The sequence below is a fragment of the Diabrotica virgifera genome, chromosome 2 (genome assembly GCF_917563875.1).
Source record: "Diabrotica virgifera virgifera chromosome 2, PGI_DIABVI_V3a".
NCBI classification, from domain to species: Eukaryota; Metazoa; Arthropoda; class Insecta; order Coleoptera; family Chrysomelidae; genus Diabrotica; species Diabrotica virgifera.
The window spans coordinates 148,408,631-148,696,988 of record NC_065444.1 but is presented as its reverse complement, the minus strand read 5'-3'; the positions used below and the strand labels follow the sequence as shown (position 1 = coordinate 148,696,988).

General features: G+C 33.4%; 4 protein-coding genes across 6 annotated transcripts; 2 read left to right on the top strand and 2 right to left on the bottom strand.

Moving 5' to 3' along the window:
- Positions 1 to 21,043: 21,043 nt before the first annotated feature.
- On the top strand, positions 21,044 to 23,593 carry LOC126879665 (uncharacterized). 2 transcript variants are annotated; one of them, XM_050642853.1, is made up of 4 exons: positions 21,045 to 21,358; positions 21,419 to 21,493; positions 21,950 to 22,116; positions 22,335 to 23,593. In XM_050642853.1, the coding sequence occupies exons 1-3, from the start codon at positions 21,067 to 21,069 to the stop codon at positions 21,976 to 21,978; spliced, it is 396 nt and encodes a 131-aa protein (XP_050498810.1). In that variant the 5' UTR covers positions 21,045 to 21,066; the 3' UTR covers positions 21,979 to 22,116; positions 22,335 to 23,593. The 2 variants fall into 2 exon arrangements, with proteins under 2 accessions (XP_050498809.1, XP_050498810.1); XM_050642852.1 differs by lacking the exons at positions 21,950 to 22,116; positions 22,335 to 23,593 and adding an exon at positions 21,617 to 21,854 and having other exon boundaries at positions 21,044 to 21,358.
- A 26,188-nt stretch (positions 23,594 to 49,781) lies between these two features.
- On the bottom strand, positions 49,782 to 262,124 carry LOC114342606 (odorant receptor 2a-like). Of its 2 annotated transcripts, XM_050642850.1 has the most exons (5): positions 261,859 to 262,124; positions 135,341 to 135,440; positions 66,941 to 67,045; positions 66,718 to 66,873; positions 49,782 to 49,919 (listed from the first exon to the last, which is right to left on the bottom strand). In XM_050642850.1, exons 3-5 carry the CDS (start codon positions 66,992 to 66,994, stop codon positions 49,869 to 49,871), a joined length of 261 nt encoding a protein of 86 aa, XP_050498807.1. In that variant the 5' UTR covers positions 66,995 to 67,045; positions 135,341 to 135,440; positions 261,859 to 262,124; the 3' UTR covers positions 49,782 to 49,868. The 2 variants fall into 2 exon arrangements, with proteins under 2 accessions (XP_050498807.1, XP_050498808.1); XM_050642851.1 differs by lacking the exon at positions 135,341 to 135,440.
- LOC126880829 (uncharacterized) lies at positions 131,720 to 132,112 on the top strand. The gene has a single exon (XM_050644894.1). The coding sequence runs from the start codon at positions 131,720 to 131,722 to the stop codon at positions 132,110 to 132,112; it is 393 nt and encodes a 130-aa protein (XP_050500851.1).
- A 1,921-nt stretch (positions 262,125 to 264,045) lies between the features above and the next one.
- Positions 264,046 to 267,043, bottom strand: LOC126880828 (uncharacterized). Its single transcript, XM_050644893.1, has 2 exons — positions 264,929 to 267,043; positions 264,046 to 264,172 (listed from the first exon to the last, which is right to left on the bottom strand). Exons 1-2 carry the CDS (start codon positions 267,041 to 267,043, stop codon positions 264,098 to 264,100), a joined length of 2,190 nt encoding a protein of 729 aa, XP_050500850.1. The 3' UTR covers positions 264,046 to 264,097.
- Positions 267,044 to 288,358: the final 21,315 nt, after the last annotated feature.

Below are 288,358 nucleotides of genomic sequence, written 5' to 3'. Positions count from 1 at the left end.
AATATTCTGCAGTGATTTGCTGACTACGCTGATGTGAAGTAAAACGTTATGTTATATTACCACAGAGCAAAGAAAAGTAATATCACGAATTTGATTTGCCAAACAGCTTGCCTCATGAGCAACCATTTTATCGTTGTTTTTATTGATAGTCGTTTCTACAAAATCATTGTAGATTTCTTCAATTTGATATCTGATGGGAGTAATGGCATCAATTCTACTTTCCCATCTAGTTTCGGAGAAAGGTTTCAATTTTAGGCTATAAATATGATTTTTCAGTACAACCCAACGATAAATAGATGCTGAGAAAAGGTTGTAAATTTTTGTCACTAAAGAAAAGAAAGAAACTGCAAACTGTGAGGCTTTAGCAGCATCGTTCGCAACTAATTTGAGTGAATGGCTAGGATAGAATATGGGACAAAAAATGCTCTAGGATTTATTTTCAAACTTTTGTTTTGAACTCCCAAGTTCTTCCCTTTCATGTTTGCCCCATTATCATACCCTTGTCCTGTCATATCTTCCAAAGTTATTCCCAGTTCATTCAGTTTTTGCAAAATAACTTCTATAAGTCCCAAACCAGTGGTTGCAAGTACAGGCACAAATCTAAGAAAATGTAAAAACGTACAATAATAGTCATCTGTTCCACTCCAGAAATATCAGGATGTACAATCTAAGATTATGCTATAATACTTTGCTGATTTCAAAAAGTTTAAAATTTTATTTTTGATTTGGTCATAGAGGAGCTGAATAATTTCGTTTTGAATACGTTTTCCCAAGTAGTGATGCTGATTGTTACTACCATTCGGTGTTCTCCTAATGTGCTCTTGTAAAACAGAATCAAATTTTTCAAAGTGTTCAACAAACTTTAAAAAATTACCATTGTTGTGATGAAAAAGTTTATCAGAATCGCTTCTCAATGGAAGACAATATTGTGCTAGGAACTGTATGATTAATATAAGTCGTTCTACATAACTTTTTGTGTTTCTTCGTCTATGGCTTTGTCCGATTTTTGTCTAATTGCTAGTTCACTTCTTGCACTGTCGCTGTGACTGTCGATGAGCTGGAGACTTAGCGTGGCTGGACAAAGTCAGTCATATGTTTCCAATTATTATATCCATTTTCACTAAATTTAATTTTGACATTGGAAAATATTTTACAGAAAAACCAATAGGTACACAGAAGTATTTGTCTTAGAATAAATTAACCACTTTCTCTCAAGGGTTTCACCATTGTAGATTTTGTAACTGTAGTAGTTAGTTGTAAATCTACGGGCATCTATCTAGAAATCTGAATTATCTTTCGGGCACAACTGAGCCTCTGCAACGGATAATTTTGGCGGGGGCTTCTTGTTACCAAAGTTGTTCTAACAAAATCATTAATTTTATTGGCCCACTTTGCTGGATCATAATAAATAATAACATTGTTACCTGTGATAGTAGACAGTAGTAGTATCATCAGTAGCTGACGTAGATGCTGATGATTTTCCTAGTAGACTGTCGTTGGATTGAGAGGGGGCGGCAGCAGATGTGGATGCTGATGATAGTCCTAGGTGACTGTCGTTGGTTTCGCCACTTTTGTTCATACATTTGTTTTTTTTTTAATATTAAAAACATAATTTATTATTTCTTCAATTTCAAAAATTGGCCGTCCTCTAAAATTTGCCGCCCCTAAGTTTACCGCCCTGGGCGGCCGCCCAGTTCGCCCACCCCTGGGGCCGGGCCTGAATTTGACATACACATAGCTAACATGTCAAAGACAAAAAGTTATATTGTGCCGATATGTTCTTTTTCTCTGAAGTTCACCCCTTCTCGGGGATGAAAAAATATACGGTCAAAATACGTCCGGAAATGGATAAACTGACTAATTCTAAGCAACTTTTGTTCAATTGAGTTTTTTCACTAAGTCAATACTGTTGAGTTATTTGCGAGTGAATATGTTCATTTTTCAACAAGAAAAAACACGTTTTTAGACGGTTTTACGCAAATTACTCAAAAGTAAGTATTTTATCGAAAAAAATACTCTTTAGATTTAGAAAAAAAAGATTTATTCTGAAGTTATACTTCTTTAGGCACGAGGGTGAATTTTTACATTCCCGGGTGCATGCGCACACCGACAGTATGGTGTTAGTCGCTATATCTTTTAAGTTATGTAGCGCAAATAAGGTGTGCGTGAAAATGATATATTATTAGTGTTTTTAGTAAATATATTTATTATAATTTTTATATCTGTCGATTTGTCTTCCTCCTAATAAGTATTATTGAAAATGTTTATTTTTAATTAATGTATCTGCCACCGTGATTGTAATTATGTCCGAGAAATGATCGACTGAATACAAAAACGGCGGTAGCTGATCTGTACAGCATTCGCCTAGGGATCGATAGGTTCAAATTTGTTCAAATCCGGACAAAGTCATATCCTGTTTTTAATTTTTGGGATTCTTTTTGTTCTTTCTAAAATTAGTTTAATATTTAAATACAATACAAAAAAATTGTTTAAAAGAGACAGGTATATTGATTTCGTTGAAATCATGATATGAAGTTAGATTATATTGTAATATAAGTATAACTTCTTACGTGCGTTCAGAGTACACACACATTTTTTTTTTGAGAAAAAAAGGAACCAACATTATTTTGAGCTTAACTGGCTTAATTATGATACTATAAACTTAAAAAAACCAAAATTTAAGCTTTGTTAACACCTAAAAGAAGTTGTGATGAGTCTTCACTGAGAAGTGCTTTATTTTTTTGTTAATTACGTTGAAATATTCGATTCGAAATTTGTCGAATAATAATCCATTTTTCATTAGCTCCAGCTATGCTTATACTGGATCTACATACTTCATAGATACACTATTTTTTTACTTTTGTATACGCTATATTTTTTCTAAGAATAATTTTTCGATAAAATATTTAATTTTTAAGTTATTTGCGAAAAAAACGGCTAAAAACGTATTTTTTTTGTTGAAAAATTAACGTGTTAACTCCAAAAGTATTGACTTAGTGAAAAGACTCTATAGAACAAAAGTTACTTAGAATTATTCAGTTTATCCATTTCCGCACTTATTTTGAACGTGTTTTTTTTTACCCCCGAAGGGGTGGCACGCATCCTTAGGGCAAAATCACACACCATCACAATATCACTTTTTTTCTTTGGCATTGTTAGTTATGTGTATGCCAAATTTCACGTTAAGCCAAGCGGTTCTTCTACAAGTATTCGGAGCAAAAACCGTGAGTAAATGACAATTTGTTGCGAAATGTCGCTTAAAAGACTTACTAGATGGTATACTAGATGGTATACCATAGATGGTTTCTACAATACAATATACGTATACTAGATGGTCAGCTAGATTTGATGCTATTATAGCAGTACAAATCTTATATAGGAAAATGAATAAGTTTCAAATAGCCCTTTTAATTATTATGTGGTCCAAAATTTTAAAACGTTTTAGTGCTGCTAGTAAACATTAAAAATTTCAACTATAAATTTATCAGATGCAGTTATGTTACTTAAATCTTTAGCAAAGTAACAGAAGTAAAAAAAATGATCATTTTTACATTGTCGTAATTTATTTTTGTTGTAACTACTTTCCAAAACAACATAAATATCTGTAAATTTGTTTTAAGTAAATGGTCGCTTTAAAGGGGCCTACTTCTTATGACCGCCTAGGGCCCCATGATGCCTTAAACCGTCACTGACTTTGTAACGGTCCGAAAGTCATTAATATTTTTGCTCCACCCTGTATACTCAGTCCGTTAATCATGTGTTGTGTTTCAGAGTATTACGTAATTCGTTTTCTCACAATGTTGAATTGATTTTATATTCTCAGGAATTTGGCGTAGATAAGTGCCTCGAGTTGTTTACTATACTGAGAAAAACAGTCTGTCTTTATGCAGAATATGACGTGATTGCAGGCCCGGCCCCAGGGGTGGGCGAACTGGGCGGCCGCCCAGGGCGGCAAATTTAGGGGCGGCAAATTTTAGAGGACCGCCAATTTTTGAAATTGAAGAAATCGTGGGCTTGGTGCAGCAATTCACGAAGTCAAAATTTACATGTTTTGAGATCTTTATGTATTTTACTAAGGCCCGGTCTTTTCACCTTCGACAACTAGTTATTCGGAGGTGAAAAGACCGGGTCTTAGTAAAATATGTAAAGATCTCCAAACATGTAAATTTTGACTTAGTGAGTTGTTGCACCAAGCCCACGAAATAATAAATTATGTTCTTAATGTTATAAAAAATCAATATTATGAACAAGAGCGGCAAAAATGTAACTGTAAAAACGAGAATTTAATAAGTGAAACAATAACAATTGCAAGGTTCATTTGACGGAAAATCCACAACACCCCCTTCTTCTTCATCGCATAAGAATAGTGTGATTAGGATTACCCCTCCACACCCACCCTCTCGGGATTGTTTTTAAGGTTCAGGTGCAGTAGCCCCGACTGATAACTGATATCTGTTGATTCGCGCTTTTGGTAACGGTAACCTGCTATCCAGTTTCCATAGATCATAGATGTGCTCTTAACTATTTTGAACTGTGTTTGTATTTCGTTCAATTGTATAGACTTGTAGATATTTTATTGTGTTTATAGAAATACGCTTTATTGTCATGAAAAATTTAACAATTTTATAGACAAAGATTGCAAGAATCATAAATAAGAACAATAACAAATAACAAATACAATTAGTCATGTCGCCAGGGAGGGTACAACGGCCTCCTGTATTCAGATGGACTTACCCAAGTTTTTTTTATGTATTTTGACCTGTAGAACACGAATTTTTTGGGTAACAGTTGATCCGGATGTCGATAAGATTGTTATAAACCAAGAAGTTGAGGAATCACATAACAGCGATTTCTCGCAAAACAAAACATTTTTTTGTATTTTTTTGGGCCATTCTAACCAAAAAATGTTCGTACAAATTTTTTCGTAGGATGCATAGTTTTCGAGATAAACGCGGTTGAACTTTCAAAAAATCGAAAAATTGCAATTTTTGAACCCGAATAACTTTTGATTAAAAAATAAAATAGCAATTCTGCTTACCGCATTTGAAAGTTCAAGTCAAATTATATCGGTTTTAATTATTTGTATTGCTAAAAATTTATTATTTTATTGGTAAAAAAAGCTACAAACACCTAGTGTTTGAGTGATGTTTTCAATGATTTCTCATTTAAAATCGAACGAGTAGGTAGAATAGGTAAAAGTGCAAGCGGGTCTATTTCTACGTAGCATGCATTAAAACGCATGTATTAGGCACGGGAAACACTATGTGTTTATACCTTTTTTAACAATCAAAAAATAAATTTTTAGCAATACAAATATTCAAAACAGATATAATTTGACTCAAACTTTTAAAGGCGGTAAGCAGAATTGCTATTTTATTTTTTATTCAAAGGTTAATCGGGTTCAAAAATTGCAATTTTTCGATTTTTTGAAAGTTCAACCGCGTTGATCTCGAAAACTATGCATCCTACGAAAAAACTTATAGGAACATTTTTTGGTTAGAATGACCCAAAAAATACAAAAAAATGTTTTTTTTTGCGAGAAATCGCTGTTATGTAATTCCTCAACTTCTTTGTTTATAACAATCTTATCGACATCCGGATCAACTGTTACCCAAAAAATTCGTGTTCTACGGGACAAAATACATAAAAAAAACTTGGGTAAGTCCATCTGAATTAAGAAGGCCGTTGTACCCCCCTGGCGACAGGACTAAATTTACTAAAATGATATAAATCGTCTACATAAATAAAAATAATGAAGATAAACAAAAAAAAACAGTAACAATCTATTGCAAAATTCAAAAAAAAATTTGCAAATTGCATAATCTACCTTAAGAAATTTAATAAGTTAAGTTAAGCTGCTGCATATGACACTCAAATATAGATTAAGAGATTACAGTTTAGTTTTTAGATCAATTTAGATCAATTATTGTTGTACAGTGCAGTTTCTTGTGTGCCAGGATACTATTAATTAAGTGTTTAGTGTTATTAAAAATAATTGTGTAAGTGCAATAATGGATGGTAGAAAACGTCTTTCTGGTAGTCAGTACAGGAAAAGGAGAGCAGAGAAAGAGATTGAAAGAAAAAGGCTTAAAACTTCCCTAGGTAAATTTTTAAAACCGTTACACACTGATGCTGATAATATTACTCAACCTAGAGAACATGTAGCTGCTACCGCTCTCTTTGAGTCTGACAACATTTATCCAGACCTGGGCCTATCATCTGCATCCACGTCTGCTGCCGCCCTCTCCCAGTCCAAAGACAGTCACTTAGGACTATCATCTGCATCCACGTTTGCTGCCGCCCCCTCCCAGTTCAACGACAGTCACTTAGAACTATCCTCTGCATCTACTTCTGAAACCGCTCCTCAGTCCAACGACAGTCACTTAGGACTATCATCAGCATCTACGTCTGATGCCGCCCCCTCTCAGTGCAACGACAGTCATCTAGGACAATCATCAGCATCTACGTCAGCTACTGATGAAACTACTACTGTCACAGGTAACAATGTTATTATTGATTATGATCCAGCAAAGTGGCCCAATAAAATTAATGATTTTATTAGAACAACTTTAGTAACAAGAGGCCCCCCGCCAAAATTATCCATTGCAGAGGCTCAGTGGTGCCCGAAAGATAATTCAGATCGTAGATTTACAAGTAACTACTACAGTTACACAATGTGCAATGGTGAAACTGTTGAGAGAAAGTGGTTAATTTATTCTAAGGGCCGGTACTTTATGTCCCGGTTAAACCTCGGTTAGCTAACCGGGGTTTAATCGGGACAGAAAAGTACCTCATAGGGCCTCTTGCGTTGTAATAAAAGCAATTGTAATTATTATTATAATTATTTATGAACATAATAATAAGTATAATTGCGTGTATGTCTATTTTATGCATATATTTCTGTCCCGATTAAACCCCGGTTAACTAACCGGCTGTTAACGGAGACATAAAGTACCGGCCCTAAGACAAATAATTCTGTGTATTGTTTTTGCTGTAAATTATTTTCCAACCTAAAGATTAAATTTACTGAAAATGGATATAATAATTGGAAACACATGGCGGCTGAAGCTTTGTCCAGCCACGCTAAGTCTCCAGCTCATCTACAGGCACAGCGACAGTGGATAGAATTAGCAATTAGACTGGATTCGGGCAAAAAGATAGACGAACAAACACAAAAGGTTCTAAATTCAGAAACTCGTCATTGGAAAAATGTAATTGAACGACTTATATTGATAATACAGTTCTTAGCACAACAGTGTCTTCCATTGAGGGGCGATACTGATAAACTTTTTTATCACAACAATGGTAATTTTTTAAAGCTTGTAGAGCTCTTTGGAAAATTTGATTCTGTTTTACAAGAGCACATTAGAAGAACAACGAATGGTAGTAACAAGCAACATCACTACTTGGGAAAACGCATTCAAAATGGAATCATTCAGCTCCTCCATGACCAAATCAAAAATAAAATTTTAAACTTTTTGAAATCAGCAAAGTATTACAGCATAATTTTAGATTGTACACCTGATATTTCTGGTGTAGAACAGATGACAATTGTTGTACGTTTTGTCGATTTAGGTTCCTGTTCACAAAGTGTGAAAATTGCAGAACATTTTCTTGGGTTTGTACCTGTACTGGAAACCACTGGCTTGGGACTTACAGAAGTTATTTTGCAAAAACTAAATGAACTGGGAATACCTTTGGAAGACATGAGAGGACAAGGGTATGATAATGGGGCAAACATGAAAGGGAAGAACTTGGGAGTTCAAAACAGAATTTTGAAAATGAATCCTAGAGCATTTTTTGTCCCATGTTCTAGCCATTCACTTAACCTTAGTAGTAAACGATGCTGCTAAAGCCTCACAGTTTGCAGTTTCTTTCTTTTTATTAGTCACAAAAATTTACAATTTTTTCTCAGCATCTATTCATCGTTGGGCTATACTGAAAAATCATATTTCTAGCCTAACACTGAAACCTTTGTCCGAAACTAGATGGGAAAGTAGAATTGATGCAATTACTCCCATCAGATACCAAATCGAAGAAATCTACGATGCTCTTGTAGAAATCTCTGACAATAAAACCAACCATAAAATGGTTGCTCATGAGGCAAGCTGTTTGGCAAATCAAATCCGTGACTTTACTTTTCTTTGCTCTGTGGTAATATGGCATGACATTTTACTTCATATCAACGTAGTCAGCAAATCACTGCAGAGTATTGACATGGGAGTGTATCAAGCCGTCAGTTTGTTAGAAAAAACGGAAATCCATTTTAAGTCTCTCAGAAGTGATTTAAAATTCCAAGGTTATTTGACAGACGCAAAAGAGCTAGCATCAAAGTTAGAAATTGAGAACCCGAAAATCGGAGGCACAGTAATAGCAAGAGGAAAGTGAAAAGACAATTTGGCTATGAGGCTGAAGATGAAAGTATTGACCTAGATCCAGAGACACGATATAAAGTTGACTTCTATTTAAAAATTATAGACACAACCGTTAATTCATTAAGTGATAGATTTCAGCAAATTAAGAGCCATGGTGAAATTTTTGAGTTTTTGTACGACATCAACCAAATTAAGGATATGACTGCTAGTGACTTATCAGATAAATGTTTTAAGCTATGTAATGCTTTAACTGTTGATGAGTCAAAAGATCTAAATTATGCTGATCTAAAAGATGAACTCAAAGTACTTTCCACGATTGTGAAGCCCAAGAGTACATTTCTAGAGACCCTGAAAGTGATTAGAGAGTATGATTTTGATTTCGCACCCAACGTTAGTGTTGCTTTGAGGATTTTATTAACCCTACCAGTGTCAGTGGCCTCTGGAGAGAGAAGCTTTTCAAAGCTAAAACGAATAAAAAATTACTTAAGATCAACTATGTCCCAGGAACGTTTGAGTGCTCTAGCGACAATTTCTATTGAACATGAAATAGCTGAGTCTTTGGATCTTGAAGAATTATTAAAAGACTTTTCCCGTGTCAAGGCAAGAAGAGTGCTACTTACTTAAAAAATAAGTGTGTAATTATGAATATGGATAGTGACTTTTTGGATATTAAAGCATGTTACGCATTTGGATAAAATGTTACTCTGTATTAACATATTTTTTTTTATGTTTAAATATTGGTGCCCAAATTAAATGTGGATATTAAATAAAGCGCTATGTTACAAAATGTATATATTTTAACTGTTTTAAAAATTACTTATATCTGTCGTGAGCAAATGGCTAAGCGTAATTCCCTTTTATTTATGACTCGACAATAATAATTGAAACCAAGTTGTCTTTTAGTAAATAGGTATTTGTTATAAACACTGAATGGTTATTCTACCAGGTTTCTTATGTTAATTGAAACATGTCTTATTTTATTAAATAACAACAGCTGACCTTACTGTATTTGTATTGTTAAGAGATTAATATTTATCTACCTGAAATTTTTGGAAAAATACTTTACGTGACTTTACGACTTTACTAGAAATATTTTACTATTATTAAAATTACAGACTGGTCAAAACCATTGATTAATAAATAAATGTACCTACCTACCTACACAGTGCTGGGTGGGTAGTTTTTAATCAATGTAAAAATATATTGTCACAGTGTAAAGAGGGAATTTTCCTATTTAGGGATATTGTTTAGTATATTTGTCTATAATATAAAAAAATATTACTTGAACATTTGAAAAAGATTATAGTATTTTAAAAATATGTATTCAAATAAGAAGGAAATCACAGACTGGTCAAAACAGCTTGTTCAGATTATAAATTTAAGGATATTTGTATTTTAAGATTTTATTTTATGTCGACATTACAATTATTGTTTGTTGGATATAGGTAAAAATTAAAGGTTATTACAAAAAATATTAACCTATTTTTCATTTTTCGTTTCACTTTTCGCCGATTTACTAGCAAAACTTCTAAGTAAATGTTTGTGTGCAGTTTTCAGACTTTCTTTGCTTTTATTGATATGAATTAATTCACGAATTCCTTCTAACCGTAAATCTTTGAGGAAAGAGAGTTTGTCCCAAAATATTTTACAAAAAAAGGCATTGGGCAGCATTACTTGAAGAAATTGGACCTCTACAATCGTTTTTTCTGTTAAAAAACACAATGTTGTTTACTTTCTATTGTCTACTAAAAAAATATTCCTATCTTTTATCGTTGGTTGTTTTAAAACAGTCGCATTGTGTGGGGAGAAGATCCATTTAGTTAAGGCTGTATCTTCGCTCTTATCTTGTTAGGTAAATTATTCCGATTCGTTTTTTTTGCACAAGCTTACTCAGAAAGAGGTCCTTTTAACAAACCCACAGGTTGTCATTTGGTACCACGGTCGGAAAATTGTTTAAACAATTTTTTTAAACAAATTCTGAAAACTTCTAGAACGTTGATTTTATTAAGTTACAGGGGTAAAAAAACAGAGAAGATTTAGTGTGATTTTTAATTTCAAATATCTTATTCAAAAGAGACTTTTTGTTTATTTTAATGGAGTTTCGGCCCTCGGAAATAATGTAACCATTCATTCAGTGGCGGTTCTAGCCCGGGGCAGGGGGGCAACTGCCTCCCCAGTTTTTACAGGACTTTTGTACTATAATCTTTGTTAAAAAGTCACGTTATCTGGTTTATTCACCGGTTGTGTTCCCTTGCCTCCCCAGTTTTTTTGGTCTAGAACCGGTACTGAATTCATTCTGCGTTTAAATTTTTTTAAAATATTTACATATTAGTTTTCTCAAGATTCGAAAAAAATAAATACGTTTAAAATACATTGGTTCGAGATTTTGCGCCTATGTTCATAAACCATAAAATCTAACTATATATATATATATATATATATATATATATATATATATATATATATATATATATATATATATATATATATATATAGTGGCTAAACACCCCTTTAGGGGTTACGCCGCTTACGCTCTCTAGATCTATGTTTTGAGGTAGATCAGTCCTCATGTTCGTTATTTAATTTTCTCTGTTATTTTTCTCCACTCTTTCCTGTCTCTGGTTTTCCCTTTCCAATGTCGTATGCCCGCATTGTTGAGATCACTTACTACTTCTTGTAACCATGTAGATCTTGGTCTTCCACGTCTTCTTTTGCCAGCTGGTGTCCATTCCAATATTGAGTATATCGTCGTAGTTGATCCGGATCTCCATATGTGTCCTAGCCAGAATCTAACTATAAAGGATTTTTATTTTATTTCATTTAACATATATGTCATTGCAACCTTGTAAATTCTCGTTTATGTAAATAATAATTTGTAAATAAATTATGGTTTATTAGGATTTGTTTTGTTTTTATTACATATCTCAGTTTCACTTTACAGGGTAATTATTTTAAGGATTATAAAACATTAGCTGTTACTCTTACTCTAGAAAGAAGATGAGTAATGGGTCATGGGCAGTATTCCACAGCTCTGGGACAAAATTTCAGTAGAACTGCTCCAAATTTTTCGGTAGAAATCATCAAATTTTGGTAGATTTTATTTTTGTTTCTTCCGCTAACATATTGCAACGAACAGTGATATTTGAGGTACAAGCATGTGTTTCCCAAATAAAACAAAGAATATTAAAAAAAATTAACCGCCTTTTCAAAAATAAACTTTATTCAACGTAACTCTCAGAAATCAAGTACCAATTCCGTAAAGAAGTCTCAAACAACGGACAGGTAGGTACTTGTAAAAAAGGATAGTTACCCAACAGAAAAAAATTTACTCATCAATCCTTCTCAATTTCAAAACGATAAAATAATGCTCTGTCGTTCATTCGTCGTTTACTATTACAAAATTTCGCTGTTTTGTTTTCATTAAGTTTATAGCAGAAAAAATATTCAACATTAGCTGACGAATGCGGAATAGAAAGCAGATTAAACACAACAGTTTAATCTGCTTAAGTTATGATAATTTGTACGTATTCACTGAATATTATTCAGATACATTTGGTCCCAAAATCATAAAATTATTGGTCATAAAATTGATATCTGCTGAACACCTGTGGTAAACTGACAACTACAAATTCAAGAGTTCTGACTCTGTTGCCAAATCTTTCCACTAATCTATCAGGCCAAAAAAAGTTCTAATATTTAACTGCAATTAAATTCAAAACAAACAACAAATATTTGTTAGTTCATGTTTTATATAGGTATATTAAAAAATGGCAGAATCCATAAAATAATAAGGGAAATTAAGAATTTTAATTTTTCGGGAGAAAAAAAGAGAAATCGGTGTATTTACTGAAAAATTTTGGGTCTACCAAGGCGGGGGTGAGGGCGGCGGTCGCCGACCTTGCCCAGGGCGGCAAATTCACTAGGGCCGGGCCTGCGTGATTGTCTTTGAGTGTCTCAGTGATGCTTTATGGAAGCTCGCCGACAAAGAGTTAATTGATTTTGGAGACTGAAATTTGCCAGGATGTCGCTGTTATGTTTATCTAATAAAGATTAAGTCGCTCTGAGTTGTTTATATAATACAATAATTCCACACGCGTAGTATTGCAACGTTGCGGAAAACGTGAGAAAGTAGTTAGCTCAGACAAATCATTATAATTTCGTTGATTGAATCCTATTTGCGAGAGAAAGAGTTATTGCCTTTGAGGGCGTGGTTGAAGTTTGCTTAAATCTTTTCTATTCGTTTTGAAACGAAGAGTGGAAATTGGCGAATTTTTTTATTGGTAAAACTGGACATGGTTGAGTAGGATGGAAAAGTGGAGAGATGGAATGAGTTTTGGGTTGTACAGTAGTTCGAGGTAGATTCGAGATCAGTTCTAAGTAGTCGAGAAGAGAGATCAGTTCTAGAGAGTCTAGAATAAGAAGTTTGTGCCTTTCCGTCAGCAGGCTCTTTGCCTTGCTGACGGAGAAAATTGTTGAAGATAGTTCAATGGAGAAAATTAGTTGTTTGTATTTAGTACAGTTTCTTTGAGTTTTTGTTCCAGAGCCTAAATAGGCTCAAGTGGCTGCTGTGGTCGTAGAGAAAGTAAATTCTCAACCGTATTTTGTGTTCCTAGTGATGGATTAAACACATCCATTCGTTTTCTTTTGTCGAAAAGTTCTTCGTTTCTTTCAATAAAGTTTAGTTAATAACAATAATAATAATAATATAATATACAAGTGTTGCATACAATAAACGCACAATGGAATTTCCTCTCTAATATAATTAATAGCTATACTTTGTCTGTAAAAATGAGTGTCGTTATGTGCCGTGACATCAGGGAATGTTTAACACCGTAACTGCCGCATTGATGGACTATGGATCACCCACGGATAAAGAACACATTAAGGTACTTGCGCTATTTTTAATTATTGAACTCTTACGTTTTCTCGCGAATTGATGAAACTTTATTTTTTTTTATAACAACCTTGTTGAATTTTTATTTGTTTCAATAAAGTAAGAATTATGTTTAATTGACAGATTTTCTTTACCAATCTCTATCCTTATAAAGTAATCACGCATGAAAGTAGCCTACGGTAAGTACAGATATTTCAAGTAACTGGCATTTTTAGTTTTATATTTTTTTTATAAGTAAACATATAATATGATATTTTATTTATCATGGCGCCCCCCGAGCAATTGAGTTTCAATTTTATTTAACATCTATTAAGAATCCACACCCCTAGGTGTCTGAAGACTTAGAACTACCGAGGTATATCAAAAAGTTAAGTAGCACCAAGTATATATTTTTTATTTTGTTTAATTTGGCATTTAACGTGTCGAGCTCTTCTTCTTTCTAATTCTTTAATGCTACGAATTTGTCGCCCATTCGTGGGACTGTTACAAAGATGTCGCCCACTGTGTTTGGGGCATACTTAGTGCTACAACTTGGGGAAAGATGTTGCAGATTTAGGTTTTAAAGGGAGATGATTGTCTGTTTTTTTTTTCAGAATATAATATATATTTCTTTACTAACTCAGTGGACGGGATCGGTAAATAGACATCAAAGGTTGAATTTTTGTTGGAGTAAGCATGATTTGGTCTTGCTGGAAAGAAATGTAGGTGTTTACAAATTAAGCAAACGGTTTCCAGAATATAGATAGAAGGAAGTGTTAAAATTCAGTGATCTTTGAAGTAGCTTCTGCAATGTGTTGGTCTTTTGAGGCCAAACAGATAGGTACATTATTGTTTTTATTGTAATTTAAATATAATATCAGATTGGGCAGCTTTACTAGAACAGACCCCCAAAAATAAAGACCATATTGAAGATGAGACTCGAGCAAAGAAAAATATGTTATTTTGGAAGATGCTAAATTAATTTTCTTCGAAACAGATCTTATTACACAGCAAGCTGAAGCTAGATTCTTACTCAAAAAACCGATAAGAAGGGACCATTTAGAGAGAAGGGCCATAAGAAATGTTACAGTCAATAATCTGGCTGATATTAAGAAGGAAGTCAAAATAGTCAGAACTCGTCGCAAGACAGAGAGTCAACAGGTGGACAAGGAAGATCTTATCGTGGCGGCCAAGGGCGGACAAATGAAGTCGTATAAAACGACCTACCAGATGGACCGACGATATTAAGAGAATAGCGACAAACTGGATTGCAGGTACCCAGGAGAGAGAAGAGTGAAGACATCTTGAGGAGGCCTATGTCCGACAGTGGACAAATTTGGATCTGTGATGATTAAGAAGCAAGGGTTGAATAATGCTACTGTTCTATCCACCTTAAAAGAGAGTAAATTAGAGTCGAACCAGATTTTTAGATATTGTAAGTAGATCAGAAACTCTAGTTGCAATATTTGAGTTGCTCCAAGTGAAATTTGTATCAACAACAAAAAGAAAAATGTTTCCATTGATTTTTAAATTAGTGATGTCATTTATAAAGATAAGAAAAAATAAAGAACCCAAAACTGATCTCTGTGGTATAAATATTATAGATAAAGAATAGATTACAGGAAAATATACCCAAACAATACACATTGTTTCAAATATTCGAAGATATAGCGATTACAAAAATTGTAATTTGGCGTTATACACAGTAACTCACCCATAGCCAACGGTTATGGACAATGAAAAGTAGCTTCCAAAAAAGCTCTTTTGTGATGGAATAACGGCGAGCGGCGGCAAATAGATATAGATATACCTAGGGACCTGTACCTAGTACCTACATATAATTTATAATAATATAGATAAAAATCCATTACACGAGAATGTCGATATCCAAATAATACACACTGTTTCAAAGAGGTGTAATAGTAAAATTGTAGAATAGTTTGTTCAATTTTTTTAAATGGAACTTTTGTTTCGACGTGCCACGCCGGAGCCCCTGAATGTCGGGGGCCCCGTATATTTGATACGGTTGATACGGCGGTAGCTACCCTTCTTTTTTTTGCAACAACAAATAAACGAAATTAACCTTGCAATACCGCAAAGTGTAGGTTTTTAAATTTACTACCACTTTCTATTTAAAAGTATTTCTCTAAAATGGATATCCTAAGCTGCAAAATTTAAAATATTTAAAAATTGCAAATTTAACAAATGAAAAACGTCATATTTAAAAAAGCTCCTAAAATTTTTGATTACATTTTAGTAGAAGTTATTGCTGGCATCGTCCTTTACAAAACCTGATAAATTTCAAAAATTCCTGAATTATAACACGTGTTTTCATAATATGCCAGGCTGTGGGTGAAAACACGTGTTATAATTCAGGAATTTTTGAAACCTATCAGGTGTTGTAAAGGACGATACCAGGAATAACTTCTACTTAAATGTAACCAAAAATTTTAGTAGCTTTTTTTATTGTTTATCATTTGTTAAAATTGCAATTTTTAAATATTTTAAATTTTGCAGCTTAGGATATCCATTTTAGAGTAAAACTTTTAAATAGAAAGTGGTAGTAAATTTAAAAACCTACACTTTGAGCTATGGCAAGTTAAATTTCGTTAATTTGTTGTTGCAAACAAGCCTGCGAAAAGTCAATAATGGCCGTTTTTGCAATTACGTTATTTATTGTAAAAATAACTTTTTTTATATTTTAAGGATTTAAAATGAAGATCTTTCAGTTCCAAATATAAAAAAAATTGTAAAGCCCGATTGGTGAACTTGTTGCTTAGATATTATAAATTGTTTATCCCGAGAGGTCAAATGTCGAAGGCTAAAACTTTTTGAAAAAAAAAATCTTAAAAAAGTAATCGTAGATCCACTCTCCTTCTAAAAATTAATTTTTTCGTATTCTGATGTAAACAAATGCGTAAAACATTGCTCAACCTTTTATTTCGGGTTTGAAAATATGGGGGCAATTTTCGTTATAAACATTTAGAACTGAAGCGGCCCCTATACATCCTATGATTTTCTAACATATCTACAGTTAAAAATCCTTTAAAAATTTTTCGAAGGTAATTACTGATATAAATTACAATTATTGTATAAAATAATAGTATATTGTACAACAAGTGAGAAAAAAGACACATTTCTCACGAGCGCAAAATTTCTGTTTGTTGGCACGAGCCGAGGCACGAGGCGAGTGCCGCAAACCAAGAGAGGGAGAAATATATCATTTTCTCATGTTTTGTACACTGTACTTTCTCTATGGATGCGGTTTTGTTAAGAGTCTAAACTTCAAAATTAAATAATTTAGGTGCTTTTAGGTACATTATATGCATAAATGTTATAAAATACTTTTGTATTTTGAATTTATTATTTTGTATTTTGACAACGACACCCGACTTGGGCGTCGAAACGTTAAAATAGAATCATTTTTAGGTAAAATTGTGGCTTATTTCCCATTTGAATATACTTGATTATAAAAATGCCACAAGAAAATAGCTTCAGAACAACGTTATAAAATACATATACTATACATGTAGGTATTTAATATTCTTAAATATACAGGGTGTAACAAAAATACAGGTCATAAATTTAATCGCATATTCTGGGACCAAAAATAGTTCGATTGAACCTAACTTACCTTTGTACAAATGTGCACGGAAAAAAAGTTACAGCCCTTTGAAGTTACAAAATGAAAATCGAATTTTTCCAATATATAGAAAACTATTAGAGATTTTTTATTGAAAATGGACATGTGGTATTCTTATGGCAGTAGTATTTTAAGAAAAAATTATAATGAAATTTGAACACCCCATAAAAATTTTATGGGGGTTTGGTTCCTTTAAACCCCCCCAAACTTTTGTGTACGTTCCAATTTAACTATTACTGTAGCGCCATTAGTTAAACACAAGTTTTTAAAAACTTTTTTGTCTCTTAGTACTTTTTCCAAAAGTCAGTTTTTAATCGAGATAGTTCAATATTTATTGTCAAATCCACCACATATTTGTATATGGTAGAGTACGATTATGGAGACTTTGTAATAATATGAAAATTTATTTATGATTTACATTTTTAAGTATATTTTGAACCATATTAAAAAAGAAGCCACATCTCGATAAAAGATGCTTTATCAAAAAAATACAAAGAGGCAAAAAAGTTTTAAAAACACTGTGTTTAACTAATGGTACCGCAGTAATAGTTTAATTGGAATGTACACAAACATTTGAGGGGTTTAAAGGAGCAAAACCCTCATAAAATTTTTATGTAAACATATTAAAAAAGAAGCCGCAACTCGATAAAAACTGCCTTATCGAAAAAATACTGAGGCAAAAAAGTTTTAAAAATATTGAATTTAACTAATGGCACCACAATAATAATATATTTGGAACGTACACAAAAGTTTGGGGGGGGGGGGAGGGGTTAAGGGAACAAAACCCCCATAAAATTTTTATGGGTGCACAAATTTCACTATAATTTTTCTTTAAGATGTTCTTTCCATAAGAATGCCACGTGTCCATTTTCAACAAAAAATCTCTAATAGTTTTCAATATATTCAAAAAAATCGATTTTCATTTTGTAACTTCAAAGAGCTGTAACTTCTTTTGTGTGCATATTTGTACTAAGGTAAGTTAGATTCATTCGAACTATTTTTGGTCCCAGAATATGTGGTTTAATTTATGACCTGTATTTTTGTTACACCCTGTATATACGTTATTTATTTATAATTCTAATTAACCGTTATTATTGAAGTGTTGAAAAGTAATTCCTGTCAAGTTTTGCTTCAACACATTTTGTATGACAACACTAATTGTGTTTGTATTGTGCATGTTACTATTTTAACAGCAACCCAGATAACACAGTATTTTCCTGGGACATCCCATTAAAGTACTACCAGTGTCCCAATGTTTCCGACCTAGATGGGATGTTCCTAGAATGTTTCTCTTGGTACATAAATATGGTTGTTAAATGTAAACATCAGTGGGATGTCCCTAGAATGTTTCTCTTAAACATGTTTTTCATTACAAAATATACAACTCGCATCTATTTGTGAATAATTGTTAATTGTCCTTAAACTTTATAACAATCGGTCTTAAAATATTGTGACTGACGTATTTGTGTACGCGATATCCTGCTATCCCTGCCCTGCATTAGCTTTGCAAAAAAGAAGATTAGTAGAAAAAGAAGAAGACCTAGTTTGCAAAAGCAAGGTTAGGTTAGAAGTGGAGTACTTTTGACTTTTTGAGTCATGTCGTGTCTTTGTTCTTTTTGGATTTGTAAGTGTTGAGTGTTGTGGCTTTTATAAAGTAAGTATTTATAATGGATAGTCAGGAAAAAAGAAAACTATTAAATAAATATAGTCAGCGCTTTAAACGGCTGAAAAAAGATAACACTTATAACAATTATATTGATATTGAAAAACCACCAGTACCAGTACCAGTGGTAATCAGTCTCATTCCTGTACTCCTACTTCTTGTGTCCAAGATAATGAAAGCGAAGTAAATTATCAAAACACATCCGAAAATCACGAGGAAAATGATAATTCCAATAACCGGCAAATAAGCCTCTTTGAAAGTCCACCAAACACATTTAATGAACCGAACGTACCTTTTACAAATCAATTAAGTAATTGATCAAGCAGTCAAGCATAATATAAACCATTGTGCCTTGTCCGATTTATTGGATATTTTGCGAAAAAGTAATCTTGATGTACCCAGGGATGCAAGGACTCTTTTAAAAACACCTCGTGACACTGGTTCAAAGATTAAAATAATAGAGCCAGGGTTTTATTATCATTTTGGGTTAGCTCAGTGTCTCGAAAATTTAATTACAGAATTAAAAAAATGGTTGCATAAGATGAGTGTTAATTTAGACATTTGTGTAAATGTTGATGGTTTACCCATTTCAAAAAGCTCTGGGAACCAAGTCTGGCGGATTATGGTTAACCTTATGACAAATAAAAATGTTGTTGACATTTGTGGAATTTATCAAGGGAATGAAAAGCCTAATAGTGCAAATGAATTTATGGCAGATTTCGTAAACGAGGCTATTGAATTAATTACTAATGGCTTTGTTTACAACAAAATTAGATATAGTGTGAAAATTGTTTGTTTCATATGTGATGTTCCTGCAAAATCATTTATTAAATGCACTGTGGGTCATACTGGTTACAATTCCTGTTCTAAATGTAATATTAAAGGCACTTATATAGCTCATAGAACTTGCTTTCCAGCATTAGATAGGTTTTGCTTAAGAACAGATGATACGTTTCGCACAAAGAAACAGAAAAACCACCACAATGAGACTTCCATCTTAGAGAACATTCCAGGGTTGGATATGATAAACTCATTTCCACTTGATTATATGCACTTAATTTGCCTGGGTGTTATGAAAAAACTATTAAATCTATGGATTTCAGGAAAACCTACTCATCGTTTACCTTCTCAACAAATAAATAATATGTCAGCAAAATATTTAGAGTTTAAAAAACAAATACCAGCTGAGTTTTCAAGGAAACCGAGGTCTCTCTCTGAAGTTAAAAGATGGAAAGCGACAGAGTTTCGGTTATTTTTATTTTATACAGGCCCATTACTGTTGCTTGAGCAAAATATTTCAAAAGAAATTTATGACAATTTTTTGTGTGTGTGTGTGTGGTTGGGATATTGACTGCGAAACCTAAGGCTTCATTCGCCTAAATGGACAATTTTTTGACTCTTCATGTTTCAGTAATTTTGCTTTCAAAAAACCAAAATGTAAACTATGCCAAACAGTTATTATACCATTTTGTGCAGACATTTTCTTTACTTTATGGGGAGGAAAATGTTTCTCATAATGTGCATAATTTACTCCACATCCCAAATGATGTGGAAACATTTGGTAGTATTGAAAATTTCAGTTCATTTCCCTTTGAGAACAATATGATATTTTTAAAAAATCTAGTCCGCAAAGGTAATCAACCTCTTCAACAAATAGTTAATAGAATTAGTGAACGAAAAAAATCATTAATACATAATGGAGATAAAGTAAATTTTCCTATTCTTAAGTCAGAACATTCTCGAGGCCCACTCCTTGAAACTTTTGCTAATATATCAGTAAAAATAAAACAATTTCAAAAGATTTATGTTAATGCTTATTATTTATTATCAATAGGTGAAGCTGATAATTGTTGTATGCTTAATGACAGAACCATAGTAATTATCAAAAATATTATAATGTGTAATGATGAAATTAAAATAATTAGTCAAACATTTTCTTGTATAGAAAACTTTTATGTTACACCTTGTGAATCATCAAAATTAAGTATCTTTTTAGTAAGTAGACAGGACATTGAGCTTCAATATTGGAATTTATCACAGATTGCCTGTAAATGTATGATATTAAGTTTCAATGATAAATTTGTTGTATTTCCATTAATACATTCTAATAGAATATAATTCTCATTTTAAATGACCACAAATAGTATATAAGTATCTGGGAAAGTTTTTAATAAGTTTGTTAAAAAATTGTATTCTTTCTAATGGCTTTTTGTATATACATTGTGAAACAATTTTGGATTTGCAAAAAGTACAAAAATTTGACTTTCCAGTATTGACAGTTTTAAAAACTTTACTCTTTGAAAATATTTAAATTTAAAGGTTTGTCTGTTTTGTAAATAACTACTAAATAGTGAAAAATATTTGTTGATTTCAAAATTTTTTATGCTTAACCTGTTTATCTTACCATTGCAAACTTCAACTAATTAATTCGTTCCCTTTATTACTGATCATAAACTTGATGTTTGGTTTTAATTTTTTAGATGATTATTGACTTGCTAGAAAAAAAGTTCTTATGGCTGAAACTACTAGTGACCTTAATACAGATACAGAGGCGGGTAATAAAAGACGTAGAAAGAAGAAAATTATATCCTCTTCTTCTGAATCTGATGAAAATGATGAACCTACGGAACATGCATCAAATAGGAAGCAATTTAAAGTTACTAAAATGCCTACCCCACCAATTTGGACCAACGACATGGCTGAAATGGTAGACGAGTTAACTGTTTCGAACACACCAAGTCAAACAGGCAATAGTTCTACCCCCTGCTTTACCCCTGGTCAAGTTCATCATGATCGTAACATGGGTATGTTGATACTGAATTTCATTTGATATTTATTAATTTATGTTCAAATATGTATTTTAGGTCCAGGTTCGAAAAGCAATTACACCACACCAAAAAGGGCCTTGAAGGAAATACATGAGAATTTGAATAATGTTGGTAAGTTCTTTTATCAAATTTAAACATTAACCGAGTTTTAGACTGTGCTAAAACACTGTACTTTTATCTGTCAGTTTATTAACACACTGATATACTGCTTCTAACAGGTGAATTTAATTTTAGTTGCTACATCACAAAGCACGAGCTGCTGTTGCAATCCACAACTACTGTATAATATACAATCATTACTAATTGAAATTAACTCAAAGTCGAAAATTGTTGTCAGCGAAATATGCAAACTAATGAAGAGTCTACAAATAATATATTGCAAAAATCTGCAATAAAGTTTCCAATGGAAACAAATGAGGATCTGGAACTTTTTGAGAATTTTTTCTCCAGTCCTGAAAATTATTCGGCATTGGTAAATATGTATATATAACTTTCACAAACAATTATTTATGTTAATATTTAAAGCACTTATTGTTATTGAATTTTATTTTACTTTTTCTGTTGCAGATTTTATTTTTTTCCAAACTTGGTGGTAACAATATATACGAATTCATTAGGCGTTGCATCGGGCCCCTTGTAACTGATGGCCTGGCCGAACAATTTTCCTTTACAGGAAACTGGAAGGAAAGGAAAACTGGTTTTTGAAAAATTAAATCTAGCTAAATCTGTACTAGGTAACTATCTCTAGCCCTTTACCTAAGCCCCTAAGAAGTCTTTAAAAATTATCATTTAGAAAAAATTGTTAACAATTTAATTTTAATTTACAGAATATTACTAACTTAATAAAATGTTAGAAAATGTGGTCTTTATTTCATTATGACCACAAAATATTTATTATCTTTTATTAACAATATTCAAATTATTACATCATAATACATAATAATTTTTTTAGAAGCTGGGCAAAAGGCACATGGGATCAATGGGATCACCAGAAAGGAGATTGAAAAAAAAAAATTGGCGATTGGCTACGAAGAGCCAAAGAAAGCAGATTAAGAACAGAGAAATTGAATGTATAAACATCTTATGTAACATTTTTTACTAGGTATCGGGAAATAAAACATTGTTAAACAAATCATAGCATTGTGTATCAGTTGCTATACAGGGTGTATCAACGATGTGTGGGGGTGAGCGATAGGTGCTTCCCTATTTGAGATAGGAAAAAAGCCTTAAATAAAAGTTGTGGAGATCAGTGAAATCTATGTTACAAAAATATTTACCCTTATACAGGGTGTTGGATAAATGTGTGACAAAGATATGTTTTTTTTAAATGGAACACCCTATATATTTTTACTTTAAAATCTTTTTAATGAGTTGATTTCAATGGTACTTCACACTTACTATCTATTATTGTGATTAGTTGAGGATCTACAGCTACTGGAAATTGTCAATTTTTCAAATTCAGGTGGCTGTAGTAGCTAAACCAGTAAAAATTTTTAAAAATTTCATGTTCCTTTCCTAACTTTTCAAGTTCTATTGAGTGACATGAAAAATTATTTAATACAGTCATTTAATACAACATGAAAGCCATTTTTCGAAATTTTGGACTGTTTAGCTACTACAGCCACCTGAATTTGAAAAATTGACCATTTCCAGTGGCTGTAGGTCCTCAACTAATCACAATAGATAGAAGTGTGAAGTACCATTGAAATCAGCTCATTGAAAAGATTTTAAAAATATAAAGATATATAGGGTGTTCTATTTAAAAAAACATATCTTTGATAAGTCACACCTTTATCCAACACCCTGTATGAGGGTAAATATTTTTGTAACATAGATTTCAGTGATCTCTACAAACTTTTATTTAAGACATTTTTTCCTATCTCAAATAGGGAAGCACTTATCGCCCACCCACATATCGTTGATACACCCTGTATGTACTTGTTTACCAATGCTTTATACAGGGTCTTCATTTCAAAACTAGACAGTTCAAATATATTTTGATTGTAGTAAAATGTAAAAAAATTAAAAAAACACGTCAAATTTTATATCAAGGGGGACACTTTTTTTTTCGTAATTGCAGCATCGATACTTCAACCCTCGAGCAGTAGAGTGAACTCCTGAAATTTATATAGGGAAAGTACCAAGTGTGCCATATTTTTGAAAAGGTAATTATATGGGGAATTCAGCAATACCAATATTGTTGTGTCAAATTCCGATTTAAGCGCCCTCTTGAGGAAAAAATAATCGTTACGTAATTCAAATTGTGACACCTCATTCGAAAGCTATTTCTATTGCTAATTAAATTCAATAAATAATATTATCCTGAAATCATATTTCATAAGTGAAATCACCTAAAATAAACAGACTTAGTAGGATCACACTTTCCAATCTCATTTGATTTCAATTATTAAATATGAATTCAGGATAATTTTATTTATTGCATTTAATTAGCAATAAAAATAGCTTTCAAATGAGGTGTCACAATTTGAATTACGTAACGATTATTTTTTCCCCAAGAGGGCGCTAAAATCGGAATTTGACACAACAATATTGGTATTGCTGAATACTCCATATAATTACCTTTTCAAAAATGTGGCACACTTGGTACTTTCCCTATCTAAATTTCAGGGGTTGTTCACTTCACTGTTCGAGGGTTGAAGTATCGATGCTGCAATTGGGAATAAAAAGTGTCCCCCTGGATATAAAATTTGATGTTTTTTATTTTTTTTTTACATTTTACTACAATCAAAAGATATTTGAACTGTCTAGTTTTGAAATGAAGACCCTGTCATTTCCGATACCTAGAAGAAAATATGTGGCTTAAAGAAAATGTTATTAGTTTTTAAATAAATAGCTCTTTTATTAAGAAATATTGAATTGTTTTATTTGCTCCTATAGCGAATTCACTTCCAGGGTATTTTTAGAAACGTTTCTGAGATGTTCTAAACAAAGTACCCCGAATGTACCTAGTACATCCTATTTCATCTTAGAAACATCCTACCGAGATGTTTGTAGAATGTTGAAAATGATGACATGGCTGTTGCCACAAACATCCTAGGGATGTTTCGAGGGAAATGAGGATGTTGTTAGTATGTTTCTATTGTCCCAGAAGGATGTTTCTGGAATATTTCTGTCATGTTTCTGTGTTATCTGGGAATCATATACAGTGCTAGTCAAAAGTCCGTACCCCCCCTCTTATCTTTTGAACGGTTTTACCTATAATAGTGAAATTTGGATGGAGGAAATTAACTGACGTAAGCTTCTTAACTAGTTATGACAGGTGACGTAATAGTGACAGATGACGTTACAGAGCCACTGTGACCGATAATTTTAAATGGGACCTTATGGCAAGTGATACCTCGTTTGAAAGGTATTCAAAATACCTACTCAGCCATACTAATTTTTTTGTGTTTTAGTTGATTTTGATTTTGGTGAATAAATTAAATAAATATAATATTGTAGCTTCGCATTTAATTAATAAAAATTCAAATGTACGCCTATGGTTTTTTTGTCAAAAAAGTTGACGTTTTTCGATTCTCTAGTAGTTTTTACGTCAACGTCAACCTTTTTGACAAGTAATCATAGGCGGAATTTTGAATTTTGAATTAATTAAATGAAACTACAATTTTATATTTATTTCATTAATTCGTCAAAATTAGCTTAAACTTAAACAATATTAGTATGACTGAATAGGTATTTTCAATACCTTTCAAACGAGGTGTCACTTGCCATAAGGTCCCATTTAAAATTATCTGTCAGAGTGGCGCTGTAAAGACATCTGTCACTATTACGTCACCTGTCATGACTAGTTAAGAAGCTTACGTCCGTTTATTTCCTATCTCCAAATTTCACTATTATAGGTATAACCGCTCAAAAGATACGAGGGGGGTACGGACTTTTGACTAGCACTGTATATGGAAAACTCGTAGGAGAACCCGTGAAAAAAAATATTTTTCATTGCAATGGTCGACTTTTCTCACTGCGTGGGAAATTGTTCGTTTTGAATGTATGTAAGTAGTGAGAGAAGTTGCACATTATATATCATCCATAGAAAAACAATTTTAAGTAAATTTATTTGCAGTTTACTTCATCTTAAAAGTAGCATTCACCACTTCAGTCCGAAACTAACTTCAGCCCGTGCGTGAGTAATGCCCGGTGAGTAAATTGAGCCCGTGAGTAATGAACTATTACTCAAGGGTAAAGTAATGGGGGTTATTATCTATTGAAAAATAGTCAATTATGAGCATGTTATTAAACGGTCGTAGAAAAATAAATTAATTCACTGGAAATATTTCCGACGTGTCCTATGTAAATAACACATAATTTACTTATAGTCCTTTAATATTATATGGTGTGTGACAGATTGTAAATATACTGGGAGTTAATAAAAAAATATATATATATTTATCCTTTCATAATTTTCCTTAATATGTATGCGAGTTGGTCTGTATATACATAGGGTCGCATACGATTACGTATGTATGCGTATTGAGTGTATGAGAGTTGAGATTCGATGAGTTGGCTTTCAATGAGTTGGTAGGACCCAATGTACCTAATCTGTTGTTTGACTTTCAACACCTCCTTATAGTTATGTGTCCCTGCTTTTGGGAGTAACCATAAGGCAACACATGATTTCTCACACAATCTGGTTTGTCAACAATGTATGTATTATCAAAGAATATTATTATATAGCTCCTATATCATAGTATTCGTTGGTATTATGTATGTATGTAGTAGGAGGTACAAATTTTATTGCTTCTGAATGGATAAGTCTTTATTAATTAATTAATAACAAAAAACAATATTTTGCCTTTAAACCTGTAATAACACAAATGACTACCCGTTGTCATTTTATAGACAAAGAATTCCACAAGATTGAAGAAAAGAAACAATAATAGTTTTCCAGTTTTCTTTTCTTCTGGTCTGTCCTACAAATAAAAAGTATTGTATACTTGCAGATAAGTATTTATGCGTTGGCAGTTTCTTTCCTAAGCTAAGAGTCGTTCTTCTTCTTAGAAATTTTTCTTCGTACGTCAGTTGATTTTTGTTTGTATTTGTATGTATTTTATTTTATCTTATATTAACTTATTTATCTTATATTATCTTATTTAAGCTGGCACTTAAATATTGCTGGAATAAATTTTTTTATTCAAAATATAGCCACATCCTCCCGAAGGATATTAGCGACATAACGGTTGTAATTTACAATGTATACAAATATTAGTAATGTAACAGTGGTAATACCTAGTACTTACATGATTAAATTTTGTACAACAGATTGATACATTGATACATACTATTAGTTTTCTGTAAACCAAGTTCTTTCCCAGTAACTTTTGCAAGCTGTTCGAGATGCTATATAGACGTCTTTCAATAGTATATTTAGGACATTAAGGCCCGGTTGTTCGAAAGCTAATCAACAATGATCACTATCAAATATTTAATTACTGTCACAACTGTCAATGTCAACTTTGGTTGGGTTGCTGAAAACGCATATGATTATAAATTATGAGATTAGTTAATCAATTAACATAACAATTAATAACATAATTGATTAACTAATTTCATAATTGTTCATCAATAATCATGTTTTCAGCAATCCAATCAAAGTTGACATTGACAGTTGTGACAGTAGTTAAATATTTGATAATGATCATTTTTGATTAGCGTTCGAACAACCGGCCCTTAGGACAATCAAATACGAAATGATCTGTACTGTCTGCTACATTACAAACGGAACATTTTGGAGTTTCGCTGTTTGTAAGTAGGTGTGCGAGTGTATGTATACCTACTATGGCCTAGTCTCAGACGTGTTGAGATTATTTGGGATTTTCTGCTTATTGCTGTCGGTTGCCACGGAGAAATATCACTTTTAATCAGTTTTAGTTTCGAGACAGAATTTTGCCACTCCCGGTTCCACGCACTTTATTTTTGAAAAAGGCTTTTAAATCACTTGACACACTCCGATATTCGACCTCCCATTTGTCATTACCAATAGCATCGCGAGCACTTACATGTGAATGTTATTTTTGACTTAATTGGGAAGTTTCACTATCACTGTCAGAGTAAGAGATTTCTTTAGCAATCTGAAGATACATTTTCTTCTTAATAGACGTTAATTTGCGCTTTATACTTCTATCTTTTAAGTGGGGATATACTTTTGTGGACATATCAGTTAGACCGACGTAATCTTTTGTGTATTCTTGAATGATACTCAAGCGAACAGCAGAACCGGTAATGGGAGTTAAAAGCATATCCAGTTGGTTGTAATCAAGAACGAAAGATGGAGAATGATTTTCAATAAACGTTTTTGCGGGTTCTAGTAGCAGTGATACAGAGTTACTACTACTTTTCCTTTCCGTTGAAACAGTTTTAGTTTTCTTGATTTTTTGCCGAATTTTAGGCTCGAGGAACAACTTACATTCTGCTGAAGAAGATTCGATTTCAGGTGAAGTTATATCATCAACGGTGCGCTTATGAGAGTTGGATTCTTGAGCAATGTTTGTTATCGTGGTTGTTGTGTTTGAATCGTGGGATGCTAACATCGGTTCTTCTAAAAGTTTATGTACATGTTGGGAATCTGCATTTCTGGGAACGTGAGAGATTAACATTGCTTCTGATAGTATATGTGTTTATTTCGAAACTGCATTATCTAGGATGGGTAAAAATTTTCCATTATTTGAATGTTGATCTTCTAGAACTGTTGATTCGGAACACTGAGATGCTTTGTGGCCAGGCTTCTTGCAATTGTAGTAGACCAAACTATATTGCGACATGAAAATCCCATGAAAGGTATTATCAAACTCAAGTAGAAATGAATCCGGAAGTGTTAAATTGTGGGAACTAATGTATATTTGTCTCCTAAAGCTGAGAATATGGTTATATTCAGCTAAGGTGGCACTAATTTTAAGGAATATCATAGGTGAAGCCGTACTAAACCAATATTTTGTAATTCGTTGATTAGTATTTCATGAGGTACGGAGGGGCATACGTTGGAGAGGACAGTCCTTTTTGCTGGTGTTATTAATTTCCTAGCCCGAACAATTTCGCCTTAAATTTCAATGTATGCTCTGTTGTTCATGAAATCTTCTACCAGTTGTTTGCTAGATAGGTACATACAGATGCGATTGTTAGACAGTCGAAAGCAGAATATAATATTTTTGGGTTGGATTATATGCCCCAAGGGGATAAGGTATTCTTGGAGTTTGGTATTGTCTAGTGCATTAAAAATGATCGCGTGTCCTTTAGAAGGAAACTGAACTTTTGAAGTTGCTAAAGAATATGTTTGTGAGACATTCTGTTGATATTGGATATTGGGTTGCATTGTGGTAACATTATTTTCCATTGTTAATTAATTTCATTAAACACTCTTTTACATTAAAAAGGATCTGACCCTGACCACCTGCAAAAACAGGTATGTGGGTCTGTATCAAGACAGGTGTAATTAACGTGAAACCACTGATAACGAGAAATTGTTTATAATAGAAATATCAAATTGTCCCAATATATTAAATTCATAACGTTTTTACAAAGAAATTAATTAAATCTTGTACACTTAAGCTATCGACTATAATTATAAATGTGAAATGTTCTGTATGTACTTAACTGAAATTAACACCATATTTACTTTCCGTGTCCGAAACACCAACAACTTTAAATTCTGCATTTCCAATGGTTGGCCACATAGATGGCCCTGTCATTTGCTATAATTAAGTCTTCTTCTCTGCAGGTCTCTCTCATCTCTGTGCATGATAGTAGATGCCGCCTGGTATGATCCGCGCTACAGTCGCAGACAGTCGCTATAGTCCTCGTGGTATCCCCATTTTTTCAGGTTACTAGACCAACGTGAAACGCCGGTTCTTAGTCTGTTTAGCGCTTTCCAAGTCGGATACGGTAAATTGGGTCCAGCCGCCATTTCCTCTGAGGGAGGAAAGTGTGTCGCGGTAGCTGATACTTGCCATAGGTGTATTCGGCGCGTCTCTGGCGCTTCGGGAATGGATCTTGATGTTTCCAGGAAGCTTTTCCAAGATCTTAGTCTTTTTGGTTGAGTTTGGTGGTCATATAAGGGGTGTCTTCAGTCCGTCTCCTGCTTTTTTCGTTCTACCTCTGACGTGACCTTCCTCCTGATAGGTGGTGGAGCAATCCATATATGTAGTTGCGGCGCACCGAAAAATGTTTCCGGGCTCTACAAAAACCGAAATCATGAAAACAAAACAAGATAATAAGTAAGAATTATATTGAATTTTTTATGTAAAAGTGTTAAAGATTATAGAAATTTTAAGGTAAAAAATTATGTAAATATGTGTGTAAAAATTATGTACCCAAATGTAATGAAGTAAATAAATATCTCATATCTACCAATTATTTACTTGTCCAGACCCGGGGCCACCTCTAAATATTCACCGATTTTCATGAAATTTTGCACGTTTAAGTTTGATGTATAATGGAACACTTTTGGGGGGTGAGAGGTTAAAATTTCAAAATTTAAATTTTCTCATATATCTTAAGGGTCACCCTAATATATATATATATATATATATATATATATATATATATATATATATATATATATATATATATATATATATATATATATATATATATATATATATATATATATATATATATATATATATATATGTATATATACATCCTACTATCAATTTGGCATCGATACATTATGCATTTACCATCGATTTGGCATCGTCTTGCAAAGTGGCATCTGTATATCGATGCCACTTTACACTACCTTAATAACTTTATTCCTGTACTTGCTACCAGAAGTCTAATCAGCTCGGTAGTTAGAGATTTGATTCCTTGATGTTACTTTAATATATCAGCTTTCCTTGTTTACCTCTTACTAAGTTATATAAGTTTATTCCATAAAATGTTTGAGTCCAAAATGATCGTACAGTGAAAATATTATATACATTTAGTTCAGTGTTTTACCGTTTTGTCGCTGCCGTTATATACATGAAAACGTATATCCCACTTTCATTATCAATCATTTTGGCATCAGAAATTTGGCATCACTGTTGAATACAATATTATTCACAACGAAAAATAGACAATTTGAGAATGTATATATTATTTTCATAAAGAAATCAGTCTGGCATCATGTTTTATTGTTTTCACCCAATTTTGAAAAAATGTGAAAACTTTGTATTATCCACGTCCGTCTGTCCGTCTGTCTGTAACCACAACTCCTCCGTCAATATACCAGCTAGAATGACAAATGAGGTATCAAATGAAAGCTGATAATCCAAGGATGGTACTAAAGGTGAGATATTTGACCTTGGCGGTCTGTCCGTCGGTCTTTATGACCGCGAATATAACTCCTCCATCATTATACCAGGTAGAATGACAAATGAGGTGTCAAATGAAAGCATATAATCCAAGGATGGTACTAACGGTGAGATATTTGACTTAGGCGGTCTGTGACTCGGTCCCTCCGACCGCAAATATAACTCCTCCGTCATTATACCAGGTAGAATGACAAATGAGGTGTCAAAAGAAAGCTTATAATACAAGGATGGTACTAAAGGTAAGATATTTGACTTAGGCGGTCTGTGACTCGGTCCCTCCGACCGCGAATATAACTTATCCGTCATTATACCAGGTAGAATGACAAATGAGGTGTCAAATGAAAGCTGATAATCCTAGGATGGTACTAAAGGTGAGATATTTGACCTAGGCTGTCTTTCCGTCGGTCCCTCCGACCGCGAATATAACTCCTCCGTCATTATACCAGGTAGAATGACAAATGAGGTGTCAAAAGAAAGCTTATAATACAAGGATGGTACTAAAGGTGAGATATTTAACTTAGGCGATCTGTGCGCCGGTCCCTCCGACCGCCAATATAACTCCTCCATCATTATACCAGGTAGAATGACAAATGAGGTGTCAAATGAAAGCTTATATTCCAAGGATGGTAATAAAGGTGAGATATTTGACCTAGGCTGTCTTTCCGACGGTCCGTACGACCGGGAATATAACTCCTCCGTCATTATACCATGTAGAATGAGAAATGAGGTGTCAAATGAAGGCTGATATTCCAAGGATGGTACTAAAGGTGAGATATTTGACCTACATGGTCTGTCCGTCGGTCCGTCCGACCGCGAGTATAACTCCTCAATCATTATACCAGGTAGAATGATAAATGAGGTGTCAAATGAAAGCTTATAATCCAAGGATGGTACTAAAGGTGAGATATTTGGCCTAGGCAATCTTTCTGTCGGTCCGTACGACCGCGAATATAACTTCTCCGTCATTATACCAGGTAGAATGACAAATGAGGTGTCAAATGAAAGCTTATATTCCAAGGATGGTACTAAAGGTGAGATATTTGACCCAGGCTGTCTTTCCGTCGGTCCGTACGACCGCGCATATAACCCCTCCGTCGTTATACCAGGTAGAATGACAAATGAGGTGTCAAATGAAAGCTCATAATCCAATGATAGTACTAGAGGTGAGCGATTTGACCTAGGCTGTCTTTCCGCCGGTCCGTACGACCGCGACTATAACTTCTGCGTCTTTATACCAAGTAGAATGACAAATGAGGTGTCAAATGAAAGCTGATAATCCAATGATGGTACTACAGGTGAGCGATTTGACCTAAGCTGTCTTTCCGCCGGTCCGTACGACCGCGACTATAACTTCTGCGTCTTTATACCAAGTAGAATGATAAATAAGGTGTCAAACGAAAGCTTATAATCCAAGGATGGTACTAAAAGTGAGATATTTGGCCTAGACAATCTTTCTGTCGGTCCGTACGACCGCGAATATAACTTCTCCGTCATTATACCAGGTAGAACGACAAATAAGGTGTCAAATGTAAGCTGGTAATACAAGGATGGTACTAAAGGTGAGATATTTGACCTAGGCGGTCTGTCGGTGGGTCCGTCCGACCGCGAATGTAACTCCTCTATCATTATACCAGCTATAATAATAAATGAGGTGTCAAATGAAAGCTTATAATCCAAGGATGGTACTAAAGGTGAGATATTTGAGCTGGGTACTCTTTCTGTCGGTCCGTACGACCGCCAATATAACTCCTCCGCCATTATACCGGGTAGAATGACAAATGAGGTGTCAAATAAAAGCTTGTGGGTGAAAACCTAGGACTTACGAAGTCCAATTTAAAAATAGGGCATATCAGAGATATGCCTTAGACATCATAGAAGACAATGACACAGAAAAATCAAACAAGCAATATGTCAAAAGGGCCTTAGTTATGTATCTTCGGTCCTGTTGGTCCAATCGTGATGTATAGCACCTCAAATGATAGGATTTGACAAACAGAATACAATGAGAGAAAAATCAAATACAACCTCATGTCAAAAGGGCCTTAGTCGCGTATCTTCGGTCCTATAAGACCAATCGTGACGTACGGCATCTCAAATAATAGGACTTGACAAATAAAATACAATGACACAGAAAAATCAAATACAGCAACAAGTCAAAAGGGCCCTAGTTATGTATATCTAGTCCTATTGGTCCAATTGTGACGTACAGCAGCTCAAATGGTAGGGTTTAATGAACAGAATACAATGACACAGAAAAATCAAATACAGCAATATGTCAAAAGGGCCTTATTTACGTATCTTCGCTCCTATTGGTCCAATCGTGGCGTACAGCACCTAAAATAACTGGATTTGACTAATATAATACAATGACGTATGAAAATCAATTACAGCATCATGTCAAAAGGGCCTTAGTCTTGTATCTACGGTTCTATTGGTTCAATCGTGACGTACAGCGTCTGAAATGATGGGATTTAACTGGCAGAATAAGATGGTGTAGACAAATGAAAATGACGGCATGTAATAACACTTTAAAATTGTAGAAATAAAATGGATTAACACACATGGTATGACATATTAGGTGAGAGTATTTAACAAATAGAATACGATTACATACGTCCAGTTTTTGACAAGCGACTTCTCTGCATATGATAAACGCGAAAGGGCCCCAACGTTCACTGCTCGACATAGGCCTCCCGTTCACTGCATATACCCACTGCTTTCTGACGCTGTGACTTGAGAGGATAGGATTTAACGAATAGAACGACAAAGAAGACTAAACAAGGCAGCTCACGGGAAAAACACAACTGTCCGTTTTATACTCTACAGGGAAGCATCAAATATTCAACGTAAGAATATATTAGAGTATAACGGTATGATAAATCTTTTTCTTCTTTTTTTCATTTAGTGCATTCCGTACGTTTTTTAAACATAATCAGGAGAAGTTGTTGAATTTCTGAAGTCTATAAAAGAATTTCTTAACAAACCTTTTTTTAATTGTGTTATGGATTATTTTTAAGAATGTGTTTAAAAGGCAGTTCGCAGGCTTATTGTTCAATGGTCTTATCACTTTCAAGCGCCTGTCTTTTTTGTAGGACTATTAATTGTTACTTGTGATTTCAACCATTCTAGCGGGGCAATGCCTTTTCTATAACTGAAATGAATATTGTTATCCATTTAATTTTTTCCCTCAATTAATTGAATGCCTCCTACTGGTGTTTGGTCTAAGCTTACCGCTTTTCCCCATTTAAGCTAAACTGCTCGTCAAAAGTTAGGGATATAGAAAATTATGCTCATTTTCATAGCTAATTTTTTCGAGAACAGATTAACGGATTCCACTATTTTTTTTTAATATTTTAGATTTTTCTTTAGTATTTACACAGTTGTGCAAAGGTTTACACAAACTTCTTTTTTGTACTTATACCGAGTGGTAGGTATAAGTACAGAAAAGAAATTTGAGTAAACCTCTTGATAGGTATTAGTTACGTATCTTCACTCCCATTGGTCCCAACGTGTCGTACGGCGGCTCAAATCATTGGAATCAGCCAACAGAATACAATGACTAGGGAGCGGATTTATATGCGATCAATTTTGATGAAATATTCGCATATATATGCGGTAAAAAATTACGAAATATGCGCAAGGTATGCACAAAAATTCAAAAAATGCGCATTTCGGGAAACCACAAATTTTCTGTCTTATTCAGTAATCTTATTTATTATTTTTCAAATAAAATCATTTTTTATATATGCAATTTATTCACAGTTCTTACAAAAACTGCTACCAATAGTTACCTATTTAAAATAAAACAACAATATCACTATAAATATATCTTCGATTATAATTCACTACAATGTGTTTTTCCAAATTCTTTACGAGGAAACATATTCTTTGATCAGACAAAATATTTTTATAACTTGAAAAACTCCTTTCAACATCGATAATTGGTGCGTATTTAAAATAACTTGTTAATTTCCGTTAGAAAATCGTAAAACTTTGGCTAAAGGTGTAAATTCTCTTAACAACAGAGGATTTAAAAAATCACCAGAATTATAGGTAGGTACCTACCCTAATAGCACAAGGACGTCCAATGGACGTCCTTCACGGACTTTAGGGACGTCCATTGGACGTCCGTTTTCGTCCGAGGAACGTCCTTTATACGTCCTATTTTGGTCCAAATGTCGCGCTACCGAACGTCCATTGGACGTCCATCTAATGTCCGAGGGGACATATATTGGATCTTAATCGGACGTAAATTGGACCTTAATCGGACGTCCTAGGGGACGTAAATTGGACCCTAATCGGACGTAAATTGGACCTTAATCGGACGTAAATTGAACCTTAATCGGACGTAAATTGGACCTTAATCGGACGTAAATTGAATCTTAATCGGACGTAAATTGGACTTTAATCGGACGTAAATTGGACCTTAATCGGACGTAAATGGGACCTTAATTGGACGTAAATTGGACCTTAATCGGAGTAAATTGGATCTTAATCGGACGTCTTAGGGGACGTGAATTGGACCTTAACAGGACGTCCAATTTTGGTCCAAATTCCACGTTGCCAAACGCCCAATGGAGGTCCACCTAACGTCCGAAGGGACGTTCGGTGGACGTCAATTGGGCCTTCATAGGACGTCCCAGTTTGGTCCAATGTATTGCTGCCGATCATCCATCTAACGTCCTGGGAGGACGTTCGGTGGACGTCTAGAGACGATATTTATACCTGTGGAGAATGTATTGTGGGAAATAAAAAATATATTTTTTAAGGAACTTATATTACATCTTATATTAATTTACAATTATTGGATATTAGATTATTTACATTAAATTATAATTACATTTCTCCAAGAAATTAACGCACCACCTTAAAAATGGGCCATTTTTGATGTCTCGAATTTCCTAAAGCCATTGTCCCATCTAAGTGATTTTTTTAATAATATTATAGCCTAGGCTATATGGGCTATCTCCATAAGCTTGTCATGCACGGGGAGCTATACTGTAATAATATTATATCACATCGCTGAGGGAACTCTACTTACATATACTTTTCGAATCAAAACTTTTATTCTCTTAATATTATTACTTAAAAAATATATACTACATTCGTCTCGCTAAACTCGAAAAATAACTTATAAACCATAAAAATCTCCAAAAATATAAATGACATAAATGAGAATTGGCACAATTATTATTATGGTTTTAAGTTGATTTTTCGGATTTAACTACAATATTATGCAAAAAATTATGTTATATCGCAGATTTAAAATGGGTTTATCTCGAAAACAGTTATATTAAGTTTAGCGAGATGATTGTAGTACACTTTTTTTAAGTAAAAATATTAAGAGAATAAAAGTAGACTGGTACGCAGTCTGATTTTTGCATAAGAGTTTAATGAAATGGTAACAAATCAATTGGAAGTTCTGTCCGACAAAATACATGGAACGTTTTCGGTAGTCTGATGTTCCAAGTTTTTAACCTGTTCCACAATTAAAACTTCCCCGGTTCCAGTATTCCCGTACATCAAAGTTTGTCCGACTAGACACCGTGAAGCTATTAACAAATTTTCAGCTTGCTGTTAATCAACTTTTTTTATTACGCGGGATCCAGGTCTATAAATGAATACAATAAATAAGTAGGTAGGTACATATTATACACTTATTTATACGAGTACAATTAATAGTAGAGCTGGTTTTTGGGATGTTACAAGCAGCATTTGCATTTCCACAGAGATACTTATGACAGAAATAATAAAATACCGAGACGGACTATTATTATAATAATTTACAATAGGACCCGACGGCCGATGCTATAGGGACAGGTAAAATTTATGACTGAACAATGCACCGAGCATCGATACAAGCAATATGTACCGGTCGAAGGTTATTTTTTATTGTGCCAAATGGACGTATATAGTACCTACCTTTAAAAATCGAATACACAAATTAAAAGATATTTAACAACCATAAAGATTTGTCAAACTCTATCACCGACTTCATGAAAACAAGTATTACTACATTCTTTGATGGTTTTTGCTGTAAATTTTAAAGGATTGACATGAAATTTGGCATACGCATAGCTAACATGCCAAAGAAAAAAAGTGATACTGTGCCAATGTGTGTTATTGCCCTGGGGTGAGTTTCACTCTTTCTCTGGGGTGAAAAACGTTCAAAATAAGTCCGGACTTCGATAAACTGATTAATATTAAGCAACCTTTATTCCATACTTACAAAGTATGTGTACTTACAAATTAGTATGTGAATTTGGGGGGTGAGTTTCACCCCGAGGAGGGGTGATATACAAAATATAGATAGATACACAAAAGATATACAAAAATGTTTCAAAACATCGAAAAAATGTGGTAAAATGCAAATATACATATCATATTATGATAAAATTGCGATTTTGGCGATTTGCCTTTTTGGATAGAATGATGATGATGTTGATTAGGATAAAACTGCGAAGAATTTTTTTATCGAAATATAGTAAAAAATATGAAAAATTTACCAAAAAGCTTGAAAAAATATGTAAGTATGTAAGGAAAAACATAAATAATTAAATAAACTTTTGACAACACAACACAAAAGTTTGAAACACTCACTATTTGGATTGGTTGTCCTGGCTTGTGATTTTCTTCTTTGCAGATGACGCTCACGGATCGATGTCAATGTCCAACGGACGTCCGAGCACGGACGTCCAATGGACGTCCAAAGGACGTTCATATTTATTCAACACGTAAGTACGTCCAACGTCGGACGTCCGAAGGACGTTCATTTATAGTCCATCCGCATTAGGACTAAAACTGGACCTATTTTGGGCACACGTACGCTCAACTTCAAAAAGATGCTCTCAATATTCATCTGTAGTAAGGATACATTGATAAAAATTATATTTTTGCTTATTAGAATTAACCACCAAACTTCTATCATCTTGGTAACGGGAATAATAAAACATTATAAAGTCCACTTTACATCAACAATAATTGAACAAGAAATTGACGACAAGTTATTCATGGTCAAATTTGGCTTATACAAAACACAATTCTACTTCCAATTTTGCCGTGAATAAACAGAAAATAAAGAAATTTGACAAAATAAAACATATCCAATTGTTCTATTTCATCAAATTCCTTCATTTTCTTTTACAAATCATACATTTTGTACTCGTCAAATTTGGCCTTGAATAACTTAGTCAATTTCTTGTTCAATTTATTGTTGATGTAGAGTGGACATAACGAATAATTTACCGATCAGATTTTCACACTTTACATAAAAACAAAAACATGTATTAGATATTAAACTACATATACAGTTTTGAATTAAATATGATTTATAATCTTTTCCATTTAAACTATTTTATTAACATAATTAAGTTAATATTTTATTAAATAATTTTGCTGTTTAATCCCCTTATTGGTAGAATATGTCCAATATGGACGATTGGAAAAGGTCCGTATTTCGTCCGAGTACGGACGTCCAAAGGACGTTCATATTTATTCCACCCGAAGGACGTCCAACACCGGACGTCCGAAGGACGTACATATTTAGTCCACCCGAAGGACGTCCAACGCCGGACGTCCAAAGGACGTACATATTTAGTCCACCTGAAGGACGTCCAACGCCGGACGTCCAACGCCGGACGTCCAAAGGACGTACATATTTAGTACACCCGAAGTACGTCCAGCGTCGGACGTCCAAAGGACGTCCGTTTATGGTCCATGGACGTTAGGACCAAAAATTGACCTATTTTGGACGTCCAAAGGACGTCGTGTGCTATTAGGGTATTAAATATAACAAAAGTATATAAAATTCGGATTTCCGGGTAAAACATCCTTCGTCATTTTAACATCCTACAATCATTTCATAACGGCGGCGTATTATCCTATAAGTACTTTGTGTAGAGATCGTTTATTTTCTAAGAAAAAATGAAAGGCGGTTAATGAGCTGTCTCTCTTGGTTCTCGAATTAATACAGACCACAGCCTGTGCGTGGAAATATTTTGTCGAATTAAAAAATTTAAATTTTGTTTTGGACTAATGAAATAAAACATTTTAGTAGTTCCAAAATGACACAAAATCTAGGCATCGGATAAAAAAGTTTATTTGAAGAAAGTGTATTTTTTTGTTCTTCTTAATGGCGGTAGAGGCTCGTTTTTTTAATATTGTATTTAATTACAGAATAATTTTCAAATATTACCTAATATATTTTTCAAATTGGGCTCTGTACCGCCATTCTTTATTATATTACGGATACGTGTGCCAAATATCTTGAAAAAATATTCAAAATTACAGCCGCAATCTTGGAACGCGTTTTGGCTACCTGTTGATCGCTACTGTATCACCTTAAACAATTTTTTAAACAAATTCACAAAAATAATTTTTTCATTACGAACGATTTTTTAGATAAGTTGGGTTATTCTGAGCAAAAAAGGTATCTTGAGATTTTTCTCTAAAATTGATTTTTGTCGAGTTATATGGCCATTTTCGCATTTTTCAGGTTTTAAATCGCGTATAACTCGACAACAATCAATTTTAGAGAAAATTGACAAGAGACCTTTTTTGTTCAGAATGTCCAAAATTATCTAAAAAAAAATTGTTTAAAGTGAAAAAATTATTTTTGTGGATTTGTTTAAAAAATTGTTTAAACAATTTTTCGACCACGGCACCTTGTGAATATGTTATAAGGACCTCTTTTTGAGTAAGTTTGTGCAAAAAAATTGAATCGGAATAATTTCACTAACAGGGGCGACGATAAATCCGGGACTATAGCGCTAATTATTAATAATTAAAAATAACAGCTTTGTAATAAAATAATGACAAAAATCTCTTAAGGACCTTGAAGCAAGGGTTTGAAACTTGATCTGCTCACTTTTTAATTTCATAATAATAACTTTTAATCGAGTTATTAAGACTTAAAAATGGCCATTTTCGCATTTTTCAAATTTTTAATCGCATATAACTCGACAACAATCAATTTTATACAAAAATGGCAAGACACCTTTTTTGCCCAGAATGACACAAGTTATCTAAAAAAAATTGTTCGAAATGAAAAAATTGTTTTTGTGAATTTGTTTCAAAAAAATTTTTTAAACAATTTTTCGACCAATGCACCGCCCGGCACCCTTTGGATATGTTATAAGGACCTCTTTTTGAGTAAGTTTGTGCAAAAAAATCGAATCGGAATAATTTCGCTAGCGGGGGCGACGATACTGCCCGGCCTACTTTTGATGCTGATGGTGATAGAATAGATACTTTTTATATAACAAAAATAAAACTTTTTTTAAACTCTTTAAAAAATTTGTGGCGGGTTTTCCCCGAAAAGTGCGTTATTTTTTGGACATTTTACGTTGAACTAGTCGATTTGGAATTTGACGAATAAGAACCAACTTTTGATTAGCTCCAACTCTGTTTTTATTGTGTGTCCAGACTTCATACATACATAATTTTTTTTACTGTTTTATAAGCTTTATATTTGCTAGGAATAGTTTTTCGATCAAATATTTACTTTTTGATTTATTTGCGAAAAACCATCTAAAAACAAAAGTTACAAGGAATTTAATTAGTTTATCCACTTACGGACTTATTTGGACCTATATTTTTTCACACTCGAGAAGGGGGTGGTACTCATCCCCAGAAAAAAAGCACACACTGGCACTCTGATGTTCATTTCGCGAAATATCGCAGGGTTCGTATTTAAAATTTTTAATTTACTCCTCACCCCTTTCCGTGGGGGTTCGTTTTTGGTATCATTCGATAGACTTTTGAAAAATATTGAACACGCATTTTTTAGTTTTTCGATCTGACGTTCATTTCGCGAAATATTCGCTTTTTTGTGAAACTTTGTGACTCGCCCATCATTTCTTCAGATTTGGGAACACTTAATAATCGGAGGGGGCCAAGTCAGGAGAGTAAGCCGCATGAGAAAGTAATTAGAACCCCAACTCGAATTTTTGCTACTGTCACAACGCTCTTGTGAGTCGATGTATTGTCTTAGGTCTTGAGAACACTTTTTTCTTCTGCTTATGGAGTCGTTTTTCATTCATCACATACCGGAACTCACCACATAAATTTTGAAGACCCTGACATCAAAACTGTATTAAATTATATGTGATCTAAGTAAGTTAATGAAAAGTCAGAATAGATAGAGTAGAACACTTATAAAAAAAATTGTAACAAGCAATTGGACATCGTAAGTTCTAATTTTTCACAAAAAGTGACCGGAAGTTGAACCGGCAGTCGATATTTGAACCCTTCGTGTAACTTTTTGTCAGCTGATATGACGGATGAATTTTGTTCACCTACAGATATGGACGAACAGACAGGCATGAAACCGGAAGTATGTATTTGTTCTGGTCTTTCTTAGTCGTGTTGACCAATAGTTTGTACTATTTCGACCAATTTAAAACAGTACTTTCGGTTGCAACTCTGGAACAGGCAGTCCGAGGTCAAACTTCTCACATGTAATATCATATTTTGGTTATAGGCTTTCATTTGACACCTTATTTGTCATTCTTTCTGTCCTACTAATAGACGAGTTGTGTTTATTGACGGACAGACATGGATAATTCTAGGTTTTCACATTTAATGATAAAAACAATAATTATACAATTCAGTTAACCTGACTATATCATTGTGATAATGACTTCTTATCTAAAAGTGACAACGGCAATAATTGCCGTTGTAATAATTATTATTCCATTCACTCACGATAAAATATCGCAAAACCTCCAGATTTTAAAGAACCGCTTGGATTGACATAAAATTTGGCACACACGTAGCTAAAATGCCAAAGAAAAAAGTGAGATTATGCCGATATGTTCTCTTGTCCTGGATGTGACTTTCACCCCTTCTTGGAGGTGAAAAAACATACGTGCAAAATAAGTCCGGAAGTGGATAAACTGACTAATTCTAATTCTAAGCAAATTTTGTTCTATAAAAGTTTTAGGTCAATACTTTTCGAGGTATGTGCGAGTGAATATGTTTATTTTTCATAGAAAAACACGTTTTGGACGGATTTTCGCAAATAACTCAAAAAGTAAGTATGTACATATTTTATCGAAGAAAATATTCCTAGCAATAATATAGCTTATGAAAGAGAGGTGTCAGTATAAGGTCTGTAGACCCAGTAGAAGCAGGGTTGCAGCTAATGAAAAATAGGTTCTTATTCGTCAAATACCAAATCGAATATTTCAACGTAAAATAACCAAAAAAATAAAGCACTTTTCGGGAAACACTCATCATAACTCTTTTAAAGTGTTTAAAAAAAATTTTTTTTGGTGTTTTTAAAACAGTTTCTAGCGTGAAAAGTAAGCAAGTTACGCTGAAAATAAAATCGTTCCCTTTTTTTGGCAAAAGAAAGTCATGAAAATTAATTGTTACCGCTTCACACGTTACTTTAGATAAATGTATTGTTTATACAGGGTGTCTCCGAAAATAGTGCGTTCCTTTAAGGTGTGGATATAATACACAATTTAGAACAAAAATGTGTTGTAACATTTTTTCCTAAAGTTAACCGTTTCAACAAAAATTACGTTGTTCTCCATAAGAGTAAATTTTTATTTTCATAAATTTATATGACCTGGCAACATGGCGTAGAAGAACCTGTGACTGTGAAATTTAATCTAATGGGACCCCTTGTTTATTTACTAATTGAGTATCAATTTGCATATCAAAATGTATTTTCGTTTTTTGGTCAAACGGCTGAATTTAGAATAAAATGTTATAAGACTTTTTTGCTCTACATTGTGCTTTCTATCTATACCTTTAAGGAACGCACTATTTTCGGGGAAACCCTGTATATGATCTGTAAGTTGAATTGGTTCAAAATGCTTATTTTTGAAAGGGGTTTTGTTGAAAGGCCTCGAACGAATCACTAGTCACGAGTATGTATATGCAAATTTTGAACAGCCATATCTTAACCAATTTTTGTCTTCCAGAAAATCAAAAAATTCCAAATATTTAAAAAAGCAACACCTACATTTTTTACTCTTTAAGATATTTGGTATCACTAATAATTTTTAAGTTATTTTGACAAAAGTCTTTTTTTCAAAATTAAAGATTTAAAAAAATTTACTTTAAAACCAAATTTTTCCACAAATAAGCACTTTGAACTGATGAAACTTACAAACACAAACAATACATAAAGTTACTTGTGAAGTGGTAACGATTAATTCCATTTGGGCTGTTAATTAGAGGGAGTTTTTAGAATATTTTTAACCAAAAAAAAAAGGAACAACTGTATTTTGAGCGTAACCTGCTTACTCTTGCTGCTGGAAACTTAAAAAAAAATAAAAATAAACGTTTTCTTAAACACTTTAAGAAAGTTGTAATAAGTTTCCCAGAAAAGTGTTTCATTTTTTTTATTTCACGTTAAAATATTCGATTTGGAATTTGAGATATAAGAGCTTATTTTTCACTATAGTCTGTTTTTAAACAAGAGGAGTCATTCAAATTTCCCGCGCCGTACACCTTGTTTGTAATTGGTACAACCTCAGGCAATTTTACTCATATCAAATTTTGACACTATTGGCATTTCATAGGTCAGTTTATTTATTTTATCAGCAATTTTTGTATTTTCTGCGTTCTTCCTTTTATTTTTAGATTTTTAGTCAAGATTACCGTCAAAGGCCGATATGATCAACCAAAAAAGAAGATTTATCTGATGATATTTCTAGTGACTTTCTTGGGTGTGAATCTGCCATTTAGTTTACCTACTCCTCTTGGTTTTAAAACAAAGCTTAGCAATAACTCTGCTTCTACTGGGTCTACAGACCTGACACATATACCATTTTTTCACTTTTTTATAAGCTATATTTACTATTTGCTAATTTTTTTTCAATAAAGTACCTACTTTTTGAGTTATTTGCGAAAAACCGTATAAAAACGTTTTTTTTTGTTGAAAAATGAACATATTCACTCGCAAATATCTCTAAAAGTATTGACTTAGTGAAAAACGCTATAAAATAGAAGTTGCTTAGAATTAGTCAGTTTATCCAATTCCGGACTTATTTGAACGTATTTGTTTTCATACCCTATAACCGACGAAACTCACCTCCAGATCAAAAGCACATATCGGCACAATATCACTTTTTTTCTTTAACATATTAGCTATAGGTACGTGTCCCAAATTTTATGTCAAACCAAGCGTTTCTTCAAAATTCTGACCAAAAACCCTAAGTAAATTAAACGAAAATATAAAATGAATTTTTCAAACAAATATTTTAAGTCGGTATGAGAAATTTTAATTTAACAGATGAAATCAAATAAACACAATTCAACTCGTAAAATATTTAGACCCTTGCTTGGTAATCCAGCTGAACAGGTAAAGAACCTACCTTTTATGTAGTTTATAATCTGAGAGGATGGAATATTTTACCAAAATATTCCATCCTCTAAGTTTACAATAGACCTTTTCTACCTGTCCTCAAAAGATCGGTATTTTTAACTCGTGGCAACGTCGAAAAGCGGCAAAATGATGGGAAATACACATTTTTATGTGGTGGAAGTCAAAATGGTTATGAAGTGTAAAATTTTTTGTATATAATTTAAATTTTTAAAATTAAAATTTTAGAAAACTGAGAACGATACAGGGCGTTAAAAAATGCGCTCAACAAACATACACGAATTAAAATTCGAAAATGATAGTATTTCTTGGTGATGCCAAATGACTGCAACATGAAAAGATGACATAATGATAGCGGGATGTATATATATATATATATATATATATATATATATATATATATATATATATATATATATATATATATATATATATTTGTACAAATATTTTCGACCGTACTGTGTTAAATAGTGATTTTTTGAATAACGGCAATTCGGTCAGATGAAATAAAACTCTATTTGTTCTAGGTCTCAATATTTCGTCACTATTTGGTGACTTCTTCAGGAGAAAACTGTAAATTTATTAAGATTAGATATGGACAAAAATCAAAACATTTCATTACTTACAACTATAAGAGTGATAATTTAAATTCGTTTAACATATTATATTGAACATTGACTTGAGAAATGACTGATGTTATTTTGACATATATTTCGGAGTTATGGTAACTGCAATATATTTTATGTTAATAGAATATTGTCTAATATTGAAAAAAATTTTATTTTTTATTTTTAGTGAATACGTCAAAGTAAACAAGAAAAAGTATTTGCGAAATTTAAAAAAAAAAAAATCAATTAATCTACTAACAATGAATCTACCTTATTTTTATTCAAGTTCTGAATACCAGTCTTACACTAACTCATTACGTACCATCGATTACATTTTATAGTCAATTTAAAATACTTCAAGTCCTTTTTCATTTGTCTACTATTACCTTTCCACCTTAAAATTTCGCAAATACTTTTTCTTGTTTACTTTGACGTATTCACTAAAAATAAAAAATAAAATTTTTTTCAATATTAGACAATATTCTATTAACATAAAATATATTGCAGTTACCATAACTCCGAAATATATGTCAAAATAACATCAGTCATTTCTCAAGTCAATGTTCAATATAATATGTTAAACGAATTTAAATTATCACTCTTATAGTTGTAAGTAATGAAATGTTTTGATTTTTGTCCATATCTAATCTTAATAAATTTACAGTTTTCTCCTGAAGAAGTCACCAAATAGTGACGAAATATTGAGACCTAGAACAAATAGAGTTTTATTTCATCTGACCGAATTGCCGTTATTCAAAAAATCACTATACATATATATATATATATATATATATATATATATATATTATTGTACAAATATAGTTATTGGGTTATGTAGCAAATGAAAAAGTGTACACTTTTAAATTTCTTTACTACGAGCTTTCGGTTAAGATTTTAACCATCATCAGGGTGCTACAAAGATATTTTATGTGTGAGACAATATGAAAACATGTATAAAATTTTGCACTTACAAACTTATTAAGGATAAAATAAAACGTTCTCGTTGGAACTTTACCACGCTGAGCAGATGGGACGTGAATTATAAATTGTAAAATTCCCTCATCTTCCTTAGTCTCAGCATCCGTTATGGCTTGCAAATTGTAGAAGCCTCGGAGATGTTACCAGAGTAGGTTCCCATTGTTTTCAGTGTAGTAGAATGTAGAATAGCATTTTTGGATGTTGTTTTATGTGCTATTAGATTAAAACTTAGTTTTTTGATAGCAGTTGCCGCTAGGGCATCCCTGCCATTTCGTTCGTTGCAATCCGTGACTGCACGCCAGGGTTTATTCCTAGTTGGGTCAGAGAGAGCAGCATATGTGCCTCCTAATAAGAGACTAATAAGTTTCGGAACCGGTAGAGGTGCTTGCTGCACTCTCTGATTGAACTGGAATAATGATGCGGCTGTAGTTTCGTGTTGCAACGAAATTGAAAATGGTTATTCATTTTTTATTAAGGATATTTAAAATATGGTGTAACTAAAATGAGAATCAAACTTAAAATGGTCATGTAAATGCTTCAGTGGAACAAAGTAAAATAAAGTAGTAATTTAGTAAAATAAAAGTTAATTAATTTAGCACAACTTGAAAATCAATAAAAGATAAAATGACATCTAGACATGACATGACATTATTTTAAATATCTAACAAAAACTTTTTATGGATGAACATTTTAGTGAAAAACCAATAGGGTCAATGGTAAGTGTGGAAATATTTTTTTATTTATAAATTACTGTTGAAATTTTAACTTAGGTGCGGTTAAATTAACATGAGCAAAATTATTAATAAAAGTTAATTACAAGTTTTTAAATTATTAATACAAAAATTAATCTATTATGTTGTTGACAGGTTAGAGTATCCAGAAAATGGGTTAGGAGATAACTCACGATTATTTAAAAAGAGTAAATAAGAAAACATTTCATTTAAATGGCCTATATCAGTACGACGATTCATTGAATTTGGGTTTTGTTTATATGAACCATTTTCAAAAAGAGCCTTTGTGCAGTATGTGCCTCACGATCCAATATCTTCACGTCATTGTAATTAATTTGATGAGCATTATTGAAAACATGTTTACCCAATGCACTTCTATGAGGGTACAATCTACAATCTGACTTGTGTGAAGTTATTCTGTCTTTTAGTCTTCTTGACCAATATATACTTGATTACAATCTAAACAAGAAAGACTGTACACTGTGTCAGTTTTAGAGAGCAATGGAGTCTTGTCTTTCACGTTAGAAAAAACCTTATTGACTGTGAGAGCAGTTCTAAATGAAAGTTTGATATTTTCAAAAGACTTGAAAAGTCGAGTAAATTTCGGTGCTAAATCACTGAATATGGCAACGTCATATAAGCTATATTAGTAACAGGATTCGTGATGGTTTGCGGGTTGTCTGTATCAACATTGTTATTAACAATTGTTGGTTGGATGTTAATTGTAGTAAACAGTAACTTCTTCAACAAAGACGCTGGATAACCGTTTTTAATAGTAGATTCAAGGTAAAAGTAGATATCGGCATGGCTCGCAAAAAGGATGAAAAAAAAACCAAAATATGCATAAGATAGAATGCAACCATAGATACGTGATTCTCTCTTATTAGTCGTCATTAGTATGGTATAGCCAAGCTGGAATAGGTATTTATTAACTTGGGAAAGATTACTACATTAGTACAAGAGCAATGCAACCAATTTGAGGCTGTAATGTTAGAAGACCCTCAGGATTCGAGAGCAACAACTAACACATCCACAGAAGAAGCTACATCTACCTGAGGAAAGGAATGCCAAACGTTTAGAACATTTCAAACAATCAAAAAACAAGGAGAGGTTAACGCGTGTTAATAGTAGATTCAAGCTAAAAGTAGATATTGGCATGGCTCGCAACAAGGATGAAAAAAAAAACAAAATATGCATAAGATGAAATGCAACCATAGACACGTGTTTGTGACTTATTAGTCGTCACCAGTATGGTTTTCATTTAAAAATTCATTAAAAATTTCATTTCCATGCAAAAAGTTTTCATTTAAGGTCGCTACGAAAATCATAATTTTTTTAAACATTCTAAAATTTTAAGTCTATCTATAAATGATATTGTTAAGTAGTAGGGTTGATAGATGTACTCACACACTTTAAAATGGTAATATTGATAAATAAACAAAGTATGAATCTTTAAACTCGTAAAAGCTATTACAGTAAAAGATGGATTTAGAAAAATTTTTTCTTTTGTAAGTATGTCGAAAACTACCAGGAATACGAATGTCGAAAAATAATTTCAAAATTTTTAATCCCTGCGTGTTAATAAAAAAACAAGTTTTAAACAAATTATACAAACTTTCAAACGCCATTTTGAAGGGATGTTTAATTTAAATTTTGACTTGTCGTCGAAAATATATTCGAATGTCGTCGATATTTATCAAAAATATACATAACAGCAAAAAAATGAGACCTTAAAAACTTGTATATTCTATCGGCAACAACCGCGTTTTTGCCATTGAAAAAATGGTATCTTTTTATAAACAAATTAAATATCTCATAAACTACTCAATATTTATCAATAAATTATTTTTTTAATTTATACTGGTACCATAGCGCAACTTTTTCTGTGAAACATAATATTTCATAGTGCTTATTTATAATGCAAAAATTATTTTTTTGGAAATTTGTTTTTGAATTTTTATTTACAATTATTTACATAAATTAATAGTCAAATTTAGTTTAGTAAGTCTTATATAAAAGATTGTTTCTTCAGCTTTGCAGAAAAAAAATGTAAAAACCTTAACAAAAACTTGAATTACCGCAGCAGATAAAAACGTAAATTTTGTTCAAAAATTACCCATTTTTAATTATTTAAACAATGATCCCCTCATATGAATCATATACTTTCTTTAAAATATATTTTGTTTTGACCTAAACTTTGTTAAAACATTATTCCCACCTGTACGGAATTACATTTTGATTTTATTTAATTTTATTGGGTTAAAAAAAGGATTTATTTCAATGTAGGTAGGAAAAATCGAAAAAAAGTAAATTAGTTGGAAATATTTGAAAAAATTGACATGTTTCCTATTCCATATCAGTTTAGTCTTTTATCTTTTAATATTCTTTAAAACAAAGTGGCATACTATGCTTTTTAAGTCAATATTTTTATTTATAATTATGATATTAATAGTTATTTATGATATAAGTGTTAAAAGTACAATTTTAAGGCCCGTATGTGAAAGTTTGCAGAATAAGCGAAGGGAATTCTGCAATTCACATGAGCGCCTTAAAAATGTACTTTTTAACACGTATATCATACAATATTTTTTCTACAAAGGTCTTATATATCAATAATTATAATTTATTTATTCTCAATTACAGGACAATATCTACAAAAACTTTTACTTGGACTTGACTGACATTCCATTTTTATATTTTTCTTGAGATTACATCAAAACTGCCTATACTCTCAATACGTAAATCATAACAACTATAGAATAACATCTTATTTTTATTGCTGTATATTCTAACAAATTTTAATAGATTTTTTTCTACAAACGTGCTAAAATTGCAATAATACAGTTTAAATTAAATTTTAAAAAACCTTTTAAACCACCTTTTTCAAATTGCGCAAGTTGTACTATTAATATTAATGTTAATAAATGAAATATAAATATTTTGACGTTTCACAATTCGACAATTATTCACGTTTAACTGCAGTGCCTTAAAAATTTTAAAGCACTAAGTGCTTTAAAGTAGCATTTTTAAAGCTCCTATGGAGTGCTAAAAATTGCATTTTTAACACGGTTGTAGAAAAATATATTTAACAATATTATTAATTTAATGTAAAATATAATATAATATAATATAATATAATATAATATAATATAATATAATATAATATAATATAATATAATATAATATAATATAATATAATATAATATAATATAATATAATATAATATAATATAATATAATATAATATAATATAATATAATATAATATAATATAATATAATATAATATAATATAATATAATATAATATAATATAATATAATATAAAATAATATAATATAATATAATATAATATAATATAATATAATATAATATAAAAAACCATAAAATCCTTAAAATCCTTAAAATTTTATGATTTTTTGTAATAAATGGTATAGGTATAGCCAACTACAGGAAAATTTTTTCCTTGTGGATAATATAATATAATAAGTTATTAAGATATTTACCATTATATGAATTATCTCTATAATTACTCAAACTTTTTCACAATACTAAGTAATGAGTACGTACTCTTCATTATCTGAAACAGACAGTAAACTTATTATATTTTCGATATTTGTCCAGGTATGTTATAATGTGTTTTTATAGTGTTGGTTAAAAAGTTTCTATTCATACAAAATATTCACGTAATAAATGAGCTAATACCAAAAGGCATTGTGTCGACAGCAATGAAGGACTTACGCGGGAGAGGGGCATATGGGAGATCCCCCCTTGACATGAAACTTAAACCATAGCTGACGTGAAACTAAACCATAGACAGACAAATTCAACCTAATAAACTCGTTAGTTAGGAAAATTAAGGGGAACTTAATGCCTTATGTTATTATTGATGTCTTTTATGTAGTTTAAATTTATCTGTTTTCGGTTGTTTTTGATTGGTGTTTTATTGGAAGATCCCCACTCAAGGAAAGTTCCCCAAGGCAAATCTCTAGATCCACCATTATAAAACAATCTCTTAAAATTTCAAGATTTCAAAAATTTTTATGATGACCGTATTATAGTGGTTGTATAAAAAAATACGGGTGGATTACTCTTGGCATGGGGTTGGTCGCCAAGAATAGACTTAAATAACCATACCGTGTTTATTCAATTAAAAAATACAATATAAGTGTACTCAGCTGACACAATGATTATATCATTTTGCTTTAAACGGTAGCAAACCCCAAATTCAACCAACTCTCCTATCTATTAACGTTCTCTTATTTATCAAAACATCGTTATACAAATATTATGTTTGTTATACGATTTATAAATAAATATTATTTTCTAGTGGATTAATTTAGGATTTTTAGGAGATCTCAATAATGAGTTAAATCTCGTTAAAACCGTCAGGAGAATACACCTTTACTTCTAAATGAGTATGTAAGTAAATACGCTTGGAATGGTGTGTGATGTTGGTACTAGAGTTTTACAGAGACATCTTGAGGTAGGTATGATCGAAGAGCTTCTTTGATTTACAATTTTAGAGAAAGATGTAACACAAACATCGTTGAAAAATATACGTTTATTGACAATTTAAACTACATTAACGCAGGCCTGAGACTGATCAACTATAAATACAGTAAAATACATGTGCTTCACATGCGTAATGTCTAAAAGGAAGATAAAGCTGGATAAATATTTACGCTGGATTTAGGAGGTTAAGGAAAAAAGGAGTTTGGGGAAAATCATTAAGACAAAACTAAAGTTGGGTTAAGGGAATAGTTGTCGGTGGATAGGACATAAATACATAGATAGTTGTAAAAGGTCGATTTAAAGTAGTTTGGCAATTAACGCAATTGGGGCTAGTCCTTATGTCTCTAGAAATCTCAAGGTCCTCGTACAAATCCAGCCGTAGAGTGTTCTTGTCTTATTGTGAATTAATTTGCACTGTTAATCACCCTGATGGTGTTAAAAACCCATTTAGCGCCAAGGCGAACGGTGCGAAAACGCACCATATTTTGTATAAATAGGACATAAATACATAGATAGTTGTAAAAGGTCGATTTAAAGTAGTTTGGCAATTAACGCAATTGGGGCTAGTCCTTATGTCTCTAGAAATCTCAAGGTCCTCGTACAAATCCAGCCGTAGAGTGTTCTTGTCTATTGTGAATTAATTCGCACTGTTAATCACCCTGATGGTGTTAAAAACCCATTTAGCGCCAAGGCGAACGGTGCGAAAACGCACCATATTTTGTAGATTTTTTTTTGACAATTCGTTATTTTTTTTAAATCTTTGTATTTTTTAAGCAACCAGAAGATATAAGTGTAACTAAATTTAGTTTTGTTTAATTTCCAAACTCATGTTTTCATCACAAAAATATTTTCTAAATGTCCGACATTTTCAATCCTTGGACACAACTTTATTTTTACTGTAGTAATTTTATTGGCATAACACTTTTGTGGTCAAATAAATTAAAACATTATTCTTTTAACCTGTTTGTACATACATCAATTGTTATAAAAATAAAAAGAAAAATTTCTGAGTCATCAAATCTCGTGTTTGGAAATAATGGTTCGGTAACGAACCATTGGCGGAAGTCGACTTATAATCCTGTCTGATCAGGAATTTCAAGGTGACGCACAGGCAGTAATTTGTTGGGATATTTTTATGTGTAAAATGTGTAAAAGCACGTATCCACTATGCTTGCGCTCTGAGCTCCTGCAACTACTTCACATAGTGGATACGTTTGCCGCTCCCGGACTGTGCAATTGTGCGCACTCTGCCTCGGCGCTCCAATCTGTGACGGTTTATATGTAAGGGGGCGCATACCCTATCGATTGGAGTAGTTGCAGGGAGCGCAGAGCGCAAGAGGTTCGTGAACATAGTGGATGGTTGGCGCTCTCGGACCGTGAAACAATGCCCGCTCCGCCCCGGCGGTCCAATAGGTGGCGGTTTATATGTAGAGGAGCGCATGCCGTATCGATGGGACCAGTTGCAGGGAGCGAGGAGCGCAAGAGGTTTGTAAACATAGTAAATGGTTGGCGCTTCCGGACCGTGCAACAGTGCGCGCTCTGTCTCGGCGTACCAATTGGTGTTGTTTTATATGTAGAGGAGCGCCTACCATATCGATTGGAGCAGTTTCAGACATTTATTGTGAATTTCTAGTACCGGTCATAGGCGTCTGTTTAGGGTAGGGCAACGGTTATTTTACGGCATAACTTTTATTTCTTTAACTTTGAAGCATTTTTGACACTGGATTATTAAATTAGGAGGTATGCTAGTACTAAAAGGTACTCCTGCTTTAAGTCGGTAGAACACACCGTTTTCTAGAAAAATCGATTTGAAAATTTTTCGTTTTTTTTTAATTTCCAAAAAAAATTTCAAAAAAACGCCATTTAGGAAAACGAAAACTGGTACGTTTATTTATATTCTAGAGATGAATCGATTTCATTAATTGCGAATTTCTAGTACCGGTCATATGCGTCCGTTTTGGGTAGGTCAAGGGTTATTTTATCGCATATCTTCTTTGTCTTTAATTTTTAAGAATTTGTGACTTTAGATTATTAAATTGTGAGGTATTCTAGTACTAAAAGTTACTCTTGCTATAAGTTGGTAAAACACACCGTTTTTTTTAATTTTTCAATTTTTTTTTCAAGTTCAGAAAATGAAAAATTTTCAAACCGATTTTTCTAGAAAACAGTGTGTCCTACCGACTTAAATCAATAGTACCTTTTAGGTTTTCACAATATAATAATCCAGTATCAAAAATGCTTAAAAATTAAAGACAAAAAGTTATGCGATAAAATAACCGTTTCTCTACCCAAACGCCTATGACCGCTACTTGAAATTTACAATGGATGAAATCGATTTATCTCTGAAAGATAAATATGTGTACCAATTTTTGTTTTTCTAAGTAGAAGCGTTCTGGAGGTATTGAAGAAAAACTAATTACAAGAGGCCATCTTCAAAGAGCTCTAGCTCCCCATTTTCGGACTAGATGAAATGGGTTAAAATGTCTTCAAATTATTGAGGAATCTCCTGTCTTCGTTTGTCGGTAGAGTTTCTGAAAACCCTGTATAAACTTAAACGAAATAGTTAGGCAAGTAGAATCTCTTAAAGATAATAAATTATCAAATAATAAAAACAGGTGTAGTAAAAGTTAATGCCTCAAATCCTATTTCATATCATGGATTGGTAGAAAACATGTTAAAAAGAACATAAGTTTTAATGAATACATTAGAGAAAAAATTAGAAAATATCTATCCCCATATATTCGATAAAAAAGAGGCCTAATTGATAACATAGGTAAAGTTACCTAGATTTGTGGGTAGACAGACTAAGAGAGCCAATCATCCCAGTGGCCCAGAAAAATATTACAGACGTACAATTTACATACATCTTGTAGACAATTTTGTACCGATTTAACATGAAGACTACATGTCACCTCACTGGGTTGTTTGTGGCTACGGGGCATTATTTCCACACTCCTAGCTGATTGCTAAGAAGAAAAAGAAGTGGAACTATTAAAACCTTTGAAGAAAGCAGTTGAACAGTTTTCACCTATCATGGACATTGGTGATACACAGACAAACATTCTTCTATTGCCAGATTAAGTAACAAAGGTGCTTGACGTTTGTGACGCAAATATTTTTAAGGTACCTACTTAAAAGTATGTGTAAAGAAGTGCCTTAAAACTCACTATTTTAACCCCACCAAAAAGAAGTTTATGGCCCCTCCCGAAAATCGGTCCTGGATCCGCCCTTGGCATATATCGGGTTTCATATAGGATTACCAATAAAAATAGGTAATCTCGGTTGTGGACCTTGTAATAATAAACACTTTGTAAAAATTTCACTAAAAACTGACTTGTATAACTGAAGAAAATGAATGTTCAATGTTAGCCACAAATAATACGTGTTTACCGTTTGGTTAACTATGAACTATCCATCTATATCTAACATATATTTTAATATGTATGAGTAGATATGTATATGATATGTATACACACTCACACATATACACACATACATACACATAAACCGGGTACACAAAGACATACACATACAAATATACTGGGTGCTGAATAATCAAACGGGCCATTGAAAAATGGCGAATTCTAAACTGTTGAATTCCTGCTTCTCTAATTATTTTAAATCAAAAGTCATGAGAAACCATTTGTAGAGGACCGAAATAGTATTAAAACAAATGTTAAAATTGTTCTACGAATTAAACACATTCCAAAATTTTGCAAAAATTTGATACAATTGCCAAATGCCAAAAAACTCAAATTCGAAATATCATGTTACAAGTTATGAAGACTGTGGTCTATCTAATAATGGAAACTCCATAGCGACCAGTGAATGAAAATAATTAATTATATCGATCTCATCAGAATCTTAAAGAATGGCAAAAATCTGAAATCTCAGAATTCTCAAAATGCAAAAATTGGATACCAAAGCTGCACATTTTTATCTTTAAAACGTAATTTTATTTTTGGTACCTAATATGGCACTTTAATCACAAGATATCGAATTTTTACCATCGAGATGATACAAATTTTATTGTAATTTATATTCTATTAATAAAATTGAGTTGACGTTCAAAATCGCCGGTCGTTTCAAGCGTTTTTTCTAAAAAAATGGTTCATTCTGCACAAAAAATTCTAACAAACATGTTTCTACAAAATCTGAGCTATATGTGTGGTTTAAAACATTTTTTATACAAAAATTGAAGAAAAAAATCTTCTGTTTAAAAGGTATATTTATTTAAATATACCTTTTATACAGAAGATTTTTTCTTCAATTTTTGTAATTAATGGTATACAGCCAGCTACAGGAAATTTTTCCTTATGGATTTTTTATACAGCATGAACATATTCTTGGTAATATGAAGTTCGGTTTCCCCCTCTACGAGGGGTGGTTTTAGGAGGAAGCCCGGGGGTAGGAGTGGCAAACAGGTTTGCATCTTTTTGGGGTCGTAAACTTGATATTCCTAGCAAAAAACAGCTTGTTAATAAGATTTTTAGAGGTCAAATCTGACTTTTAGGTGTCGATTGTACTGTTAATACTCTGGCAATTGTTTTAAATTTTTGTAAAATTTTGGAATGTGTTTAATTCGTAGAACAATTTAAGCATTTGTTTTTAATACAAATTTCGGTCCTCTACAAATGACTTTTGATTTAAAATAATTAGGGAAGCAGGAATTCAACAGTTTAGAATTTCCCATTGTTTTCGATGGCCCGTTTGACTATTCATCACCCGGTATATTTGTGTGTGTGTATGTGTACATATGTCTGAGGGTATATGTGTGAATGTGTACCTATATATAGGGTGAGGCATATAAAGGGCCTATTAGAAATATCTCGAGAACTATAGGAAAGATAATCATGAAAATTGGAATACAGGGGTTTTGAGATATAAACTATATAATGAAGATATTTTGGTCTCTTTGCTACTTCCGGTTATACCGGAAGTTGATTGTAACTTCGTTTGGTTACATTTGACACCCTGTATATATTTACATTTTTGGATTCTGCTCTATGTCTTCTTTCTTAAAATATGAGGTTTTGTAATATAGGTACAGGTTAATTTAAAAGATAATCACGGGTTTTTATAAATTTTGTAGCAAACTTCACACCCTGTAGAATTGTACTGATTTGATATTAAAAACTTCGTTTATGTTCAAGTAATTTTTATTATTACAAATTATTAATATAGCGAAATGTTTAATTTTAATATACAGGGTTGATCGAAACTCGGAATGAGTATTTTCTGAGTTTTCTTAAATGGAACACCCTGTATTTTAGTATTGTAATGAAATGATATTTTATAGCACTTTTTTATTTCTTAAGCATTTCCTATACCTAACTGCTTTAATTTGTTTAAGTTATTCATAGTTCATTAAGCCGAACATTAACTGCAACAAAAATTACGTGAAATTTTATTAAGTTTGCCGTTAAAATATTCAATCATAAATAATTTTTAGAAAATAAATACATGTTAATCTAGAATGATCCTTAATTTATTAATAATGGATGAGATTCCAAAATGCCTACGTTGTTAAGATTGTTGGTGCATATAATATTAATATAAACAAACTATATTCTACCTAGTTGGCTATGGCTTTGACACTAAACTTGATTAAACATTAGACATTATATTATTTTTATAGTTCCAGTTGCTTTGTTATCATTACGAATATAAATTTTTGTAATGGGGAACTGATTAGTAAAGTTTTTGTTTTAGGAGAGTATAACAAAAATGTACTACTAGCTATAAGAATTTATCATCTGCCACTCTATGATAGACGATAACCTAGAAGAGAAACTTTTCAAAGTTTACTAGAATAGTTTCGACGTACTAGACACTTAGATTACGAAAACGTCCATACGAATATGCAGATTCTCAGTGACACTATTAATCATTTACAATAGTTTTTGTACTATCAGGTTTCTCGTAATTTATAAGTTCAGTTCGTTAAAACCGCTCTAGTAAAGGACACCGCACACATCTTATGGAAAATATAATGTCACTCAAATTCAATAAAATTTATACGAATAGATTCGTTTTAAATCAACGGTCAAATCTTGTCATTGCGCCAACTCTATATTTTCAATTATAAGAGCAGAAATTGATATAAATAAATCTGAAATCAAATGGATACGTACATAAGTTAAAGAGAGAAAAAATATTTTAAAACACCCAAATTGTCGGTACTCCATAAATCAGAGGATTAGTTTCACTAATTCGCTTAGGCCCAGCGGGGAGTTTAAGCTCTTTTGAATAGCACCCAGAGCAATAATGATGGTAACTGACACTTTTACTGACTAAAAAAATGTAATTTCGATAAACTTTAATTGCAATTTGCGCCGTAATTAATCATAATTAAGAGTTGGCGCAATGATAAGATTTGACCGTTAATTTAAAACGAATCTATTCGTATAAATTTTATTGAATTTGAGTGACATTATATTTTCCATAAGATGTGTGCGATGTCCTTTTGAGAAGTTTCTCATTTTGGTTGTCATCTATCATGGAATTGTTGATGATAAATTCTTATTGCTAGTAGCACATTTTCATTTGATATACTCTCCTAGAACAAAAAAACATCTGAATCAGTTCCTCATTAGAAAAATTCATATTAGTAATGGTATCAAAGCAACTGGAACTTCAAAAGTAGTAGAATCCTTAAGCAAAGCAAAAATGTTTAAGCATATTTCTGTAAAAGTCATAGTCAACTAGATAGAATATTGTAGGTTTTTATTATTATTATACACACCAACAGTCTTAACTACGTAGGTATTGTGATATATCAACCAGTATTAATAAATTAAGGGTCACTCGAGGTTATATCCATTTATTTTCGAAAAATTATTTATGATATGAATCTTTTCACGGCACACCTAATAAAATTTCACGTAATTTTTGTTGCATTAATGTTTGGCTTAAAGAACTATGTCGAATAACATAAGTACAAAATAAAGCTGTTTAATATTTTCACGGCAAACCTAATAAAATTTCACGTAATTTTTGTTGCATTAATGTTTGGCTTAAAGAACTACGACGAATACCATACAAAATAAAGCTGTTAGGTATAAACAATGCTTAAAAAATAAAAAAGTACCATAAAATATCATTTCATTAAATACAAAAATACAGGGTGTTCCATTTAAGAAAACTCAGAAAATACTCATTCCGAGTTTTGACCAATCCTGTATACTAAAATTAAACATTTCGCTATGTTATTAATTTTTAATAATAATAAACTATATTAAAAATTACTTGAACATAAATGGAGTTTTTGATATCAAATCAGTACAATTCTACAGGGTGTGAAGTTTGCTACAAAATTTATAAAAAATCGTAATTATTTTTTAAACTACCCTGTATAATATTTCAAAATTCATATTTTAAGGAAGAACACATCGAGCAGGATCGAAAAATGTAAAAATATACAGGGTGTCCTATTTAAAAAAAAACGAAGTTATAATTAACTTCGGGTATAACCGGAAGTAGCAAAGAGTCCAAAATATTTTCATTAAATAGTTCATACCTCAAAACCCCTGTATTCTAATTTTCATGATTCTCTTACCTTTAGTTCTCGAGATATTTCTAATAGGCCCTTTATCTGCCTCACTCTGTATATCATATGCATACTCACGCATATTAAAATATATGAAAATCCGAATATACAGATAAAGAATAATAAAAAAAGGAAAAATAAATAGAAAAACTCTTCTTTTGCGCATGCGCACAAAATACTACGTAGCCGATTTTAATTTTTACTTATTTTTTATCTACAAAAGATACTGCAAGCACAAAAGCAAAAAAAACTAGGGTGTTCGATCAACTTTTATTTAGATTTTCTCTTGAATAATGAATACTAAAATTCTCCTCTTAATGATTCCACATGGTAAATATTTGCTTACATTTTATTTAGTTTACTATCAAAATTAACACCCAACTCCGATTTTATATGTATGTAAAAGCTTCTTCTGCAGGGTAATAGGAAAGTCAATGAGGGTATTTGGCTCCGAATTCCATCCTACTACATCGATTTATTTGATATTTTCACAGTAAGTAGTGAATAGCTCAAGAAACAAAGTCTACCCTATATACTATGGCCCTTTTATCTTGAGGGTGGTTGCCACCCCTTCTCGGGGTTGGAAAGTTTTTTGGCCAAAATAACCACGAAGTAGCTAGAGAACCTAATTCTAAGTAAAAATTGGCCATTTTCATTGAAAAATGCGTTTCGAACGGTTATTTGCGAATACCTTAAAAACCATGCATTTAAATAAAAAAAGCTATATAAAATATTTTTGTAGCTTATAAATAAACAAAGAGATTTGTTCCTTCTTAAATCTTCTAGTTATAATACAAAAAAAGATATGGTAGGTGAAAAAAGTTTGTTTTGTTGGTGCATACCCAAATCGGTGTATTCAACTTGAAATAACAGAGAAACGGTCGATTTTAGGTGAATAATGCTACCAATACCTTTTGTAGTGCTTTAGACTCACAGACCTTTAAAATGAGCAATACTAAATGTCGATAACATTCAATAAACGAGATATGCTGCAAAAAATTTGATGACTAATGTATTTTTAGAAAAAATGAGAAGTTTATTTCACCCCTCATCCACCAGAATGTAAAGGCTTCAGTTTTCTTCTACAGTACCTTTTATATTAGTGTTATTTTCATGTTCAAAAAGTTGAACGGGTTTAAAACGAATGGTTCTTGAAATGCGATCAAATTATAGAGCGCATTTTTAAATTTTCTTAAAAATCTTCCCTTTTCTCCATGTAACTCGAAAACGATAAGAGATATGAAAAAAATACCGTACAAAAATGTAGATTATTGTTAGACAAAAATTTTGCTTTTTTATTATTACTGTATCTCTTAACATTTTCAAGTTACATGGAGAAAACCGAAGATTTTTAAGAAAATATTAAAATGCGCTCTATAATTTGATCTTATTTTTTTCAAAATTCATTTTTATTTCAATTTCATTTTAAGGGGATGGTACGAAGGGTATGGGTACGAAGTTTCGGTTTCAATGCTATTTAAATTGGATTCATTTTTTTTTCGAATCCTGAGAAAAGGAATTAATTATTTAAAAAAAAATAAAGGCAGAATGAAACACTACGTCATTACCGAGGGCTGAAAGTCCCTGAAAACTTCTATATTCTATAATGTTTATTTTAATAAGTTACAGGGGTGAAAACTAAGAGAAAATTAAATTTAGTGTTATTCTTAATTTCAAATATTACATTCAACAGAAACTTTCTATTCATTCTAAGGGACTTTCGGCCTCGGTAATAAAGTAATATTTCATTCTGCGTTTAAATTTTTCAAAAATACTTATTAGTTTTCTCAGGATTCGAAAAAAATGATTACGTTTAAAATGCATTGGAAATTTTGACAGGCGTCAAAATTTTGCATTTTGTCCCTTTCCCCTTAAACTAATCGAACTTTTTGAAGTTATACTTCTTTACCGGCGATAGAGGGTGAATTTTTATATGTTAAAACCTATCAGCCCGGCGCATACGCATTATAACGTTGTTCTGATTGGATGTACAAATGACATGTCCAAAATTATCCGATATGGCAGCTGTAGGACAGCTGTGGTTTGGAGGTAAAGGTAAACAAATGTATAATATATTAGTTTTATTGTTGTGAGGACAGAAACAAAAAAGTTTATAATATTGTAGTGACTTTTAAATAGTTTTTAAAAGCAACAGGTACGTAATAATTGTTAATGTATTATGGGTATAAACCTACCTATTTGATCTGTCAAAATACATAGTATGTAATACTTTTATTTATATAATTTGATTACCATCAAAATTTCTATCAATATTCACCTAATATATTGTTTTCTTACTCTATGTTTTGTTGTATTTTTTCAATTCTAAATCATTTCAATTCAAAATTAAAATAATTTGATCAATTTTCAAAATATCACAAGTTTAATCCGTTTAGTTAGTCGATCTTCGTAAATAATGACACATAGTGTCCGTGGCTAAGCGTTGAAGGCGAATGAATTCCAATACCAACCGCACTTATCAGCGCTGGTTCGAGTCCCAATAGAAACTTTCTTTTTTGTTTTTTTAATACATTTTATGATTGTAAGTATATTTATTATATAATTGTATTTTCAGAAAATACGTATTTAGTTAAAAACATTTTCGACAATTAATGTTCAGACATCATTTGTGGCTTGTTTAATGTATTTGTGTGTGTTTTATTCTTTTATTATTTTAATTTTTGGCACTGTTCTAATAAAAATGTTTGGGAAGTAGTAAGTATAAATTAGTTTAATATTTAAACAAAATATAAATAAAAAGTATATTAATTTCGTTTAAATCATATAATAGCTTCTTAACGCTAATAACTTCTTACGTGCGTACAAAGTACACACACATTCTTTTTAACATAGAAACAACCTATAATAAAAGGTATTGTAGAAGAAAATGGATGCCTTTAAATTCTGGTGGATGAGGGGTTAAATATACTTCTCCTTTTTTATCTCGCTTGGTTTGAATGTAATGGACATTTTTTAATATTGCCTATTTTAAAGGTCTTTTCAATCACTACAAAAGGTATTGGCAGCATTATACACCTAAAATATACCGTTTCTCTGTTATTTCAAGTTAAATACACCAATTTGAGCATGCACAAAAAAACAAAATCTTTTTACCTACCATATCTCCTTTTGTGTTATAACTAGAAGATTTATAAAAGAACGAATCTTTGTGTTTTTTATAAGCTACAAAAATATTTTATATAGTTTTTTAGTTAGATGCATAGTTTTTAAGATATTCGCAACAAACCGTCCGAAAAAGTGTAATTTTTCAATGAAAATTGCCAATTTTCCAAAAAGTATTAAGTTTTCAAAAAATATATAAAACAGGTTTTGCTTAGAATTAGGTTCTCTAGCAAATTCCGTGGTTTTTTTTACCAAAAAACTTTCCAATCCCGAGAAGGGGTGGTAACCACTCCCAAGATAAAAGCGCACATCGGCACAGGGTAGACTTTGAATTAGGAGATAAGTAGAGGATATTTCCAAAATTTCATTAAAATCCATGCAGTAGGATAGAATTTGGAAGTACCTGTGCTTGCTCTCATTAACTGGCTTTCTATATATTTCTATATATATTATATATATATATATATATATATATATATATATATATATATATATATATATATATATATATATATATATATATATATATATATGTATATATATATATATTCTATATCTATATATATACACACCGGTATTTTAATCGTCTACGCCCTTCCGGTAGGGATCTATGGGGGAGTATCACCGAGTAGCAAGCCCTTATCCCTTGCCGTACTGCTCCCTCATAGGCCGATCAGACGCCCGCATATTATTCCAGTCTAAGCGCCAGATTCATATTTAGAATTTTATACTGACGCGTTAGCCTATTTTGTTTTTCCGATGGCCTGACTGGGCTTGAACTCGCATTCCTCGGTAGGTGGAGGCTTGAACTCGCACTCCACTCGGCGAAGTGTAGTGCGGGTCAGCCGCTAGTCGCACTGAGCTATCCGATCGACGCCATCTATTTCTTCAGGACCAAATTCTCTAATTTTATTTAATATAAGATTAGTGTTCACTTATACACCAGGGTAGAAAAATAAATATGAGAGATTAAATATGAGAGAGGGTAAAAATTAATACAGGTATTTGAAGGTGTTTACTCGTAGGGGGATATAGTTAATTAAAAGTACATACAGAGGTACTCGTAAATCAAGCCCATTTTTTTGTAAACAAAGTCCAAAATCAGAAAATATTGTTTTTTTTGCCTTTAGCATTTTTAGTATCACACTTTCAGTAAAAGTTGTATTATGAAAGTTGTTTATCATGAAAAAACGATTAATTTAAATTTTTGTTAGTTAAAGTCCATAAATACTTAACCGAGATAATTGAAAAATACCACGTTTTTGCACAATTTTGTAACTGTTAATAACTTTTACCAAATATGCCGTAATAGTCTAGTCTAGTCGCAACATAGGGGGTCCCGTGAGCACTTTTAGCTCGCCGCGATTTGATGGGGGTATTATAGGTTTTTTGGGTCGCTGAATCCAATGGAAGTGGTCTGGAAGCCAAAATGTGGTGCGTTTAATTGTTATTAACAAATTATGGTAAAATTAGGTGTTTTTCAGGAATTATTAGAACACCTGTAAATAAATTGATAACGTAAAGGTCTTCTCTGGTGAATTTTTGGTCGCTGAATCGAATGCGAATAGTCGCGATTACTCAAAATATATACTTATTTTGTTAATAACAAAATAATTGTTTATTCGCCGAGAAGCTCGAAATGCGCCATCTACAGCATGTTTGTAGTCTTTTGATAGTATTTTTATACGCTAAATCGATTGCCGCTAGTTGTGACAGCCACGTTCCGACTTTGTTATTAATAAATTATTGCAAAAATAACGGTTTATAGTACGTTCACTCACGGTTTTTGCTCGAAATTTAAAAAACCACATGGATTGACATGAAATTTGGCATACACGTAGCTAACATGTCAAACAAAACAAGTGATGTTGTGCCGATGTCGGCTTTTAACCTGGGGGTGGGTTTCACTCCTTTTCGGGGGTGAAAAAAGAAACCTTTAAAATAAGTCCGCAAGTGGATAAACTGATTAATTCTAAGCAACTTTTGTTATATACAGTTTTTTTCTCTAATCAATACTTTTCGAGTTATTTGGTTTTTTTTGTTGAAAGATGATAATCATATTCACTCGCAAATAACTCGAAAAGTATTGACTTAGTGAAAATCAGTTTATCCAATTCCGGACTTATTTTAAAGTTTTCTTTTTTCACCCCCGAAACGGGGTAAAACTCACCCCCAGGGTAAAAGCACATATCGGCACAATATCACTAGTTCATCCGTGACATTTCTTTCTTTGCAATTCGGAAAGGCCTAAAGTGTGGTACATGGAAGAATCTGAGAGAAGAGGATATGGGTCTACTGATGAGGGGGAAACAACCCCCGAAACCGGTATAGACTTTCTGCACTCTCAGATTTGACCATAATATTATGCAGTTGCTGCATTTTCGTGTTGCAAAGAAATTGAGAATTTTTATACATTTTTAATTCATATACTCGTTTGTTTGAGTATTAAGGAATCTTTCTTATTGGAGCTTTTACCACGCTGAGCAGATGAGTTTTGAATTATTTAAAATTCTCTCATCTTAATTTCCTCGGCATCCTGCATGATTTATAAATTTTGAAAATCTCAGGAAGTGTAACCAAAGAAAGTAATCCACCTGTTGTCAATCTGGTGGTATGGAGACAATATTTATTGTCGTTTTATGTGCTACTTCGATTGATAACTTACTTTGTTTTTCGGTAGATGGCCCTAGTTCATCCGTGACATTTCTTTCTTTGCAATTCGGAAAGGCCTAAAGTGTGGTACGTGGAAGAATCTGAGAGAAGAGGATATGGGACTACTGATGAATGGGAAACAACCTCCGAAACCGGTATAGACTCTTCCTGCATTCTCATATTTGACCATAGTATCATGCAGCTGCTGCATTTTCGTATTGCAAAGAAATTGAGAATGTTTATACATTTTTTCTTCTTCTTCTTCCATTTCTTCTTCTTCTTTTTGTGGAATTTATGGCTTTGGGGAGAGCCAATTAGCTTTAATAATTGTTAGAAATAATATTTCTAACATAACAAATAAATAAAAATACTATAAAATAAAAATTTGTTGTAAATTCGTATTCAAATTCGTATTTTGAGATAGAATCTAACACGCGACTATTCACGTTACAGAAGTGAGCGCGACTACTCCCGGGTTAAACTGGTGCCAAAATATGTATATTGCTCCACTCTTTTGATATTCTGTTGGTTGATTGTATGTTGAGCATTTATTTATTGTTGTTTTTTTACTAATTGTCATAAATTTAATCTTCTTTATGTTAAGAGCTAGTCCGTATCTGTTGCTGAATTCTTTTATTCGATTTGTTAATATCTGTAAATTATTCAGATTATCGGCAAAAGCTTTGATCTCAGCTGCGTATCTAATGTTATTCAACCATTTACCGTTTATTAATATTCCTTTCGCACAACCATCTACAGCTTCTTTAAATACCCATTAAGAATAAATATTGAATAGCAGTGGAGATAAAATACAGCCTTGCCGTACTCCTTGTAATTTTATATCAGTTAACTGGTCTTCTATTTTGATTTTGGCCATTTGATTGTAATAAATCTTTCTTATGGCTCTTTTAGTTTTGAGCTAGAGTCTTATAAATAGTTATAAACAATTAAATTGTTTATAAATGTTTTTACAAATGTTTGATTAAATAAATTAAATTGTCCATAACAACTTTTTGACAACTCAGATCGAAATCTACCCTCAAAATTCGTAATCAGCAACCAAAAATCCATAAGACATTGTTGAGTTTGACCATCAGAATAATTGAAAAGGCCACGGTGACCTAGCTCGACTCTACGGAGTAAGTTAAATCGTACAAATTAATATTAAAATATTAATCTTTATTAGAGGTGTAACAAAGAAATAAGTTATAAAGGTGAAATAAAATAATTAACAAACACAGTCCCAAAAACTAAATGAAATGATCAACCTGAATTACAATATTAGTAGAGGCACTGATTGAATATCCGAATATTCGGATATTTAATCAACGGTAAAGGTTAGATTACATGATTATTATACAAGGTGTTCCAAAAGTAGTGGAACGGTCGAATATTTCGCGAATCGGATAGGAAAACTGAAAAATACGTGTTTAATCATTTTTAAAAATCTATCCAATGACACCAAACACCAATCCCCACTACACCCCCTGGAGGTGGGGTGGGGGTAACTTTAAAATCTTAAATGGACACCCCCAGTTTCTCTTGCAGATTTTAATTCGTTACGTAAAAGTAAGCAACTTTTATTCAAAACATTTTTTCGAACTGTGGATAGATGGCGCTATGATTGGAAAAAACGATTTATCTTGATACCATAGGTAAATTATAGAAACGGTCTAATATCTCACGAAATACACTTTTACATGAGAAACTCAAAAACAGATTTTTAATCTTTTTCGAAAACCTTTCGAATAACACCAAACATGACCCTCCAATCCACACCCTGGTAACTTTAAAATCTTAAATAGTAACCCCCACTTTTTATTACAGATTCTGATCCGTCATGAAAAACTAAGCAACATTTATTCGAAACATTTTTTAGAATTGTTAATAGATGGCGCTTTAATTGGAAAAATACGATTTATTAGCGCCATCTATCAGAAATTTTAAAAAATGTGTCGAATAAACGTTGCTTAATTTTTTATGGTGAATCCGAATCTGCAATAAAAAGTGGGGTTGCTATTTAAGATTTCAAAGTTACACCCCACCCCACCTCCAGGGGGTGGGTTGAAAGGTCATGTTTGGTGTTATTCGATAGATTTTCGAAAAAGATTAAAAATCTGTTTTTTGGTTTCTCATTTGGAAGTGTATTTCGTGCGATATTAGACCGTTTCTATAATTTACCTATGGTATCAGGATAAATCGTTTTTCCCAATTATAGCGCCATATATCCACAGTTCGAAAAAATGTCTCGAAAAAAAGTTGCCTACTTTTACGTAAAGAATCCAAATTTGCAAGAAAACCTGGGGGTTTCTATTTGAGATTTTAAAGTTACCCCCACCCCACCTCCAGGGGGTGTAATGGGGATTTGCGTTTGGTGTCATTGGATAGATTTTTGAAAATGATTGAACACGTATTTTGCAGTTTTTTGATCAGATGTTTAGTTCGCGAAATATTCGACCGTTCCACTACTTTTGGGACACCCTATATAAAAATTACTGGATATTATTTTTTAAATATGCCGTAGAAATTATGTACTTACTTTTTTAAACGTTTCCAGATTTAAAACCAATATTTTTCCAGCAGTCATTTGGATTGGCCTAGACATACCGCTCATGATGATTAATAATGCCCTTTTAGATTTTTCGTCAAAATCGTACCAGTTCATATTATAAATCGTGTTGGTTAAAGCGTCACTCTATAAAAATAACCAGAAAACACAGATTTTAGCTTTCGCAATATGCAATTTCAGTTAGTATTAGTACCTCATCTTGTAGAATATTGCCAAAGTAGGAGTAGAAAAAAACCTGAGCAAGCATTGGTGTTAAAAAAGATACAAAGAAAAAGAAGATCGCACTAAATAAAGGTACCTAAAAATAAAATAAAAAACATTTACACGGTTGAACTTAAAATATAATTTGGTTTTCAGTATTCAAATTAGTAAGACACTAAGTAGTCTAAGAGCTAGTGAGTAGTGAACCCTCCGACTAACGGCCTTTCTGTAAGGCTATATTTATATAGTGATAATTCATAGCACACCAAGGCTAAAAACCATGACCTGGCAGGCATCAGCCCTGCACGTGTATCTACCAGGTGAATCGAAAAGTGCATAGTTTAGGGGTAAAATAAACTCTCCTGTTAGGTTTAAATTTAAGTATGTGTTTCAGTAAGTAATTTAGAAGAAATGTGTACAATGACAAGAGATTCTGAACAGCATAAGACCTTGCCAGGCGAAGAAAAAGATTAGGGTTCTTTCCTAAAATTATTTTTTTTTGCATCGAGCAAAGTTTCTTTATGGTTTTTTGAATCGTTCCAAACAGAGAAGGTCTTTAGTGACTTTTCTCTCAGGTTCATAGTTTCTGACATATAAGGGATTAAAACATTTAAAAAGTGCGAAATCGGCCATTTTTAACCCTAAATCGGACATTTAAGTGAAAATTTCAATGTTGTCAAGGTAGATTGATATTCTTTAAACATCGATTGATGAAATTCTAAAGAGTATTTTGCAATACAATATCGAAAACACCTTTGTTTTTTTAATTGCTAATCAAGCGGGCGCGACTTTGTAGTGTACGTGAGGACGTTTGAGTTTGCATAAATTCATTATCTCGAGAATGGTCGAATTGGAAGAAAAATCCTCAGACAGGTCGATTTCTATTTTTAAATTAGGACTTTTTGGAATATATAATACTAGTGACGTCATCCATCTGGGCGTGATGACGTAATCGATGATTTTTTGAATGGGAGTAGGGGTCATGTGATAGCACATTTGAAAGGTTATTTAATTCTCTATTCAGTAATATAAACGATAACACAATTATTTATAAAGGGTGTGCAAAATTTTTTTCTTTTTTTTGTGTAAATTAATTTAATAAAAAAATGTTTTTTTGTACACACTGTATAAATAATTATGTTAATGGTTATATTACTGAATAGAGAATTAAATAGCCTTTCAAATGAGCTATCACACAACCCCTACCCTTATTTAAAAAAATCATCAAGTACGTCATCACGCCGAGATGGATGACGCACTAGTATTATATATATGCCAAAAAGTCCTAATTTAAAAAAAATCGACCTGTCTGAGGATTTCTCTTCCAATTCGACCATTCTCGAGATAATGAATTTATGCAAACTCAAACGTCCTCACTTATACTACAGGGTCGCGCCCGCTTGACTACCAATTAAAAAAACAAAGGGGTTTTCGATATTGTATTGCAAAAAAATCTTTGGGATTTCGTCAATCGACGTTTAACGAATATCTACCTACCTTGACAACATTGAAATTTTCAGTTAAACGTCCGATTCAGGGTTAAAAATGGCCGATTTCGCAATTTTTAAATTTTTTAATCGCTTGTAATATGTCAAAAACTATTAACCTAAGAGAAAAGTCACTAAAGACCTTTTCTGTTTTGGAATGGTTTAAGACATTTAAAAAAAAATTGATCGATGCAAAAAAATAATTTTAGGAAAAAACCCTAATCTTTCCCCTCGCCTGGCAAGGTCTTATGCTGTTCAGAATCGCCTGTCATTGTACACATTTCTTCTAAATGACTTACTCAAACACATACTTAAATTTAAACCTTACAGGAGAAAGTTTATTTTACCCCTAAACTATGCACTTTTCGATTCACCTGGTAGATACACGTGCAGGGCTGATGCCTGCCAGGTCATGGTTTTTAGTGTTGGTGTGCTATAAATTATCACCATACAAATTTCTAGCCTTACAGGAAGACCGTTAGTCGGAGGGTTCACTAGTTCTTAGACTAAAGCGGATTTTAATGTTTTAAAAATAAAAGTGACCAGCATTTGTTTTTCAACATAAGAAACGTTTAAATCTATTTCTCTTTGGATTTCGTTTTGCATTTAAAAATACATTCAGACGGAATGTTGTGAAAACATAAGTCCTGTTTAATCAAGGAATACCACTGCCGTTGTGAGTTGCTAATTTTGTCTATAGTCTAATTTTGTCTATAATAGTTTGGAAATTTTCATATTGTTTGTATTTACAGTTGCATGCCTGATAAAATTGTTGTCAGCAACCTTATTACAATTACACTACTTGTTTTTACTATGCACTCTCATGTCTTTACAGTCTTCTTTAAATCTACTATAATTTTCATAAACCATATTTTTAAGATCGAAATAATAATTTTTAATAAAACATTTCAATCCCGAAAAATAATGAGATACTGACAACGTTGAAATTATGGAATTCAGCAATTTATCGTGTCAAATTTCATTTGTAAGCATACTTCATCCTCTTCAAGATTATGGGCTATATTCAGCATTCCAGATACAATTAAAAAAAGATGGGACGTGAATTATACATTGTAAAATACCCTCATCTTCCTTAGTCTCAGCATCCGTTATGGCTTGCAAATTGCAGAAGCCTCGGAGGTGTTACCAGAGAAGGTTCCCATTGTTTTCAGTCTGGTAGGATGTAGAATAACATTCCTGGACGTTGTTTTATGTGCTATTAGATTAAAAACTTAGTTTTTTGCTAGCAGTTGCCGCTAGGGCATCTTAGTTGCAATCCGTGACTGCACGCCGGAGTTTGTCCTAGTTGGGTCAGAGAGAGCAACATATGTGCCTCCCGATGAGAGATTAATAAGTTTAGAAACCGGTAGAGAGGCTTGCTGCACTCTCTGATTGAACTGGAATAATGATGCGGCTGTAGTTTCGTGTTGCAACGAAATTGAAAACGGTTATTTATTTTTGATCTACATGTTTACTCTGATTGGGGTACGAAGGGAACCACTTTCGTTGGAACTTTACCGCGCTGAGCAGATGGGACGTGAATTATAAATTGTAAAATTCCCTCATCTTCCTTAGTCTCCGCATCCGTTATGGCATGCAAATTGTATAAGCCTCGGAGGTGTTACCAGAGAATCTTCCCATTCTTTTCAGTCTGGTAGGATTTAGAATAACATTCTTGGACGTTGATATATGTGCTATTAGATTGAAAATTTAGTTTTTTGCTAGCAGTTGCCGCTAGGGCATCCCTGCCATTTCGTTCGTTGCAATCCGTGACTGCACGCCGGGGTTTGTCCTAGTTGGGTCAGAGAGAGCAGCATATGTGCCTCCTGATTAGAGACTAATAAATTTAGAAACCGGTAGAGATGCTTGCTGCACTCTCTGATTGAATTGGAATAAAGTTGCGGCTGTAGTTTCGTGTTGCAACGAAATTGAAAACGGTTATTTATTTTTGATCTACATGTCTACTCTGATTGGAGTACGAAGGGAAACATTCTCGTTGGAACTTTACCGCGCTGAGCAGATGGGACGTGAATTTTAAATTGTAAAATTCCCTCATCTTCCTTAGTCTCAGCATCCGTTATGGCTTGTAAATTGTAGAAATCTCTGAGGTGTTACCAGAGAAGAGAAGAGTTAATATTTTGTTGTAAAAGTTATATTTTGTAATAATAAATAAAAGTATTTTTTTAAAAATGCTTTGTGATCAAGAAAACATCATTATATATATATATATATATATATATATATATATATATATATATATATATATATATATACCTGGCTTTCACCCGGCCGTGATCGTCTAGTGGTTAGGGCCCCACGTTGGGCGCCAAATGTTACTCTTCGCCGATGTTACCAGTTTTTATTGAAGGTATGCGAAGGTAAATAACTAGTTTTATTTTCTACCAAACAAAAAAATAATAATAAGAAATAAAAAAAAATCGGAGAATTCACAAACTATTTATTCTTATTAACCAAAACTAAAATAATTCATATTAATCTTAATTGAAAATATAAAAAAACCCAAAAGGAAAAGGTAAAAAGCTCAACTAAAGTTTATATTTGCCTCTAAGAATATTCTTTTCAGCGTACACCCATATTATAATTCTTAAAACTATGTAATATTATATTTAGGTACTATTTACAAGAAAAAAAATACAAAACCAAGATATTTGTCAGACTGCTGTATGGTGTGGTGGCTTAGACAGGCAAAACAACGTTCTTTTAAGAGAAGTATTGGTTTAATCCTACCTTATGTTTTCTTTTGTCGATGTTATACACGTGGACGATGTCGTACGGCATTTACATACTTGGATACTTCACAGATATACAGGTTATATAAATATCGACCCTGGACAAGGGTGTTTCAAAAAAAACTCACAACATCAAAATGAATTGGAGAGAAAGAAAAATTGTTGGCCTTAAAGATAGCTTATGGCCAAAAAGAAAGGTCTTGGGGACCTAAATATCCAGATATTTTAAATCCTTGCTGAGCAAGACAATCGTCAACTTCATCAAATTGAATATTTCTTAATTAGTTATCTGGATTACTTCTGATTAAATATCCTCAAGGAGTTTCATAGGACAATACTAACTTGTCCTCATGAAGTGTAAATCAAAAGTGAACAAGATATGACACTAGACAGGTAAAGACAAAGAGATGACACTTACTAGACAGGTAGCAATGTATACCTAAAGCCTACTTCATGCCTGATTTTCTGTATGATTTCGGACTTAAAAATGGCTTGATAGCAGCTAATGTTCAAGACAATATAGAAGCCTGATTTTTATATTTGTTTAGGCCAGTACTTGTGACAATAAAGCAAAAATTATGACAATCTTATTTATAAGAATCGTTTCTAGTTGCTGAGCGACTTTTAACCCGTAACAACCCCACTCTTACTTGCAAAAAGTTTCAAAGAAACTTTAAGTCCTAACGGTACAACACAAAATAAAAATAAAACAAAAATAAAAAAAAACAAAATCAAAAAAAAAATAAAACAAAAACTTGTAAAGATAACAAAATCTTACAATAAAATTTTCAACACATTGTAACTCTATACTTCCACATCAGGAGGTTTAGACTTAATGTCCTTAACCTCACTGTCCTGAGTAACCGGTTTCAAATCTTTTGCATTCCAGGTTCCTGCATGAGAGCCATTTTCATCAACAAGTTCATAACTCCATGGGGAGACCACTTTATTAATACTAAATGGTCCTACAAACTTTTGGGCCAATTTTGCGCTGAAATATCTTGTAGCATCAGACTGAACGAAATTTCTTCTCCAAACCATGTCCCCCACTTTATGTGTTTCTGTCCTTCTTCGCAGATTATATGGAACTTTACTTTTCTCATACGCTGACTTAAGTTTCCTCCGAACATCAGAAAACAGTTTATCCAGAGATTCCTTCCTTGTTCCGATATTATACTGACCTTGTTCAGACTCATGTCTATTTTTATTGGCATTCACATTGATTTCCCTACCAAAATTAATAAGGTTCGGTGACACTCCAGTGACTTCATGAACCGAACATCGCAAGGCACATGAAATCTTCGGCAAAAGAAGATCCCAGTGTCTTTGATTTTGAGAGACATAGGCCGTCAACATAGTTTTTATTACTCTATGAACTCTTTCCACGGGATTAGCTTGTGGATGGTATTGTGCTGTAAACTTTAATTCAATACCATAGTTTGAGACAAGTTGTTGGAATATATGGCCACGAAATTGTGCTCCATTATCTAACAAAATTCTCTCTGGTACACCATAGACTAGAAACACCTCATTTTCTAGTAACTTAACTATGTTGGCTGATGTCGCTGCTCTAATCGGGAAAGCTAAAATAAATTTGGAAAAGCAATCTAACACGGTGAAAATATACGAAAATCCTGAAGTGGTCCTAGGTAAAGGTCCAACTAGGTCTATACTGATGAGACTCCATGAATGACTTGCAGTCGGCTGCTGAGATAACAATTGACCTCTAGGACGTTGCTGTTCTGGTTTTATCCGTTGACATGTTGTACAGTTCTTAATATAGCGTCCTATATCTGATCGCATCTTTGGCCAATAATATTTTTGACTAAGTCTTCCAAATGTTTTTGAAACGCCAAGGTGTCCATAAGTTGGAGGATCATGATGATCTCTTATAAGGTTTAGTCTTTGTTCCCTTGGAACTACCGTTACCCACTCTGATGAAGCTAGTTCAGGGTATCGCGGTTTTATATTCTTCAAAAGTTTTCCTCCCTCTACCCTCCAAAGTGGATAGTTTCTAGGATATTTGTTGACCTTGGAAATCAGACCCAAGTACCATCGGTCTAAACTGACCTGTGTAGAAGTAGAACAGTCTACATCCAAAGCATTTACGCAAGGAACTGCACGTGATAGTGCGTCGGGCACTAGATGATCTTTTCCTTTCCGGTGTATAACTTCAAAGTCATATGCCTGCAAACGCAGAGCCCAACGAGCAATTCTGCCTATGGGGTCTTTAATGGAAAACAACCACTTTAAACTAAAATGGTCTGTAATAACTACAAATTTAGTAGCTTCTAAGTATGGCCTTAGTTTCTCTACAGCAAATAGAACGGCGAGACATTCTTTTTCTGTAGTAGAATACTTCCTCTCGGTTTTTGTCAGTGATCGACTCAAGTAAGCTATGACGTGTTCTTCATCTCCATGTTTTTGAGAAAGAACAGCCCCCAATCCATAGTCACTTGCATCTGTCTCTACTATAAATGGTAAAGAAAAATCTGGACACGCCAAAATGGGTGCCGAAACTAAATATTCTTTAACCTTATTCAGGGCGTCCTCGCATGTCTTATTCCAAACGAATTGTACATTTTTTCGAGTAAGTTGAGTAAGCGGTGAGACAACAGTACTAAATGATGGAATAAATCTCCTATACCATGATGCCATACCTACAATCCGGCGAACATCCTGAACAGTTCTCGGTGTCGGTATTCCCAGTATTGCTTCTAACTTTTCTGGATCGACAAGTAATCCAGATTTATTTACTACGTAGCCTAAATACTTCAATTCTGAACGACATATTAAACACTTCTCCCTATTAAGAGTAACATTTGGCGCTCCAACGTAAAATTTTTTGTTATTGTTTATTTTATAAAGCATTGAGTATTATTATTTAACAGATATTTTGATACACACTGCTGTACATAAATATTATTAGGCATAAAATTTTTGATTTTTGATATGGCATAGTGGCTTAATATTAATTATTATTACATATTACACAGATATTTTGATATACACTGCTGTACACAAACATTATTAGGCACAATATTTTTGATTTTTGTGCTTTGTGGACACTTTCTTGATTTCTTGCAAATAAATAGTTAATTTTATTCCTTTATTTCCAATATACAGGGTGGCTCAAAATTATTGCACCTCATAAAATATATATTGCATAGTATTTTGTCGGTTTTAGTGTTCGGATTTAACCCAATAGTTGTGTATTGACTTACTACTAGCTCGCATGACTTAAAGTAGTAGTTGAAGTTATTTTTTTTTTGTTTTTTGTAAGCTCGCATAACTTAAAGTAGTAGTTGAAGTTATTTTTTTTTGTTTTTTGTAACATTGGGTAAGGGTTGCGTGTTGCCATTTCACGCAAAAATATTTAAGAATAGGATACTATAATATATTGTTGAGATTTTTTTTTGTCTTTACTTTATACTTCATCTCTTATTTTATCATATCTTTTTAATTTTTAACCGAGATAGGGTTTTATTTTATTCTTTTTCGGTTTACTTAATATGGAGGTTAATAGACTTTTGGGTGATGAACTCAGTTATGAGTTATCAATAAGAAGTTTACCAATTGATGCAAATGTACACACGAAAAGGGCTACGTTGAGAGAAGCTCTTAAAGCAGAAAGAGAGGGACAAAGAGATTCTCCTAAGGTGGTTAATATAGACCCATCTTTTGAGTTTTCGTTGTGCTCAGGGAAACTTAGCGATCTGGAAGAAGGTATAGAACATTTTAATGAACAGAACAGAACTAATGAATTTAAAAGAATTAGTTCCCGTCTAACACATGTTAAACTTAGACTTAACAGATTTCAATGCAACGAAAAACAGGAAGCTCAAAGGAATCAACTATTAGATTGGCACAAACGGTTACTATTAGAAGTCAACAGGATTTATGAGAGCTTTGGGAAAGATAATCAAGTAGAGCACATCTCACTTTTGGATACTTCAGTTCCATTATTGCCTGAAATTGTTCATTCCGGGTCTCATGAATGTGGTTTGGTAAACTCAGAATCATTAGCTGAAGAGCATCCTATTGAAGCTGCGCTGTTTGGAGCTACTAACAGTTCACCAACTGCAGGCAATAGAGTTTCATTCTTAAGGCAGGTTTTTGAAGAAAATCAACATGATAGCACGATACAACCACAAGTACATTCTCAAAGATGTTCTAGTTCTCTGAGGGTTTCAAGCAGAATATCAGATGGGAATCAAGAGTATATGTCCAGTGCTATAAATAGACCACTTAATTCAAGTAGAGAAATGAATTCTTCTGAAAATCACAATAGGCATACGGAACCACAAACTGATACAAGATTATCAAGGCACAATTTTAATAATGGAAGTAGTGCAACAGTACCTACAAGGGAGATTGATAATACTTTAGCTCGACATTTTAATCTGGAAACACCTTCATCTAACTTCAACAGTAAAATAATGGATTCGCTAGATTTCTTAAAGCATGATGTTCAGAACGTTGATATAAGTAGATGGAGATTACAATATGATGGAATCTCGAGCGTTACTAGTTTTCTAGAAAGAGTGGAGGAACTCAGAGTTTCAAGAGGAGTATCTAAAGAGAGACTACTTCGTTCGGCTCCAGAACTTTTTACCAAAGACGCCTTACTCTGGTACAGAATGGGAAATTTTACATCGTGGGATAATCTGGTCCAGGAACTTAGGTTTGCTTTCCAGCCCCATGACTATGAGAATTCCTTATGGGAGGAAATCCGAAGAAGAACACAGGGCTCACAGGAACGAGTTATAAACTATATTTCAGTCATGGAAAATCTATTCAAGAAACTATTGATCCCCCTAACGAAGAAGAAAGACTGAATATCATTCGTAGGAATTTGCTTCCTTATATTCAGCAGGGTTTGGCTTTAACAAAAATTAGCAACATCAGTGATCTTTGTTCATTAGCCAAGGCTATGGAAGCAATGGAAACAAGGATTCGACAATTTTGCCCTCCTTCTTCAAGCACCAGACTTTTGGTAGAACCTGAATTAGCTTATAGAAAGCCGTCAACTCCTATTTTTACGAGTCCGGTTACAACACCTGTGTTTACAGAAGAAGTTGCAAATAGCGATAAATCTGAAGATTTGAATAAGGGTACATGCTTTAATTGTGGATCTGAGGGACACAAGTTTAAAAATTGTAACCAGCCTAAGAAGTTCTTCTGTTATAAATGTGGATGCAACAATGTGACAACGAAAAACTGTCCCAGATGTTCAAAAAACGCAGCTTCTCTCCCTCGGTAAGTCGGACGAGTGGAGTGGAATGTAAATCAACTCCGACAACTGATAATACAGCGGTCCTTGAATACATTTTAGCCCATGCTGAAGATGATCAACGACCATACTTGAGTGTCTCAATTCTTGGAAAGGATATACTTGGATTATTGGATAGTGGAGCATCACGAACCATTCTTGGAAAATCTGGTTGGGATGTGTTTAAAGACATTTGCCCATTAAATGAAGATAACAAGAAATCATGTATAGTTGCTTCAGGTGATTCATGTGAAAGTATAGGATCTATTACTGTACCAGTACGGTTAAGAGATCGGGTTCGTGTTTTGAATATTCTAGTTATCCCATCCCTTGTTTCTTCGCTTATTTTAGGTATTGACTTTTGGTCAGCTGTGGGGATAGTCCCAGACCTTTTTAAGGGAGAATGGTTTTTTAACCGTGAAGAAGAGTTAAATAGTGTATTAATTTCTGGAATCCAGGACTTTGATTCATTAAATAAAGAACAATATGATCAATTACAAAAGATTGTAGATAAAGCGTTTTTAGGAATGACATCTCAAGAGACAGGATGTATAAAGGGCGTGGAGCATGTGATACATACCAATTCACCACCCATTAAACAAAGGTACTACCCATTGTCACCAGCTCTACAAAAGGTAGTTAATACCGAACTGGACCAAATGTTAGAAAAAGGCATAGTAGAACCTTCAACCTCACCGTGGTCGTCGCCCATAGTCATGGTACAAAAGAATGACAAATGGAGATTTTGTGTTAATTATAGAAAGTTAAATGCGGTAAGCGTTCCGGATGCATATCCAATTCCTTATGTGTCATCTATTCTAGATAAACTTCGAGATGCACGATATTTAACTACCTTGGATGTCAAATCAGCATATTGGCAAATAAATGTAGCTATGGAATCTAGACCTTTAACTGCTTTCACAGTGCCTAATAGAGGTTTATTTCAGTTTCGTCGTATGCCTTTTGGGCTACATTCAGCTCCTGCTACATGGCAGCGTGCAATTGACAATATTTTAGGTCCCGAATTAGACAGTTATGTTTTTGTATATCTTGATGATATAATTATTTGTACATCAACGTTTGAGCAGCATTTAAAAGTTTTAGAGACAGTATTTCAGCGTTTAACCGACGCTGGTGTTACTCTTAATAGGGAGAAGTGTTTAATATGTCGTTCAGAATTGAAGTATTTAGGCTACGTAGTAAATAAATCTGGATTACTTGTCGATCCAGAAAAGTTAGAAGCAATACTGGGAATACCACCGAGAACTGTTCAGGATGTTCGCCGTGATAAAATAAGAGGTGAAGTATAAAGTAAAGACAAAAAAAAATCTCAACAATATATTATAGTATCCTATTCTTAAATATTTTTGCGTGAAATGGCAACACGCAACCCTTACCCAATGGGAAAAAAAAAACAAAAAAAAAAAAAAAAAAAAAAAAACAAAAAAAAAATAAAACAAAAACTTGTAAAGATAACAAAATCTTACAATAAAATTTTCAACACATTGTAACTCTATACTTCCACATCAGGAGGTTTAGACTTAATGTCCTTAACCTCACTGTCCTGAGTAACCGGTTTCAAATCTTTTGCATTCCAGGTTCCTGCATGAGAGCCATTTTCATCAACAAGTTCATAACTCCATGGGGAGACCACTTTATTAATACTAAATGGTCCTACAAACTTTTGGGCCATATATATAGGTTCGTTATTTACCTTCGCATACCTTCAATAAAAACCGGTAACATCGGCGAAGAGTAACATTTGGCGCCCAACGTGGCCTCAAACGTGATGGTTCGTGTTACGGGTTAAAAGTCGCTAAGCAACTAGAAACGATTCTTATAAATAAGATTGTCATAATTTTTGCTTTATTGTCACAAGTACTGGCCTAAACAATTATAAAAATCAGGCTTCTATATTGTCTTGAACATTAGCGGCTATCAAGCCATTTTTAAGTCCGAAATCATATAGAAAATCAGGCATGAAGTAGGCTTTAGGTATACAAAGCTTACCTTAAAGATAGCGTATGGCCAAAAAGAAAGGTCTTGGGGACCTAAATATCCAGATATTTTAAATCCTTGCTGAGCAAGACAATCGTCAACTTCATCAAATTGAATATTTCTTAATTAGTTATCTGGATTACTTCTGATTAAATATCCTCAAGGAGTTTCATAGGACAATACTAACTTGTCCTCATGAAGTGTAAATCAAAAGTGAGCAAGATATGACACTAGACAGGTAAAGACAAAGAGATGACCCTTACTAGACAGGTAGCAATGTATACCTAAAGCCTACTTCATGCCTGATTTTCTATATGATTTCGGACTTAAAAATGGCTTGATAGCCGCTAATGTTCAAGACAATATAGAAGCCTGATTTTTATAATTGTTTAGGCCAGTACTTGTGACAATAAAGCAAAAATTATGACAATCTTATTTATAAGAATCGTTTCTAGTTGCTTAGCGACTTTTAACCCGTAACAACCCCACCCTTACTTGCAAAAAGTTTCAAAGAAACTTTTAAGTCCTAACGGTACAAAACAAAATAAAAATAAAACAAAAATAAAAAAAAACAAACCAAAAAAATAAAACAAAAACTTGTAAAGATAACAAAATCTTACAATAAAATTTTCAACACATTGTAACTCTATACTTCCACATCAGGAGGTTTAGACTTAATGTCCTTAACCTCACTGGCCTGAGTAACCGGTTTCAAATCTTTAGCATTCCAGGTTCCTGCATGAGAGCCATTTTCATCAACAAGTTCATAACTCCATGGGGAGACCACTTTCTTAATACTAAATGGTCCTACAAACTTTTGGGCCAATTTTGCGCTGAAATATCTTGTAGCATCAGACTGAACGAAATTTCTTCTCCAAACCATGTCCCCTACTTTATATGTTTCTGTCCTTCTTCGCAGGTTATATGGAACTTTACTTTTCTCATACGCTGACTTAAGTTTCTTCCGAACATCAGAAAACAGTTTATCCAGAGATTCCTTCCTTGTTCCGATATTATACTGACCTTGTTCAGACTCATGTCTATTTCTATTGCCATTCAGATTGATTTCCCTACCAAAATTAATAAGGTTCGGTGAGACTCCGGTGACTTCATGAACCGAACATCGCAAAGCACATGTAATCTTTGGCAAAAGAAGATCCCAGTGTCTTTGATTTTGAGAGACATAGGCCGTCAACATAGTTTTTATTACTCTATGAACTCTTTCCACGGGATTAGCTTGTGGATGGTATAGTGCTGTAAACTTTAATTCAATACCATAGTTTGAGACAAGTTGTTGGAATGTATGGCCACGAAATTGTGCTCCATTATCCAACAAAATTCTCTCTGGTACACCATAGACTAGAAACACCTCATTTTCTAGCAACTTAACTATGTTGGCTGATGTCGCTGCTCTAATTGGGAAAGCTAAAATAAATTTGGAAAAGCAATCTAACACGGTGAAAATATACGAAAATCCTGAAGTGGTCCTAGATAAAGGTCCAACTAGGTCTATACTGATGAGACTCCATTGATGACTTGCAGTCGGCTGCTGAGATAACAATTGACCTCTAGGACGTTGCTGTTCTGGTTTTATCCGTTGACATGTTGTACATTTCTTAATATAGCGTCCTATATCTGATCGCATCTTTGGCCAATAATATTTTTGACTAAGTCTTCCAAATGTTTTTGAAACGCCAAGGTGTCCATAAGTTGGAGGATCATGATGATCTCTTATAAGGTTTAGTCTTTGTTCCCTTGGAACTACCGTTACCCACTCTGATGAAGCTAGTTCAGGGTATCGCGGTTTTATATTCTTCAAAAGTTTTCCTCCCTCTACCCTCCAAAGTGGATAGTTTCTAGGATATTTGTTGACCTTGGAAATCAGACCCAAGTACCATCGGTCTAAACTGACCTGTGTAGAAGTAAAACAGTCTACATCCAAAGCATTTACGCAAGGAACTGCACGTGATAGTGCGTCAGGCACTAGATGATCTTTTCCTTTCCGGTGTATGATTTCAAAGTCATATGCCTGCAAACGCAGAGCCCAACGAGCAATTCTGCCTATGGGGTCTTTAATGGAAAACAACCACTTTAAACTAAAATGGTCTGTAATAACTACAAATTTAGTAGCTTCTAAGTATGGTCTTAGTTTCTCTACAGCAAATAGAACGGCGAGACATTCTTTTTCTGTAGTAGAATACTTCCTTTCGGTTTTTGTCAGTGATCGACTCAAGTAAGCTATAACGTGTTCTTCATCTCCATGTTTTTGAGAAAGAACAGCCCCCAATCCATAGTCACTTGCATCTGTCTCTACTATAAATGGTAAAGAAAAAATCAGGACACGCCAAAATGGGTGCGGAAACTAAATATTCTTTAACCTTATTCAGGGCGTCCTCGCATGTCTTATTCCAAACGAATTGTACATTTTTTCGAGTAAGTTGAGTAAGCGGTGAGACAACAGTACTAAATGATGGAATAAATCTCCTATACCATGATGCCATACCTACAATCCGACGAACATCCTGAACAGTTCTCGGTGTCGGTATTCCCAGTATTGCTTCTACCTTTTCTGGATCGACAAGTAATCCAGATTTATTTACTACGTAGCCTAAATACTTCAATTCTGAACGACATATTAAACACTTCTCCCTATTAAGAGTAACACCAGCGTCGGTTAAACGCTGAAATACTGTCTCTAAAACTTTTAAATGCTGCTCAAACGGTGATGTACAAATAATTATATCATCAAGATATACAAAAACATAACTGTCTAATTCGGGACCTAAAATATTGTCAATTGCACGCTGCCATGTAGCAGGAGCTGAATGTAGCCCAAAAGGCATACGACGAAACTGAAATAAACCTCTATTAGGCACTGTGAAAGAAGTTAAAGGTCTAGATTCCATAGCTACATTTATTTGCCAATATGCTGATTTGACATCCAAGGTAGTTAAATATCGTGCATCTCGAAGTTTATCTAGAATAGATGACACATAAGGAATTGGATATGCATCCGGAACGCTTACCGCATTTAACTTTCTATAGTTAACACAAAATCTCCATTTGTCATTCTTTTGTACCATGACTATGGGCGACGACCACGGTGAGGTTGAAGGTTCTACTATGCCTTTTTCTAACATTTGGTCCAGTTCGGTATTAACTACCTTTTGTAGAGCTGGTGACAATGGGTAGTACCTTTGTTTAATGGGTGGTGAATTGGTATATATCACATGCTCCACGCCCTTTATACATCCTGTCTCTTGAGATGTCATTCCTAAAAACGCTTTATCTACAATCTTTTGTAATTGATCACATTGTTCTTTATTTAATGAATCAAAGTCCTGGATTCCAGAAATTAATACACTATTTAACTCTTCTACACGGTTAAAAAACCATTCTCCCTTAAAAAGGTCTGGGACTATCCCCATAGCTGACCAAAAGTCAATACCTAAAATAAGCGAAGAAACAAGGGATGGGATAACTAGAATATTCAAAACACGAACCCGATCTCTTAACCGTACTGGTACAGTAATAGATCCTATACTTTCACATGAATCACCTGAAGCAACTATACATGATTTCTTGTTATCTTCATTTATTGGGCAAATGTCTTTAAACACATCCCAACCAGATTTTCCAAGAATGGTTCGTGATAAGTTTATAAGGCCTAAGGTTCGTGATAAGTTTATAAGGTTAACCTAACTAACCAATATATATATATATATATATATATATATATATATATATATATATATATATATATATATATATATATATATATATATATATATATATATGTGTCTTCATATCAAGGCGAGATCCGTTTGTATCATAAGCTATACAAGATGAGATCCGTTTTGCAAGGCGAGATCCGATTTTGGATCTCACCTTGTATTCACGTGTATATAGTGACATCTCGATGTAACAATGGTTAGGGTACAAGGAAATCGATTTTTGTCTGGACCTCATTTTGCACCCCTTTTGGTGAATTTTATATTGCAGTGGTTCCACTAAATCCGCTGTAGAGGGCAGCGCGCGCGATCCGTTGTGTATATGGTAAATATATATTTTGCAGACAATCCGAGATCCGGTAAATTTGGAAACATCGCAAATGAATTTCACGGTCAGCTCTCTCACTCGGCTTATGTCTAGCTTGAATAAGAATGTTTACATTATTTAAGGGCTCTGTCCAGAAAGGCGATTGTCAAATATCTCGAGAACTAGACGGCATATCGAAAAAACTTTGGAATGCTTTTTGAATGGTTTTTCAAAATCTATATACTTATGCAATAGCAGGGTTCTTATTCTGCCTGCGAAAGCGGTGGGTGTAGCAACTTTGAATTTTCAACTGAAACACTTTATTTTTAATTAAATAGTTGAAATTTAGAATTAAAAATACACAACTTTTGTTTGAATCGATAATAGCTTCTTTAATCCAGTCGAAAGAGCTTCAAAATCGTCGTTTTGATGACATTTTTAGGGTTTAGGGGTACCTCAGGTAGTTAGCTTAAAACGTAAGAAATAAATTTGAATAGTTAATGTTTATTGATAAACAAAGCTCCAATTCTATTTTACTTCAACTCATTTTAAGGCTATTTCAATAAACTAATCGGTTCTTTTTTCAGTTTTTTGGTAAAACATTGTAACTTATAGACGAAAATTCTTAAAATCGGCTATTTTTCATTTAAATTGTCAATAAATAGTTAAATTGAGAAAAGATTGGTCAGGTTTACATAAATTTTGTTATTCCGTCCATAGAGAAACTAAAACAATTGTTACGTAGTTACACTGAGTGTCATAAAAACCGTGTATTTTTACTCATTTCTTTGAGCTATTTCACGTAATATCGAGATATAAGTTGTATTTTTTACATAAGTTATATTAACGTTAAACTGACTTAATTTATAGTTTTATAAGCAACAATTAAGTATAGCGAAATTTATAAAACCTTGTTTAAATTGTTTTACATTCTCTATAATGCGGTTATCTTAAATTTTGTTTTGAATGTTTTTCTTCTTACTGGTAGACAAAAAATGGCAAAATTTGCATTTTTGACATCAAATTGTTGATAACCAACATAGTTACTACTCAAAATATTAAAAAACTAACCGTCGGTATAACAGGTTGCCTGGAAACCAGATGCAGAACAGTACCATAAATGTTTTAGACTTTTTAGCACTTCCTTTAAGTGAAATTTAAAATCATTTACCACCCATGTACACTCATTACGGAATCTGTTACAAGAATTTCAGCGATTTCAGCCATTTTTTCAAAATTTATTTGGATTTTCTCTAGTAATCCTTCCAAAAGATAATACATAAATGGTGAATACCTTTTACACCAACTTCAAGGAGGGTAATTTATACAGGTACATACCTGGAATTATTATATGGACCGTTCACTCTTGTTAGAGTATAGTTCGCTCAAATATGAGCTCTTTTAATCCATTTCACGCGGTAAATTATTCCGCTTTTCCTTTAGGTCTTAGTTCATAGGTTGTGATGTTTTTTTCTCGCTCAAATATGAGCTCTTTTAATCCATTTCACGCGGTAAATTAGTCCGCTTTTCCTTTAGGTCTTAGTTCATAGGTTGTGATGTTTTTTTGCCCTCTCTACTATCTTCTTCCACTCTCTCCGGTCCTGAATCTTTTCTCTCCAGTTTGCAATTTCCATCTTTGATATATCGTCTAGCAGTTGATCTTCCCATCTAATTTTTGGTCTTCCTCTTGGTCTATTTTTTACTGGTTTCCAGTTCATTATCTTCCTGATCAGTTCTTTTACCCCTCTTCTTTGTGTGTGCCCAAAGCATCTGAGGCTTTGTGCTTTAATGAATTTTACTATATCTTCTCCTTTATTTATATTTATTATTTCATGGTTCATCAGCTTTCAATATTCCCCTGTTTCTGTCTTTACTGGGCCATGTATCCTTATAATTTTTCTCTCAATTATTTTTAACTTTTCTTCGTCTTTTTTCGTAAGGCACATTACTTCTGCTCCATAGGCTATCACTGATCTGATTGCTGCTGTGTATATTTTTGATTTTGTTTTTTTTTGCTCAGGTTTTGTCCGTGAGTAGTTGGTGATATTTCCAATATACTCTATTACCTGCTTTAATTCTGTCGTTTATCTCTATACTCCTTCCGTTTTTGCCGTCCACCATCACCCCCAGGTATTTGAAGCAATCTACTCTCTGGAATGTATTTTCACCTATCTTTATTTCTGCTATTCTGTTTACATTGTCTCGTGTGCTTATAAGATATTTTGTTTTATTCTGATTGATTATTAGTCCTCTCGTCTTTGTTTCTCTTACCAGGGTTAAAAGTGCCTCTTCTAGTCTTTTTTTATCTCGTGCTACCAGTCCCAGTTCATCTGCATATCCTATGATCTGTGTTGAGCTTTGAATAATTGTCTTTTTCAGCCCTGTGTCCGTAATTACTCCTTCTAGAGCGATATTAAATAGTGTCGTTTGTCGTTGACAGACTGTCTCCTTGTCTTACTTCAAGTTCTATTTTGATGTCATTTGTATCGCCCTCATTTGTTTTAACTTTTGCTGTATTGCATCTATTGTTGATCTTCCTTTGATCTATTGTTCTAAAACCCTGTTGATATGGTCCTATAATTTTTTCTGTGTATTGATTTAGTCGGTTTCTTATAATTGTGGTCAATATCTTATACGTTGTATTTAGTAGCATAATTGGTCTGTAGTTGCAGCACTTAGTTGGATCTCCTTTCTTAAAGATTGGTGCGATGTGTCCGTTTTCCATTCTATGGGCATGCTTTCGTCCTTCCAAATTGTAACCATTAACTTGTGCATTCGCTTCGTGAGCTCCTCTCCGCCGTTGATGATCAGTTCGTTGTTGATTTCATCTGGCCCTGGCGTTTTGTTTACTTTTAGTTGTTTTAATACCTCCATGAATTCCTAATAAGTAGGTGCGACTTCCTCTTCATCTCTGTTATCTCTTATATCCTCATCCTCTGAATATGCCTTATTGTCGTTTTTGTATAGGTCCGTGAAATGTTTTTCCCAATCTTTTTGTTTATTTTTGTGACAGATTTTTTGGTTCTGTGTTGTTGTTTTATCTATTCGAACAATTTCTTGTTGTCTTTATTATTCGTTTCTAATTCTTGCATTTGTTTAGAGATCCATGTGTTCTTCTTTCTTCTATAGAGTTTCAATGCTTCTTGTTTTTCTTTTCTATATTGGTCCAGTTGTTCCTGTTCGGCACTTTGTAGCCATTTGTTTCTTGCGAGGTGCTTCAGTTGACTTTTTTGGTGATATTCCTCATCAAACCATTCTTTCGATTCTTTGTTTTTTTGGAATCCTATTATTTGTTCTGCTGTCTCTATTATGCTGTTCTTTATGTTTTTCCATTCTCCTTCTATTTCTTTGTGCTCGTACTGACCCAATTTCTGTTCCGGTTGTTCTGTATATTGTTGCTTTGTTTCTTGCGTTTTCAGATTGGCTATATTCCATTTCCTCCTTTTTCCTTTCTTATGATTATTTGCTTTGATTATTTTCATCTTAAGTTTTGCTATCAACAATATGTGGTCAGTGCCTCCATGTGCCCCTCTATATGACCTTACGTCTTGTACTATTTGTGTCCACTTTTTCGAAATTAGAGTATGATTTATTTGGTTTCCATCCATTCTTCCTGGTATGGTATCATCCATGTTATTTTGTTTTCTTTTTTATGTTTATGCCCAGTACTAACTATATATGTATTTGTTGCTGCTGCTAGGTTGCAGATTTCTCCTCCATTATCATTCGTAGTTTCATGAATGGTTTCTTTGGCAGCTACATTACGATTATAGTCCTCCTTTCCGATCTTTGCATTGAAATCACCCAATATTATTAATATGTCATTCCTCGGAATATTTTCACAGGTTTCTTCCAGGATGTCTTAGAATTCTGTTTTATCTTCTTGGTTTGCTTCTTCGGTGGGTGCATAGCAATTGACTATCGAGATGTGGGCTTGTTTATTTTCTTATGTAAGATATCCTTTCATTAACTGCTTTGAATTGTATCAGTTTTTCCCTCATTTTTTTGTTCACCATAAATGCTGTACCATTCGTTCCCTGTTTGTTTTCTCCCGAATAATACATGCTAAAGTTTTTCTTCTCAATTTTTCCTTCTTTCTTCCATCGTATTTCCTGTACGGCTAGGATTTCTAGTTGGTATTTTTTCATTTCAAGGGCTATTTCTTGCATCTTACCTGATGCCAGCATGGTTCTAATATTCCAAGAGCCCATTCTAATGGGTTTTGTTCTTTTCTTCTTATTGAGATTCTTTCTTTACTTTGTGTGCGTTATTTTGTTTTCGTTAACCGTTTGCATTTCCGAGTCTTTTTTTGCCATGTCAATATAATATTTCAGCCGCTGTTCTTCGTTTATTAGTTTTTTGAATTTTTTATCAGCTGTTCTCTCTCTTCGTCCCATATCTAGATTTTGCCATTCACTATCAATTTCTTGTAGCCGATTTTCGTTTGCTTACCTTTGCTTCTTTCGTCCTTTGCTATTTTAGTTATTTCCTTTTGTATTTCTTTTTCTTTCGATGTCCAATCGTTGTTTATGGTAGGGGAGCAAAGTATGCTAAATGTGCAGTCACTCGAGCGCTTTGGGGACCTATTGGGTTGTGATTATTAGGTCCTAAAACCAAAAAAAGTTAAGTAAAATGTTCCATTTTAGCGGGCGCTTGCCATTTTTAAATTTAATTTTCCATTTCCATTAATCGTTTTTTTTAATATAGCACCATCTATCCATAATTCGAAAAAATAGTTCGAATAAAAGTTGCTTATTTTTATGCAGAGAATTCAAATCTGCAATAAAAAATGGGGGCTCCCATTTAAGATTTTAAAGTAACCCCCCACCCCACCTCCGTGGGGGTCGCGTTTGGTACGATTCGATATATTTTTCAAAAATATTAAATAAGTGTATTTTGCAGTTTTTCGATCTGATGTTTATTTTGCTAAATATAGCGGGATTTGTATTTAAAATTTAAAATTTACCCCCCACCCCTCTCTGCGAGGGGTCGTGTTTGGTATCTATCGATAGATTTTTAAAAAATATTGAACGTGTAGTTTTTAGTTTTTCGATCTGACGTTTATTTCGCGAAATATTCGCCTTTTTCTTGTGAAACTTTGTGACTCACCAATTCCCTTACGCACTGCTCAAATCGTCAGATTTTTTAAATATATACTGTTTTGCATGTACTTAACTTACCTTATCTTAATCTGACAATTTCGAGTATTTTTAAGGATTTATTTTTTTTTCGGGCCCCCCTAAACGAACTCCCCTGTGTTAAGAGCCAATATATGGCAGAGGTACATCTGCAGGGTACCACGTTTCTCCCCATATGATAATCTGACGCGCTCGAGTAACTGCAAAAATCCCCGCTTGGGCTCCCCTACCATTATATAGATACGATCTTTATGCTGTTTTAGTTTACGTTTCTTGTTTAGGATTTCCATTTTATCCGTGAGGGCTTCTATTTCTATTGCGCATACTGTTTCTCCTATTTTTTTTTGCACTTCTTAGTTTTATTTGTATTTGCAACTCTTGGGCTCTGAAATTTTCCATTTCTTCTTTTAATTTCTTATAATCATTTGTTTCTACTTTCAACCCAGTTACGATCAAGCTTTTCTTTTTGCTAAATTTCTCCAGTTGCTCCATTCATTCATGTAGCTGTTTTACTTCTTTTTTTAGTTTTTGTTTCTCTGCTTTTACACCCATTAACTCTTTATTGGTTTGTTGTTATTCTTTCCTTATTTGTTTTATTTCCTGAAGCATTTCATCTTTTTTATTCATTAGCTCTTTCATTATTGTAATCATAACATTTTCCATGTCTTCCTTGTTTTCGTTGCCTGCTTTGCTTGGTGACCGTTTTTTAATTTTACTTCTATTAAAACAATCATCCAAGTTTTCTCTTTTGCGTTTCGTTTCATCATCGGTTTCACTTCCTGTGACATTTTTTCCATTTTCTAGGAGTGCAGCGCTAAATACCTGGAATACCGATATTAGATTATCAACAATACTTAAAAAATGAAAGTTACCAATTCACCGGTAGTTAATGCGTTATTTAAAAATTACCTGCGCACCAGAGTTGCCAGTTGGTCTGTAATTAGGATGGGGATTAAAATAGATACGAATTCACCGGGACCCGGAAATATGCACACCCTGATATTCTAGTTACGTAAGCACGTCCGATTGGCGCATGACGTTAACAACAGAGTAAAGCATAGTCCCGTCTATGCGTTCGTAATACGAACGCGAATGAAATTTGAGAATAATACAAATGAATGAATTATGACTAAAAGAAACTAAGTGATTTTTATAGTTTAGAGGAAAATTATTAAACTATTTACTTTTATTTAAATTGATTTTCAGTTATTTGTAAAGTTCCCAGTTTCTTGATTATATTGGTATCCGGAAAATAAAAATATTCATATAATCGATATCTACTAAAATTATTATATTTCGTTAGTTGGCAAAAATTGATTAGTGGCCTACATATTAGTAAATATAATTTTTACCAAGGGGAAGAAAAGCCCCAAAATAAAACCATAAATTTAATGGATTGATAAAAAAACAAAATTTTTTACTTTTTAAATAATGTATTTCATCAGATTTAAGTAAGAGGCTTGGAAAAGACAAAAATAAGTTTTACAGTTTTCATGCCATGCACTTTATTTAAATTTTGTGCATGTGAAATAGACGTACATACAGCAACTATGTAGCAGTTTTCATAATTTTTCTTTTACGCAATGTCAGGTTGTTAAGAGACTTGTTTAATTCTTTAATTCGGAAGTACATCCGAGACCTAAAAAATAACTTGTTCGCTTTGTTAGAACAGTCTACAGTTACACTTTTGGACATAAGGTTTTCTAAATAATTTTTAGTTACCCAAATGGAATCACCATTCATGTGGAAGGAAAAATTGTCTCCAGTTACTTAATATATGACAAGAGAGTGTCTGATGGTTTACATAAACCACACTTACTCAAATGATCAACCCACGTGTACGTTGAAACATCTTCGGATTGAATACTGGAGTCCTTCAATTTATGGCAGATATAACCAGCCAAATTCTCCAAACCATCATACTCGAGGTCACTAATGTTTTTTCATTCTAACTCTCATTGAAAGCTTGAAAATCCACAACTGTTTCGTTGTTAGAATCCAGCCTTTGGATCAATTGTCCAGAAATTGGTAAATCTGGGATGTCGTCTGTTTAAACGTTCGAAAATTCGTTCCGTTGTCTCTCCTACCCGTATATAACTTTTATAAAATAAAATAAAGCTTTCTGTTAACACTTTAAAAAATTTTTAATGGGTTTTCCCCGAAAAGAGCTTCATTTTTTGGTACTATGTATCACGTTAAAATATTTGATTTGGAATTTGAAGGATAAGATCGTCTTTTTTATGAGCTACAAATTTACTTTTACTGGTTCTATAGACTAAGAATATACCATTTTTTCGTTTTTTTTATATGCTACATTTTTTTCAAGAATATTTTTTCGATATAATACTTACTTTTTGAGTATTTGTGTTTTTTTTTGTTGAAAAGTAAATATTTTTAGTCGCAAGTGACTCTAGTACCTACTACTAAATTAACCTAGTACCTAAGTTAAAAAAACTCTATAGAAGAAAAGTTGCTTAAACTTATTCAGATCTGTTTCCGGACTTATTTTAAACGTATATTTTTTCACCCTCCAAGTAAAAGCAATCAACGACACAAATTCAACTTTGAAGTGGGGGATGGGTAGAATCTAAATCCAAATTTTCATGCAATTAGGAGTTGACCCTGAAAATTATGTGTGTTTCTTTTTATCTTTTAAATCATTTTACTTAAAATCATTTTTTAACTATCAAATAATAATTACATATTGAGTTATTTTATTTTTTAAACTTTAATAATATTTATAAAAAATTTTACTTTCTTGTAATGTATCTTTAAAACAAGCAATCATTTAAATAATTATTTTGTAACAATTTGTATTATTTAAGAATATAATAATTACATTTTGGTTTCGTAGTAAGTGTTTTTTTAAGAATATTAATGTATAGTTTTAAAATATTGTATTGCAAATAATTATCATTATTAAATGGTTATTATTTGTCAAGTATTCTTTTTCTTTTTTCACACCCTTATGTATGTAATAAAACTAAGGGACTTTCTGAAAGGTCAATCGTAGACTTTAAAGACACAAAAGAAGCGATACTTAAAAGTTACGCCCATTATATATCTTTATATCGTGGGAAATATACAATACAACACGAGCTCCAACCGCTCGACTAATACTCTTTAGAGCTGGCATCAGTGTGTGATCTCGCGTTGAACGGTAAATATCTAAAATTTCGTATATAAGTCCTCCCCTTTACTTTTCAGCGGCGGATCTCGTTTCGCTGTAAATTTATCAGAAAAATTTAAGTACAAAAATCTTTTCCCCTCTAAGTGTGCCATGATTAATATGTTAATTATAAAGATACTTATGAACAATATACTCCAATAATTAATTTCCTATTGGTGGATCTCGGGTTGTCCTCGATTTAGGTCGGATCTCGCCTTGATATGAAGACGTATATATATATATATATATATATATATATATATATATATATATATATATATATATATATATATATATATATATATATATTGATACATGTATCCATGTGACTTCCACAGTAGATTCTCGTAATACGTTGTTACTTCATATATACCGTTATGACTTCCGATTTCGGAAGTCACAACGTTTTGCCTAATTTTTACGAATTTGGCTACTAGATGGTATCAGAAGGCTTATATTAAAAATTTCGCTGGAAGTCATATCGTATCTAACATACTCATAAGATCAGATTTTAGTTCGACGGTATATCACCAGCGCTAGTGTCGCTCCCGTGCTACTATACAGGCTATGTACACAACGCGTAGCGTCTTCCGTATACCACACCGCTCGGTGTGACTTCCGTTTTTTGGCAACCCTGTGTAACGGTTTGCAGACATTTATCTGTTGTAGATTCGCGGTCCTAATCGTACTTAGTGTTTTGTGTGCCTTTTATTTTTAAACATGAATAATAGCAGATCTGCTTTACTTTTAAAATTAGCCTTAAATGAAGGTACAATAAGTGATTATATATCTCTATAATTATATATTTTCTGTACTTATTTTAATCTATAATATTTACTTACCTATTTACTTATATAAATTCATTTTTCTCGTGTTTTTTTTTACTTCCTTTTTTACAATGAACTTCTAATTAAATCTACACTCACCGGCACGAAAAACGGGCACCCCAAAAAAATGGGTCATTTTTGATGTCTCGTATCTCCCAAACCTGTTGTCCGATTTAAGTAATTTTTTTTAATATGTTATAGCCTTATTCTTTAACAAAATAGCTATGATAATATTGTTGTTAGACAGGTAAATTTTCATTGTATACCGGGTGTACCAATCAAACTGGGTTTTTTTTCTCAATTTTCACAACACCCTGTGGAATATTCTAGCCTTTATAAAATATTTAAATAAAAGCCTAACTATAGCTCCAGGTTTTATTAACATTCTGTTTTTTTATTCATTCGCTTACGTTGGATAATAAAAAGTTAAGGACTTTAACAAATAGCCATGTTCTTTATCGATACAGGTGTTTCTAAATATAAGTGCGACAAACTTTAAGGGGTAATTTCTGCATGAAAAAATAATGATCGTTTGGCAAAAGAATTTTATATTTGCAAGCATTTGCGGACATAGCTTTATCAAGTAAACGATCATTATTTTTTCATGCAGAATTACCCCTTAAAGTTTGTCGCACTTATTTAGAAACACCATGTATTCATAAAGAACATCTTTAGTTGTTAAAGTCCCTAACTTTTTTATTATCCAACATAAGCGAATGAATAACAAACAGAACGTTAAGAAAACCTGGGGCTATAGTTGGGTTTTAATTTCAATATTGTATAAAGGCTAGAATATTCCACAGGGTGTTGTGAAAATTGAAAAAAAACCAGTTTGATTGGTACGCCCAGTATACAATGATAATTTACCTGTCTAGAAACAATGTTATTACAGCGATATAGTTAAAGAATAAGGCTATAGCACAGGGGTGGGCAAAAGCCGGCCCGCGGGCCGGGTCCGGCCCTTTCGCTTACTTTGTCCGGCCCGTTGAAAAACCCCGCAAGTACCTAATCTTTTTAATCCCTTTTATGTGATTTTGTTGAAATCAACAGTAATAGTTTGCATAGTGTTCACATAAATTATTAAATATATAAATAATAGAGAGTATTATAATTACGAACAGCCTTAGCTAACTATATTTTTAAAAACTGTTTAATTGTAACTATTTACTTTAAATTTTTTTTTAAAATATAGGGAAATCCCCGGAGATTCATAATTGTTTATTCGGTATTAATAATCGTATTTAACTCTCAAGGTCTCAAGACAAGCACTCGGTGTTTGGGTATCTATTTCAACCATATCACTGACAGTTTATGATCTAAATACCTCAGCACTTTGGTCCCAATAATATGATTCTTTATTTATTAAATCTGAATTAAGTATGGTTGTTTGGAATACCTACTTCAGCATAAAATTCATTGTTACCGATTTTTGCCGAAGTTTTACAACTACTTCGAAAGACGCGTATAAGTTTATTTTGATTTAGCACTGGTCGTATTTCCTATTACTCCTCATATTTCTTTTGATACAGTGTGTGTTATTTTGCAAATATATAATAAATTGAAAAAGTGGAGGACATTTTGTAAGTAAAATTTGAAAACATTGTTTTTATTTTATTGTATTAAAATATTTATTTGTAAGCATTTGCAAAATGATACAATCTAAAAAAAGAAAAGTTGATTTGGAATGCAGAAATTTTAATGAAGCATGGACAGAAAAATACCTTTTTACGAACATTGGTAAGAAAGCAATTTGTTTAGTTTGCCATTAAACCATTGCTGTTTTCAAGGAATATAATTTAAAGAGGCATTTTACATCAAAACATCCAAAATATGCATCGTTTTCTTTAGAAGAACTTAAAAATGCTGCAGACAACTTAGCAAAAAACTTAAATAAACAACAAAATATTTTTAGCAAACAAAGTAACATCGAGAAATCTACCACACAAGCAAGTTATGTTATTGCACACAAAATTGCTAAGTTATGTAAACCTTTTTCTGAAGCAGACTTTGTTAAACAGTGCATGGTAGAAGTGTCGGAGATATGTTGTCCTGAAAAAAAAACATATTTTTGAAAATTTAAGCCTGTCAAGGAGAACAATAGTACGACGGATCGAAAATATTTCAGGAAATTTACTCGACCAGCTAAAAACAATAATTGCTGATTTTACATATTGTTCTCTGGCGTTGGATGAGTCCTGCGATATTACTGACACAAGTCAATTATTAATATTTATTCGGTGCATTAACAAAAAATGTGAAATTCGCGAGGAACTTCTTAGTGTGCATCCAATGAAAGATACAACTACCGGTGAAGACTTCTTTAACGCTGTTGAAGAGTGTTTAGTTAAAGTAAATTTACCTTGGAACAAAATAGTAAGCATCACTACGGATGGCTGTCCTAGTTTAACAGGGAAAAATGTGGGCTTACTAAAACGAATCAGCGACAAAGTAAAACAGTTGCAGCCAGAGCAAGACATATTATTTTTACACTGCATTATTCATCAAGAAGTGTTATGTAGAAAAGTTTTAAAATTGAATCACGTCGTTACTGTTGTGACAAAAGTTGTAAATTTTATCCGGGAACGTGCCTTAAATCATCGACAGTTTGTTGAATTTTTGAAAGAAATTGAAAGTGACTTTTACGAAATTCCTTACTACACTGAGGTGAGATGGCTTAGCATCGGTAAAGTTTTGGACAGATTTCAATATTTGCTTGATGAAATAGTATCCTTCTTGTCGATAAAAGAAAAACTACATGATTTTCCTGAATTGCAAAATGAGGCATGGCTAAACGATTTGTCGTTTTCTGTAGATATTGTAAAATATTTAAATGAACTTAATGTAAATTTACAAGGGAAAAACCAGTTCGCTTTCAATATGCACTCAAATGTCAAAGCATTTATGATAAAACTAAACTTATTTGCTGAGAACTTTAATAAAAAAATATTAAACCACTTCCCATCATTACAAACACGACGAGAATTATTGAAAAATTCTGATTTTCTTAAATATAGTTCAGTAACACAAGACCTGCATACTGAATTCCAAAGAAGATTTCAAGATTTCAAAGCTATTGAAAAACCTTTATCATTAATTAGTCAACCTTTCAATTTCGATGTGCAAGAAGCTCCTGTTGAAATTCAGCTAGAATTAATTGACTTACAGGCAAATAATTTATTAAAAGAAAATGTTCAATCAAACGAATTGAGTGCTTTCTACGGTGCTTTGAATACAGAACATTTTAAACATTTTTTAAACTATGTTCAAAAATACCTAGTTTTATTTGGTTCGACATATATTTGTGAAAGAACTTTTTCGTTGATGGTTTCCACGAAAAATAAATATCGATCACAAATTACTGACGAAAATCTACACTCGGTATTAAGGATTGCTACAAGTGATTTGGATCCCAATTTTGAAGAAATAATATCACATGAACATTCGCGATTTCACGTTTCGCATTAACTATTATAGAAGTTATACTTATAATGAGTATTCTATTAATTTTAACGTTTAATGTTTGTCTTTTTTTTATAATTTTATTTAATATTAGGTATATTTACAAAATATGTATCAATATAAATTAATTTGTATCGTTAAAATATAAATAAATAAGGAAATAAAATCTTTCAATAACTGATTTATTTAATTACCATTAATTTATTATTATTCTTCTAACGCCGACTCCACTAATGAAGGTTGGCTAAAACACCATTGCAAATTCGTCTCTATTTTCTGCTTTTCTTGAAAGCGTCTGTGTGTTTAACCCGGTCCAGTCTCAAATGTTTTCAGTCAGAATATTTGTCGTCTACCAGGACCCCTTTTTCCTTCGAACAACTCGTACATATCATTTCTGAGCATGTGCCGTAAATATGCTGTCTGTCTCCTTTTAATGGAGGTCAAAAGTTCTCTGTCTCTTTCCATTTCGTGCAACATCATTTTGTTCGTATATGATCGGTCCATGGTATTTTCTAAATTCTCCCAAAAAGCCACATCTCAAAAGCTTCCGGCTTTCTCATTAAGTCAGCATTAACAATCCAAGCTTCGGCACCATAAAAAAGAATAGAGTGGATATACAACATTTTATCAACTAATATCAGATTTGCAGATTGAGTCTTTGGTGACTCAGAAATGTCCTCATCTTCAAAAAGTCTACCCTCAATTGCTCTATTCTTGATCGAATTTATGATTTCGAATTTAAATCTTCCGTAATCCAGACTCCTAAGTAAGTATTTCATTTTGTCCACTTGCTCAATATCTTCATTTTTTATCTGGTTCTTTTTCTGGATCTTCTTATGATTTAATATAATGACCATTTTTTTTTTCAATTACGTGACATATTTTACTGGGCACAAGTTTTTCGCGTGTATTCCCAAGTAGGACAATTTATTATTACCATTTTCTAATTATTAACAGTCAAATTTCTTTGTCCAAATGCTTTAAAATAATACTTATAGTATTTATTTCTTGGGCAGGGAATAAGCTACACCAAAAAAATTCGCGTGGGCACAGCGTACATATCCGGTATAGTCCTCCGGCCCGAGAGACATTTTGAAACTTTCATTTTGGCCCGCGCTTAAAAGTAATTGCCCACCCCTGATCTAAGCGGTTTTTTAAAATTTATGGATTTTGCAATATTTTACCGTCAGCGAACGGACAAATAGTAGAGGATCCGATATAAGGCCGATCTGCATCGATCTATTTAATGGATAACGTGTGCGTGAAGTAACAATGTATTTTAAACGGGATTTACTTTTTCGCACTGTTTTTGACACACTTTCATATAATCAAATATCCTTAACTTTCGCGTTGTCATGGTGATGACATAATGAGCAATAAATTACAAAAAAAAATTTGACAGTTTTGTGGTTTGAAAGAAATTAGAATGTTTAAATAAGTTCTAAAAATTGTAGAATAGGAATGAATTCCAGTGATGAAGAGTTACAGTTTTTTATTTGTTTATCGTAGATAAAATATTGTATGAAACTGTGCGTGAAGTACTTTTTGCGAATTTAAGCGATGTATAGCACTCGCTCCGTTGTCGCTTGTGCTCTAAACATCACGTGCATTCGTAAAAAGCATACTTCACGAACTGTTTCATAAATAACTATTTTCATATATTAAAAAAAATGTTTCGACCCTGGTAGATATTATTCCAGATTTTCAGATTTCAGCACAGTGTTAGATGGTTGCGGCATATATGGAGAGCAGGTAGCGTAACAACTATAAACTCAATTTTACAATGAAAACCCGGAGTTAGAAGGAGACGCGGAGGAACTAGAATAAATGGTTACAGGAAGTAAAGGAAAATTTATATAGGGCAGGAATTAGAGACTAGCAGAAAAAGACAGAGGATAGAAAGAACTGGAGAAGCACAGTCAATAGTATCGAGTAGCAGACTGGGACTAATCTGCTCTAAAAAGATGGATCTAATTTAATTTAATTTTCTTATTACACATTATTATTGGTACATCAAAAATTAAAAGGACGGTGCCTGTAATAAAATCTAAAATTCAAAATTTAATCAAGAAAAATAATAAATATTAAAATTTCCTATAAGTTCAAATTTATTTATTAAAATTTTTGATATAATTTTCATAAATAAATTACTTACTAATAACACTTTTTTAATTAATTCCAAAAAATCCATTTTGCAGCAATAATAAAATATTAGTATTTGTAAAATAAATATCAATCATATCATAAATAATACAGGTTTACAAAAAAAAACTAAATTTCGGACTATTTGACGAAACCATGTTACAAGGGGGTTTTTGGGGTGGCTGATCACGAATCCGGGGTCCGCTCACCTCTTTCACGCCAGGTAAAGGTCATTTCAAGGTCAAATCAAGATAAATCGACAGTCGCTCTGAGAAAGTATATTAGGGCGTTTTTGGTGTCGCTGATGACGAATCATTAGTCCGCTGACCTCTATCACGTCTAGTTCAAGGTCAAATCAACATAAATCGACACAATCGCTCTGAAAATATAGGGGTTTTGGAGTCACTGATCATGAAAACTGCGGTCCGTTGAGCTCTACCACGTAAGGTAATGGTCATTTCAAGGCCAAATCAGGACAAGTCCACAAAACTGATTTGACCTTGAAATGACCTTTACCTGTCGCGGTTGAGCTCAACGGACCCCAGTTTTGTGATCAGCGACCCCAAAAACCCCCTAATATACTTTTTCAGAGCGATCGTGTCCATTTATCTTGATTTGACCTCGAAATGACCTTGAGCTAGACGTGATAGAGGTCAGCGGACACAAATTCGTCATCAGCGACCACAAAAACCCCCTAATATACTTTTTCAGAGCGACTGTCGGTTTATCTTGATTTGACCTTGAGATTACCATTACCTGACGTGATAGAGGTCAGCGGACCCCGGATTCGTGACCAGCGACCCCAAAAACCCCCTAGTCATATGGTTTCGTCAAATATTCCGAAATGTATTTTTTTTGTAAACCTGTTTAATCAAAAGAATATCAATCTTTTAATTTAAATAGACAACTTTAAAACATAGAACTGCATTCACAACTGTATTCACAGTAAAAGTTTCAAAAGATCACACATTACGCTTAAAGTAAGAGGTAAATCAGCAGACGAGTCGTTGTGACTTCCAAAATATGACAACACCGCTGGAAGTGACAACGCACCTTGAACTACCCTATATATGGAAGCCATAACGTATGCTGTACGCTTCGGTATATACGTATATATATACAAAATTTATTTTGGTAAATCCTTTCCCCTCAATAGGTAGACCCATTTTATAAGCCCCCCTTTTACCAAATACACAATTTTTAAAAAATAATTCCTAGTAGAAAAGGTGGAAGTCGGACAGCCTCTTCTGTATACCGGAAGTCACAACTTAACGTGCATCAATATATATATATATATATATATATATATATATATATATATATATATATATATATATATATATATATATATATATTATATTGTATGTATTATGTATATATTGTATTATGTATATAATATTAATATTGTATTATGTATATACATAATACATATTGTATTATGTATATATATATATATATATATATATATATATATATATATATATATATATATATTGATACATGTATCCATGTGACTTCCAAAGTAGATTCTCGTAATACGTTGTTACTTCATATATACCGTTATGACTTCCGATTTCGGAAGTCACAACGTTTTGCCTATATTTTTACGAATTTGGCTACTAGATGGTATCAGAAGGCTTATATTGAAAATTTCGCTGGAAGTCATATCGTATCTAACATACTCATAAGATCAGATTTTAGTTCGACGGTATATCACCAGCGCTAGTGTCGCTCCCGTGCTACTATACAGGCTATGTACACAACGCGTAGCGTCTTCCGTATACCACACCGCTCGGTGTGACTTCCGTTTTTTGGCAACCCTGTGTAACGGTTTCCAGACATTTATCTGTTGTAGATTCGCGGTCCTAATCGTACTTAGTGTTTTGTGTGCCTTTTATTTTTAAACATGAATAATAGCAGATCTGCTTTACTTTTAAAGTTAGCCTTAAATGAAGGTACAATAAGTGATTATATATCTCTATAATTATATATTTTCTGTACTTATTTTAATCTATAATATTTACTTACCTATTTACTTATATAAATTCATTTTTCTCGTGTTTTTGTTTACTTCCTTTTTTACAATGAACTTCTAATTTAATCTACACTCACCGGCACGAAAAACGGGCACCCCAAAAAAATGGGTAATTTTTGATGTCTCGTATCTCCCAAACCTGTTGTCCGATTTAAGTAATTTTTTTAATATGTTATAGCCTTATTCTTTAACAAAATAGCTATGATAAAATTGTTGATAGACAGGTAAATTTTCATTGTATACCGGGTGTACCAATCAAACTGGGTTTTTTTTCTCAATTTTCACAACACCCTGTGGAATATTCTAGCCTTTATAAAATATTTAAATAAAAGCCTAACTATAGCTCCAGGTTTTATTAACATTCTGTTTTTTTATTCATTCGCTTACGTTGGATAATAAAAAGTTAAGGACTTTAACAAATAGCCATGTTCTTTATCGATACAGATGTTTCTAAATATAAGTGCGACAAACTTTAAGGGGTAATTTCTGCATGAAAAAATAATGATCGTTTGGCAAAAGAATTTTATATTTGCAAGCATTTGCGGACATAGCTTTATCAAGTAAACGATCATTATTTTTTCATGCAGAATTACCCCTTAAAGTTTGTCGCACTTCTTTAGAAACACCATGTATTGATAAAGAACATCTTTAGTTGTTAAAGTCCCTAACTTTTTTATTATCCAACATAAGCGAATGAATAACAAACAGAACGTTAAGAAAACCTGGGGCTATAGTTGGGTTTTAATTTCAATATTGTATAAAGGCTAGAATATTCCACAGGGTGTTGTGAAAATTGAAAAAAAACCAGTTTGATTGGTACGCCCAGTATACAATGATAATTTACCTGTCTAGAAACAATGTTATTACAGCGATATAGTTAAAGAATAAGGCTATAGCACAGGGGTGGGCAAAAGCCGGCCCGCGGGCCGGGTCCGGCCCTTTCGCTTACTTTGTCCGGCCCGTTGAAAAACCCCGCAAGTACCTAATCTTTTTAATCCCTTTTATGTGATTTTGTTGAAATCAACAGTAATAGTTTGCATAGTGTTCACATAAATTATTAAATATATAAATAATAGAGAGTATTATATTTACGAACAGCCTTAGCTAACTATATTTTTAAAAACTGTTTAATTGTAACTATTTACTTTAAATTTCTTTTAAAATATAGGGAAATCCCCGGAGATTCATAATTGTTTATTCGGTATTAATAATCGTATTTAACTCTCAAGGTCTCAAGACAAGCACTCGGTGTTTGGGTATCTATTTCAACCATATCACTGACAGTTTATGATCTAAATACCTCAGCACTTTGGTCCCAATAATATGATTCTTTATTTATTAAATCTGAATTAAGTATGGTTGTTTGGAATACCTACTTCAGCATAAAATTCATTGTTACCGATTTTTGCCGAAGTTTTACAACTACTTCGAAAGACGCGTATAAGTTTATTTTGATTTAGCACTGGTCGTATTTCCTATTACTCCTCATATTTCTTTTGATACAGTGTGTGTTATTTTGCAAATATATAATAAATTGAAAAAGTGGAGGACATTTTGTAAGTAAAATTTGAAAACATTGTTTTTATTTTATTGTATTAAAATATTTATTTGTAAGCATTTGCAAAATGATACAATCTAAAAAAAGAAAAGTTGATTTGGAATGCAGAAATTTTAATGAAGCATGGACAGAAAAATACCTTTTTACGAACATTGGTAAGAAAGCAATTTGTTTAGTTTGCCATTAAACCATTGCTGTTTTCAAGGAATATAATTTAAAGAGGCATTTTACATCAAAACATCCAAAATATGCATCGTTTTCTTTAGAAGAACTTAAAAATGCTGCAGACAACTTAGCAAAAAACTTAAATAAACAACAAAATATTTTTAGCAAACAAAGTAACATCGAGAAATCTACCACACAAGCAAGTTATGTTATTGCACACAAAATTGCTAAGTTATGTAAACCTTTTTCTGAAGCAGAATTTGTTAAACAGTGCATGGTAGAAGTGTCGGAGATATGTTGTCCTGAAAAAAAACATATTTTTGAAAATTTAAGCCTGTCAAGGAGAACAATAGTACGACGGATCGAAAATATTTCAGGAAATTTACTCGACCAGCTAAAAACAATAATTGCTGATTTTACATATTGTTCTCTGGCGTTGGATGAGTCCTGCGATATTACTGACACAAGTCAATTATTAATATTTATTCGGGGCATTAACAAAAAATGTGAAATTCGCGAGGAACTTCTTAGTGTGCATCCAATGAAAGATACAACTACCGGTGAAGACTTCTTTAACGCTGTTGAAGAGTGTTTAGTTAAAGTAAATTTACCTTGGAACAAAATAGTAAGCATCACTACGGATGGCTGTCCTAGTTTAACAGGGAAAAATGTGGGCTTACTAAAACGAATCAGCGACAAAGTAAAACAGTTGCAGCCAGAACAAGACATATTATTTTTACACTGCATTATTCATCAAGAAGTGTTATGTAGAAAAGTTTTAAAATTGAATCACGTCGTTACTGTTGTGACAAAAGTTGTAAATTTTATCCGGGAACGTGCCTTAAATCATCGACAGTTTGTTGAATTTTTGAAAGAAATTGAAAGTGACTTTTACGAAATTCCTTACTACACTGAGGTGAGATGGCTTAGCATCGGTAAAGTTTTGGACAGATTTCAATATTTGCTTGATGAAATAGTATCCTTCTTGTCGATAAAAGAAAAACTACATGATTTTCCTGAATTGCAAAATGAGGCATGGCTAAACGATTTGTCGTTTTCTGTAGATATTGTAAAATATTTAAATGAACTTAATGTAAATTTACAAGGGAAAAACCAGTTCGCTTTCAATATGCATTCAAATGTCAAAGCATTTATGATAAAACTAAACTTATTTGCTGAGAACTTTAATAAAAAAATATTAAACCACTTCCCATCATTACAAACACGACGAGAATTATTGAAAAATTCTGATTTTCTTAAATATAGTTCAGTAACACAAGACCTGCATACTGAATTCCAAAGAAGATTTCAAGATTTCAAAGCTATTGAAAAACCTTTGTCACTAATTAGTCAACCTTTCAATTTCGATGTGCAAGAAGCTCCTGTTGAAATTCAGCTAGAATTAATTGACTTACAGGCAAATAATTTATTAAAAGAGAATGTTCAATCAAACGAATTGAGTGCTTTCTACGGTGCTTTGAATACAGAACATTTTAAACATTTTTTAAACTATGTTCAAAAATACCTAGTTTTATTTGGTTCGACATATATTTGTGAAAGAACTTTTTCGTTGATGGTTTCCACGAAAAATAAATATCGATCACAAATTACTGACGAAAATCTACACTCGGTATTAAGGATTGCTACAAGTGATTTGGATCCCAATTTTGAAGAAATAATATCACATGAACATTCGCGATTTCACGTTTCGCATTAACTATTATAGAAGTTATACTTATAATGAGTATTCTATTAATTTTAACGTTTAATGTTTGTCTTTTTTTTATAATTTTATTTAATATTAGGTATATTTACAAAATATGTATCAATATAAATTAATTTGTATCGTTAAAATATAAATAAATAAGGAAATAAAATCTTTCAATAACTGATTTATTTAATTACCATTAATTTATTATTATTCTTCTAACGCCGACTCCACTAATGAAGGTTGGCTAAAACACCATTGCAAATTCGTCTCTATTTTCTGCTTTTCTTGAAAGCGTCTGTGTGTTTAACCCGGTCCAGTCTCAAATGTTTTCAATCAGAATATTTGTCGTCTACCAGGACCCCTTTTTCCTTCGAACAACTCGTACATATCATTTCTGAGCATGTGCCGTAAATATGCTGTCTGTCTCCTTTTAATGGAGGTCAAAAGTTCTCTGTCTCTTTCCATTTCGTGCAACATCATTTTGTTCGTATATGATCGGTCCATGGTATTTTCTAAATTCTCCCAAAAAGCCACATCTCAAAAGCTTCCGGCTTTCTCATTAAGTCAGCATTAACAATCCAAGCTTCGGCACCATAAAAAAGAATAGAGTGGATATACAACATTTTATCAACTAATATCAGATTTGCAGATTGAGTCTTTGGTGACTCAGAAATGTCCTCATCTTCAAAAAGTCTACCCTCAATTGCTCTATTCTTGATCGAATTTATGATTTCGAATTTAAATCTTCCGTAATCCAGACTCCTAAGTAAGTATTTCATTTTGTCCACTTGCTCAATATCTTCATTTTTTATCTGGTTCTTTTTCTGGATCTTCTTATGATTTAATATAATGACCATTTTTTTTTCAATTACGTGACATATTTTACTGGGCACAAGTTTTTCGCATGTATTCCCAAGTAGGACAATTTATTATTACCATTTTCTAATTATTAACAGTCAAATTTCTTTGTCCAAATGCTTTAAAATAATACTTATAGTATTTATTTCTTGGGCAGGGAATAAGCTACACCAAAAAAATTCGCGTGGGCACAGCGTACATATCCGGTATAGTCCTCCGGCCCGAGAGACATTTTGAAACTTTCATTTTGGCCCGCGCTTAAAAGTAATTGCCCACCCCTGATCTAAGCGGTTTTTTAAAATTTATGGGTTTTGCAATATTTTACCGTCAGCGAACGGACTAATAGTAGAGGATCCGATATAAGGCCGATCTGCATCGATCTATTTAATGGATAACGTGTGCGTGAAGTAACAATGTATTTTAAACGGGATTTACTTTTTCGCACTGTTTTTGACACACTTTCATATAATCAAATATCCTTAACTTTCGCGTTGTCATGGTGATGACATAATGAGCAATAAATTACAAAAAAAAATTTGACAGTTTTGTGGTTTGAAAGAAATTAGAATGTTTAAATAAGTTCTAAAAATTGTAGAATAGGAATGAATTCCAGTGATGAAGAGTTACAGTTTTTTTATTTGTTTATCGTAGATAAAATATTGTATGAAACTGTGCGTGAAGTACTTTTTGCGAATTTATGCGATGTATAGCACTCGCTCCGTTGTCGCTTGTGCTCTAAACATCACGTGCATTCGTAAAAAGCATACTTCACGAACTGTTTCATAAATAACTATTTTCATATATTAAAAAAAATGTTTCGACCCTGGTAGATATTATTCCAGATTTTCAGATTTCAGCCCAGTGTTAGATGGTTGCGGCATATATGGAGAGCAGGTAGCGTAACAACTATAAACTCAATTTTACAATGAAAACCCGGAGTTAGAAGGAGACGCGGAGGAACTAGAATAAATGGTTACAGGAAGTAAAGGAAAATTTATATAGGGCAGGAATTAGAGACTAGCAGAAAAAGACAGAGGATAGAAAGAACTGGAGAAGCACAGTCAATAGTATCGAGTAGCAGACTGGGACTAATCTGCTCTAAAAAGATGGATCTAATTTAATTTAATTTTCTTATTACACATTATTATTGGTACATCAAAAATTAAAAGGACGGTGCCTGTAATAAAATCTAAAATTCAAAATTTAATCAAGAAAAATAATAAATATTAAAATTTCCTATAAGTTCAAATTTATTTATTAAAATTTTTGATATAATTTTCATAAATAAATTACTTACTAATAACACTTTTTTAATTAATTCCAAAAAATCCATTTTGCAGCAATAATAAAATATTAGTATTTGTAAAATAAATATCAATCATATCATAAATAATACAGGTTTACAAAAAAAAACTAAATTTCGGACTATTTGACGAAACCATGTTACAAGGGGGTTTTTGGGGTGGCTGATCACGAATCCGGGGTCCGCTCACCTCTTTCACGCCAGGTAAAGGTCATTTCAAGGTCAAATCAAGATAAATCGACAGTCGCTCTGAGAAAGTATATTAGGGCGTTTTTGGTGTCGCTGATGACGAATCATTAGTCCGCTGACCTCTATCACGTCTAGTTCAAGGTCAAATCAACATAAATCGACACAATCGCTCTGAAAATATAGGGGTTTTGGAGTCACTGATCATGAAAACTGCGGTCCGTTGAGCTCTACCACGTAAGGTAATGGTCATTTCAAGGCCAAATCAGGACAAGTCCACAAAACTGATTTGACCTTGAAATGACCTTTACCTGTCGCGGTTGAGCTCAACGGACCCCAGTTTTGTGATCAGCGACCCCAAAAACCCCCTAATATACTTTTTCAGAGCGATCGTGTCCATTTATCTTGATTTGACCTCGAAATGACCTTGAGCTAGACGTGATAGAGGTCAGCGGACACAAATTCGTCATCAGCGACCACAAAAACCCCCTAATATACTTTTTCAGAGCGAGTGTCGGTTTATCTTGATTTGACCTTGAGATTACCATTACCTGACGTGATAGAGGTCAGCGGACCCCGGATTCGTGACCAGCGACCCCAAAAACCCCCTAGTCATATGGTTTCGTCAAATATTCCGAAATGTATTTTTTTGTAAACCTGTTTAATCAAAAGAATATCAATCTTTTAATTTAAATAGACAACTTTAAAACATAGAACTGCATTCACAACTGTATTCACAGTAAAAGTTTCAAAAGATCACACATTACGCTTAAAGTAAGAGGTAAATCAGCAGACGAGTCGTTGTGACTTCCAAAATATGACAACACCGCTGGAAGTGACAACGCACCTTGAACTACCCTATATATGGAAGCCATAACGTATGCTGTACGCTTCGGTATATACGTATATATATACAAAATTTATTTTGGTAAATCCTTTCCCCTCAATAGGTAGACCCATTTTATAAGCCCCCCTTTTACCAAATACACAATTTTTAAAAAATAATTCCTAGTAGAAAAGGTGGAAGTCGGACAGCCTCTTCTGTATACCGAAAGTCACAACTTAACGTGCATCAATATATATATATATATATATATATTGTTGTGATCTTGATTATTGATATGAGATGATAATTTTATATGTCATTTAATTTAATCAATGCATTACTAATAATCTAATTAATTTACCAGATCACATATCAATATGTTTTCAATCTCAGGGCTTTTTATAAAATTAATTACTTACATACGTGGCTTCTAAGTATTTCTTAATGGTTCCTAATCGGGATAGGAAAGAAAAGAGTAAAATAATAACACATATGGGTTACAATTGTAATCAAAATATTGTTTATTTTATTTAAATGGCAATCACTGCTTAATATTTGCTATATCTTATTATTCTTAAACATAACATTTACACATGGGAATCTTATTTCCTTTTTGTTTCCAATTGAAAGATTTTATCAACATTTAACTATTATGATTTATTAGCAACAATTCTATTTAAGTTTGATGAAGCTTTTCTGATATTATTGATTATGTTTCTTCAATTTTAAATGTGGTATTTACTACGAAAAACCCATACATTCATGTCCAAACAAATGAGACTGACCTTTTTCTGGTGCACTGAGAATGTCTTCACACAAGACCCGTTTCCTGCTATCCTTGGCTGCAATCAAAACCTCGTCCTGGCTTCCAGTAATGTTCTCCTCTGAAACTAGCTCGTATAGCTCTCGTTTCCTGCTTCTGTCGTGATGCTGTGTTCTACCTTTTTCGAAACTGCAATCAGCTACCGGGAACTCTTGGCTCAAGGAGGTTCTTTTACTCTCAACCTGGCCTACCTCTCGTTCTACGATAGATACTCCACACTCACGGAACTACACCGGCTTTCTCACTCTCCGTACACTACCGTCTACTACTCGACTTCACTTCTCGACAGCTCAAAACATTCTGCTCTCTATTTGTCATTCATTCCCCTACTTTCTAAATATCCCTTCCAGATTCACAAATCAAAATTCCACCACCAACTCTCATTCGCAGTATTCCTCAAAACCAATTTTTAAACTTTCTAAATATGCTTAATGGATTTCAAAGAAAATAGTTAATTCCCATTCTAAAATTACTTTCTACTATATACAAATTTTAATGACCTATTCTCTATTTCCACTTAGTCTTATTTAGCATCGGCTAATGATCGATCCTTCCGCGAACAACGATAATTACCTATTATCGATTTCACTTGAGTCTTATTTAATCACTTCTTAAAATTAAATATAACAATTTGTTGTATACAGGTTGTTCTAAATTTATATGCCCGTGGTTGAGAAAATTGAAAATATTTTATATTAAATTGAATTTTGTCTATAATTATCAAATTTTAATTTTCATATCAAATAGAAATATAGCAAATCCCCGCCTTGTATTCGATAAAATTTATCTGCATTTTTAAATAAATTTTCTCGAGGCAAAACCAACTCCCTGTATATTTCCTTACTTTAATCTACGTCTTATATCCTAACTTACTATCTACTTCATGTAATTCTGTCTTTTATTCGTGATATTTGTATACATCGTGAATATTATAAATTCCTCGGATCTTTTCCGAGTTCCTATGCCTCAACTCATAACTATTTATCCCATTTTCATTATTCACGATATACGGGCCTTCGAAAACAGGCATCAACTTTGCGCAAATGCCCCCAGGAAGATTTGATACTCGTAATGCCCTCACGAGTACTTTTTCACCCTTTTGGAAAGTCACTGGTCTTCTTTTTCTATTTTGTTCCTGTCTTTGGATATATTTTTCGTTGCTTCGCCGTAATCTTCTCTGTACGGTTTCAATCACCTGGTGATATTCTTTTGGCTCTTGGTCTTCCCATGGCCTTATCGGCTTCTTGTCACAGACATTTGTTTTCAAGAAGTACTGTCCCCGCCAAATATAAAATTTTACTAGTATGTTACCAAGACGACTTTTTCTCACCCAAATATTATAAATTGTCAATAAATATATGAAATGTAAATATCGTAAAAATAAAATATTAAATCAGTTATGTAAAATTTGTACCTAAAGAGATCTAAAATTTTATGTTATCAAATGTAAGTATCTCACTTTTTACCACAGGCATATAAATTTTCAAATACCGGCTTTACTCTTTCTATCCTTCAAATTTGCCACTAGAAATACTTTACAATGCCCTCCACGTTGGACGACAGTTGTTGTGATCTTGATTATTGATATGAGATGATAATTTTATATGTCATTTAATTTAATCAATGCATTACTAATAATCTAATTAATTTACCAGATCACATATCAATATGTTTTCAATCTCAGGGCTTTTTATAAAATTAATTACTTACATACGTGGCTTCTAAGTATTTCTTAATGGTTCCTAATCGGGATAGGAAAGAAAAGAGTAAAATAATAACACATATGGGTTACAATTGTAATCAAAATATTGTTTATTTTATTTAAATGGCAATCACTGCTTAATATTTGCTATATCTTATTATTCTTAAACATAACATTTACACATGGGAATCTTATTTCCTTTTTGTTTCCAATTGAAAGATTTTATCAACATTTAACTATTATGATTTATTAGCAACAATTCTATTTAAGTTTGATGAAGCTTTTCTGATATTATTGATTATGTTTCTTCAATTTTAAATGTGGTATTTACTACGAAAAACCCATACATTCATGTCCAAACAAATGAGACTGACCTTTTTCTGGTGCACTGAGAATGTCTTCACACAAGACCCGTTTCCTGCTATCCTTGGCTGCAATCAAAACCTCGTCCTGGCTTCCAGTAATGTTCTCCTCTGAAACTAGCTCGTATAGCTCTCGTTTCCTGCTTCTGTCGTGATGCTGTGTTCTACCTTTTTCGAAACTGCAATCAGCTACCGGGAACTCTTGGCTCAAGGAGGTTCTTTTACTCTCAACCTGGCCTACCTCTCGTTCTACGATAGATACTCCACACTCACGGAACTACACCGGCTTTCTCACTCTCCGTACACTACCGTCTACTACTCGACTTCACTTCTCGACAGCTCAAAACATTCTGCTCTCTATTTGTCATTCATTCCCCTACTTTCTAAATATCCCTTCCAGATTCACAAATCAAAATTCCACCACCAACTCTCATTCGCAGTATTCCTCAAAACCAATTTTTAAACTTTCTAAATATGCTTAATGGATTTCAAAGAAAATAGTTAATTCCCATTCTAAAATTACTTTCTACTATATACAAATTTTAATGACCTATTCTCTATTTCCACTTAGTCTTATTTAGCATCGGCTAATGATCGATCCTTCCGCGAACAACGATAATTACCTATTATCGATTTCACTTGAGTCTTATTTAATCACTTCTTAAAATTAAATATAACAATTTGTTGTATACAGGTTGTTCTAAATTTATATGCCCGTGGTTGAGAAAATTGAAAATATTTTATATTAAATTGAATTTTGTCTATAATTATCAAATTTTAATTTTCATATCAAATAGAAATATAGCAATATATATATATATATATATATATATATATATATATATATATATATATATATATATATATATATATATTGCATTGCTCCTGTTTAGCTATATCATACTGATGACGAAACACGTGTCTATGGTTGCATTCCATCTTGTACATATTTTGTTTTTTATATATATATATATATATATATATATATATATATATATATATATATATATATATATATATATATGTCTTCATATCAAGGCGAGGTCCGTTTGTATCATAAGCTATACAAGATGAGATCCGTTTTGCAAGGCGAGATCCGATTTTGGATCTCACCTTGTATTCACGTGTATATAGTGACATCTCGATGTAACAATGGTTGGGGTACAAGGAAATCGATTTTTGTCTGGACCTCATTTTGCACCCCTTTTGGTGAATTTTATATTGCAGTGGTTCCACTAAATCCGCTGTAGAGGGCAGCGCGCGCGATCCGTTGTGTATATGCTAAATATATATTTTGCAGACAATCCGAGATCCGGTAAATTTGGAAACATCGCAAATGAATTTCACGGTCAGCTCTCTCACTCGGCTTATGTCTAGCTTGAATAAGAATATTTACATTATTTAAGGGCTCTGTCCAGAAAGGCGATTGTCAAATATCTCGAGAACTAGACGTCATATCGAAAAAACTTTGGAATCCTTTTTTAATGGTTTTTCAAAATCTATATACTTATGCAATAGCAGGGTTCTTATTCTGCCTGCGAAAGCGGTGGGTGTAGCAACTTTGAATTTTCAACTGAAACACTTTATTTTTAATTAAATAGTTGAACTTTAGAATTAAAAATACACAACTTTTGTTTGAATCGATAATAGCTTCTTTAATCCAGTCGTAAGAGCTTTAAAATCGTCGTTTTGATGACATTTTTAGGGTTTAGGGGTACCTCAGGTAGTTAGCTTAAAACGTAAGAAATAAATTTGAACAGTAACGGATTAAGCCAACACAGAGCTTATCGTAAATGTATACTTTTCATTAATGTTTATTGATAAACAAAGCTCCAATTCTATTTTACTTCATCTCATTTTAAGGCTATTTCAATAAACTAATCGGTTCTTTTTTCAGTTTTTTGGTAAAATATTGTAATTTATAGACGAAAATTCTTAAAATCGGCTATTTTTCATTTAAATTGTCAATATATAATTAAATTGAGAAAAAATTGGTCAGATTTACATAAATTTTGTTATTCCGTCCATATAGAAACTAAAACAATTGTTACGTAGTTACACTGAGTGTCATAAAAACCGTGTATTTTTACTCATTCCTTCGAGCTATTTCACGTAATATCGAGATATAAGTTGTATTTTTACATAAGTTATATTAACGTTAAACTGACTTAATTTATAGTTTTATAAGCAACAATTAAGTATAGCGAAATTTATAAAGCCTTGTTTAAATTGTTTTACATGCTCTATAATGCGGTTGTCTTAAATTTTGTTTTGAATATTTTTCTTCTTACTGGTAGACAAAAAATGGCAAAATGTGCATTTTTGAAATCAAATTGTTGATAGCCAACATAGTTACTACTCAAAATATTAAAAAAACTAACCGTCGGTATAACAGGTTACCTGGCAACCAGATGCAGAACAGTACCATAAATGTTTTCCACTTTTTAGCACTTTCTTTAAGTGAAATTTAAAATCATTTACCACCAATAACTTACATCCATGTTCATTCATTACGAAATCTGTTACAAGAATTTCAGCGATTTCAGCAATTTTTCAAAATTTATTTGGATTTTCTCTAGTAATCCTTTCAAAAGACAATACATAAATGATGAGTACCTTTTACACCACCTTCAAGGAGGGTAATTTATACAGGTACATACGTACATACCTGAAATTATTATATGGACCGTTCACTCTTGTTAGAGTATAGTTCGCTCAAATATGAGCTCTTTTAATCCATTTCACGCGGTAAATTAGTCCGCTTTTCTTTTAGGTCGTAGTTCATAGGTTGTGATTTTTTTTGCCTTCTCTACTAACTTGTTCCACTCTCTCAGGTCCTGAATCTTTTCTCTCCAGTTTGCAATTTCCATCTTTGATATATCGTCTAGCAGTTGATCTTCCCATCTTATTTTTGGTCTTCCTCTTGGTCTATTTTTTACTGGTTTCCAGTTCATTATCTTCCTGATCAGTTCTTCTACCCCTCTTCTTTGTGTGTGCCCAAACCATCTGAGCCTTTGTGCTTTGATGAATTTTACTATATCTTCTCCTTTATTTATATTTATTATTTCATGGTTCATCAGCTTTCTATATTCCCCTGTTTCTGTCTTTACTGGGCCATGTATTCTTCTCATAATTTTTCTCTCAATTATTCTTAACTTTTCTTCGTCTTTTTTCGTAAGGCACATTACTTCTGCTCCATAGGCTATCACTGATCTGATTGCTGCTGTGTATATTTTTTATTTTGTTTTTTTTTTGCTCAGGTTTTTGTCCTTGAGTAGTCGGTGATATTTCCAATATACTCTACTACCTGCTTTAATTCTTTCATTTATCTCTATACTCCTTCCGTTTTTGCCGTCCACTATCACCCCCAGGTATTTGAAGCAATCTACTCTCTGGAATGTATTTTCACCTATCTTTGTTTCTGTTGTTCTGTTTACATTGTCTCGTGTGCTTATAAGATATTTTGTTTTATTCTGATTGATTATTAATCCTCTCGTCTTTGCTTCTGTTACCAGGGTTAAAAGTGCCTCTTCTAGTCTTTTTTTTATCTCGTGCTACCAGTCCCAGGTCATCTGCATATCCTATGATCTGTGTTGAGCTTTGAACAATTGTCTTTTTCAGCCCTGTGTCCCTAATTGCTCCTTCTAGAGCGATATTAAATAGTGTCGTTGACAGACTGTCTCCTTGTCTTACTTCAAGTTCTATTTTGGTGTCATCTGTATCGCCCTCATTTGTTTTAACTTTTGCTGTTGAGTCTTATTGTCATTCTAGTTAGTCTTATTAATTTTGCCGGTATCTCCATATTTTTAATTTTTTTTAATTGTTGTCTGTATATGCTGTCGAAGACCTGTTAGAAGTCGATGAATAGTATGTGTAATTCTATGTCATGTTCATAGCTTTTTTCAATTGTTTGTGTCAGTACGTGTATTGCATCTATTGTTGATCTTCCTTTTCGAGAACCCTGTTGGTATGGTCCTATAAATTTTTCTGTGTATTGATTTAGTCGGTTTCTTATAATTGTGGTCAATATCTTATACGTTGTATTTAGTAGCATAATTGGTCTGTAGTGGCAGCACTTAGTTGGATCTCCTTTCTTAAAGATTGGTGCGATGTGTCCGTTTTTCCATTCTATGGGCATGCTTTCGTCCTTCCAAATTGTAACCATTAACTTGTGCATTCGCTTCGTGAGCTCCTCTCCTCCGTTGATGATCAGTTCGTTGTTGATTTCATCTGGCCCTGGTGTTTTGTTTACTTTTAGTTGTTTTAATACCTCCATGAATTCCTGATACGTAGGTGCGCCTTCCTCTTCATCTCTGTTATCTCTTATATCCTCATCCTCTGAATATGCCTTGTTGTCGTTTTTGTATAGGTCCGTGAAATGTTTTTCCCAATATTTTTGGTTTATTTTTGTGACAGATTTTTTGGTACTGTATTGTTGTTTTATCTATACGAACAATTTCTTGTTGTCTTTATTATTCGTTTCTAATTCTTGCCTTTGTTCAGAGATCCATGTGTTCTTCTTTCTTCTATAGAGTTTCAATGCTTCTTGTTTTTCTTTTCTATATTGGTCCAGTTGTTCCTGTTCGGCACTTTGTAGCCATTTGTTTCTTGCGAGGTGCTTCAGTTGAATTTTTTGGTGACATTCCTCATCAAACCATTCTTTCGATTCTTTGTTTTTTGGAATCCTATTATTTGTTCTGCTGTCTCTATTATGCTGTTCTTTATGTTTTTCCATTCTCCTTCTATTTCTATGTGCTCGTACTGACCCAATTTCTGTTCCAGTTGTTCTGTATATTGTTGCTTTGTTTCTTGCGTTTTCAGATTGGCTATATTCCATTTCCTCCTTTTTCCTTCCTTATGATTATTTGCTTTGATTATTTTCATCTTAAGTTTTGCTATCAACAATATGTGGTCAGTGCCTCCATTTGCCCCTCTATATGACCTTACGTCTTGTACTATTTGTGTCCACTTTTTCGAAATTAGAGTATGATCTATTTGGTTTCCATCCATTCTTCCTGGTATCATCCATGTTATTTTGTGTTCTTTTTTATGTTTATGCCCAGTACTAACTATATATGTGTTTGTTGCTACTGGTAGGTTGCAGATTTCTCCTCCTTTATCATTCGTAGTTTCATGAATGGTTTCTTTGCCAGCTACATTACGATTATAGTCCTCCTTTCCGATCTTTGCATTGAAATCACCCAATATTATTAATATGTCATTCCTCGAAATATTTTCACAGGTTTCTTCCAGGATGTCGTAGAATTCTGCTTTATCTTCTTGGTTTGCTTCTTCGGTGGGTGCATAGCAATTGACTATCGAGATGTTAGCTTATTTATTTTCTATTCTTATGTAAGATATCCTTCCATTAACTGCTTTGAATTGTATCACTTTTTCCCTCATTTTTTTGTTCATCATAAATGCCGTACCATTCGGTCCCTCTTTGTTTTCTCCCGAATAATACATGCTAAAGTTTTTCTTCTCAATTTTTCTTTCTTTCTTCCATCGTATTTCCTGTAGGGCTAGGATTTCTAGTTGGTATTTTTTCATTTCAAGAGGTATTTCTTGCATCTTACCTACTGTCAGCATGGTTCTAATATTCCAAGATCCCATTCTAATGGGTTTTGTTCTTTTCTTCTTATCGAGATTCTTTCTTTATTTTGTGTGCGTTATTTTGTTTTCGTTAACCGTTTGCATTGCCGAATCTTTTTTTGCCATGTCAATTTCAGCCGATGTTCGTCGTTTATTAGTTTTTTGAATTTTCTATCAGCTGTTCTCTCTCTTCGTCCCATATCCAGATTTTGCCATTCACTATTAATTTATTGTAGCCGAATTTCGTTTGCTTACCTTTGCTTTTTTCGTCCTTTGCTATTTTAGTGATTTCCTTTTGTATTTCTTTTTCTTTCGATGTCCAATCGTTGTTTATATAGATACGATCTTTATGCTGTTGTAGTTTATGTTTCTTGTTTAGGATTTCCACTTTATCCCTGAGGGTTTCTGTTTCTATTGTGCATACTGTTTCTCCTATTTTTGTTGCACTTCTTAGTTTTATTTGTGTTTGCAACTCTTGGGCTATGAAATTTTCCATTTCTTCTTTTAATTTCTTATAATCATTTGTTTCTACTTTCAACCCAGTTACGATCAAGCTTTTCTTTTTGCTAAATTTCTCCAGTTGCTCCATTCTTTCATGTAGCTGTTTTACGTCTTTTGTTAGTTTTTGATTCTCTGATTTTACATCCATTAACTCTTTATTGGTTTGTTGTTGTTCTTTCCTTATTTGTTTTATTTCCTAAAGCATTTCATCGTTTTTATTCATTAGCTCTTTCATCATTGTAATCATAACATTTTCCATGTCTTCCTTGTTTTCGTTGCCTGCTTTGCTTGGTAACCGTTTTGTAATTTTACTTCTATTAAAACAGTCATCCAAGTTTTCTCTTTTGCGTTTCGTTTCGTCATCGGTTTCACTTCCTGTGCCATTTTTCCATTTTCTAGGAGTGCAGCGCGAAATACCTGGAATACCGATATTAGATTATCAGCAATACTTAAAAAATGAAAGTTACCAATTCACCTGTAGTTAATGGGTTATCTAAAAATTAACTGCGCACCAGAGTTACCAGTTGGCCTGTAATTAGGATGGGGGATTAAAATAGATACAAATTCACCGGGACCCGGAAATGTGCACACCCTGATATTCTAGTTACGTAAGCTCTTCCGATTGGCGCATGACGTCAGCAACAGAGTAAAGCATAATCCCGTCTATGCGTTCGTAATACGAACGCGAATGAAATTTGAGAATAGTAAAAATGAATGAATTATGACTAACAGAAACTAAGTGATTTTTATAGATTAGAGGAAAATTATTAAACTATCTACTTTTATTTAAATTGATTTTCAGTTATTTGTAAAGTTCTAAGTTTCGTGATTATATTGGTATCCGGAAAATAAAAATATTCATATGATCGATATCTAATAAAATTATTATATTTCGTTAGTTGGCAAAAATTGATTAGTGGCCTACACATTAGTAAATATAATTTTTACCAAGGGGAAGAAAAGCCCCCAAAATAAAACCACAAATTTAATGGATTGATAAAAAAACAAAATTTTTTACTTTTTAAATAATGTATTTCATCAGATTTAAGTAAGAGGCTTGGAAAAGACAAAAATAAGTTTTACAGTTTTCATGCCATGCACTTTATTCAAATTTTGTGCATGTGAAATAGACGTGCATACAGCAACTATGTAGCAGTTTTTATAATTTTTTCTTTTACGCAATGTCAGGTTGTTAAGACACTTGTTTAATTCTTTAATTCGGAAGTACATCCGAGACCTAAAAAATAACTTGTTCGCTTTGTTAGAACAGTCTACAGTTACACTTTTGGACATAAGGTTTTCTAAATAATTTTTAGTTACCAAAATGGAATCACCATTCATGTGGAAGGAAAAATTGTCTCCAGTTACTTAATATATGACAAGAGAGTGTCTGATGGTGTACATAAACCACACTTACTCAAATGATCAACCCACGTGTACGTTGAAACATCTTCGGATTGAATAATGTAGTCCTTCAATTTATGGCAGATATAACCAGCCAAATTCTCCAAACCATTATACTCGAGGTCACTAATGTTTTTTCATTCTGACTCTCATTGAAAACTTGAAAATCCACAACTGTTTCGTTGATAGAATCCAGCCTTTGGATCAATTGTCCAGAAATTGGTAAATCTGGGATGTCATCTGTTTAAACGTTCGAAAATTCGTTCCGTTGTCTTTTCTACGCGTATATAACTTTTATAAAATATAATCAAGCTTTTTGTAAACACTTTAAAAAAATTTTAATGGGTTTTTCCCCGAAAAGAGCTTCATTTTTTGGTACTATGTATCAAGTTAAAATATTTGATTTGGAATTTGAAGGATAAGATCGTCTTTTTTATGAGCTACAAATTTACTTTTACTGGTTCTATATACTAAGAATATACCTTTTTTTCGTTTTTTTATATGCTACATTTTTTCCAAGAATATTTTTTCGATAAAATACTTACTTTTTGAGTGTTTGCGAAAAACCACCGAAAAACGTGTTTTTTTTTTGTTGAAAAGAAAACATTTTTAGTCGCAAGTTACTCTAGTACCTACTACTGAATTAACCTAGTACCTAAGTTAAAAAAACTCTATAGAACAAAAGTTGCTTAAAGTTAGTCAGATCTGTTTCCGGACTTATTTTAAACGTATATTTTTTCACCTCTAAGTAAAAGCAATCAACGGCACAAATTCAACTTTGAAGTGGGGGATGGGTAGAACCTAAATCCAAATTTTCATGCAATTAGGAGTTGACCCTGAAAATTACGTGTGTTTCTTTTTATCTTTTAAATCATTTTACTTAATTACATCTTGAGTTATTTTATTTTTTAAATTTTAATAATAATTATAAAAATTTTTACTTTTTTGTAATGTATTTTTAAAACAAGCAATTATTTAAATAATTATTTTGTAACAATTTGTATTATTTAAGAATATAATAATTACATTTTGGTTTTGTAGTAAGTGTTTTTTAAGAATATTAATGTATAGTTTTAAAATATTGTATTGCAAATAATTATCATTATTAAATGGTTATTATTTGTGAAGTATTCTTTTTCTTTTTTCACACCCTTATGTATGTAACAAATCTAAGGGACTTTCTGAAAGGTAAATCTAAATAGTTATAGTTAAAGAGGGTAGCAGATATGGTTTATACACAATAAATTCAAAATATTTAAAGAAAACCACGGTAGACGTTAAAGACACAAAAGAAGAGATACTTAAAAGTTACATAAAGAATTCGAGACAAAGCTGTTGCTGCCGTCATTGACTCCGCCCACTATATATTTGTATATCGTGGGAAATATACAATGCAACACGAGCTCTAATCGCTCGACTAATACTCTTTAGAGCTGGCATCAGTGTGTGATCTCGCGTTGATCGATAAATATCTAAAATTTCGTATATAAGTCCTCCCCTTTACTTTTTAGCTACGGATCTCGTTTCGCTGTAAATTTATCAGAAAAATTTAAGTACAAAAATCTTTTCCCCTCTAAGTGTGCCATGATTAATGTGTTAATTATAAAGATAGTTATGAACAATATACTCCAATAATTAATTTCCTAATGGTGGATCTCGGGTTGTCCTCGATTTAGTCGGATCTCGCCTTGATATGAAGACGTATTTCTGATAGAGTTAGAGGAGTATATCTTTCAAATTTAAACATAGGTGATATGTGACGTAATGAATTATGAAATATATACTTGACATAGTTTGCAAATAAAAGATTTGTAGAAAAAAAATATATCACCTAAAAATTTCTAACAATCCTGAGCCGATAGCAGATTCATACAAACCCAGTCCATCTTTATACTCCAATAGGTATCCATACGGTAATTTTCGAGCCAGGCAGTGTTGCCGTAATATTAAAACGCGTAAAAAGTGCAGACTTTTAAATCATTTTACATTTGGCCGTTTTCGTCTACAAAATCAACTTCACAGTCTCGTCTACAAATTTCACGCCTAGAAATTTTAAATACAACGTACTTAGTTGAAATGGGAAGTAGAAGTTACGAGATTTAAATTAGAACTTGTTCGAGTTACGAGATTTAAATCATTTTACTTTTATATACGGGTCATTCCATTTCAAATCACTCAATTTTGGAGCAAAAAAAATTTTGGAACTCCGATTTGTCTGAAAATTGGTATATGGCTTCTGCGGGACGTAAAAATAAGATATTTAAGGTCAAAAAATCTTCTTCTTTTTTTCTCAAAATGTTATTTTATGCGATTTTACAGTGATTTGGTGTTAATTTATACAAATTTGCATTTTTTATCGTAAAGTATCAATGGAAAACATAATATTTTAATAGAAGGGACTCAAAAATGTCATTATATGGCATTATAACAAGTTACTTTGATTCAAAACAAGCTTTTGATCAAATTTTATAGCGTAGAAAACGTTAAAATACCGTTTTTTACATTTTTATCCATTCCCAAAATACATCATAATCGATTTGGCTGAAAATTTGCCAACAGATAGACAAAGCATGAAACTTTAAGTGATGAGAAGGATTTGAATTATATTACAATACCAAAAAAGTCACATGCAATATTATAGTCAAAAATATAGGCTTCTACTGTAAGTACAATTAACTCAAAAATATCAACCTCACGACAAAAATTGTTAAAAAGAAATTGTAATAATTGTAAATACGATTTATTTGGAACAATTTCAGGTCCTCCCATTTTTGTCGAAAAGTTAAAAATGGCGGAGATATTGAGCAAAACAGGTTCTCCTTTAAAATCAAGATGGCGGCTAACGTAACAGAAGAATTCATTCGTGATTTAAATTTAGGCTACTATTGACTCCCCTAAAGATCAGAAAAATAAAATTTTGGGCAGCTCGGCATTCAAGATCAAATGCTATCCCGACTGGACTAATATATACTTTTGAATCTGATATTACTGCATGTAACTTTTTTGGTATTGTAATATAATTCAAATCCTTCTAACCACTTAAAGTCCTATCTTTTTGGCTATCCGTGGGCAAATTTTCAGCCAAATCGATGATGATGTATTTTGGGAATGGAGGAAAATGTAAAAACCGGTATTTTAACGTTTTTTACACTATAAAATTTGATCAAAAACTTGTTTTGATTCAAAATAACTTGTTATAATGCCATATAATGACATTTTTGAGTCCTTTCTATTAAAATATTATGTTTTTCATTGATACTTTACGACAGAAAATGCAAATTTGTTTAAATAAACACCAAATCACTGTAAAATCGCATAAAATAACATTTTGAGAAAAAAGAAGAAGAAGATTTTTTGACCTTAAATATCTTATGTTTACGTCCCGCAGAAGCTATATACCAATTTTCAGACAAATCGGAGATCCAAAATTTTTTGCCTGAGTGATTTGACATGGAATGTACCATACTGATTTTGTGAAGCATACATCTATATTCGTTTAAATACATGGTTTTCTTACTTTTTGCAGGAAAAGTACGACTTTGCTCCCTACAATCAGGTCAGAAAAAGTATACTTTCGGTAAAGGTTGAGGGAAAATTTTTTTTCATATATTATGTAAAGTTTGCTACCTACTAAATAAACTTAAAAAACACCCTGCTAGTTTTCACAATCATAAACTTGTCAGGATGATAAGTTCCACAATTAAAACTTCCCCTGTTCCAGTGTTCCCATACATCAAGGTTTGTCCGACTAAACACCGTTAAGCTATTAACAAATGTTCAGCATGTTATTAATCAACTTTTTTTTGGCACGCGGGATCCAAGGCCTAAAAATTTATTTAAATATAAACAAATACAAGAAAGTCTAACATTGTGGATATTTAAACATCTCGGAAATTATGAAACGTAAGAATAACTGTTTCAATAAATTTTTGTGAATTGTAAATAAGATATGTACCTCCTACCTACAGTTTTTGCTTATTCACATTTTCACAATGGGATTTGTCGGACTGCATTCACTTAAAATTTTACAATAGGTATTATTACCCATGTTTACGATCCCGACTTAGCCATAAAAAATATCGGTACCTATCCTATGAATCACTTCCTTTAGTTTAGTCCTTTAATAATTTCATAGTTGGAATTATTATACATATTGTGTTATTTTGTACCTAAATAGTTTGTTTTTACAATTGGAATAATAAACAAAAGTTCAGCATTTCTTATGTTAAATAATGTTAGTATAAGAATACATAAAATACAACCATGAATATCTGAATATGTCATTCAATAACTAAAAAATTTAATATAATGTGACTAAATATAGTTTTGTCCAATAAATATCTCCCATTATCGTCAAAAGGTACTTTTAAATGTTTTAACTTTATTCTGCGATTTTGCTTCTTCTTCTTTAAGTGCCGTCTACCAATCGGTGCGGTGGTTTTGATATCATCATCATTCTCTTTACTCTATCTACCGCTGCGCTGAAGAGTTCTACAGAACTGCATTTAAACCAGTTCCTTAAAAATTCTTCAACCATGACACTTTCGTTCTTCCAATACTCATTCTGCCTCTTATCTTTTCCTGTAATATCAGTCTTAGCATTTCATATCGCTGTCTCTTCATTACGTGTCCCAGATATTATAAATTTCTTATTTTTATTGTGTACATTATTTCGCATTATTTGTCAAATTCTCGCAATACTTCCGTGTTCGTTTTCTTCCGTGTCCATGCTATTCTAGGCATCCTTCTGTAACACCACATTTCAAATGACTGTAGCTTATTTATATGTTCTTGCTTTAATGTTCAACTTTCAAGTCCATATTGCTGTATCGAGAACACGTAGCATCTCAAAGCTCCTACTCTCAGTTCCAATCCAAGGTCTTTGTTGCAGAAAACTGTTTTCATTTTTACAAACGCACTTCTTGCTATTTCTATCCTGGTCCTTATTTCTGTTGTTTGTTGTTTTGTCATTATTCTATAAAATCCAGGTTCCTAGGTATTTGTATGTATCGACCATTTCTATCGGTGCATATCCCAAATGAATGTTTGGTTGTATGTTTTCTTAGTTAGTATCATGTATTTTGTCTTTTTTGTATTCATTTTTAGTCCATTTTCTTCACAGAAACTGTTTGTTTTGTTTAGTAGTAGTTGGAGTTGTTCAGCAGAGCTTGATATGATAATTACAGTATCATCTGCATATCTTATGTTGTTAATAGATCTCCCGTTTGGTATTATTCCTTCACTATGAGAAAGTAATGCTTTTTCAAAAATGGCTTCACTATATACATTAAAGAGTAATGGAGACATAACACATCCCTGCTTAACTTCTCTCCTGATTTCAATTTCTGGACCGGGTTTGTATCTATTACAATTTATGCTCTTTGATTCCTGTAAAGGTTTGTTACTATTCGGAAGTCCCTTTGGTCTATGTTTTTTGTCTTTATAATTTGTACTAATTGTTCATGTCTTACTTTTTCAAATGCTTTCTCAAAATCAACGTAACAAACATGCACATCCACATTCATATATATACATCTTTGAGCTAACACATTAAAAGCAAATAACACCTCTCTGATTCTTAGTCATTATTAGATTATTTATTTTAGATTATTATTTTTAAAAAGACAGCCCTTTATCGAATGTTAATTTGGTTTTACCGACATTTTTGAAAGTAAAAGTAATATCTTGAGTTAAATATGGGTGGGCACAAAAAATACACCCTTGATAAAACTTGCTACTAAAGGTCTCTATATAATTTCTCGTTGGTAGGAACATAAAACTTGAAGCCTTCGAGATGTGGCTATACAGGCGAATCCTAAGGATATCATGGACTGACAAAATAACCAACGAGACCGTATTACGAAGAGTGGGCAAAGAAAGAGAGTTGATGTATACCATTAAAAGGAGAAAGTTAGAATATCTCGGACACATAATGAGAAAGGGCACCAAATACAGATTACTGAAGGTAATCCTTCAAGGTAAAGTATTCGGAAAGCGAGGAATTGGGAGAAGAAGAATATCATGGTTAAAGAACCTGAGGAAATGGTTCTCCACAACAACAACTAATCTATTTAAAGCATCAGTTAATAAAATAATTATAGCCAGAATGATCGCCAATATTCGAAACGAATAGGCACTAAAAGAAGAAGAAGGAACATAATCCATATAATTATCTACGTATAATTACATAATCGACATAATTATCCTCCAATGGGGAGGCTGAAAAGAAGAATGTGGAGAAAATCGACAAATCTGAATTACTGGCTTTTACTCGTATTTTAATTTTGATGTACATTGTAATTTTCTTGTAAGGTTTGTAAATTGTTTATATTAATATTTTAGAAGATGGTGTGTTAATTAAGCATAACATAAGATTCTTAAGTTTAATCCATTTGCAACAACTCTCAATAAATATATTAGCTATTTTCGAGGTGAACATTTTTTACCCACCCGTGGGCATACATGGAACCTAAAAAAAGGTTGGGCGTTGAAGGGTTAGAGCAAATGCCGTATTGGAGAGTATTGTGTACAAAACGAGCACAGAAACACTCCTCGCATAATATTACACTATCTTCACATTACATATTATAACACAAGGGCTTCACACTATACTGGTTTTGGCCGATAGTAGAAAATACAACGATAGGTATCAAGGAAGACTTTATTAGACTGTAAAATACCGCAAAACAAATAGGCCTTCGAATAAATAAGAATAATACAAAATTTATGGCTATAATACGAACGGAACAGTGAGACAGAATATTAGAGTAAAACGTTACAATGGACCAGTACAACTTTAAAAGGGTTCATTAGTTTAAACATTTGGGAGCTACGATCAGCTCTGTCAACATCATTACTCATAAACAGATATTAAAGACAAGATACAAAGTGCAAATCGTTGCTGGTTTGCGTTACAAAAAATAATAAAATCCAAAAATGTATCCAGCTGTACAAAATAAGAATCTACCGTTCGGGCCTATAATGACGTATGCCTGTGAAACATGGACAATGACAAAACAATACGAGAACTGCTTAAAAATCACAGAAAGAAGAATTCTTACAGGAATATATGGAGCAGTTAAAGATGACACCAGAGAACTGTACAAAGTGGGAACCTACCAGCACTTATATGACTAACCAGATATAGTTAAAATAATAAAGTCACAAAGATCGGTCGGACATGACAAGAGACGAGAGCATTGTATCGCCACATTCTCAACATTTTACAAGAATTAATTACTTTTCCAAACTATAATCTACGTTAAAATTAAGACAGCCAATTTGTCTGTAAAAAAGTGACAAAAAACAAAAGAAAATATACCTTATACGACATTATAAAACAAAATAAAAATATCTCAAAATATCTCTACATTAGTTTGTTAATTTTGTTCTCTTTAAAATTTGGAACTCAATTAAAAAATATTGTTCTTTCTACTATAATTTACAATAAATATACTTTTTATAAAAATCTGTTATGTATTCCAAATAACCAGAATCCATTTAAATTTAAGAACGACAAATTTATCATTGTATTGTGTCACTCCCTCGGGTCCACCGTTTCAATATAATATCCTCTTTTTACCTGAGGTGACACGAAACGATATACTGTATTGATAGTTATAACCAACGCTGTTGCCACTTCTGTTGGTTCGGAATTGCTAATTTTAAGACATATATACAAATAGATGCAACAGCGCTTGTATATAATTTTAGGCGGAATTAGTTGGAACTAACAAAACAATCCTTCGTACAATGTGGAGCCACTTGACTTCAGTTTTGCCTTGCACTTTTTGACTATATGTGGCTCAAATATAGGCATGTTGGTATCATTTGCAGTAGATAATGCCATACTCTTTCATTTTCTTCCGCAATAGTCAATAAAATATGCAAATTGATGTAGAAAACTGCGAGAAACAATCCGGAGCCACGTATATGGTCTGACATTGTTTCACTGGTCTGACATTGTTCATTCATTTACCTATTACTGGACTGACTTTGTATGGAAGCGGAATATATATATACATATATAAGTAGTATTTTGATTGACTTGATTGAAAATACGAATTTCACAAATTTTTTGGGTATTGAAGTCAAATTGGGGCTTTAAAGTATACTATTGTCTAATATTCGAGCTTTCGGAAATGTTTATTTCCTTTTTCAAGAATGTCTACACTAAAATAAGATAAAAAAAACATTAGAATATGTATCAAAGAACTAATAGTAATGAGTAACTTACCAGAATTTAGATTATAAAAAAATGTTGGTTACTATACATAAGATTAAACTTCAATACCCAAAAAATTTGTGAAATTCATATATATATATATATATATATATATATATATATATATATATATATATATATATATATATATATACGTCTTCATATCAAGGCGAGATCCGACTAAATCGAGGACAACCCGAGATCCACCAATAGGAAATTAATTATTGGAGTATATTGTTCATAAGTATCTTTATAATTAACATATTAATCATGGCACACTTAGAGGGGAAAAGATATTTGTACTTAAATTTTTCTGATAACTTTACAGCGAAACGAGATCCGTCGCTGAAAAGTAAAGGGGAGGACTTATATACGAAATTTTAGATATTTCCGTTCAACGCGAGATCACACACTGATGCCAGCTCTAAAGAGTATTAGTCGAGCGGTTGGAGATCGTGTTGTATTGTATATTTCCCACGATATAAAGATATATAATGGGCGTAACTTTTAAGTATCGCTTCTTTTGTGTCTTTAAAGTCTACGATTGACCTTTCAGAAAGTCCCTTAGTTTTATTACATACATAAGGGTGTGAAAAAAGAAAAAGAATACTTGACAAATAATAACCATTTAATAATGATAATTATTTGCAATACAATATTTTAAAACTATACATTAATATTCTTAAAAAAACACTTACTACGAAACCAAAATGTAATTATTATATTCTTAAATAATACAAATTGTTACAAAATAATTATTTAAATGATTGCTTGTTTTAAAGATACATTACAAGAAAGTAAAATTTTTTATAAATATTATTAAAGTTTAAAAAATAAAATAACTCAATATGTAATTATTATTTGATAGTTAAAAAATGATTTTAAGTAAAATTATTTAAAAGATAAAAAGAAACACACATAATTTTCAGGGTCAACTCCTAATTGCATGAAAATTTGGATTTAGATTCTACCCATCCCCCACTTCAAAGTTGAATTTGTGTCGTTGATTGCTTTTACTTGGAGGGTGAAAAAATATACGTTTAAAATAAGTCCGGAAACAGATCTGACTAAGTTTAAGCAACTTTTCTTCTATAGAGTTTTTTTAACTTAGGTACTAGGTTAATTTAGTAGTAGGTACTAGAGTCACTTGCGACTAAAAATATTTACTTTTCAACAAAAAAAAACACAAATACTCAAAAAGTAAGTATTATATCGAAAAAATATTCTTGGAAAAAATGTAGCATATAAAAAAAACGAAAACATGGTATATTCTTAGTCTATAGAACCAGTAAAAGTAAATTTGTAGCTCATAAAAAAGACGATCTTATCCTTCAAATTCCAAATCAAATATTTTAACGTGATACATAGTACCAAAAAATGAAGCTCTTTTCGGGGAAAACCCATTAAAATTTTTTTAAAGTGTTAACAAAAAGCTTTATTTTATTTTATAAAAGTTATATACGGGTAGGAGAGACAACGGAACGAATTTTCGAACGTTTAAACAGACGACATCCCAAATTTACCAATTTCTGGACAATTGATCCAAAGGCTGGATTCTAACAACGAAACAGTTGTGGATTTTCAAGTTTTCAATGAGAGTTAGAATGAAAAAACATTAGTGACCTCGAGTATGATGGTTTGGAGAATTTGGCTGGTTATATCTGCCATAAATTGAAGGACTCCAGTATTCAATCCGAAGATGTTTCAACGTACACGTGGGTTGATCATTTGAGTAAGTGTGGTTTATGTAAACCATCAGACACTCTCTTGTCATATATTAAGTAACTGGAGAAAATTTTTCCTTCCACATGAATGGTGATTCCATTTTGGTAACTAAAAATTATTTAGAAAACCTTATGTCCAAAAGTGTAACTGTAGACTGTTCTAACAAAGCGAACAAGTTATTTTTTAGGTCTCGGATGTACTTCCGAATTAAAGAATTAAACAAGTCTCTTAACAACCTGACATTGCGTAAAAGAAAAATTATGAAAACTGCTACATAGTTGCTGTATGTACGTCTATTTCACATGCACAAAATTTAAATAAAGTGCATGGCATGAAAACTGTAAAACTTATTTTTGTCTTTTCCAAGCCTCTTACTTAAATCTGATGAAATACATTATTTAAAAAGTAAAAAATTTTGTTTTTTCATCAATCCATTAAATTTATGGTTTTATTTTGGGGCTTTTCTTCCCCTTGGTAAAAATTATATTTACTAATATGTAGGCCACTAATCAATTTTTGCCAACTAACGAAATATAATAATTTTAGTAGATATCGATTATATGAATATTTTTATTTTCCGGATACCAATATAATCAAGAAACTGGGAACTTTACAAATAACTGAAAATCAATTTAAATAAAAGTAAATAGTTTAATAATTTTCCTCTAAACTATAAAAATCACTTAGTTTCTTTTAGTCATAATTAATTCATTTGTATTATTCTCAAATTTCATTCGAGTTCGTATTACGAACGCATAGACGGGACTATGCTTTACTCTGTTGTTAACGTCATGCGCCAATCGGACGAGCTTACGTAACTAGAATATCAGGGTGTGCATATTTCCGGGTCCCGGTGAATTCGTATCTATTTTAATCCCCATCCTAATTACAGACCAACTGGCAACTCTGGTGCGCAGGTAATTTTTAAATAACGCATTAACTACCGGTGAATTGGTAACTTTCATTTTTTAAGTATTGTTGATAATCTAATATCGGTATTCCAGGTATTTAGCGCTGCACTCCTAGAAAATGGAAAAAATGTCACAGGAAGTGAAACCGATGATGAAACGAAACGCAAAAGAGAAAACTTGGATGATTGTTTTAATAGAAGTAAAATTAAAAAACGGTCACCAAGCAAAGCAGGCAACGAAAACAAGGAAGACATGGAAAATGTTATGATTACAATAATGAAAGAGCTAATGAATAAAAACGATGAAATGCTTCAGGAAATAAAACAAATAAGGAAAGAATAACAACAAACCAATAAAGAGTTAATGGGTGTAAAAGCAGAGAAACAAAAACTAAAAAAAGAAGTAAAACATGAATGAATGGAGCAACTGGAGAAATTTAGCAAAAAGAAAAGCTTGATCGTAACTGGGTTGAAAGTAGAAACAAATGATTATAAGAAATTAAAAGAAGAAATGGAAAATTTCAGAGCCCAAGAGTTGCAAATACAAATAAAACTAAGAAGTGCAAAAAAAAATAGGAGAAACAGTATGCGCAATAGAAATAGAAGCCCTCACGGATAAAATGGAAATCCTAAACAAGAAACGTAAACTAAAACAGCATAAATATCGTATCTATATAATATTAGGGGAGCCCAAGCGGGGATTTTTGCAGTTACTCGAGCGCGTCAGATTATCATATGGGGAGAAACGTGGTACCCTGCAGATGTACCTCTGCCATATATTGGCTCTTAACACAGGGGAGTTCGTTTAGGGGGGCCCGAAAAAAAAAATCAATCCTTAAAAATACTCGAAATTGTCAGATTAAGATAAGGTAAGTTAAGTACATGCAAAACAGTATATATTTAAAAAATCTGACGATTTGAGCAGGGCGTAAGGGAATTGGTGAGTCAAAAAGTTTCACAAGAAAAAGGCGAATATTTCGCGAAATAAACGTCAGATCGAAAAACTAAAAACTACACGTTCAATATTTTTCAAAAATCTATCGATAGATACCAAACACGACCCCTCGCAGAGAGGGGTGGGGGGTAAATTTTAAATTTTAAATACAAATCCCGCGATATTTAGCAAAATAAACATCAGATCGAAAAACTGCAAAATACACTTATTTAATATTTTTGAAAAATATATCGAATGGTACCAAACGCGACCCCCACGGAGGTGGGGTGGGGGATTACTTTAAAATCTTAAATGGGAGCCCCATTTTTTATTGCAGATTTGAATTATCTGCATAAAAATAAGCAACTTTTATTCGAACTATTTTTTCGAATTATGGATAGATGGCGCTATATTAAAAAAAACGATTAATGGAAATGGAAAATTAAATTAAAAAATGGCAAGCGCTCGCTAAAATGGAAAATTTTACTTAACTTTTTTTGGTTTTAGGACCTAATATACACAACCCAATAGGTCCCCAAAGCGCTCGAGTGACTGCACATTTAGCATACTTTGCTCCCCTACCATAAACAACGATTGGACATCGAAAGAAAAAGAAATACAAAAGGAAATAACTAAAATAGCAAAGGACGAAAGAAGCAAAGGTAAGCAAACGAAAATCGGCTACAAGAAATTACTAGTGAATGGCAAAATCTAGATATGGGACGAAGAGAGAGAACAGCTGATAGAAAATTCAAAAAACTAATAAACGAAGAACAGCGGCTGAAATATGATATTGACATGGCAAAAAAAGACTCGGAAATGCAAACGGTTAACGAAAACAAAATAACGCACACAAAATAAAGAAAGAATCTCAATAAGAAGAAAAGAACAAAACCCATTAGAATGGGCTCTTGGAATATTAGAACCATGCTGGCATCAGGTAAGATGCAAGAAATAGCTCTTGAAATGAAAAAATACCAACTAGAAATCCTAGCCGTACAGAAAATACGATGTAAGAAAGAAGGATAAAACAGAATTCTAAGACATCCTGGAAGAAACCTGTGAAAATATTCCGAGGAATGACATATTAATAATATTGGGTGATTTCAATGCAAAGATCGGAAAGGAGGACTATAATCGTAATGTAGCTGGCAAAGAAATTCATGAAACTACGAATGATAATGGAGGAGAAATCTGCAACCTAGCAGCAGCAACAAATACATATATAGTTAGTACTGGGCATAAACATAAAAAAGAAAACAAAATAACATGGATGATACCAGGAAGAATGGATGGAAACCAAATAAATCATACTCTAATTTCGAAAAAGTGGACACAAATAGTACAAGACGTAAGGTCATATAGAGTGGCAAATGGAGGCACTGACCACATATTGTTGATAGCAAAACTTAAGATGAAAATAATCAAAGCAAATAATCATAAGAAAGGAAAAAGGAGGAAATGGAATATAGCCAATCTGAAAACGCAAGAAACAAAGCAACAATATACAGAACAACTGGAACAGAAATTGGGTCAGTACGAGCACAAAGAAATAGAAGGAGAATGGAAAAACATAAAGAACAGCATAATAGAGACAGCAGAACAAATAATAGGATTCCAAAAAAACAAAGAATCGAAAGAATGGTTTGATGAGGAATATCACCAAAAAAGTCAACTGAAGCACCTCGCAAGAAACAAATGGCTACAAAGTGCCGAACAGGAACAACTGGACCAATATAGAAAAGAAAAACAAGAAGCATTGAAACTCTATAGAAGAAAGAAGAACACATAGATCTCTGAACAAATGCAAGAATTAGAAACGAATAATAAAGACAGCAAGAAATTGTTCGAATAGATACAACAACAACACAGTACCAAAAAATCTGTCACAAAAATAAACAAAAAAGATTGGGAAAAACATTTCACGGACCTATACAAAAACGACAATAAGGCATATTCAGAGGATGAGGATATAAGAGATAACAGAGATGAAGAGGAAGTCGCACCTACTTATTAGGAATTCATGGAGGTATTAAAACAACTAAAAGTAAACAAAACGCCAGGGCCAGATGAAATCAACAACGAACTGATCATCAACGGCGGAGAGGAGCTCACGAAGCGAATGCATAAGTTAATGGTTACAATTTGGAAGGACGAAAGCATGCCCATAGAATGGAAAAACGGACACATCGCACCAATCTTTAAGAAAGGAGATCCAACTAAGTGCTGCAACTACAGACCAATTATGCTACTAAATACAACGTATAAGATATTGACCACAATTATAAGAAACCGACTAAATCAATACACAGAAAAAATTATAGGACCATATCAACAGGGTTTTAGAACAATAGATCAAAGGAAGATCAACAATAGATGCAATACAGCAAAAGTTAAAACAAATGAGGGCGATACAAATGACATCAAAATAGAACTTGAAGTAAGACAAGGAGACAGTCTGTCAACGACAAACGACACTATTTAATATCGCTCTAGAAGGAGTAATTAGGGACACAGAGCTGAAAAAGACAATTATTCAAAGCTCAACACAGATCATAGGATATGCAGATGAACTGGGACTGGTAGCACGAGATAAAAAAAGACTAGAAGAGGCACTTTTAACCCTGGTAAGAGAAGCAAAGACGAGAGGACTAATAATCAATCAGAATAAAACAAAATTTCTTATAAGCACACGAGACAATGTAAACAGAATAGCAGAAATAAAGATAGGTGAAAATACATTCCAGAGAGTAGATTGCTTCAAATACCTGGGGGTGATGGTGGACGGCAAAAACGGAAGGAGTATAGAGATAAACGACAGAATTAAAGCAGGTAATAGAGTATATTGGAAATATCACCAACTACTCAAGGACAAAACCTGAGCAAAAAAAACAAAATCAAAAATATACACAGCAGCAATCAGATCAGTGATAGCCTATGGAGCAGAAGTAATGTGCCTTACGAAAAAAGACGAAGAAAAGTTAAAAATAATTGAGAGAAAAATTATAAGGATACATGGCCCAGTAAAGACAGAAACAGGGGAATATTTAAAGCTGATGAACCATGAAATAATAAATATAAATAAAGGAGAAGATATAGTAAAATTCATTAAAGCACAAAGCCTCAGATGCTTTGGGCACACACAAAGAAGAGGGGTAAAAGAACTGATCAGGAAGATAATGAACTGGAAACCAGTAAAAAATAGACCAAGAGGAAGACCAAAAATTAGATGGGAAGATCAACTGCTAGACGATATATCAAAGATGGAAATTGCAAACTGGAGAGAAAAGATTCAGGACCGGAGAGAGTGGAAGAAGATAGTAGAGAGGGCAAAAAAACATCACAACCTATGAACTAAGACCTAAAGGAAAAGCGGACTAATTTACCGCGTGAAATGGATTAAAAGAGCTCATATTTGAGCGAGAAAAAAACATCACAACCTATGAACTAAGACCTAAAGGAAAAGCGGACTAATTTACCGCGTGAAATGGATTAAAAGAGCTCATATTTGAGCGAACTATACTCTAACAAGAGTGAACTGTCCATATAATAATTCCAGGTATGTACCTGTATAAATTACCCTCCTTGAAGTTGGTGTAAAAGGTATTCACCATTTATGTCGTGTCTTTTGGAAGGATTACTAGAGAAAATCATAATATACCTGCATTGGAAATGGTAGAGCAACAAATCCAGCCAAGTACCATCATAATTGGAGATTTCAATAGTCCATCCACGAGATGGGGCTACTCTAGAACCACCAACGTTGGGAAACACCTCGAGGACTTTCTGGATATCAACTATCTCGATGTATTGAATGCCCCACCTACGTTCTTATCGTTTAGAGGAAGTCAATCAAGGCCGGATCTTGTCGTAACGCACCCACACACTACAGGCAAGACCAGTGTAACCCTCCTGGATGACGCAGCAAGCTGTGGTCACCGCGCTCTGCTAGTGACATGCAAACTGGAAAAGGACAAAAAAACCCAAAATCGCGCTCCGCGCTGGAATTTTAAAAAGACGGATTGTAAAAAGTACAGGGAATGCACAAATGAAGTCCTGACTTAACAACATTACCAGAACCAGAAGAAGCAGCAAAGAAAGTAAGTGAGGCCATACTTAAATGTACAAAAGGGTGCATACCGCGAGGTCAAATTAATGGGTACAAGACTTTCTGGTCCCCAACTCTATCTAAATTTAAAGCTGCCAGAAATAAAGCCAGAAGCAAAGCTGAAAAATCCAGGCAAATGAACGATTGTATAGAGCTTCGAAAGAGGCAAGCGATCCTAACTCAAGCCATTAAGTCAGGGAAAAGAGAAGCTTTCAAATCCTTCCTTGCTAAGCTCGATTTCCGAAAAGACGGCGTCAAAGAGCACAGGTTCGTTACTACGCTAAACAATGATGGAAACAAGCAACAGCAAATGCCAATGAAAGGCATGGCTAGAGAACTCACTACACATGCCGATATAGCAAACGAACTCTGTAAGCACTATACAAAAGTGAGCCATATTAAGATAAATAAGAGGGAGAGAGCAAGACTGTTGCGTTATCCCGCTCCCCGGCGGATGAGCAAAAGTATAACGACATCTGCTCAGAAGACTTCTCGATGTTGGAGCTGGAAACGGCCCTCTCTGACACACAAAAGAAAAAGGCAGCAGAGATTGACGAGTTGTACCCGGAAATGCTTAAATATCTGGGAGCCGCAGCCAAAGGTACCATTCTGAATTTGATTAATCTAACATGGAAATTCAAGAGTTCCAAGACAATGGAGGAAGAGCGAGGTCATACCCACCTTAAAGAAAGGAAAAGACCCGGCTCTGAAAAATCTAGAAAAATAAGCGGATAAAAACTGCCTGTCAGTACAACCAAAACCGTATATCAAGTACTTACCCTTTCAACAAAACAGACTGCTGTCAAGCTGACTTACAAAGGAGTTGATTTGGAAAGACAGGATGTAACAAAATACCTGGAGGTGTACATAGATAAGAAAATGAGATGGAAACCTCAAATCGACGACATTGCAGAGAAAGCCACAAAGAGATGTCGACTGCTCAAACGTCTCACAGCAACAAAGTTGGGCGCCACGCAAGATGTCCTGGTAGCAACCTACAAAACCAATGTCCGGCCGATATTAGAATACGGGAGTGAAGCTACAATAACTGCGAGTACAAACATCATCTTGAACCAATACAGTGCCGCAGAGAGCAATACTCGTTAACCTTCTGGGAAAGGCAGATACGAATACTTCCGCAAAATGGGACGAATATAGACAAGCAGCCTCACGTCTTAAAACAAAAACCACTCCGCTTACAGTAGCAAACCAAATCATGGAAAAATACCACATTAACCTATCGGAAGCCGCTCCCTTCCCAGCGCAAACTACACTGGCCCGCTGTCTACCAAACACAGAATTGCTTCTCGAAAACCATAACGACCCGAAGCACTTATCGTCAGACATTGTCCTAAGGAAAGCCGCCCTAGAGACGATACACACCAAGTATCCAGCGCATGAGTGGCTCCACATCTACTGCGATGGCTCTTCGATGCCGAACTTGGGAAAACAGGAGCAGGATAGGTATTAACGTTCTTCAAAGGCTCCATAGCTGTGGATGCCCCTCTCACCAACTACGACGGCGAAATTGCTGCCATACACGAAGCTGCAAAAAATCTTGAGAATTTCCAACAACCCCAAAAAGTTGCCTTTTTTATCGACTGCAAAGCCGCAATCCTCGCCCTGTCGACAAATCGATATACCGACTGTGTCAAAACAATATCTTGCCACGTTCAACTATCGAACTTGCTGGAAAAAGGGTGGCTGATTACTCTACAATGCATCCCTAGTCATGTCGGTGTTGAAGGGAATGAAGCGGCGGATGAACTTGCGAAAGAAGGCACTACTCTTCCACAGCCCCCTAGCTTCCAATCGTACACATCAGCAAAATGCACCATTAGAAGAGGTATCAAAGTGTAGATAAAAGAGCCGCAAATACAAGCCGGTGCTGGAAAATCTTGGGCCCACCTAATAGAGTCACCAATCTCTCGCCATTTGCCGAGACCCATTAGTGTAGCCGTGTTCAGAACAACTATGGGACATGACTACCTGGCTTCCCATCTACATCGCATCGGCGTCCGCGAAAATGACAACTGTCCACTATGTAATCAGCCTCAGATCGATGCTGCTCACCTCCCAGTGTGCCCAGCCCTGATAACAGACCCACCCGAGGAGGATGAAGATCGCCTACGAGAAACGGCTCGTCTATACTGGTCAGCGCGCCACCAAATGGCTAACATGCCAAGGGTGGGCGTTGGCTAGTACGTCAAATTTATTTGTGAGGGGGAAATTTTGTAGACCAGTTTTCAACTAAATTACATCAACCCTATAGCGGGGCGGACACAACCCCAAAATCTTTATTGGAAAGAGGGGTTGAGTGATACCTCATTTTAAAGGTCATTAAATTACCTTTTCAAAAATACCACATGCCTTATATTTCTTTTCCGTACTTTTGGAAAAATCTTGGACTCAATACTCTAAAAAATTTTGGAGTTCTGAACTCTATTCTTAATATCTTTACGGTTTTACTTGATTTTTCCAAAAATACTTCAAAAAAATACTCAAAAAACTTCAAAACCCCAAAAAAATTCAATTTGGAGTTCAATACTCCAAAAAAGTTTTTGGAGTTCTGAACTCGATATTTACTTATCAAAATTAATTATAAAAAAAATTAAAATTACCGAAAAGAAATATAATGTATGTGGTATTTTTGAAAAGGTAATCGAACGACCTTTAAAATGAGGTATCACTCAAACCCCTTTCCATTTAAGATTTTGGGGGTTGTGTCCGCCCCCGCTAGAGGGTTAGTGAACTTAGTTGAAAACTGATCTATAAAATGTCCCCCTCACAAATTTTGACGTATTTTGTATATTTTTAGATTTTCTATATGGACCAAGTTATAGGGGTGGCAACTTTTTAAATTGACGCCCTATATACATACATATTTATAATATATACGTACAATATTTATTTCGCCGAAACGATGAATGTCGCGATGAAGGTCGCGATGAAGGTCGCAATGACGGTCGCAATGACGGTCGCGAATTAAATGCTTTTACCCATCCAAAAAGTGCGATGACGGTCGCGAATTCAATGCTTTTACCCCATCCAAAAAGTGCACAACGTCCCTAAAGAAGTTTTCACTTCAAAAATAATATGCTGATAACTAATTTAAAAATAGACAATAAATTAACAAAAATTAAAATTTACTTAAACCTTACGTTTTGAAAAAATAAATCTCTTACCTTAATAAGTTGAAAAAGTGAAAGACATATAACCACAGTACTTACAAGCAGCTGTGAAAAAAATGTCAATGAATATAGCCTTTCGATGTCCTTTACGTACCTGAAACAATTTTATGTTTTATTAAATACGTATACGTGTTATAATTATACGCTAAGTTTGTAGCTGTAATGTAATTAAACCAATAGGGCCATTATAACTGCCCTAAAATATTAATGCGTAATCATACGTTGGTAAAGAATTGTTGGTATTTCTTACAGGTATGAAATAAATCTGTATAATGTATTTTTATTTACAATGTCTTCTGTGCACTATATGACGTATATATTTGAACAGAGTTCGGTGCTCATTCTTGTCTCTGTATTAGTTTTAGGAGCGTTACGTGAAGTAACGGAATTCACGACATGACCCGTCGTGGGTCTCATCAATTTCTTACTCTTATTTCACACACTAAGAATTTTGAACGTGCGATGGTTGAAATGTACATAGTGGCTCGAGCAATCATATGAAACCTTCCTCCCTTCAATAAACGTTTTAACCAGTAAAGGGAGAAAGATTCCATATGTTTGCTCGAGCCAATATGTGCTCGATTATTTTGAATTTTTACTATTTTGATCACCATCAGTTTCAATAAAGAAAGTGTGTAAAAGGAAGGGAAAGTATCGTAAGAAATATATACATGGATCTCGCGAATTTGGAGAAAGAAAAATAAATGTAAACATATAGAAAACTTACCATTTGTTCAAATAATTATTCGAACATATAAAAACTATTTAAAATATTTTTAATTCATAGAAAATATAACTTCATCTTTGAATGCAACACTGTCAAGAGTGTAAATATGTACGGACAAGAGTATTTTAGTTTCAATGTGTGTGCCTAAAAATACATGAGTTTTCGCATACTTTCTCTTCCAAGTACCACCCGCTGTCACCCTCCAAGTACCAGGGAAACCCATGGTACAATAAAGTTTTATGGTACAATTTTGCGCATGACATTTGACAGTAAGGCCAAGCGTGTGACGTAGCAAAGATCCCTGTGAGCGCCTGTGAGCCATTATTTGTAATGGTAGTTACAACTATATAGTGGATTATTTTGCAAAATTCTTATAATTAATTCGTTTTTAGCGATCTTTTTCCGGTTTTTGGATAGTATATGTGTTATAGTTTGTATAGACTAATTTTTTAAGAACATTTACTCGTTAGTGTCTAGTTTTATTTGCTTTGGTATTTTCGTGTATTTCTTTGTTTTTGTGTTTGGTGTTTGTAGCTATTTCAAAATGCGCTGTGCAGCTACTCGTTGCAATAGTGCCAATAAAGATAAAACCTTAAGATTTCATACGTTTCCTAAAGATAATGTGCCCAGGAAACTGTGGATAATATCCTGTTGTAGACAGGATAATTTTAATTGCAATACTGCAACAATTTGTTCCAAACATTTCAAAACTGAAGATTTACAAAGAAATCTACAACAGGAACTATTAAATTATGAATCCAAAAAGGGTCCAAAATTCAAACCTGAGGCAGTACCTACACTGTATCTACCTAAATCTAAATCCGTTACCCTTTCAGCCATCCAAAAGAAACGGGTACAAAGAGCTGAACATAGGGAGTCTAAACAGATTGTTGAACAACTTCTAACTACTTCTGGGTCAACAACGTAAGTCTACATCTTTATTTTTTATTAATTATCAGATTTTATATAAAAAACCAATAAATTTTTCTGTCTAGAAAGAAAAAGTATATTTTTATTTTTACTAGGTACCACGTTTTACATTATTCTAAAAGAATATTCTAATAAAATAATAAATAAATCTCAAAGAAGATGCATCAGAGCCCACTGCATGCTGGTGGCTGGCATTAATTCACTACTCGTTTTAGTCTTAATAAAAAAATATGTGTTATTTTTTCAGCCAACTCCAAGTTTGAGCTCAGGAAGAACATTGTAGCCAAGGTGATATTAAAGATGTACCATCTACATCTAAGTCAATAGGGTATGTTGTTTGTTTTTTCCATTAGCAACTAGATTGTTTTCTAAAATTTATTTAAAAAAATATGCACACTAATACGTGCTAATAAAATTGTTTATATAGTAATAGTTGGTCAACGCAACGGGTAAATTTTTTTGATTATAATTGAATCATTCTCCACCATTTCTGTCAGGGTTGCAATGTCACACATAACTAGGATAAATCCAAACTGCATGTACACGAAGTTGGATACGACCCTATTCATAACACAACAACTTGCATACATATTAAGAAAAATAAATATATGGAAGAATATATTTAGAAATTGAATTAATAATGTCATGCTATTATAATATGTGTATAATGTAGAGTAGAATGCCATCATTAATTCAATTTCTAAATATATTCTTCCGTATATTTATTTTTCTTAATATGTATGCGAGTTGGTGTTTTATGAATATAGTCGTATTCGACTTGGTGTATATTATGCATTTTGGATTTATCCTAGTTACTCATGACATTGCAACCCTAACAGGAATGGTGGTGACATCTGGTAACTGTATGAATTAAAATCTAATAAATTTATCTGTTGCGTTGACCAGCTTTTATTATACAGTGATGAGCGCACTAATAACCGGCAAAATAGCGCAAAAGATGGAAAACATATTAAGTTGTGAGATAAAACGAGATGAACCTAGTGGAGATGTTAAATTTAGCGATAGTAACTTATAGATTTACATTATATTGATTGTTTCCCACCTTTAGACATATGGGACGAGTTTGAGAAATGCCACTGTCACAGTGACAGTTTTAGTTGACATACTCTTCTGATACGTTTAAAGGTGGGAAACAATCAATATAAAGTCAATCTATAAGTTACTATCGCTAAATTTAACACCTCCACTATGTTCATCTCGCTTTATCTCACAATTTAATTTGTTTTCAATCTTTTGCGCTATTTTGCCGGTTATTAACGCGCTCATCACTCTATAAACAATGCTAATATACTTAATTTTTTAGGGTAAACACTGATCCTTCCAATCAGGCTTTGGAGCTTATACGTTTGAAAGAAGAACAAAATGAACTTTTAAGCCAACAAGTGAATGAACTACTTAAAATTAAATCAGCAGTAGAGAGACTATTCACACCAATACAACTTACACGTCATCAAAATCAAAATGTCCGTACGGTATGGTCTGTGGAAGAAATATCTCAAGCCATAACAATATATTCAGCTGGTAGTAAAGCCTACCGTTTACTATTAAAAAAAGGATATCCCTTGCCTGCCATTTCAACTTTGAGAGCTTGGACAAGAAGAATTAAAATCATGCCGGGAATTATAAAACCTGTAGTTGTTGTTAGATAACTGTATAAATGAATGTCATGGAACAGGCTACTTATTTTCTAATTTCTCTTATCCAAAATTAAATCTAAGTTGTAGTTTATACTGTTAGTCAACGTTTTTGAACTCTCAGCCTCTTCTACTCTTAAAGATATTGCTGCGGAGTTATCAGTCGAAACAGCAGTTTTTGACAGCAGTACTTGCATAATATCTTGCAAAGATTTGATGCTATCTTGTGTGGAACTTACAAAATGTTCGAGATTTGTAATACGATCATTGGAACTCTTTTCTTCATTAAAAGAAATACTGGTTTTCGTCTTTCTTTTTGGCATCTTCTATTTTGTAGATTTTAGAACTGCGCCATGATATGTTTAATAAATATATACTAAATTTACAATCAAGATGCAGTAGAAATAAACTAAACAAAGACAAGACACGTTAAGTGTTATATTAGGAGTTTCGATTTCGATGCACGATTTCCAAAGTTTATACATTGTAAATTATGATTCGGGAGTGCTCCTAGTAACATTTAACGTGTCTTGGTTTGTTTATTTCTACTGCATTTTGAACGTAAATTTAGTATAAGTATAGCTCGGGAAATATGCACTTAAAAATCCCTAAAATATGCATGCAAATATGCACAAAAACAGTTGAAGTATGCACTAAAATAATAATATACTTTTATGCATTTAAGCATATAAAAAAAACGCAGTAATCCTTATATTGAATATACTTATTTAATTTATTTTATGCTAAATTCACAATAGCTACATGTATAACAAGGGAGCAAAGTACTACTCATCCTCCCGAGAATGAAGTTTACTCAGAAGTCATTCAAGGGAGGAAAAGGCACTTTCCTGCCATGTTATACATACGATTTTTCCACCTTCCTCAAATAACAAGTAATTTTTTCGTATATAATATCACAATAGAGAAAATTTTGCCGGCAATATTTTCGACTGGTAGGTATGAAAGTTTCTTGCCTGGCAATTTTCGCGAATTAAATTTTGACTTAAATCACGAGACGTCAGTCGAGTGATTTTGTCAAAATTTCATAAGCGAAAATTACCAAAAGGCAACGAACTTGAATGAAACCAGGAGAAAATTTTGCCGGTAAATAATTTTCTCTCGAATCATATTCGACAAGACTATTTATTTGTTATTATCAGACACTTTCGTGACGGATCTGTCATAATTTTTTCGCTGAGAAGTCACGTCGCTAAGGAGTTTTGTCAGTAGGAAACGATGCGTTGCTATGAAGTTTTATCAAAGGTAATTAGACCAGGGCGCATCTGTAAAAATATTAGTACATTTGGACGTTGAGAGGTGACTCAAATTTTTTTGCAGAAATTGCTTGAAAATAAATCAATAATAATATTTGAGTTATCCTCCCTCTCAAAAAGGTCCGGAACATTGTTTAAATAATCAAAATGTCAAAAAATTAAGGAAAAATTCGATTTTTTTCTTGGTTTTTTGATTATAACTTTAAAAGTATTCATTTCCGAGAAAAGTTGTACAGACATAAAATTTGCGTAATTAAATTTCCTACAATATAGAATTGGTCAAATATTTAAGAAATAGTCACCCTTGTTGCAAAATAGCAATAATTGTGAAAAAAAAAACATACAAAAACAAGTATTCGCATTTTACGTTTTTCAACCATTTATGCTACACTTAGGACCTTCATGTTTCACCCTGAAAAATTTTATGATACAGTAAAACAATACTGTAAATTTCATTAAGATCGGTTTAATAGATTTTGCAAAATAAATTTTGAAATCCAGCTTTCGTAAAAAAAATTCATTTTTTCAAAATGTTACAGGACTGAAAATAAAGCAGATAGCAAGTTGAAAATTTTTTTGCATATAGAAGTGTACTGTACCTTTCATTTGCAATTTTGCAAAATTAAAATCGCTTAAGACCACGGCGTCAGGAATTTTTTTAAATAAACATTAATTATTGGTGCTACGCGCAGGGCAGCGGATAGGTTGCTCTGATTGGGCATTCCAATGACCTTTGATAATGATTGATACATTTTAATTTTTATGACATTTCGATATAAATAAATAAATTTGTTTATTGCAAAATAAAAACACATACTCTATCCTTTGAAATAACACTTTTATTAGCAAAAATTTTCTTTCTTCATATATTTTAACTTAAATAATAAAAGTTTATTATTTTTAAACATATGCAATTGTTTAAACAATATTTCACAAACAATAATAAAATTAGTTTAATTTTTGTGGAATTAAAAAATTAAAATACAACAAAATATAGAGTAAGAAAATAATATATTAGATAAAGATGGGAAGAAATTTTGGTGGAAATCAACCTGTGTGAATCGAACATCGCTGTCCTGCGCGTAGCACCAAAAATTATTGTTTATTTCAAAAATTTTCTGACGCCGTGGTAATTAATCGTTTTTAATTTTGAAAATTGGAAATGAAAGGTACAGTATACTTCTATAAGTAAAAAAATTTCAACTTGCTATCTGCTTTATTTTCAGTCCTGTAACATTTTGAAAAAATGAATTTTTTTTGCGAAAGCTGTATTGTAAAATTTATTTTGCAAAATCTATTGAACCGATCTTAATAAAATTTACAATATTGTTTTACTGTATCATAAAGTTTTTCTGGGTGAAATATGAAGGTCCTAAGTGTAGCATAAATGGTTGAAAAACGTAAAATGCGAATACTTGTTTTGGTATGGTTTTTTCGCAATTATTGCTATTTTGCAACTAGGGTGACTATTTTTTAAATTTTTAACCAATTCTATATTGTAGTAAACTGAATTACGCAACTTTTATGTCAGTACAACTTTTCTCGAAAATGAATACTTTTAAAGTTATAATCAAAAAACCCAGAAAAAAATCGAATTTTTCCTTCAATTCTTGACATTTTGATTATTTAAACAATGTTCCGGACCTTTTTGAGAGGGAGGATAACTCAAATATTATTATTTGATTTATTTTCAAGCAATTTCTGCAAAAAAATTTGAGTCACCTCTCAACGTCCATCTCAAAACAGATCCGTCCTGGACTAAATACCACGAGTCCTCTAAATTTTATCGATAAATTTTTTTGTTTTCACGAAAACTTCTTTATTTGGTAAAATTACGAAAACAAACCGAATGATAAAATCACGAGTCCGAAGGACGAGTGATTTTATCCATTTCGGTTTGTTTGAGTGATTTTACCCTAAATAAAGAAGTTTAAGTATGAAAACGAAAAAATTTATCAAGCAAAATTTAGAGGACGAGTGGTATTTGAAAAGATTATTTTGTGAACCAATATGTATTATTAGTAAATACGGGCATCTGTGAAATATTTTTAAGACAACTAGGATCAATATCGTAAGTAGGTTATAGATAAATTATTTTATGATTTAAAAATGAACCAATTTATTTATTATATTGTTACTACACAAAAAACTGTTTAAATCGAAAATGAACAATTATTAAAAACACAATTTTTATAACTAATATGAGATTTTCCAATGTCGTTCGTAACGTATTATGTGAAATTTAGGGTACCTTAAGTTTTATCAGGGAAGAGACTGTTTTATCAAGGAAGAGGCTGTTTTATCAGTATTACACTCAATGATTGGCTAGAACGACGCGTGGTGATTGGCTGAAAAAGCAAAAAGGTCAGAATTTGACAGGTGAAAAAAATAATCAGTTAAAAACAGTCTAGTGAAATAGTCATTTTTAAATAATTATTTATTTACGTAACTAACAAAATCCATTAGAGACCCAAAAGTAACAAATAGGTACAGTATAACTTTCAACTGTCAAATATAAGTCAAATTATTAATGTAAACATTGTTAAATCAAAATAACAATTTACTGTTTTTTACCATTCTGCAAAATACAGGGAGTTCTATACATAAACGATTTAAATGTCTAGATACTTACGTAATAGAAACTAGAATATTGTATAGGGCGTCAATAAGTTCAAGTACTTTTCTCCCTAGGGAGGAAAAGTACAACTTTGCTCCCTATAGGGATTGTATACAGTCAGGTCAGGAAATGTATACTTTCGGTAGAGGTAGGTGGAAAGAAATATTTATTGACATTTAGATCACTTACATCATTATATTCATTTATTCTTTATTTCATCATCATCATTCTTTATTACCTACATTATTACTACAGTTAAAACTACATATTCTTAAACGTTTTTCTAAATTTTCTAGAGAAAAACTGTGCCATCTATCCGATAATAATAATTGTTTATAAGCGGAATAGCTATTTGTATAACAAGGGAGCAAAGTGCTACTTTTCCTCCCGAGAATGAAGTTTACTGCTTGATGCGTAGCGGAGGGCAGTAATGTCTGAATAGCAGGATGTCTGAATCAAGGATAGTAAGAATAGCCAAGTCACCGTTAGACAGAAGAAGTATAGGACGCCCAAGGAAAAGAAAAAGGAATGACAACTTAGTGGCACAATGAAAGGCAACGTTGAAGAAAAACAGGCCGTACTGCCTATATAACAGAGGAAGAAGAAGAAGAAGAAGAAGAAGAACGTTATTCTGATATGACCGAACCATCTCTCTCATGAAGTCAACACATATTCTTCCACTTTTAAATCGCAAAACAGTACTTTGCATAGAGAAATATTAAACATATTATATAACATTCTTCTGATATGACCGAATGACTCTCATGAATTCAAACACATATTCTTCCACTTTTTAAGTCGGCAAAACAGTGAGTAGTATTGAGAAATATTAAACATATATAACATTTTTTTGATATGACCAAACCATCTCTCTCATGAATTACAAACACATTATTCTTCAACTTTTAAGTCTGCAAAACAGTGGTTTGCATTGAGAAATATTCAACATAATTTATATGAACATATAAATATTAAACATAACAATATATACAAATTTTTTGATATGTCCAAACCATCTCTCTGATGAATTCAAACACATATTCTTTCATTTTTAAGTCGGCAAAACACTGATTTGTATTATGACATATATAACCTTCTTTTAATATGACCAAACCATCTCTCTCATGAATTCAAACACATATCGCACCTCCGGTCAAAGAGGGTAATAAGTATGAAAGGCAAAGTTTCGAGAAAACGACGTTTAAAGTTTGTCCTATAACATTTTCGGGTTTAATTCAAAAACTATTAAAATTAGAATAATAATTATTGTAGTCAGTTAAAATGGTTTTTGTAGCTTTATAAAATAGCGTATTAAGTATATTAAAAAAGTTCAAAAAAAATTAAATTTTTTTTGAGTTGTGACACTATACAGATAAAATAAACGAAAAATTTACGATATATTATTTATCAAAAGTGGCACTTGCAGTACAGAACATAATATCACCAATGTCTGACTGGTTTATTATTTGACAAATAATAATGACATTATTTCGAGATCTATCAAGTACGATATAACGCCCAAGGGCGTGTTATTGAAAAATAACGCACTAGGGCCTATTAAATTTAAATAACGAGTTAAATAAGGTCAAGTTGACAAATAAAACTTAAAGTAAAACTATGGTTACCACAATTACGTTACGACTATTTCTGGTAATTGTACTTGTATAAAAACTAATTAATTCAAAATTCATTCAAATTTTTTGCATATAAAGAATAATTTAGTCGGATATTAAACGTTGAAGGCACCACGGGTATTATAATAATAACGCTTTCGGTCAACGTATATACCTCGGACCGAAGGTCCTCGTTCTGTACAACATTGACCTCAAGTGTTATTATCCTTATAATACCCTTGGTACCTTAATAACTCTATAGTATTATCTGGTTAACAGACTTATATTTTTAATGATATAACTTTAAATACAAGTAACAGCATTAAACACAAAATATTTAAAAAGAAAGATAAATAAGTGATAAAAGGGTCTCTTTTCTTGAGCACATACGCAGATTGTTTTGAATAAAGTAATCACATATTACGTACTGTCTTAACTCGACAAACGACGCTTTATACACATTTAGATGGACAAATGCTTTGCACACATTGATATGTGACACTTTTTGTGTTCGGTGCGTCGTTAATTTTGGATAATCGTATAATGGCACTAAACATTATTTTTAAACCAAGAGGAGTAAATTAAATAGAGAGAATTACACCCAAGAAAGTCAATAGAAATACATATCACCAAATACATCTTCTTTTTTGGTTTTTTATCGGCCTTTGACGGTAATGCATAAATATTATATTATACTCATACGTCTCTAAAAAGTTCTAAAAACAACTGTTTTTTATATAAAATATACTAGCAATCTAAGAATTAAAGAAATAACGCAGAAAATACAAAAAATCGCTGATATAACTTAACTAACCTTTAAAATGCTAAACGTGTCAAAATTTTATAAATGTCAGTAGTGTCAAAATTTGATAGCAGTGGAGTAAATTTTCCTGAGGTTGGACCAATTATTACAAACAAGCTTTACGGCGCGGGCAATTTGAATTACTCCTCTTGGTTTAAAAACAGACTATAGTGTCATCTAACAATAAATTCTTGACCCATAGACGTGACATTTTGTAAGATACGAGTTTATAGTTTTATTAAACTGTTGGTGCAATAAAACCGATTTTAAAATTGTATGAGTTATGACTTTATGACACTCTTTGAGCGGAGGTGCGATATATATTCTTCCTCTTTTAAGTCTAGAAAACAGTGAGCAGCATTGAGAAATATTAAACATATATAACATTCTTTTGTTATGACCAAACCATCTCTCTCATGAATTACACACACATATTCTTCCACTTTTAAGTCGACAAAACAGTAATTTGCATTGAGAAATATTAAATACTAACTAATAAATAGAGGAAATACAGTAGAAATGAAGTAAATATAAAAATCGGAAACAAGGTAGTTGCTAACTTCAAAACAACAAAAAGATTAGGATTACTACAGGGATGCCCAACGTCACCAACTCTATTTAAAATATTTTTAGAACACACACTAACAACTTGGAAGACAAAGTGTAGGGGTATGGGAATACCGATAAGGGACGATTATCTCTATACATTGTGTTTCGCAGACGATCAGGTGGTGATGGCTCAAGATGAAGAGGATATCAGTTACATGGTAAGAAAACTAAAAAAAGAATACAAAAAGGTGGGCCTGAAAATAAATATGAAAAAAACGGAATACTTAGCAATATCGGAAAAAGAAGTAAAAAATTTAGAAACAAAAGAACGAAGAAGAATAAATTTAGAAAATCCACAAGGAAAAGAAAATGTTTTTCCTGTAGTTGGCTGTATACCATCAATCACAAAATTGGAAAGAAATTCTTTGTAAAAGGTATAACATTTTTTTATTAAAATCCCTTAAAAGGGCTACATCACAACAAAACGTTTTCGATTTTTATAAAAAATCATCATCAGTGTTCGATAAACTGGATGCTAGCTGAGCCACAAAAGAAAAATATCTGAGTAAAAACCCTTTACATATAAAATAGATGCCTTAAAATGCATACTTCAATAAAAAGCCCTGTGATGGTCACATGGCAACCAGGATAATGCCCTAAGGTAATGTATACAGATTTCCCAACACGTGGGCTCCAAATTGAGTTGATTACATTTCAATGACTTAATGGCTCAGTTGCCATCGTCATATGGAACGGTCATATGCGTCCCTTTTGGGTACGTCAACGGTTGTTTTATCGCATACCTTTTTTGTCTTCAATTTTTAAGAATTTTTGACAATAAATTATTAAATTATGAGGTATTCTAGTACTTAAAGTTACTCTTGCTTTAAGTTGGTACAATACATCGCTTTGTTTTGAAAAAAATTTTCAATTTTTTTTTCAAACTCAGCAAACAAAAAATTTTTAAATCGATTTTTCTAGACAAGGGTGTGTCCTACCGACTTAAAGAAAGAGTATCTTTTAGTACTAGAATATCTCACCACTTAATAATCCAGTATCAATAATCCTTATAAGTTAAAGACAAAAAAGTTATGCGATAAAGTAACCGTTACCCCACCTAAAACGGACGCCTATGACTGATACTAGAAATTCACAATGGATAAAATCGATTTATCTCTGAAAGGTAAATATGTGTACCAATTTTCGTTTGTCTAACTAGAAGCGGTCTGGAGGTATTTAAGAAAAACTAATTACCAGACGCCATCTTCAAAGAGCTCTAGCTCCCTTAGGAAGCATTTTCGGACTAGGTGAATTTGGTTAAATTGTCTTAAAATTTTCTGAGGAATCTCCTGTCTTCATTTGTCGGTAGAGTTTCCGGACACCCTGTATATGTTCCTATGGCGGATCAATTGTAAAGGGTTTTTACCCACATATTTTTTACTTTGGTGGTTAGCATGTTAGATTCACGTAAACACTGATAATTATCGGTCATCCGATCGAAAACTAGTTCTGCTCTGTGATGTAGCCCTTTTTAGGGATTTTAACAAATATACCTTTTATAAAGGGTTTTATCGTGTTTTATTTTTTTTTATTTTGAAATATACCAGGGTGTCCTAATAAATGGCGGCGTATAAAAGTTATATTTTTTTTATGGAACATCCTATATTTTCTTGCATTTTTAATTTTCCGCAAAAAATAAGGTATAGTTTCATAAGGCTTCCCTATTTCTATGTACAGAGTTTTCTGAGTTATGTTGACTTTTCTTAAAATGTAGTTTTAAAAAAGGCATATTCTCAAGTTATTTACGAAATTATAAAAAAATTACTTTTACATCTAAATAGTTGGATATTGGTTAAATGTATTCCATGATTGATTATTACACATTTATTTACAGGCTGTTCAAAATTTACAGTCTCATTATTGGATTATTGACTGTGTCACATGATGCTTAGTTTAAATAGAACACCATAATATATATTAGTAAATAATTATACTAAACAAATTTACCTCTTTCGAATGGTGGTTGGATGTCCTATACCTAGGTCTCTAAGTTTTTGCGTAATTTATAATTATTTAAATTCCTAATTTGTAAACCGATTTTAAAACAAAATGTGTAGTTAATTAATGTCATTGTATCGCATTGTCATTTCATGACAGTACGGTCTGGTAATTATCTTATAATTAATGTATTCCATGATTGATTATTACCCATTTATTTACAGGGTGTTCAAAATTTACAGATTCATTATTGGATTATTCAATGTGTCTCATGATGCTTATTTTAAATAGAACACCGTATATTAATAAATTATTATACTAAACACAGGTTCCTCTTTCGGATGGTATATGGATGTTCGATAACTAGTAGTCATAGTTTTTGCGTAATTTACAATTTTCTTAAACGGTTAATCGATTTTAAAAATATTTATTTTAGAGTCACTCTTGATATTTAAACACATCATCTTGGCATAGTTGGTATAAACGAGTATAGTTGTAAATAAAAATGTGAACTTTTAGTTGCTGATTTGTAAAATAAATTTTTCCGTTATTGAAAATAATTAAATCCATAACGAAACAAAGAATTTTATTAAAACAAATATATAATACAAAATGAAGCACAACTTACAATAAGTAAAAAATTATCAGCTATGTAATAGATGTTCAAAATGTTTACTTTCTTGTACAATACAACAAGTGATTTTATCTTCAAATGATTTGCTTACATTATTTAACATAGGTGGTGTTACAGACGCGAAAGCGTTCGAAATTTTTAATTTCGTATTATCTGGAGTAGTAGGGAGTGTAGCATAAATATACAATATTTTTAATATAACCCCATTTAAAAAATCCATCTTTGTTAATGCTGGGGACCTAGGTGGCTTTCGTAGATAGATAGCGTGATTGTTCATTTTTAGGAACAATTAAATTTTAATATCATACACGGATGTTTATTTTTTTGATAATTATCAGACCGTACTCTCCTAAAATGACAATGTCATACAATCATATTAGTTAACTACATTTTTTGTTTTAAAATCGATTTACAGATTAAGAATTTAAATAATTGCAAATTACGCAAAATCTATGAGAACTAGGTATAGGACATCCATACAATTATTTATTAATATACTTGGTGTCATATTTAAAATAAGCATAATATGACATATTAAATAATCTAATAATGAAACTGTAAATTTTGAACACTCTGTAAATAAATGCACAATAGACAATAATGGAATACATTCAACTAGTATCCAACTATTTAAATGATTAAGTAATTTTTTTTATAATTTCTTAAATAACTTGAGAATAAGCCTTCTTTTAAAAATTTAAATTTTAAGAAAAGTCAACATAACTCAGAACACTCTGTACATAGGTATAGGGAAGCCTTATAAAACTATACCTTATTTTTTGCGGACAATTAAAAAATGCAATAAAATAGAGTGTGTCGATTAGAAAAACCAAAACTTTGATACGTCGCGATTGATTGGGACACCCTGTATATTTCAAAATAATTTTAGAATATAGTTTTTATCAACTTACAAATTATTAATTTAAAAATTTTTACAAATCTTTTACAATTTCGCAGTAATCTTCCGTCCCGTTAGTGGTGGCTCACCTTGTATATTCTTCCACTTTTATGTCGGCAAAACAGTTAGTAGCATTGAGAAATATTAAACATATATAAGAGTCTTTTGATGTGACCATACCATCTCTCCCACGAATTACAAACACATATTCTTCCACTTTTAAAGCGGCAAAACAGTAATTTGCATTCAGAAATATTAAACATACAACATTCTTTAATATGTATATAATGTATATAATATTCTTTTAATAGGTATGTCAAAACCATCTCTATCATAAAACTCTCTCTGTAGTCTGTATATACAGTATGTCCCTGTAAGTGGTATCCATATGGAAAACTTTTTTATTATTAATTTTACGAAAAAAAGTTATTCTTTATAAAAAGCTCTGCTTTGTCCAAAACCTAAAATTTAACCATCAAATGTCAAATTTTTTTAATATTATACGAGGTATGTCAAAAAGTTTGAATTTCACTCAAAAGTAAAATAGCATTATTTTTCACAATATTGAAAATTGCTATTATGAAAAGTTGTTTGGAATTAAAAACTATATTCTAGTATGCAATTACATCCTTCTAATTGAAAAAAAAATTTTTGAAAAATTTTGGATAACTAACATTATTTTCAGTTATTTTAATTCAGATAACTCTTTTATTATTAATTTTACGAAAAAAGGGATTCTTAATAAAAAGTTCTGCCTGGTCTAAAATCTTAAATACAACCATGTTATGTCAAATTTTATCAATTTTATACGAGGTATGTCAAAAAATATGAATTTCGCTCAAGAGTAAAATACGTTTATTTTTCACAATAGCGAAAATTGTTATTATGAAAAGTTATTTAGAATTAAAAACTATGTTTCATTATGTAATTACATCCTTTTAATTGAAATATTCTGAACTATAAAGGTACTTTACTTTTGATGTAAATTTATCTTTTTTGACATACCTCGTATAAAATTGATAAAATTTCATATAAGATAGTTGTATTTTAGGTTTTAGACGATCTAAAACTTTTTATTGGGGGCGACTTTTTTTCGTAAAATTAATAATAAAAGAGTTTTCAGAATTGAAATAACTGAAAATAATGTTAGTTATCCATAATTTTTCAAAAAAAAAATTTTTCAATTAGAAGGATGTAATTGCATATTAGAATATAGTTTTTAATTCCAAACAACTTTTCATAATAGCAATTTTCAATATTGTGAAAAATAAAGCTACTTTACTCTTGAGTGAAATTCAAACTTTTTGACATACCTCGTATAATATTTAAAAAAATTTATATTTGATGGATAAATCTTAGATTTTGGACCAGGCAGAGCTTTTTATGAAGAATAACTTTTTTCTGTAAAATTATTAATAAAAAAGTTTTCCATATGGATACAACTTACAGGGACATACTGTATAATATTATAAATAAAATTAAATAAAATAAATCGAATCAGATCAAATCGAACGGAATCGAATTAAAGCGAATCGAATATAATAAAATATAAGAAGTATTCACTTCTGTCGGCACTCCGCAAGTGCCACGCTCTAATTTTTTAAAATTTTTATGTAGTAGGTATACAACACAAATGCATTTATTTCAAAGTGCTTTTTTTGCAAATGCAAATTAATAAACAACACGTGAACGAATAGACGTAGTACTTCGCACTGGTATGTAGCATTCCAACGCTCCACGTTTCGGTAGAACGCATGTTTCTACAATACAAACTCGTACGTCATCATGATCATCATGGCTTATTCACTCCTGGCGGAGTGTTTGCCGCCCTTTTGGGCTCTCTGATTCATTTGTTGCGGAGAATAAGTCCGCTGCTGCCTTTTATTATTACAGCAGCATGTGTGACTTGGCCCTGTCTATAATTTTCCTCCATTCTTTCCGGTCCTTACAACGCTCCTTCCAATTGTAGATTCTCAGCTTCTTTATATCTCCTAGAACTTGATCTCTCCATCTTGTTTTGGGTCTTCCCCTTGGTCTTCCTGTTGTTGGTCTCCAGCCAGTTATTCGCTTTAGCGTAGAGTCTGGGTTAGCTCTTTCTGTGTGTCCCAGTCACCTGAGCCTTTGCGCCTTGACGAACTTGATTATTTCAGACGAAATTAAAAAGTCATCCAGGGTTTTCACCCTGGATGACTTTTTAATTTCTTCATTAGCTAATCTTCTAAATTCGCCTACACTTATCCTCACCGGTCCCATTATTCGTCGAATTATCTTTCTCTCTAAGATTTCTAACCTCATTTCATCTTTTTGTGTTAGGCACATCGTCTCTGCACCATAGGTGATCACTGGCCTGATTGCACTCTTGTAAATTTTGAATTTGGTTTTCTTACTAATGTGTTTTCCTTTTAGGAATTTTTGGTAGTTTCAGTAGGTTTTATCACCCAGTAGGATGCATTCATTTATTTCATCCGCTCTATCATTTCTGCCATTCACCATCACTCTTAAGTATTTGAAACGGTGTACTCTTTCAAATGTATATGCACCAAGCTTAATTTCTTTCTCGATGTTCGTATTCTCTCTTGAGCACTTGAGGTATTTCGTTTTGCTTTGGTTTATTACTAGCCCTCTCTTCTTTGCTTCTTTATCTAGTATTAATATTATATTCTGCATGGTTTTTAAATCTCTAGTAAACAGTGCAATATCGTCTGCATACGCTATCAGTTGGGCTGAAGATTCGATAATAGTTCCCCTAATTTTGGCTGCTCTTTTGCACCCTCTATGGCAATATTAAATATTGTTTTTGACAGGGAGTCTCCCTGTCTGACACCTACCTCCATTTGTACTTCATCTGACGGGCCTTCCCTTGTTAAGATTCGTGCCTTGAATTCCTTCATCGTCATTTTCGTGAGACTTATTAGTTTTTCTTGAATGCCTAGTTGGTTCATATCATTAATTAGCTCCTCCCTCATTACACTGTCAAAGGCTTGCTTGTAGTCAATAAACAGTATATGGAGATCTATTCCGTGCTCGTAACTTTTTCGACTATTTGCGTTACAATGTGTACCTATTGCGTCTATTGTTGACTTACCTCCTCTGAATCCATGTTGGTATACACCTATTTTTGTTCTCGTTTCTTTGTCTGATCAAATTAGTTAATATTTTGTACAATGTATTTAATAGCGTGATTCCCCTCTAGTTAGTGCATTTCCTCTTGTCGCCTTTTTTAGGGATTGGTGTTATCAGACAGCAATTCCAGTCGTTCGGCATGCGTTCTTCTTCCCATATTCGTTCTATCAGCTTGTGGATTCTGTGGGCTAGTTCCTCTCCCCCTTTCTTGAAGAACTCATTTATAATGTCATCTGGTCCAGCTGCTTTCCTTGTCTTTAATCTGTTTATGATCGCCAATACTTCGTTGTATGAGGTAGGCTCTGACTGTTCTTCATTCCTATTTTCTGTTTGTTCTTAATTTTATGCATTTCCGGCATCGTCTTTCTTTTTAAACAATTCTCTATAATGTGTTTCCCACTCCCTTTTTCCAATATTTGCAGGTATCTTTTTCTTATTATGTGCTTTTATGTGTTTATATATTCTTGCATTATCGTTACTATTAGCTTCGAGTTCCAGCAGTAAGTCTTCAATCCTTTTCTTATTTTTAGTTCTGCAACATTTGTCCGATTCTTTCTTCATCTCTTTATAGTGTAGGAGATCTTCTTGTTTCCCTGTGGCCAACCACCTGTGTCTGTCCTTGTGTTTACTAGCTTGCTCGCATTGTTCATCGTACCAATATTTTCTTTTATTGTCTTCCATTAGTCCTATGGTTTCCTCTGCTGTTGTTAAAATACTATCTTTTATGTCTTCCCATGTTTCATCTATGTCCGATAGTTTTAGGACTAGTAGTTTTTCTTCCAACTTAGTGCAGAATTTTCTGTTTGCATTATATGTATTTAGTTCCCGTACGTAGTTCGGGGTTTATATTCCCTTGTGGGTGGTTAGGTGTAAATAAGAAAAATGCGTTCAAGGATGCAATGTGTATTAATATAAAGAATTACAACTCCAAACAAATTCCTGCCATCAAGAAATTATATAGAAATCTTTAGTAACAAATTTTACCAATGTGGACATTTTGTGCCCACCCATATTTAACTCAATATCTTACTTTTATTTACAAAAATATCGCTAGAACCAAATTAACATTCGATAATGGGGTCGTCTTTTTAAAAATAAATAATTTTAGAAAAATAGTCAGCAACCAATAGAGAAAAAATTGAAAAAATAAAACTGAATTGCTTTGGACATATAACTAGGATGAACGAGAACAGACTAGTAAAGACGGTGGCAGATGCAAAAGATAGGGGAAAAGAAGAAGGAGCCGACCTAGAAAGGGGTGGATGGGACAAATCGAGGACATCGGGACAAAGAGAGGGAAAACAGTGCAACAGATGAAGGAAATGGCAGGAGACCGGAAGGCGTGGAAGAAATATGTAAAAGATGGATAGGTGATACCAAAGTCCAACGCTCTTATAGGTCATAAGGGCAACGAGAAGAACAAGAGAAAAAATTTGTAATAAGAAATATACAGGGTGTAACAAAAATACAGGTCATAAATTAAATCACATATTTTGGGACCAAAATAGTTCGAATGAACCTAACTTACCTTAGTATAAATATGCACACAAAAAAATTACAGCCCTTTGAAGCTACAAAATTAAAATCGATTATTTCGAATATATCGAAAACTATTGGAGATTTTTTATTGAAAATGAACATGAGGCATTTTTATGGCAGGAACATCTTAAAGAAAAATTATAGTGAAATTTGTGCACCCCGTAAAAATTTTATGGGGGTTTTGTTCCCTTAAACCCCCCCAAATTTTTGTGTTCGTCTCAATTAAATTATTATTGTGGTACCATTAGGTAAATTCAATATTCTTAAAACTTTTTTGCCTCTTAGTATTTTTTCAATAAGACAGTTTTTATCGAGTTGGGGCTTATTTTTTAATATGTTTACATAAAAATTTTATGGGGGTTTTGGTCTTTTAAACCCCCGAAATGTTTGTGTACGTTCCAATTAAAATATTACTGTGGTACCATTAGCTAAACACAGTTTTTTTTTTTAATTTTTTGCCTCTGCATTTTTTCGAGAAGGCACCTTTTATCGAGATGTGCTTTCTTTTTAATATGGTTCAAAATATACCTAAAAATGTAAATCATAAATAAATTTTCATATTATTACCAAGTCTCCATAATCGTACTTAACCATATAAAAATATGTGGTGGATTTGAAAATTATTCAAAATATCTCGATAACAACTGACTTTTCGAAAAAGTACTAAGAGGCAAAAAAGTCTTAAAAATAATGTGTTTAACTAATGATACTACAATAATAATTTAATTGGAACGTACACAAAAGTTTGGGGGGGGGGGGGTTTTATGGGGTGACTAGTTTTCACTATAATTTTTTCTTAAGATGCTACTGCCGTAAGAATGCCACATGTCCATTTTCAATAAAAAATCTTTACTGGTTTTCGGTATATTGGAAAAAATCGATTTTCATTTTGTAACTTCAAAGGGCTGTAACTTTTTTTATGTGCCCATTTGTACTAAGGTAAATTAGCTTCAATCGAACTATTTTTGGTCCCAGAATATGTGAATAAATTTATGGCCTGTATTTTTGTTACACCCTGTATAATATGTTACTTGGGAATACGCATTATGTATACATTTTTACCCACTCTTGGGAGTTTAAGGGTTAACTTACAGGTTGGTCCATAATTTCATAATAATAATTAGTATTGGGAGTAAATCTTTTGTTGCCAAAATTATATAACTACTGGGTAAATTGTTTTTAAAATCGTATAAATATAAATGTTTTAAAATAAAATTTTAAAAAGTAAATGTTTCATGATAATAAAAATTATAATTTCTTATAAATAAAATTCACTTACCCATATATTTCGTTATAAATAGCAGTATTTTTAACTATATATTGGTAAACTAGTAAATTTCTTAAATTTTGCTTGGAAAGTTCATCCATAGATTCAACACAGTGTCTTATTATTTCATTATCAATGTTCTCACGTAAAAACAGAAATCTTCTTTTTAGTAGTATTATCTGAATGGCTGATTGGTAAGTAATTCCCATCAAGAGGGTATCACCGGCTGCATTTGCTGCACAACCTTGATATACAGCTAGAAATATATTAAACTATGTATAATATGTATATTATATATATATACATATATACATATATATATATATATATATATATATATATATATATATATATATATATATATATATATATTAAACTATGTATAATATGTATATTATATATATATATACATATATACATATATATATATATATATATATATATATATATATATATATATATATATATATGAAAATTACTAAGTTCTCGGGAAGAACCGCGTTGAGAATTTATAACTCGACGTTTCGGCACCCTTTTTGGAGCCATTATCAAGAGGGGTATGGTTCCGTTCGAGTTCGGGGTCTCAATCTGCCTACTCCCCTCACTCGTGACGTACCAGTAGTGTCTTGTTCTCTAGGAGAACGGTCAAGCGGCACTGAGGTCTCAATCTGCCTACTCCTCAGTGTCGAGTGACGACCTGTCTTCGCCTGTGTAGCTCCTTTTATACTCTCAGTGCGCGCGGGAACTGTATGCGCGGGAGAGGCCTGAGTGGGATCGACTGACGTGGGGATTCGCCGAAGCAGCGGTCGCCATGTTGCCGGCAGTCTTTTGGCGTCATCGCGTGTGTTTAGGCTGTGAGGGCGTTTTTCAATTTCGATGGCTTCACGGATGATTCTCGATTTTAAGGAGCGGGCAGGGGCGATGGTTTTTGCTTTCTCGAAATCTATTTGGTGACCTGTCTGAATATGATGTTGGGCAAGGGCTGAAGTAGTGTCGGAATGTTTTACAGATATGGAATGTTCGTAGATACGGTTTTGGATTCGTCGGTTTGTCTGTCCTATGTATGTCCTTGGGCAACTGGAACAAGGTATCTCGTAGACACCATGGTCTTCATTGGGGATTTGGTCTTTTACGGATCTGACAAGATTGCACAACTTGGAGTGAGTAGTGAAGACGGTTTTGATATTTAGAGGGGTAAGAATTCTACTAATCTTGTCAGTGACACCTTTGATAAAAGGTAGAAAGATTTTGGGTTGATCGGGCGGCAAGTTTTCTTTATTAGATGGAATGGGATTTAGATGTTTCTGAATGCTCCTATTGATTTGGGTTTTATGGTAGCCGTTTTGTAAGAGTGTTTGCCTTATTGAATTTATTTCAGATGGTCTGTGATTGTCGTCACTAAGCCTTATAGAGCGAGAAACAAGAGTGTTGACAACTGAACTGAGTTGGGCGGGGTGATGATGTGACTGGGCATTGAGATACCGATTTGTATGGGTGGGTTTTCGGTACACGGAATAGGAAACCTTCATTTACCTGACCGCGGAAATCTTTCCGAACATTTTATTCGCCTCTACGGGGAGGAATTTTTCATTCTTACAAAATCCTTTTCTAATCTTCTTTCACTCAAATACCGTCTTCTCTGCGACCTTGCTTTTCTCAAATCATGTCGTGACCATCAGGTTATTCCAATATCTCTTCAAGTAAAACATCATACTAAATCTCCATCCATTTCCAGAATTCTTAGAACAACGGGCTTTTCACTTCTTCGAAATTCAATTCATTCCACCCGCCGCAACTTAGACACAACAAATTCCCGACTTTTCAAAACCTACAATGATATCCACTCTCACAATATACATCCATTATTATGGGACACTTTCGATCGCCTTTCTCATCAAAAAGCTCAACACATTTCTGACACCAAAACCCAAACCCAGAAACGCAAACTAGCCACACTCATCGCTCATCAAAATCCACAGCCACCTTCAAATCAACAACCTTCTACTGTTGTACGCAATTTCTCAGATGTTAACATATCCGATTCAGCTACCAAAGCTCTGTCTAAAGGCTTCAATTTTTCTGTCACTCCTCTTTCAATCCCAACGGAGAAAATTATTTGTCAAACTGAAGAAGCTATTTCTCATCTTCCTTCCGACCAAGCCGAAATTGCCAGACAAGATGTCGCCAGAATTCTCCGTACTTCCAAACCCCCACCGACAAATATCAGTCTTTCAGAAAGACGTGCCCTTAAAGAACTCTACAACAACCCTGACATCGTCATCCTTCCGGCAGACAAAGGTAATGCCACCGTCATTCTCAACACTTCTAATTATTTCGACAAAATGTCCGAACTTCTTAATTCTACAGAATACAAACGAGTCCCAAACGATCCCACTACCTATCTAGAAAAAACGACCAAATCTATCATAAATAAGTCCACTCTACTTCCAGACATCAAAGAATCTCTTACACCCAGAGAAAAATCGTCCCGAATTCCAAGAATATACGGACTTCCAAAAATTCATAAGCCCAACGTTCCTCTAAGACCCATCGTCAGTGCATACAATTGCCCCACTCAGAAATTGGCAAAACATCTCGCCTCATCCCTACAACCACTAGCCGAAAACGCCTTGTCATTCGTCAAAAATTCTTTCCATTTCATTGATCTTCTGAAAAATATTTCTATCTCATCCTCAGATATTCTAGTCAGTTTGACATTGTTTCTTTATTCACCAACATTCCTATTGATGAAACCATTTCCATCTTGGACTCCAAACATCAAATCCCCCAAGACACATTATCTCTTATAAAACATTGCATGTCTAACACATACTTTTCATTCCAAAATCAATTCTACCGTCAAATCAAAGGTGCCCCAATGGGATCCCCTCTCTCTCCCGTAATAGCTGATATCTACATGGAGCATTTCGAAACAATAGCCCTGTCATCATCAAATCTCAAACCCACTTGCTGGTTACGGTACGTTGATGACACTTTTGTCATTTGGCCCCATGGTAAAGATACGTTAGATCTCTTCCTCTCCCACCTGAATGGAATACACCCCAGTATTCAATTCACGATGGAAGTTGAGTCTGAGGAGTCTTTACCATTCCTTGATGTACTTATTCAAAAACAGCCACCTCACAGTTTTTCCTATTCCGTGTACCGAAAACCCACCCATACAAATCGGTATCTCAATGCCCAGTCACATCATCACCCCGCCCAACTCAGTTCAGTTGTCAACACTCTTGTTTCTCGCTCTATAAGGCTTAGTGACGACAATCACAGACCATCTGAAATAAATTCAATAAGGCAAACACTCTTACAAAACGGCTACCATAAAACCCAAATCAATAGGAGCATTCAGAAACATCTAAATCCCATTCCATCTAATAAAGAAAACTTGCCGCCCGATCAACCCAAAATCTTTCTACCTTTTATCAAAGGTGTCACTGACAAGATTAGTAGAATTCTTACCCCTCTAAATATCAAAACCGTCTTCACTACTCACTCCAAGTTGTGCAATCTTGTCAGATCCGTAAAAGACCAAATCCCCAATGAAGACCATGGTGTCTACGAGATACCTTGTTCCAGTTGCCCAAGGACATACATAGGACAGACAAACCGACGAATCCAAAACCGTATCTACGAACATTCCATATCTGTAAAACATTCCGACACTACTTCAGCCCTTGCCCAACATCATATTCAGACAGGTCACCAAATAGATTTCGAGAAAGCAAAAACCATCGCCCCTGTCCGCTCCTTAAAATCGAGAATCATCCGTGAAGCCATCGAAATTGAAAAACGCCCTCACAGCCTAAACACACGCGATGACGCCAAAAGACTGCCGGCAACATGGCGACCGCTGCTTCGGCGAATCCCCACGTCAGTCGATCCCACTCAGGCCTCTCCCGCGCATACAGTTCCCGCGCGCACTGAGAGTATAAAAGGAGCTACACAGGCGAAGACAGGTCGTCACTCGACACTGAGGAGTAGGCAGATTGAGACCTCAGTGCCGCTTGACCGTTCTCCTAGAGAACAAGACACTACTGGTACGTCACGAGTGAGGGGAGTAGGCAGATTGAGACCCCGAACTCGAACGGAACCATACCCCTCTTGATAATGGCTCCAAAAAGGGTGCCGAAACGTCGAGTTATAAATTCTCAACGCGGTTCTTCCCGAGAACTTAGTAATTTTCATTTACCTGACCGCGGAAATCTTTCCGAACATATATATATATATATATATATATATATATATATATATATATATATATATATATATATATATATATATATATATATATATCTATATACGTTTAAAAAACAAAAAAACAAAAGATGTAAATCTTTGAACACACTCAGTGATCAAAAGATCCAAAGTTGGTTTACCGACCAATCGTAACAAAATCAAACAAATGAAATAGAGAATGTGGAAAAATCCCCTTACGAATAACTCACACATCCACTATTTCGGACTGGGAAAATTTTTTTTAATAGAATCAAAGATCCAAACACCAGTTCTTAGAAATGTGTTTCGCCCTCTTCAACCTCTCTGGGCTCATCAGTAAAGATGAGAGGTTGAATATCTTCAGACACATTCCATCAAAAAACAACATTCGAGACATAGACATAGCAGGAGCGTAAATCTACGCCTAATCTGGCAATGACAGACTCAAGTTTTAATTCCCTAATTACTTAAAGTAAAATATATGTTTAAAAAACAAAAAAACAAAAGATGTAAATCTTTGAACACATTCAGTGATCAAAAGATCCAAAGTTGGTTTACCGACCAATCGTAACAAAATCAAACAAATGAAATAGAGAATGTGGAAAAATCCCCTTACGAATAACTCACACATCCAGTATTTCGGGATGGGAAAAATTTTTTGAATAGAATGAAAGATCCAAACACCAGTTTTTAGAAATGTGTTTCGCCCTTAGAAATGTGTTTCCAAACATTTTCAAACGATTGGATCTTTGATTCTATTCAAAAAAGTTTTTCCCAGCCGAAGTAGTGGATGTGTGAGTTATTCGTAAGGGGATTTTTCCACATTCTCTATTTCATTTGTTTGATTTTGTTACGATTGGTCGGTAAACCAACTTTGGATCTTTTGATCGCTGAGTGTGTCAAAGATTTACATCTTTTGTTTTTTGTTTTTTAAACATATATTTAACTTTAAGTAATTAAGGAATTAAAACTTGAGACTGCCATTGTCAGATTAGGCGTAGATTTACGCTCCTGCTATGTCTATGTCTCGAATGTGGTTTTTTGATGGAATGTGTCTGAAGATATTCAAACTCTTATCTTTACTGATGCGCCCAGAGAGGTTGAAGAGGGCGAAACACATTTCTAAGAACTGGTGTTTGGATCTTTGATTCTATTCAAAAAATTTTCCCCAGCCCGAAATAGTGGATCTGTGAGTTATTCGTAAGGGGATTTTCCACATTCTCTATTTCATTTGTTTGATTTTGTTACGATTGGTCGATAAACCAACTTTGGATCTTTTGATCACTGAGTGTGTTCAAAGATTTACATCTTTTGTTTTTTTTTTGTTTTTTAAACATATATTTTACTTTAAGTAACTAGGGAATTAAAATTTGAGACTGTCATTGTCAGATTAGGCGTAGATTTACGCTCCTGCTATGTCTATGTCTCGAATGCTGTTTTTTGATGGAATGTGTCTGAAGATATTCAACCTCTCATCTTTACTGGTGAGCCCAGAGAGGTTAAAGAGGGCGAAACACATTTCTAAGAACTGGTGTTTGGATCTTTGATTCTATTCAAAAATTTTTTCCCAGCCCGAAATAGTGGATGTGTGAGTTATTCGTAAGGGGATTTTTCCACATTCTCTATTTCATTTGTTTGATATATATATATATATATATATATATATATATATATATATATATATATATATATATATATATATATATATGATTATTAATATGTAGTGACTGTTAATAATACAAAAAGAATAATTTTGGGGAATGCAGTCAATGTGTTTTGGGCTGATTAGAAGTGAAACACTTTGAACTTTTGTCGAGCTTTCGGACAATTTATTTCCTTTATCAAGACAATCTAAAAATACAAATGTTTAAATTTAGATGAAAACTAGAAAAATAAAAACTTACTGCTTGTGGTTTACAAAATAATTAACATAATTATAAAAAACATAAAAATTCTTTCTAAAAAATATAAATTGTAAACGTAAATTAATTTTGAAATATGTCAAAAAGACATTAATCAAATGTAGTTAGACTACTTTAATAACTCGATAGATTGGGAAAGAAGTTAGTTAACAGTGTATAAAATAATGATATAAAGATGTAAGTAAATTTGAAGTTATAATTATTAGTAAAAAAAAACTGATAGTAATGTAAAACAAGTTGATTTAGAATGTTATAAATATTTTTCTTTTGATACTATTTAGTGAAATTTTAAAAATTAATAAGACCAAATTGTTTCTAAATTGCATAAATTAGTAATATCAGATCTCAAAATTAAAGTCAAAGTTAGTAAAAATTACAGTCAAAGTTAGTTAGTCAAAGCCAAAATGTTATTATAAATAATGCTTAGATTATTGATATCAGATCTCTTATTAATACAATTTGATTTTTTTATCCAAACCATTTCTTTTTAATTTCTTCTCAATGGTACAGAAAACCTCTTTGTAGTAATCGCTATATTCATTACCTTTCACATCATCCTTATAAAATGAAAATTAACTTGATCTTAGGTCTAAAAAGCAGAATATGTAAACTATCACATAGGGATTTTATTAATAGTGACCTCACAAAATTAAGAGAAATTTTACTAGGAAATGGATATCCTAGGGGTTTATTAAATAAATTAATTTTTAGCACTAATTATAATAGAACACTGCAGGCAGATATCAATGAACAAGGAACAGAGATAGAAAGTATACCTTCCTTATCTTATTTTTCTTTACCATATCTACCATCTTTAACACCAAAATTAATTAAGTTATTTAAACAAAACAAAAACATTAAAATTGCTACTAAAAATGTCAAAACTTTGAACAGTCTTTACACCAGAACTAAGACTCCGCTAAAAATTATGGAGAGTTCTAATGTTATTTACTCCATACCTTGTAGTACTTGTGGTAAATGTTACATCGGACAGACTTCACGTAACCTATCTCTTAGACTAACGTCTCATAAAAGTGATATCAAGAGAAATATCCCTTCTTGTGCATTGGCAGAGCATGTTATTAATGAGGATCATGTTTTCATTTTTCAAGAAGCAACAATTTTGGAAAGAGAAGTAAATTTACATAAAAGAGAATTTAAAGAAATGGTTTGGATAAAAAAATCAAATTGTATTAATAAGAGATCTGATATCAATAATCTAAGCATTATTTATAATAACATTTTGGCTTTGACTAACTAACTTTGACTGTAATTTTTACTAACTTTGACTTTAATTTTGAGATCTGATATTACTAATTTATGCAATTTAGAAACAATTTGGTCTTATTAATTTTTAAAATTTCACTAAATAGTATCAAAACAAAAATATTTATAACATTCTAAATCAACTTGTTTTACATTACTATCAGTTTTTTTTTTACTAATAATTATAACTTCAAATTTACTTACATCTTTATATCATTATTTTATACACTGTTAACTAACTTCTTTCCCAATCTATCGAGTTATTAAAGTAGTCTAACTACATTTGATTAATGTCTTTTTGACATATTTCAAAATTAATTTACGTTTACAATTTATATTTTTTAGAAAGAATTTTTATGTTTTTTATAATTATGTTAGTTATTTTGTAAACCACGAGCAGTAAGTTTTTATTTTTCTAGTTTTCATCTAAATTTAAACATTTGTATTTTTAGATTGTCTTGATAAAGGAAATAAATTGTCCGAAAGCTCGACAAAAGTTCAAAGTGTTTCACTTCTAATCAGCCCAAAACACATTGACTGCATTCCCCAAAATTATTCTTTATATATATATATATATATATATATATATATATATATATATATATATATATATATATATATATATATTTAAAAACATGAGATGTAGATCCTTGAAACACACTCAGTGATCAAAAGATCCAAGGTTAATGGTTTGACGACCACTCGTACGAAATCAAACAGATGAAATAGAGAATGTGGAAAAATCCCCTTACGAACAATTCACACATCCACCATTTCGGGTTGGGAAAAATTTTTTGAATAGAATCAAAGATCCAAACACCAGTTCTTAGAAATGTGTTTCGCCCTCTTCATGATTTCGTACGAGTGGTCGTCAAACCATTAACCTTGGATCTTTTGATCACTGAGTGTGTTTCAAGGATCTACATCTCATGTTTTTAAACATATATTTTACTTACTTTAAGTAATTAGGGAATTAAAACTTGAGACTGTCATTGTCGGACTTGCCGTAGATTTACGCACCTTCTATGTCTAGGTCTCGAATGTTGTTTTTTGATTGGAATGTGTCTAAAGATATTCAACCTCTCATCTTTATTGATAAGCCCAGAGAGGTTGAAGAGGGCGAAACACATTTCTAAGAACTGGTGTTTGGATCTTTGATTCTATTCAAAAAATTTTTCCCAACCCGAAATGGTGGATGTGTGAATTGTTCGTAAGGGGATTTTTCCACATTCTCTATTTCATCTGTTTTATATATATATATATATATATATATATATATATATATATATATATATATATATATATATATATATATATATATATATATACAGGGTGTCCCGAAAAGATTGGTCATAAATTATACCACAGATTCTGGGGTCAAAAATAGGTTGATTGAACATCACTTACCTATATACAATAGTGCACACAAAAAAAGTTACAGCCCTTTGAAGTTACAAACTGAAAATCGATTTTTTTTCATATATCGAAAACTGCAAGAGATTTTTTATTTAAAATTGACATGCGGCATTCTTATAACAGCAACATCTTAAAAAAAAATTAAAGTGAAATTTGTGCACCCCACAAAGATTTTATGGGGTTTTTCTTCCCTTAAACCCCCCCAAACTTTTGTGTACGTTCCAATTAAATTATTATTGTTACACTATTAGGTAAACACAATGTTTTTAAAACTTTTTTGCCTCTTAGTACTTTTTCGATAAGCCAGTGTTTATCGAGATATGTTGAATATTTTTGGAATCCACCACATATTTGTATATGGTTAAGTACGATTATAGAGAGCTGTTAGTAACCTGAAAATGTATTTATAATTTACATTATTAGGTATATTTTGAAAAAGAAGCCACATCTCGATAAAAGGTGACTTATCAAAAAAAGACTAAGAGGCAAAAAAGTTGTAAAAACACTGTGTTTACCTAACGGTACCACAATAATAGTTTAATTGGAACGTACATAAACATTTGGGGGGTTTAAAGGAACAAAACCCCCATAAAATTTGTATGTAAACATATTAAAAAAGAAGCCGCATCCCGATAAAAACTGGCTGATCTAAAAAATAACAAGAGGCAAAAAAGTTTTAGAAACGTTGTGTTTAACCAATGGTACCACAATAATGAATTAATTGGAACGAACACAAAAGTTTGGGGGGGGTTAAAGGAAACAAAACCCCCATAAAATTTTTATGGGGTGGACAAATTTCACTATAATTTTGTTTTAAGATGTTCATGCTATAAGAATGCCCCATGTTCATTTTCAATAAAAAATCTCTAATAGTTTTCGATATATTGAAAAAAATCGATTTTCATTTTGTAACTTCAAAGGGCTGTAACTTTTTTTATGAGCACATTTGTACTAAGGTAAGTTAGGTTCAATCGAACTATTTTTGACCCCAGAATGTGTGGTATAATTTATGACCAATCTTTTCGGGACACCCTGTATATATATATATATATATATATATATATATATATATATATATATATATATATATATATATATATATATATATATATATATATATATATATATATATATATATATATATATATATATATATATATATATATATATATATATATATATATATATATATATATATATATATATATATATATATATATATATATATATAAGAGGGCGAAACACATTTCTAAGAGCTGGTGTTTGGATCTTCGATTCTATTCAAAAAATTTTTCCCAGCCCGAAGTAGTGGATGTGTGAATTGTTCGTGAGGGGATTTTTCCGCATTCTCTATTTCATTTGTTTATATACAGGGTGTCCCGAAAAGATTGGTCATAAATTATACCATACATTCTGGGGTCAAAAATAGTTCGATTGAACCTAACTTACCTTAGTACAAATGTGCTCACAAAAAAAGTTACAGCCCTTTGAAGTTACAAAATGAAAATCGATTTTTTTCAATATATCGAAAACTATTAGAGATTTTTTACTGAAAATGGACATGTATCATTCTTATGGTAGGACCATCTTAAAACAAAATTATAGTGAAATTTGTCCACCCCATAAAAAATTTATGGGGATTTTGTTCCTTTAAACCCCCCCAAACTTTTGTGTACGTTCCAATTAATTCATTGTTGTGGTACCATTAGTTAAACACAACGTTTTTAAAACTTTTTTGCCTCTTAGTATTTTTTCGATAAGCCAGTTTTTATCGAGATGCGGCTTCTTTTTCAATATATTTACGTAAAAATTTTATGGGGGTTTTGTTCCTTTAAACCCCCCAAATGTTTGTGTACGTTCCAATTAAACTATTATTGTGGTACCATTAGTTAAACACAGTGTTTTTAAAACTTTTGCCTCTTAGTCTTTTGTTCATAAGTCACCTTTTATCGAGATGTAGCTTCTTTTTCAAAATATACCTAAAAATGTAAATTATAAAAATAAATTTTCAGATTATTAACAGGTCTCTAGAACCGTACTTAACCATATACAAATATGTGGTGGATTCGACAAATATTCAAAATATTTCGATAAACACTGGCTTATCGAAAAAGTACTAAGAGACAAAAAAGTTTTAAAAATAATGTGTTTAACTAATGGTGCCACAATAATAATTTAATTGGAACGTACACAAAAGTTTGGGGGGGTTTAAGGGAACAAAACCCCCATAAAATTTTTATGGGGTGCACAAATTTTACTTAAATTTTTTTTAAGATGTTGCTGCCGTAAAAATGCCGCATGTCCATTTTCAATAAAAAATCTCTGAGAGTTTTCGATATATGAAAAAAAATCGATTTTCAATTTGTAACTTCAAAGGGCTGTAACTTTTTTTGTGTGCACTATTGTATATAGGTAAGTGAGGTTCAATCAACCTATTTTTGACCCCAGAATCTGTGGTATAATTTATGACCAATCTTTTCGGGACACCCTGTATACAGGGTGGTTCATCTTATTCGCCTCGGTCTCTGTACGGAAAACCACTTGATATTTTAAAAAAATTTCTTCACAGAAATATACAGGGCCTTTAATACTACAACCTAAAAATAATGTGAATTATACAGGGTGTTCCAAAAAAGAGTGGTATATCAAAGTTTTATTTTTTCTTATGGAATGCCCTATATCTGATGACATTATTGAATTGACCTTGAAAAATAAGCTATACTTTCATAAGGGTTCCCTATACCTAAATACAGGGTGTTTTGATTTATTTCGATTTTTATAAAAATGTAAGGTTTTAGAAAAAAATAAATATCTACGAATCTAAGAAGCAGTAACAAATTCTTTCTTGGATATTAATAATAGACTATTTAGCATACTTAAACAAATGCTTATTGCAACAAAATTTCTTACAGGGTGGTCAAAATATGAGATTGTTCTATTAACAAATTCAAGCTGTAATAACTTACTTATTTTAAATGGAACACCCTGTATCTTACTAGTCTATCGCGTAGAAAATTTGCTTAGCTTTCAATTTGTATTAGGGTTTCTATACCTATCTTTTTACAGGGTGGTCAAAATATTAGATTGTTCTATTAACAAATTCAAGCTGTAATAACTTACTTATTTTAAATGGAACACCCTGTAGCTTACTAGTCTATCGAGTAGAAAATTTACTTAGCTTTCAATTCTTATTAGGGTTTCCTATACCTATCTCCCTTCATTTTTTAAATATTTAAAGATTTCCTAATTTGTAAGCTTTAAAAATTAGAATTAAGTACCTATGTCGTGGTTATGTACAACACATCACCAACACCGGCAATATACTTAGACAAGATACTATCATTAATAATAAAATTTTCATTGTTATCATGTAATCACACAGAGTGTTGTATTATTTTAGTTGATTTTGGCCTACATGTGAAATTGAATAATATGTTTATTTTAAACTGCATACCCTATATTAGATGCCGTATTCTGGAAGATATTTAAATTATATTTCATTCCGTATAAGTATTTTCCATATCTTAACCCAACGGTTATTAAGTAAATTTAAGAACGCCACTTTTTGTTTGAATCTTTAAATCGCAATTACAAACAATTAAATGCAATGGCTACTTTGACGAAAACGAGCCTATTGTACAAAAATATGTAAAAATGGGTATTTACAGAATAACATGGGAATTTATATTTACAGAATAACATGTGTATTGAGAATGTTAACATGGAATTGAAGAGATTTTAAATATCTTCCATTATAAAGAATAGAATATCGAGTATGTCATTTAAAATAAGAACACTCTGTGTGATTAAATGATAAAAATGTGAATTTTATTAATGAAACTATCTTGACTAAGATATTTAAGTATATTGCCGGTGTTGGTGATGTGTTGTACATAACCACGACATAGGTACTTAATTCTAATTTTTAAAGCTTACAAATTAGGAAATCTTTAAATATTTAAAAAAATGAAGCTAGATAGGTATAGGAAACCCTAATAAGAATTGAAAGCTAAGTAAATTTTCTACTCGATAGACTAGTAAGATACAGGGTGTTCCATTTAAAGTAAGTAAGTTATTACAGCTTGAATTTGTTAATAGAACAATCTAATATTTTGACCACCCTGTAAAAAGATAGGTATAGGAAACCCTAATACAAATTGAAAGCTAAGCAAATTTTCTACGCGATAGACTAGTAAGATACAGGGTGTTCCATTTAAAATAAGTAAGTTATTACACCTTGAATTTGTTAATAGAACAATCTCATATTTTGACCACCCTGTAAGAAATTTTGTTGCAATAAGCATCTGTTGAAGTATACTAAATAGTCTATTATTTAGATCCAAAAAATAATTTGTTACTGCTTCTTAGATTCGTAGATATTTATTTTTTTCTAAAACCTTACATTTTTGTAAAAATCGAAATAAATCAAAACACCCTTTATTTAGGTATAGGGAACCCTTATGAAAGTATAGCTTATTTTTTAAGGTCAATTCAATAATGTCATCAGATATAGGGCATTCCATAAGAAAAAATATAACTTTGATATACCACTCTTTTTTGGAACACCCTGTATAATTCACATTATTTTTAGGTTGTAGTATTAAATGCCCTGTATATTTCTGTGAAGAAATTTTTTTAAAATATCAAGTGGTTTTCCGTACAGAGACCGAGGCGAATAAGATGAACCACCCATATATATATAACTAGAAATGATCACAGCTGATTAGTTCCATTTTTTATCTTTTATTTATTTGTTATATTTTTAATTTTTAGTAACATTCACTGCAATTCTTTTTGTTAATGCCGCTTTTTTACACATTTATAACATCGTTGACTAAAATCTCAAACTGGTGAGTTATTTTTTAATACCCAGTTTCACTATTATACCTTTAATATTATTTCAGCGTCCCTGATGATGTTAACGACTGTTAACGAAATATTGGAATCGTAGAAAAGAGTACACTGAGTCTTCCATTTCAGCTGTTAACCCAATAATTTGTAAATTGATGATGTTGATATATATGTATATATATTTATATATAATATATATATATATATATATATATATATACATCCCGCTATTAAATTGGCATCTTTTCACGTTGCAGTCATTTGGCATCACCTAGAAATGCTATCATTTTCTAGGTATAATCCGTGAATGTTCGCTTAGTACACTTCTTTAAGCTTGGCACCGTTGTCGGATTTTCAGTAATCCGATTTATTTATATATTTTATTCCTTACACTATAACGACAATTTGACCCCCGTAGGTCAAAAACATTGCTTAAACATCACTTTGGCAACAACAGGATGTTGCCAAGATATACATTTTTACGGAAAAGACAGTACCTAGTTAGATACATAATATCGATCGCTTCACGTTACAAGTCTTCCACTCGCACTCAGGTAAAAACCAGTTGTAGGCTCTTTTGTCTGAACGGGTCCCTGAATGAGTTTAATAATTCACTTTTATTGTGTATTTTGTTTCGTTTAGTTGAAATATCAGATTTTGTTTGTAACGAATTTCATAATAGATATTTAAATTATTTTTTTGTTAACAAAAACAAATTTTAAAGTTTGACATTTGAAAAATTAATTTTATATTGCCATTTTCATGACATGGTCAATGGTTAATTGCATTTATAATAATTTAATGGGTCATTGCGAAACAATATACAGTGCGTCCATAAAGTAACGCATAAATTCATTATTTCACAAACCGGACACTTTCAGGAAAAATACCGAAACAGGTCGATTTTTATTTTTAAATTACAATTTATTGGCATACATATCATACTAGTGACGTCATCCATCTGGGCGTGATGACGTAATCGTTGATTTTTTTAAATAAGAATAAAGGGCATGTAATAGCTCATTTGAAAGGGTATGTAATTCTCTATTCAATAATATAATTGTTAATATAATTATTTATACAGGGTGTCCAAAAAATGTTATTTAAATTAAATTAATTGGTATAAAAAGATGAATGTATGTAATTTGTTTAATTCTAAATATATTTTATTGGTGCCAGCAAACATAAAAATGTTTTATTTAAAACCTAAATATTGATTTTCGCTTAAGCGTAATCTTAAACTTCCAAGAGGCAGGTGGATGGCAGCTCTAACATTTAATTTTCTGACAAAAGTAAAACGAATTTTGAATTAAATAAGTTACATACATTTTTCTTTTTGTCTCAATTAATTTAATTAAAGAATTCTTTTTGGACACCCTGTATATATAATTATGTTATTGTTTGTATTAGTAAATAGAGAATTAAATACCCTTTCAAATGAGCTATCACATGACCCCTATTCTCATTTAAAAAATTCATCGATTACGTTATCAAGCCCAGATGGATGACATCACTAGTATGATATGTAATATGCCAAAAAATTGTAATTTAAAAATAAAAATCGACCTGTTTCGAAAATTTTCCTTAAAGTCGCCGGTTTACGAAATAATGAAATTATGCGTTACTTTATGGAAGCACTGTATGTTACAATGTGTAAATTTTTCAGGAAACGTAAAAATCTTTCCATTAGTAGTTAGAGATTCTGATAGTAATACTATATTTTATATAAGTATTATGGGTTATAAATGCATCTATTAGGTCTGGATCCCGCGTATGAAAAAAAAGTTGATTAATAGCAAGCTGAAAATTTGTTAATAGCTTAAGGGTGTTTAGTCGGATAAACTTTTATATATGGGAACACTGGAACAGGGGCAGTTTTAATTGTGAAACAGGTTGAAAATTTGGAACGGTCACACCACGAAAACGGCACATTTATTTTGTCCGACATAACAGACTTAAACTCTCCGAATAGAGATTAAACTCTCATGCAAAAATTAGACTGCTATTTATCACCTGTCATAATTCCTGTCATTTGACATATTCTACATGCTCTACTCATTAAAAGGCCCATTTGGTGATAAATAGCAGTCTAATTTTTGCATGAGAGTTTAATCTCTGTTCGAAGAGTTTAAGTCTGTTCTGTCGGACAAAATACATGTGCCGTTTTCGTGGTGTGACCGTTTCAAATTTTTAACCTGTTCCAAAATTAAAACTGCCCCTGTTCCAGTGTTCCCATATATCAAAGTTTATCCGACTAGACACCCTTAAGCTATTAACAAATTTTCAGCTTGCTATTAATCAACTTTTTTTTCATACGCGGGATCCAGACCTATATCTGAAAGACCAAAAAAGTTTAAATGTTGCTTATTTTTTTGATATTATGTTTTAAAGTTTGTGGACTTATGTTGTTTTCGAAATGAAACCATAATTGGTAAAGTTTTTTCTTTATTCTCAACAAGAAACAGTCATAATACGGACAACGCACACATCTTATGGAAAATATAATGTCACTCAAATTCAATAAAATTTATACGAATAGATCCGTTTTAATTTACCGATCAAATCTTATCATTGCGCCAACTCTTAATTATGATTAATTACGGCGCAAATTGCAATTAAAGTTTATCGAAATCACATTTTTGGAGTCCATAAAGTGTTAAAAGTGTTAAAGTTACAATCATTATTGCTCCGAGTGCTATTCATAAGAGCTTAAATCCCGCTGGGCCTAAGCGGATTAGTGAAACTAATCCGCTGATTTATGGAGTACCGAAAATCTGGGTAGTTTAAAATATTTTTTCTCTCTCTAACTTATGTACCTACCCATTTGATTTCAGATTTATTTGTATCAATTTCTGCTCTTATTTTTGAAAATAGAGAGTTGGCGCAATGATAAGATTTGATCGGTAAATTAAAACGGATCTATTCGTATAAATTTTATTGAATTTGAGTGACATTATATTTTCCATAAGATGTGTGCGTTGTTTTCGAAATGAAACCATAATTGGTGAAGTTTTTTCTTTATTCTCAACAAGAAACAGTCATAATACGTAGAAATTTATACTAAATTTAAAATCCAGATTCAGTAGAAATAAACAAACCAAGACACGTTAAATGCTACTAGGAGCACTCCCGAATCATAATTATTTACAATGTATTGTTATATTTCTATTTGATATGAAAATTAAATTTTGATGGTTGTAAACAGGATTCAATTTAATATAAAATATTTTCAATTTTCTCAACCACGGGCATATAAATTTAGAACACCCTGTATACAACAAATTGTTATATTTAATTTTAAGAAGTGATTAGACGGAACTCGGGACAGTGCGCTTAAAATAAACAAAGTGAATGACGCGTACCATTATCGTTCTTCTCGGAAGGTCGATCATTAGCCTATGCTAAATAAAACTCAGTGAAATAGATGATAGTTCATTATCGTTTTTCGCGGAAGGTTTCGATCATTAGCCTATGCTAAATAAGACTCATTTGAAAGAGAGAATAGGTCATTAAAATTTGTAAATAGTAGAAAGTGATTTTAGAATGGGAATTAAATATTTTCTTTTGAAATCCATTAAGCATATTTAGAAAGATTAAAAATTGGTTTTTGAGGAATACTGAGAATGAGAGTTGGTGGTGGAAGGTTGATTTGTGAATCTGGAAGGGATATTGAGAAAGTAGGTGAATGAATGACAAAGTGGGATCAGAATGTTTTGAGCTGTCGAGAAGTGAAGTCGAGTAGTAGACGGTAGTGTTCGAGGAGTGAGAAAGCCGGTAGTTCCGTGAGTGTGGAGTATCTATCGTGGAACGAGAAGTAGGCCAGGTCGAGAGTAAAAGAACCTCCTTGAGCCCAGAGTGTCCCGGTAGCTGATAGCAGTTTCGAAAAAGGTAGAACACAGCATCACGACAAAAGCAGGAACGAGAGCTATTCGAGCTAGTTTTTCAAAGGAGAACATCACTGGAAGCCAGGACGAGGTTTGATCGCAGCCAAGGATAGCAGGAAAGGGTTTTGTGTGAGGACATTTTCAGTTCACCAGGAAAAGGTCAGTCTCATTTGTTTGGACATGAATGTATGGGTTTTTCGTATTAAATTCCACATAAAAAATTGAATAACATAATCAATAATATCAGAAAAGCTTCATCAAACTTAAATAGAGTTGTCCCTAATAACTCCTAATAGTTAAATGTTAATAAAAACTTTCAATAGAAAACCAAAAGGAAATAAAATTCCCAGTTGTAAATGTTATGTTTAAGAATAATAAGAAATAGCAAATATTAAGCATTGATTGCCTTTTGAATAAAATAAAAAATATTTTGATTATAATTGTAACCCATATTTGTATTTTTTTTTACTCTTTTCTTTTCTATCCCGATTAGGAACCATTAAGAAATATTCAGAAGCCACGAAAGTAAGTAATTAATTTATAATTCGCCCTGAGATTGAAAACATATTGATATGTGATCTGGTTAATTAATTAGATTAGTATTAATACATTGATTAAATTAAGTGACATATAAGAATATTATCTCATATCAATAATCAAGATCACATCAGTATATACATTGTAAATTCCAAGTCATGATTTCCAAAGTTTACACATTGTAAATTATGATTCGGGAGTGCTCCTAGTATCATTTAACGTGTCTTGGTTTGTTTATTTCTACTGCATCTTTACTGTTTCTGTTAACTAATCTAAACGTAGAGATATTTTTTGAGATTCTTTAACTCTTTCAATGCTGGGGTTTGTCACATCCCACCTGTCTGTTAGTGGCAAAAAAGTTCACCTGTCGGATGCCGGGTTAAAACATGACAAATTAGATGTGGAATGAAAGCTTATAACCCAAAGATGGTACTAAAGGTGAGAAATTTGGCCTCCGACTTCAGGATAAAGAGTTGCAACCCGAAGTATTGTTCTAAATTCGCAGAAATAGTACAAACTATGTATTACTCGACGCGCCTTAGAAAGACGAGAACAAATATTTATGCCTGTCCGGTTTTATGCCTGTCTGTCCGTCCGTCTGTCAGATATAATCACAGAGGTTGAATGAAAGATTATAACCCATAGATGGTACTAGCGATTAGAAATTTGACGCGCATTAGAAAAATGAGAACAAAGAAATACTTTTTTTAGTTTTACACCACTTCCGGTTAAAATGGTGTACCCGGAAGTGACACACATAGTCACAGAAAAATATACTTGATCAATTTACGTGTATTAAGAGGTCGAAACCGAATTTTTTTAATTCTGGTTTTGATGTCATATGCGGTTAAAAAATTGTCTGGAAGTGGAAGAAACCAGTTTAATAGTTGTCCCCTTCGAGTAGCGAAAAATAAACAATACTTTGTAAAAACATTCAACATTGGTTGATATTCCGCTGTTTTCATATTATTTATTGACCTAAGTTTTTGTAAAATGCACTAGTCTTTTTTAAAGATATCATTGGACAATTTACTCACTGTTTTTGGATTTTACAAAATCGCTTGGATTGGCATGAAATTTGACATAAGCATAGCTAACATGTCAAAGAAAAAAGTGATATTGTGCCAGTGTGTGCTTTTTTCTGGGGATGAGTACCACCCCCTTCTCGAGTGTGAAAAAATATAGGTAAAAATATGTCCGTAAGTGGATAAACTAATTAAATTCCTTGTATTTTTTGTTTTTAGATGGTTTTTCGTAAATAAATCAAAAAGTAAGTATTTGATCGAAAAAACTATTCTTAGCAAATATAAAGCTTATAAAACAGTAAAAAAAATTATGTATGTATGAAGTCTGGACACACAATAAAAACAGAGTTGGAGCTGAACAACAGTTGGTTCTTATTCGTCGAATTCCAAATCGACTAGTTCAACGTAAAATATCCAAAAAATAACGCACTTTTCGGGGAAAACTCGCCACAAATTTTTTAAAGTGTTTAAAAAAGTTTTATTTTTGTTATTTAAAAAGTATCTATTCTATCACCATCAGCATCAAAAGTAAGTTACGCTTTAAATAAAATATGTCCCTTTTTTTGCTAAAAGAAATCGTGAAAATCACCACCTAATTAGCATTCCATATGAAATTAATAGTTACCGCCCTAGTTAATTTACTTATATTATACTGTTTATATGATCTATAAGATTTATTGGCAAGAAATGCTTATTAAAAAAAATTGGTTTTAAAATAAAAAAATTTTAATTTTGAAAAAAAATGCCTTGGTTTAAAATAACTTAAACATTAGTGATACTAAATATCTCAAAGAGTAAAAAATGTACATATCACATAAACAATACATAAGTAAATTAGGCGGAGATTTTTACATTTTTTTAACAAAAAAGAGACTTCATTTTGATGCTAACTAACTTTTGATGCTAGAAACTTTTATAAAAATACAAATAAAACTTTTTAGACATTTTATAACAGTTGTAAGTCATGAGTTTTTCCCGAAAAGTGCTTCGTTTTATGGTTATTTCATGTTAAAATATTCGATTTGTATTTTGACGAAGTAGAACCTGCTTTTCATTAAGGTGATACAGTAGCGATCAACAGGTAGCCAAAACGCGTTCCAAGATTGCGGCTGTAATTTTGAATATTTTTTCGAGATATTTGGCACACGTATTCGTATTATAATAAAGAATGGCGGTACAGAGCCGAATTTGAAAAATATATTAATATGTGGAAATTACTCTGTAATTAAATATAATATTAAAAAAACGAGCCTGTACCGCCATTAAGAAGAACAAAAAAATACACTTTCTTCAAATAAACTTTTTATCCGATGCCTAGATTTTGTGTCATTTTGGAACTACTAATGAAATACAAAATTTTAGTAGTTCCAAAATGACACAAAATCTAGGCATCGGATAAAAAAGTTCATTTGAAGAAAGTGTATTTTTTTGTTCTTCTTAATGGCGGTACAGGCTCGTTTTTTAAATATTGTATTTAATTACAGAGTAATTTCCACATATTCATATATTTTTCAAATTGGGCTCTGTACCGCCATTCTTTATTATATTACGAATACGTGTGCCAAATATCTCGAAAAAATGTTCAAAATTACAGCCGCAATCTTGGAACGCGTTTTCGCTACCTGTTGATCGCTACTGTTTCCTCTTAACTACAACTCTACTTTTACAGGGTCTACAGACTTCATACATACACCATTGTTTTCACTTTTTTATACGCTATATTTTTGCTAAGAATATTTTTCGTTAAAATACTTTTTGAGTTTTTTTCTAAAACCGTCTAAAAACGTGACTTTTTTGTTGAAAAACGAACATAATATATTCACTTGCAAATAACTCAAACAGTATGTTAAGAAAAAATCTATAGAACAAAAACTAGCTTAGAATTACTCAGTTTATCCACTTTAGGACTTATTTTGAATGTATGTCTTTTCACATTATAAAAGTGGTTGTACTAACTCCCAAGGCAAAAGCACACGTCGGCACAATATCACTTTTTCTTTGACCTGTCAGCTATGTGCATACCCAATTTCATGTCAATCCAAGCGGTTGTTTAAAATTCGGAGGTTTTGCAATATTTACCGTGAGTGGATGGACTACAGATATATGTATATTAGATAAAAATTATAGTCTCAGCGAATCTTTGAAATATCTCCATTCCTTTGAAATGTTACATTTTTTAAGCCTTGAGGGAGTAGGCGCAAAATTATGACCAATGCTATTTAAATGCATTCAGTTTATTCGAATCCTGAGAAAACTAATAAGAATTTTGGAAAAATTTAAACGCAGAATGAAAGATTACATTATAACCGAGGGCGAAACTCTCTAAAAACTTTTATGTTTATATTGATAAGTGAAAGGGTGAAAAAAAAAGAAAATTTAGTGTGATTTTTTATTTCAAATATTTAATTCAAAAGAAATTTTTGTTTATTCTATTCTTTTTGACATGAGGCTGTATTTGATTTCTCTATGTCATTGTATGCTATTGGTTAGTTCCTATCATTTCAGCCGACGTACGTCACGATTGGATCAATAGGGCCGAACATACATAACTAAGGCCCTTTTGGCATGATGCTGTATTATTTTGAAGTCGATACAGCCTGAATATTTTTTTTTATTTTTTTACGTTCTATGTGATTAAAAAAATTAAGAATCACCGCAATTTTAGCCCACCACCCCCTTCCCCTTTCCCCACATCAAAAAATGTCAATTTTTCGATTTTATTTTTTTTTAAGTTGGTTTGCAATTAAATTATAAATTACAAAAAATTCACACGCACAGCTGAGGCTTTTACAAAACATATATTTTTATGGACCCGAAGGTCGAGTGTACATAACCTCAATGTTTTTTGTTTTTTTAATAGGTACGTATAACTTTTTTTGGCGATGGCTGCATGTCTAATTTTTTTGCGTTTTGTGAATTTTATCAAAATCTGTATTTCTGACTTTTTTCAGATTTATTCGTAAGGTGCGCCATCTTCAAAAATCCGGAAAACTGGTTTTTTCGGTAGTTTTTTGGGATTTTCTCCATTTTATATACTTCAAAATAGACTAACTCAAGGTTTTTTATAGGTTACGTATATATAATTTGAAATAACTGAGTTTTTAGGGATATTCAAAAATTGTGTAAAACACCTAAACCCCCCAAAAACTATGTTTTTTCAAATTCTTAAAAGTTTCTTAATTCTTTCGTACCCCATGAAGTTAAATTACAAAGCCATTAAAATATAACTAGAGGTGATTCATACCTACTTACCATCTCAATTGAATGCAATCATCGGCAAAGCCATCTTTTAGTGTCATTGTGTCATCCCCAAAAATCTACCTGGGTCTTAAAATGCAGGTATGCATACTTGTTCCGTTATAACTCTTATCTTTTAAAATTTTGTAGTAAAAGCATTTCTATAGCTATAGTGAGTTTATTGCCCTACCTCTTTATGTGGCTTAATGATTTGGATTGTAAACACAGATAAGAAAGGGTGTGATAGACCAGAGAAATTAGCAAATAAATGGCCTCGTTCGTGACATCCGTTGATACAGGTATCTAAGAACTGCTTATGGCATTAGGGTAAATTTAGTTACAACAGTATCCAATATAAAAATTATGCAAAAAATCAAACGTACTTTTTAACTTATAAACAATATATAAACAATTAAAGATCGCTATTTGATTGTAAATATTAAAGGTGGAGACCGGTATGCTGTATGGAAAGGTGATACAATTTTACTGAAGAGCATAGAAAATTCTTTAAAATGAGTGTTTGGAAAGTTCTTTTTGTTAATTTGTTGCTTAGTTATTGGGAAAATAGCTTCAAAAGTCGATTTTTTGAAAATAATTAATAACTTTTCTAAAAATACACTAAAAGCTTTATTTTCGCGTAAGTAAAGGAACAATATTAGAAGTATTCAGCCGTTAAAATTTCAAGAAGTTTTACCTAATAGTTATTGCAAAATTGAAATTGTTTATCCCAAAAAGCTTCTATCTACAGCGTTATTATGCATAAACTATTAGGTCAACATAAATTCTAAAGACATCAAACCAATGAGAAAGGTTCAATTTATCAAATTAGATCAAGTCTTGAATAAAAAGTTTATAATAAATATTATAAATAATTATAAAATAATTTTGAAAAAGTAGTGTTATTTTAAGCTTATTCGCGAACTCAAGCGAGGGTGCTGCCGCTTATTTTGAACTAGAGGAATTGGGATGAAGATTTAAACAAAACATCCGTTAACCTATATATCAATGTCGATTGAATGCTTGTCTGGTGTGTTCATTTAATGAATGATTTATTTATATTAATTAATTACATCAATAAAAATATTAATTATATCAAAATGCATTATCCCAATTACATCGGCCATTTTCATGCAACTGCACTGCCACCTATAGTCGATTGAGTTCGCGAATAAACAATTAAAATAACAACCGCATTAACATGTGGGAATTAACTAATTTTGATGGGAAATAAGCCACAATTTTACTAAAAAAAATGGTTTTATTTTGACAACGACACCCGATTTGAGCGTCGAAACGTTAATAAAATCAGTTTTTTTAGTAAAATTGTGGCTTATTTCCCATCAAAACTAGTTAATTCCAAAAATGCCACAAGAAAATAGCTTCAGAACAACAACACGTAGGAAGTTAATTTTTTTTATTCGACATGTTGGTATTCTTATAGAAACTGAAACAAAAATTTAATGCCCTACAACCCTTAAAACCCGAGTTAGCCACTTTTTTCAAAAATTCACCGGGGCTTTGTTTATAAATATTAGAAAATTTGAAAAGCAACATTTAAACGAATGAAAGAGCATGTTTATACAAAAAAAAATTAAAACGATTCTTTTAAAAACGAGCCGTCCATGATGCGCCAAAAGTGAAGAGTTTAAAAGTAAAGCGATTCTTACCCTCTTGATTTTATTATCAAAAACTTAATTCACAACTACACATTTATAAAAGGCGCAATACCTCCGGTAAGATTTAGGTACAAAATTAACAAAACCCAAAAAAAAATATATAATACAATATTCCAGTTACCCGTCGTTTGTCACCATTAATCCCTTTATCCTAAAGATAAATAACAGTTTGTCGACGAAAATTCCATTCGATCAAATGTTCGTCGATGAATTGTCCATTCGATGAATTGTGCATTCGACCAACTGTTTGTCGACCAACTGTTGTCGACCAATTTTCCGTCGACGAAGTGTTCTCGACCAGCTTTCCGACACCGGATTTGGGTGTCATTGTATTATGTTGGTTAATTCCTACCATTTTAGCCACCGTACGTCATGATTGGAAAAATAGCAGCGAATATACGTAACTAAGGCCCTTTCAATATTTTACTGTAATTGATTTTTCTGTGTCATTGTATTCTGTTGACTGATTCCTATCATTTGAGCCGCCGTACGACACGTTTGGACCAATGGGAGTGAAGATACGTAACTAATACCTAACAAGAGGTTTACTCAAACTTCTTTTTTGTACTTATACCACTCGGTAAAAGTACAAAAAAAAGTTTGGGTAAACTTTTGCACAACTGTGTAAATACTAACGAAAAATCTAAAATATTAAAAAAAATTAGTGGAATCCGTTAATCTGTTCTCGAAAAAATTAGCTATGAAAATGAGCATAATTTTCTATATCCCTAACTTTTGACGAGCAGTTTAGCTTAAATGGGGAAAAGCGGTAAGCTTAGACCAAACACCAGTAGGAGGCATTCAATTAATTGAGGAAAAAAATTAAATGGATAACAATATTTATTTCAGTTACACAAAAGGCATTGTCCCGCTAGAATGTTTGAAATCACAATTAATAGTCCTACAAAAAAGACAGGCGTTTAAAAGTGATAAGACCATTGAACAATAAGCCTGTGAGCTACCTTTTAAACACATTCTTAAAAATAATCCATAACACAATTAAAAAAAGGTTTGTTAAGAAATTCTTTTATAGACTTCAGAAATTCAACAACTTCTCCTGATTATGTTTAAAAAACGTACGGAATGCACTAAATGAAAAAAAAAAAAAAAAAGAAAAAGATTTATCATACCGTTATACTATAATATATCCTTACGTTGAATATTTGATGCTTCCCTGTGGAGTATAAAACGGACAGTTGTGTTTTTCCCGTGATCTGCCTTGTTTAGTCTTCTTTGTCGTTTTATTCGTTAAATCCTATCCTCTTAAGTCACAGCGTCAGAAAGCAGTGGGTATATGCAGTGAACGGGAGGCCTATGTCGAACAGTGAACGTTGGGGCCCTTTCGCGTTTATCATATGTAGAGAAGTCGCTTGTCAAAAACTGGACGTATGTAATCGTATTCTATTTGTTAAATACTCTCACATAATATGTCATACCATGTGCGTTAATCCATTTTATTTCTACAATTTTAAAGTGTTATTACATGCCGTCATTTTCATTTGTCTACACCATCGTATTCTGCCAGTTAAATCCCATCGTTTCAGGCGCTGTACGTCACGATTGAACCAATAGGACCGAAGATACATAACTAAGGCCCTTTTGACCTGCTGCTTGTTTGATTTTTCTGTGTCATTGTCTTCTATGATGCCTAAGGCATATTTATGACATGTCTTATTTTTAAAGAAAACAAGTAATTGGACTTCGTAAGTCCTAGGTTTTCACCCAAAGTAATCGAAAGTAGAATTGGAAGTCGATATTTGAATTCTTCGTGTAACTTTGCGTGGATTGATATACAAATTTACTAATTTTGAGTCATTTTTACTAAACTGTTTACACAGAAATAACTCTAAAGATTCAAACCTTTCAATACGCTTCGATTTATGTGTTCGTATACTATTTCTGAGTCTATTGGGACCGTGCAAGTTCGGCAAAACGACACCTGGTTTCTACGCTCTGCAACTTTATTCGCACTTTTAATTATATTGGCCAATTATATTAGTCCTGGTTACTGGATAATTGTCAAGGCCATAATCCAAAAAAATAATAAGAAGAAAAAATAAGATTCAGGTTATGTTATTAAAACGTAAACAATTGTATGTAGTAAATAAAATTAGTTATTAAAATGCAGTACTGCAAGCAAAATACAATTAATTTAATTTGCCTTCATATAATAATTGCATGTAATATCAATATTGCAGAGCAACATATAATTTTTCTTCTTCAATGACAGTAGGTATGAAATGTACGTCAATTTGACAATTTCAATGGACAATATGAATTATTTAAGAAAGTTGCAATATTTCTCCGCTATTCGCGCACGATCGTTTCTCGTATCCGTTCCAAGTACTTGCACACCGCGAATAATGGCATTTCCGGTTATAACTTTTTAAGCGGAAATTACGTAAAAACCAAAATTTTACATTTGTTCTCATCTTGCTAAGCCACGTTGAATAATATATCACTTATTCTCTTTCGGCAACTTTAAAATAGTAAATACTTACGGTTGCAACTCTAAAACCGGAACTCCGACGTCAAATTTCTCATCTTTAATAATACCATCCTTTAGTTAAAAGCTTTCATTCGACACCCGATTTGTCATTCTATCTGTATTAATAACGGAGGAGTTGTATTCGCGGATGGACAGACATACGGACAGACAGCCTAGGTAAAATTTTTCATCTTTAATACCATGCTTGAACTATAAGCTATCATTTGGCACCTCATTTGCCATTATACCTGGTATAATGACGGAGGATTTATACTCGCGGTCGGAGGGATCGACGGACAGACAGCCTAGGTCAAATTTTTCACCTTTAGTATCATCCTTGGATTATAAGCTTTCATTTGACACCTCATTTGTCATTCTACCTGGTATATTGACGGAGGAGCTATATTCGCGGTCGGACGGACCGACGGTCAGACAGCGTAAGTCAAATTTCTCACCTTTAGTACCATCCTTGGATTATAAGCTTTCATTTGACACCTCTTTTGTCATTCTACCTGGTATAGTAGAGGAGTTATATTCGCGGTCGGACGGACCGACGGACAGACAGCCCAAGTCAAATTTCTCACCTTTAATACCATCCTTGGATTATAAGCTTTCATTTGACATCTCATTTGTCATTCTACCTGGTATAATGACGGAGGAGCTATATTCGCGGTCGGACGGACAGACGGACAGACAGCCTAAGTCAAATTTCTCACTTTTAGTACCATCCTTGGATTATAAGCTTTCTTTTGACACCTCATTTTTCATTCTACCTGGTATAATGACGGAGGAGTTATATTCGCGGTCGGACGGACCGACGTCTCACCTTTAGTACCATACTTCGATTATAAGCTTTCATTTGACATCTCATTTGTCATTCTACCTGGTATAATGACGGAGGAGCTATATTCGGGGTCGGACTGACCGACGCGACGGACAGACAGAAGTCAAATTTCTCACCTTTAGTACCATCTTTGGTTATAAGCTTTCATTTGACACCTCATTTGTCATTCTACCTGGTATAATGACGGAGGAGTTATATTCGCGGTCGGACGGACCGACAGCCTAAGTCAAATGTCTCACCTTTAGTACCATCCTTGGATTATAAGCTTCTATTTGACACCTCATTTGTCATTCTACCTGGTATAATGACGGAGGAGCTATATTCGCGGTCGGTCGGACCGACGGACAGACAGCCTAAGTCAAATTTCTCACCTTTAGTACCATCCTTGGATTATAAGCTTTCATTTGACACCTCATTTGTCATTCTACCTGGTATAATGACGGAGGAGTTATATTTGCGGTCGGACAGACCGAAGGACAGAAAGTTTAAGTCAAATATCTCACCTTTAGTACCATCCTTGGATTATACGCTTTCATTTGACACCTCATTTGTCATTCTACCTGGTATAATGACGTAAGAGTTATATTCGCGGTCGGACAGACCGACGGACAGATAGTTTAGGTCAAATTTCTCACCTTTAGTACCATCCTTGGATTATAAGCTTTCACATTTTTTCAAAATTGGGTGAAAACAACTTGATGCCAGAATGATTTGTTGATGAAAATAATATATACATTCTCAAATTGCCTATTTTTCGTTGTGGATAATATTGTATTCAACAGTGATGCCAAATTTCTGATGCCAAAATGATTGATAATGAAAGTGGGATATACGTTTTCATGTATATAGCGGCAGCGACAAAACGGTAAAACACTGAACTAAATGTATATAATATTTTCACTGTGCCATCATTTTGAACTCAAACATTTTATGGAATAAACTTATATAAGTCAGTAAGGAATAAACAAAGAAAGCTGATATATTAAAGTAACATCAAGGAATCAAATCTCTAACTACAGAGTTGATTAGACTTCTGCTAACAAGTACAGGAAAAAAGTTATTAAGGTAGTGTAAAGTGGCATCGATATACAGATGCCACTTTGCAAGACGATGCCAAATTGATGGTAAATGCATAATGTATCGATGCCAAATTGATAGTAGGATTTATATATATATATATATATATATATATATATATATATATATATATATATATTATAAAAATTGTTTTATTCCAAACAAGTCAACATAGTACTTCTTTTTCTTTACTTATATATATATATATATATATATATATATATATATATATATATATATATAGACTTTAGTTTTTTATTGAGGTTGCAGTCATTTATTTCTAAGGGGCAGGGTAAGAGAAACTCTGTGTTATAATCAAGCTTTCGCAAAATTTATTTGCTTCGTCAGGATTAGCTAAAATTATTATATAGTTATAAATAAATACAACGAAATGAAACAACATTGCATAAAAATTAGTACAAAAATTATATATCAATCAAATGAAATACAGAGTGTGGAGAAATCCCCTTACGAATAATTCACACATCCACCATTTTGGGTTGGGAAAATTTTTTGAATAGAATTAAAGGTCCAAACACTAGTTTTTAGAAATGTGTTTCGCCCTCTTCAACCTCTCTGGGCTCATCAGTAAAGATGAGAGATTGAATATCTTTAGACACATTCCACTCTAAAACAACAATATATCTATATATATAATTACTTCAATAAACAATAATATTGAAGCTGGCAATGGGATAAGACAGGGAGATTCCCTGAGTTCTCTGTTATTCAACCTGATCATGGACGAAATAATAAAAAAAATAACAAAAAAAGGATACCAAATGGGAGAAAAACAACTTAGAATAATCTGCTATGCAGACGACGCAATACTAATCTCTCAAAGTGAAGATGATTTACAACGTATGCTGCACGAATTTAATATAACCACTAGAAAATTTAACATGTTAATTTCCCCAAAAAAAAGACTAAATGCATGGTTATAACAGCAGATTTAATAAGGTGTAAATTAGAGCTGGAGGGTCAAATAATAGAACAAGTCATGGAGTTTAAATATCTAGGCATCACACTATGCAGCTACGGAAAGCTCGAAACAGAAGTGGGAGATCAGGTGAATAGAGCAAACAGAGCCGCAGGTTGCCTGAATGAAACAATATGGAGAAATAAAAACATCGGAAAAGAAGTGAAAGGCAGAATTTACAAAACAGTCATCAGACCAATAATGACATACGCGGAAGAAACACGACCTGATACAGAAAGGACAAAAAGAATGCTAGAAACAGCAGAGATGAAAACATTGCGAAAAATCGATGGTAAGACGCTGTGGGATAGAGCTAGAAGTGCAGATACACGAAGGAGATGCAAGGTGGACAACATTAATAACTGGGTGAAAAGCAGAAGAGTAGAATAGAACGACCACATAACCCGAATGACAACAAATAGAGTAGTAAGGACGGCGAGAGATGGTTCCCCAATAGGAAGACGATCAGTGGGAAGACCACGAAAAAATGGAATGACAACTTACTGGAGGTAAATTGAAAAACAGACAGAGTAATGTCTATATAAAAAGAGAAAGAAGAAGAAGAAGAAGAAGAAGAAGAACAATAATATAATTTGCAATTTACTTTCGTTCTTCATATTTTGCACAGTAAAATATTCGTTGTCGCGATAATCCAAGAGGGTCGTATATTCGTGGAAAGGGGTATAACCATAATTCATCTCTAAAACCTGCCAATTCAGCTGTCATGTCAACGTTAGTGTTAGCTTACAGTTCTTCACACAGGCGAAGCCAGGTTCTTCATTTGTAAATGGCCTTCCATTCGTAGTCTCACGTCTGTATAAAGGCCTGATTCCTACAGTATATATTTTAGTCATATCAAAATCGCAGTGTATAATATATGAAACAGTAACTTACTTGTACACTAATAACTCTCCAAAATAGAAGATTAAATTTTGATAATTGAGGCCCATAGAATTAAAACCTGCTAAATCCATGTTTTGAAATTTTGACAAGAGGCTAAAATAACATTGAAAACGTAAATTTTAAAAAAAAGTGTCCATCATTTTTCAATCAAAGGGACATAAGTAAATATCATAAAATTGCACTTTAATTTTTCATTTTTCTGCATGTCCCTTACATCTTCAAAAATTTGTACTTTTAGTTTCGATTTAGCAGAACGAAAAACTTGGATTTAGCAGGTTTTGATTCTGATGGGCTCAATTGAAGATGTTATTGAATAACGTAAAAATAAAATTTAGAAATATTAATTAAACTGTTATTTTAACAATTAAATAATTTATGTATTCTTTCAATTCTTAAAATACCGAGTTAATGTCCCAGATATTCGCTTAGGGTAGTTAGGATTATTTAGGTTAGTTAGGGCTATAATATATAACTTGTGACTGGCTGAATCACTAACGTATATGCCAAAAAGGAAAAAAAAATCTTAAAATATAGTAAATTTCTGGGTCATACATAAAAGAGAGGTAGACAATTTGGAATAAATTCATTTTTTTGAGAATGGGAGGTTTTTGAGAGAAATATCTATTCAGTAATATAAACATTAAAATAATTATTTATACAGGGTGGCAAAAAAGTAATTTTTCAATTATATTAACTGACACAAAAAGAAGAATGTATAAAATGCATTTTACTGTTACCAAAAAAGGGAAAAAAAATGTTTATAGTAAGTAAGTAAAGTATGCTTTATTGTCATAAAATTTTACAAATTTGTGGACAAAGCTTATACAAAATAAAAAAAATACAATAAAAAAAAATTATAAAAAACAACAAACAAAACAAAAACAGAAACAGACACCAAGTAAATGGGGTGAGTTATACTACTTAATATAATTTTACAGTTATTAAGTACACATTAAAAAATTAAAAAATTTGCAAACAATATGTATACAACGTCAGAGCAAAAAGAAGGCGAACAAGGAAAAGGGAAAGGGAAAGTAAATCAAAAGTTCTATGCCGCTGCAAATATGTACAAAAGTACACGAAAGTAATAATCCTGCAAGTCAATTTGCTGAATTCAAATCGTTTATAAAAAAGTCATTCACTGTATAAAAAGCTCTCTCTAGCAAATAAGCTTTCAAGGCCTTGCGAAAAGCGGGAAATGCTGTAATAGATTTGATGTTAGATGGCAGGTGATTGTGCATTTTTCTCGAGTTGTATAGTATAGAGCACTTAACCAGCTCAGACCGTGGGGTTGGCAGATAAAGATTATGCTCCACGTTTCTAAGAGGATAGTTGTGAGTGGGTCTCTCTGGACCTTCTGATGCATGTTTGCGGATTAAACAAACGGATTCAAAAACAAACAAAGAAGGAAGAGTTAATGTTTTAAATTTTTTAAAGAATTCTTGGCAATGAACTCTGCTATTGAGTCTCAGGGAGTAACGAAGAGCTCTCTTTTGTAGTTTAAAAATACGCTCAAATTGAGTCGCACAACACGTACCCCAGAATGGAAGGGCGTACCGAAGATGAGACTCAAAAAGGGTATAATAAACGGTCCTAGATGTTGACAAATTCATTTCCGTAGCAACTGATCTTAGCGCAAAACAAGCATAACTTAATTTTTTGTGTAAGGCATCAATGTGCAAGTTCCATTTTAGAGACTTATCCACAATAAGCCCTAAGAACTTCACCGATTCAGCTACCTCTAGACTGTTGTTATTAAGTACTAAAGGTTGCATCATACTGTTGTAAGGTATGACTTTGGTTTTAGAAACGTTAAATAACAGGAGATTCGAACCGCACCACGATTTAATGGTGACTAGGTCTGTAGCTATGGTATTGCAAAGATCCATAATATCCGTGTTACTCCAAGTAATACTAGTATCATCTGCAAAGAGACATATTTTACCTTTAATGTTCAGACTAGAGATATCATTTATGTATATCAGAAACAATATGGGGCCTAGAACTGAACCATGAGGTACTCCACATTCTAATGGCATGCAAGAAGACTTCTTCGTGTCAACCCTTACAAACTGACTTCTTTTATTACGATATGATTTAAGCCATTTAAGAGCCTTTCCCCTAAATCCATAGTGCTGTAATTTGTCAGTCAAGATGTTATGGTTTACACAATCGAATGCTTTAGAGAAATCACAGAAAATTTTGCTGTAGAGTGATGGTTGTTTAGACTGGAGTAAACATGATCGAAAAGGAAGAACATAGCATCATTCGTGCATTTGTCACTCAGGAATCCTAATTGATGTGGAGTAAGCAATTTGTAACAGAAAAGATAAGATTCTTTTTTTTACCAGACTTTCAATTATCTTCGACAACGTGGGCAGGAGTGCAATAGGGCGATAATTCGAAGCAATATCTTTATCGCCTCCTTTGTGTATAGGAATAATTATCGCTGTCTTAAGGCAGCTTGGAAAAACTCCAGTTTCGAATGACCTCTTTATTAAGGTAGTAAGATGGTTTAAAGTGAAATCAGGTAGAGCAGAAAACATTTTAAGAGTGAGGCCATCAGTCCCAGATGACGATTTATTTTTAATGTCATTTATTGTAGAGCGTAGTTCACCTAATACTATGGGTGTAAAAAAGAAACTATTTACATTATTATGCGAAAGATATGAAATCGGATCCTGAGAAGGAGGTATAGTATTTGTTAAATTTTTTGCCACATTTACAAAGTAATTGTTTAGGGTCTCAGGAGAAGTCGGGATTGTGGTGGGAGAAGAAGTCTTATCTCTCAGTTCATTTACGATAGACCACGTTTCCTTAGCAACATTACCTGATTTAGCCAGCCTCGCATTATAATAAATTTCCTTGGCGGCCTTTATGGCTTTATGGTAAATTTTCCTGTAAAGCCTAACGTAATCATGGAAGGATATGTTGTCCGAGAATTTTTTTAGGTACGATAATGAGCGCATGTTCTTTACAGATATACGTAGACCTCTAGTTGACCAGGGCTTACGATGTTGAGTTTTGATGGACCTAAGAGGAAAGGATTCGTATGCCAGGCCAGACAATAGCTTTATGAATCTAGAAAACTCGATGTCGACATCAACAGAGCGGAAGTCCCAGTCAGTTGTTTGACATAGGTGTTTAAATGTTAGAAAATTTTGTTCTCCAAAGACACGGAACAATTTTTGTTGCGTGTTTTCACTATTATTTTTTGATTTTAACCAAAATGTAGTCAATACTGCTTCATGATCAGAGAAACCTGAGTTGAAAACAGTACAATCAGTAGAATTTGGAGCCAAAGACGATACGATATAGTCAAGATACTAGAGCTAGTTTTAATTATTCTGGTTGGAGAATTTACATGCATACCTATACCAAAGGAATCAAAGATAGAATGAAGAGATTCTTGAGCAGCACACACACTGGAGTAGTCAATATTTAGATCGCAACATAGAATTAATTTACTTTTTGAAGGAATAGATTCTAGCAAGCTAAGTAGTTGTAAGAAAATCTGCACATCCGCATCGGGAGTTCTATAAATACAAATAATATAGAGGTCAGAAGATTTCTGATAAATTATGGAGAATTCAAATACTTTTTCAATTAATAAATTATCAAATTTGGTCACTGCTGAAAAGTCATTTTGTGTAGACATAATCAAAGTACCCCCTTGAGATAATCTACTCCTGTTAAATCTGGATATAATAGTGTAATTTTTAATAAACACAGGTTCATCAACATTTAACCAATGTTCAGTTATGGCAACAATCTCAGGAAAATTTAGCACTTCTAGTAATAGAAGTAATTCATCAGTTTTGTGTCTTAAGGACTGAATGATAATAAGAAATAAACTTAGCTTGCTATCGTCCAAATTGTCAGAAAGCGCTTGATCTTCTGTACGCGTCAATTTATTTAAAAAAATTTTTGCTAGATGGGGAATTACTCGAAAAATATTTATTCTGACATTCCCTAATTTTCTGGAGTCGGAGGCGTGTCTCAGTGGAAAAGAAGGTTCCAAAACAAATTTAACATTTAACAAATAAACATTGATTTTGCTTAAATTAAATATTTAAGCTGCCACACACCTGCCTCTTGGCAGTATGAACATCCAATTTAAGCAAAAAGCAATGTTTATTTGTCACATAATTATTTTTTCTGTTTTCTGACAGCAGCAACACGCATTTTGAATTAAATAAATTACGTAATATTAATAAATATTATAATAAATTAAATAAATTACATTCTTCCTCTTGGGTGAAATAATTTATTTCAAAAAGTATTTTTTTGGTCATTCCGTATAAATAATTATGGTAATGTTAGTGTTACTGAAAAAAAAAATTGAATAAGCTTTCAAATGAACTATCACAAGACCCCTATTCTCATTTAAAGAAATGATCGATTACGTCATGACCCCTAGATTGATGACGTCACTAGTATGATACATATGCCGAAAAATCATAATTAAAAATAAAAATCGACCTGTTTCGAGAATTCTCTACAAAATCTCCCGTTCTCGAAAAAATGAATTTATTCCATAATTTTGCCCCCCACTATAATATATACTCTGCGCTTGCCTCCTTCAACGTTATAGAATTAAAAATTCACAAAACACATAAATTTTCCACTATAGTTATATGGAAAATAGTAAAGTGCTAGATAATGGAGTTTCAAGATATTATAGAAATCCTACCTATTACATTGTTTCTCATATTTTAAGCGGTGCAAATATTTTGAATAAATCTATACTTACACACATACACAAATATGCAGAGTACTGTATAAACAAAGGTGTTATTAAGAGCGTCAAATGGTAGCCACATGTCTATTGGCATTACTCTTATCGGGCTAAAGGTAATTGACAAAATATAAAAACTAAAGCTGAGTAAACTACCATAAAGGGTCACATTAAAAAGAATTTTATAATTCCTCATGGCGTCTGTCACAATTTTCTCATCTTCTTTGGAATATGAATTAAATATATCACTATCCCACATTTCTAAACTCTTTCTGACATCTTCAGGATGCATTTTAAAAGGCAAAAATTTAAAAATTTGTGCCGTAAGTTCCATGACAAGAAATATATTTTGCATTTTTTTTATTCGCTCGGCAGGATCTGCTATCCAAATATTGTAAATTGAAAGTACAGGAATCGGTACCACAAAAACAATAAAACAAAACCAAGTATAAGGCTTGAAGGTCCATGAATAACTTTCGAAAGGATATAAACTTACAATCTTTAAAGTTATTATATTACCCGAAAAACATGCTTTTATTGAACGTTTCTTAGTAGACATTTTAAGATCCGTTTCTTGAGACGGTACTTGAACAGGTGTGATGTGAAAAGAAATATCCACATTTTATTGTATTTTTTATAATTAGGTCAACTAATTCAGGCCAGGATTAGTTGGTATCTATAAATTTTAACAATTTAAAATACCTTTTAATACCAAAACGAATAAAGAAATAAACGATTTACGAATAGTAATTAAGAATAATTCTTTGTCTGTATAAAAGACTTATCCAAGGCATGTCAGTATTTTAAAAACTAGGCTCTACATCCTCAAATACTGTAAGTATAATCATATAAATAAATTTGTAATAAGATTTTTCTGTGATCTACACTGTTTCTAGTGAGAGTATGAAGATTTGTCTTTCTCAGAACAATACTTTGTAATTTTTGTGATTTTGGGGTCCTCTATATTTAGTTTAATGATAAAACTGAGGTGCTTGGGATTTCTAGTACCACAATTATTACTAAATAATAGTTAGATCCATTTGTTAAAATATTGTCCATTTATGATTGTAGTTTTCCCTGATGTTGATAATAAATATTATCGAAAGATTGGAATATTATAAAGAGTTGGATAAATACTTGGATATTATAAAGAATTTTCTTGAGATTGCTGCTACCCCGATATTTTAAACTTTGTTTTATATAATACAGTGTGTCTGCGTAACTTGAACCAAATGGGAAACTTTTTTAATATCAATTTTACGAAAAAAAGTTATTCTTTATAAAGTGCTCTGCATAGTCCAAAACCTAAGACGCAATCATCAGATATCAAATTTTATCAACAGTATACGCGGTATGTCAAAAAATATGAATTTCGCTCAAGAGTACTTGTGCCTTTATATTTCACTATATCGAAAATTGTCATTAAGAAAAGTTGTTTGTAATTAAAAATTATGTTATAATATGCATTTACACTCTTCTAATTAAAACAAAAAAATTTGAAAATTTTCTTTAAATGGCGGACACCCAACATCACTTTTATTTATGATAACTCCGTTATTATTAATTTTACGAAAATAAATTATTCTTTATAAAACGTTCTGTATGTTCTCACAACTAATATAAAATTATAAGATATCAAATTTTGTCAATTTTATACGAGGTATGTCAAAAAATATGAATTTCGCTGTAAAGTACCTTTAATTTTCACAATATTAAAATTTGTTATTATAAAACATTGTTCAGAATTAAAAACTATGTTTCAACATGCAATTGCATCCTTCTAGTTTAAATATTGTAAACTATAAAGGTATTTTACTCTTGAGCGAAATTCATATTTTTGACATATCTCGTATAAAATAGAAAAACATTTGATATCTTATAATTGCATCTTCGTTTTTTGACTATTTAGACATTTTTATAAAGAATAATTTTTCTCGCAAAATTAATAATAACGGAGTTAGATTAAATAAAAATGATGTTGATAGTTAAATAATTTGTCCGGAGTGAAATACTTTCCAAAATATACAGTTCGTGAAGTATACTTTTTGCGCACGCACGCGATGTTTATAGCACGAGCGATAGCGGCGCGAGTGCTATACATCGCGTAAGTTCGCAAAAAGTACTTCACGCACAGTTTCATACAATATTTTATCTACGATAAACAAATAAAAAAACTGTAACTCTTCGTCACAAGAATTCATTTCTATTCTACAAGTTTTAGAACTTTGACATTTAAAAATTCTAACTTCTTTCAAACCACAAAACTGTCAAACCTTTTGTCGTAATTTATTGCTGACAACGTCATCACCATGACAACGCGAAAGTTAAGGATATTTGATTATATGAAGTATTCCAAAAACAGTGCGAAAAAGTAAATCCCGTTTAAAATACATTGTTACTTCACGCATACTTTAAATCCTTCACGCACTGCTATCTATAATGACAGTTTTCACAAACTAGAAACTTATACATAATATGAGATAGAGTAGATAAACTATTTTTTTCAATTAAGTCTGATAATATCAAAAAAAATGGACTCACTATATCAGTCTTGTCGCAAATCTGTTCTTAAAACTGATCCAAAATGGATAAAAAATGTATCTACCACAACTATTCCTGATGATATTCTAGGTTTCTTGGCATCAGGAAACAAATTTAGCATCGAACCAAATTTAGGAAGAGATTTTTAAGTAAAGACACTTCTAGCAGATTTGGAATACATAATTTCGTCACTACCTTCCGAATTCGAAAAAAAACTTAATCCGGTCTAGGACCACCAACATTATCACTAATCACATTTTGGATACTTTTAAACCATTGAATACTTTTTTTCATAACTTATATACTAAAACTAGAAAATTCCTTAAATCCAATCCTGAGCTTTTGGTGACAAAAGCAGACAACGGTAATGTTACAGTCATCTTAGAAAGAACTCACTATTTACAACTATGTTCTCCTCTCATTAAAAACGATAGATCTTACACTTCACTTACATCCAATCCCACATCTTCTCTACAAAGGAAATGCAATACATTAATCACATCTTTAGTCTCTTCCAATGAAATTGACCGTAACACTAAGAAAAAATTAACAACCTATAATGGGAACATTGCAAAGTTTTATGCTTTGCCAAAAATCCACAAACCAACACTATCGGTTCGTCCCATAGTAGCATCCATTGGAACTCCCACTGAAAATGTCTCAGCCTTTGTTACTGACATACTTACTAATGCATATAATTATGAAATTCAGTATTACATTAAAGATTCCTTTGAGATGGTATTTGAGATTCGTTAGCCTTCACGTTGTAACCTTATTCAGCAACGTTCATCTAGGAATATGTTTGACTGCAATAGAAGTCAATTGGGACCGTATTAGATATTGGTGTTCCATGTCTTATGACAGATTCATCAGCATCGTCGAATTTCTCTTTAATAACACCTACTTTCCATTTAATGGAAAATTCTATCAACAATCTTTCGGTACCACTATGGGAGCAAAGATTTCTCCTATCATTACAACTTACGTTATGGATTATGTGTTAGACTCTGTCATTCCTTTATTATCCTTTCAAATTCCAGTTATTAAGAAATATGTTAATGACACCATCTTGGCTATACCTAATGACAAGGTAGATGAACTATTAAACATCTTCAATAGTTATGACCCCTACATCCAGTTCACTATAGAGAAGGAAGATGGTAATTGGTCCGTCCCCTTTCTCGACATAAGGATGATCAGGGAAAATAATAACATCAAAATAGATTGGTATCAAAAACCGACTCACTCTGGTAGATAGCTTAACTACCACTCTTACCATAATAATTCTACCAAAGTCAACTTAGTCAAACAGATGAAAAATAGGGTAATAAAACTATAAGATCCTTCTTTCCATACAAAAATCCTACAAATCCTACAGAAACTTTTCATTTCAAACTCTTATCCAACACCATTAGTAAATAAGATTTTGTTTAACACTGTCCAAAACGAGGGTACTTCACCTTCCTACGCGACGAACAATGCTGATCCTGATGTCTTAAGTGGGAACCCAGTCTCAGTCTTGGATACTCCAATTAACAAATATTTTTCATTGCCGTACTTCAGGGATATCACTCCGGGGTTAACAAGGATTCTGAAAAGTTTTGAAAATAGCTTTGGTAATAATAATAACAATATTAAACTTAATGTGGCGTGTAGATCAGCCCTAACAATTAATAATTTTTATTCCAAGATCAAGGATAAGACTGCTATAGATATGCTTAGTAACATTGTCTACAATATTCCATGTCTTTCTTGTAATAATTCTTACATCGGCCAAACCTCACAATTATTGAAATCAAAGTGATTCTCGACTTCACCCTGACCGTTGTGCATTAGCTAAACATGTCCATTCCACTGGTCATCTTATGGACTATACTAACACTGCAATTCTCCACCGTGAGAACAATAAATCCAAAAGAGAGTTTATTGAAATATCATATATTTTCCTTAACGATTTCTCCATCAATGTTAAGATTTCCCCCAAAAGAACCATACATTTCGGAAACTTTTTACACAGTAGCAAAAAACCACCATGTTGTTACTAGCTAAGTTTTTTCTTTTAACATCCTAACTTTACAATTCTAAGTTACGGTAAGATCTCCACTCCAGTGTTTTTTAATAAGATAATATATGGTAGCTAACTATGATTTCTTCTCTTTCAGCCCTGAAGAAGCCAAATTAATTTTCTTTGGCGAAAACGTTCGGCGAAGCAATTGATACTCATTAGAGTCTTTTTTGCAGGTTTCCCCAATATTTAGGAGTTTACTATTTAACTTATCTGCAAAGATTAAATTTTCTTTTCTATACAGGGCGATTGATTAGTGGGGTAAAGCTCAATAGATCCGCTACAGTAATAGATAGCAATAAAAGTTAATAACAAAAATTGTAGCCAACTTTGAGCTTCACATTTAAAAATTAATTAGAATGTTACAGGGTGTTCGATAACATCGTGGCAGACCAAACTTTTTTTTTTGGAACACCCTATATTTTATCATATATTCGAAATCTTCGTAACTGTCCCATTACAAAATTATAAAAAAATCTGTTATGTTATACAGGGTATTTACAAAGTTATAGCAAACTTTCTATGAAAATGCTAACAAGTTCAGCTCCCTGTATAAACAAAAATAAGCACAACAGCAATGGTTTATTGATGCCATATTGTTTTATTTATTGTCAAAACTTAAAAAAATTACTGACATTGCTAATTTTCTTTATATCGAATACAGGGTGAGTTCAAACGCAAGTACATTATTTGCTCAGTAATTTTAAATAGAACACCTTATATGTATTTTATATCACTATTGAAAAGTACCAATATCGTACTTTAGTTTGTATACAACATTCCCTATGCCTAAATTTATTAGTTCATTTTTCAATGGACCAGTAGCGTGGCCACACAGATCACCAAAATTTAATAAACTGGACTGATTTTTTTGGGGTTACGGTTACGTTAAGGATGAAGGTTATAAAATGTCTCCAACAACAAGGGATGAGATGAAAAATAGAATACAAAGTGTATTTCGAAGTGTTAATTTACAAATGCTTCGTAATATAAGTAACTCATTCACTTATCACTTAACTCATTTTGAACACCTTATGTAATTAAATATATAAAATATTTTACTAAAAGTAGCTTTTCATTTTTTTGAAAATGTTGTATTTTGTGTTCATGTTTTTTTTTGTAAAATTTTTTACTGATAAATTATTTTTCGCTCTTTATTGGTTACATTGTTACATTTACATACAAAAGTAGTTTTTAATTGTTTCAAAAATGTTGTATGTAGTGGTTGTGTTTTTTTTTGTAAAATTTATTATCAATAAATTATGCTTCTTTCTTTATTTGCTACATTGTTACATTGATTACCGGATTAATAATGAGTAATCTTAAATTATCAGTTTTAAAAAATTTAGTCATGGCTTACTTAAAATTTGGAAAGATTTAGAGCCCTAATTAATAATTTGCTTTGAAAAATCAAAATATCTCGAAAACTCATAAATTTAGACATAGGGAATATTATACAAAAATTAAAGTACGGTAACGGTACTTTTCGATAGTAACATAAAATACAGGGTGTTTCATTTAAAATTACTGAGAAAATAATGTACTTCCATTTTGACTCACCCTGTATTCTATCTAAAGAAAATTAGCAATATCAACCATTCTTAAAAATTTTCACAATCAACAAAAAAATATGGCACCAATAAATCATTGCTATTGTGCTTATTTTTATTTATACAGGGAGCTGAACTTGTTACGATTTTCATAGAAAATTGGTTATAACTTTGTAAATACCCTGTATAACATAACAGACATTTATATTTTTGTAATGGGGAAGTTAAGTAGATTTCGAATATAAGATAAAATATAGTGTTCACTCCCCTTCGGGTCGTGAAATTAAAACTGTCAAAGTGTCACTCGGGAAAAATTCGATAATTTTAGAGCTCTTGTGCAATTACTACTGAAAATTGACAGTCTATTTATAAAAATGTTGATGTTACTTACAATTTGAGATTAGCGCCGTAATGAAAGCTGGTCAATATAATATAAAAGTATATAAGTTTTCTTAGAAAACATACAATGTATATCAAAAAACTGGTACAAAAACAACAAATAACAAGTGTTTTCTTGCATGAATCGGACTAAACAAGTCCTCTCTAGAGAGTTTTATATCGTTTTTTATTTTAATCCAGGAACTGAACCATGTGCCCTGTGGTTAGTTTGTAGGTTTGAAAACACTAACTCCTAAAATCTTCTTATCTCTTTGATGGTCAAAGTAGAATAGAAATTTTAGCAGCCTTTGCCTTGCATATATCTGTACTAGATTATAAACTTAAGTTCTAGCTAATTTTATTTAATTAAAAACAATTGAAATTATTAAAGTGATTGACGATCACCGTAACAAGAGTTTGATAACAAGATCTTGGCCAATTACCTTGGATACTTGGTCAAGGTTCAATTGATGATATTGAAACATAAATTGCTAGATGATCACATCAAGCTTAGGTGCATCAAGCACATGAAGGTCCTTTTTAAAAACCTTTCTAGGAATAGAGTACTTGAGACCTAGGTTTAAAAGTTCAATTTCTTTTTTGTTAAAAACAACTGAAGACAGGTTTTTTAGTCTTGGGTGAAATGGAAAGTTTGAAAAAGTGGTGCTACTGTTATTATTAACAGTAAATAATAAGATTAACACCACTTTTTATATCAATCTCATCTAGTCAATAACCTCCAAAAATATATCTTTGTCCCAACATTACTATGCTTTCATTTAATGTTGGCAACCTTTCCACTTCTGTCCCCAAACCAGAAACTATTGATCTGGTACACTCTCTTCTTAGAACCAGTTCAATTACTATGTCTACTACAGATTCTATTATCCAATTATTAAAATTTTGTCTATCTCAAGACTTCTTTGTATTAAATAATAAATTTTACAGACAACCTGATGGGTTAGCCATGGGTAGCTATCTATCCCATCTCTTAGCTGATATTTTTATGGATCATCTAAAATCCACACAGAGTATGAAAAATCCTGAAATCCTACACTGGTTTCGTTATGTTGATGATTGTTTAGTTTTTATATCAGTTAGCTCCAATTGAGCTGATCTTCTTCTTTTTAAAATCAATCAAATTCACCCTAACATTAAGTTCACTGTGGAACTTGAGTCATCCCTAACAATTAATTTTCTTGACCTTTCATCACTAGATTAAATGACCATTTCGACTACAGTATCTGTAGCAAACCCACTCAGACTGATCATGTCATACCCTTCTCATCTAATCTCCCCATTGCACACAAATATGTAACGTTTCACAGTTATATACATCGTTTAGAAACCACCCCCCTATCACAAGATAGGGCTCCAAATATGCAGCGTTTCACAGTTAGTTACATCGTTTAGAAAGCACCTCCCTAATCGACAGACAATTGCAATAAATAATTAAACATCCTTAAACAAATAGCCTTCAACAACAGTTACGACCCCAACATCATAACCAAACTTATCCATAAGAGACATCTCAGAGTCTTGGGTGAGGCTGCGTTCCCCAGGGATTCGACCACTAAAACCCCTTTATACTTTTCTACTATACCACCAAGAACGTTTATCCGGAGATATTAGAGATATTATTAAAAGATTTGTTGACAACATCCAAATTTCTTTTAAATTTCCAAGCAATGTAGGTCAATGTCTCACCAACTCTAGAGACCCTATTAACTATATGAATCGTATTGGTGTCTATAAACTACAATGTTCTGATTGTGATACCACGTATATAGGAAGAACTTGTAGGTCACTTGCCTATCGTTCACTTGAACACACCAAAAAAGAGAGAATACATCAACCTTTTCTCAACATCTAAAACTCTTAATATCCCTGATAACGCATCTATAATTGGACTTGGAAATAGTTAAAGAAAAGCAAAGAAGCCCTAATTGTGTTAATCGTCATGTGTCTTTCAATCGCGACTTTCAGCCCTTACATCGTCAACTTTTTTCATAAATTATAATATAAATCTGATTCCCACATTATCTTTGCTTTTCTTCCCTGATATATATTTTCAGCTACAAGATTTACTATTTATCTTTTTTCATTTTTTTCAACGTTACTTCTATTCAATATTCGATTTCCATTATCTTTTCGTTAAAATTCCTTAAATGAATGCATAATCTCAATTATTTCTAAACATCCTATTTGTCACAACTCTTACACAACTATATCAGTCTATTCTCTCATTATTTTCTAACTTTCATCTATTTATCCGGGTCTTTATCCAGTGTCCAATCATACTACAAAAAAATTAATTTCATCAACATCAACCCATTCATTAGGCAAAACCCTCCATTGACTTAATTTGGTGTCGCGAAAAAAGGTCGCCAACAATTGGTCGAGCGAAAAAATGTCGCGCACATTTGAGCGCGTATCAAAAGGTCGCCGGCGAAAAAACAGCGCCGACGAAATAAGGTCGCGTGCAATTGATCGCGCGAAAAAAGATCGCGTCATGTTTTACATTATTAAAACCATTCAATTGGTTTTCAAAAAGGTTCTAAAGAAATTCTATTTGCATACTTTAACTTTATGCATTATGAGCCGATTAGTCTTGGAATTCCATCTAATTACTTTTTAATGTATTTTGGATGTATAAGAAGATGGGAAAAATAACGTATATCTAAATACTTTTTAATGTATTTTGGATGTGTAGGAAGATGGGAAATATAGGAGAATGGGAAATTATTTCATATGGTATTTTCAGGTTATTCAAGTGAATATACTTGAAAATTGAACAATTTTTAACATGAAGAAAGTATTTTTTTTGTTCTACGTGAATAATTTTAATATATGGATCTAAATTCAGAAAGGTACTTTCCTTCACACTTTTTACAGGCTTTGGACTGTCAGCAAAAAACTGGCGTGTTTAAAAGTGTTTGCTCTTCCTAATCGGATATCGTTAAAAATGTACAGTAATAATAGTTCTATTTACAGTATATATTACATACAAACGAATACCAGGTACCAGTTTACCTATTTTTGGTATTTTCAGAGACCGGTAATTAGCATAATTGGTTCTTAGTAGAAAGTCGTTATGCAGATTAGTGAAGAATAAGTAGTTTAGATAAGGGCACCTTATTGTGTAGGTATTTATTAGGAATTCCATGAAGTCATTACGATAAGACATTATTGGAAATGCTAAAATAAATATTGTACAAAAGTTCTTTGTCTAATTGTGCGTTATTCACTAATGTGGTAATTATTATTCCATATTCGTGAAACGTACTTTTATTACTTTTTAATGTATTTTGGATGTATAAGAAGATGGGAAAAATATCGTATATCTCATTATTCATTAGCTTGTCGATTTGTCAAGATGGTCTTAACTTACGTAAAGAGTCAAAAAGGTGCCAATATATTGGTGTATAATGGATATATCCATAGAAAGGAAAAAACGATTGATCAAAAGACAATTTGGAAGTGCGCTCAGTACAATAAGCATAAATGTACCGGGAGAGTTCACACAGTGGGAGATGAAGTAGTGAAAAGTACAAGTCACAACCACGTTGCCGATGCGTCAATATTAGAAGCAAAAAAGGCTTGTAACAGAATGAAAGAACTGGCTCATCAAGTTGAACTAACAACACAAGGAATCATAGCTACCGTTTCACAAGAAGTGTCTGTGGGTGCAACTGGGCAGCTACCTTCTATTTCATCCCTAAAGCGAACTATTCAGAACACACGCCAAAGAGTGGAAGCTATTCCGGCAAATCCAAGAAGCTTAACAGAGCTTATTATTCCGGAAGAATACACCAGAAACATTAACGGCGAACCGTTTCTTTTATTTGACAGTGGTCCAAACGAACAGAGAATTTTAATATTTTCCACTGAAAGAAATTTAATTTTGATGGCGAGCTGTGAACACTGGTATGCCGATGGAACATTCACATGTACTCCTCTATTGTTTGGTCAGCTGTATACAATACATGGCGTACAGTATAGCAACGTTATTCCAACTGTTTTTGCTCTACTTCCTAATAAAACTCAGGCAACATACACTCGACTCTTCCATGAATTAAAAACGTTACGACCAGGTTTACGTCCTACAACAATAATGGTGGATTATGAAAAAGCAGCAATTAATGCTTTACAACAAGAGTTTCCTGAAGTCAGAATCCGTGGATGTTTCTTTCATTTCACACAATGTTTGTGGAGAAACATGCAAGGTACAGGACTGCAACAAGTTTATACAGAAGACGCGAATTTTGCTCTACATCTGCGACAATTGGCAGCCCTAGCCTTCGTACCTGAAGTAGATGTTGTTGCAACATTCGGAGAGCTACTGGACAGCGAGTTTTACACTCAAAATGAAAATTTACTAACACCTTTAATAAACTACTTTGAGGATGTATGGATAGGCAGATTGGATCGACGACAACAAAGAAGACCGCCAATGTTTCCAAGGAATCTTTGGAATTGCTTCGAATTTATAGAGGAAGATCTACCGCGTACTAATAATGCTGTCGAAGGTTGGCACAACAGCTTCTCCTCGATATTAAATGCAGCACACCCAAATCTATGGAAGTTTATTACGGGGCTAAAGAAAGAAGAGAGTTTAAATCGATTAAAAGTGGAACAATACATAGCTGGAAACCAACAAACTCAAAAAAAAATTTATAAAGATACAGCGCGGCGAATAAAAACGATTTGTTTGCAATACGGGAACCGGCCAAATCTAGAATATTTAAGAGGAATTGCCCAAAATTTTCAACTGCAAGTATAAAAAACTAAAAAACAATTAAAAAAAAAAATTTTTAAAAAACAAAAAAAAAATAAAAATTAAAAAAACACAAAAAAATAAAAATAAAAAAAAATAATAAAAATTAGAAAAAAATAAAAAAATTAAAATTAAAAAAACTTTTAAACACGCCAGTTACTAACTGCCAGTCCTAAACCTGGATAAAGTGTGAAGGAAAGTTAAAGTATGCAAATCTGTTATTAATATAAATGTATTCTTTAACTATGATATCTTCAATAAGTACTCACCAGTGACAATGTATTAATGAAATTGTGCCTGTTATATAATTTTTAACCACAATATCATTATTTTATTTGGGAAATTTTATTTTAATAAAGATGGTAGCCCTTAACCTACCCTATCTATATGTAGTATATACCCTGTAAAATATATTAAGCTTATATTAAAACTTACTCTTAAATAACCAAGGGTAAATTTTGCGACACTGCCAAGTCGTGAAATAATACCTCTAGGTACTTTCCCTACAACATTTACAGTTAAAATTACCTTAATTCGACCATTAAATTGGTCGAACATTTTACATGATCAATTTCAAATAGGATTATTTACTTCCAATTATTTTCCTATTATTTAAAGTGGAAAATAAAACTAAAGTCATTTAGAAGTCAATATTGGGTTGACGAAATATTTTTTACCAATAGGTTAAAATGACTAATAAGAAAATATTTAACTGTTTGGGTCATTATTTAACAGCAATCCTTTAGTTCTATTGCATCATCTAAATCTGACCTAAGCCTGGATTAAGTGTGAAGGAAAGTTAAAGTATGCAAATGAAAACATATTTTCTGACGCGATCTTTTTTCGCGCGATCAATTGCACGCGACCTTATTTCGTCGGCGCTGTTTTTTCGCCGGCGACCTTTTGATACGCGCTCAAATGTGCGCGACATTTTTTCGCTCGACCAATTGTTGGCGACCTTTTTTCGTAGATCCACTTAATTTATACATTTACACCAATTTATCCTATCTTCCCACCTATCAATCTCATCTTTTAATATGTTTGGTTGTCGGGTCTCTGTAGTTCTCAGTCTCTAATTTTCATCATCAGTCTCAATCACTCTGCTATCTAATAATAATTTATTCCACAACTTACTTATATTTATTCACTATTCATCAATTCTGTTTTTTAGCTTTTTAATATTTAAAAAAACTTTTTGAAACAATAACAATTTTTAACCAACACCGTTTGTCTCTCTTTTTCTCAATAAAGGTAAAAGATTTGAACGTCATATTCAATTTTTCCTTGTCCCAGATATTTATTTATAAGGACAGATTAACTTTTCTAAACCTTTTTAGAATAACTTTTATTTTAAGTCAGTGTTGAGTAACCCTTAAATACCCCATAAACATTACTTTTGTACTACATTACTTTATCTTCCACATCAATAATTTTTTATGTTCTAATATCTAGATACCAGACATCTAGAGTTATCTGTCTCACCGTACTACCAATAGTCACAACTTTGTTGACTACACACTTTCTTAATTCAATTTGTTTCATCAGTCATAATTTTGTTGGATCTCAAATAACTACTCATATAATTTATAACCTATACTTTGTTTTTATCAAAATTTAATAGTTTATAAAAAAAATCTACTTATTTTTTCTGTCCTTGATGCATCTGAGCATATATGGACATATCTTTTTCTATAACTATTAAAATCTCATCTATTTTTAAAATCTAGGCGTGTATGGTTTTATGCCTATCTTTACTTGATACACTTATTTGCATTCTACTGACATGTAGTTTTAATAACTTTACTTTTTTTCCTCAACACCTTACGGTAGAAGAGAACCGGATTATATATAACTTTACTTTTACACCTTACATTATTCATGGTAGCTTAATATGGAATACTTTTAATCCTAACGCACTGATGGCTGTTGTTATTATTAAATTTTACTACAAATAAATTAGTGGCTAGTGTACATAACTACCTACATATCAATTCATAAAACATCAAGTTACCTTGTCTTTCTCTTCTGTCGTCAGTCGGAAATGCTTTTACACCTGAACTTCAGTTGACTTTTACCTTTCTCTATGTAAAGACAGAGAATTTAACTCAGCAACCCACGTGCTTTGTGGAAGGTCACATAATGCCTTAGGGTAGAACATGATTATGTCTTAGGGACAGTATTTGCGCAAACTCACATATAAATGCCAACAAGACCTCTCTAAAAATTTGTACAACTTTAGGGTTTAAAAGTTTCAAATTTTCTAAAGGTCATTTATAGATTCGAATTTACAGATTTAAAATTTTTAATACACTTCCAATATGCATGATTATTCTTTTTTTTTTAACAAAACCGAGGCGGTGGCATTGTTATTTACAACTAGTCACAAAATATTAGATTAACCAACAAATTTTCTTTATTGACAATCTTAAAACTAATGTTTGTTGAGTTCTTTCCAATGGTATTCGTCATTTTGTTAGCCTGCTTAAACCTAGCACTTAACACGCACATGACTCTATACTAACATTTTTTTTTACACTAACATTAACTAAAAGATTTTACACTAACTCGAAAGGTTTAGTTCTCTTGAGTCTTCTCACTATTCCATGCTGATCCAGAAGCTGAATAGCCTCTACGTTTGCAAGGTTATGAAGTCTGTTTTCATGCTTCTTTGCGAATATGTTAATTACATCTGCCACCATTTCCACACCTCGGTCTCTCTGTAGGTCGCTACTTCTTATGTACCAGGGAACATTTACAGTGTCTCTTAATACTTTATTCTGAAAACTTTGGATCATTTTGATGTTACTCGCACTGGCACATCCCCAGAACTGTATGCCATATTATGTCCATACCGGCTTCAGTATTTGTTTATACAGTGCGCTTGAATAAGTGTTACCCCCTCCCCTTATTAACTTATTTATTTTTAGCACATAAGCAAAACGCTCGGACCGGTCGATTTTTATAATAATCGTAGTATGTATATTATAGCATCAATGTTTCGACTTTTACGCAAGCCCTCTTCAGGTGATTTGGCAGGCATAATTTTGATTGTGCCTACCGTTATTCAGGCATAACTTTGATTTTTTTAAATAGGAATGTACATCATGTGACACCTTATTTAAAAGCTTTTGAAACACTGATTACAAAAATGTATAATACTTTAATCCTTTTTGAGAGTGTAGGCGCAATATTTTGGCCGAATTCTTTTTAAATTAATTTTTTTCGAATCATGAGAAAACTAATAAGTATTTTTAAAAAATGTAAACACAGAATGAAATATCACAGTATCATCAAGGGTCTAGAGTCCATGAGAACTTCTATAATGATTATTTTAATAAGTCACAGGGGTGAAAATTTAGTCTGATTTTTAATTTCAAATATATCATTTAAAAAACTTTTTGTTTATTCTAAGTGACTTTTAGCAATCAGTAATAATGTAAGATTTCATTCTGAGTTTAAATTTTTCAAAAATACTTGTTAGTTTTCTCAGGATTCGAAAAAAATGAATGCGTTTAAATGGAATTCCACCGAAAGTTTGCACCTACTCTCAGAAAAAGAGTTAAAGTATTATACATTTTTGTAATCACTAATCAGTATTTCAAAAGCTTTTAAATGAGGTATGACATGCTGTACTTTACTATTTAAAAAAATCAAAGTTAGCATGTCACCTGAAGAGGGATCGCGTAAAGTTCGAAACATTGATGCTATGATTATTTTAAAAATCGACACGTCCGATCATTTTGCTTATGTGCTAAAAATAAAGAAGTTAATAAGTGAGGGAATAACACTTATTCCAGCGCACTGTATATCATGAGCTTATTAGATATGTACTTACTGATAGTTCTGAATTTCTTCCGAGGAGCCAGTAAAATTTTCTATATTTGATGTTCAATTCTATTTTTTTTATGTGTTCTTTTCATCTCAGTCTGACATCTAGGTTCATACCCAAATATTTGACTGTGTTCGCATATGGTATAGTAGTGTCATTTCGTACAATTGGTGTTTTTTTTTTATGGTGAAATCTACATGTACTGATTTAGTCTCATTGAGTTTGATACGCCATTCCTAGGTCCATGCATTAACCACATTTAGTGTCTTTTGCAATTTTACTTTGGTTTCAATTGCATCATTATCAACTTCTGATATATTTGTGTCATCAGTAAAGTAACAGGTGTGGTTGTATCTAATAGTGATATCTCGTAGTTGTACAGCAGAAAATGTAATGGACCTAAAACACTACCTTTGGGTACCTCCAGCACCAATTGTTCTCAATTAAGACTAACAGTCTTCATATTTTATTTTAATTATAAACAATCTTTCACTAATATACGATTTTAGTAATTGGCTAGGTTTTTTAGGCAAAATTAAATTCAGTTTGTATTCTAGCCCATCATGCCAGACTTTACCAAAAGCCTGGGCAACATCCAGAAAGTGCTTTTTCTATTTAATCAGTGATTCTGTGGGCCTGGTCTAGAGTTGCGTGATTATTTCTAAACCCAAATTGATGTAGAGCAGCGGTGCTCAAAGGGTCGATCGCGATCGACCGGTCGATCGCCAAAGTTTTTGAAGTCGATCGCGATTCACTGAAAAAAAAAATACAAATGGGAAAAGACGGGGACTGTGCTGACTTACCACACTTGCTGACTCTTTTGTCAACAAATTGAAATTATTGATTGATCAAAGGGAGAGAAAAGAGTAAAACAACATTCCATTGTTAAAAAAAGGGTAACTGCTCATTTGAATTATGTGTATTATGAGATGGAGCTCCAAGCAGTTCATAGCGACTTTAAAAAAGCTTCGCTAATTTTTAAAAACTGACAGATATTGTAACATTCATGTCTAATCCATTTTCTTGTGAAGACGTGGAAAAAATTACCACTGAAATATCCGTTACTTTCAATATGGAGATCATTTCCGTCCAAAATAAGATACTGAAAATAAAAGTCCAGAGTGACCGATACGAAATTTTGGTCTTTTATATCCCCTGACAAATATTCCTCTTTGAGGCAAGCAGCTCTTCAGCTCACAGCATTCTTTGGATCAACGTACTTGTGTGAGAGTCTGCATTTTCCCAAATGAAGGTGGTAAAATTAAAATGTCGTAATCGTCTAACTGACGAATATCTCTCATCATGCTTGCTTTTGGCAATTACGTACCATCATATATGAAAAACTTAAGGATGATATGCACTGCCATGCATCAACATCCAAATAAAATTAAGGTGAAAAATATTGCTGTAACTACAACTCTATGTAGTTACAACTTTTTATCAAATAGAAATGTGCAACAAAGATTTTTATTTTCAAAATTTCTTTTCTCCTAGCAGTCGATCGCTGGACGCTTGCAGTTTATGTGGTAGATCCCTCGCAGTACAAGTCCGAGCACCACTGATGTAGAGGGATAAAACATTTTTGTTCTATTATAGATTTTAGTCTTTTTAATAAGAGTGTTTCAAACAATTTTGAAATCACTGGCAGCAACCATATTGGCTGATATGATGTTATCTCGTTTGATGGTTTTCCAGGTTTTGCTATCATAGTTATTTTCACTAAATTCCAGCATCTTGGGAAGTATTTAAGTCTAATCGATGCATTGAATACATCATTTGGTAACTTAACTCTTGCTTTTCTGGGCAACTTTTTCAAGATTGCGATTTTCAAGACGCACCCCGGTGCGTTTTTTGGATTTATGTTTCTTAGCATTTCAGTTTTAATTTATTTAGTATTACTAACTGTATTTTTGCTCTAACATTTTCAACCAATGCTGGAAAGTTGTTAAAAAGTATTTTCCAAATGATCGGCCAATGTGTCCGCTTTTACCTGATTACTCTTTGCCCATACCGTCTGATTTTCTAATGGGTCGATTTTGCCTTATTGGCCCTTTGAGCCTCTTCATGGCTCTCTACAATGAGTAATCACTATATTTTTTATATGTAAGCTCCCTTAAGGATTCGTTTATATACTCTCTTAATTTTTTTCTTTTCTCTACTTTTATTTTAAGTTATTTGGTTTAACCTGGCTTTATTTACAGTTGTTCTGCATTACTGCCATTTTCGTCTTACCCGCCTTTTTTCAGCAACCATAGTTCTTACCTCGGTTGGGTAACTATTACCTTTTGTTCTTCTTTTAATTGACCTAGTGTTCACCCACTCTTCCTGCTGTATATCAAGCATTATATATGTTTAATTTCTCTGCTTCTTGGTCAAGTTTTTTAATTGTTTTCAAGCTGACGTTCAGTTCTATTCTGTTTTCTAAGTCATGTACGAAGCATATCAAATCCGTGGTCTTGTTTGATAATATTGAGTTCTCTTCGTTAGTTATTCTATCGCTTAATTTAATTACAACTGAGGAGTGATCTAATACTATGTCTAATCCCTCTTCTATTTTAATTTAATTTTGTGGGATTGTTCTAGCAATATAGAAATCTAATAAGTCTGGTATTTTATCCATATCTGTAGGCCAGTACGTTGGCTTGCCACTCGAATAAAAGTTACAGTTATGCCCTCTAGCTGCAGAAAATAGTGCATGCCACTCTCTTTTTTTTTAACAAAACAAATCTGCAATAATAAGTTTCATAATAAGATATTATAGTAACTTTAGTATTATATGTTTCTGAGAACGATTCTTCCAAAATATACCCCAGCTACAATGGACAGGCTACATTATTTTCTCTTGGCTATATCTTGTTATTTTCTTTCATTACTTATTATAGCCCTTCATAGGCCTGGATTCCGCCTACCGAAAAAAAGTTTATTAATAGCAAGCTGGAACTTTGTTAATAGCGTAACGATCTCTAGTCGGAAAAACTTTGATGTACGGGAACACTGGAACAAGTTTTAATCGTGGAACAGGTTACACGTTTCGAATGTCTAGTCGATGTCAGACTACGAAAACGTTACATGTATTTTGTCGGACAGAACTTCCAGTTGATTTGTTACCCTTTCATTAAACTGTCATGCAAAAATCAGCTATTTACCACCAACATAATTCCTGTCATTTGACATTTTCTACCTGTCGAACTTATTAAAATGCACAACATATTTAAGGCCCAGAAACGTTTTTACTAACCACCAATCAGCGGTTATTAAAATATCCCGGTTATAGGAATACTCTTTCTTAGCACGAAGGCTATTCCAATAAGCGGATTCGACTGTATAGAGTTTGCTAATGAATAAACTTAAAAGCAACCTGCTAGTTTTCACAATCATAAACTTGTAAGGATGACATCTTCCACAATTAAAATCCCGTTCTACAATTAAAACTTCCCCTGTTCCAGTGTTTCCATACATCAAACTTTGTCCGACTAGAGAGCGTTAAGCTATTAACCAATTTCAGCTTGCATTAATAAACTTTTTTGTTGTACGCGGCATCCAGGCCTATCATCGATTCGGTTTTATATGATATATTGAAATAGATATCGGGAAAGGATAATTTAGCAATGCAAGTACGGACCATTTTTGTTTCAGGCTAATTACGATTATTTTAACTCAAAGTTTTCTATACTAATTGTTTTATGGGTAATTGTAGAAATCATTAAAATTAATTATAAGTATTTGATTGGGTTTATTTTAGTTTTAAGTACACTAAAGCTATTTATTATATTTTTCTGTCTGTAGACCACGTCAATAAAATATTGACGCGTTTAATAATAATTGTCTTTTTAATTTTATACTAATTATTTTTACCAAAAAAATGACACTAAAATTATTTATATATTTTTAGTAGATATGATTTCAAACAAAAGTAAAAAACTCGAAATCAATATATCGATCATGTTATACTAATTGTTGGGGTCTTCTTTTTACCATTAAGCTATTAACACATTTTCAACTTGCTATTGCTCAACCTTTTTTTGGTACTTGGGATCCAGGTCTATTTGTTATATGGGCATATAATATATTAAATTAATAATATTTTGTTTTATGCGTAATTTTAAAAATGAGGAATTACATTTTAACATAAAATACATAACATCTCTGTTTTGATAATTTGTTGACTAATTTGTTTATCAACAGGGGCCAGAGATATTATATAGGTACCTACGGGTTATTGTCAATCTGTACTGGAATCAGAAAGCAAATGTTAGAATCGAAAATGTTGAAACAGACTCTATAGATATTAAAAGAGCTGTTATGCAAGGTTGCGTTTTTTCTCCATTTTTATTCAATCTTTACAGCCAAGCTATTTTTAAGGAAGTAATATCAGAGGAAGAACAGGGTATATCAACAAAAGGAAAAATATTGAACAACATAAGATTCGTAGTAGTGGACGACACCACTATTTTGCAGACAGATTAGGAGCACTGCAGCGATTAGTAAGTAGATTACATCAAGTGAGTATAAAATATGAATTACAAATGAATGTTAAGAAAACCTGGTTCATGATTATTTCTTAGCAACATACAGTAAGAAGGCTAGATGTCGAGGGAAAACAAGTAGAGAGAGTGAATAACAGCTGCAGATCGTATTTTATTTTGCTTGCCTTTAGCGGCAGTGATACAACATCTGCATTATTTCACAAAGGAAAAATTAAATTCAATAATGTACTCCGAAAAAATCCTGATTTGAACGATGTTATTGAGGTATTTAAAAATCCAAAGGTTGATCCAGAATTCACTGCTAAAACATGAGAAAGTTTCCTCATTCAATCATACGGATACAGTAATACAAAAAATAAGAAAATCATGTATTTAAACAAATATATATATATATATATATATATATATATATATATATATATATATATATAAAGCATTTAGGTAATATTGACTGACACTATGTAAAATCTTGTTAATTTTGAGGTTGCAGTCATAAATTTCAGGGGGCAGGATAAGTAAAACTCTTAGTTATTATCAAGCTTTCGCAAAATTTATTTATGCTTTTTATGTACAATATTTTTTATCATCTTAATTTCATTGTATTTACTAAAACTTTTTTAGCATATCTTGAAGAAGCAAATAAATTTTGCGAAAGCTTGATAATAACTAAGAGTTTTACTTATCCTGCCCCCTGAAATTTATGACTGCAACCTCAAAATTAACAAGATTTTATATATATATATATATATATATATATATAAAAATGGGGTTGAGGTTTATTGGGTATACAGCTTGAATAAAACCAAGTGGTACTCTGTTTAACAAATCGTTATATTTCGCTGATTTTCATCAGCATCATCAGACGAAAGCTACAATATTTAAAAAATGGTACAATGTTATAATATGATCTTTTTTTAACAATTGTTATCTTACCTAATTGAGGTTAAATTGTTAAAAAAAGATCATATTATAACATTGTACCATTTTTTAAATATTGTAGCTTTCGTCTGATGATGCTGATGAAAATCAGCGAAATATAACGATTTGTTAAACAGAGTACCACTTGGTTTTATTCAGCTGTATACCCAATAAACCTCAACCCCATTTTTATCTACCAGGTCAGCTGTTATCTTAAAAAAAAAAAAAAAAAAAAAAAAAAAAAAATATATATATATATATATATATATATATATATATATATGAAATAGAGAATGTGGAGAAATCCCCTTACGAATAATTCACATATCCACCATTATTTTGGGTTGGAAAAATTTTTTGAATATAATTAAAGATCCAAACACTAGTTCTTAGAAATGTGTTTCGCCCTCTTCAACCTCTCTGGGCTCATCAGTAAAGATGAGAGGTTGAATATCTTTAGACACATTCCACTCAAAAAGATTGAAGAGGGCGAAACACATTTCTAAGAACTAGTGTTTGGATCTTTAATTTTATTCAAAACATTTTCTCAACCCAAAATGGTGGATGTGGGAATTATTCGGAAGGGGATTTCTCCACATTTGTAACTACGTTTTCCCAGTGTAGATTTTGGTCTGGTCCCTTTTAATTCCACGCTTTTGGCTTAGCTGATTAGATTTTAGAGTCCATATCGACGTGTTTTTTCTTAGAAACACATGTGTCGCTATCGATAGCTGCGTTCTCTTTTCAAAAAGCGTATGCAGGGTGAAATTTTTTCTAAGACCCAAAGGAACTAATTTTTTTAAAGCCGGACCTGATTTTTTCTAGTTTGAATAAATTATTTGATTAGGTGGTAGTAGTGTAACGATTGACCAAAATAAGAGACGCATCGATCTGACGGTTCAAAAATTATGACGAATACAAATTTCTGTCAAATGCGAAACTCGCCCTGTATATTATTAAACAATGGGAGCAGACACTTTTTATTGGTCATTTGTTATTCCCCATAGGGGCCTCTATACGAGGTAGGAGTATGTACAGTTCCTCATGACTCACCCTGTATTAATAATTTGAATTGTCAATTTTTTTATTTATTTTATCATTTATTGTTTAAAACACAATAAAGTTGATAAGATACCCTTAGTTAAGGAGAAAGTATTAATAATAAAGATATTTTCTTCAGTCAATAATGTGCTCACTGTCAGTTAAATAGTAACGTGTGGCCCAACATGCCCACACATAGCTACTGCGGTAAATACATTATATTTTGCAAAATTTTGGAATGTGTTTAAATCGTAGAACAATTGTAACTTCTTTTTTTAATACAGATTTCAATCCTCTACAAATAACTTCTCATGACTTTTGATGTAACATAATTAGGGAATCAGGAATTCAACAGTATAGAATTTTACATTGAGTTTCCTATGGCCCGTTTTCCGATTCACCACCCTGTATATTTTTTATTCATACAATTTATTATGATTTTAACGTTCCTATGCTATTATTAATCTGTTTTTCTGACCTTTCCCCACTATAAAACTTATAACCCTAAACATATATAGAAAAGACCCAAGAAGTTGTTCGAGGGCATATTCGCCGGTTCAGAAGAAGAATGACGCAACCGCAAAATGCAAAATTCTTCAAAAAAACGATTTTTGATATCAAAATTAGAAAGTATGATCAAAATTAGCCATTCACCACACCGTGGTCAGGATCTCGAGATTTAAGCGTTTTTTGGGGTGTGCCGCTTGTCTACGAAGTAACATAACTTTTTTCCTATTGTATATTTTGACTTAAAATTTTCCAAAAAAAACTTCTTCATGAAATATATTTTATTGTTGTGTTGGTTAAAATTATAAAATAAAAAGTTTGTCACTCAACTTTTTTAAGTAAACATGAAACTAACGAAATACGATAACAAAATGTTTAAAAACTAACAACTCCTTTTTTAATATGTTTAAACGTTTTGGACAAATTTTGTTGTTATCTACATACTTTAGAGATGACACGGTAAAATTCTCAAAAGGAAATATTTACAGCGACCAAAGATACAGCGAGGTAAATTTGAAAAATCATCAAAATTGATTTTTGGATTTTCTGTATAAAATTTGCTTTTTGAACATGTTCCACCACCTCTAGATAAAAATATTCGGATTCAGTGACCTCTAAAACATAAAAATAGACCAAAATTGGTTATTCACCTTAACTTTAATTTTCGTGGTCGGCATAACGGCTGATGCCGCTCGCCTAATATACAGAGAAGGGCTAAATTATGGAATAAATTAATTTTCTCTAAAATGGACGATTTTAGAAAAAAATCCCGAAACAGGTCGATTTTGATGTTTAAATTACAATTTTTTGGCATATATTTCATACTAGTGACGTCATTCATCTGGGCGTGATGACGTAATCGATGATTTTTTTAAATAAGAATAGGTGCCGTGTGGCACCTCATTTGAAAAGGTGTTCAATTCTCTATTCAATAACATAAACATTAATATCATTATTTATACAGGGTGGCCAAAAAACAAATTTTTAAATTAAATTAATTGACGAAAAAAGAAGAATGTATGCAATTTATTTAACTCAAAATACATTCTATCACTGTCAGAAAATAGGAAATAATGTTTATTTGGCAAATAAACATTGCTTTTCGCTTAAATTAAATGTTCAAACTGCCAAGTGGTAGGTGGGAGGCTGTTTGTGATTTAATTTAAGCGAAAAGAAATGTTTATTTCTGAAATAAGCATTTTTTTCTATTTACTGACAGCAATACAATGTATTTTTAGTTAAATAAATTACATACATTCTTCTTTTTGCGTCAATTAATTTAATTCAAAAATTATTTTTTTGGTCACCCTCTATAAATAATGATATTATTATTTATATTACTGAATAGAGAATTGAACACCGTTTCAAATGAGGTGCCACACGACCCCTATTCCCATTTAAAAAAATCATTGATTACGTCATCACGCCCAGATGGATGACGTCACTAGTATGAAATATATGCAAAAAAATTGTAATTTAAAAATAAAAATCGACCTGTTTCGCGATTTTTCTCCAAAGTCGTCCATTTTAGATAAAATTAATTTATTCCATAATTTAGCCCCTCTCTGTATGGATAGAAAAATATTATTTTTATTGTATTCCTGAGAATTCGAGAATGTGGTTAAGTTTGGAGCGCTGTAAAACCTAGATAATAAATAAAATAAAACAAGTTTAAAGTGAAAATTTTTCATTGAAAAATCCTCTACAAAATCGCTATGATGTTATTTTATTGTGAAATGAACGGAAAAAAGGTATAACCTCCAAAAGGAAACTTCTTACCAAATTTTCTCTTATTTTTGTTACAACTTTTTTGTTGGTCACTTGACGATAAAAAGTAATAAATATAAAATTGTAGAAAATTATTTAATTTGCTACATTTTATGTATAATTAAATTTTCTGTAGGATTGCTAGTTTAGGAGATACAGCGCGAAAGCCCTTTGCACCCCTTTTTCCAATATGGCGGCCGGGGGACAAGGGTGGCGACCCCAAAAACTTGAACTTAAGCTTCTACCGAACCCCCCTATACATTAAAAAAAATAAAATTGACTCCTCTAAGAAATGCAACCCTAAATGTAACATTTCAATGGACTAAATTACGACTGTGAGGATCAATTTTATTTTTAGAAATAGTTGGATTACTTTTTAGATATTGTATTAGCAAAGAGGTCTCTGGAGTAATTAATTTAGAGAATTAGTAAAGTCCAACTGAGCTTTTAACAATTTTAAGTTATCTATGCCTATAAGGAAATCGAATGGGTTATGAAAATTAAAAAGGTGGAATTTAAAATCGCCAGATATTTTAAAATCGGAAAACATGGGAACCATTGCCCAATATTTTCGATTATATGTCTGAAATACTGAAGATACTCTGAAAGGTTCTACGTATATCTTATCTCTAAAAAACTTTTCTGCAATTTTGGGTCTTAAAGAGGATTTTGATACCCCTGTATCAATTAATAACATAATAGGAGGATCGGAAAGTTTAACATAAGGTAGAAAACCTTTTTTATTGTTGGGGTAAACGTTGATTTCTAACCAGGGGGTGTCATTGGCCGGGTCATTTTCGTAAAAACTTTGAGAATCGTCATCGTCTATGTATTGAATGTTGTCAGAATTGGAAAAATTTTGATTCACCTGTTCTTCTTCAGGTAGTACCCACATAACAATGATGTTCGCATCATGTTCTAAGCATATACTACCAACATTCGTCGGAGTATATTCTTTTTAGTATATGTGTAGTACAAGCATAGCATCTACCTTAAAAAACATTCTAAATTTCATGTTCTTTGCATATACTTCAAAGTATATTCTCGTACCGAATATACTAAGTATATTCGTGTACGTAGGATCTCGGAATATTCGTAAAAGTTTATTCTTAGAATATACCTTTATCGAATATTCTTAACACATACTTATAAGTACATTCTTAACACATACTTATAAGTAGATACTTTTAAAATATCTTAAAAATAATTTGTATGTATAGGAAGTATAATATTAGCCTTATAGATTATCAATTTCGTTATATTTTAGAATACATAATTAATAAAATTTATGTATGTAGGTAGTATTGGACGAATTTCATTTCAAAATTGTTGTAGGGTAAAAAAGTTTAAACATTAATTGTATTAACGTTTACATAGATACTATTAAAAATTCGTTTTCATAATTGAAATGACTTTACCGTTTCGAGTTTATCATGAATCATTAGTATTTTTACATCCTTGGAATTTGAATTTAGGTACATTCAATTCAATAGGCCATTTCGCAGAACCAAAACGTGCCAAACTGCACAACCAAAGCAACCAAAGGCTTTGGCGTTGCCAACCGTCGAGTAAGCTTTTTCCGCCAACTTACCTTAAAAATTCCCACTTTTATAAAAAAAAAAACTTCCCTCCTGTTTACAAAATCTGAGAAGATATGTTGAATTATTTTCAAATATTTTGATTTTTTCTTAATATTTTACAATTTGGACTGGAACAATAATTCCCTTTTGAGTTAACTTTTTCCCTTTATCACCTTTTATGTTGAAAATTCCCGCAAAAAGGGAAATTTCTCTCCGTTTGGCAACACTGACCACCGATTTTGTTATTCAACAATACATTCATAACCCCTCCCCCCCCCCATTTCTATTCTTACCTGAATGGATCAGGGATAGGAAAAAACCGTGAAATATGAAAAAGAAAACAGGCATTATTTCATTATTTGTATCATCTATGGATCTATGCAGTGTTAAGGATGAAGGCGAATGATGTAGTACTAGGACTAAAGAACATACATAATCTGTTTATTTTGTTTGCGGTGCTTCAAAATGCATATAATCTATTTTGATAACTCAATATTACTTAAATAGGTAAGTACATATAAGTATTATATAAATTTTAGTTACTTATTATGCATAGTTTAGTTTAGCTAAATATTATATAATGATTTATATAAATAACTAAAATTTATAAATATGTACTTACTTTTTAAGTAATATTGTAGAATGTAGGTACTAACTACATTCTCATTTGCAATTAAAATATGTAAATAGATATTTGGTAGAACCAGTAGAACCTAAGATGAGATTAGGTGATGCTGAAAACATACTTCTAAGCAATATAGCACTTGATAGCACTTTCTTAGAATATTCTTAAAAATATAATATTCTTCCCATACAAAGATGTGCGGTAGTACGTTCTTAGTATATAAATAGAAGGTTTATAGCACTTCCTTGGAATATTCTAAAAAGTACCTTCTTGGTATAAACTAAAAAGATGTGCGGTAGTATGTTCTAAGTATACACATAGAAGGTTTATAGCACGTCCTTGGAATGTTCTAAAAAGAACATTCTTGGTATATACTGAAAAGAAGTGCGGTAGTACATTCTAAGTATATACATAGAACGTTTAAGTACTGTAATGTAGTATATACTCGGTATCTGCTCTGCACATTCGCAATGGTAATTACGCACATTCTCAGTATATACTTTTTCTGAAAAGTATGTTCTATGAATCTACTAAGAACATGAAATTGTTATGTGGGTACATCAGTGTTTAATTCTTCATGATAGAAATTTGGCTGGCGGCCTGTGTTTTAAAAGTGGTTATAAGTTTGTCGAAACTCTGGTGTCGTATTTCGTGTAGATATACTCATAGGAGTAGGTTCGAGCTGAGCATTATTTGGATTAGATTTCCAAACATTTTTTTGCTTGCCAAAAACTTGAGAATTGGTGAAATATCTGGGTTAAGGGGATTTGAGTGTCTGTATTTGGACAGGACCTCTGGGAAATTGAGGACGGTAGTCAAAGTTTGATTGATTCATATTTCATATTTGGTTCATTGATTCATATTTGGTTGGGAGTTAAATGTCGACGGTTGGACCATTCTTGGTTGGGTATATTAAATATTTGGTTAAGGAAATGACTGATATTGATTAAAATTCTGATTTACTAATTTTCTAATAAAATCATTGTTACCATTGTTATCATTATTATTAAAATTTTCCTCTCTAATAAACTGAATAGCTTGTTCCAACGAAACAGGATGCATGGCACGAATAATCGGTCCTAGAGGCTCCCTGAGTCCAGCTAAAAATGACTTTAAGGCCTGCTTCGTAAAGAAAGCTCTTTTCGACTCATGTTCTTGATTAATATGATGTAAATCAATATAATTACAACTAGCATTTAATAAAGTTAAAAGTCTTTCATGAAATACATACGGAGATTCATTAGGTTTTTGATTAATGTTCACTAAGTCTTGATTCAAGCAATTTTCATCACGATGATCACCAAAACTCTGAATCAAAGCATTCTTTATATCTGGTCAAGTTTTAGCGCCGCTTAGGGCTATTATTTCCTTGGCTTTACCTTCTAATTTATTAAGAATTCCATTTAGTAGCAAAGCATTTTGAAAACTAGCTAAATTATTTCTATCAAAATAATGATTTAGTATAGATTCCGTTGCATTGATAGAACGGTGAAGTTTGTTTATATTACGGTGCAATTAAGTGCAATTTTCACGGATACGATTTTAGTGCTGTTTCATGTTCTGAATATCTTATATTGTTTGGTAGTAAAATCGACTACGCTCTAACCCTATTTTATCGCCAACTTTTGATGAATAGAAAAACAACCAAAATGAAATTCACCAACCGTTAAGAGCAGGAATCGCCTTAGTGCACCTAGGCTGTTTTACTTCCAAACAAGCGACTGGAAATGAATATATTTTTATTACTTATGTTGTTTGGATTTCACTCACGGTTTGAATTTGTTTATGGAGTGTAGGTTATACTACTCTAGTACAGTCGGAAAAATGAAAGAATACCCATGAACGAACATATAAAACACGCTGTATTTTCCTGTCACAGTGTCACAAAGAAAATTGTCCAGTGCAAGTACATGCAACAATAACTAATAGGTACATGTACTTGCGCTGGCCAATTTTTTGTGTGACACGGTGACGGGAAAATACAGCGTGTTTTATGTCCGTTCATGGGTATTCTTTCATTTTTCCTACTGTATATTGATAGCAGTGATACTATTGTTTGAAGAAATTATATATTTTGTCATTGTAATATTTGGATCATGTTTTTGAGTCAGGTAAGTTATAATGATTTTTGGAAAAAACAGCAAATAAGAATATATTAGTTAAGAAATTATCAAGTAAATGTGATTGCTTACAGTGACTCATGCGGCGATCAGAATAAGAATAAAAATATAAGCAAATTATTCATACACATTGTTCGCACTACACATATTGAAAATATTGACCACCAATTTTTTTAAACTGGTCTCACCTATACACTGAGCACGTAAAGGTTGGAATACATTCATTTTCTCGAGAATGGACAATTTTGGAAAAAAATCCCGAAACAGTTCGATTTTTAATTTTAGATTACGACTTTTTGACATATATACCATACTAGTGACGTCACCCATTTGGGCGTGATGACGTCATCGATGATTTTTTTAAATGAAAATAGGGGTCGTGTCATAGCTCATTTGAAAGGTAATTCAATTCTCTATTCAGTAATTTAAACAATAACATAATTATTTTTACAGGGGGTCAAAAAAAATTTTTTTTAATTAAATTTATTGACATAAAAAGAAGAATCTGTCTAATTTATTTAATTCAGAATACATTTTACTGCTATCAGAAAACACGAAAAAATGTTTATTTGACAAATAAATATTGTTTTTTGCAAATTCAAAGCAGCCACCCACCTGCCTCTTGAAAATTTCAGCATTTAATTTAAGCGAAAAGCAATTTTTTTTTCAAATAAACATTTTTTCTGTTTTCTGAGAGCAGTAAAAGGTATTTTGAATTAAATAAATTACACATATTCTTCTTTTTATGTCAATCAATTTAATTCAAAAACAATTTTTTTTCGACACCCTGTATAAATAAGTATGTGACTGTTTATATTACTGAATAGAGAATTGAATTACCTTTCAAATGAGCTATGGCACGATCCTTATTCTCATTTAAAAAAAAAATCATCGATGACGTCATCACGGCCAAATGGATGATATCACTAGTATGATATATATGCCAAAAAGTCGTAATTTAAAAATAAAAATTGACCTGTTTCGGGATTTTTTTCCAAAATCGTCCATTCTCGAGAAAACGAATTTATTCCAACCTTTACGTCCTCACTGTATAGAGTGTAATCGGAGTTTCGCTCTAATAGAAAATCTAAAAAATAAAAATCCTGAGATATTTGTACCTGATCACTGGCGTGACTTAATAAAAAAAAAGTGTTCAAAAAAATTTGTTGTTCTTAAAATGACAGATTTTATGTCCCTTTCAAATTTAAATAATTTCATTAAAGATCCAAAAAAAGGATAGCGAAAGTCATGTGATCAAATGGAGAGACATTAAGTGGTTTAAATATAAAAAAACCAAACATACCAATTTTATTTTAACAGTACTTTAGACGAAGACGAAGAAAAATGCAATAAGAATTTTGGACGACTGGTGAATAATGTTACTTTGGAGCCTCTTGGAGATCAAGCAAAATAAAAAAAATTAACTATCAAAATAAGAAAATTTACAACAGCTGCTAGATTTCATACAATTTCATACATTTACCATCAATTTTATAATGATTTGCCGCATGAGTCACAGCCACAAAAACACAATGAAAAAAGCAAGCACTGCTGTTGAGTCTTCCAAAGAATATGCCAATGACGAACAAGACGAGTACATAGATTTTTGGTCAGATTATAAGTAACTTTAGTGTTATAAAAGAGTAAAATTTGTGTTTTTTTAAGAAAAAATAAATAGTACTAATTGAAAATTAAGCTTTTGTTTAGTTCCTTTTATGTATTATAAGGCCATTTTTGCTTAAAGGTAAAACAACCTAATTGTATTTTTTTGCCAAAAGAGGTAAAAAAAATAAAAAAATTTTCTCGCCAGGAGTATCTTTAAAATTTTATACTTATTTTGAATTGTTGAATACTTTAAAATTTTTAATTTTGAACGTCCAGAATTTTTAAAGGAGCAAAAACTTTGATGCTTTATTTCTCAACATTTGTATTTTATTAATTAGGCGGTTTTGCTTCTGACCCCTTTAATTGTAATTTGCCAAAATATCAATTAAGCCTAACTCTTCGTCAGAATCAATGTCGCTAAAGGATTTGTTTTGATTAAAAGAGGAATCTGACATAAACAAAAATTACTTACCACATATATCCGTGCTGCACACTGCCCTCCTCAACGCAATTCACTGGCTAAACTGGGATACCGGTTCTTTATTTTCGTAAAGGGTTGAAACCCAAGAACTTTCCACGATGGATTTTCCCAAAAATACTACTGACTATGCGCCACTTATAAGTTTCCGACAGGAGCACTTATTTTAAAAAAAAGTTTATTTATTTTGGAAAATACAAAATACGTAATTAAAAGGACAATTATGAATTTAAAGAGCAATGTTTCTACTACTAAATCAAATGAACAGAATGAATGTATAAATTGAACAAAACGTAATTATTGAAAATAAAACCTGCAATTACAAAAATACAAACTAATTAATACGATACTTCAATAAACCATAATGCAAAATCAGCTATAGGTCTTTGCACATATACAGGGGCGGCTCCCATAACTCCCGTATGCACGCCAGTGGTGAATATAAAATTCTAAATTGTATTTCGAAAAATGTGCCATAACTACGTCTTAAAACCCACCAAATTTCATTTTCATATCACATCCGGTTATGGTAGTAAATAAATAATAAATTTGTTAGAAAAAATTTAACATCCCGTATTTCCGAAACGAAGCATTTGCGGACATATGTTTATAAAGCAAATGGTCATTATTTTTTTATGCAAAATTACCCTTAGATACACCCTGTACTGATGAAGAACATGGCTAGTTGTCAAAGTATCTAACTTTTGTGTTACCCAACATAAATGAACTAGCAAAACAGTACCAGTTGGAAATTACGAGTAACACCAGTCAATCCTACTCTCATCAATTCCTACACACTCTCGTACCCACTTAGTTTATGTTAAAAGAAAAAGAAAAAAGAAAAAGGAAAATAAAAAGGGGGGCAGCTGGCGAGATGGGATGTAAAAGGTCCTCCCCCGCCAACTACTCCAGGACGTAGCGAACAAAGTATTTACAAAAGAAACACGAATATAACATATCGGAAACAATACACAAGGCACATGGGGTAGTCTCCTACTGATTACGTCCTAAGCGTGCATCATATTTAATACATAAAATTTGGGTAAAAAGACGATAGACTTGTAAAATAAAATTAAAATAAAAAAGTACGCGATAAATTTGAAAAATAAATAAAAATAATTTAAAATAAAATAAAATAAAATAAAATAAAAAGGCAGTCAGCGTAGCGTGGTTTGGGTGTAAAAGGTCCTTCCCTCGCTGACTGCCTACTAGAGCCGAAACATATAAATAAATAAAATAAATAAATAGAGACGGTCTCCCGCTTGCAGCCGCCTCTCTTTCTCCTCCTTATGCTTTATTGTCTTTGTGACAAAAGTAATGATCAGATCGAAGTCTCGCTTGCTGTCGATAGCTCAATTAGCTCGCAATCTGCAGCTCGGTACGCCCCGCATGGTATGCGGGGCATACGACCACGACATGCCGCGCGACATCCACTACCCCACACTCGGGACATAGATCGTCCTCGGATTTACCAATAAGGTGGGTATATTTCCTGAACGATCCATGCTCCGTCAATAATTGTGTGAAATAATAATTGACGCGCCGATGCCGACACCCGTACATCCAGACCCTTTCCCCGGCCAGGATGTGCACTGGTATAGAACCAGCCACCACCTGTAAGGCAATGATAGATACAGTCCTGTAGGCACTGCACACGCTGATCAGGGGTTTTCTTTGGGCCCTAAGAAGCATGTCCTTATACTTCTTCATTTCACGCTGGGGTCCCGTATAATTGAATGGATATTATAGATTGTAGCATAACTGCCCTCTTTTGCGATCCGGTCCCACCGATATTTGGCATTAGTTTATTTAGTGTTGAGGTCCTCCCCTCCGCCTGCCGACATGCTTCTTGTATGTGTTGCCTGAAGCTAAGTCTATTGTCAAAGGTAATTCCTAGGTACCTGACTGTCCTTTGGGGTCTTATTTCGGAGCTTAGATATTAGAATACTATGTCTCCTCTTTTTCTTGGTCCCCTCAAGATAATTATTTCTGTCTTCTCTACTGCTAATTTTAAATCATTTTTCTCAATCCACGCCGCGGTCGTCCCCATTGCTCTATTTACTTTTTCTTTCATACCCCAGTTCATATCATCTTCGACCAGTAAGGCTAGATCGTCCGCATATGCAATCGCTCTCACTCATCTGTTCTTGTGAATTTCTAGTACCCTGTTGTATAATATATTCCAAAGTAAGAATCGCAGAACTGACCCTGAGGTACTCCCGCGGTCATTTCTTCCTTTTTCTTCTAAAAAGGGAAGTTCCCTAGGTTGGTTTTATACCATATAGTTAAAAAACTCTAACATGAAGTAAAATCCACTTGCAATTTTCAGTTACATAGAAGTGGTTTAGAGTTTTCTTTTTCTTCTTCGATATGCATACGGATCTTTCGGATAAGTAGTCCTTAATTACGTTGGACATGTATTCTAGAGCCCCAAACTCGACGATTCGGTCTATTTTGAGGCCCAACTTGCTGAGTTGAAAGCATTTTATATATCCAACTGAACAAGGACCACCCATCTTTTCTTACTTGCCATAGCCGCGTCCCCTATCCAGGTTGCGGCATCGACAGTCGATCTACCTTTTCTACACTAGTACTGTTGATTAGACAGAACTCTCTCCTCTTCCAACATGCCTTCCAGTCTCTTCTTGATAAATATTTCATAGAACTTACCAAGGCAGTCTAGGAGGCATATTGGCCGATAAGAAGTTGGTGAATCTGGGGGTTTCCAGGCTTTAGGAGTAGAACCAAGTTCGCTTCCTTTAAGTGCCTGGGAAACTCTTGCCTGTGCAGTAGATCATTACATGTTCTTCTGATCAAACCTAGTTTCTCTGTCGCTATAATCTTTATCGCCTCTGGTGGCAGCTCGTCAAGGCCGGGAGCTTTCCCTGTCTTTATTTCCTGACCAGCGGTTTTTATTTCTTCTTCTGTTAACTCGTCGACCATCGTTGGAATTACTTTGGTGAAGTTTTCCTCTGACAATGTTCTGCACTTCCACATCCCCATTTCTAATGAGTACCGCCACGTTCTTTCCATTATCTTGGACCCATCCACCGCCTCTCGTGATCTTAATATTTGATTCGGGGACGATAAGCAGGTCCTTATCTAGCTTGCAGGCTTTTGCGTAGACAAAATTGTGCGCTCGGTGCGCTTTGCCCACGTTCACCTGTAATATTTTTATACCAGGTTAATCCTTGGGAAACACTTAGGTTCAGATCCTAAGATAAAGAAATAAATAAGTATATATAAAATAGATAAAATTAATAATAATAGAATTATTTAATAAATAAAATATATAAGTAGAGAGATAAAATGAGTAAAACAAAATAAATAAAATATATAAAATAAATGAATAGAATAAACCTATAAATAACATTTTTATAAATAAAATAATTTGGTGCTTGATTTCTGATGTAACTTATTTTCCATGAAACTCGTTGAGAACTGGCCTCCTGTTTCACCGGCGGGGTGTATACGCTCACGTTCTCCAGGAGGCCACTTCTCATCATTTCACTGTTATTTTTCTTCTTATACACCCTTTTGGTATTTCCTTTCCCCTCCCCTGCCGTACACCCAAGCGCGGTAGGCTGGGAATTGCATCCGGTCCATCCGGTGCCCCTCCTCCTGACAAGTAAGACAGTACTCAGTGTTGTTACACGGTACCGCTATATGTCCTGTCTTTAAGAAGTTATAGCAGCAAGCTACCCTGCTCTCACCCTTACACTCATAGGTGTTATGTCCGTAGTGTAAACACTTATAGCACCTCGTTGGAGTGTACCTCTCTGAGATGGGGCACCACACCCAGCCTATCACGATCGTATTATATTTTCTGAGTTCTACAGCATTTGTGGGGCGCACGGCTATGGTCGCGTTCTGCTCCCCGTTTCGGTTTGTTCTGAGAATCTTTATATCCACTTCATTTTTCGGAATCCCGGTGTATGCCTTTATAGCGTTGTGTAATATATTCTCGGTGACCCCGGAAAACATGCCGGTTATGGTAAAGTAGTTATCTTTCCGTCTGACAGCCATGTTTAAGCCGGACACCCTCGTGGCCATCTCTTTCCTTAATTTGTCAGCAGCTCCTTTTCCCGTTAATTTCACGAGGATATCCCCGCCTTTCGTTTTCTTTAAGCTATCTACGTGCACACTTATCTTCCCGATGTTTATCTTTTCGTTCATTTCTTTTAGAACATCGGTATACTTCTTCGGTTCATTCCTGTTTTAATCAGGAGGGCTTCTTCCTGCTCATGCCTGCCTGGCTCCTTTCCCCATTTCTTTTCCTCGAATAACTAATTCCCATATTTTATTTCCCCCCTACCCACGAATTCCAAAGCTTTCCGCACCTCTTCTTTATTGATTTCATTATTTATTATCACTAGTATTGTCTCCGGCGGCGTTTCCCTTTTCTTAATTTGCTTTATGGCCCTCTCTGCCATTTCGTACATACCTTGCTTCTTTATATTTACAACTTACGTGAACCATTCCCTCCTTTCGCTTGCCATGGAACTTTTCTTTACGTTCTCTATATATTCCACGTTCCCTCCTTTACATCCCTCGATAATTTGATATACGTCTTCCCGGATGGTACGTATGACACTTTCTACCCACCCCCTTCTTTAACCTCGCTCTTTGTTACAATTAAGCATTATATTTTGGTTATTGCCTCTTGTAGGCCCCGATGTTCATATTTCGTTTTTTCAAATACCTTCTCCTCCCATTTCTTTTTGTATATCTGGCTAAAATTATTTATGTCCCCCTTTGTTTAACGCTTTTATTATTTTCTCTGTTTTTTGCCTTTTTTGTTCCAGTTTTATTTTACATTGCTCGCATTTCAAGTGATCCACCTCTTGCACCGTTTGATTTTGATTCTGACTCGTTTTATTTTGAATAGAGGTTATTTCTCCAATTAACTTTCTTGCTTTAACCTTATTCTCCCCCTCTATAGGTCCTTTACCATTAACGATCTCCAATACCTCTTTCAATTTTCTTTGGACTTTTTCGTTTTCCATCTCCTCTGAGTATTCTTTGCTTTCTTCTCTCTTTTCTTTTTTAAATTTTTCGTTCATTTCTAGGCTATCGCCTTTCCTTTTTTTGTTTTGCTGCATTTCTTCCCTGTCCACTTCGTCGAACAGGAAAGCTGTTAGGACGCTCTCTTCTATATCTTGCCAGTATGAATCACCCTGATCTTCTTCTCTCCGTTCTACTTCCTTATCCTCCACTTCCACAATTTCCACTGAGCTGTCTTTCTCCACTGTGTTTAATTATTTTTCCTCTTCTTTGTTAATTTCCTTTAACAGATCCTCTCCTACTAAAGTCGAGTGCTTTGGAGGTCCCGACCTATTCATCTTCGTCTGCTTTTGGTGCCATTCTAACATTTCCTTTTCGAACTTTCGTTGATCTTCCTCTTCCGATCTGCCGTCTTCCGGCCGCTCTTCCACATTCTCATTGGTTTTCCCGTCTTCCTTATTATTTTGCCTTTAGTCGTTGTCGTTATACCCTGAACCTTTGTTTGTATTTGTTTGATCCATGTGATTCCCACGAGTAGGGACGTACTACACGTCCGGCGCGGCAGTGCGCCCTTACCGCGCTAAGGCTAGGTTACTTCGGGAGGTCATCAGGTATCCCGAAGGGATCGTTTGTGATGCTCTAACCCTCGCATCTTTCATACCTTTGGCACGATACCTTCCACCGTGATAGTGGGATTATTTTATTGAGGTTTACTCCTCTAGGCTTTTTATCACGGTTGCCTGCGGGCGAAGTGGCAGTCTGTATTCGCAGGCTACTTTTTTTTTCATCACTAGGTGGGGAATCTGCAAACAGACGACGGAGGTAAACATTTCCGACAGTGCTGGGTTCCTGAGCTGAAACCTCATCAGTGTCACGTCGACCAGTTTGGCCCTAAATCGGACCTCCCTGCCCTCCGTAACTCCGATGTGGCCGGGACCACCCCTCCCATACTAGGGCATCAGGTTGGAATCGCCCGTTAGGGCATGACTTCTCCCTGACGTCCTTCTTTTGCCCGATTCTCAGTCACTCGTCATCACGCATCAGCTTCCGTCTCTCGCACTCATCCGACCACTACGTCCTTCAATCCTATGCTGTCAACCTCTCATTCTTCCTACCTCTGCGGGCACAGCTCTGCCTCCTCAATACCTGCCAGAACTTCGTCTAGCTCACGCGCTTCCTCCTCTTTTATCGACAAAACCTTTCTCACATATTTGTGGATTTTGTCCCACCATCGCTCATCCATCATCATCTGCTCTACCATCTCTCTCACAGACGCAAACACTCTTTCCAGCTTCCTTTCCCTTGCCCATCTGACACACTCTAAAAGGGTATGTGACACAGTGTCCGAAGTCCCACAATACAAGCAATTTTCCGATTAAGTCTCTTTGAATCTGTGTAAGTAGCTACGGAAGCTCCCATGTCCTGTGAGCACTTGCGTCAGATAATAGTTTAGGCGCCTGTGCCCGCATTCCAGTCAGCTTCGCAGATTCGGTATCAGTGACTTCGTCCACTGCGCCACATGCTCCGTTACATCCCACTCGGCCTGCCACATCTCAATAGATGTGGCCCTCTCCTCACTTCTAACGTTCTCCCCTTGTAGTTCCCTATTTCTCTGCTGGAACATCCTATCTCTCTCACCAACACATATAAGGGAACACAGCCGGTGATAACCCACAGGGCAGCAGCAGACACAGTCCTGTAAGCACTTGCCAACCGCAGCAAACTAGTTCTGTCCGCGCGTACCAAAAGCCTCTTGTATGCCTGTATTTCCACAGCGGCACTCCAGACTGGTGCTGCGTCGAGGCTGACAGATTGAACAGCACCGTGTAGAAACCTTCTCCTTTCAGATTTAGGTCCCCCGATGTTAGGCTTTCCGGACGTGCTCTCCCCAACTACCATTCGTATGTAAGAGCACTCCCAAGTACTTGACGTACTTCTTAGGAGTGATCAGCAAGCCCGCACAGTCAAACACCATTCCATCTCTCTTTCTCGGGCCTTTAAGGATTACCGCCTCCGTCTTCTCCGCCGCGAGATTCAAACCATGGTCATTCATCCAGTCCTGAATCAGCACACTTGCATTCCATACCCGGAACAGGAGTTCCTCCCTATCCCGCGCTACTACTAGCACCGCGAGATCATCCGCGAACGCGAAGGGGGTCACCCCCTCTCCGAATTCGCAGTGAATGACACTGTCGTATGCCAAGTTCCACAGTAACGGGCCAAGGACGGCCCTGGGGCACCCCAACCGTAACGTCTACAAGCACGCTTCTCTCCACCATAATTTTCCTTTCGGACAGACAGTCCGACACGATATTCATCAAATATGCGGGACAGTTACTCGCCGCCATAGGACCTAGCACAGAGGACCACTGTAACGAATTAAAAGCGTTTCGAACGTCGAAGAGGAGCAGAACCGCCCACTTGTTGCGATCTCCCCTCCCCTCCACAGCTCGAAACACCTCCATCACCGCATCTACCATGCTCTTACCCTTACAAAATCCGTACTGCTTTGGGGACAATCCCCCGGATCTCTCTATCACCCCTTCGATTCTCTCACGCAACATCCTCTCGTACAGCTTGTTTATACTGGAAAAAAGACAAATAGGCCGATACTTTCCAGCACCTTTCGGTAGGAGTACGAGCTTAGAGATCTTCCAAGACTCGGGAAACACTTGTGCCTCAAGCAGGGCATTAATGTGGCCCAAAAGCCACGCAGGCTCGAATCGCTCCAGACACTTAATCGCCTCTGGCGGTATTCCGTCTAGACCGGGAGCCTTGCGCGACTTGAGGGACTCCGCCGCCGCAGCGAGCTCCTCAGGGGAAAAGAGTACATCCCACCGCGCATTCATGACCCTCCGCACGCCATGCCAAATTCCGGGCGATAATAACTCCCTGACAATCTTAAGTTTCTCGTCCAGCGGCATGTCGTACGGACGATACGCTTTAAAATGCTTTATTACGATTTTATACCCGTCCCCCCAGAGGTACTCATCCAATTTGCTACACAGATCACTCCAGTGCCTCTTCTTCTCGGCTCGGATCGTTCTATTTAAATCCTTCTTTCCGAGCTTTATACTCTCTCTCTTTATCTCTCGCTACTTCTTCCTGTCTTCTACTCCTCGCTCTTGTCATTTGTCGGCGTAGCGTGATGCACTCTCTTCTCAGTATTGTAATTTCATCATTCTACCAGTAAGGCATTCTGTTGGCGTGCACATTGCTCGTTCTACTATCACTCAACGCGGCTTTCATAACTCGTTAAAGACATTCCACCGTAGATGGTTGGTCCCGGATGCATTGCACCTCCCACTGCACTCTCTCTTCATATACGTCCCAGTTTATCTGACGGCTTCCTTGAATACCCGTGTCGTGCGCGGAGGACCTTCTTGTGGGAATTCCTGCCCCGCCTATCGCGAAGCCGATAAATCTGTGGTTGGTGCCAGTGTAGTCCGGTAACACAGCCCAATCTTTCACGCATCGTGCTGTCGCCTGCGTAGCGCAGGTGACGTCGATATATGTTTCAGACTCACCTCTTACAAACGTAGGCTCCAAGCCTGTATTTAGCACAACCAGGTAAAGAGCACCCACATACTCCATCATCACTTGCCCTCGGGTGTCGGTGATCGGCGAACCCCAAGCCGCGGATTTCGCGTTAAAGTCGCCGAGCACTACACATCCGTTACTACTATCTTTCCTCACCTCTTCCATTATTTCATTCATTTTCCAGTCGAACTCATTCACTGGTATATTTGGAGAGATATAGCAGCAAACGAGACTCACTCTCTCCAGCCTTACACACAGGAAGCCCATGTGGGCTTCGATCTCTCTCACTCTTAACTTTGAATTCCGGATCCATACAGCGACGCGACCCGAGTCGTCCACATACCAGCCACGATTCCTGACCAAGGTAGGGTTTGTTTCCGATGCCACGAAAATGTCAAACATTCCCTCAGCGGCGGAAGCAATGGCTAGATCGTGTGCCAATCGTGCCGTACCCACGTTGGTCTGGAGAACCCTCAACTCAGGATAACGATTTTTATTCGCCATTTCAGACAAAGAGCTCACATCTACCGCACTGCGTTCGCAGACCTACGCCTGGCCTCGTCAACCAAACGCCTGAACTTTGGGCACTCTTTACTCTGACCTCTATGACCTTCTACGTTACAGTTCGCGCTCCACAATCTACTCTCATTGCATTGTTTGGCTATGTGACCCTCTTCTCCGCATCTCCAACAAACCTTATGCTCGTTTCTGCCTTACACTCTGCTCTTATGTGCCCAAATGCCTGGCATCTGTGGCATCTCGCAATGGAAACCCTTTCCTTTACTAGACAGGATATTATTCCCACCCTCAGTCTCTCCCTCCGGATCAGTCTCTCTGCTACGCAAAGTTCTACCTCTACCCTGGCAATTTTGCCACCGAGTGACGGTAGAATATCCTTCACCTCACATTCGCACTTTCTCCCTGCAAAGTCATCTATCGCGTTCATCACGTCTTCCTCCGTGGTTATCAAGTCCACGTCGATGAGAGAGATCACCTTTCTCGGCACTCCACCCTTCGCCACCGCTTTGGTAACACAGGTGTTGCCCGCGGAGACGATCCTCCTGACCTCCTCAGCCATCTCTCTTCCACCGTCCAATTCCAAAACCATCCCCTCATTTTTTGTTTTCCTCATTCGCTTTACCACTACATCTTTCCTCTCTCCCAGTCCCGTGCGAAGTCCTCGCACCATATCGGCAAAGGATTTATCCTTGACCTTGGTTAGCACAACTACCCCGTTTTTGACAGCAGGTCTGCTCTCACTCTCTTTCTCTCCGAACAGGGTCACCGTCAGGCTTCTGCCTCTCACTGCCCACTCCGACATCTTGCGGGCTACCTCCTGTCGGAGCCCACACATTTACACTGCTTCTTTCATCCTTCTCCTTTTTTCCGTCAACAATATCATCGCTGACAGGAACTTGACAGCGTCCGGTTCCTCACCCTTGCCGAGGATGAGTTTGTGTGCGCGCCTTTCAGTAGACACTCGCTCACCCTCCTCGTTGTCGTGCTGGACCCTTACATATACCGTCCCCACGCCTGCGGTCTCGTTACCGGAAACAGGGGAGCTTGACAGCTCCGGATAAAGCTCCTTGAGCCTCTTAATCACCCTCGCATCTCCAGCGTCACTCGTTATGTCCACAGCCACGTCGCTCCCAGATAAAAAGGGACTTCCTTCTTTCCGGCTGAACAAAGCCTCCGGCCAATCCTCGCTAATCACGGCCATTATATCTTCCGCACTCGCATTAGCTCCCTCGTTCATACTCTTCTCAATCCTTGCCACTCGTTGTTCCTCTGAAAACTCTTCCTCCAGGTTGGCCTGAATTCCGATATTACTCGTTGGAGCCGTCGATGCAAACGTCTGTGTTCCCTCGCTTGTTGTACAGACGGAAGACTCCTTAGATTTCTTATTTTTATTTCCACACATCTCTGCTACCTCTCCTTCCATTTCCTTAAAAGACCGCTCCAGTCTGATGAGCTGCCAATCTAAGCCCGCCACCTCAGTCTTGATTTCAACTTTGGTGTTGGGATTGACCTTAGTCAACCTCAGCACCTCAGTGATCGTCTCTCTTAGCTCTTGCAACTCTGCACTCATCTTTTTGACACTCTCTAGTCGTTCTGGGGATTGCCCTGGCCCTATCCCAGCCTCTCTCTTTCTTTTGCTGGTAGTTGCCGGCGTCCCTCCCTGTTCTAGGTCCGTGTGGACCTCCGGCACTTCAGAAGAACTATTAGCCCCCTCGCTCTTACTTTTTTTTTCGCCTCACTCTTGCTGTTTCTTGCCGCCTTTTCAGGGGTTCTCTCGGTCCTCATAGATCGGGAAAAAATTGAGAAAAATTCTCCTTCCACCGCAACTGTATTGTCATTATTTCTTACTTCCATTCTAATTCCCACGAGTCGGGCCGAACAACAGTCCAGCGGGGCAGTGCGCCCTTGCCGCGCTAAGGCTAAGTTACTTCGGGAGGTCGCCAGGTATCCCGAAGGGATCGTTTGTGATGCTCTAACCCTCACATCTTTCATACCTTTGGTACGATGCCTTCCACCGTGATAATGGGGATTATTTTATTGAGGTTTACTCCTCTAGGCTTTTTATCACGGTTGCCTCCGGACGCAGTAGCAGTCTGTATTCACAGGCTACTTGAAATTTCCGCGTTACTGCTGCCTCCCCTGTAGCGCGAGATTTGGAAAGGATGTGCAGTGGGAAAGGTACTTAGGTGGGGTAAGACATGGCGGCTACTCACGATGGGTATGTCGAGAATGTCCTCGAAAAGAGGTTTGTGATCGGAGCCCGACGGAGGACCCCCTGCCCAGTGCATGGGGTCCCTCCACCGGGCCCTGGCCAGAAACTCTTGGGGGTGGGCGAGATTAAATTTATGGGTAAGGGTAGCCGCAAGGAAGTTGGAAGGAAATATATAAGTGCTGAAGGCGAAGGTGCCGCAACTGCTCGCCCCAGTTGCGGCACCTTTTAGCGTCCAGCGGCGGTGTCCGGCGACCACCCGGTGCACAGACGCTGGACGCCGGGATCATGTTTGGTTTCACTGGTCATGCTCCCCTCACAAATTCAGTGACCAAGACCACTTACTCGGCCCTCTCACCAGCGTCGAGGAAAAAATTACAGTCCCAGAGAGGGATTCGCAGGCTACCTGGAATTTCCGCGTAACTGCTGCCTCTCCTGTTACGCGGGATATGGGATGGATGTGTGGTGGGAACTACTTTGGTGGGGTAAGACATGGCGGCTACTCGCAGTGGTTATGTCGAGAAAGTTTTGGAAATAGAGATTTGTGATCAGAGTCCGATGGCAGAGCCCCTGCATGGTGCGTGAGGCTCACCCATCGACCTCCGGCCACAATGCCGGAGTGGGCGAGATTATCTTTAGGTATTTGAGTAGTCGTAGGGAAGTTGGAGGGGGAAATGCAACTGCTGAAGGCGAAGGCGTCGCAACTACTCGCCTCAGTTGCGACACCTTTTAGCGTCCAGCGGCGGTGTCCGGCGCCTACCCGGTGCACAATCGCTGGACGCTGGGACTATTCTTGGTTCCATCGGTCGTACTCCCCTCACAATTTTTAGGGACCACGACCGGTTACTCGGCCCTCCCACTGTCGTTGAGGTATAATTACAGCCCCAGGGAGAATGACTAGTCAAACCTAGGAGAGACTAAGTTGGTCAGGCAAAGGTCGAAATTTAATTTTATGAAATCGGGGTTTGACTAGTTAAACCCCGATCAGCTATTAAAATATGGTAATTTGTCAGATTAGGTTTAATAAAACGTCATTTTTTATTTTAATGTTTATTATTTTTATATTGTCATAATTAAAATAAAAAAATATTGTTTATTCTCACATGTTGGGGCAATATGGCATTTAGAGTTGCACAATACGTTAGACCTTTTACACATACGTAATATGAAAGAGCATTTCTTATTGCAGTAGCATTTTATAAATCTATGTCCTCCAAATTTAGAATCTTTTGTACTAATTTCTCTTACAGACAGAAACAGCTTAACGTCGGGAACATCTTCGAAATTAGGAAATTTCTCTTTGCATTCTCTTATTTGATTTCTTGAAAAAAGTCTGTCTATTGTTGTCTGTTTATACTCAAAATGTTTCGAGCATCCTCTTTGGCTCTATCAAAGCTAGGGATAGGTATTGTTACAGTTTTTCCAATCGAAATTGGAGGACATTTTTTTTCACTTAATTGTTTAATAGCATTAGCCTGGGCATAAAGACCTTCAATCGCATTTTTTTATTTATTTTATTCTTTTCTGTCTGTGCACAACGCAAGCTCGAACGCGTGCCAATGAGATGCTCGAAATATTTTGGGTATTATACAAGATAAAACAATAATTGGTGGTTTATATAGAGTTGGTACGAAATACGGAACAATAAACACACTCCTTTCAAGAAATCAAATAAGAGAATGCAAAGAGGATATTCCTAATTTCGAAGATGATTCAGACGTTAAGCTGTTTCTAAGAGAAATTAGTACAAAAGATTCTAGATTTGGAGGTCAAGGATTTATAAAATACAACTGCAATAAAAAGTGCTCTTCAAATCCATGTAAGTGTAAAAGGTCTAACGAATTGTGCAACTCTAAATGCCATAATACCTCAACATGCGAGAATAAACACTAATTTTATTACTTTAATTACGACAATATAAGAATAATAAACATTACAATTAAAAAATGACGTTCTATTAAACCTAATCTAACAAATTGAGACATTTTAATAGCTGATCGGGGCTTGACTAGTCAAACCCCGATTTCATAAAATTAAATTTCGACCTTTGCCTGACCAACGTAGTCTCTCCTAGGTTTGACTAGTCAAAGGCCGAAACTGTAATTTATTTCGGGCTTTGACTAAGACCGTCAGTCAGACATGAGGATTGCCTAGTTAAACCTAGGAGTGCCTGAAATTTGGGCTTTATATATAAAAAGGATGTTAATTATTGCGAGTTCAAAGTACAGGTATAGACAAAGAAAAATATTGGCAAACCTCGCAACATGGTATAAATAATACACAAAAATATTTCCAGTGATGTAATGCAACCGCAGATACGTGTTTCTGACTCCTTAGTCGTCATCAGCACGGTATAGTCAAGTTAAAAAAAGGTGGTATTTTAACTTGGGGAAGGATCACTACAGGAGCAAGTGCCCAATTGTGACAAAAATGCTAGAAGACCCCGTTGGATTCAGGGCTACAACTAACACAGCCACACTAAGGAGCTACAGCTACCTGAGGAAAAGAACGCCAAGATGTTTAAAACATAAAAAGGATGTTATCCTGTTATTGCGGAGATAGCCCCATGCATTTCTATCAGCGATAGAAGCGCACCGATGCCACGCTGTACTGACTAGAATGAATCGTATATCGGCAGTCGAGTATCCACCAGTGCGCGAGAGGTTTGGCAATACTGATCTCGGTAAGCGTAATGTTCTATTTTTAACGTGAAATAAACCATAGGAGGAATATTTTCACTTTTCTGTTCTCCTGCGCATTGGACTATTTTGAGCTGTTTCTGGCAAGCTCTCACAACTTTTGGAAGAAATCCTTTCTAAGTATGTATTTTTGATCTGGCAACATAACAATTAAATGTGTTATGTAGGAGATATAAATTGTATATAGTCTAATAAAATAAATTAATACAATATTTGATTTTTGTGGGCAGAATCGCGGACAGACCGCGTCACAAAAAATACTGTTAAATACAATTAAAACAAGAAAATGAGAATATCTCCAACATATTTACACATGGAGAGAGACACAACTTGCTCCAACTGATTATCCGGGAAAATATCCAAGGAAATGGAAGCATAGGGAGACGTAGAATATTATGGCTGCACAACCTGACAGAACGCTACGGATAAACATAAATAAACATAAATAACGTCTATTTTCCATGAAAGTATACAATTAATAATAATACAATACTATACTTACATCACAATACAATCATTTAATTTAATATCACATTTATTTAATTGTTCTGTACTTTGTTCAAGGTAAATAAACAATAGTGCCCATTAAAACAATGTAGTTGAGCATGGGCCAATTTTTTTTATATTGTTCATTTATATTGAGCTTACATTAAATTTTTATTTAAGCCATTATAAAATTTTAAATTATTTAGCAATTCTATTAAAAAAAATTGACATAAAAAAAATTCCTACAAAGGAGAGATATTTCATGCTCATAACAACTGATGCATATATTTAATGTGCGTCTATCAACTTTATTTATTAATTATTGGTTTCAAAAAGATGGCTGAACATTTGCCTGTGATTTTGTTTCAAATACCTACTAAACAATTTCTTAATCATTTTCAGGGAATTTATAGTGATTAGGTATATTTTGTAAATTTCAGGGATCAAATTGTAAATTCTTCCTTGTAAATACTCAAAATTTCGTTTCCCAACAATTGTTTTCTTTGCAATATTTAATCTAACACAGGACTGTACTCTTGTTCTTGTATTATAGGTATGCTCTAATGGTGTGAGTAAATGTTTATTTTTTTATAGATTGGTAATTATGGTAAGAATATATAATTGTCTTGTATCTAACATTTGAGATTCGCTATATAGATCATTAGTAGAGTATCTCGAAGGTTGATTGTAAATAAATTTCAATATTTTTCTTTGGATAATGTCTATTTGGTTTAGGTATGTATTTACAACTCCACCCCAACTAAGGATTTCATAACGTAGACGCGATTCTACCAAAGAATAGTAAATATCTTTTAGATGATGGATATCCAGTATGTTACGTAAATATCGAAATTTGTACAATAGACATCTCAATGTTTTACATGTTTGGTTTATGTTTATGTGTATATCCCATCGTAGATATGAGTCGATGTGAACTCCAAAATATTTTGTATTACTTACTGCATTAATATTCAGATTTTGTATTTTTATAAATTTATAATCTGGTAGACCCCTCTTATAGCTTTTAAATGGAACATAAACCGTCTTTTCCATATTTACTGTAAGAAGTTTGTGGTTAAATATATCAATAATTTTTCCTAAGTCATGTTCCATTTTTCCCTTTAGTTCCATCCACGTATCTACAAAGTACAAAATTGCTGTATCATCTGCAAAATTTAATATATCACCTTCAGTACGGCATGTAAGGATATTATTTATATACATTATAAACAATATGGGTCCTAGTACGGTCCTTTGTGGTATACCAAAATTTATGTTTCTTGCACTACTCAATTTACCTTCTAGCCGCACTCTTTGATTTCGATTAACGGATGATGATGGTACGGATGTATGTTACTCTCTTGACACTTAGAATTTTCTTTTTATCTATGCTCCCTCTCATCGATTGCCTAATTATTAGGTACGTAAGTATAGTTATCCATTATTCCCGTTCTTTTTTAGGTATCTAGTTTAAGAATATATTTTGGAATTAATAAGGTTCTAAATTTCATGTGTATAACATGACTATAATTTCTATTTAGTAAATTGTAAATAAGTTAATATGTAAATTACTACCTTTTACTGCCAGCGTGTATCTCAGATATCTTTCAGAAGTCATATTCTCCTGCTAACGAGACTAGCTGCAACTCTTTTCAACCACGTGTTTGAATAGCTTAAATTTTGTGAAAAATTCTTTAAATTAGTTGAAAGTTTATTAAGATAATTACCTAATTAAAAATGTAGATCTATCTAGGAAGTGCCTCTAGGAAAAATTAAAAAAAAATAAATACATATTATTATGTATTATTCCATTCCCTCACTAGCTAGAGTTGATAAGAATAACAATGAATTTTCATGGTTGTAACTGTTTCTGGTGACCTTCTCATCCGTTATGATCTCCTGATTATGAGTAGAGCAATTCTTCCAAACTTGTTCACACCAACCACCACCACCATCTATCTGTATGTAACTGTATCTCCTACCATTCCGAAAAATAATATTAGAATGTGTATTTAAAATGAAATGGTGGTGTAGTTAAATACGCGAATAAATTATGTGTGTGTAGTTTGACACTGTTAATAATTAGAATATTTAAGACACAATAACTGGATTGGATTGGATTGATATGAAATTTGGCACACACATAGCTAACATGTGTATGATATTGTGCCGATGTGTGCTTTTGCCCTGGGGTTGAGTACCACCCCTTCCTGGGGGTGAAAAACATACGTTCAAAACAAGTCCGGAAGTAAACTGACTAATTTTAAGTAACTTCTGTACTATAGAGGTTTTTCATTAAGCCAATCAATACATTTTGAGTTATTTTCGAGTGAACATGTTTATTTTCCAACAAAAAAGGCAGGTATTTAGACGGTTTTTCGCAAATAACTCAAAAAGTAAGTATTTCATCAAAAAAATATCCTTAAACGTTAACGTTTCATACGATGGCTTAGTGTGAAAACCTCGTATCTCATTTTTTTTTCGAAAATGACATTTTTATGGTTTTAGTTTAAAAACTTTGTATCTCACGATTTACAACTGTTAGAAAAATTCCAAATACACTAGACTATTTTCTACAGCCGAAAAAATAAACCACGTATATCAATAATTGCTCTCTTGATTTAGTGTGAATACCAAGTATATTTATAGCCAAAAATTTGGTACTAAATTTGGAGTGTTTGTTTGAGAGATTCGACTTACAGAAATGTTTTTTGTGAGCAACAAAAGGTACTCCGGCATATATGTACGAACATTTTATGAACCTTAAATCAAAAGATTTGTATTGTATCGACCTAGTATTTGGAGGTGTGCAATAAGCTATGAAAAATGAAAACCTCGTAAATAATAATAAACACAACCTCATTTGAGATGAAAAGCACGTATATCAAGATATACGAGGTTATCATAGTTACTTAAGCAAAGGCTCTATATACTGCAAGGATATTTACGTGTTTTTCATAGTTAATATTTGTATTTCCAATTTAATATGTAACGTAATTTTTGTTTTTGGGTTATATTATACAGAAAATCAGTATTTTACTTCTCCTGTAAAATTGTAATTTAATGAGATACGAGGTTTTCACACTAAGCCATCGAAGTTACTTTGCTTGTGTGGTATTTATATGACCTACAAGTTTCATCGGTTTTAAGTGCTTATTTTTGAAAGGGATGTAGTTGAAAGGGCTTGAACGAATCACTTATCACGAGTATATGCAAATTTTGAATACCCATATCTTAATTATTTTTCTTGCACAGAAAAACAAAAGAACAAAAATATTCAGAGAAGCAAAACCAATATTTTTTATTATTTGAGAATTTTGGTATCATTAATAATTTTTTAGTTATTTTAAAAAAGGCATTTTTCTCAAAATATAATTACTTTTTTATTTAAAACCAATTTTAAAAATAAGCACTTTGGACCGTATAAACAACACATACCTAATAGGTCTGGATCTCGCGTATGAAAAAAAAGTTGATTAATAGCAAGCTGAAAATTTGTTAATAGCTTAAGGGTGTCTAGTCAGATAAACTTTGATATATGGGAACACTGGAACAGGGTCAGTTTTAATTGTGGAACAGGTTAAAAATTTGGAACGGTCAGACCACGAAAACGGCACATTTATTTTGTCCGACAGAATAGACTTAAACTCTCCGAACAGAGATTAAACTCTCATGCAAAAATCGGACTGCTATTTATCACCTGTCATAATTCCTGTCATTTGACATATTCTACATGTTCCACTCATTAAAACGCCCATTTGGTGATAAATAGCAGTCTGATTTTTGCATGAGAGTTTAATCTCTGTTCGGAGAGTTTAAGTCTGTTCTGTCGGACAAAATACATGTGCCGTTTTCGTGGTCTCACCGTTACAAATTTTTAACCTGTTACACAATTAAAACTTCCCCTGTTCCAGTGTTCCCATATATCAAAGTTTGTCCGACTAGACACCCTTAAGCTTGCTATTAATCAACTTTTTTTTCATACGCGGGATCCAGACCTATAAGTAAAGTAACTTGTGAAGCGGTACCGATTAATATCATTTCGGAGGCTAATTGAGGGATGATTTTAATGATTGATAAAAAAATGAACCAACCTTAATGTGAGTGAAAATGGTTTAGTTTTAATGTTAGGAACTTGTTATGTTTAACGTTAGAAAAAAGTAACTTTATTTTAAGCGTATCTAGCTTAGTTTTGATGTTTTTAACTTTTAACTAAAAAAAATAAAGCTTTTTTATACACTTTGAAAAAGTTTTGATGAGTTTGCTCCAAAAAGTGCTTGATTTTTTGTTTATTTCACGTTGAAATATTCGATTTGAAATCTAATTTAATTAGCTACAACTCTACTTCTACTGGATCTACAAACTTCATGTGTTGGTACCTTATTATTGGGTATCATATATATAGGATATCGCTTCAGGCGTAGGTATCATATTTTTGCTAAATACTTTTTTCGATAAAATACTTATTTTTGAGTTATTTGAGTGATTACAACTACATCCATTTGAATACATGTGAACGATCTCAACTAAAAGTTACGTAGTTGTAATCGCGCCTTATCAAAACGCGCGTTAAGCGCGTATTATGAGAACGGGCTCTAAGGGACTATATAGACTCTAGAGTCTATATAAGAGAGGCTACCTTTGGGCTTAGGGGGTCGTGAGTTCCCATCTCAACTGGGTAGGAAATTTTTCATTTATTAAAAATGAATAAATGAAACTAGTTTCAACCCTTGTTTTCTCACAGGTCTCCTTGGTCTATAGGTGATAAATATTTTCTTTCTATACAAAGTGTTTGGTAACGAATGGACCAAAGCTTAACCTCATATTCCTGATGTTAAAATAGGTCGATTTAAGCTAACTTATTTAGTACGAAAGTGGATAATAACCGAAATACAAAGTCAAAGTTAAACTTTTATTTTGTATTTATTCTTGAATATTTCCTGACAGGCATAGGATAAGAACACGAAATTTAGTAAGCGGGTTTTCTAGGACGGGAAATCTAATTTCGCCGCCAAAAATACGTATTCCACGCGCTCATTTAACACTTTTAATTTTTTTTTATTACTCACTCAATTTTATTACATAGTTTTTGAATCAAAACTTTTATTCCTCTATTGTTTTTACTTAAAAAGGTATACTACATTCATCTCGCTAAACTCAACTGTTTTTTTTTAGAGATAAACGCATTTTAAATCAGCGCTAATATTCTTTTGCATAATATCGTTGTATTTACACCTGAGAAATAAAATTAAAACGATAATAATTTCCAAAAATGTATCGCAAATTCCTTCAATGGGATTTGCGATGAAACGATATAAATCTGAGAACTTGTACAATAATTGTTATGGTTTCAAGTTTATTTTTCGGATGTAACTACAATATTATGCAAAAAATTATGTTGCATCGCAGATTTAAAATGCGTTTATATCAAAAACGGTTGAATTTAGCGAGATGAATGCAGTATATCTTTTTTTAAGTAAAAATTTAAGGAGAATAAAAGTTTTGATTCAAATAGTATGTAGAGTGGGGGATAAAAAAATTGAACATATTAAATGAGCTCTAAAAGACGTATGTGGATCCCTCTGGGTACATCATTTTTGGTGGCGAATTTAGCTTTCTCGCCCCAAAAAACACCCGCCTACCAAATTTCCTTTTATTATCTCATGCCTCTGAGGGAATATTTAAGAATAAATAAAATACAAAATGTGTGAAAAGAATTTCGATCACGAGTCAGTAATCTGTTAACCGAGATACAGTAGTACCAAGCGGCGCCGCTAGGAGAACAATCCAATAATGCGTTGCAGATTACTTTAATAAAACGTGGTCATTTGTACCCTAAAAACCGAGTAAGGTATAACAAAAAACAAATAATCGTTTCGTTTTGATTCAATTCGAGTCTCTTGCCACCCCCTGACACCTGGTGTTTCGGAATCTATCCCTTGTCAAAGAGGCTTTACAAGAAGACTGATTTGCACAAACGAAAAATAACTGCAGATATTAAAATATTTGCAGCGAAGTGTGGTTAGACTGTCCTCTAACATACATGTCCTAAAATACAAGTTTAACTTTGTCACCCTGTATTTCGGTTATTATCAACTTTTGTACTAAAGTAAATTAGCTTAAAACAACCTATTTTAAGCTCAGGAATCTTAGGTTAATCTGTGGCCCATTCGTTACCAAGCACACTGTATTATATAAAATTATAAATATGTAAGTATATGTTTTCTTCATCTATAATTTACCTGGATGTTCATATGCGCATATGCCCTGTACTCCAAGTAGGTATCTACACTGGGGTGCAAAATTAACCGAACACCTTAAAACTGGGACATTTTTGATGTCTCGAATTTCCTAAACCTCTTGTCCGATTTAAGTGACTTTTTTTAACATGTTATAGTCTTATTCTTAAACAATGTCGCTGTAATAGCATTGTCGCGAAACAGTTAAATTTTCATTGTATACCGAATGTACCAATCAAACTGTGTTTCTTTCTCAAAGTTCGCATCACCCTGTGGGATATTCTAGCATTTATAAAATACTGAAATTAAAATTCGACTATAGCCTCATGTTTTCTCAACATTTTGATTTTTGATTCATTCGCTTACATTAACCAATAAAAAAGTTAGGTACTTTAAGAACTAAGCTATGATTTTACGGGTCATATTACCCGTATGTACTCCAATGATGAATATTAAATTCTTACTAGTACGTCGAAAAATGTACAACAACTACGTCTTAAAACTCACCAAATTGCATTTGCATATCTAAACCGGTTTTAAAGTAAGCAATGATTAAATCGTCAATTTGTAACAAAAATTTCAACACCCTCTATCTCAGAACCGACGCATTTACGGACATAGGTTTATAAAGCAAACTGTCATTATGTTTTTCATGTAGAATTACCCTTTGAAGTTTGTCATACTTATTTAAAAATACCCTGTATTGATGAAAAACATGGCTAATTGCTAAAGTACCTAATTTTGTGATCCAACATAAGCGACTGAATCAAAAACAGAATGTTGAGATATCATGAGGCTATAGTTGGGTTTTAATTTGAGTTTTTTATAAATGCTAGAATATTCCACAGGATGATGCGAAGTTTGAGAAAAACACAGTTTATTTGGTACACACGGTATATAATGAAAATTTACCTGTTTAGCAACAATACCATTACATCGATATTATTAAAGAATAACATATTAAAAATATATTACATACACCTAACCTAAATACATATTAAAAATAACATAACATATTAAAAAATCACTTAAATTGGATAACAGGTTTATATTAGGAAATTAGAGACATTTTTAAGGTGTCCGGTTAATTTTGCACCCTAGTGTATTAGAATTATTATGAGCCTGCAACATATTTTAAAATAATAAAAGTGAATTTATTACTGTAGAAGCTACTACCGCTATTATATCAAAATTATGTATAATTTATGTTTGCTTCCTGAACAAACTTAGGGATATCCTAGTAGCAACCTCTGTGTTCTTGATTTGGAATTGAAATCTCATCGATCAAGCTCTTACTTTCTTTGACTAGAAGGATTGAGCTAAAACTGAAAAGGAAAACATGAACAACAACAGGTGCTTGTTTCTCGTTGGATGTGAAATACAAATATCCACTGCATACACCTTGACGATGACTTACTTCGGCTTGTGTCAGTTGGAATGGAAAACATAAATGAAGACACGTAGAGAACAAAAACTTTGAAATGTAATAATTTGCGTTTAAAAATTTAGGTAGTAATTATTATAATGGGCAAGTTGTAACAAATACTTCCGTAGTTCCTGCACGGATTTTAGGGAAAAAATAAGTTGATATTTTTTAATATAGATAATATAGATAAGTTTATAATTTGAAACCGAATATTTTCATGTTGCCAAAACGGTTGAATATTTTTAACTGAACACTTATATAAGGTTAAATCGTTCAATACTTTGGTCATATACTGAGAGGACCTGAATATCGCTTACTCCGAATGATCATTCACGGCAAAATCGAAGGAAAACGTTGGGTTGGAAGAAAACAATAACAACTGTCCTGGTTGCGTAACACCATTGCGTAATAAAATTAGACATTAGACAATGGACAGGTCGAACGGTCGAGGAATTGTTTCATATAGCTGCAGGCCGAGAAACATATCATCAGCTTAAAGCAGGCCACGCACCGAATCGGCATAGAGCGATCGGTTCGGCTAAGCGCAATCGGCAGATTTTGCTACTTATAGAAATACATAAATGAGCCACCGCGCACCGTTTAAGAACCCAACGTTCGACAGTCGAACGGTGCGCGGTGGCTTATTTATTTCCATGTGTAGCAAAATCTGCCGATTGCTCTTAGCCGAGCCGATCGCTCTATGCCGATTCGGTGCGTGAACTGCTTAACACGACGATAGCAAACGCTTGAAAACAAGCACAGCACACAAAGAAGAAGAACTTATTTATAAAAAAGCGAGATTATCATTTCTAGATTTTTGTTGGGCGTTAGCGGTTATAAAAATACCTATTTGCAGTATTTTTACTACAGTCATAAATTATTATAGTATTTAGACGGTCAGTAGAAAAAATTTAACAGATTGCCTATTGATATTAATAGTTAATAAGGAATAGCATAGCTAAAGCAATAATGCATATTTATATGTAGATAAAATATAGTTTTCGTGACATTTGACAAAGCAATTATTATTTTTGTTTAAACAAAGTTGTACTTCACATTTCGAACATTGTATGAAGGAGATTGGCTTTTACAGGCTGGTAATTTACATTTTTGTCTGGCGGTATTATATCAGACAATTGACCAATGGGTCACTTCTGATGTATTTTGGAGGTATTGTCTTACACTTGCCAATTTTGTTCTTTTTCCTTGCAAAAGTTTCTGTGCTTGATCAGAAGGTTTTCCTCGCTTTAATGAAAAATTAGTACCTTTAACCTTGTTCTAAAGCTATGTCTTTGTGGCATTTTTGTAATTAACTATTCTAGTTGGGAAATAATCCACAATTTAACTTGAAAAAATAATTTTATTAACGTTTCGACTTCCACTTCGGACGTCGTTGTCAAAATACAAAATATTAATAAATTAAACAAAAATGTTGTTGCTTAGTAAAATCATTTGTTGCTCATTTATATCGGCAATTCAGGCATAATATATTAGGTACACATTTTAAAGTAGAAGACTTTAAATGGATATTGCCAATATTTATAAGTAACATTCCTGGGACGACTTTATTGAAAGATAGTTTATTCGATTACATGAAATCAATTTTAACTCAAGAATATCCGTCACAAAAAATCATAGCATGTGATCTGTCTTTAAAAAAAAACCACATGCAACCGTGACAGTAAAATTCTCGTGTTAGTGATTCCATAGTAAATCAGTAACACGATGTTTTTTCCTCGTGATTTACTATGGAATCACTAACAACGAGAATTTTACTGTCATCGTTGCATGTGGTTGTCTTTTTAAAGACAGATCACAGGCTATGATTTTTTTGTGACGGATATTCTTGAGTTAAAGTTAATTTACCTAATGTAATCGAATGAACTATGTTTCAATAAAGTCATCCCAGGAATGCAACTCATAAATAATATTGGCAATATCATTTTAAAGTTTTCTACTTTAAAATGTATAATATGTATATGTCTGAATTGCCTATATAAATGAGTCAGATTAAATTAAATTATTACAAGACTTTTTTTTATTAAGCAACAACATTTTCGTTTAATTTATTAATTATTTTGTATTTTAACAATGATGTCCGAAGTGGAAGTCGAAACGTTAATAAAATTATTTTTTCAAGTTAAAATGTGGCTTATTTCCCAATTAGAATAGTTAAGTACTTTTAACCTTTAATGCACTTCCGGATATAATACCCCGAAATTCAGACTTTTAAAATTATCTTGTTTTGAGTTTTACGTAATTACATACTTTCGTGTCGTGATACATTTTTAGTAGCAGGCGGCAGCTCCAACAACCAACCACACTACTTATCCTCACTTCGGATATTCAACCATTAGGAGACTAGAGGATGATAGGGAGATGGTAAAGAGCGCTGAATTTATTAAACACAAACAATCCAAATAAGGACAAACAATACAAAATTATTATTCTCACTTGAGAAGTGAGGAGCGAACTTACACACCGAATTATTAGGGTAGCAGAAAGACATAAATGAATTAGATGGTCTTGTAAAATTACAAATGCCTGCTATAGGAGCCCTCGAAGCTTTACATTTTAGTTACTAGGTGGCAACGATAATCTCGAGAAAACTGTACGAAGTATTATTGACATTGTACATAGTACAATAATTAACATTCTGAATTGAAAAAAATATCCAACACAGGAAATATGTGAAGGAAAATGTTAAAAATTCTTCTTCTTTTTTCTTTTGTTGGGATATGGATTAGATTAAAGCGATATTTGTTTTGTAAATATCCGTATATTTTTTTTAATTAAAAGATTAGTTCATCAGAGTGAAGTATTCGTAAAAGTATTATTTGATGCAGGATAGGGATGAAAACAATGAACATCGATATCATGGGTGTTAGGGATACTAAATGGCCTAATAATGGTAGGGGAGCCCAAGCGGGGATTTTTGCAGTTACTCGAGCGCGTTAGATTAGCATATGGGGAGAAACCTGGTACCCTGCAGATGTACCTCTACTATATATTGGCTCTTAACACAGGGGAGTTCGTTAAGGGGGGCCCGAAAAAAAAATATATCCCTAAAAATACTCGAAATTGTCAGATTAAGATAAGGTAAGTTAAGTACATGCAAAAGAGTGTATATTTCAAAAATCTGACCATTTGAGCTGGGCGTAAGGAAATGAGCGAGTCCCAAAATTTCACAAGAAAAAAGCGATTATTTCGGGAAATGAATGGCAGATCGAAAAACTAAAAAATATGTGCTCAATATTTTTTAAAAATCTACCGAATGATATCAAACACGAGTTCCCACGGAGAGGGGGGGGGGGTAAATTTAATATTTTAAATACGAATCCCGCGATATTTCGCGAAATGAACATCATATCGAAAAACTGTAAAATACACTTATTCAATACTCTTGAAAAATCTACCGAATGGCACTAAACACGACCCCCCACGGAGGTGGGGTGGGGGGTTACTTTAAAATCTTAAATAGGAGCCCCCATATTTTATTGCAGATTTGGATTCCTTACGTAGAAATAAGTAACTTTTACTCGAAACATTTTTTCGAATTATGGATAGATAGCGTTATAATCGGAAAAAACGATTATTGGAAATGGAAAATTAAATTAAAAATGGCAAGCGCCCACTAAAATGGAAAACTTTACTTAACTTTTTTTGGTTTTATGACCTACTCTTCACAACCCAATAGGTCCCCATAACGCTCGAGTGACTGCACATTTAGCATACTTTGCTCCCCTACCATAAGGGAATATGTCAATATGACGGATTCAATTTTTACTATTCTGAAACTAAAACTAACACACACGATCAATAAAGGTATGTAATTGCTCAATAAATGCGTCAATATTATTTTTCTATGGATGCTATACAATGTGCAACTTCTCTCACTACTTACATACATTCAAAACAAACAATTTCTGATACAGTGAGAAAAGTCGGCCATGGCAGTGAGAAATATTTTTTCTCACGGGTTCTCGTACGGTTTTCCATATACACTAAGCATCAAAATTAACGCACCACCTTAAAAATAGGACATTTTTGATGTCTCGTGTTTCCTCAACCTGTTGTCCGATTTGAGTGATTGTTTTTAGTATATTATAGCTTTATTCTTCAAGAATATCGATGTAATAATATTATTGCTAAACAGGTAAGTGTTATTGTATACCGGGTGTAACAATGATAGTGTGTTTTTTCCTCAAAGTTTGGAACATCCTCTGGAATATTCTAGCTAGCGTATATAAAATATTCAAATTAAAACTAAACTGTAGCCCTAGACTTTCTTAACATTTTGCTTTTCGATTCATTCGCTTATGTGGGATAATAAAAAGTTAGGTAGGTACTTTAACAACTAGCCATGTTATTCATCAATACAGGGTGTTTCTTAATAAGTGCGACAAACTTTAAGGGGTAATTCTTAATGAAAAATAATGATCATTTGCTTTATAAACATATGTCCGCAAAGGCTTCGTTTCTGAGATACGGGATGTTGAATTTTTTCTTACATTGAATTAAAAAAAATTTGTCATCGGTCCGAAATTTTGCGGCTACGCTCTTAATCTCTCTTATGCGATTTTGTTGAAATCAACAGTATTAGTATTCGTAGTGTTCATATAAATAACGAATCTCTATCTTCTGCTTTTCTTATAATTTTCTGTGTGTTTAACCCGGTCCAGGCGCGAATATTTTTCGGCCACGGCATTTCTCGTCTACCATGACTCCTTTTCCTACTATTTTACCCTTCATAATAAGCTGCTGCATCAACTTACAAAAGCGTATGTATCATTTCTAAGTATATGCCCTTTCTCTTTGCTCCTTTCTCCTTTTAATGAAGGTCAAAAGTTCTGTAATCCTTCCCCATTCCGTGTAACATCATTTCATTCGTAATATGATCGGTCCATGGTATTTTCAAATTCTCCTAAAAGACACATCTCAAAAGCTTCTAGATTTTTCATTAAGTCAGCAATAACAGTAGGAAGATTTCCTGGTTGCGAAATTTAAGTGAGTGGTATAGGTGCAGTTCAATACAATTGTTTAGAGCTGCAGCCAACAAGGTTAAGATTGTTGTGATGGTAGCCAACCTCCGATAGAAGACGGTACCGCAAGAAGAAGAACAATCCAATAAAGAAGAATAGAATGCACATAACATTTTTATTATTATCCCAGTTTTTCGTGGCGTTGTCCGCCTTCCGGTTCCCAGTTTCCAGCTACATCGGTTGGTGCATTCGCCAGGGTAAAAGTTCCTTTCCGACATTGCCTTCTGAATGCCGCCTAGTTAGGATTGTTTCGGCCTTCCTCTCTTCCTTCCTTCCTCTGGCGTCTATTTTAAAATTTGTTTTGGCATACTGTCATCGTCCATTTTTTCTACATGACAGTCTACATACAAGATCAGTTGTCTCCTTTAAATTTCGTTTATGATGGTTGACTTGACATAACATTTTACCATCCGATATCAGATTTGCAGATTGAATCTTTGGTTACTCATAAATTTCCAAAAAGGCTGCTCTTGATTACTCTATTCTTGATCGAATTTCTGAATTTCATTTTTTATCTGGATCCTGGTACAGTGGACCATATTAAATATTTTATAATTTTACTGGGCATAAATTGTTTGCATGTAAACCCAAGTAAGACACTTTATTATTAGTATTAATAACAGTCAAATGTTCTTGTCCAAATGTTTTAAAATAATACTTATAGTATTTTTGTCAAAAAAATTTCTTGGGCAGAAAAAAACTACCAAAAACATTATCTTTGTAGCGTACAAACTGGGTATAGTCCTCCGGCCCGGGAGAAATTTTGAAAATTTCATTTTGGCCCGCGCTTAAAAGTATTTGCCCACCCCTGTATAGCGTTTAACCATGGTTTTTGTGCCTCAGATAATAACTTAATTAGTTGCTTTATGTCCGTGTCTCTCAGATCAAAACATATTTAGTTGTTTTACGCTTAAAATGTAGCACTGATGGTACCCGATAAAACTGAACTTTATCATGAATACTTCGCATTCCACACTTTAAAACACAACAGAAATGTGGCATATTATCTTTTTAGATTAATTCTTCTAGGTAGAATGTTAAATGAATCCTTGTACAAAACAAAATTACAAAAAAATGCAACTGAAATGATCTAAAACACATTAAGAACTAATAGATTAACATTTATGTTTGCCTTCCCGCTGTCAGATTGGTTTAATTTTGACAGCATGTTGGAATGGCCTATATAACTTTGGATAACCTATTTTTTTTTCTTTTATTATATTTTCAATTATTTTTATAATTATTTTTAGGTCTGCTTTGTAAATAGCTACGTGTGTGTTTTGCACTTTATAGTGTTTTATAATTTTGTTAATCTTTGTTGTTAATTTGTTAATTATTAATGTTGTTAATTTTTCTGTCATTGCTGCTCCACAATATTTCAGTAATTCGTTGGTATTCGTTTTTTTTGCAGCTTTTCTCTTCTTCAATAGAGCTTCAATAAAGAGCTCTTCAATAGAACCTCAATAGAGCTCTTCAATAAAGCTTTTTAAGAATTTTTCGAACTTCTTGTGTACTTATGTTAACTTAAATTAGCTAGGTAATCTTTAACTACTTGCGCATCACGTTATAACATAAGTACACGCGTGGCGTACTTTATACACCACTAAAAAAAAGCGGTTTTGTTAATTTTTCTTTTGAAAAAATACACTTAGTTGTTTGTTATAAACCTTATTCGGCATCAGCGAATGCTTGGAATTATTAAAACAAAATTGAAATGTGATTTTTTACATGAGAAAAGGTATTGTTAATAAAGAAAAATATATTTTGTGCCATATTGACCAAAAAAACAATTGAAAGATGTACTTAAATTATTACAATCGCGGCGTATTTTGTACACCACCGGAAACAATAAATAATAAACTGGTAATTACGGCTTTCTCAGAAGGCCCATTCTAACGAAACTAAAACCAATAATTGGTTACAATTGGTTACATGGTTTACAATAATTATTGTAAAGCACATTCCAGTGATAGGTTAGAGAGATATATAAGGTCAAAAATTAAATTTTTAGATATAATTACAGTCCCTCCCTGGGATTGTATTTCTACCTCGACGACGGTGGGAGGGCCGAGTAACCGATCGTGGTCCCTAAAGTTGTGAGGGGAGCACGACCGGTGAAACCAAGGACAGTCCCAGCGTCCAGCGACTGTGCACCAGGTGAGCGCCGGACACCGCCGCTGGACGCTAAAAAGGCGTCACAACTGAGGCGAGCAGTTGCGACGCCTTTCGCCTTCAGCAGATGTATATCACCCTCCAACTTCCCTACGGCTACTCTAATCCCTAAAAGTTAATCTCGTCCACCTCAGAATTGTGACCGGGGGTCGATGGGGGGCCCCAAAGCACTGTGCGGAGGGCTCCGCCATCGGACTCTGATCACAAATTTCTATTCGAAAACTTCTTCGACATACCCACTACGAGTAGCCGTCATGTCTTACCCCACCACACATCCATTCCAAATCCCGCGTAACAGGGGAGGCAGCAGTTACGCGGAAACTCCAGGTAGCCTGTGAATACAAACTGCCACTGCGTCCGGAGGCAACCGTGAAAAAAAGCCTAGAGGAGCAAACCTCAATAAAACAATCCCCACTATCACGGTGGAAGGCATCGTGCCAAAGATATGAGAGATGCGAGGGTTAGAGCATCACAAACGATCCCTTCGGGATACCTGGCGACCTCCCGAAGTAACCAAGCCTTGGCGTGGTAAGGGCGCACTGCCACGCCAGACGTATAGTACGTCGCAACTCGTGGGAATTTATATGAGTACCAATAAACAAAATTCTGAACAGACGGGGGTGAGTGAAGACGACCATCGGCGAGACACGGACAATGGAACGGATATGGAAAATGAGAATAGAAAAAAACAGTCGCCTGACGACTTGAAATGGGAAGAAGGAATGAACAGCTTTGAGAGGGAGCTCATAAACTCACATAAAAAGAAACAGAAGATGAACAGGTCGACTGCCCCAAAACAGTCGACACTAGTAGGGGATGAAATGCTGGAAAGCAGTGAAAATGATGACGATCAGATAGGGGAGGAAAGATCACAAGAGGAAGTGGAAAAAATAGAAAAAGGATGGCAAAATATTCAGGAGAGGGTGTTAGCCTCTTTCTTGCTTGATGATGAAACCATGAATAAGAAGAAAAGGAAAGGGGACAGTCTAGAGAGAATAAATGATCTGAAGAGGGAGAGACTGGAAGAGAGTATTAAGTTTCCTGACGAAACCAAACAACAAAAAATAAACAGGAAACTCGAAGAGATAAATATAAAACTAATAGAGATATTTACTAACCTAAGCGAAAAAAGGGGGAAAAGGTGGAGATGGATACGGAATTAAAAAAACTGTTAGGGGTCATAAAATCCACTAACAACAAAAAAGAAGACGACAGTATAGCCGAAAAAACACAACAAGAAGTAAAATGCGATCACTGCAAGCTAAAAGTGGAACAAGAAAGACAGAGAGAAGAGCAAGAAAAAATTAAAAGGGCTCTAAACATGGGGGGAGGAAAAAAAACCTTCATGAGTATATGTAATAGCAAATGGGAGGAGAAAGCATATATAAAGACAAATTGGGAACAAGGGGGGTTACGAGGAACGGTCGCGAAGAAAACATGTCTGATAGTAACAAAAAAGGATCCGACGGACAAGGGGGTAGAAAATATAATAAAGGACGTGGGAGAGGACCTGGTAGAAACACTAGAGGAAGTGAACGAGGGAGAAATCAAATTCCTTGAGAACTTTAGGAGGAAAGAAAATAAAAAAACAATTTGGTACACGTTCGTCGCTGGAATAGAAAAAGAAAGTGGTGGCGATATGTACGACCTAGCAGAAAAGGCTATAACTAAAATTAAGAAAGAGATGGATGAAACACCAAAGGTTGTACGGGTCGTAGCCGGTAACGACCTTTACAAGGAGATCATAAGGAAAGCCCTCGAATATGTGGGGCGGAGGGAAAGTATCTCATGGGAGATGATAGTAAGAGGGAAGGAACTCGAGGTAGAGAAGAAGTCAGAACAAGAAGAAGCCCTCCTTATAAAGATGGTGGGGAAAAAATATAACGAAGTTCTTAGCGAAATGAGAGAAAAAATCGACATTGGAAAAATCGGTCTACAAGTGGAGAAGTTAAAAAGAACGAATGGGGAGATCTCCTTGTAAAGTTAAAGGGAAAAGGGGCTGCGGAGAAGTTGAGGGCTGAACTGGACAGCAAAATGAACGGGATGGACACGGCAATCAGAAGAAAAGAGACTTTCTTTAAGATTACGTGGTTGGACCCCGGGGTTGGTGAGGAAACTCTAAAGAAAATGATAAAGAGCTATACAGGCGTTCCTGAGAGAGAAATAGAAGTCAAGGTTCTACGAACAAACAGATATGGGGAGCAGGTAGCTACGATAGCCGTACGCCCCTCCAGAGCGGAAGAGCTGAGGAGGTACGGCTCAATAAAAATAGGGTGGGTTGTGTGTCCAATAATGGAGAGACACAACCCAGTTAGGTGTTTTAAGTGCCTAAAGTTCGGGCACAACACTATCGATTGCAAGGAAGAGAGCAGGGCGGCGTGCTGCTATAATTGTCTCCAAACGGGACATACCGTTGCAAGCTGCGGTAATAACCGTACTGCTCGGTATGCAAAGAAGAAGGGCATAGGATGGCCTGTCCGTCGTACCGAGCCTTTGTATATGCTAGGGGAGGAGAGGGGAACCCCTAAAACATGCTAACCAAACATAAAATAGACTCCTTGGAAAACGAAGGTGGGCCCATATACAGCCCACCTAGGTGTTATTTTATATCTTTAAAATTTATTTTATCTATTTTATTTATTCTATTTTACTCTATTATTTCAATTTTACTAAACCACTTTTATTTATTGAATTCTTTTACTTTTACTTATTTTATCTATATACCGTATCTATTTATTTATTTGTTTTAGCTTTTATACTTTTTAATTTTTTCGAAAGACGTGAGTCCGACGCAGAAACGACCTCTGGGAACTGAACCAAAGTGGACCTCAAGGATCAACCTGGTATACGGATATTGCAGGTGAACGTGGGCAGGGCACTCCGAGCACACGACCTTGTCCACGCAAAAGCCTGCAAGCTAGAAATAGACTTGCTCATCGTCCCGGAACCAAACAGAAAAATAACATCAGCCGGTGGTTGGGTCCAGGATAATGGGAAGCATGTGGCGGTGCTCTTTAGAAATAGGGGTTTGGGGGTGCGTGGTATTGTCAGGGGAGGAAATCATATCCTCATCAAACTGAGGGATTTCAGCCTGCTGGCATGCTACGAGTCCCCAAATATCCCTATGATAAGATACAAAGCAATCGTAGATGAAATAATGAGCGCCGCCACGAACGAAAAAGAAGTGATGATCGCCGGGGACATTAACGCGAAATCGAGGTTGTGGGGTGCCCCCATAAACGACAGAAAGCGGGAAATATGGAATGAATGGATAGCCCAGGCTGGCCTCCAAGTATCAAACAATAACAAACCAACATTCGTAAGGGGCGTCAGCCGAACACACATTGATATTACGTTCGCGAGTGAAGGGCTATCCAGGAGAGTGCACGGCTGGGATGTCCTTGACGATCAGTTATTCACCTACCACCGGTATATACAATACGAAATAAAGGTTAAATGGGGAATAAGGCAGCCAATAGGACACACGGCGATTTATTTTAACAAAACCAAGTACCTATCGGAGGTCAGGAAAATTAATGAACAAGAGATTTCTGACCATGGCCAACTGAGAAGAGCACTGCAAAGTGCAGCAAATTTGGTCACCGTGAAGAAAAAAGATAATAAAAAATCCCCCTACTGGTGGACGGATGAGATAGAAGGTCTACGGGAGAGATGCCTCAGAGTGTCCACAACAGGAGCTAAAAGTTGGAGTCGTAATTCCCCCTCGAAGGGCCTCCAACTTCCAGCATGCAAGAGGCTACTCAATTCACCCCCGGCCTGTTGGGTCCTCGTCCATTTACGGGTATGGACGGCTCTGCAGGATCGCTGCTACGCCTCAGCCCTCCAGGGCTAAGGCACTGGGAAATGCGCTATAGGCCTTAATAAAGGCCAGTGCAGGGATTTCTTACATTAGTAACCTAAAAATAAAATGCTCCTACTCTGCTACTTGAAGAGTTGTACCTGAGTCCACCTCCAGGTGAACTCAGCCGGATGGCTTGGTGTGACTCTCAATCTCAAGGGTCGGGTGGGAGGGTTGATCCACTAGTTGGGCGCCATGTCCACAACAGGAGCTAAAAGTTGGAGTCGTAAGTCCCCCTCGAAGGGCCCCAGGCTGACGGGCCAAGCCCGTGCAGGCCGGAGGACGACTGCGGACTGAGATGTCGAAGATTGGAACCGCCAGCTTTTATAGAACCGTCGACTGTGACGTGCACGACAGCTGGGAATTCCAAAGCCTCGACGGGTGGAGCTTCTGACTCGCGTCAGAAGAGAGAAGGCGGGGCGATGCACATCGAGAGCATAGGCCTCGATGACAAGAGCTCGAAGGAATTATACGAGAAGCCAGGGCAGCCTCGAGCTCAAGGAAATATATAAAGATCTAAAGAAAACTTTAAATAAAAAAATAAAACAAGAGAAAAAAGAAATTGGATATGGTAATTGAGTCAATACTCGCAATCTTTAGTTTGTATTTTTATTAGTTGTTACATAATCGTGGGGCAACCGGTTTCGAGTCTTACAATATATGACTCATCATCAGGCCCAGTACAAAAAAGTCTTCTCAATACAAACTACAAGCTAAAAAACACAAAACGAGAGACATGTACACATATACAAAACATAAAACAACTTTGTCTTGGTTTTAATCACACACCATGAAGCCAAGCAACTGTGTAGTATTGAACTCAACCTTCCATAGTATGTAAAGATGAGACTTATTGTCATTGGGAGCGACCAATCTGATGAAAATTGCTTGGTATATAATTTTAATATATATACTACCATCATTCCTCAACTAGTTAAGGGATGATGGAGTTCTGACAAGATAGTATGCGATCAAAAGACATAATATAAAGTTATTAGTAATTAGTATGTACTTACATAACAGCCATTGAAACTGTTCCACAGCTAAAGATGTACATGCAGTCACCAGCTCCCATAAGGCTCTCGACGATCAACTATCCTTATGGGAGCTGGTGACTGCATGTACATCTTTAGCTGTGGAACAGTTTCAATGGCTGTTATGTAAGTACATACTAATTACTAATAACTTTATATTATGTCTTTTGATCGCATACTATCTTGTCAGAACTCCATCATCCCTTAACTAGTTGAGGAATGATGGTAGTATATATATTAAAATTATATACCAAGCAATTTTCATCAGATTGGTCGCTCCCAATGACAATAAGTCTCATCTTTACATACTATGGAAGGTTGAGTTCAATACTACACAGTTGCTTGGCTTCATGGTGTGTGATTAAAACCAAGACAAAGTTGTTTTATGTTTTGTATATATATTGTGTACATGTCTCTCGTTTTGTGTTTTTTAGCTTGTAGTTTGTATTGAGAAGACTTTTTTGTACTGGGCCTGATGATGAGTCATATATTGTAAGACTCGAAACCGGTTGCCCCACGATTATGTAACAACTAATAAAAATACAAACTAAAGATTGCGAGTATTGACTCAATTACCATATCCAATTGTATAATGGACTCGCATTGGCAACCCTTTCATCATTTAGAAAAAAGAAAAGTGGCAGACCCTGATAAAAGCATTGGATGAAGATATATGGGGCGATGCGTACAAGATCACTATAAAGACGCTGAAAATAATCGCCCCATATAGACTCGACGAAGACCAGCGGATGGAATCAGCTGAGCTCCTCTTTCCTACTTAAGGATCATCAAAATTTCATTAAGATATTTCCAACGATGGTAGGGGAGTTCACGGACGAGGAAGTTAGAATAGCTGGTCAGGAGATGAAGACAGGGAAAGCTCCCGTCCCTGACCGGCTGCCACCAGAGGCAATAAAAATAATAGCAACGGAGGAACCAGGTTTGATCAGAAGAATATACAACGACCTACTGCAGAAGCAAGAGTTTCCCAGGGACTTAAAGGAAGTGAACTTAGTTCTACTCCTAAAGCCTGGGAAACCCCCCGATTCAGCAGCCTCTTATCGGCCAATATGCCTTCTGGACTGCCTTGGTAAGTTCTACGAAGGGCTTATCAAGAAGAGGCTGGAGGGCGTGTTGGAAGATCAGAGAGTGCTATCAAATCAACAATATGGATTTCGAAAAGTTAAATCGACAGTCGATGCCGCGACCTGGATAAGGGACGCGGCTAAAGCAAGTAAAAAAAGATGGGTGGTCCTTGTTCTGTTGGACATAAAAAATGCTTTTAATTCAGCAAACTGGGGTCACATAGTAGACCGAGTAGTCGAATTTGGGGCTCCAAAGTATGTGTCCAACATAATAAAGGACTACCTATCTGAAAGAACCGTATGCATATCGAAGAAAAAGAAGAAAGAAATGACCGCGGGTGTACCCCAGGGTTCAGTCCTGGGACCCTTACTTTGGAGTATACTATACAACGGGGTACTAGAAGTAAACAGGCAGAGAGGAGTGAGAGCGATTGCATACGCGGACGACCTAGCTTTACTGGTCGAAGACGACATGAATAGGGGAATAATACAAAAAGTAAACGAAGCAATACAGAAGACCGCAGATTGGATAGAGAGAAATGATCTAAAGTTAGCAGTAGAGAAGACAGAATCCATTATCTTGAGGGGACCAAGAAAGAGAGATGACATAATATTTGGATATAAAGGCTCTGTAATAAGACCCCAAAAGACGGTTAAGTACCTCGGAATTATTTTCGACAAGCTTAAATTCGGACAACACGTACAAGAAGCATGTCGGAAGGCAGAAGAAAAGACCTCTATACTAAATAAATTTATGCCAAATATAGGGGGTCCTGGATCCCAGAAGAGAATAGTGATGGCACAATCCATCTTATCCATAGTTTTATACGGAGCCCCAGTGTGGCACGAGGTGGCACGAGGTCCTTCGAATGAAAAAGTATAAAGACGTGCTTCTTAGGACACAAAGGAAACCTCTGATCAGGGTGTGCAGCGCGTATAGGACCGTATCAACCATTGCCTTACAGGTGGTGGCTGGGTCTGTACCGGTGCACATCCTGGCCAGAGAAAGAGTCCGAATGTACCAGAGAGGCAACGGGGCAATAGGTTCAGGTCCACAAGAACGGAAAAGAAGTCTAGAGATGTGGCAGAAGGAATGGGCAGCCGAAGTCGAGAAGGCGGCCTGGACGAGATCCCTGATTCCAGATGTGGTGAGGTGGTACGAGTGCCGGCATCGGCGCGTCAGCTACTATTTCACACAATTTTTGACGGGACATGGATCGTTCAGGAAGTTTACTCATCGTACAGGAGGGGCAACGGAGCAATAGGTTCAGGACCACAGGAAAGAGTCAGAAGTCTAGAGATGTGGCAGAGGGAAGTCGGAAAGGCGGTCTGGACGAGATCCCTGATTTCGAATGTAGTGAGATGGTACGGGTGTCGGCATCAGCGCGTCAATTATTATTTCACACAATTCTTGACGGAGCATGGATTGTTCAGGAAATATACCCACCTTATTGGTAAATCCGTGGACGATCTATGCCCTGAGTGTGGAGTAGTGGATGACGCGCAGCATGTCGTCTTCGTGTGCCCTGCATACCAGGCGGGACTTACCGAGCTGCAGCTGGGACTGGGATCCCCTCTAGGCGAGCCCCACGAGCTAATTGATAAAGCTATCAATAGTAAGAGAGACTTCGACCTGATCATTGCTTTTGTCACGAAGACAATAAAGCACAAAGAGGAGAAAGAGAGGCGACTGCAAGCGGGATGACCGTCTATTTATTTATTTTTTAACGTTTTTATTTTTGTGTCGCAGATGGCAGCCAGTGGGGAGAGGATCCTTTACATCCAACCTGCGCTGTCTGTCTTATTTTAACTAGTTTTACTTATTTATTTATTTTATCTTGTTTTATCTTCTTATTTACTTCTTCAATCTTATTTATACAATATTTATCATTTTAAATCAATTTTATTACTCAAATGTGTTGCGTGTTGTAAGCGGTAGTCAGCAGGGGGAGGACCTTTTACATCTAACCCATGCTGACCGCCTTTGTATTGTTTTGTTTACTTTCTGTTTTGTCTTGTTTTTTTAGTCTGTTTTTTGTTTTGTATCAGGTAGTGGGGGAGTATTTTTACACCCAATGGCTGGTATCCTTTTGCTAGTTCATGTTTGATTGGGGGCACCCCGGTCGCCCCACCCGCACATGGGCTGCACGGGACGGTCGTCTTCACCGACCGGTCCTTGTGCGGGGTGTGTGCGGGAGGGGGCGGCTGGGTGGCCGCTTAATCTACGGAGTGCACGCAGAGGGTGCCCGGGGGAGTTATGAGTAAGGTCGACGGGTCAGACATGCTCGCCAAGAGCGGTTCCAGACCTGTCGGCTGGAGGAAGAGGAGGTGAGTTTAGTCGGTAGGCGGTTCGGCACGGTGAAGCGTGACGGATCGAATCCGACACACCTGGGACACCTTCCCAGACGATCTTTTGAAGATTCTCACCTCCCAAAAAAAAAAAAGATATAATTACAGTAGAATTCTTATATCTGGCGTAAAAAATATGCCAGCGCCTGTAGTTAAAGATTAAGGGGAACGGCGCAAAATGTCGCCTGTCAAAACGTTCAATGTGTTTTAAATGTATTGATTTTTTTCGAATCCTGAGAAAACTAATAAATATTTTTGAAAAATTTAAACGCAAAATGAAAGATTACATTATACTGAGGGCCATAAGTTCCCGAAAACTTCTATAATGTTTATTTTAATAAGTTACAGGGGTGAAAATAAAAGAGAAAATTGAGCGTGATTTTTAATTACAAATTATTTCATTCAAACGTTTTTTTTTATTTATTCTAAGGGAGTTTCGGCTCTCGGTAATAACGCAGTCTTTCATTCTGCGTTTAAATTTTTTAAAAATACTAATAGTTTCCTCAGGTTTCGAATAAAATGAATACATTTAAAACACATTGAACATTTTGACGGGCGACAGTTTGCGCTTTTCCTAGTAATTAATTAAATAGCAAACAATAAACCAAAAGATATCATCATCACCACCATTTAACCCGGATCTATCAATTGCTATATATAGGTCTCCCTCAGTCATTACCATGCATTTCTGTTTTGTGCTCTTTGCATCCAGTTTTTGTCGATCCGTTTTATGTCATCAGACCATCTGGTTGGCGAACGACCTCTACTTCGATATGCTTCTTGCCTTGGTCTCCAGGGTATTATTCACTGTGTCCATCTGTAGTCCGACATTCTAGCTATGTGTTCAGCCCAGTTCCACTTTAGGGTCATAATTCTTTCTATGGCATCCGTCACTCCTGTTCTCCGTCTTATCACTCTGTTCGTAATTCGATCCCGACGAGAAATGCCTAACATTGAGCGTTCCATGGCTCTTTGGGTAACACAAATTTTACTTCTTACTTTCTTGGTTATTGTTAAAGTTTCTGCACCATAGGTAAGTACTGGCAACACACACTGATCAAAGACTTTTCTTTTGAGACATATAGGCAGTTCTGACTTAAGGATATAGCTCAGCTTGCCGAATGCCACCCTAGTGAGTCCTGAATAGAGAATTGAATACTCTTTCAAATGAGCTATCACATGACCCCTATTCTAATTTAAAAAATCATCGATTGCGTCATCACACCCAGATGGATGACGTCACTAGTATTATATATAATATGCCAAAAAATCGGAATTTAAAATCAAGAATCGACCTCTTTCGGGATTTTTCCTTAAAGTCGTTGGTTTACGAAATAATGAATTTATGCGTTACTTTATGGACGCACTGTATAATAAATAATAATATACAGGGTGATTGATTAGTAGGGTAAAGCTCAATAGCTCCGCTATAGTAATAGATAGCAATAAAAGTTAATAACAAAAATTTTAGCCACCTTTAAGCTTCACATTACAAAATTAGTTAGAATGTTACAGGGTGTTCGATAACACAGTGGCAGACCAAACTTTTGTTTTTTTAAATAAAACACCCTATATTTTATTTTAAATTCGAGATCCTGTTAACTTCTTTATCACAAAAATATAAAAGTTTGTTATGTTATACAGGGTATTTACAAAGTTATAACCAATTTTATATGAAAATCGTAACAAATTCAACTCCCTGTATAAATAAAAATAAGCAAAACAACAATGGTTTATTAATGCCATATTTTTAACGTTTTGTCAAAATTTTCAAGAATGGTCGATATTGCTAATTTTCTTTATATCAAATACAGGGTGAGTCAAAACGCAAGTACATTATTTTCTCAGTAATTTTAAATGGAACACCCTGTATTTTACATCACTATTTAAAAGTACCATTACCTTACTTTAATTTTTAGATAACATTCCCTATGTCTAAATTTATTAGTTTTCGAAATATTTTCATTTTTCAATGGACCAGTAGCGTGGCCAAACAAATCACCAGAATTTAATAAACTGGACTGATTTTTTTGGGGTTACGTTAATAATGAAGTTTATAAAATACCTCCAACAACAAGGGATGAGATGAAAAATAGAATACAAAGTGTATTTCGATGTGCTAATTTACAAATGCTCCGTAGAGTAAGTAGCTCATTCAATGATCGTTTTTAGGCGTACATAAATGTGTTAGGAGATAATTTTGAACACCTTATGTAATTAAGTATTAAAAATATTTTGTTAAAAGTAGCTTCTAATTTTTTTAAACATGTTTTTTTGCAAAATGTATTACTGATAAATTATGTTTCGTTCTTTATTTGTTACATTGTTACATTCACATACAAAAGTAGTGTTTAATTGTCTTCACAAAATATTGTATTTTGTGTTTGTGTGTTTTTTTTGTAAAATTTATTACTAATTTTCTTTGTTTATTTGTTGCATTTACATAAAAGACAGTTTTTAATTATTTCAAAAATGTTGCATGTAGTGGTTGTGTTTTTGTTTGTAAAATGTATTACTAATAAATTATTTTTATTTCTTTATTTGCTACAGTGTTACATTAATTACCGGAATGATAATCGGTTATCTTCAATTGTCAATTCAGTCATGGCTTACTTAAAATTTAGATAAATTTAAACACCTAAAATAATTTGCTCTGAAAAATGAAAATATCTCTAAAACTAATAAATTTGGGCATAGGGAATGTTATATAAAAATTAAAGTACGTTAATGTTACTTTGCAATAATGATATAAAATACAGGGTGTTCTATTTAATATTACTGAGAAAATAATATACTTGCGTTTTGACTCACCCTGTATTTGATATAAAGAAAATTAGCAATATCAATAACTCTTAAAAATTTTGACAATAAATAAAAAATATGGCATTAATAAACCATTGCTGTTGTGCTTATTTTTATTTATACAGGGAGTTGAACTTGTTACGATTTTCATACAAAATTGGTTATAACTTTGTAAATACCCTGTATAACACTACAAACCTTTATATTTTTGTGATGGAGAAGTTAACAGAATTTCGAATGTAAAATAAAATATAGGGTGCTCCATTTAAAAAAACAAAATTTATGTCTGCCACTGTGTTATCGAACACCCTGTAACATTTTAACTAATTTTGTAATGTGAAGCTCAAAGGTGGCTAAAATTTTTGTTATTAACTTTTATTGCTATCTATTACTATAGCGGAGCTATTGAGCTTGACCCTACTAATCAATCACCCTGTATAATAAAAATGAAACTGTTCTGTTATTGGAATAACATATAAATATGAGGTAAAGTTAAGAGTAAAAGGAAAACGAAGAATTTCCTGGCTGAGAAACCTAAGAAAGTGGTACCAGTTGCAGCTCACTAGATCTTTTCAGAGCAGCCTCAATAAAGCATCGTATAGCTGTGTAGATAGCCAACCTCCGATAGTAGAAGCAACTATAGGCATAAAAAGAAAATCAATTGTTTTCAATTCGAAAGAAACTGTCCTTCCTTTTGGATACTGTATATGCCAGAAAGATGAAAAGCAGGTCTGGTCAAAGTTTCTGCATCGCGATGCTGTAGAAAGAGAATGGCCATTGTAGACGCATTCAACGAGGCGTTTGGGGTGCGAATGTTTGCTCTGTCTTCACTGTTCACGTAACGATCAATTGCTTGAATGTGATCGGTCTATAAGGGAGGAAGTAGGCTATTCATAATCTTTTAAACGGCCATGTTAAACTTTGTGTGCAAAAGTACGTAAACAGTTATGTACTTAAGAAATTTGTTCTTTTAAAAGCTTTCGTCTGAAATGTTCCTGACTAAAATTAATAGTTCATGTAATTGTTGTTGTGGTGGTTAAAAAAAAAGATGAGCATGCTTAGAAATAAAAGAGTTACCTGGTTGGTAAAATTGATTCAGTGAGTCAGTCGATTCTGGTACTCATTTGTAAGTTAATTTTATTTTCATCTTTTGAAACTAATATTCTCATCGGAGATCTGATCACTTGATTTGATATCAGGAACAGATTGTCTGCCTTTCATGATTTTCACCTTATCGTTTATCCCGTATAACAATTACATAATTTGTACATCACGACGAATTGTTTATGGTACGGCTATTAATTTATAGAACACTCCACTCCACTATATACACTCCATAGAACCTGAAAAATGGGAAAAACACTATAAAACACTGTTACTAGAAGAAAGACCGGAATACAAAAACATAGAACAACATGAAGTCCTGATTCAAGGGGAGCCATTAACAATCAACGTAGAAGACACTAAAAAAGCTGTATCACTGCTGAAAAATGGACGTGCTCCTGGTCCAGAGGGGATATATGCAGAGTTATAAAAAATGGAACCAACAAACTATTCGAGATTCTAACAGAAGTTTTCAATAGGCACTTGCATGGAGAACCAGTGCCACAAAGTTGGAAAGAAGGATGGATTACATCTATCCATAAGAAAGGAAATAAGGAAGATTGCAATAACTATCGGGGTATAACTGTTACGAGTACGCTTAGCAGATTATAAGGAAGAATTATAAAAGAACGCATATGCGAAGAATACCGCCCTTTTGAGTCAGAAGAACAAAACGGATTCAGATCAGGACGATCCACAATAGATAGTATTTTCTGCTTATCCCAAATACTTGAGAAAAGAACACTGAGATCTCGAGAAGTGCATTTACTCTTAGTCGATTTAACAAAAGCATATGACACCGTGCCTGTTGCGAAGTTGTGGAAAGTATTGGAGAAAACCAGTATCAGCGTTACACTAATCGATGCTATCAAAGAGCTTTATAAGAACACAATAGCAAAAGTTAAAATAGGAAAAGAGGTGTCTAATAGTTTTCAGGTAACAAAAGGACTGAAGCAAGGTTGTTGTCTATCTCCCATACTGTTCAACATATATATCGATGAAGCACTCAGGCACTGGAAGAAGAAGTGTAAAGGGATGGGACTATCTATTGGGGATGAAACGTTATATACGTTGCACTATGCAGATGACCAAGTAGTTATTGCCCAAGACAAAGAAGACCTGGAGTATATGGCTAGAAAACTAATGGAAGAGTACAAAAAATGGGGCCTCGAAGTAAATGTCCAGAAAAACACAATATCTTTCCGTAGGAGGAGAAAATACTCCAGATGACCTCGACTTAGAAGATGAAACTATTAAGAAATGTGACCAATGTACATATTTGGGGGTAAAACTGACAAAGACAGGAAGAAGTGATGAAGCCATAAAAGACAGAATAACCAAAGGAAAACAAGTTATAGGTGCGTTGAATTCAGTATTAAGGCAAAAAAATATAGGACCGGAAACGAAAAAGCGAATATATAATACCATATTAAAACCAGTAATCGTCTATGGCTCAGAAGTGTGGCAGTTATCACAAAAACTTAAAGGTAACCTATTGGCAGTTGAAATGGATTTTTGGAGGAGAGCAGCGGGAAAGTCTAGATTAGAATATGTGAAAAATGAGGACATCAGGAGACAAATGAAAGTACAAAGATCAATTATAGAAGGCATCGAAAAACAACAACTAATATGGTACGGACATGTTAGACGTATGGGGGAAGAAAGACTACCCAAAAAGATATTAGAATGGGTACCACCAGAGAAAAGAAAACGAGGACGACCACCAACAACATGGATCCAAGGAATCTCAAAAGCAATGTCAGCAAGAAATCTATCTGAAGAAGACTGGCCGAATAGACAGGTTTGGCGAACGGGAACCCAAAGGCGTATTACGCTGTGAACGGGATATATATATATATATATATATTAGGGTGGTCCTTATTTATAAGGAAAAAAATTTTTTTTCGAATTTTTTAGAAATTATTTGCCAGAATGTACCTTTATATAAGACATGAAAATATAACAAATTTCAGCTCAATCGGTTAATATTAACACGTGCCGCATCGACGCTAAAGTTGTGAGATTCAATGTAAGGCAGTTATTTATTACCTATAAGAACGACAATGTACGCGTACGCTCGACTGTAAACATAAAATTACGCATTTTTTTTAAACTTTAGTATAAAAACATACTAATTAAAATGAAAACGTAAAATAAAGATATAGTTTATCCTAATACTATATTTTTTATTTATTGAAATGATACATCCACTTCAGATACATATTTTGGATTTAAGTAAGCCTCCTTTTGTGGCGACTGGGAACTCTCTCCGGTACTCCTGAACAACCTGAATAAAAAAAAATAATATTGAATGTGTTTTCTGAACCTAGCCTATATAATGTGTTCAAGAAAAAAATAACAAAAAATTAAATTTATCTACTCTACGTCATATTATGTATCAGTTTTTAGTTTGTGAAAACTGTCATTATAGATAGCAGTTCGTGAAGGATTTAAAGTGTGCGTGAAGTACCTGTGTATTTTAAATGGGACTAACTGCTAAGAAAAAAATAACAAAAAATTAAATTTATCTACTCTACGTCATATTATGTATCAGTTTTTAGTTTGTGAAAACTGTCATTATAGATAGCAGTTCGTGAAGGATTTAAAGTGTGCGTGAAGTACCTGTGTATTTTAAATGGGACTAACTTTTTCACACACTTTCAATGGGTTTTTCACACACTTTCATATAATCAAATATCCTTAACTTTCGCGTTGTCATGGTGATGACATAATGAGCAATAAATTACAACAAAAATTTTGACAGTTTTGTGGTTTGAAAGAAATTAGAATTTTTAAATGTCAAAGTTCTAAAAATTGTAAATAGAATTGAAATGAATTCCAGTGACGAAGAGTTACAGTTTTTTGATTTATTTATCGTAGAGTAGATAAAATATTGTATGAAACTGTGCGTGAAGTACTTTTTGCGAACTTACGCGATGTAGAGCACTCGCTATCGCTCGTACTCTAAGTATCGCGTGCGTTCGCAAAAAGCATACTTCACGAACTGTTTCATAAATAACTATTGTTTATACATACTACATACCTGTATCAAAAATTGTTTTTGATGTTCATTTTTCGTCATTTTTTCATTGTAATCCTCAATCAACTTGACTCCTCTTTCTGCAATATCATTTGTACATTTTAAGGTTGAAATGATATTTTTTCCTGTGCGATAATCCTCTCTGTTTTCCCAATTCAGCGGATCGTCCTGAAGAAATTCAACACAAATACCGAATCGTTTAAATAACTGAAGTGAATTGGCGGACAATAATTCAGTTGGTAGATCTTTTTGAACAAAATTTTGGACATCTCGGATTTGCAACGATAGTTTTTTCTCAATGACTTCTGTCTCTTCATTTTCTTCTTCTTTTTCATTCACAGTCTCTATGTTTTTACTTGCACATTCCATAATTTTTTGAGCCATTCTAATTTTTTCAACTCTCTCAATTCTATCGTCAAATATTGCCATGGCAGCACACTCTTCACTTAGATACCATAAATGGTTTAAAAATTTTGTTATTGCAATGGTTGCAATGTTTTCATTAATATTTTTAAATATAACCAATTTTCTCAAAAAATATATATCATTTAGGGGAGCTCCTGTAGTATTCGTTGCTGAAAACCAGGCCTCTACATAACAGTATACAACGAAAACGCAAATTTCTGCATTCAGTTTGGAATTATCCTTTCTCATTTTCATTTGATCGCGAAATAAAAAAAGTTTTAAACAATAAATCGCTTTAGCCATCCATCTCGCTAAATGATATGCACCGGGGGCCCTAAAACTCACATTTGTTTTATCTCCCAAAAAAATGAGCGTCAATTGCAAAAACTCTTTGTAGTCATCACGTGGTTGCTCTTCTGCAAGTTTCTGTTTCACAAAATAAATAATTTCGGGCGCTACATCTTTCAGTGCATTATAAACGGCTTCATCGCTGGTATAATCTAAAAATTTCATTTTATCAATATTCTTCCAGTTTTCTTTAAGTGCTTTGAATTGAGCAATTTCAGGGCCGGATGTTACAATTGCTTTTGTCCTCGTGAATACACCAGCCAAAACGACCTCAAATATATGGTGTCGGCATGGAAGCCACAAAATATCTCGCCCTAACCTTTGTTGAAGCAGAACTGCAGCTCCTTTTATACGACCAGTATTTGATGCTGTAGTATCAAAACAAAAGGCTTGAATTTTTTCGGTTAAATTCCATTCATCAGTGATATGGAACACAGCAGAGCAAACTTCCGATCCTGCTGATGATGCAATTCCAGGTACTCCTAATAATTGTTCAAAATCTAAACCAACCGCGATCACAGGAAGCCGATCAATTTTCTCATTTTTTGTGATATCAGGCAATAATTTGGAATCCCAATGCACTTCAATAAAATTTGCATCATTTCCTACCGATTTTATTGATGAATATTTTATTTTCCGCAAAATCTCTCTATTTCTTTTGATAGACGATCTATTGAGAACAAACTCGGTGATATCTATATTAAGAGCTTCTAGGACGGCAGAAATAATATGCATTGCATCCCTGTCACTCACTTTACATTTGTCCAAGGCAGCGGCCAGGCGAGGTGTCATTAACGTCTTTCGTCCTCTCTTGTTTGAAGATGGACCCTGTTGAGATTCCGATATGAAATATATGTCATCTTCACTGTTGTCTTGATTTATCACTTTTTTCTGTGAATCTTCGTGTTCTTTATCTTCCATTTCAAAATGTCCAATCGAACAACTAGAATTTTCCAACAAATCTTCTTTTCTTTTCAACTCTGCAGCTGTGCGTTCTTCTTTCCGCTTTTCCTTACGTAATAATTTGATATCTACTCCCAACATACAACCTACTCTACCTTTCTCCCTTTGCTTAATTAAAAATTCTCTATCTTCGGCGATTTTAATCTCATTTAACGCATTTAAGGTGGCAATATCGAAAAGGTTGTCTAAAGCTTCTTTAAAATCATTTTCTTTTTCTCTCTGCCGTTCAGTATCTCTATTTTTAGATTTTTCTAAATTTCTGACATTATCGTACAAAGATTTTAATTTCAAAATACAGTTTGAACGGTTTTGAACTGGGATTCTTGCTTTTTTCCAAAAAACGACCACTTCATCAATAACTAAAGCACTGCTGTCATTAAGATTTAAATTTACCACTCTCATGTTATAAAAAAGTACACTCAAAACATCTCGTTTACATGGTAATTTACTACCGCAGATTTGATTTTTCATCACTCCAACTAGATAAATATTGTTCCGCAAAGTGGACATTTCAGCACTTTTATCAATTACTTATATAGCACGTCTTTTCTTATGCACTTCAAGTACGAAACTAAAACGAATGTAGCATTGAACAAATAATATGTAAAAACAAAATTGACTTGTCGAGACTTGTAGTCGCGCTTGTAGCGAATTCGAACGCACTTGGCGCCGACTCGTCGTAGCATGTTAGACAGTCAGATGCATGAAACTTCAAGGCCAATGCGGCACGTGTTAATATTATCGGATTGAGCTGAAATTTTGTATTTTTAATGTTTTGGTGTAACTGAACAAAATTACAAATAATTTTGAAAAAATATGAACTTTCGAAAATAAGGACCACCCTAATATATATATATATATATATATATATATATATATTCAACCTCTCATCTTTATTGATAAGCCCAGAGAGGTTGAAGAGGGCGAAACACATTTCTAAGAACTGGTGTTTGGATCTTTGATTCTATTCGAAAAATTTTTCCCAACCCGAAATGGTGGATGTGTGAATTGTTCGTAAGGGGATTTTTCCACATTCTCTATTTCATCTGTTTGATTTATATATATATATATATATATATATATATATATATATATATATATATATATATATATATATATATATATATATATATATAAATTATTTTCTGCTGTTTTGGTGTAGATAAATAACACATTATATAGGCGAAGCAATAAAGCACCAAAATCGGCCTTACCTCAGAATAAAAAAACAAGATAATTATTTTTCCGTTCGATTCGTGAATGCGCCAGGACACTTTGTGACCCCGAGCCAATATAATATTGCAAAACTGCATACAAAAAATGCATTCTTAAGGTACATCTCAAACAGAAAATAAAAAAAAATTCAGAACTCATTAATTATCGGCGGAAATGAGTTCAATTTGGTTACTCGGGGGTTTTCGGGGTCGCTGAAAACGAATATGACGCCGTAAGTGACCTCCGGAGTACATGACGACCAGGGTTTACCTACTGTTTACCTCTTCTTGTGAAGTTTCCGGCAAATTAATTAAAACATTAGTCAAAAATCATTACTCGGGGGGTTTTTTGGGGTCGCTGAGGACGAATATGAAATTTAAAGTGAACTCCAGAGTACTTGGAGCCCAGGGTACCTACTGTTTATCTATTACATATCTATTACTATCTTATTTAGGACATAAACAGTAGGTACCCTGGACATCAAGTACTCCTGAGAATACTTCCGATGTCATATTCGTCGTCAGCGATCCTAAAAACTCCCAGAGTAATGATTTTTGACTAATTTTTTAATGAATTTGTCGAAAACTCCAGAAGACGAGGTAAACAGTAGATACCCTAGGCACCAGGTAATCTGTAGATCATTTCCGATGTCATATTCGTCGTCAGAAATGTCAAGACCCCCCTAGTAATGAATTTTGACTAATTTTTTATTCAATTTGCCGAAAACTTCAGAAGACGACGTAAACAGTAGGTACCCTGGGTACCAAGTACTCCGAAAATTACTTTAGATGTCAAATTCGTGGTCAGCGACCCCAAAAAGCTACCTAGTAAGCATTTTTGACTAATTTTTTAATAAATTTGCCGAGAAAACTCCACAAGACGAGGTAAACAGCAGGTACCCTGGGTACCCGATACTCCGAAAATAACTTTTGATGTCGTATTCGTCATCAGCGACCCCAAAAACCCCCGAGTAATGATTTTTGACTAATTTGTTAATAATTTTGCCGAAAACTCCAGAAGACGACGTACACAGTAGGTGCCTTGGGCACCATGTACTCCGGAGATCACTTCCGATGTCATATTCGTCGTCAGAGAAGCCAAAAACTCCCCGGGTAATGAATTTTGACTAATTTTTTAATGGATTTGACGAAAACTTTAGAAGATGAGGTAAACATTAGGTACCCTGGCTACCAAGTACTCCAAAAATCACTTTCGATGTCATATTCATCGTCAGCGACCCCAAAAACCCTCCGAGTCAAGACTTTTGACTAATTTTTTAATGCATTTGCCGAGAACACGCCACCAGACGAGGTCAAGTGTAGGTATCCTGGGCACCAGGTACTCCGGAGATCATTTCCGATGTCATATTCGTCGTTAGCGACCACAAAAACACCCCGAGTAATGATTTTTGACTAATCTTTTAATGAATTTGCCGAAAACTCCACAAGACAAGGTAAACAGTAGGTACCCTGGACACCAAGTACTCCGGAGATCACATACGACGTCATATTCGTTTTCAGCGATCCCAAAAACCTCCGAGTAACAAAATGAACTCATTTCCGCCGATAATTGACGAGTTCTGATTTTTTTTATTGTCTGTTTGAAATGCACTTTAAGAATGCATATTTTGTATGCAGGTTTTCAATATTATCTCATCCCTAGAGTCACAAAGTTTCCTGACGTATTAACGAATCGAATGCAAAAAAAATTATTAAGATCCGTCCTGTCGTTTTTTACTGGGCGATTCAGTGCTTTATTACTTCGACTAATATGTCTTAATTTTATTTTATTTTCGTTTCTATTGATCACTGATATAACAATACCTTACTTTAAAACTAGGAGGAGTATACTCAAAAGACAGATTCACATCCAATAATGTCTGTCACTGAAAAATCACCAGATTCATCTCCTTTTTTGGTTGGTCACGTCGCGTCGTCCTTCGACGGTAATACATAAATATTTTATTACACTAAAACGTCGCTAAAGAGTACTATAAACAACACGTTTTTATATAACGCAGACTAAATAATCTACAAATTTAAGAAAAATAACGCAAACTATTTCATTCCTAGAGATTCTGATTAATAGAAAGCTAAATAAATAAAAATTGCAGCGATTATTTCATTCATAGGAGATTCTGACCAATAGAAAGCTACAGAAATCAAAATTAAACTGATTATTTTTTTCACCTGTCAAATTCTGACGTTTTTGCTTTTTCAGCCAATCACCACGCGTCGTTCTAGCCAATAATTGAGTGTAATACTGATAAAACAGCCTCTTCCTTGATAAAACAGTCTCTTCCCTGATAAAACTTAAGGTACCCTAAATTTCACATAATACGTTACGAACGACGTTCTAGCCAATCATTGAGTGTAATACTGATAAAACAGCCTCTTCCTTGATAAAAGTCTCTTCCCTGATAAAACTTAAGGTACCCTAAATTTCACATAATACGTTAGGTACGAACGACATTGGAAAATCTCATATTAGTTATAAAAATTGTGTTTTTAATAATTGTTCATTTTCGATTTAAACAGTTTTTTATGTATTAACAATATAATAAATAAATTGGTTCATTTTAAATCATAAAATAATTTATCTATAACCTACTTAAGACATTGATCCTAGTTGTCTTAAAAATATTACACAGATGGCCGTATTTACTAATAATACATACCGATTGGTTCACAAAATAATCTTTTCAAATACCACTCGTTCTCTAAATTTTGCTTGATAAATTTTTTCGTTTTCATACTTAAACTTCTTTATTTAGGGTAAAATCACTCAAACAAACCGAAATGGATAAAATCACTCGTCCTTCGGACTCGTGATTTTATCATTCGGTTTGTTTTCGTAATTTTACCAAATAAAGAAGTTTTTGTGAAAACAAAAAATTTATCGACAAAATTTAGAGGACTCGTGGTATTACCTTTGATAATTTTTGATAATTTCCCATCGTCAAGTATATTACGTCAGATGCCCTTCGTTGCTATGAAAAAATACATTCAGTGACATTAATGAAAATTAATGTTTTTTTTTTTATTTAAATTTACGTGTCTCGACAACTATTATGGTCATTGACACGGGAACAAAAACAGTTACAATAATTGGTTACAATAGTTGGTTACAATAATTGGTTACAATATTTGGTTAAGCTACAAGTTTTAGGTACTTTTACAAAATTTATAAACATTTTATATTAAATTATACAAATTAGAATCTCTCAGAAAAGCAATCAGAGAGTTCATTGAACCAGGTGAACTAAGTATATCACTAAGGGTACCACTAATGTTATGCCGTCGTCGGGTGGAGCTGAAAGTACTGCATTCAAGTAGGATATGCTGTATGGAAAGCCGCGTGTTGTTGCAGCTTTCACAGACTGGTGGATTTCCAGAACTCATGAGGTAACCCTGCGTGAGACGAGTGTGACCTATTCTTATTCGTCTGATTATGGCTTTGTCTCTTCTTTTTTGTATGGGAATTTGCGATGGTCGAATTATTGGTTGTATTTGATGTAATTTTGATGTGCTTCTATTCCATTGATCTTGCCAATTTTCAAAAACTGATTGCTTGAAGAGATATTTTAGGTCCTGATGGAGCTGTATCTTTTCGACAGGATTATTAGGGCAATTAGCTTTTTTCGCTGCTTGGTCCGCTTTCTCGTTACCAGTAACACCTACGTGCGAAGGAACCCAGATTATGGAGACTGAGGTGCCCGAAGTTAACAGCTGATGACAGTGAGTGTGTACCTTATTGACTATTGGGTGTTGTGATCTTAAGGTTTTTAGTGAATGAATCGATGACAGTGAGTCGGTGCATATGGCTATACGTTTGCTGCTTTTTGGTGTGACTTCTAGAGCTTCATTTATTCCATATAATTCCGCTGTATGTATACTGCAGATTGTAGGGAGGCGGAATGACGCTATTGTTTCATTTGTAGTAGTAACTGCGCAACTTGTACCATTTTCATTTTTACTGGCGTCTGTGTATAAGATTGTATCAAACTTTTCCATGTCGATCATTTTATTGAACTCTTGTCTAATCATAAGGCTGGGTGTTTCCTTTTTGTCGTATCTACATAGACTAATGTTAAAACTAGGCTGCTTTCTGGTCCAAGGCGGGGTATGAGGGATACAGATCGGGGTCATATTTGAAAAATCTATGTTGTTAATTAACTGGTGTAATTTGCGGTCAATTGGGTATACAGACCTAGGTTTTCCTGTTGGATTTATTACTGTGTGTCTGGCAACAAGATAGGCAGTTGGATTTGAGGGGTTGGCAGAGCAGAGACCTTTGCAAAATAATTCAGAAGGAGTCTTTGTCTCCTATCAGTCGGTGGAGGTTCATAGGCTTCGACATGGATGCTTTCAGATGGGCTAGATCTGAAAGCTCCAAGACAAATACGAAGAGATGTGTTCTGAACGACGTTAAGAGAATTTAAGAGAGACTTGCATGCAGACATATAGAGTATGCTACCGTAATCAAGTTTGGACCTAATTAGAGCTTGGTAAATTCTGAGTAATACTTCCTCTTCAGATCCCCAGTGGTAGTGAGCAAGGGATTTAATTATGTTTATTCTTTTTAAACAATTAGCTTTAGTGGTTTGTATATGATTTCTCCAAGACAGTCTTTTATCAAATTGCATACCTAAGATTTTATGGTTATCTACTACACGAAGCGAAGTTCCATGTAGTTGTAAATTAGGTTGGGGAGACCTGTATTTTTTACTAAATTGGATTACTACAGATTTATGTGGTGAAAATTTGAATCCTGTACTTTCTGACCAATTGGTAATAGACTCTATGGTGTTTTGGAGTAACGCACATGTACTGGATGTGGTCCTACCTTGACAAAATAGAATGATATCATCAGCGTAAATAGCGTGTTGAACTGGTGCTTTTATCATAGAGCTTATGTCATTAATACAGATTAAGAATAGTGTGGTGCTAAGTATACAACCTTGAGGTAGTCCATTCTCTACAGCTTGTGTTGCAGACATTTTACCATTTATGGACACTTGAAACGTTCTATCCGTTAAAAAGAGATTAATAAATGTTGTTATATTACCTTCTAATTTGAGGTCACTAAGTTTTGCAATAATTATTGATTTTGAAGTGGTATCGAAAGCACTCTCTATGTCTAGAGCAACGGCAATTACCTCATTCTTGCTTTGCATGGCGTACGCAATTTCAGACTGAAGTGAAACCAAATTGTCCATAGTGCATCTATTTGATCTAAATCCTGACTGAAATGGATTTAGTAACTTATGTCGTTCTAAGTACCAGTTAAGACGATTATTTATCATTTTTTCTAAGACTTTACATAATGAGCAAGTTAAAGAAATGGGTCGAAATGAACTGGGTAATGCTGACATGCAGTCATTCTTTTTAATTGGAATCAAAATGGATTTTCTCCATAGCCTGGGAAACAGTTGATCTGTCCATAAAATATTGTACAGATCTAATAATTTTCTTAATGTATCTGAATGTAGTTTTTTAATAAATATTGAGGGAATGTCATCTGGTCCGGCAGCAGATTTTTTTAGAGAGCTAACAACATCATAGAGTTCGTCCAGAGTAAACGGTAGGTTAAGTGGATCAGGGTTAGATGAGGAGAACTGAGGAGGGTGCTGTTCGTCCCGTGTCAATAAATGGTTAATTCTGTTTTTGGATTTGTCTAAAAAATATTGTGCAAAGGTATCAGAGATTTTCTGGTCGTCTGTGATAATATTATTTTCGTGGATAAGTGCGGGTATTTTATACGTTGTGTTGCGTCCATTAATTTGTTTTATTTTGTTCCATACTTGAGTTTGAGATGTGTCAGCGGTTATAGTACTGGAGAATTTAATCCAAGATTCTCGTTTACTTTCTTTTATTACTCGTTTTTATTTGGCCTTTAGTCTCTTGAAATTAATTAAGTCCACTTCTGCTCGTGTTCTGCGAAATTTGTTTAAGGCCTTTTTGCTAGCTTTAACTGCTAGCTTGCAAGATAGGTTCCACCATGGTACAGATTTATGGGATGTATTAATAGTGTACCTTCCAATGTGTTCCTCTGCTGCTTTCAGTATGCATCTATTAAATTCATCAACATCCGTATCAGCATTGTTTTGATAAACAATTTCGTTAACTCGATCCTTAACAGATGCGCTGAAAAGCTCCCAATTAGATTTTGAGGTATTCCATTTGCTCTTAACATAAGACGGTTTAGCTTCATTATTAGTGATGAAGATAGGGAAGTGATTGCTGTCAGAGAGACTATCAAGCGTGTACCAGGTAAGAAGAGGAGCTGTTTTAGGATCACTAATGCTCAGGTCAATTGAAGAGAAGGAGCCAGACTGTATATGAAAATACGTGCTACTTCCTGTGTTTAAAAGATTAACATCATGATTAATGATAATATCTTCAATGATCTTACCCCTACCAAACGTATTTTTAGATCCCCATATAATACCATGAGCGTTAAAATCTCCAACAAGAATAAATGGAACTGGAAGTTGGTTAATGAGATTTAAAAGTTCAGCACTGGCAAGATTATAGTTAGAAGGAATGTAAACATTGCATATGACAATTTTGTTAGGGCACCATGCAGTTACTGCTACAGCTTCTAGCGTTGTGTTTAACAAAAATTCTTGGTGAAAAATATCATTCGAGATAAAAATGGAGGATCCACCGCTGGCCCTTAAATGCGTTGTCCTAATAAAATGATAGCTAGAATAGTTTTTAAGATACGGATTGTGTGTTGTGTTAAAGTTAGTCTCTTGTAAGCAGAGAAAGTCTGGGACGTGATCTGAGATTAATTGTTGTAAGCGTTCAAGACGGGGAAAAAACCCGTCACAATTCCACTGAATTAATGTGAATATAATTACAGATTATTTTAAGGAATTTTGAGACTGTTGAGATAATTGAGATACGTCTGAGTTGCTGTCTTCATCGCTTACGTCATGGGACATATCAATGCTAGATACACTTTCGGCATCATCAGGTTCCAGTTGGAGTTTAATTTTTTTATTTATACGTGTTATACGATATCTAATTGCCCGTTCTTGGAGAGATGGGTACAGAAATTGTAAATTTAAGATCAAAGATTTAATATCGCTCGTAACTTTCAATGCTTCAGTGTAAGGATCGTTATTTCCGAAGGTGTTTTCAAGGAAAGCTATCAGATTATCTTGAGGAAGTATGAATGCTTCTGGTGTTTTATTGTAGGCCTCTTTTATATCCTCTTTAGTTTGTTCAGTCAGTCCGGTTTCTATTGGTGGGTTTGTCCTTCATTTCTTTCTTTTTCGCTTAATGGTTTTATCCTGCTGTATGTGGCTGGCAGGTGAAACGGATGGAGGCATGCTAACAGTGTCATCTAGGGAACTGTTTTCATTCGTGGCCGTTGATACTTCTGAGCGACCTCGCTTAAGGCCTGGTTTTAGTGCAGTAGTTGTGTCCTGTTGGGCAGTATCTGTAATAGGGGTCACGCTGGAGGTGTCTGTCGGCTGTGTGTTATCTAGTAAAAGGGTTGTGTTCATGGATAATTCGGGATTTGAATTAGGAGTTTGGGTAATATTAACAGTTGGAGGATTAGAGCATTTAGAAGCAATGTGTCCTGGTTGTTTACAGATAAAACACTCCATTTTATCTGTAGATAAAAAGATTCTGTTGTCAATACCTTCAAAAGGTATTACAATTGACGTTTGTAACTCAAAATTATCTGTATTGGAAAAAACATATACTTGGCGTCTAAAGCTAAGGATGTGAGAGTACTCATCACCAGCTCTTAAAAAGGAAATCGGGGAGGCTAACTCAAGCCCAAGATTTTTAATGGCACTTTCTACTAAATCGTGCGGAACGGTTGGGGAAATATTTGATATGACAATTCTTTTCGTGGGGGAAACCAGTCTGCGAATATTTAGGGTAATGTTCCCTATCTGAATATTAGGATGCGATGTTAATAACTGTTCGACTAGATTGGAATTGGTAAGATAAATACATATCCTATTATGGGATATCCTAGAAGCAAAAGAAATTTGTTTGGGACCGATAATGTCGCCTATGGCCCTAACATAGTCATGTAATTTAAGGTTTTGATCAGCATGTAATACTACCGCTTGGGTGTGCTTTGGAAACGAAGGTTTTACTATGGATGTAACTATGGATGCATACGAAGTTGTTTGTCTAGAAGTTGCATTATCTGTAGTTTGAGACATATTTGAAGCTGAACTGTTTTGCACGTTACTGCCCATGTAGTCAGAAGCAGAAACAATATTATGAAATATAATAATTATTTGTTTAGTTTAGAATATTGTTGATATTTACACATTTTGCCGGCACCACTGGTAGCCGGCTAGATCACTTTTCGATGTTTATGCTAGTCCATTAATATTATTGATGTTTCTAATTAATGTAAAAAGCAAAAAAACTGGATCTAATTATAGTTCCAAATAAACTAAACAAATCTAATTTAAAATGTTCAAATACGTACCTTATAAAATTATTGTTATCACTCTCACTGGTAAACTCGTATTTCACCGCTATTAATAAACACAGCTGCGATCGTCGGTGTTTACACGTTGAGGTACTACAATCGACCAATTAATGTTTTAAAAATTATAGAAGTGATGACTTTCTACCGTCAAATATTTATAACAGCTGTGTGTTTAATTGTACTAATTTGTACTTACATAATAAATAAAATTTTGGTTTTGAACAGTTTTATTCATGAAATAATCGCAACAAATTGCACTCGATCTTTAAAATTAATATACTCTGGGCTAATTAGCAAAATACAAGGAAAAGTTATTTACCAGCAATTTTATTGCTGGAATCGAATCTTATGATTGTATATATTAATAATATAGGTATGCAAAGTCCGCAGATAGTGTGCTACTTTTTTAATAAACAAAATGGCGCCCGAAAATCGTGTTTTTTTAAAATTTTTGCTCTATAAGCCAAGCCGCACACCAAAGAAACATGAAACGAAAAACATGAAACATGAAACGAAAAACATGTTTCATGAAACTAAAACACTGCTAAACAAATCTCAAAGTCCGCCTACCAATGAAACGAGTGTGATTCATGCTCATGACACATTTTTATTTTCGGAGAGTTTCATAAATGGCCGGACGTATATTTGTTTAGCAGTGGTTTATTTCCATGAAACGTAATTTACGTTTCATGTTTCTTTGATGTGCGGTCGGGCTTACTCCAAAGAATTTAACTTTACACCAAAAACATTGAAATAAAAATTCACCGCAATTAAATTCTGCATAGCGACGTGTTTTTTCCGATTCACTTCGTCGAAAAGTTTCCCCAGAAAAAGCGGGTTTTTCCAACAAAATCTTTAATTTTCAACTAAAATTTTAGATAAGTAATTGTTAATCAATAATTAAATAACTTGCTAATCTAAAAGCCCTCTTCGTATAAACTATAATTCCAGAAGCCGATGAAAATTGAACAAACAGTTTAGCAACAATTGAATTGTTAATTAGAAATTTACGGTCGCTATAATAACGACAATAATAACGACGCGTAAGAATAACTATAATTTTTTCATAAAAAGACACTATACCTATCTAATGTACTTTACAGAATTGAAATTTGACTATTTAAGCGGCCTCAGGAATATTTTAAAATTGTAAACAATTTTTTGGCTTATAAACAAATAGAATATCTCGGGAAATATTAAACTAAATGAAATTATGAAAACGGTATTCGAAAAATAGCGGCAGGACGCTTCTTCTAAAATGAAAAACGTTTAAATATAACGAGTGGTTCCTGAGATACAACCGGTCAAAATTGACCGGAATTTACGGCAAAGATATAAACAATAGGATCATAATTTTCAAACCATCACCTTTTTATTTTTGTCCTCTTTCTCCACACCAATTTTCATATCCTTAAAATGCTCATAACATATATTATTATAATAAAAACTATACGTGTGAAAATTGCCAAAAATAGCAAAATTCCAATCAAAAATTAGGTTGGAGAAAATGTAACCCTCAAAGTTCAAAATTGGTATACGTTAAAAAATGCATTTTCTCGGCTTCCCATGGAGCAATTTCCTTCATTCTTTTTTTTGTTCCCTAATAACTCGAATAGAGCCATCGAACTAACGCATTATTAAATGTTAAACTTGCTTTTGTATTGTTAGAATAGATTAATTTATTTATAAGAACAGAAAACTACATATTTTTTCCAGTTGTAGACTTTTTTTTTAGATAAACTTACTACAAGTGTACCTTTTAAGGTTAAAAACATAAATATTCTCATTTGAAAGTTGTATAATTATTTAAACAATTTTTATTTAAACAAATTAAAATTTTGTTTTATAATAAATAAATGAATTTATTATAACAAAACAAAAGCAAGTTTGACATTTAATAATGCATTAGTTCGATGGCTCTACTCGAGTTACTTGGGAACAAAAAAAAATGAAGGAAATTGCTCCATGGGAAGCCGAGAAAATGCATTTTTTTAACGTATACCGATTTTGAACTTTGAGGGTTACATTTTCTCCAACCTAATTTTTGATTGGAATTTTGCTATTTTTGGCAATTTTCACATGTATTATCGATAGTTTTTATTATAATAATATATGTTAGGAGTATTTTAAGGATATGAAAATTGGTGAGGAAAAAGAGGACAAAACTAAAAAGGGATGGTTTGAAAATTACGATCCTATTGTTTATATCTGTGCCATAAATTCCGGTCAACTTTGACCGGTTGTATCTCAGGAACTACTCATCGTAATGAAACGTTTTTTCTTTTAGAAGAAGCGTCCTGCCGCTGTTTTTCGAATACCGTTTTTGCAATTTAATTTAGTTTAATATTTCCCGAGCTATTCTATTTGTTTATAAGCAAAACAATTCTTTATAATTTTAAAATATTCCTGAGGCCGCCTAAATTATCCAATTTCAATTCTGTAAAGTACATTAGATAGGTACAGTGTTTTGTATGAAAAAATCATAGCTATTCTGACGCATCATAATTAGTGTCGTTATTATAGCGACCGTAAATTCTTAATTAACAATTCAGTTGTTGCTAAACTGTTCATTCAATTTCCATTGGCTTCTGGAATTATAATCTATATGAAAGGAACTTTTACATTACCAAGTTATTTAGTTATTGATTAACAATTACTTATCTAAAAGTTTAGTTGAAAATTAAAGATTTTGTTGGAAAACCCCGCTTTTTCCGGGGAAATTTTTCGTCGAAGTAAATCAAAAAAACACGTCTCCATGCAGAATTTAATTGCGGTGAATTTTTATTTGAGTGTTTTTGGTGTAAATTTAAAATCTTCGGAGTTATAGAGCAAAAATTGAAAAAAACACGATTGTCGGGCGCCATTTTGTTTATAAAAAAAGTAGCACACTATCTGCGGACTTTGCATACCTATATTATTAATATATACAATCATAAGATTCGATTCCAGCAATAAAATTGCTGGTAAATAACTTTTCCCAAAAATGGCCTATTCTCCGATAATCAGCCCAGACTAATATAGAATTTTAGGGCTCTTGTGAAATTACTACTGAAAATGACACTCACCCATTTGTCTACTCGACAATTTATTATCGCTTGATTACAGCGATTATTTTATTCATAGGAGATTCTGACTAATAGAAAGCTACAGAAATAAAAGGTATGCTTCTTTTCATGAGCATTTTTCAGTGCGTCACAAATGATAGAAAAAAAGGTAAGTCCGTGATAATATACATTTTAGTGACATGACATTTTAGTAAAATCTGACAGTCGCCACATTTTGTTTGCAATTTGGCATAAAATCAAATCAATTGTGTTTATTGCATTTATAAAATGGTATTTTCTTTGATTTGTATAGTCTTATAAATTGTTCAGATTATATTCGTACATAAATTATATAATTCGCAAATTATTTTATTTTCGATTATGGCGCAATATATTGACAACTAGAATAAATGTTATAAATATCACCGACGAAATGTAATCACCGACGTGCGTTTTTTTCTGTCACATACAATTTAATGCGTTAGAAAGAAATCGAAAAACTGTGACGCACTGAAAGATCCTCATGAGAAAAAGCATACAGCGGTTATTTTTTAATGATTTTAACTCCCAATCGTATAGTAAGATTTTTGATCACGTGTTTAATTCTGTCCAATCAGATTAAAATTATACTGGGAATAATCTACTGTAGAAAATTACCAATAGAATTTTTTTAAGTATATTGTTTTTGTTTAATTGCAAACAGTTTCCTAGTTTTGACAACTGTCACATTTAAGAAAGTATCCATAATATAATTTATCTACACTATGTCAAATGATGTATAAGTTTTTAATTTGTGAAAACTGTTATTATAGATAGCAGTGCGTGAAGGATTTAAAATGTGCGTGAAGTAACAATGTATTTTAAACGAGATTTACTTTTTCGGACTGTTTTTAACTTTCGCGTTGTCATGGTGACAATCCTTAACTTTCGCGTTGTCATGGTGATGACAGTATGAGCAATGAATTACAACAAAAGTTTTGACAGTTTTGTGGTTTGAAAGTAGTTAAAATTTTTAAATGTCAAAGTTCTAAAAATTGTAGAATAGAAATGAATTCCAGTGGCGAAGAGTTACAGCTTTTTTTATTTCAGAAGCAACTGTCAGAATTTACTAAAATGTCATGTCACTAAACTGTATATTATCACGGACTTACCTTTTTTTCTATCATTTGTGACGCACTGAAAAATGCTCATGAAAAGAAGCATACCTTTTATTTCTGTAGCTTTCTATTAGTCAGAATCTCCTATGAATAAAATAATCGCTGTAATCAAGCGATAATAAATTGTCGAGTAGACAAATGGGTGAGTGTCATTTTCAATAGTAATTTCACAAGAGCTCTAAAATTCTTATTAGTCTGGGCTGATTATCGGAGAATAGGCCATTTTTGGGAAAAGTTATTTACCAGCAATTTTATTGCTGGAATCGAATCTTATGATTGTATATATTAATAATATAGGTATGCAATGTCCGCAGATAGTGTGCTACTTTTTTGATAAACAAAATGGCGCCCGACAATCGTGTTTCTTTCAATTTTTGCTCTATAACTCCAAAGATTTTAAATTTACACCAAAAACACTCAAATAAAAATTCACCGCAATTAAATTCTGCATGGAGACGTGTTTTTTTTATTTACTTCGACGAAAAATTTCCTCGGAAAAAGCGGGGTTTTCCAACAAAAACTTTAATTTTCAACTAAACTTTTAGATAAATAATTGTTAATCAATAACTTTCATATAGATTATATTTCCAGAAGCCAATGGAAATTGAATGAACAGTTTAGCAACAATTGAATTGTTAATTAAAAATTTACGGTCGCTATAATAACGACACTAATTATGATGCATCAGAATAGCTATGATTTTTTCATACAAAAACACTATACCTATCTAATGTACTTTACAGAATTGAAATTGGACAATTTAAGCGGCCTCAGGAATATTTTAAAATTATAAAGAATTTTTTTGCTTATAAACAAATAGAATAGCTCGGGAAATATTAAACTAAATTAAATTGCAAAAACGGTATTCGAAAAACAGCGGCAGGACGCTTCTGGTAGGACAGCTTTAATTTCAGTTCTCACATTCAGATCCATTATCATTAACATTAAATTATATCAATATTCTTTTTCTTACTTTGGTTTTATTTTATTCAGTACACTTTCAATATTATTTTCATTTTAATTTCATTCTTGTATCAACTGGACTTAACAGCTATAATCATACTTTTCTTTATCTCTAACTTCACATACCCTCACTTTGTCACAAGAATTCTCTCAAAACTTTTGAAATAAAATTAAAAAATAAAACATCTCATAATAATTACAATCCTTTTCATTCACATATTACACACTTTTAATTATTTGACTGTATCCTAACTCAAATCCATTATTTACAAAAATTTGCATTTATTTTTAAATAACAATATTTTCCTTTTACATATACAACCACCAATACAATATAGACTAGATTAAATTGCCTACCAATTTATTCATTTTGTACAATAACATTCCAACTAATACTTATTCTTTCTCTTCTCTCACCTTCATCTATTTTTATCTTTTTATCATTATTGACAGCAGCTTAACTTTCTTTCTATCAATTTGATCAATCTAATGTTATAGTATACAGTCAATATAAATAATCTTATATTCTAAATTAATTTTGTATATCACAATTTCTTTTCAAAAACCAATACATTTAAAATGTTAGATATTTTCAGATATTAAAAAAAATTTTTTATCATTTGTTGTGGGTCATGACCTTTTGGTTAATTAACTTTGAAAATCGACTACCTTTTTCTCTACTGTCAATTTCACTTCAAACAGTTCCTTACACACTTGTGACACTTTATAGTCAAAGTTGGCCTAAGATGGTTGATTGAGGTTTTGGTAGGGTTTCACCATGTTCCCATAGGCGATATCCTTTAACATCGGCGTTTAGCCTGTTTAATATTATTTTTAAATAATGTAAATTGAATTTTAAATTCAACCATTGTTTGGTTCTGGGGCTATTTAGCAAGTATGCACGTAAGTAATCTAACCACACTTTTTTAGCTTTTTAAAAAAATTTCAACCATCTTTCAATTCTAATAGTGCGATTACTTATTTTATTGTAGATTCACTGATGATGGACCGATAGGTCTGAAGACGTTCTGAATTGGACATATTTTATTCAATCCATTGGGATTTTTTAAGTTTTAATAAATATACCAATTTACATAGAAGTGGTTTTACTTCTTGTTAGAGCTTTTTTTATTTGTTTATCGTAGAGAAAATATTGTATAAAACTGTGACTGAAGTACTTTTTGCGAACTTACGCGATTTATAGCACTCGCTCCGTTGTCGCTCGTGCTCTAAAAATCGCGTGCGTTCTCAAAAAGGATACTTCACTAATTGTTTCATAAATAACTATTTTCTACAACCGTGTTAAAAATGCAATTTTTACCACTCCATAGGAGCGTTAAAAATGCTACTTTAAAGCACTAGTGCTTTAAAATTTTTAAGGCAATGCAGTTAAAAGTGAATTGTCAAATAAAATTGTGAAACGTCAAAATATTTATATTTCATTTATTAACATTAATATTAATAGTACAACTTGCGAAATTTGAAAAAGGTGGTTTAAAAGGTTTTTTAAAATTTAATTTAAACTGTATTATTCCATTTTTAACACGTTTGTAGAAAAAAACTATTAAAATTTGTTAGAATATACAACAATAAAAGTAAGATGTTATTCTATAGTTTTTATGATTTACGTATTGATATATTATATAGGCAGTTTTGATGTAATGTCAAGAAAAATATAAAAATGGAATGTCAGTCAAGAAGTAAAAGTTTTTGTAGATATTGTCCTGTAATTGAGAATGAATAAATTATAATTGTTGATATATAAGACGTTTGTGGAAAAAGTATTGTATGGTATACGTGTTAAGAAGTACCTACATTTGTAAGGCACTCATGTAAATTGCGGAATTCGCTTCGCTCATTCTGCAAAACTCGCAAAACTTTCACATGCGTGTCTTAAACGTGTACTTTTAACACTTATATCATAAATAACTATTTAGTTCTGCATCTAATGTCAAATTGTCACGAGGAGAACACAAATAGGCACATTTAAGCTCTTGATTTACTTCGGTAAGATTATTTTATGAATAAAATTGTACTTGTAAATAAATTAACTAATATTTTATTAATATCTTCATCTAAATATTTGCTAAACTTTGCTTTTCACATTGACAAGTTGAAAAATGTTTGCCACATTAATTGGGAACAATGTCACTGACTGTTTTTATACAAAGACTTGAATTTTATATGAAAGTATTAAAAAATAATCTTACGAATATCACACGACAGTAAGAATAGATAAGAAAATAATGTTTCGTTTTTTCTCAAATTTGTTGTCATTGGGCAATAGCCACTCGAGCCCAGCGTGCTCTCGTGTCTATTGCCAGACAACAAATTTTCGAAAAACTGTCGCATTATTGTCAATTTATTCTCACTCTCTTGTGATGTTATACCCGATAATTTTTGATAAGATCTCGTCGTCAAGCATTACGTCAGATGCCCTTCGTTACTATGCAAAAATAAACATTCAGTAACGTTAATGACAAATAATGTTTTACAACTTGTCACAGAGAACACGAAGAAACAGGTTTAACAGATATTCAGGTGAAGATATCAATAAAATATTATTTAAAATGATTTAAAAAGACAGTTTTATCCATGAAATATTCTCAGCAAAGTACACTCAATCTCTAAAATTATTATCGACTTGTTGCCCTCGTGACACTTTGAAATAATTTCACTGCCCTTCGGGTCGTGAAATTAAAACTATCAAAGTGTCACTCAGGAAACAAGTCAATAATTTTAGAGCTCTCATGCAATTACTACTGATCCTTTTATATTAGAAATCGAAATTTGCACTGTCATGTTTCTAATTATTGAATTTGACAACCACATACTAACAACGGCTTTGTTAATTTAATATGTCAATTTGACATTTCATATATTTGCAAACATTTTTTATTTTAAATCATTCTTTACGTGCGACCCCTGTTAATAATATAAACAATTATTATAACTGTGTCTTTAATAATTATTAGGTTTTTAAGAATGGGTATTGTTGTATTCTTAAAGAAATTGTTTAGAAAATTATTATTTCTTCATGTGATAGTTTCAATTTCTTCGAGTAATTTTTTCCCTAAATTACACTAGTGCATCAAAATAATCAGATAATTTAGCTCTCTAGTGTATTGCCTTTTAAAAACTACTCTCGTTCATTTTCACATTTTGACGAAAGAGCCCTCCTCTTTCGGAGTCAGGCTCTTTCGCCAAAATATGAAAATGAACTCTAGTAGTTTTAGGCAATACGCTTTTAAGAAATTTATCGATAATTTTGATGAAGTTATGTAATTACCCACGATAATTTTTGATAATTTCCCGTCGTCCAGTATTACGTCAGATGCCCTTCGCTGCTATGAAAAATGAATATTCAGTGACATTAATGACGATTAATGTTTTACAATTTGACACAGAGACCACCAAGAAAATGGTTTAGCAAATATTTAGCAAATAATAGAATATTAGTTAAAGTGATTTAAAAGACAGTTTTATTCATGAAATAATCTCAGCAAGTTACACTCGATCTCTAAAATTAATATCGACTTGTTGCCCCTTCGGGTCGTGAAATTAAAACTTTCAAAGTGTCACTCGGGAAATAAATTGATAATTTTAGAGCTCTCGTGCAATTACTACCAAAAACACAAAAAAATCTCCGATATAACTTAATTAACCTATGTATTTTAACCCTTTGCGGTCGTTGTCATGTGATACATGACACCATTACAACTCGTATAAATTTACTAACAATTTTGCCCACGGGCCGCCTGGCATGTCATACATGAAAACCGTAAAACACGGATTTAGTCGTTGGCATCTCTAGCATGCCGTAAATCTAAAGTCCTATAACTCGTTAACCATTCAATAGATGACAATTTTAACGGGATATTTGAATTGCTCGGTAAATTTCGGTTGATAATCGCCCATATCCGTTTTTCGGAAAATCCTGGTAAATGTTTTAAATGTATTTATGTTTCTCCGTGTACGTGCTAAACATCATTCCATTTTAAATAAAGAGAAGTGTTTATAGGAGTTATGTTGATTTTATAAAGATTGGGTTAGTATTTTTAACATGAGTACAAGAAAATATTTAACTCAGGTAGAGTTAGAGGCCATATAGTCTAAGATCCGAATATACGTCGATCTGTACCCATCTGCTTGCCGAATGAAACATTTTTTTTAGTAAATTTCATACATAGACTAATATTTCTAAATTCAACCTGTAGCTTGTTTAACATGTTTTGTTCAATTCTACCAAATATAGGGTGTCCAGAAACTCTACCGACAAACGAAGACAGGAGATTCTTCAGATAATTTTAAGTTAATTTAACCCAATTCACTTAGTCCGAAAATGCTTCCTAAGGGAGCTAGAGCTCTTTGAAGATGGCGTCTTTTATTTAGTTTTTCTTAAATACCTCCAGAACGCTTCTATTTAGAAAAACAAAAATTGGTACGCGTATTTATCTACAAGATATAAATCTAATCCATCCATTGCAAATTTCTAGTACCGATCATAGGCGTCCGTTTTGGGTAGGTCAACGGTTATTTTATCGCATAATTTTTATCGTTAACTTTTATGCATTTCTTAGAGTGGATTATGAAATTGTGAAGTATTCTAGTACTAAAAGGTACTCTTGTTTTAAATCGGTAGGATACACCGTTTTCTAGAAAAATCGATTAGAAATTTTTCGCTCTTTAAATAAAAAAAAAAAAAAAATTAAAAAAAAAACTGTTTAGAAAGACGAAAACTGGTACATTTATTTATATTCCAGAGATAAATCGATTTCATTAATTGCGAATTTCTAGTACTGGTCATAGGCGTCCGTTTTGGGTAGGTCAACATTTATTTTACAGCATAACTTTTTTGTCTTGAATTTTTGAGCATTTTTGACACTAGATTACTAAATTATGAGGTATTCGAGTACTAAAAGTTACTCTTACTTTATGTTGGTAAAATACTTCGTTTTTTGTTGAAAAGTTCTTTCAATTTTTTTCCAAATTCCAAAAACGAAAAACTTTCTAATCGATTTTTCTAGAAAACGGTGTGTCCTACCGACTTAAAGCAAGAGTACCTTTTAGTACTAGAATACCTCACAATTTAATAATACGGTGTCAAAAATGCATAAAAGTTAAGGACAAAACAGTTATGCGATAAATTACCCGTTGCTCTACCCAAAACGGACGCCTATGACCGGTACTAGAAATTTGCAATCTATGTAATCGATTCATCTCTGAAAAGTAAATAAGCATACCAATTTTAGTTTTTCTAAATAGAAGCGTTCTGGAGGTATTTAAGAAAAACTAATTTCATGACACCATTTTCAAAGAGCTCTAGCTCATTTAAGAAGCATTTTCGGACTAGGTGAATTGGATTAAATTGCCTTAAAATTATCTGAGGAATCTCCTGTCTTCGTTTGTCGGTAGAGTTTCTGGACACCCTGTATAAATACTTTAGAACAAATAGAAAAAAAAGATGGAGCTATTTTAAATAATGCTGTTAGAAATATTGACTGATTAAACGGCTACGACGACCTCAGGGCACTTTCATGTGTCAAACAGTGACGAGTAGTTCCAGCAGTAGGTATGTAATACATGCCAACGACCTGTATGATACTTTACTCGTCATCGCGCTCTACCACAAAGGGTTAAATGCCAAGAGTGTCAAAATTTCATAAAAATGTCAACAGTGTCAAAATTTCATAATTTAGTGGAGTAAACTTGCCTGCGGTTAAACCAGTTACAAAAAAGCATTACGGCGCGAAAAATTTGAATTACTCATCATTGTTTAAAAACGAGGTATAATAATTATCTTTTAGTGATATAGCAATAGGTCTTACAATATACATAATAATATTATGTAGGTTCTGAAACTACTCTCTTCTTTCTTGTGGCATGCCTGATTTAAATATTATGTTTACATGCCACAGTTGTAATATTGTAATATCGTTGTCGTTTTGTATTGTATATAAAATATAGTGCGTCCATAAAATAACGCATAAGTTCATTATTTCGTAAACCGGCGACTTAAAGGAAAAATTCCGAAACAGGTCGATTTTTATTTTTAAATTACAATTTTTTGGCATATATATCATACTAGTGACGTCATCCATCTGTGCTTGATGACGTAATCGATGATTTTTTTAAATGAGAATAGGGCTCATTTGAAAGGGTATTTAATTCTCTATTTACTAATACAAGCAATAAAATAATTAATTATACAGGGTGTCCAAAAAGAATTTTTTAATTAAATTAATTGAGACAAAAACAAGAATGTATGTAACTTATTTAATTTAAAATTCGTTTTACTTTTGTCAGAAAACAGGAATACTTGTTTATTTGACAAATAATAAATATTGCTTTTCGCTTAAATTCAATGTTAGAGCTGCCACCCACCTGCCTCTTGGAAGTTTCACATTACGCTTAAGCGAAAATCAATGTTTATTTTTTAAATAAAACATTTTTATGCTTTCTGTCACCAATAAAATATATTTAGAAATAAACAAATTACATATATTCATCTTTTTTTACCAATTAATTTAATTAAAAAAACATTTTTTGGACACCCTGTATAAATAATTATATTAATGTTTATATTATTGAATAGAAAATTACATACCCTTTCAAATGAGCTATTACATGACCCCTATTCTCATTTAAAAAAATCATCGAATACGTCATAACGCCCAGATGGATGACGTCACTAGTATGATATGTATGCCAAAAAAATCGTAATTTAAAAATAAAACTTAACCTTTTCGGGATTTTTACTTAAAGTCTCCGGTTTACGAAATAATGAATTTACGGCGTTATTTTGAATGAATTTTTAATGAATAATGCGTTACTTTATGGACGCACTGTATTATATTACAATATTA

What these genes read in the sequence shown, in the direction of transcription:
- LOC126880828 (XM_050644893.1), bottom strand. Translation starts at nt 267,043, where the DNA reads ATGAGAGTGGTAAATTTAAATCTTAATGACAGCAGTGCTTTAGTTATT. An exon ending in AAAAACAATTTTTGATACAG is followed by an intron (nt 264,173 to 264,928) that starts GTATGTAGTATG and finishes TTTTTTATTCAG; the next exon opens with GTTGTTCAGGAGTACCGGAG.
- LOC126880829 (XM_050644894.1), top strand. Translation starts at nt 131,720, where the DNA reads ATGGTAGAGCAACAAATCCAGCCAAGTACCATCATAATTGGAGATTTC.
- LOC114342606 (XM_050642850.1), bottom strand. Translation starts at nt 66,994, where the DNA reads ATGCTTGCTCAGGTTTTTTTCTACTCCTACTTTGGCAATATTCTACAA. An exon ending in GCAATATTCTACAAGATGAG is followed by an intron (nt 66,874 to 66,940) that starts GTACTAATACTA and finishes TTATTTTTATAG; the next exon opens with AGTGACGCTTTAACCAACAC. An exon ending in ATCTGGAAACGTTTAAAAAA is followed by an intron (nt 49,920 to 66,717) that starts GTAAGTACATAA and finishes TGTCTGTTTCAG; the next exon opens with ATAATGAAGAGTACGTACTC.
- LOC126879665 (XM_050642852.1), top strand. Translation starts at nt 21,067, where the DNA reads ATGGCTGAAACTACTAGTGACCTTAATACAGATACAGAGGCGGGTAAT. An exon ending in TCATCATGATCGTAACATGG is followed by an intron (nt 21,359 to 21,418) that starts GTATGTTGATAC and finishes TATGTATTTTAG; the next exon opens with GTCCAGGTTCGAAAAGCAAT. An exon ending in TGAGAATTTGAATAATGTTG is followed by an intron (nt 21,494 to 21,616) that starts GTAAGTTCTTTT and finishes ATTTAATTTTAG; the next exon opens with TTGCTACATCACAAAGCACG.